Below are 288,358 nucleotides of genomic sequence, written 5' to 3'. Positions count from 1 at the left end.
AATAACATGAAATACATCCTGCCACAGAAAACATGTCTGTCTACTGGAACCGTCAGAACTGGAGAATAAAATTACATGAATCAAATACTACTATTACAGACAACATGTCTGTACCTACCGACGATCGGAACTGTAGTAAATAAAATTGCATGAAACAAATACTGCTATAACAGACAACATGTCTGTCTACCGGAACGGTCAGAACTGGAGAGCCGGACTGCCCGAGACACTTCGCGCGCCAAGCCAGCAAGGCGTGACCCGAACGCCACAGAAGTGCATAGGCAGTAATATCGTCAGTCTTTTGTTTTAGTAATACTTTGATTTTAATAATTTTGAAATGACTGATTGATAGCTGGCTGTTGAGAGATGTTTATTTTAAAAATAAAGTAATTTGGATGACAGGTTTAATTAATAATAGCAACTAAAATTTAACGTTTTGGCGCCCTACCGCCGAACACAGCAGCCAATCACAGAGCAGCAGCATCATGCAGGCGGCCTTTCTCACGGGAATGGTACCGAATCTAACATCTGTCCCTGGTACCTCATCCCACATTGTGTCATCTCCCATATTTCTTGCATCTCCACTGCCCCGGGAATAGCTTCCTGGAGCCTAATATAATGGCTGAATAAGTCAGAAATATTACACTTGCCAGTGTCTGAAATCATTTGTTTTTCTCCGAGACTGAACCATATGTTCTGAGTTTCTTTTCTCCTTCACAATTAAATGTTATTTGATTTCGATGTATTTTTCTCTTCTCCATGGCGGCTGAAACATGTGACCATTATTTCCTGAGACAGCACATGTCTTTTAGAAAGTTACTAAGATATATATCTCATATCTTAGTAACTGAAATCCTGTCATCTCCCCGACAAGCAAAAGGCATTATGTCACAAGTTTTTTGCCGTGCATGAGAAATCTCTGAGTGGAGAGCTAGAGACGCTCAAATCAGGAAAGTTAGCTAGTGTGCACTATGTAAGCAATATAAAACCATTAGTAGGATAAAGAGCAGTCTCGAATATGAAACACAACCAAGGAGATAAAATGGAAGGGTAACTGGTACACCCGTGATCTAGGGGTAGCGTCTTTGATTCATAATCAAAACGTCTACAGTCCCGGGTTCGATCCCCGACACTACCTAAATTTTGATAAATAATCAGCATTGGCGGCCGAAGACTTCCGGCATAAGAAGTCAGCCTCACTCTGCCAACGGCATTGTCAAAGAGGGCGGAGGAGCGGATAGAGGTTCAGGGCACTCTCTTGTCCTAGGGGTGGGAAATTGCCTCTAAAGGCGGAAGACTCAACAATGATTAACGACATGAGGATGCAGAAGGCAATGGAAACCACTGCATTAAAGACACGCAACGTGTATCCACAGGACATGTGGCCTGTAATTGAAGAAGTGTCATGATGATCTCTCCGTTGCCAAAAGATTCCGGAATAGTCCCCCATTCGGATCTCCGGGAGGGGACTGCCAGGGGGGAGGTTACCATGAGAAAAAGGTTGAATAATCAACGAAAGGATAACGTTCTACGAGTCGGGGCGTGGAATGTCAGAAGCTTGAACGTGGTAGGGAAACTAGAAAATCTGAAAAGGGAAATGCAAAGGCTCAATCTAGATATAGTAGGGGTCAGTGAAGTGAAGTGGAAGGAAGACAAGGATTTCTGGTCAGATGAGTATCGGGTAATATCAACAGCAGCAGAAAATGGTATAACAGGTGTAGGATTCGTTATGAATAGGAAGGTAGGGCAGAGGGTGTGTTACTGTGAACAGTTCAGTGACCGGGTTGTTCTAATCAGAATCGACAGCAGACCAACACCGACAACGATAGTTCAGGTATACATGCCGACGTCGCAAGCTGAAGATGAACAGATAGAGAAAGTGTATGAGGATATTGAAATGGTAATGCAGTATGTAAAGGGGGACGAAAATCTAATAATCATGGGCGACTGGAATGCAGATGTAGGGGAAGGAGTAGAAGAAAAGGTTACAGGAGAATATGGGCTTGGGACAAGGAATGAAAGAGGAGAAAGACTAATTGAGTTCTGTAACAAGTTTCAGCTAGTAATAGCGAATACCCTGTTCAAGAATCACAAGAGGAGGAGGTATACTTGGAAAAGGTCGGGAGATACGGGAAGATTTCAATTAGATTACATCATGGTCAGACAAAGATTCCTAAATCAGATACTGGATTGTAAGGCGTACCCAGGAGCAAATAAAGACTCAGATCACAATATAGTAGTGATGAAGAGTAGGCTGAAGTTCAAGACATTAGTCAGGAAGAATCAATACGCAAAGAAGTGGGATACGGAAGTACTAAGGAATGACGAGATACGTTTGAAGTTCTCTAACGCAATAGATACAGCAATAAGAAATAGCGCAGTAGGCAGTACAGTTGAAGAGGAATGGACATCTCTAAAAAGGGCCATCACAGAAGTTGGGAAGGAAAACATAGGTACAAAGAAGGTAGCTGCGAAGAAACCATGGGTAACAGAAGAAATACTTCAGTTGATTGATGAAAGGAGGGAGTACAAACATGTTCCGGGAAAATCAGGAATACAGAAATACAAGTCGCTTAGGAATGAAATAAATAGGAAGTGGAGGGAAGCTAAGACGAAATGGCTGCAGGAAAAATTTGAAGACATCGAAAAAGATATGATTGTCGGAAGGACAGACTCAGCATACAGGAAAGTCAAAACAACCTTTGGTGACATTAAAAGCAACGGTGGTAACATTAAGAGTGCAACGGAAATTCCACTGTTAAATGCAGAGGAGAGAGCAGATAGGTGGAAAGAATACATTGAAAGCCTCTATGAGGGTGAAGATTTGTCTGATGTGATAGAAGAAGAAACAGGAGTCGATTTAGAAGAGATAGGGGATCCAGTATTAGAATCGGAATTTAAAAGAGCTTTGGAGGACTTACGGTCAAATAAGGCAGAAGGGATAGATAACATTCCATCAGAATTTCTAAAATCATTGTGGGAAGTGGCAACAAAACGACTATTCACGTTGGTGTGTAGAATATATGAGTCTGGCGGTATACCATCTGACTTTCGGAAAAGCATCATCCACACAATTCCGAAGACGGCAAGAGCTGACAAGTGCGAGAATTATCGCACAACAGTTTAACAGCTCACGCATCGAAGCTGCTTACAAGAATAATATACAGAAGAATGGAAAAGAAAATTGAGAATGCGCTAGGTGACGATCAGTTTGGCTTTAGGAAAAGTAAAGGGGCGATAGAGGCAATTCTGACGTTACGGCTAATAATGGAAGCAAGGGTAAAGAAAAATCAAGACACTTTCATAGGATTTGTCGACCTGGAAAAAGCGTTTCACAATATAAAATGGTGCAAGCTGTTCGAGATTCTGAAAAAAGTAGGGGTAAGCTATAGGGAGAGACGGGTCATATACAATACGTACAACAACCAAGAGGGAATAATAAGAGTGGACGATCAAGAACGAAGTGCTCGTATTAAGAAGGGTGTAAGACAAGGCTGTAGCTTTTCACCCCTACTCTTCAATCTGTACATCGAGGAAGCAATGATGGAAATAAAAGAAAGGTTCAGGAGTGGAATTAAAATACAAGGTGAAATGATATCAATGATACGATTCGCTGATGACATTGCTATCCTGAGTGAAAGTGAGGAAGAATTAAATGATGTGCTGAACGGAATGAACAGTCTAATGAGTACACAGTATGGTTTGAGAGTAAATCGGAGAAAGACGAAGGTAATGAGAAGTAGTAGAAATGAGAACAGAGAGAAACTTAACATCAGGATTGATGGTCACGAAGTCAGTGAAGTTAAGGAATTCTGCTACCTAGGCCACCGAGTGACGCGCGTTTCTTCGGCTCGCGAGTTTTTCCGCTCATTGAAGGTGTTACAGAGAAGTGCGGCAGTCCAGAACGTGTGCATCCGACTAACCAAGTGTTACTTGCCGTGGTGTGTTGTTCTCCGTTGATTACCACAAGTGATAAGTGATAAGTGAGTGAAAAATGGGAAGAGCACGAGGAAGCGGCAGCAGGCGAGGCTACAGGGGCGCAGGCAGCGCGGGCGCCCGGTCTCCGGCGGCAGGTGAGGCCTCGCTTCCCGACATCGGGGAGCTCGTCCGGTCCCAGGTGAGTGCGGCGCTGCACAGTAAAGACACGCTAGACGTAATAGTGCAATCCATCACGGACTCTGTGACGGCCGCGGTCATGGACAAACTGCAAAAGTCTGTCGGGCGCAACAGCACCAAATCCAGTCTCTTAAAAAGTCCCTGGCCGCACAAGAGAAAAAAGCCGCCGACCTAGAAGCTAAACTGTCTGCGGCCACCGATGAAATTGAGCAGTATCAGTGAAGGAACAGCTTGCGCTTGTTCGGTATAGCTGAAAACGATCGTGAAAACACCGACGACCTGGCCATTAGCCTCGTGCGTGAGAAACTTGGCGTGCTGATCGACGTGGCCGAATTGACAGAAGCCACCGTGTTGGGCGCAGGATACCAGGTGCGATGAAACCCAGGCCCATAATAATTAAATTTGTGTCATACCAGAAAAGAGCTGAAGTGTTTGCTCAGAAAAGAAAACTCGCCAAGAGTGGGGTTACTCTGAGGGAAGATCTGACGCACGAAAGACTAAAAGTTTTGAACACTGCGATCACACAGTTCGGCTTTCAAAATGTAAGGACCCAGGATGGCAGGATCGTAGTCAAGACGGAAGGAGGGAAGAAAACGGTGACGAACATGTCTGAACTGAAAGACTGAGCGAAATATCGCGAGACACAAAGTCTCATATTGTACCCTGTCTAATGTAAGTTAATTTTTATTCCTTCTTTTCATTTCTTTACGTAAATATTGCTTCGTTATTTCTATATGTACCATAAGTACTCTGTTTAAAATCAGTCAATTGTTTCACATAAATATTGCTTCTTTATTTGTCTATCATAAGTGCTCATGTATATTCATATTGTCAGTCAAACGGGAATTAACATTCTCCATTAACAAGAATCTCCATAAAACCGCCTTTCTATATCTGTTATTTTCATCCTCGTCACTACCACTACTACTACTATTATCTTTTTCGTAACCACTACTGCCACTTTCCATCTTTCTTTTCGCTCCCTTCTCCGATACCTCCAGCTTGTCTTTCACCTTTAGCCCACAGACGCTTGAGTCAGTCACGACCTTGGACACACCTGTAAATATGTCTTCCCCCGCGAAATCCAGATTTTGTCCCTCTTCCGGCCAGCAGGGAGACGGAGCGCACTCGGTCCTACAGGCGGCCACAATGGGACGGACCGGTTCCGGTGGCGGGCTCTTTGTGGCCCACGCGAACGCTCAGTCGCTAACGGCTCACTTCGACGAGTTCTGTGACCTGTTCTGCCAATCGCTGTTCCATATTATCCTCGTCTCTGAAACTTGGTTGAAACCAAACATTTCCGAATCACTGGTTACTCTCTCCTAAGGGCAGATCGTGAAACACGACGCGGGGGTGGTGTGGGTGCCTATGTTCGCTCTGATCTGAGACCTACTATACTATGCACATCGGATGCAAAGGGCGAAGGAGAAACAGAGTTCTTGTTTTTCGAAATAAATACATCAAATCAGAAACTGCTAATTGGAGTAATCTATAAACCTCCAAACGTCGGTGCTATGTCCTCCTTTCAGTCTGCCCTGTCCTCGCTCGTGACACTGTATGAACACATAATCATTATGGGCGACACAAACATCGACTTACAGTTAAAATCTCCCTCTGCAGAAAAACTAAGGAGACTGTTCCACTCCAATGATAAGAGTTTAACACCGCTGGACCCAACTCATCACACGCCACACAGCCATACACTCATAGATATAATAGCAACAAAGCGACCTGATAAAATAATTCGCGCCAATCAGACATCCACTCCAGGACTCTCTGCTCATGACGTGATATTCTTAAATTACTCAGTACATACTACCAAAGAAAAATCTCACCTGGTAACCTACAGAAACCTAAAAAATGTTAACCATGACGCTCATCAAAAGGATTGCTCAGACATCCCTTGGCATGATATAAACAATGAACCGACTTTAGACGGAAAAATTCGGGAATTATGTCGCAAAATTATTGCACTGTATGATAAACATGCTCCTAAACGAACTGTCAAGGTAAAGAGAGCTCCCGCTCCGTGGCTCACCACTGCATTACGCCAGTTTATGAATAAACGTGATGCTGCACATAGGGCCTTCAAGCGTAACCCAACTCCCGAGGCGTACGAAGCTTACAGGAAACTCCGAAATAGAACCAAGCAAAGCGTGAGGAATGCCAAAATCAGACATGCCCGCTCTGTCGTATGCGGCATATCAAAACCTGCTGCACTGTGGAAAAAGCTGCACAGTTTCGGTATAGGGAAGCGAAGATCTAACGCTGTTTATCAAGCGTCTGCAGAAGAATTAAATAATTTCTTCTCAACATCTGTAAACCGCCACGCAGCGACAAATTACCAGCCCCAAGATATCAATCTCTCGAGAGACAAGTTTTCCCTAAAACATGTCACTACCGGCACGGTACCCAAGGCAATTATGAGAATCTCTTCCGAGGCAGTAGGAAATGATGGAGTGAGCATTGTCATGATTAAAAACGTCGTAAACACTATTACTCCAGTTATCACAGACATCTTCAACCTGTCTCTTGTCAGTAGTACATATCCTACTGAGTGAAAGCAAAGTTTAATTCAACCTATACCCAAGACTGACAACCCTAAGTCGCCAGGTGACTACAGGCCGATCAGCATACTTCCTGCAATATCTAAAGCCCTAGAATACATCGTCCATGAACAGCTGACGGATTACCTCAAAACTCATAACATCCACGACAAATATCAGTCAGGCTTTCGAAAGCACCATAGTACAGCAACTGCATTAATCAAAGTAACTGATGACATTAAACATGCTATGGACAGACGTGAAGCTACCATCCTGACACTGCTTGACTTTAGCAAGGCTTTTGATACAGTTGACTTTGATATATTACTAATTAAAATGAAGCAGCTGAATTTCTCAAACGGCGCAATACACTGGTTCGACAGCTACCTCAAAAACAGAAGTCAACAAGTTATTTGTGGGTCGGAAAAGTCATCATGGAAAAACGTGCGCTCTGGAGTTCCCCAAGGCTCCGTCCTTGTTCCATTACTCTTCTCACTGTACATTAATGATATTTCTTCAGTGATTCACTCCTGCAACTACCATCTATATGCCGACGACATCCAACTGTACATAAGTGCAAGCCCCAAGAACATTGCTGACGCAGTAGCGAGTATGAACGCAGATCTTTGCTCTGTTTCTCGATGGGCACAAAACCTAGGTCTGAAACTAAACACCAAGAAATCCCAGGTCATACTTATATCTCATCCAAAGTTAATCAGTCGGTACTTTCGCGAAACAGTCCCTCAAATACTCCTCAATGGTACCCAACTACCATACCAAAAAACAGTAAAGGACCTTGGAATAATCTTGGATGAACACCTAAACTGGGAAGAACAAACAGTCACAGCATGCCGGAAATCGCTCTCCTCCCTACATGCAATTCAAAAATTTAGAAAAATATTTCCAACCCATGTTAAACAAAAATTAGTCCAAACACTAGTCTTGCCTAATCTTTACTACTGTGATGTAGTTCAACACGGCACAAATAGTGAAAATTCGAGATGGCTCGAGCTAGTGATGAACGCTTGCGTTAGATACGTATGCAATATACGGTTGTATGATCATATCAGTCCTTCATACTCCCAGCTAGGTTGGATACGCCCACATAAGGCACGCGATCTCCACACGATGTGCTTACTTCATCGATTTCTTAGCCACTGGTGCCCCCAATACTTATCTTCTCACATTAAACACCTATCATCATTCCACAACCGCAATACCAGATCGTATACGTCTAGCATCTTGGCTGTACCTTTACATAACACAAAATCTTTGTCCGTGTCATTCTCCATCTCAGCCACACGACTATGGAACGCGCTCCCCTGTGATCTGCGTCTTATCCAGAACCACTCAACATTCAAGTGGGAACTCAAGACTTACATATTAGGAACGGTATAGCCACCATTGTTGTGCCCTCTCATCTTTTTCTTTCTCCTCTCCATCATAGCTTCGAATTTCACCATTCTATTTCTCTTCCTCTAACCTATCTACCTCTTCTATATCTCTTTCACCCCATTCCATCGTCTTATGTCTCTGCTTGATGAGAATAACTCACAAGCTGCAAGGATATAACGAGAAAATTCCCAACTAGAAATAGGACTGACGTTCATAAAAGAAAAATATGTTTACTTTCATGTACATAGTCATTATTATTATTATTCTTGATTGTTATAATTATTTTTTGATTGTTATAATTACCATTGTACTACTTTTATAATCTCTATTTTTTTCTTTAACATTAATACTGTATAACATGTTATATGTCCTTAATGTTCTGTAGAAACTGAGATTTGTTGAATCTGAGTATTCCTGGTTAGGTGTAAGAGAGGGCCTGAAGGCCCTAATCTTGCCAGGTAAAATAAATGCATAAATAAATAAATAAATAAATAAAATAACCAATGACGGACGGAGCAAGGAGGACATCAAGGAGGATATCAAAAGCAGACTCGCTATGGCAAAAAAGGCATTTCTGGCCAAGAGAAGTCTACTAATATCAAATACCGCCTTAATTAGAGGAAGAAATTTCTGAGGATGTACGTCTGGAGTACAGCATTGTATGGTAGTGAAACATGGACTATGGGAAAACCGGAACAGAAGAGAATCGAAGCGTTTGAGATGTGGTGCTATAGACGAATGTTGAAAATTAGGTGGACTGATAAGGTAAGGAATGAGGAGGTTCTACGCAGAATCGGAGAGGAAAGGAATATGTGGAAAACACTGATAAGGAGAAGGGACAGGATGATAGGACATCTGCTAAGACATCAGGGAATGACTTCCATGGTACTAGAGGGAGCTGTAGAGGGCAAAAACTGTAGAGGAAGACAGAGATTGGAATACGTCAAGCAAATAATTAAGGACGTAGGTTGCAAGTGCTACTCTGAGATGAAGAGGTTAGCACAGGAAAGGAATTCGTGGCGGGCCGCATCAAACCAGTCAGTAGACTGATGACAAAAAAAAAATGGAAAGTAATTATTTTGTGTGTGTATAAGAATAGAAATGATATAAATAGGGTGATATTAATTTTTGAATGTTAATTAGTTATGGATTATCAGTATATTTTGTTTGCTAGATCGGATTTCATGATGAAGGTAAGAAATGTACCTACAGATGTTTTTATAACAATGTTAGTGATTGTTAGTTTCGTTTTTTTCTGTACAGATATTTTATCATGTCATATAGTTATATATGTAGAAGATCATGGGTTGCACTGTCTCCAGGAAAACAGGTGGTGTAGGTAATGAAGAAGTTTCATGAGGATAAAGGATGTTGTAGAGGACTTGTTGTTATATAAGGGTACTAACATGAATTATGAATGGTATATATGTATTATGGGGACTTAAGAATGGAAATGTGAATCTGAAGAATAATTAAACAGTAATTGAGTGTTAGGAAAATTTAGTATCTCTTATGAGAATTGAAGATGACGTGGGAAAGTCTCTGCTGCTCAATGTATGATGAGCAAAGTTTCGTTGGCTGCTCTTTGATGGAAGGAAAGGTAGAGTAGTACAGCGTACAGTATTTGGTGTCCACACCATGCAAGTGGTAGATGAGGGTTACTGAGGAAGGTCTTGTGTAGTTTTGTCCACGCCTTGGAAGCGATTGGATGAGTGTTTCTGAGGAAGGTTTATGTTTCTTTCGTCCACGCTGCGAGTGTCAGGGCCATCTGTTGTGAAATGACGTATGTATTTAGGGTGTAAGGTGTAGGGCACCTGCATCATACTAGGAAGAAGTTTGCAATATTTCTTTTTGTGTATTCTCGATTAAGGTGCATGGAAGGTGGCGTAAGATGTGGATTAATAGAGTCAATCAGAGATAGCCATTGTATGATGCAAACACCTGAGAGATGAATGCAGAACAGTCGACAGACATGAAGCGAATACACAGAACTTTAGTTTTGAGTAGGAGGTCAGTTGTCTTGATTAACTTTGAACTTTGTACATACAGTGTTATGATGTCAGCAAAAAAGAGATGGAGATGATGGAAGGAGCATTAATTCAAGGATAATATGGACACAACAAAGAGGATACAGAAAGGAAGAAACTGTGCGAAAGGAATCAAAACTTTTAGAACAAAGTACTAAACAAATTCACGTAAGTCCATTGACAAGATATGAAGGTTTATATCAATCTGATGATAACTGAAAAATATTTAAATTTGATGTTCCAGAGGTAAAAATGCACATGAGAGTGATACTACCATACTCTAAAAATTATGTATGTTTTTGCTTTTGATAAGGCTTCCCACAGATTGAAGCGAATTACAGATGGAGTGGAGGGCAAAAAAATAAATAAATAAATAAATAAAAAGATGACAGAAAGAACTACGATTACTGGTAGAGAGATCATACGACTAATAATGATAAAAGATAGTGACGTAAAAAGAAAAGAAGAAAACAGAGGCAGACACATAGAAGATAGTATGCATGATACCATGAAGGTTTCCTTTTCTTGCATAAATTATTAGGTTAATAGTAGTTAGTGTAGATTAAGGGATGAATCTCACGATACGAAACACGAATACAAATTTAAAATACCGCATGGGAAGAAAAGAAATGATGAGGCATGGTTACTAAGAAAATACACTCCTGGAAATGGAAAAAAGAACACATTGACACCGGTGTGTCAGACCCACCATACTTGCTCCGGACACTGCGAGAGGGCTGTACAAGCAATGATCACACGCACGGCACAGCGGACACACCAGGAACCGCGGTGTTGGCCGTCGAATGGCGCTAGCTGCGCGGCATTTGTGCACCGCCGCCGTCAGTGTCAGCCAGTTTGCCGTGGCATACGGAGCTCCATCGCAGTCTTTAACACTGGTAGCATGCCGCGACAGCGTGGACGTGAACCGTATGTGCAGTTGACGGACTTTGAGCGAGGGCGTATAGTGGGCATGCGGGAGGCCGGGTGGACGTACCGCCGAATTGCTCAACACGTGGGGCGTGAGGTCTCCACAGTACATCGATGTTGTCGCCAGTGGTCGGCGGAAGGTGCACGTGCCCGTCGACCTGGGACCGGACCGCAGCGACGCACGGATGCACGCCAAGACCGTAGGATCCTACGCAGTGCCGTAGGGGACCGCACCGCCACTTCCCAGCAAATTAGGGACACTGTTGCTCCTGGGGTATCGGCGAGGACCATTCGCAACCGTCTCCATGAAGCTGGGCTACGGTCCCGCACACCGTTAGGCCGTCTTCCGCTCACGCCCCAACATCGTGCAGCCCGCCTCCAGTGGTGTCGCGACAGGCGTGAATGGAGGGACGAATGGAGACGTGTCGTCTTCGGCGATGAGAGTCGCTTCTGCCTTGGTGCCAATGATGGTCGTATACGTGTTTGGCGCCGTGCAGGTGAGCGCCACAATCAGGACTGCATACGACCGAGGCACACAGGGCCAACACCCGGCATCATGGTGTGGGGAGCGATCTCCTACACTGGCCGTACACCACTGGTGATCGTCGAGGGGACACTGAATAGTGCACGGTACATCCAAACCGTCATCGAACCCATCGTTCGACCATTCCTAGACCGGCAAGGGAACTTGCTGTTCCAACAGGACAATGCACGTCCGCATGTATCCCGTGCCACCCAACGTGCTCTAGAAGGTGTAAGTCAACTACCCTGGCCAACAAGATCTCCAGATCTGTCCCCCATTGAGCATGTTTGGGACTGGATGAAGCGTCGTCTCACGCGGTCTGCACGTCCAGCACGAACGCTGGTCCAACTGAGGCGCCAGGTGGAAATGGCATGGCAAGCCGTTCCACAGGACTACATCCAGCATCTCTACGATCGTCTCCATGGGAGAATAGCAGCCTGCATTGCTGCGAAAGGTGGATATACACTGTACTAGTGCCGACATTGTGCATACTCTGTTGCCTGTGTCTATGTGCCTGCGGTTCTGTCAGTGTGATCATGTGATGTATCTGACCCCAGGAATGTGTCAATAAAGTTTCCCCTTCCTGGGACAATGAATTCACGGTGTTCTTATTTCAATATCCAGGAGTGTAAATGGACTGAATCTTAAAACTTTAACGATGACAAATGTGTTTGATTATCCCCCTTTCTCTTCTTCCGTAAAACAGGTGCAAAATATTAAATAATGAGTCACTTTCGGCCCTTTTGTCGCTGAGGGTCAATTTACATCACAAGTAAGAAGCATTGTGAATCTTAGAGTTGGTTTCATTTTTGTAAAGTTATAGAAAGTCTTTCGAGGGGACGTGTGAATCTCATTTTGAAATAGACTGACGGGAAAAGACTAGCAGTACCAGAAGGAGTTGTACGGCACAAACGATATTTGGTAGATATGTTTCTAGAGTTGAAAGACAATGACTGTCCCAACTTCAGGCCGGTTGCCTAAGAGCGGCGCAAGTAACACCACTATAAGGATGTACATCAAGTTTGCTTTAAATACCCGCTCTAAGGGTCGTTGGCTTTAGTTAGCTTGGAGATTGGACGTGGTGTGTTAATGTTAGTCAAGAACGTCTTTATGGCAACAAAGACGCCTTTATCAACACCTCACTGAGTTTGAATGAGGTCGTGTAATAGGGCCACGGAATCTAAATGTTCCTTCTGCGATATTGCAGAAAGACTCGGCAGGAATGTAGCCACTGTACGTGATTGCTGGCAGCTGTGGTCACGAGAAAGTGCGATCGCAAGAAGATCTGGTTCTGGATGGCCACGTGGAGCTACCGACATTTGAGACCATTGTGTTCAGCGTATGGTTCCGGCGCATCGTACTGTATCTGCAGCAGCAATTTGAGCCGCAGGTGGCACCATAGTGATACAATGAACTGTTACAAATCGGTTGCTCAAGGACAGTTCCAAGTCAAATGCACTGTAGGGTGACGTCTACTGACCCCAAACCACCGCCATTTGCGACTTCAGTGGTGCCAAGCGGGAGCTCATTGTAGAGTTGAGTGGAGGTCTGTTGTGTTTTCTGATGGAAGCTGGCTCTACCTCGATGCCAGAGGTGACCGTGTTTTGCTAATAGGGAGACCAGTTGAGGGTCTGCAACCAACCCGTTTGCGTGCTAAACACACTGGACTACACCTGGAGTTATGGTACAATTTCGTATGACAGCAGGAGCACTCTGACGTTTATCCTGCGCACCCTGAGTGCACATTTGTCCGTCAATTTGCCGATTCCACCAGCTGTGCTGTCATACATTAACAGCATTCCAAGGGTTGAATTCCAACAGCATAACGGTCCCCCACATCTGGCTATTGTAAACCAACATGTTCTATAGAGCGTCGAGATGTTTCCTTGGCCTTCTCGATCACCAAATGTGTCTCCCGAGCACATATGGGACACGGTCAGACGACAAATACAGCGTCATCCACAAAGGGCATTAACCATCCCTGTATTGAAGGACCAAGTGCAACAGGCATGGAGCTCCATTACACAAACAGACATCTTGAACATGTACGACACAATACATGAACGATTGCTATATTCAGGCGGTTACAACTTTCATTAATGTAGCAACATTTTACATTTGCAGTGGCTTATATCACGCTTACATTAACCTGTGATCTTGAAATTTTAATCACTTAAATATGTTACCTAGACAAATGTATTCCGGAAATTTTGTTACTCTACTGTTATTATTTTTGGAGTTATGATCATTTTTCCATCAGTGTAACTGTAAACTGTATAAGATCTCAAGAATATTCGATGTTAGTAGTAGGAATTAATGCAGCAGTTCTTACTGTGCAGATGGTCAGGCAGACGAAGAGGTGAGAGAGCAGCAGGGAGCGAATGGCCTTTTACTGAGGCCAAGATAGGGGGCAGGACGATGTGGCGTCAGGTCACAGCAAGAGAGCGAATCTAGGGGCCCAGCTGAGCTAAACCACTTTCACCGCTGACAGGAGGTCTGGTATGAGCAGCGTGGAGCCAACTGCCAAAAGTGGCGTCCAAATGAGATTTGTGACCAGGAGTCTCTTGGCTAGACAGGCCGACTTGTGCGACATGGCGAAGCTGAACCAGTGATAGGTCTCCGTCAGCTAAATTACGAAGACACCCACTCGCCACAGAAACGCAGCATGCCGTGGAGTTGGCATGCTCCCTCTGCCACGACAGATAAGGGACATTTTATGTATAAGACTCCGTATGAAATGGTAGAAGCAGAAATAACAAAAGATTGCTGATACAGTAACTGGTTTGAAAGAGAATATGGGCAGTCTGCGCGATATGCAGAGTTGCACAAATGGTCAAAGGAGAATACCATTCCAATTTCTCTTTTCCACGCCTTATTCTACACTGTTAAAGCAGGATCAAACGGCATCTATTTCACTTACCTATTCTTGCAGCACTACAGCGGGTGATCTTTCCCAATACCCATGGCAGAATGGAAACTAGGTGTAAATGCTCTCTGTGTACCACTATAGTAGCATATCGAGCAGCGATGCTACGGGAACATATGAAACTACGTAAGTAACCATAACTGATAACACAAGAACTTAACCTGGGTGAGGATGACATGGAGGGCATCTCAGATGCAAGAACCGAGTGTGTCATTCCAATGACTGGACACCTCTCGACAATAATCCAGAGACCGCCCACGATGTCCTGTTTCAGCTACCGCAGAAAAGATGAACGGGCTACAATGCAACACATGCGCATAACAATGAGCCGGCGCAGTGCAACACTTGCACATACCGATGGGCTGGCACACAATGCCCGCAGACGACAAGTAGCAGCATACCCTCGCTCTCCTCTGTACTGAACCATATGCCTCTCTCCCAATTCTAAGACAGGAACAGTGCATACCCTTCTTTGTGAGTGTGTGTGTGTGTGTGTGTGTGTGTGTGTGTGTGTGTGTGAACATCACATTTAGTGCGTAAAGGGAAGTTGAATTTCCTACTGTCAGGAAAACGTTTATTACAGCGATTTAAAATATTTCTTTCTTTCAGCTAGACATTATTTTTCTTTACGTTTATCATTCTTTTTTATTTACTGTGTTTGATACTTGCATGTTCCTTGACATCATGCTCATGAACAATATGAAGCAACATGTAAAGCATACACATTTAACATGTATATATTTTAACTTTAAATGAGTTAATTTTTATAATTTTCTTGTCACACATACACACCCTGTACAACACCAAGAGATACACTCGAAATCACACACGTAATTTCTTGCATTTGTGGACTAAGCATGGAATTTTGCTACGTTTCTTTTATCAGTTTACCTAGTTATGATCATGATTACTGATAGGCACCGATTCATGTGTTAATGCGCTGGCAATGTTTTACATGCTCTAGTTTCATCTTTCGACGGACCCTAAGTTTCTCATGATTTGCTTCCTCTCATGAATGAAAAGGAATTGAGAGTTGATTGTGCTCTGATATAGATGGCATATATGTCTGTGGACCTTACGTCAGTTTTAATTTGCTTTCGTGTAAACTAGTTTTTATGGGAGCCACCCATGAATTTCAGGAAGAACGGTCAGCTAACAGTTGTACATAACTGTGCACTCTTAAACAAGTTAAAGTAAGACTGTATCTTACGTTTGCGAAAGTGGACTGTTTTACGGTACTGTTCACTTTCACATTTTTGGAAAAATATTCCATTAATTAAGGTCTCCGGACAGCAAATGCAACAGCAAGTTAGTTGCCTTCTGTAAAAGGGTCAGCTATAAGTATGAGGGGGGCGGTGGTTATCACAGGTATGAATGCGTTAGGATATATTTTGTTTTGTATTTTACACTCTGTAAGCTGGCAAGATGTACATTACCTTCCCATACCTATTTTCAGCTCACCTCAAGGAGAACGATTATGCGAACTGAGAGAACTATCAGCTAGGTAACAAATTCGTTTGTCGATGACATGCTAGGTTTTACAAAGTGTATCGTCGAGGATATAAATTATTTGAAACACAAGTGGGAGGTGATGAAACGCATCAACGGCTCGTGCTTCGTCTCTTTTCATTAAACGATACACCATTTTGCATATTAGCTACGTTTTTAATTTGAAAGTTAGAGACTGTTTCACATGGAAATGAATAACAACTTAATTAAATCGAATCAAAATTAAAGGACATAGCGTAAACACACAGTTATTTCTATTTGCTATATGAGGACAAAGATTCCAAGGGTGATTTCATTCCTAATCTCCCTCCCCCTCTTTTCTCACTTGGTGGTAGACCTTACACGTGTACTAGGCTCGGCTTAAGACGAATTCAGCGAGCAGTGTCCACACCAGAGCAGACATGAAATTCCAACAAGGGGACTGTCATAACTCGGCTGTGCGTAGGAGGTGGAGGAAACCACCAGCCCCCCTCCCCTTCACCACTCCTGTCACAACTTCCCTCTGGGCTTAAGAGATGGGGGAAAGCTCCGACCGCCGGTGCAGGAGCATGCCGTTGGGACCAGAGCTGCTGATTGCACCACTGTGCCACTTGCTTCCTGGAGAGAAGACGTAAGACGGGTGCCTCAACCATAAGTTTTTCTGTTCTGAACATTCGCAAAAAGTTTCTCTGGTGGCAAGAGGATCCTTAAACTTTTTTTTGTGTCATTCCTAATAGTAATTTTCTAGGGTACAAACTTCCTAAAAGCCGCCTACAGTCTCTGGAAATAATGGTCACATGGTTCGGCTGCCAGTTCGGCGCCTAGCACAGGATTTTTACTTCTTTAGGTGTCCCACGCTAGAAAACAGGTCACCAGATGTTCTAAAAAATAAGACACAAGGATTGGCTGAAACACCATGGAGCAAAAGTTTTGGAGGCTGCTTATGATGGTAGGCCGTCACTACGATTGATTCGGATGACCGCACTTTCCTTACTTTGGTGGAAGTATACTGGCGTCAGCTCAATTTATTTTATCGATGGGATGCCAAATGTAACTTTTCTGTTACCAGTTGCTACTAAAGGCGCTATAGACGTCGAAGAACAGACGAGCTCTGCGCGTTTTCCACTCCTCGGATTCTGCTCTCAATTGTGACACATTGGTCAGGGCGCATCAGGCAGAGACTTTACTCAGCAGACTTCTGCTTCAGACCTTGCCTGATGGCGATGCAGCTGCTATGTCCAAACAGACATAGTAGTTAGCGGGCCATCGAAAGCACCCGCAGACATCTCATACAAATTTCAGTGATGGTAACACTGGAGCGCAGCGCCGACAGCATAGGTCACGATGGATTTAGTGTTATTCCGTAACATCACGGTAACGTTCGACTCACCCGCTGGGACAGGCACAGTTACATAATAATATCATTTCTGTTTCGGGCATGATAAGTAGTCGCTGTTGTCCATTCGCGGATATTGGTCAGTCAGTTTTAATTTATTAGGATGCTGAATTTATCATCACATACATCCCTATCCTAACTTTGTCAATAGCAGTTAATTCCAATTTTGTTTCTACGTTTTATTGTTAATATTTGTCACATCAGGGGTAAAATTTTACTGAATCATAGGATACAGGTTCCACCTTTTTGCAGACACACTGCTTTTTCCTTTTACCCAAACATGTTTCAGCACATCTGTGCCATCATCAGTGGGTTTTGTTTATTTAAAACCTGATTTTACATTATATGGCTTTTCAGGACCAGTTGTATGGTCTCCTGCACTGAATGCTTGTCATGTTTCGGTGTGACTTATCCTTCTTCTTTTACGTTCAGAAGGAACTCTAGACACATATTAATGTGCAGTTTAGTTTTTTATAAACACCTTTTTACTTCGCAAAACGTGATGAGCAGTATGTTTTTGTATTTCCTAACCCCGACGGGAAACACAACAACATAGTGCTCACCGCGATTTGAGAAGTAAAAAGCCGTTTATAATAAATGAAATTACACAAAGCATCTTAATATGTGTGTGTAGTGCCCTCAGAACTCAAAAGAAGAAGGATCAGTCACGACAAAACATGACATGCTATCAGCGCAGGACACCATACAGTTTGTCCTGCAAAACTATATAATGCAAAATCAGGTTTTCAATAAGTAAAACCAACTGATCGTGGCACAGAGGTTCTGAAACATGTTGGGGTAAAAAAAAAATCAATATGGTGTTGGCCCACCCTTAGCCTTGATGACAGCTTCCACTCTCGCACGCATACGTTCATCAGGTGCTGGAAGGCTTCTTGGGGAATGGCAGCCCATTTTACATGGAGTGCTGCACTGAGAAGAGGAATCGATGTGGATCGGTGAGGCCTGGCGCGAAGTCGGCGTTCCACAACATCAACAAGGTGTTCTATAGGATTCAGGTCAGGAATCTGCGCAGGTCAGTCCATTACAGGGATGTTATTCTCGTGTAACCACTCCGCCACAGGCCGTTCATTATGAACAGGTGCTCAATGGTGTTGAAAGATGCAATCGCCATCCCCGAATTTCTCTTCAACTGTGGGAAGCAACAAGGTGCTTAAAACATCAATGTAAGCCTGTGGTGTGATAATGCCATGCAAAACAGCAAGGGTGATGCCCCCTCCATGAATAACACGACCACACCATAACACTACCGCCACCGAATTTTACTGTTGGCACTACACACGGAGGCAGATAACGTTCACCGGGCATTCACCATACCCACATCCTGCCGTCGGATCACTACATTGTATACCGTGATTTGTCACTCTACACAACGTTTTTCCACAGTTCAGTCGTCCAATGTTTACGCTTCTTACACCAAGCGAGGCGTCGTTTGGCATTTACCGACGTGATGTGTGGCTTATGAGCAGCATCTCGACCATGAAATCCAAGTTTTCTCACCTCCCACCTAACTGTCATAGTACTTACAGTGGATCCTGATGTAGTTTGGAATTCCTGTGTGATGGTCTGGATAGATGTCTGTCTATTACACATTACGACCTTCATTTACTGTCGGCGGTCTCTTGTCAGTCAACAGACGAGGTCGGCCTGTACGGTTTTGTGCGGTACGTGTCCCTTCACGTTTCCACTTCACTATCACTTCGGAAACAGTGGACCTAAGGATGTTTAGGAGTGTGGAAATCTTGCGTACAGACGTATGACACAAGTGACACCCAATCACCTGACCACGTTCGAAGTCCCTGAGTTCCGCGGAGCTCCCGATTCTACTCTCTCACGTTGTCTAATGACTACTGAGGTCGCTGATGTGGAGTACCTGGCAGCAGGTGGCAGCACAATGCACCTAATATGAAAAACGTATGTTTTTGAGGTGACCAGATACTTTTTATCACATAGTGTATATCGTATAATTGAACTGCAACCTCGGGAAGAAAGACGAGAGCTGCAGATCCAAAAGATGAATATTTTACTGAATTATTTGATAATGTTTTTCGTTTTATTATTAATATTTGTCACATCAGAAGTAAACTTTTACTGAATTATCTGACAATAGTAAAAATTGTTGTTAATAAACTCAAGGGATTATTTTACCTTTGAATTTCATCTCGTAATAAGTCATCCCGTTGCATAATTACTGCAAATTTTTGATTATGACCACACATTAAGCAATTGCTAGGCTGTAAATCAGCGTTTATAAATTCCGTTATGCACAATTTAATTAGCAGTATTCCGTTGGGCTGAGATCTAGGTTGGCCACTTGCTAGCATCATTAATCTTTCTTTAACAGAGCGTGAACTTCACCTTGTGTATGTAGAATAGTTCTGTTTGTTTCGTAGGATGAAAAATGCGATTCGGAGACACCATGTCTCGGTATCCACACCAGACCCAAGAGTAGTGGTAAGCAAAGATGCACATAGGCTTACACACAGTTGTAAAGTGATAGGCATGTCAGTGCCAATTGACTGAAAACCTTATTATCGGTAAAATAGTCTTAACTCTTGCCACCTCAGGCGATGCACACTCTAGGAGCGATTTCTAAGGGTAAACGGTCATTCTTTGGGGATGTTAAACTGAATGTTTTGACGTCAGTATCTAACGGAATGCGAAGAATCGTTACTGAGTAGCTATTCATTCACCTCGAATAATTTTTGTTTGTTTTGGTATAATTCATTAATTTCTACAACTTTCGTGTAATGCTGTTTGTATTTCATAATGAAGGTAAATCAAAAACTTCAGTCGATGCTACAGTGTGCTAAAAATCACGTTTTTCGTTCATTTCCGTTAAGTGCTATTGCAATCCGCTTACATTACAGGAGTGAGACAGATATCGTCAAAGATATTGCGTAAGGTTTGTCATAGAGTCTCTTACACTGTTACAGCAGTCCGCACCATTTCACTGTCTCGAAGAAACTACATACTTCAAATTGTTAGTATAGTCCTAAGGATTTTTGTGGCTGGTGTATCTTTTATTTTATTTAATGGTTACACGTTCCTCTAAAACTTTTTTAAACTTTCAGGCTATGTTTATCAACATATGTTCCGACAAAATTGATCGAAACAGATATAATGCATCTCCAAAACTTCCACATCAATCAACTTCATAATACAATAAGGAGAAACATGTGTTTTTAAAATAGAAAAACTCCATTAAAACAGCAGGTGAAGCAGAGAGAAGATCTTCGAAATGACAGTCCAGCAAAGAAATTATGATGTTCAGTTCAGTAGTAAGGAAATGAGACAACGGATCTAGAATCTGTCTCAGTCAATAGATAACGAATTCCTACAATATCTTGAAGTGAAAGGCGCTCAGTATCTTTCAGCAGCGATTGCAATGAATCATCAGCCGTGTCATTCAAGAAGAACTTGTTCAACATGAGAATTATGTTAAAATGTCTTAGTAATATGACCTATATCGCTTTAAGACAGTCTGAAGCTACTGTGAAATAACACCCAGATACTCCTCTTTCGTTTCGGTTTGCTGCGCAGCTGAGTGTTATGCACAAGTCGTACTCGCCAATCGTTCATCCATTCCCCATCCTCGACACACACATCCAGAATATGTAAATTGAGATGATTTGGTCGAATCGAGAAGATTTGGTTGAAATGAGAAGCTACGAGGGTAATCCCAAAAGTAAGGTCTCCTATTTTTTATAAGTACAGAACTCTGTTTGTGTTGCAGTTAGTCTCACTGTTATGAAGAGTGCTTCACGCGATGTGTGTAAACATGCGCACGCCTCGCTGAGGCGCTCAGTCTTGGCTTGGCAGCCGTTGAGAATGGAGCTCCCGTTGGATGTTACCGCCAAGTACGAACTGCGCGCAGTTATTCGGTTTTTGAACGCAAAGGGCACTGCGCCAATTGAAAACCATCGCCAACTGACGGAAGTGTATGGTGAGTCGGGCATGGATGTGAAAAATATTGCCGGCTGGCGTGGCCGTGCGGTTCTAGGCGCTACAGTCTGGAGCCGAGCGACCGCTACGGTCGCAGGTTCGAATCCTGCCTCGGGCATGGATGTGTGTGATGTCCTTAGGTTAGTTAGGTTTAATTAGTTCTAAGTTCTAGGCGACTGATGACCTCACAAGTTAAGTCGCATAGTGCTCAGAGCCATTTTTGAACCATTTCAAAAATGTTCCTTACGTGGTGTAGAGAGTTATCAGCAGCTCGGACCGAAATTCACGACGAACAAAGGAGCGGGAGACCGTCAGTTTCTGAGGACACAGTGTTGAGCAAAGCGTGCTATAAGATCGGCGGATCACCCTGGATGATTTCTGACAGATACTGTGAGACTCTGAAAAAACTCAAACGGGTAATTCAGAACCGGAGAAGAGGAATGTTGAGCAAGGGCGTACACATTCTCCACGACAACTCTCGCCCAAACATCGCTCGGCAAACCGTTGCTCTCCTGCAACAGTTTCAGTGGAACATAATCACCCACCTACACTATAGTCCTGATTTGGCGCCCAGTGACTATCACCTGTTCCTTAAGTTAAAAGAACATTTGGTCGGAAAGCGATTCAGCTACAACGACGAGGTGAAAGGAGAGCTTCATAACTTTTGGGATTGCCCTCGTATTACTGTACCACACCACAAGAAAAACTTCCCATGTAATTGGACCAAATTATACCAACTGACTACTTATTCTGAACTGTAGGTCCCCACCACGTCACAGTAGAGATGTAGATGTGGATGCAGCTGTAGGCGTAGACATAAGCACTCTCCTATGAGCATAAGAAAATGTTATCAAAATCTATCCTGTCGATCCATAATCATATTTTGTCTCATCAGTCTATTTGATTTAGACCCTCCGTTCCCAATCGTCTGGTTATACCTGAGAGGTTTTCTAATTGTATTGTGCGTTGGAAGTACAAGTAGAGGGAGAGAACAGGTTCCTATCAATTATCTCTGTCTATCTGCAAGGAAGACCGGCTTGTATTATACTTTTAATTTTGTTATGAGAATTGAAGAACACTTAATAACGTACTGAACGGTTATGGAAAATGTGCATATTTCCTATTCGTTTGGGATAAAAATGACTCAGACGTCGCCGTTGGGTTCTGAGCCAAAATGATCACCATAATACTTAAGTCTGTATCTCTGCAACTATATCTACATCTATACACCAGAGGAGTGTGCGGCAGAAGGTCATTGTGTAACTCTAATGTATTCTCATCCCCCTCCCCCCCCCCCCACACTTACCCCCTCCAGTCTTCGTGTGATATATATATTGCTGGACACGTCTTCCAACAGCTTCAAAATAGTTTCAGAGATAAACCTTTGCTCTACGCTCAGCACATTAAGCTTACAAAACGATCCAATAATCAAAAACGCAGCTCTTTTATGAATCTTCCCCTTATACTCTATTAATGGAATCTGTTAAAGAGCACAATTATAGAATCAAGTGTTTTGCAAATTTCCTCTTTCGTAGCTGATTTACAAATTCTTAAAATAAATTTGATGAATAATTTAGACGCCACCCTCTTCCCTACAATAGTGTTGCGTGATCGCTCAGCCTGGAGTATATAGTCCACAACCACACACAACAAACTACGGAAGGAGTTCAGTAAATAAGGCAACAAATTTTTTTCTTGGTCAATTTCGGTTGAAAAAATACGTTATTTGTCGTGGGACATCGCGGAATATTCCCGCTTCAACCCTTACAATTTCATGAAGTTCCGACAGATGCCGGAGCTATACATAACCTTCAAAATGGTGCTTGCAACAGCAGGTGCGTCCCAAGCAGAGAGCTATCATTGAGTTTCTTTTGGCGGAAAACCAGAGCATCATAGATATTCATAGGCACTTGCAAAGTATGTAAGGAAACCTGGCAGTGAACAAAAGCACGCTGAGTCTTTGGGCGAGGTGTCTGTCATCATCAAAGCAAGGTAGCGCAAACCTGTCTGATCTCCCACGAGCTGGCCGGCCGCACACAGCTGTGACGCTTGCAGTGTTGGAACGCACTGACACTCTCATTCCATATGATCGATGGATCACAGTAAAAAACCTCGCTGCACATCTGGATGTCTCTGTTAGTAAAGCTGACACACTCTTCCACCATTTGGGATACTCAAAGGGTTCTTCGCCACCTAACAGAACACCATAAAGAGCAACGAAGGACCAACTGTGCGGATTTGCTTGGGCGTTACGAGGCTGGTCGTGACAATTTTTTGTCGAACATCGTCGCAGGCGATGAAACATAGGTTCATCATTTTTAACCGGAAACAAAACAGCAATCCATGGAGTGGCGCCACACCACTTCTCCTCCGAAGAAAAAGTTCAAAGCTGCACCCTCAGCCGGTAAGTCATGGCGATGGTCTTCTGACATTCTGTAGGGGTTATTCTACTTGGTGTCTTCCATCGTGGTGCAACGATCAACTTAAAAGTGTACCGTGCTACCCTTAGGAGACTGAGAAACGACTTCAGCGTGTTGATCGCACAAAAATGCAAACGAACTTCTCCATCTCCATAACGAGACAAGGCTTCAACCAAGACTGCGCACCCGTGAGCAACTCACGAAACTTCATTGGGCTGCACTTTGTCAGTCACCCTACAGCCAGCATCTCGCACCTTTCGACTTCCATCTGTTTGGCCCAATGAAGGATGCACTCCACGGGAAGCAGTACGTGGATGATGGGGAGGTTATTAATGCAGCAAGACGTTGGCTCCGACGTCGACCAGCAGAACTGTACCATGCGGGCCTGCAGGTTCTCCGAGTAAGGTGGCGTAGGGTCGTCGCAATGAACGGAGATTATGTTGAAAAATAGGTTTTGTATCCAAAAGAGTGGAGAATAACATGGTTTACTGGAATCCTGAATGAAACCAACTTACGTTCAGAAAAAAAGTGTTGCATTACTTATTGAACTATCCTCGTGCCTAACTAATAGCACCCTACTAGATGAATATCAGTCAGGTTTCAGTAAACATCACAGTGCAAAATTCTGGCTTAATAAAGGTAAAGGAGACTTGAAGTTTTCCATGGATACACTAAAGGCGACTATCATGTTCCTTTTAGACTTCAGCAAAGTTGACATCTACATTTTACTACGCAAACTTAGTAGCATAAGTTTCTCGCCAAATACAGTGCAACGTTTTCGCTCATACTTGACTTCTTGTCATCAATGCGTCATGTCCGGACGATAATTCACAATGGAGGCAAGTAACATCATGGCCGATATTAAGTCTTATACTCTTTTCACCGTATGTCAAAGCTGATTCGTCAGTTGTGACCTACCCTTAGTGCCACATGTATGCTGATGACCTCCAGTTGTATCTATGTGCAAACCAATAAACCCGAAGACAGCTATCGAAAATGTCAGTACTGACCTGTGTTCACTATCAAAATGGGTGCAGGATATAGGGTTAAAGCTCAGCCCATCCATAACCCAAGTGGAAGTGGTTGGCCATTATAGGCTAATAAACCCGAAATATCGGGAATTCTTACCATCTTTAACCTTACATTGAACAAATATCAATTGCTCTCCTTCAGCAGAGTCTAGAGGCAATACTAGATGAAAATTTATATTGTACTCAGCACGTAACTGCATTGTGCAAGAAGGCATTATCATATCGCCAAGCCACAAAAAATATAAAAAATCTCATCCCTCTTGACTTGAAAAAGAAGCTTGTTCAGGTACTTGTTCTTACAATTGTTGATTACAACGATGTTACCCTGAAAGGACTTTCTCAGGAAAGCTAACGGCGCCTGGAACTGGTCATGAATGGCTGTGTTCGTTACATCTGCGATTTTCGACTCTTTGATCATAGAACACAGCTCTCCTTGCTGAGTGCAGACAAGCGCAGACATTTTCATACCCTCTGTCTTCTCTACTGCCTTATCAAAGTACACTGTCCCTCATATTTCTCTTCGACCCAAAACACTTGTGTCTGAACAACATGGCAGCAACACTAGTTCCCATCAGCGAAAAATCCTGTCTGTCACATCCCACCGTTCAGCCACTTCAGTAACAGGAACCCGACTCTGGTATAATCTCCCACATTATATTAGAGAACTGAATAACATCTTCTGCTCCAGAAAGCAACAGTAATGATTAACATTGTCCGTTTAAGCATTCCTTAAATTTGTACCTCCTTCTTTTCAGCCAGATCTTCTTCATATCCCACAATTCTGAGCTGATGCAGTCTTCTTAAATTTTTTCCCCAGAAATCACTGGACCAGAAAATATCTATCTTGTACACCTATGAATTCTTTTTATATCTGCGACTATCATTATTGTTATTATTATTATTCTTTCTTTCTTTTCTCAGACGTTATGTCTGGTCAAAAATGGAAAGTGACGCGGATCTTGATCAAGCGTGACTTCCTTTTAACTGTACGGTATATGTTACATTGCATTTAGGAACTTTCGGGTAATTGAACATGTATCAATATCAGTTATTATTATTATTATTATTATTATTATTATTATTATTATTACTATTATTACTAGTAGTGGCAGTAGCAGCAGTAGTATAAGTGCCGCCAGTATTAACTTTATTAGTTCATAGTCAGTATTATTTACTCACACTGTCGAGTCTCACATCATTTTAATACTGTTTGTCACATTAAAACTGTTATCTCTTAGGTAACTACGATGTAAGAAAGTACTGTATATGTGTAACCCAGGTCCAATGTGAGAGATAGCCTTGTTGGCCCTAATCAGATCAGGTTAAATAAATAAAACAATATGTGGGTCTGTAACAAAAACACCACCCACAAGCCCTGCTGGCGCCATCGATACTGATCGTGTCATACTCTGCCAGTTGCGTCATTGGATGCGGTATATAGAATTTGCTGTTAGCATACCGCTCTTCCGGCAGTTGTCACTTACTTTGATCTGAAGCCGCTACTTCTCAGTCAACTGCCTCCTCAGATGGAATCAAATGTGCAAATATGTGTAAATTCCTAAGGGACCAAACTGCTGAGGTTATCGGTCCCTTGTCTTACACACTACTTAAACTATCTTATGCTAAGAATAACACACACACACACACATGCCCGAGGGAGGACCCGAATATCCGGCGTAGGGGCCGCGCAGTCAGTGACATGGCGCCTCATACCACGCGGCCAGTCTGCGCGGCATGGAATCACAACTATGTGTGCACGCCATTCCAGTCCTTTCACCAAGGAAAAATCCCGGACAGTTGCGATAATCGAAACAGAGTCTTCCTCATGACAGTCAAAGAGGCTGACCACTCAGCTACAGAGATGGACATATGGCCGTGTACTTTTAGAAATAGTTATCTTGTGTTTATATACACTCGTTCATCTTCAATGGAACAATCAAACAATGAGGCAGCTATTCGCCTCATAAACGAACGCATTATCTCTGTTTGTGCTGAGGGTCGATGGGTTTCCCTGCACCAATCGTCGAATTCTGAAAATTTTCCAGCATTTCTTTATCACTTTCCAGCACTATCACTTCCGTAAACGCATCAGCATTGACAGTGAATGGCATTATGGAGTTGTAGACGTAATCCCCCGGGTCACTAATATACACCGTCTGATCAAAGGTATCTGTAGTTGTACCTGCTCATTTCCACTTAACAATAACTTCACCAAATCCGGCTTGGGGTTGAAATATCCGTGGTGAATTTGTTACCTGGGTAACATCCACTGACTAGTCCACGTCCGAACTCACTGAATTTTCTAACAGACACATTCTGCCGTGAGTGCTTCTCTACAACAACACAACACCTCCCGCCTACTTTTATACTATCGGGTCCGCCTCTCGTGACATCTAGTGGTCAATGACACATTACAAAGACGTGCCCAGATACTTTTGATCAAATTCTGTATACTGACAATTGTGACTGTCTAAATAACACTCCCTTGAGCTATGCCTAAGTTACTTTCACATCTGATGATTTGTTCTCGTTGAGAACGACGTAATGAGTTCACGTTCCTTGAAATTTCAGTGTCCCATATGTCGTTATTATGTTCACTAGGTAGGTAAGTGAACTGTATTGAATGTCTTCTGGACGACAAGGAAAACGACATAATACCAGAGGCTGTTATATCTGCTTTCTGTACCTCATAGACAGATAAAGCAAGTTAATTTTCACATAATGCCTGTTTGTGGAATGAATTATGACTCAAACAGGAAAGATCTTTGACCTTTTATGGTGCAATATTTGTGGTTTACTTATTCTCGGATTGAAGAAAACTGTGTAAGTTGAAATGACATGTTAAATGTCGCATTATTAGCACAAAAATACACGCTTTTACATAATTTTCAATGTGACAACAAAAATAAATTGTCAGGCTAACCCATCTCGTCAACATCAAAAAGTGAAATAATCCTAAACACAACAATATTAAATATTAACTCTCAGAAGGTTAAATTTTCCTAAACACGACAATATTGAAGTTTAACTAGAAGTTTCTTTAGAAAATTGTTCCTACACTTACGTTACGATGTCGGTCAGTACAAGGAAAATCGTCCGATTCCGATTCAAAGTTTGGTACTATTTTTAGGATGACAATCAAGTCAAAGGCGGATGGTTAGTTATGCGACAAAATTGAGCAAAAGGTTACCCAAGGTCGCTCGAGATTACAGTGTACTCAAGCTGGTGAACCAACAAGTTTACGCCTCTGCATGCGGTATTTACCTTAAGCTGCGTTGAGCTGTCGTCTGCTACGTCGCTCTCTTCCGCTGAAATTCCTATAAAACAAATTACACCTTTGCTGAATTTTCCAGCAGAAACTTTCCCTATGTTTCTCGTTATGTGAGAGAACATGTATTCATCCCTAGTCTTAGAATGTGACGATATACTCTCGCATTGTTGGAGCAGCGTGCATTGTAATGCCCTCTAGTTTTCGCAAGAACAATTAACTAATTAGCTGGTTCGTTTCTCCACAGTCGGAGATAAACGATGCTACAGCTAATTTCTAGCTGGATATCAGCCGCTCTGAACGCAGTGTTCACACAAATTACTCCTCTGCGTTACAGAGCGTTATGCGTTCCATTCTGCACTTGACGCCAGTTCACAGAAGAGTCCCCGAAAAAATCCGTCTTGTCTGACTCATAGCCGAACTGTCTCACCACCTGGGTTCTTTCGTTCTTCACGTCACGGTTTTTTTCGACCAATAGGAGTGTTCCTCTTATTTTATGGAAACTCTCTCTACCAATCGCACAGCCCCTACCATTAACGTGCGTAGATACTTTGCCTCTTTTCTCCTTCCTAGCGCGTTTCCACCAATCGGATGTTTTGTGTCCGTTCCAGGCTCCTAAATGTGTACATTTACTCTCTCCCACGTGTGTACCACTCACTGGGCATGTGATCGAAAATGCGTCACTGGTCTTGTTTCGTATCCACTTGGAATTCCGAAATGCAGTTTTCTAAAAGATTTCTTTCCTGTCCTCCCTCAGATGGGCCGTTATACTCGCTCTTCCCGCCTTAGTCACCTGGACGGTCGTTGACTTTCCGCCTGGGGCACCCCTTTAAGTGGTTTTCGTGGTACTCCCTGTAGCGAGGCCTTGCCTCTGCGTCGTCCCTCTGAATTCCAAACTAAAACGCCTCTCACTGCTTGTTTCACATTCTCCGCAAACGTGCATTATAGGAACGGTGTCTTAATTACCATCAATTGAGTGTCATCCCTTTTTGCTTTACATACTGCTAAGCAAATTTGCTCATTACAACCGAATTAAGCACTGACCTTCATTTATTCTGCCATCTTACAACCTTCAAAACACATAATATGAGCTTATGAAAAGAGCTCCATAATTCTAAAGCAGGCTGGCACCACCAATATAACCACATAGGGACATACACCTCTCTGACAATCCTTCCCAGAAACGTGAATGAATAACGTCATTTTCCAATCGCTTCGAACGCTTCATTGTTTCAATCTGTTATTAGAACCTTCTGCTACATTCGGAAAGAAGGAATAAGTTTTCCTGTCCAATGTATGTTGAACTGGTCATATATCCGATCAGAACAAGTGAATGCTTGCAGTTGAGTCAAATTCCGCGATCTCTTATTATTCTTTTCAGCGTTCACGCAATGGATCAAACGTAGTATGATGCTCATTAGTAGAGATGAGATCTTATGAAACTACGATTAAATAGTTTTGGTACAGTACGTAAATGACGTAGTAAATGGTAGGATTTCCGGTAGTAATGGTAGCAATGATAGAGAAGGAAACATAAATGAATGTGTGTGAGAGAAAATGGGAGCCGACGACTTCTCTTTGTTTGTTTGACTGTTTTGCACATAACTGGTACCACTTACCGCTCAGTGTTGATTCACTGTGTATTTTATATCCTTACAAAATAGAAACAGAATTTAACAAGTAATAAAAATCAGTAGATCACGTAACTTCTGTGCTTTCATGTAAGCAAAGCAATTACTTTTGATTCAAGTACAGCCTACGTGCACAAACAAACAAGAAATAATCTAAATAATTATTGTGATTCTTGAGTTTCTCCCGGCGTATTTGATAATCAAAATATCCACGGGTGTACTGCCGGTCTACAATGTCCAACGTGCACAATATTTCGGCGATCATACATGTCGCCATCATCAGGTGAACTGACGGACTGAGCTCCTGTGAACGTGCCGGCACGGAGATCCGTACGCTATGGCTGCTCAGAGGGAACTGGGTTCGGTCGCGGCGGCGGCCGATTTAAATACCCTCCGTCCGCGGCGCGCTCCCTCCGCTGTCCGCGTCCCGCGCCACGGTCGGGCGGTGGAACAGATTGCGACGGCGTCTGAGATAACGTCGGTGTGATGGCTCTGTCCGCCGTGGTCGTCACAATTGTACGTTTGCTCGATTTACTCTTGATTAACCCAATCGCTGGTTCCCAAGCCTTGCTAAGATTATAGCCACAGTCACGGTTCATGAGGTCGTCATTGGTGCGAATTTCGATGGCTTCTCGAACAACGCTGTCCCAGTATCTCGACGTCTACATCTACATCTACATTTATATTCCGCAAGCCACCCAACGGTGTGTGGCGGAGGGCACTTTACGTGCCACTGTCATTACCTCCCTTTCCTGTTCCAGTCGCGTATGGTTCGCGGGAAGAACGACTGTCTGAAAGCCTCCGTGCGCGCTCTAATCTCTCTAATTTTACATTCGTGATCTCCTCGGGAGGTATAAGTAGGGGGAAGCAATATATTCGATACCTCATCCAGAAACGCACCCTCTCGAAACCTGGCGAGCAAGCTACACCGCGATGCAGATCGCCTCTCTTGCAGAGTCTGCCACTTGAGTTTATTAAACATCTCCGTAACGCTATCACGGTTACCCTGTGACGAAACGCGCCGCTCTTCTTTGGATCTTCTCTATCTCCTCCGTCAGACCGATCTGGTACGGATCCCACACTGATGAGCAATACTCAAGTATAGGTCGAACGAGTGTTTTGTAAGCCACCTCCTTTGTTGATAGACTACATTTTCTAAGCACTCTCCCAATGAATCTGAACCTGGTACCCGCCTTACCAACAATTAATTTTATATGTTCATTCCACTTCAAATCGTTCCGCACGCATACTCCCAGATATTTTACAGAAGTAACTGCTACCAGTGTTTGTTCCGCTATCATATAATCATACAATAAAGGATCCTTCTTTCTATGTATTCGCAATACATTACATTTGTCTATGTTAAGGGTCAGTTGCCACTCCCTGCACCAAGTGCCTATCCGCTGCAGATCTTCCTGCATTTCGCTACAATTTTCTAATGCTGCAACTTCTCTGTATACTACAGCATCATCCGCGAAAAGCCGCATGGAACTTCTGGTCCAGAATCCTCGTGCGTTCATACTCTATAGCGTGATTTTCCGACAAACAATGTTCAGCGACCGCCGACTTGCTCGGATATATCAGTCGAGTGTGCCTCTGGTGTTAACGGCATCGATCCTCGATGGTACGCATCGTCTGACCAATATACGACTTGCCACATTGACACGGAATCTGGTACACGCCCGCCTTCCTCAAAGCGAGGTCATCTTTGGTGCTCCCCACCAGTGCACGAGTTTTATTCGGAGGACAAAGCACAGTTCCGACCCGGTGTTTCTTCAAAATGCGGGCAATTTTCCCAGAGAGTGCGCCTGTATATGGAATAAACGCAGTGCCTACCTCCTCCCTCGTGATTTCATCCATCTCCACAGGTTGTGCTATAGTGGTTGGGCGGAGAGCACGTTGAATCTGCCACTCTGAGTACCCATTTTTTCGAAATACAGTTCTCAGATGTTCCAATTCCTGGGGTAGACTCTCTGCGTAAGAGATAGTGCGCGTTTATTGAGGAAACTACGTTTTCTAGCGCTTTGTGATAAATATGTATATTTTTAAATTTTAACTGCACATCCCTCTGTTTCACGTTACGAATTAACAATTTTCGAGTAAAACCGGAATTACGCCTTGAAAATTTAAATTTTGCTATAAATAATGGTTACTTTTAAGTAACTAACAGTAGTAAAACTATGTAGAACAAAAATGTTCCATAGGTTTATAGAACCCTCACTCAATTTCTAGGCGGTTCACTGATCCCCGTTTCTCTTAGAATATAGTAAGATACTGGCTAAATACGCATACAAAGCGATAGAAATGAGGTACCTCCCGATAGATATACAACACACCTAGCGTACTGCTAATGCGGCTACGATCTTAACTGAGCAAGGCTACTAGGAACACTACCGTAGTCCAAGTTTATTTATGATAGTCTACCATAGCCTACAGTAATTTTACAACTCTAGTCATTAGTGACACGTTTCATAAGATATAATAATAATAATAATACTAACAGGAACAACAACTGTAATAATAATAAGAATGACATAATTGTTATATTCACTGTGGAGTACATGTACCGATGATTTGTTTATGACAAGTTAAAATTTTAATTCATCGCAAATATTTGAGAGTGATGTTTGTAAATTGTAAACGTTAGTGCTTCCTAAATATCTTGCGCTTTTGTGTTCTTATTCTGTTTCTTAAATAAAACGTGATAAAACTTCGAAAACTGCTACAGTGTTTTCGCTCTCAGTCTATACATTTTACGTCAAAGGATAGAATAGCAGGAGCCACAATAGCTCAATAAAGACTGTCAAAGTTATGTTGCAGTGTTCATGTTAAGTAACGTGATAGACCAATTAAAACACCATTCTGGCGTTTGGTAATCCAGACATAGGTGTTTGTGGCTTTCTAAATAGCCAGGGGCGAATCCATGGATAATTTTTCAGATAGATTCTTTTCCCTGTTCTTCCCTAGTACTATTAAAGACTTAGTTGTCACTGCAAGAAGATATTCTACTTCCTTCATTTCCTTAAACGTTCATAAACCGTGCGTCGATGAAGATGTAAAAGCCAGCTGTCTTGTCTCATACATCAACGATCATCTTGTTCTTAGTAATATTGTTGCCTGCTACGTACTAAAGACATAACCCTATTGCAATGGTATTTGGTTCTGTGTAATAGTTTAATTCAGCACTACTATGGTAAAAAGATTATTTTGTGTTATTTATTTGTCGAGTTGTTATTGTTTTCATGAGATTCTAATAACAAATAATGTCATACCTATGTAAAAGGCGGTTATTTATTCTCACCCAAAACGGTATGTGATTCTGGGACCTTCATAAGAACTTCAGAATATTACTTAATAAACCATAAGGGAGGACACTGAAGTCTAATTGTACAGGACGGTAGACTGAAGACTCCGCTGATTGCAGGGATGAGAGACAGCAAGATAGTGTCATCATATGCACACACGGTGAGACTGAGTGGAAATGCTAGGACCTACAAGTCTCACGGCGTAGATAATGTGTATCGGTCGTAGGCAGCCAGTTCGACGTCTTCGCCATGCGGGCTTGCCTACCCGTCACACGCAGGCTATTCTGCTCTCGAGAATATTTACTAATAGAACACGGGCATCGCATGTTACGGACAGCCGTTGACACACTGTCTGTTACAGGCGCCACTGAAGGGTATATGCTTCCGAGTTTCTGAGCGGCTTGTGCATCAGGAAACAGGTGGTGCTGCTATCCAAGAAACAAGTACCGTCCGCACATCACGTGGTAGCGGTCGTATTGCTGTCTGCTGGATACTTAATGCTAAGCGCAGCCACCTGCGGGCAGACAGTAAATAGTCCGTTGGTATGCTGTGACAACTTTAGCACTTGCTCGGATCATATGGTGATGAGCGTGTCGGTGCAGTTTCCAGATTTCCTTCAAGTGACGCGGTGGAACTGTTAATGCATAGCCGGCCGATGTGGCCGTGCGGTTCTAGGCGCTACAGTCTGGAACCGAGCGACCGCTGCGGTCGCAGGTTCGAATCCTGCCTCGGGCATGGATGTCTGTGATGTCCTTAGGTTAGTTAGGTTTAATTAGTTCTAAGTTCTAGGTGACTGATGACCTCAGAAGTTAAGTCGCATAGTGCTCAGACCCATTTGAACCATTTTGTTAATGCATAGCGGACTGTGGTCAGTGTCAAAATCTCATGTGCTTGTGCAGACTGTGAATAGTGAGTACGTAATATATGAATTGCTGGATCTGTTTTATTTGAAGATTATAATCTAAGTGCAGCCACTTTTGCACACGCTTAAACAATATAGAAAGCACATAATGTTGAAAATATTGTTGTAGTACTTTCATCCGTACTAGAATTGTGTGTTGCTGATAGTGTTAAATATTTGCCGTAAAGGTACCTCCTTCATACCACATTTCTACGGTATATAAGTGTAACGGATGTAAGTGCAGATTTCTGTTGGTGACAGAGGACGGTGTGCCGGGTGGCGTGGCCGAGCGGTTCTAGGCGCTACAGTCTGGAACCGCGTGACCGCTACGGTCGCAGGTTCGAATCCTGCCTCGGGCATGGATGTGTGTGATGTCCTTAGGTTAGTTAGGTTTAAGTAGTTCTAAGTTCTAGGGGACTGATTACCTCAGCAGTTAAGTCCCATAGCGCTCAGCGCCATTTGAACCATTTTTTAAGCCGGAACTGAACAACATTACGTCATTTGGAGACTAATGACTATACTCATTACAGATCGTATGTTTTTAGGTTGGTTAGTATCTCCAAGCACATGTGGCAACATTAAGCCGCTAATGGCTACTCATCCCCTGTTACCACGTCAGGCCGTGCAATGTGGACGAGAAACGTTTAGTCTACACTGACAGGCATAGTCCATTTAGTGGTGCAGTATGACCGTGCAGAAAACATCAGGTAGTCAAGTTTTTGACGTGTTTGTGATAAGACTGTTCGACGTGGAGGAAAGCAAAAAAAATTTTGCATCACCACGGTTCCCACAACTCCTCAAGATAGACACTGACTGCGAATATTGTATCATAGACACAATCACATTGACTGTTCATAGATGTCACTAAACCCGCCCAGAGGTATACAAAACCATGCCTGAGCAGCGCCTATTAGACAGACGGGGTCCTACAGCCGATCAGTTCCAGTCACTCCACCAGGAAGGAGGTACACGGCTCGTGTTGTCTGTAGTTCAACAATGCCTAGTCCGTCCCCGGTAACTGAGTGGTCAGCGCGACAGATTGTCAATCCTAAGGGCCCGGGTTCGATTCCCGGCTGGGTCGGAGATTTTCTCCGCTCAGGGACTGGGTGTTGTGTTGTACTAATCATCATCATTTCATCCCCATCAACGCGCAAGTAGCCAAAGTGGCGTCAAATCGAAGAGATGCATCCGGCGAACGGTCTACCCGACGGGAGGCCTCTGTCACACGACACTTACAACCATGCCTAGAAGGTCAATAACGCGGTTCGATCATGTCCTCATTGTTACTTTGTGCCAGGAAGGGCTCTCAATAATGGAAGTGTCCAGGCGTCTCGGAGTGAACCAAAGCGATGTTGCTCGAACATGGAGGAGATACAGAGAGACAGGAACTGTCGATGACATGCTTCGCTCAGGCCTCCCAAGGGCTACTATTGCTGTGGATGATCGCACCGCTGCCTACGGATTACTGCTCGCCACCGTGTTGAATAATGCTTTCCCTGCAGCCACAGGACGTCGTGTTACGACTCAAACTGCGCGCATGATGCGCAACTTCACTTCCGACGTCCATGACGAGGTCCATCTTTGCAACCACGATAGCATGCAGCGCCGTACAGATCGGCCCAACAACATGCCGAATGGACCACATAGGATTGGCAATACGTTCTCTTCACCGATGAGTGTCACATATGCCTTCAACCAGACAATCGTCTAAGACGTGTTTAGATGCCATCTGGTCAGGCTGAATGCCTTAGACACATTATCCAGCGAGTGCAGCAATGTGGAGGTTCCGTGTTGTTGTGGGGTGGCGTTATGTTTGGCCGACGCACGCCGCTGGTGGTTGTGGAAGGCGCCAGGATGTCCTCCAGACATGAACCCTATCAAATATGCCTGGGATAGATTGAAAAGGGCTGTTTATGGACGACGTGATCCACCAACCATTCTGAAGGATCTACGCCGAAACGCCGTTGAGCAATGGGTCAATCTGGACCAATAGTGCCTTGGTGAACTTGCGCATAGAATTCCACGACGAATACAGGCATGCATCAATGCAAGAGGACGTGCTACTGTGTATTAAAGGTACTGGTGTATACAGAAGTCTGGACCACCAGCTCTGAATGTCTCACTGTATGGTGGTACAACATGCAAGGCGTGGTTTTCATGAGCAATAAAAAGGGTCGAAGTGATGTTTATCTGTTTTCCAATTTTCTGTACAGGTTCCGGAACTCTAAGAACCGAGGTGATGCAAAACTATTTTTCATGTGTGTATTATCCGTGCCAACGGCTTTGCTGCAGTGGTAACACCGGTTCCCCGTCAGATCACCTATGGTAAGCGCTTTCGGGCTGGGCTAGCACTTAGATGGGTGACCATCCGGTCTGCCGAGCGATGTTGGCAAGCGGGTGCACTCAGATCTTATGAGGCAAACTGAGGAGATACTAGATTAAGAAGTGGGGGCTCCGGTCTCGTAAACTGAGATACGGCCTGGAGAGCGGTGCGCTAACCACATACCCCTAAATATCCGCATCCAGTGACGCCTGTGGGTTGGGGATAACACGGCGGCCGGTCGATACAGTTGGGCCTTCATGGCCCGTTTAGGTGGAGTTAGAGTATTATCCGTAGCTTCAAATATCCACTTAGGCGAGAACGAAACAGCAGTTATAATAACGAAAAATTCGCATAAAAATTCCTCACAGTGAAGGGAGAAACAATGAGAAAGTACAATAGTGTGTTCATATTGTCTATATACTGGCTACTACGCGCGAGGCACCACGGAAGTTTCTGTGTGGGTAATAATTGCCTTATACCCCTACTAGTATTAAAATTATTTAATATTACCACCTCAGAAAAGAAAAACATAAATTTTCCCTTCATAAACAACTTTTTACTAATAATGATTAAAAACAATAAATTCTTAATTCGAAAATCTTAAACTAAATTTGATCATAAAGAGTTTTGTATTTTTTCAGATACACAGCTTAATACTGTTAAGCTTTAATCTTGGGCCTATATTGGTATATATATGTCGTAATGAAACTAGTAAAGGAAATATACTGTTCAACCTGTAGACTTCCGCTTGTCTGGCTTTCAGGAGATGGTCGTTTGAAGTGCTTTTGCACATAGTGTCTAACTTTCCAGTCGATCCATGTTCCAAACTCGAGTTCTTGATAGTTCTATTTTCTGGTGGTCCATTCGTATGTCGTTGCAAAAGTATTTCTGTTCATTGATCCTGTTTATCTGCCGGTCGATGTGGCCGTGCGGTTCTAAGCGCTTCAGTTTGGAACCGCGTGACCGCTACGGTCGCAGGTTCGAATCCAGCCTCGGGCATGGATGTGTGTGATGTCCTTAGGTTAGTTAGGTTTAAGTAGTTCTAAGTTCTAGGGGACTGATGACCACAGAAGTTAAGTCCCATAGTGCTCAGAGCCATTTTTTAACTTGTTTATCTATCTTGTTTTCAGTGGTTATTTAAGGCCTCTTTTGTACTTCTGTGACAGTTCAAGTTACCGGACTGACAGTGTATCTGCGCATATGGCTTGAGCGTCGTCTTACAATAAGTGTGTTCTATCGCTGGAGCTGTCGTTGACTCAATTTCTTCCGTTACAGGGTCATAATGAAGAAACTGCTGCAGCTCACTGAGGTTTTGAATGCGAAAGCCGCATCTCGGCTAACCACTTCCACATCTGCACCAAATTTTCCGCTGTCTGACGGCCATAAAGAGGACTGGGACACATATCGTCAACAGTTAAAGGCGCATTTTCTCTCATACGGAAAACCAGGTACGAAGTGCAGTGCTCGCCTCGTTGCAAGTGCGGATGTAGAAAGGTTTCCCTTGTGTTGTCATCATTTCCAAGCCTCTCGTCCGCAGGACATAGTGCATGACTTATTCTTGGAACAGGTAGATGTGCACTTTTGTAGTGACAGTCGCCTCCAGCCAAGGTAACTGTTCACGTCGTTATGGGCTCCAGGCAGACCATCTCCGCCGTAGTGTTTGAGTGCGCGTGTTCATGAAAAGTGTCCTGGCAGGGGGACCAGGAACGTTGTCCGTAGCAAGCCAGGCCAGCTTCAGTCAGAATGTTTCCAGTGTTGTTGTACCATGCGGTCCTCTATTTTGTTGGCGACTGTTACGCCTCTTTCGGCCCAGTACTTGCCTGTGATGTCATCGGGCGCCGACCATCTGGTTATCGGCGTCACTCTTGCCGTTGCCAGTCCTTTTACAACCAGCTCTCCTGTCTCGGCCAAGTCACGCGGCAGGCATATCTACCCTATCGTCCGTCCGCACGTCGACAGCTGTGTCTTTGCTGATCCTCAAGTTGTCATCAACCGTGTCCACCGGCACTCCTGTCATCGCTCAGTATGCCAGCGGCGACGTCATCAGTCTGCACACAGCCGGCCATGTTCAGGCCCGCCCTTCGGTCGTCGCCCAGGCTGTCTGCGATGATGTCGGTCGGTTCGTCGGTCTTCTGACCGCCGGCCCTGTTCCGGCCGGTCCTCCTGCCGACGCCAGCTCTGTCGGCGCCGACGCGAGCTGTGTTGTCAGTGCGTTCATCGCCGGCCCTGCCACGGGCAGTCCTCTCGTCACCGCCGCCATCGCCATTCCCGCGGCCGACCCTGTCGTTCCCACTGGCGTTGCCACGCCCGCTCAAGCGGCCACTTGGATAGTTGCTGCCCCAAAGCTGCCGACAGCGTTGACGATCCCGTCCTATCTTCTTCCGAGCCTTTGGTTGCGCCTTCCTCAGAAGTTCGAAGCAAGCCCCCGACGCTCGACCGTCCCCGTCGTCGTGTGGGGAGGCAACTTGCCATTCCCTTAAGAGAACAAGGCATGCGTGTTCCGTTGGGATCATTTTCTTGTGTTAATTAATGGCTTAGTTCAATATATTCTTGTGCCTTTCGCTGAGCTTTTGGAAGTTACCATGTCTGTCAGTTTCTTCTCTTCATCCGTATCAAACATCATGTGTTCTAAACCCAATGCTCAACAGTCTTGTTCATTGTATTTTGCGTTCTTATTCAGAGATGTGTCAGTTCACGGACTTTCGTTACGTATGTTGTGTTTGTTCTGTTCCAAGCTTGTGGACTTGCATGCCAGTTGTTTGTTTCCTGATTCCGTAGAGTTTCTGGAGGTCACTCACGGTGGCGAAAGAATCTCAAGAGAGATGTCCACGTCTGTGGTAAAATAATGTCAAGAAAGACGGTTCGTCACTCATGGTTAGTGTCGCTTGTCTATATGTCTGGGCTCGTCCAGTGCCTCCTCATCAGTCTCCAGCATCTCCTGCTCTGGCTCCAGTGTCTTTGATGGCTTTGCGCCATCTCCTGCCATGAAACTTCCTGACATGTTAAAACTGTGTGCCGGACCGAGACTCGAACTCGGGACCTTTTCCTTTAGCCGGCAAGTGCCGAGTCTCTGTCCGGCACACAGTTTTAATCTGTCAGGAAGTTTCATATCAGCGCACACTCGGCTGGAGAGTGAAAATCTCATTCTGGACACATCCCCCAGGCTGTGGCTAAGCCATGTCTCCGCAATATCCTTTCTTCCAGGAGTGCTAGTTTTGCAAGATTCGCAGAAGAGCTTCCGTAAAGTTTGGAAGGTAGGAGACGAGGTACTGGCATAATTGAAGCTGTGAGGACGGGTCGTGAGTCGTGCTTGGGTAGCTCAGTTGGCAGATCACTTGCCCGCCAAAGGCGAAGGTCCCGAGATCGAGTCTCGGTCCGGTACACAGTTTTAATCTGTCAAGAAGTTTCATATCAGCACACACTCCGCTGCAGAGCGAAAATCTCAATCTCCTGCCATAGTCCACACGATTCAGCTCCAGGGGTCATCACCCGTGTCGTCCTGCCCAGCGGCCATGCCCGCCTACAATCACAGCGCCCAACTCTGCTTCCGTCCTTCTGCACCTATGTCACGCGGCTGCAACCATGGCCGCTCCCTGGAGATGGGTTTGTCATCTCCGTAAGAGAAAGGGATGTTGTATGTCGTCCGTAGGTTAACTACGTACGCTGCCAGTCCGACGTCTTCGCTCTGCGGGTCTGCCTACCCGACACGCGCAGGCGTCGGCACACCGGAGAATATTTTCCAATACGACACGGTCATCAGGCGTTTCATGGACACATTTATGTATGTGAACAGTCGTTGATACACTGTCTTATACAGGTGCCACTAGAGGGAACCATCCGCTCTTCCGAGCAGAGCGCGTATCAGAAACGCAGTGGCGCTGCTGTCGGGGAAACAAGTACCTTCCAAATCAGGTGGTTGCGGATGTACAGGGTTATTACAAATGATTGAAGCGATTTCACAGCTCTACAATAACTTTATTATTTGAGATATTTTCACAATGCTTTGCACACACATACAAATCTCAAAAAGTTTTTTTAGGCATTCACAAATGTTCGATATGTGCCCCTTTAGTGATTCGGCAGACACGAAGCCGATAATCAAGTTCCTCCCACACTCGGCGCAGCATGTCCCCATCAATGAGTTCGAAAGCATCGTTGATGCAAGCTCGCAGTTCTCGCACGTTTCTTGGTAGAGGAGGTTTAAACACTGAATCTTTCACATAACCCCACAGAAAGAAATCGCATGGGGTTATGTTGGGTGAGCGTGGAGGCCATGACATGAATTGTTGATCATGATCTCCACCACGACCGATCCATCGGTTTTCCAATCTCCTGTTTAAGAAATGCTTCTGCTTTAGCCTTTTCCGTAAGATTTTCCAAACCGTCGGCTGTGGTACGTTTAGCTCCCTGCTTGCTTTATTCGTCGACTTCCGCGGCTATGCGTGAAACTTGCCCGCACGCGTTCAACCGTTTCTTCGCTCACTGCAGGCCGACCCGTTGATTTCCCCTTACAGAGGCATCCAGAAGCTTTAAACTGCGCATACCATCGCCGAATGGAGTTAGCAGTTGGTGGATCTTTGTTGAACTTCGTCCTGAAGTGTCGTTGCACTGTTATGACTGACTGATGTGAGTGCATTTCAAGCACGACATACGCTTTCTCGTCTCCTGTCGCCATTTTGTCTCACTGCGCTCTCGAGCGCTCTGGCGGCAGAAACCTGAAGTGCGGCTTCAGCCGAACAAAACTTTATGAGTTTTTCTACGTATCTGTAGTGTGTCGTGACCATATGTCAATGAATGGAGCTACAGTGAATTTATGAAATCGCTTCAATCATTAGTAATAGCCCTGTACTTCAGTCTGCTGGGTACTTAAGACCAAGCACAGCGTGCAGAAGGCAGTAGTGACATTGAGGAATTGGTTTCTAACTAGAGGATTCAGTGTAATGCTGCTAAGAGCCAGGCACTACTAGTTACGAGACAACAACATATGGCAGTGGACAATATCACGTAATGCGGCACCCCATTCCTTGGGCACAGAAAGCCAGATACCTGGGAGTCACCACTGACCAGCAGTTGGCCTGGAAGCTTCATGTTGACGGGAACTGTAAGAATGCGTCATCTCTGCTAGGAGCTCTTTATCCCTGTTGAATAAACTGTCCACGTTGTGATTGCAGTGTGGCCTTCGGCTATACAGACCCTCAATCCGTACTAACACAGACTATGACCGCCCAGTGAGAATGGGAAGGGGGGGGGGGGGAGGTGGGTGTGGACTGCCGCCAACACACATATAGTGAAATTGCAGCGCCTCCAGAATAAAGCAAAAAATGGTTCAAATGGCTCTGAGCACTATGCGACTTAACTTCTGAGGTCATCAGTCGCCTAGAACTTAGAACTAATTAAACCTAACTAACCTAAGGACATCACACACATCCATGCCCGAGGCAGGATTCGAACCTGCGACCGTAGCGGTCACGCGGTTCCAGACTGAAGAGCCTTTAACCGCACGGCCACACCGGCCGGCAGAATAAAGCACTTCGGAACATTTTCCACCTACCACTTTAATTTCCAAGCCTATAACCTTCACGAGGCAGCGAAGGAACGAATTCTGCTCGCGTGATTTCAGGAATACGCAGCAAAGCTGTATCAGAAGACAGTCATTACCAAATGCCCTAATAACAATATTAGAACGTAATGAAGCAAATGACCGCTTTAAGTGCCCCGCGGCTCTACACCGAAGTCATGCCAATTCGTGATGGTCCCATGGACATTACAAAAGGCGAGACTTGGTTGTTAATGGAGTATGTGATCACCACTGACAGCAGTGTATGTCCCATAAAGTGCTCCTGTATGGTCATAACTCTTGTACAGATTACTCGTAGTGTGACGTTGCATTCGTTCACCAGCGCCGTTGACAGATGCTGGATGCTCGTTGCTACATGTAGACGTGCTGCAGTACCTGTCCCCAACGGATCCCACACGTGCTCGGTGGAATTTAAGTCGTCTAAACGGACTGGCCTGTTCATTCGCGGTCTTCTCGTTCAAAAACTCCTCCATCTGGACCACAAAAATAACTATGTTCGACCCTGTTGGACGTATCCTCATATGGTGAATCGTTTTTGTGGTCGAGGTGTGATGATGTGGGCAGGCATAATGCTGCATTGGCGTAACAATCACCACTCTTCTAACACAACACACTTAACAGTCAACGTTATTATGACACTGTACACCTTCCCTATGTGCGTCTTTTTAGGCGCGCATTCGGTCCCGGCTTCGTTATTATGGATGACGATGAGCGACCCCATCGAATAGCGCAGATGGAGAAGCTTTTGGAGCGAGTGAGTATTGGGTAAATGGAATGGCCGACCTATTCCTCTGACTTAAATTCCGTCGAGCACGTGTGGGATACGTTGGGGAGACATCCACATGCACCGACGACCATCCAGCAGTTGTCAACTGTACTGGTGGCGTGATGGGACATCCTAGCTCAAGAAATCCTTACCAGCCTTGTGGTCAGCATGGCAGCACTTCGCAGAACATGCATTGCCGCCCGTAGTGATCACACATCCTATTAAGAACCACGTCCGACCGTTTTCAATCTGCAGGTTACCATCATGAATCCCGTTGACCTCAGTGTCATTATTGTATTCAACAAATAGTGTCGTTTCTGTCGTGTCATTGTGAATCTCTTTCAGTTATTTTCTGTAGTGTGCTGTCCTGTGCTGTGCAGTACTGTACTGTACTGTACTGTCCTGTGCTATACTGTAGCACTCCTTTCCACTTTTATGTGTATAAAATCCACTTTCCTTGTTGGCCGCCACAGTGGCCCATGTTGTTAATCCACAGACAGAATTCGATCCGGGGCCAGCACGCCTTCCCCAAATCGCAGAAGCGGCGCTGTAACGCGTGTGGCTGTCCACACGAGACCCTCCTATGTAAGTGGTTGATATTTCAAATGCAGAGTGCCAATATCCTTCTCAGATGTTTTATCCTTTTCCTCGTTTCTTTTAACATTTTTCGTCGACTGTAAAACTTCCTGTGAAATGTTTGTTGTATGTGCACAATTTTTCTAATTTATTCTCAGTCCCCTCTCTTTTAAGCATGTGTCGTGAACTTTAGCTGAGGATCAAGAGCTTAGAGAAATGCGTAGGAAGTATACTGATAAAAGAGTGTTCGTCAATTTTAGTCGCTAATGAGGTGTTTTTGTCGTATCTGATTTACACTTGATTGGTACCACACTTGCTTTTGTATATTTGGTGAGACCCTTGGACCGTACACCTTACAAAGACATATTTATTTGCCACATTTGAAAGATTTTGGAGCTAGGTCACTTGTACCGTTTGATATATTAAAATACCTGGATGGAAAAACTTTGCCGGCGGGAGTGGCCGAGCGGTTCTAGGCGCTACAGTCTGGAACCGCGCGATCGCTACGGTCGCATGTTCGAATCCTGCCTCGGGCATGGATGTGTGTGATGTCCTTACGTTAGGTATGTTTAAGTAGTTCTAAATTCTAGGGGACTGATGACCTCAGAAGTTAAGTCCCATAGTGCTCGGAGCCATTTGAACCATTTGGAAAAACTTAAAAGTCAGACAGTACAGACATGATACAATTTTGTGCACGCTTCCTTCATTCTCGCCTCGATTGTGGCTGTATCGTAAATGTATCTGCTCGATGTTCATATCTGAACATGTTACATACAATCTTTTAAGAGAGTATAAGTGTGGCTTCTGAGATGTAAAGAACTATCCACATTCCCCGTACCTGCTCTGAGGCAAGGAGCCACCATTATGGATCCCAAGACTGCTTCTCATCATACGTCATGGCTCCAAATGTAATTCCATCGACCAATTTCTACGCATCTCTCAGTTCCCGTCAACTTATAGAACATTTACTTACATGGCACAGAAACGCTGTGAGGGCATTTCCGACTCAAGCGAAGCATCTGCTGGCCATGCTACTATAACAGGGATGACTTCTAGTTGCCAGCTATAGAACAGGGGGTCATGTGATCAAAAATACTGCCAGAGGCAGAGATTCGTGTGACATTATTTTGAATGTCTTGTCCGAAAATTACTTCGAGCAGATATTGGAGAACCAGCTCGTGAAGATAACTTCTTAGACCTCCTTGCACCACACAGACCTGAATTTCTCCAATAAGTTAACTTCCAGGAGGTTATCAGTGATCATAAGGCTGTGATAGTGTCTACGACTATGGGTATTACAAGGACTATTAAGAACGTCTGGAAGATATTTTTGCTTCGCAAGACTGACAGGATACAAGTTGCTGAGTAACTGATTAGTAAACATCAAATATTCACTGCTGAAGATGAAAATGAGGAGCACAAATGGGAAGAAATTCAGAAACATCGTTCAGTATGTCTTAGATAACGATGATCTGAGCATGGTCTTAAGGGATGGAAGATAGGTGTCAGGAAACTGCTTCATCACAGATTCAAAAGAAGTCAAATCGTAGCGACCAAACAGAAGCTGAACGAAGCAAAAATAAGCACAAGGAGAGCAGTGACACATGTGTTACATGGCTTTGAAGGTAAAATTTTGCCAACCGGTCTGACTGAAAGCCCCAAGAGGTATTGATGTTAAGTAAGATCAGCAAGCATATCTGAATCATCTAATCATTCACTCAGTGACCGTAGTGTAACAGAAATGGAAAGTGACAGAGAGAAGGACGAAATATGGATTTCCGTTTTTCCAAAGTGTTTCACTGCAGGATTCCCTACATTCAGTTATCGCACGAATGCCGAAATGGCAGGGAATTTGGACGAGTGATCGTGAAATAGAAAAAGAACTTCAGTCGCTTAGTAGTGGAAAGACATCAGCACAAAATGGGATACCTACAGGGTTCTACAGAGAATGCGCGAAAAGACCTGCTGTTGTTCTACTAGCTGTTTAAAGTAAGTCAATGGAGCAACGAAGGGTACCTAGCGACTGGAAAAAGCGCAGGCCACTCCTGTTTCCAAGAAGTGGTGTAGGACAAATGCACATAATTAAAGATCTACATGGGTGACGTTAATCGGTTGTAGAATTATGGAACCTACTTTACGCTCAAGTGCGATGAAGTTTCGGGAGAAAGAAAACCTTCTCTATAAAAATTAACGTGGATTCCTCAAACACAGATCTTGCGAAACTCAGCATGATTTGTTCCTCCATGAGATTCATAGTGCTGTAGACACCATCACAAACTAATTTCAAAAGTATCCCAAGGAAGTGTATAGGACAATTACGGGATGGTTTTGTCGGCGCGACAGCGATACGGAGATACTCAACAGATTTCATTGGCAGGCGCTACAAGTGAGGCGTTGTGCATCACGTAGAGGTCTGCTATTCAAATTTCGAAATATTAATTTCCGGGAAGAGTCGGACAACATACTCCCAGATAGCTCTCGCGTAGTTACAACGACGAGAAAATTCGAGAAATTACAGTGAAGACAAAGGCTTACCGACTATCTTTTTTCCCACACACCGTTCTCGAATGGAACAGGGAAGGGGGGACTTACTTAGTGGTAACAGAAGTACCCTCCACCACACACCGTCAATTGGCTTGACAGGTATCGGCGTGAATGTAGATATAGACGCAGATTACTGTTTACAATTTATAAAAGTGATCTAGTAGAATGTGTTGGAAACTCCTTAAGGCTGTTCACAAATGATGCTTTGTTCTATAATAGGGTAACAACGCCAGAAGACTGTAGCGATTTGAAAGAGGATGTGCAGAGAATTGATGAATAATGCAACGATTAGCATTGACCCTGACGTCAGTAAAAGTAACATATTGCGCATACGGAGTGGAAGAAATCCGCTACTATACAACTACACAATAGATGAGAAATTTCTGGAAAGAGTACCTACCGTAAAATATCTACGAGTAACAACACGGAGCTACCTTAAGTGGAATGACCACACAAAACATATCGTAGAAAAAAGCAGATGCCAGACTGAGATTCCTACGACGAATCTTAAGGAAATATAACTCATTGACGAAAGAAATGGTGTACAAAAGCCTTGTTCGAATGGCTCTTGAATATTTTTTTATCGTTCTGGGGCCATTAGAAGTTAGGGCTAATACGAGAGACAAGGAAGATCCAACAAAGAGCTGCGTGTTTCGTCAGAGGATCGTTTAGTCGGTGAGAGAGCGTTACAGAGACCCTCAAAGAAGTCGCTACAAGAGAGGCGCTGTGCATCATGCAGAAGTTTATTATTGTAAGTCCAAGAATGTACGTCTCGGGGAGAGTCAGGTAACATATTACTTCCTCCTACATACGCTTCGCCATAACGAGAAAATTCGAGCAATTAGAGCTAATACAGAGGTGAACCGACAATCAATCTTACCACGCGCCATTCGCGAATTTAACAGGGATGATAGCATCACTTAGTGGGACCAGAAGCACATACCGTCAGGTGCCTTACGGTGTATTGATGTAGATGTAGGCAAATTGTTTTATCTCAGGCCTTGAGTATGTTTCCTCTCTCGTTATTTGAATGATACAGGATTCTTTTTAAATTATTTAATGGCGAACTGGGTCCAGTTCACAATTCAGTTCAACGTAAATAAATGAGTCTTAGCAAGGGGATGTCCTAGACAGTATAGTCGTTTTCCCTGACCATGATTTCAGAATTCGTGTCCGAAATGAATACGCTATCTTTGAAGCTGATCGTCATGCTAACTTGGAGACATTACCATGGGCTACTTTCATCCAGGAGAAGAGATAAATTTTTGTTAAGTGGCTTGCGTATTTGTCTTTAACACTTACCTACCTGCTCCAGTACGAAGATACAGCTATTTGTATGGCTTGTAAAGAACAGATGACAGTGAAAAATATTTCAGCTAGTTCCATTTTATACGTTGACTGTAGGATGATCTTTGGTTTAAATGAGCACTTGCCTTCTTTCTTAAATAATAACAGTATTTTTAGTCTTTTGTGAATTGTTAGAACTCCTCCCTAAAATATTAGGACAGTGTTTTCAATGTGTTCCAGGATGGCTTGTTTATGTTATATGTTGCGTCATTAAGCAACCATTTACATCTGCATTTCTGTAAATGAAATTATCTGTATTTTAGAATGCTGCGTGCGTGTATGTGTGTGTCTGTGTGTGTGTGAGAGAGAGAGAGAGAGAGAGAGAGAGAGATTGTTAGTGTTATCACAAACACATCCAAAAGATTTAATGCATTCTAGAGGTTGGGTCCTTCGAAATTTCTGTGTTTATGGACAGTCAGTCACACAGACCTGGGAGAGAGTTTCAGATACTTTGATATTTTATTGGGTCATGGTTAAAAGTACATTATCTAATGACTTTTACTGCCATTTTGACATACTGACTCAATGATTGTACAAGTTGTTAACTTACTCAACAAAAAAGAATTTTATGTGACCACAGACAACCTAGACTTTGCATATTCCTAACCTAAACAACGTCAACTGCTTACTTGTCTGTTGTGTGATATGAGAGATGAAAATAATTGTCTCTGTGTTCTTCTAGGACGCTCCGTGTCGTTCATCTCCAAGGGACAATGAGAGACGTGTCAGCAGCCGCTTCTCACTGTATGAACAATTTTGTAGACGCGAATATCGTTACTAGCCTAAAGTGTAAACTGATCACTAGAAGAACTGATAACTTTATGTTTTTCGTGAAACATGGGACTATACCTGTATCTATCACGCCTTATTAGTGCAAATGGCGGTCTCTCATGTTACATGTGTCCAGTGGTAATGTTTCGGATTCCACAACAGTGTAAATGCCTTCTCCCTGCGTTTCTCAGTGCAAGTGGTCATGAAAGACAGTGGCAAAGCTGGAATACGTCTAACACTGCAATCCGAGCGCTATTCATTAGGACCATTGGTCCTGGTGGTGATGGATTTAACTGAATGGAAATGTTTATGGTAGACATGTAACCCAGCGCCCCGTTAAAATCCTAGCGAGTAAAGAAGAGATTGACAATAATAATCAGACCACCATTAGGGACATTGAAATTTCCTATTTTGCCCATCTTCTGTCACTCACGGAGATAGTGCAATTTCTGATGACATTCTGGACAAGTACACCCTGAAACACTGTATACACTAAGATGCGGGAGTGTTGTTTCTCCCACATGGCAGCTTACCTTGGTTCAGATATTCACCAGTTCACACTGCAAACTGCACTAGTTCATAGACCAGCTAATTGCATTTCAACCAATGATAGTGTCCGCCCCCGGTAGCTGAGTGATCAGCGCGACAGAATGTCACTTCTAAGGGCCCGGGCTTGATTCCCGATTAGGTCGGAGATTTTCTTGGGTGTTGTGTTGTCCTAATCATCATCATTTCATCCCTGTCGACGCGCAAGTCGCCGAAGTGGTGTCAAATCGAAAAACTTGAGCCCGGCGAACAGTTTACCCGACGGGAGGACCTAGTCACACTACTTTTACATTTTACCAATCATAGTCACTACAGCTGCTTGCATTTGCTATAGTGTGCGGTCTTGTGTTTCCAAGTTCTCATATGTATATTTTTATATACAGCCGCCACCACTTCCACAGGTCATAGAAGTATAACGACTTTGCCACTTAGCAACGTAATTTTTAATCCTGATTCCTACTCCCGTTCATGAGACAAAATGCTTTTTGCCTGCTGCTTTGATGCCTTTCCTGCGCATTACCGACATTGTTAAGCAGTTGCTCAGTAATGCTCAACGGTGCACTTACACACAAGGCCTCATGCGCAGCAACACTGTAGAGGTGACTTGCGATTAGCTCGCAGCGGTAAGTGTGCAGAAATTATATCTCAGATTGTTTCGAAACTGACAGAAGATTATTTTGTGTTATTCATTACCACAGAAGACCTGGAGAAACCTTTTGCACATGTACATAACATAATAACGGTAAGCATGAAACACATATAGTCCGCCATAAACAGTGCGCATTGCTTATTTAGAAGAAAAGAGGCTGCCATGGGGAGAAGGGTGTGTGCCAATAGTATCATGTTGAAATTCGCTGACCAGTTTCACTTTTTTCCATGACCTTTATTGAAATCTAAACATTCTTCCAGGAATAGATGAATGAAAAGGCGGTTGGCAAAGAAACGGAAAGTTACAGGACGACTTTCACCCATGTTAACAAATACAGTTCCTGAATTCTGTCTTTTATTGAAAATTTTAGTGGAATATTCATAATAGCACGTGCAGAGATATCCAGTTTCCCACGTATGAGAAAGAGCTGTGGCAAATAAAGATTTTGTTTCTAAACCTTCTTATTTCTCTCTGTGTCGATGAATGAGGTTATTGACGGTTACGTAATGTTTTCCTGTGTATTAACTCCAGCATGCTCTTCTTTCCGTGTTATACTGTGTGGTGTTCAGACACATTTGAAAACTATTTCCATGCCCAATTTTGTGCCTTTCATGGCAAGCCATTCTAGGCTTACTTAAACAGCAACGTAATGACCGCCCGCACACGGCTAGAGCTTCTATTCCTTGTATTTGTGATTGAAAATCACTGCATTGGCCAGCAAGGTCGTCGGCTCTCTCCCAGATGACAACTTTGGGTGCACTATGGGCAATGCCCTCCAACCATCTTCAGATTTTGTCGATCTAATGCTCCAATTGGACAGACTTTTGCACGGTACCCCTCAAGTGCACATCCAACAACTCTGTTAATCAATGCTAGCGATGGACGAACTCATTACTGACTTGCTCAGTTCGTGAAGCTTTTTCTCTTGAATAAGTAATCCATTTCTTCTGAAACTATAATTATTTGCTTGTCTGTACACGTAAATCACATCTAGTGATTTCTGTCCCATTTAGATAGTTGCTTCGTGGTGCGTCGAATTTCTTGGCAGGAAAGAATTTGGCAAGCAATCATTGAAACAGTTGCAGATTTAACAGAACGAAAAATACAGGCGTAAGACGCTACTAAGTGCCATAAAACCGCACTATCTGAACCCATAACTGTTCTCGATATTTACGTTGGGACACAATTGCTTTCCATGCTCCAGAAAATTTTAATTGTAACCTCTGTTACAATCATTCGTTTTGTGTTGTTCAAACTGCCATTTCAATGATTTTGGCTTCAGCCATGGACATTTTCTGAACAGAAATTTTTTACTAGCTAGTCTCGTCGTCCTATGCGCCGCACCAACACACCGTGGGTAGGGGTGCTACTAACTTGACGCAACCTGCAGCAAATATATTGTTTCTCTCTCACCCAATGATACATCCTTTTTACCATCTTACAATTTCCTGCAAGAGTCCAGAACTTCCGTGATGACTGATGACACATGAGGATAATACTGAGTGAATACATGAAGGAAGCAGAGCTAGCGCATTTGCTAAAAATTTAGATTCTTTATTCATAAGACTTAAATGTCACAATGAACAAAACTGACAATTATATGTAATTTAAATATTGTGGAAAATGTTTTGTATTATTTATTCTCATTTATAACATCCCTTTCAAATCTTAAATGTCCTTATTTAATCGTTACTAAGAATTCTGAATATTCGTGTTACACATAATGTGAAATTTACAACAGACATCATCTTGCAAACACTTTTAAACACACTGGAGGAAAACTGGAATTAATGTTGTTCCCAATTCTGTTTATAATTAGAAATATAAATGAGTTCAGAATAATTTTAGCATATTACACGATTTATTTTCAAAAAAAATATATTTTATATGTTGGTTTTATTTTAAATTAAATCTAAATTGGTATTTCTCCATGCACCCAAGTACCTTCGAAGTAGAATCCTGCTAACAGCATTTCCATTCATAAACGCCATATGTGAATGATACGAAAACGTCACTGAGATGTGTTTGGTATGTGCTGGGAAGGGGAAGACAAAGTAAGGAGCTAGAAAATTAATTAGTGCCTTGTTGTTAATCAATAAAATTCTAAATCAGAAGAGGGATAGTACACAGATTACGCAATGTACTAGATGTTGGATTGTGTCAGGTCGTTATCTAGATTTGAATTAAAAACTTCAAAAATATACATACGTAAAATCATGTTCATTCCATCTTATGATTAATTAAAACAGTGCTTCTGACATATTTACTTCTGCCAGTCTTGATTCAATCCTGAAAGGAAGTTATTTCCTTACGGTGATGATTTATGGATTCAACACAGCACAAGCAAGCTAGTTAATAAATAGATTATCTTTTAAAGAATGATACACACATTTCCTACGAAAGTTTCAGTTAAGGTTCGTTTGAAATATAGTCATTAGTCATGTTATAATTAGAATACATTTATCTACATACATTGGCTTATAATTGTTAGTGCCAGTACACTCAATAAATTACAAGTGGAAAAGAAATAACATCGAAGAACAAGCACACATATATACAGTCACTTTATAATTAATTGGAGATACAGTACAGTTTATCGTAAGAGTGACCTTCAAATACCAAACCAAAATAACATTATTATAAGTATCTGGCTACTGCCATTTGAGGTTAGTAGTAAGCAGCTCTCCTTTGGTCATACATTTCATAAAGGACATACGCTGGGTATGGATCAAGTTTGGTTATCCAAAAGACTGGAAACTGTCTTTCATTCCCTCAAGGTAAAATGGGTCGCATATTCACTCTAATCTTTCACTCATGTGGGAGATCAAGGCTGGTTAACTATGTAGTTAACAGCACACAGGATCAATGGATAACAGCTATTGCTAGAAGATATCTTGGATTAGCTCCTAATGCGATTTGAATGTTATTACGAACATGAGTCAATACAGTTTCTGTTAATAGAGGTAATTTGCGGAATTGTATCATAGTGGTTAAATTTCAGATTTTCACAATTAAACATGTAACGTAAATCGCCGAGTTTTCATTAAAATTCTTAGACACAGTGTAGAGCTGATGAAGCAAAGAAAATGTGAAGTGTCTAGTGTCTACGTTACATCTACTGCTTTAAACTTTCTGTGTTGCGGAACTACAGCAAAGTAAAAAATAAAGAGTGTGACACATTCACTTTTCAGTTTGAAATATCATATCAACTTCCCAGTTTTTTCTGACAGAACACGTATTGTCCTTACAGAAAAATTCTTAAAATCAAAAGATTTGATGAACATGACATTCCTAAACAAAAGTAACTCTACACGAATTTACAGTTAAGATACATGTTCTACATGGTTAGCAGTCAATGTTCCTCTCTTATGTTTTGAGAATATTCTCCAAATTGTACATAACGTAAAATATGCTACTTTATGGTAGCGATTTCAGTTCTTCCTGTTCTACAAATCACAGCCAGAACACAATAAAATGAACATGCTTGTTTCACGTTCAAGCTTTGTCATTCTACGCAAAGGGAACATTACCATGGCTAGAGATATTACTCCATTGAGAAACATTCCAGTGATCTATTTCATGTGTCTTTACTCACACAGAAGGATTCATGTACGTTTGTACTACACATCCTTTACAGTTATGTTCAAATGACATCAAGAATTAAGGCTATAGCTGTACAGTTAGAAGGTACCACATGCATGCACTTAATACATATTTCTGATACAATAAGCGTGACATCTAGATACACATTAGTTACTAAGAACGACTACACACATAATGGCCACAGCAAAGATATTCATTATAATTGTGAACTTGAGTAGACTTCCAGACAATGGATGATTAGGATGATACATGATACATTATATTGATAGACGTTACTAGACGATAAGTTATTTTGAATAGATCTTCATGGAGACAAGGAAACTAAGACATTTCCATTATGCCATATTTACAAAGCGTGACAACTTTGGCAGAGGTCACTCCTTAAGTGTATCAAATCATTAGGACACCCTTTTCCAGTGTAGAAGAAAACGACTGATACAATATAAGAGAAATATCATTGACAATCTGAGTAATACGCACCAGAGAGGAAATCAGTTACGTGACCTGTCAGTAGAGTATCTCAGTGCAGAAGGACCACGCAGTTATATAATTTTAGATGTGGTGTTCAGCATGTTAATCACATTACTCATTCCTACGTGTATAAAACTACAACAAATAGAATATGTAGTGCTGGCTGGTGGATGTTTTCCAAAATCATCACCGAACTATGGTAACATTTACAATACAAAGAGGTAAAAGCAATTTATCCTGTTCTGGCGATACTTTCATATGGTATGGATGTGTTTATCTGTGTGAAACAAACATCTCATGACGGAATGTGTTTCTGACATGGATTTTTTATTGTTCACCTTCTTGACCTCTATGATGTACTATTTCTGGTTACATTGGGTAATCGAAATGCATTATTGTAGTAATGTGTGCAACATGGTGCGTACTTCAAATTCTGGCATAAAACACCACGTCAGTGTTTCTCAACCCGAGATACAATAGGGACATTTTCACAATAAAATTGCAATGTAGAAATATATTCTAAGACTGGACCGCATACACCTTTATTATAAAGTAAATAACAAGGTGAAATGACCTTAGTCCCACACAGTTTTGTTTTCCACTACATGTTACATTAATTATGAAAAGGTAAAAGCATAGAAACTGTTATAATCATGCATGGTGATTTATTACGACCTCTATTTGTAAAATAATTTTCAACGACTTTTATAACTCTATGTATTACACATTGTAACAATTTTCTGAAGAGGAGAATATTAGACAACTAATTTAAAGATATGTTTCATGAGTTACAGCAGGCTATTAATACGTGAAGCATAGGAGTCTAAGTATGTTTCGAAACAGTATATAGAGGAAAATTTAGCTTGTGGTGAGGTTGAGAAACGCCAAACACTGGTGGGGAGCCACTGTTGTGACACGGTAGGTCACTTCAGTCCAAGAATCCGGTATTGACGAGCTTTTCCAGGAAGAATTTTACGTCGCCCAGCTCTGAGTCCTTTATTCCAAGACTCTTGAGCATTCCCAGATCGCCGTTCTCCACAGCCATGAAGACTGAGCGCAGGTGTTCCAAGTCCGATCTCATCAGATGTAGCGCCGCCCCGAAGTCCTCGATGGTCTGTGATTCTGAAATCACAAAAATACTTTTGTAACATTTGTTGTTCTCGACAGCAACAAGCGCGAAAAATATTTCTTGTTGATTGCAAATGAACAGAAAAATATAAGCGCTTAGTACTTAACATGATAAATTCATTTTATCCACTTTATCATATACTTAGAAAAGTCCATATACCAACATGTGACTTTTTGAATTTCCTAATTAATTAATTTACACCAGAGTGAGAAATTCTAGCAAATGTTTCATAGCTTTATGCTGTACACAACACCAAAAACAGTGGCATGGTGTTTATATCAATGAAAAATCAATCACTTTTCTAAAAGACTGAAGTAATATTAGGGTTCAGGTTTACGTCACCAACAAGATCATCACAAACGGAGTTCAAGGCGATTTTGTACACAGATAGGGCAGCAAATAGGCCTTGACATTTTCACAGGAACCTTCGGTCATTTGCCTTAAGCAATTTAGGGAAACCGTGGCATATTTAAATCTTATTTGTGGGGATGGGGGGACCAGGATTCGGATATACTCGACACGAATCTAGTTACTTAACGCTAGTGCCACTTTGGACAAACTCTCACATTATGAAAATTGAGTGCTACAGGCAGCATACAGCTCACCGCTTTGTGTCAGAAGGCCCACATTAAATTAGTTTTGCATCACAGCTGTCATGGTTTGTAGATGCCGTTTTGCGTCCACGACGAGCTACATCATGAGAGATATTGACCTGAGGGATATATAGTATAGATAATGCAAAACACCTGAGCAAATGCCATTTGAGCTGAGGTAGTCTACAGTTGCCCTGCTATTTATTTCATTTGTGGACCATCAAGTAAACACTCCCTAAAAATAAAAACGAAAGGTAAGTACAATTTTCACATTCGTAGCGGATGTGAAAGTGAACACTACATTAAAATAAACAGACAGTCTAATTTTTAAACCACTCTTTCGTGTTTTTGACATGACTTGATATAGAGTTTACAGAACCTAATATCTAAATAGCAACACTCGGTTTTACAGAATATGGGGAGAACGTAAACGTACTGAACACCTGTCTTGTTATTTGAAGGAAGGAACTGAAGATGCGAACGTTTCTTGGTGTTCAGTTGAAAGCATGAAACAGATCTATCACGTGTTTTAACGTGTTTCGGAATTGCCAATCACATTTAAGAAATTAAAATAGCTTTCAATTTTATCTCTTTAGAAAGTACCATAAATCAAACTTTATGACGTTTATGTTGGTTTGCGATTGTTTTCGACTATGATTTTACACTACTGCGATTTTTTTTCCGACGGAAGTATCCGCACAAGCTATAAGACCAGACTGTTATTTTAAAACTGCCGCTCACTCTGTCCTAGACTCTACTACTTCAACGCTTGCTGTGTTACGGCAGGACATTTTGCATTTTATAAATGTGTGGCGATACTACAGACAGAAGGATGAAGTAGTGGATTTTTGTAGAAAACTCGCGTGGGAGAGCGAACGGTTGTTTATGATTGTTAAGTGTGGAGCTAATGTATCAGCATACACTGAAAGGAACATAATTGGTATACAGTCTGGACCAGAAGACTTTCTTTTATTAAGTGATTTAAGTTGCTTCACTACTCCGGGGATATTTACTTCTACGTTACTCACGTTGGTAGCTGTTCTCGATTCGAATTCTGGAATATTTACTTCGGCATCTTTTGTGAAGGCTTTTCAGAAGGCTGCGTTTAGTAACTCTGCTTTGGTAGCACTGTCTTCGATAGTATCTCCATTGTTATCGCGCAGAGAAGGTTCTGATTGTTTCTTTCCGCTAACATACTTCACATACGACCAGAATCTATTTGGATTTTCTGGCAATTTATGAGACAAAATTTAGTTGTGGAAAGTGTTACAAACATCTCGCATTGAAGTCCGCGCTAAATTTCAAGCTTCTGTAAAAGATCGCCAATCCTGGGGATTTTGCGTCTGCTTACAGTTGGCAATTTTGTTTCGTTGTTTCTGCAGCAGTGTTCTGACCCGTTTTGTGTACCAAGGAGGATCAGCTCCGTAGTTTGTTAATTTGTTTGGTATAAGTCTCTCAATTGCTGTCGATACTATTTCTCTGAATTCAAGTCACATCTGGTCTACACTTATATTATTAATTTGGAAGGAGTGGAGATTGTCTCTCAGGAAGGCGTCAAGTGAATTTTTATCTAGTTTTTTGAATAGGTATATTTTTCGTTTTTTTTTGGAGGATTTGGGGATTACAATATTCACTCTCGCTACGACAACCCTGAGCTCACTAATCCCTGTATCCGTTTTGATGTTCGTTACTAACTCAGGATTATTTGTTGCTAAAAGGTCAAGTGTGTTTTCACAACTGTTTACTATTTTCGCGGGCTCATGAACTAGCTGCTCGAAATAATTTTCAGAGAATGCGTTTAGCACAATTTCGCATGATGTTTTGTGTGTACCTCCGGAATTAAACACGTATTTTCGCCAATATATCGAGGGTAAGTTAAAGTCACCACCAACTAGAATCGTAATAGTCGGGTACGTGTTTGAAATCAGACTCAAGTTTTCTTTGAACCTTTCAGCAACAGTATCATGTGAATTGGCAGGTCGGTAAAAGGATCCAATTATTATTTTAATACTTTTGCCAACAATGACCTCTGCCCATACCAACTCACAGGAACTATCTACTTCAATCTCGCGACAAGATAAACTACTTCTAACAGCAACAAACACGCCACCACCAACCGTATTTAGCGTATCCTTTCGGAACACCCTTAGATTCTTCGCAAAAATTTCGGCTAAGCTTATCTCTGGCTTTAGCAAGCTTTCAGTGCCTAAGACGATTTGAGCATTAGTGCTATATATTAGCGCTCGGAGCTCTGGTACTATCCCAACACAGCTACGACGGCCGCGCGGGATTAGCCGAGCGGTCTGAGGCGCTGCAGTCATGCACTGTGTGGATGTATGTGTTTGTCCTTAGGATAATTTAGGTTAAGTAGTGTGTAAGCTTAGGGACTGATGACCTTAGCAGTTAAGTCCCATAAGATTTCACACACACACACACACACACACACACACACACACACACACACACGCACAGTTACGACAATTTACAACTGTTATACCTATGGTTTCTGTACCTTCGTTCTTGCTGTTTTCGGTCTGCACCCTTTGTGACTGAAGCCCTTCTTGTGTTTCCCCAGGACACTCTAACCTAAAAAACCGCCCAGTTCTCCCCACACAGCCCCTGATATCCGTGTAGCCGCCTCCTGCATATAGTGGACACCTGACCTATTCAGCGCAACACGAAACCCAACCACCCTTTGGCGCAAGTCGAGGAATCTGCAGCCTACACGTTCGCAGAACCGTCTGAGCATCTGATTCAGAGCTTCAACTCGGCTCTGTACCAGAGGTCTGCAGTCGGTCCTGTTGACTATGCTGCAGATGGTCAGTTCTACTTCTATCTTGCAAGCAAGACTGGCAGCCTTTACCACTTCTGTTAGCCGCTCGAAACCAGAGAGAATCTCTTCTGATACAAAGCAAGACACATCATTGGTACCGACGTGAGCAACCATTTGCGGTTGGCTGCAGCCTGTGCTCTTCATGGCATCTTGGAGGATCCATTCCACATCTGAAATGTCCCACCTGGTATGCACACGGAGTTCACATTGGTTTTCTTTCCCTTCTTGGCAGCGATTTCTCTAAGGGACAGCATAACGCGCCTAACGATGGAGCTCCCAACTATCAATAATCCCACCCTTTGTGATTGTCCGGATCTTGCACTCTGAGAGGTTTCCTCTGTAACAGGACAGGCGATAGGATCTGGCTCAGTGACAATGTCAGTCACAGACAGCACCTGGAACCTGTTTGTCAGACAAAGCGGGGAGGCCTTACGTGCGGCCGCTTGGGAAGCCTTTCGCCGCCTGCTACGCCCCAGGGCCCATTCGACCACACGTGAGGGGCCAGACTCAGTGCGTGCAGTAACTGTGCTGGCTACCGGTGAGGACCGATCGGAGGACTCTGACGTGCTGGACGTCCGTTGGATCCCCACGGCCGGCCTACAACAGTGGTGCCCATCCACTGCGGCTTCGGGCTGTGTAACCGAAGCCATCAGAGCCTGAAGCTCAGAGCAAAGTGTCACCAACTCTGCTTGCGTCTGCACACAACAATCGCAGTCCCTGTTCAAACTAAAGACTCTGGAAAAATAAACTTTGCAGATAAACGGACTACAGCAAGTGCTGCGCGACTCTACTGTAGACCCTGACGAAAACGCACAAACTGTGTCTAATAAGTTAGATTACTACGCAGAGATTAAAAAACCTAACTACCGAAGCAGTCAGGTGAAACTAAATAATTCCCCCCTGATTAGGAATTTGTAATATGTCACAAAATAGGTTTACTTTCCGACGCAAACGAAAACGCGAGACCTATGGCTATTAGATATTAAATAAACATGCAGAAACTCAAGAAACTTAATTATTAAAGCACACAGATGGTATTATCAAATTCGCTTCTGGTTAGGAACTCGTAAAAGTCACAAAATCGGTTACTTCCCTGCTGCTGCTTGTGTCTCGGCCGGCTACTGCTGCCTGACTGTTGTTTAGTTGTTTAGTTAGTTTCATGTTCCATGGATCATTTTGCACAATGTATCGTAATGATGTGGAGCGGGTCATTTTACATTCGCACTCCAAAATAATTTATAAATAGGGCTACATACTAAAATTTTGTAAAATTTTTCATTCATAACATACATATGAGAGTTAGTAACTCCTACACCCCACGTTTTTACACATTACAATAACAGAAATTCTTTTACGGAACAGAAGCAGTTATCAAGGAGAAACATTATCAATTTGCTTTCAAATTTTATTTTGCTGTCTGTCAGGCATTTTGTGTCACTGGTTAAGTGGCCAAAAGCTTTAGTTGCTGCAGTGTACACAACTTTTTTTGAAAAATACAGCCTTAATGTTGAGTGAAGGATGTAATTTTTCCTTCTGGTATTGTAATTATGTACATAATTGTCCCTTTCGAACTGCAGTGTATTATTTACAACAAACTTTATGAGGGAATAAATATGAATGTAATGTGAAGCAGCAGTCAGAATGCAGAACTCTTCAAAAAGATGTCTACCAGATGATCATGGTGAACACCGCATATTATTTTTATAGCACATTTATAAACAATGAAGACTCTCTATCTTAAACTTGAGTTACCCTAGAAAATTAATCCATATGAAATAACTGGATGAAAATGTGCACGATATGTCAACTTACTGGTTTTTCTCTACCCAAGATTTTCAGTGATTCTAAGTGCAAATGTGGCTTACCCAGGCTGTTTCAGGAGTTCCAAAATGCGCTTTTCTCAATTAAAATTCTCATCAATATGGACACTTAAGAATTTTGAAATTTCCTATTCGTTGCATTCATCCTAACCAGAGGGGATCCATTCATTTTGTAGTAGCAGACGTTATATTATAAGGAGACTCTAAACTAAGTTACATGACTTTTAAGAGCAAGATAAAAACGTCTTTTCTAGACAAAGAAAGATGTTGTTTCTAGGGAAGAAACACTCTCCTTATGTGTTAATGTACCTGCCCTTTAAGCCAGTGCATCTCGTCCGACGTATTTCGTTGACCAAGAGATGTGGCGCAGTAGTTTTGGGTTGCCGTTCTGGGCATCTCCGCCCGATTGCCCATATTTAAATATTTTGTGATTTCCCTAAATCGATTAAATGTTGTGATGGTTCAGGTGAGGAGGACAAAATGTCCTTCCCATTTTTTCCAATCCTTGTGTGTGCTCTGTCTCAAGAAACATTGTCGTAGTAAATATTTTGAGACCGATGTTTCCTTCCCTATTATGTCCCGTGAGTACACTCATTCCCAGAAATATTGTTCTGGAAGATATATAGTTATACGTAAGACGCTCCGTAGAATATACATTTTTGTTTTTTACGCTACTGCCACAGCAGTATCAACCCCACGCTCATCTTGAGCGACATCTGCATCAAAGAAGACAAAATATGTTTACAGTACGTTAATATCTAGCGCATAGACTTCTGTATCAGTTAATGTGACTGCTTTCTTTTTCTCATAACATTATAAACTCACTTCACGCACCAGTTTTCAGTTAGTTGCACCTTAAAGAACAAAAACACACAGACACACAAATAAAATAATGCCTATCAATTCTTCACGCCGCCTAAAATGTCAACCTGCTAAATATTTTAGACGAAATAAAAATTTTAACTTATATGGCGGAACATCCTGACATTATATTGAGCTAAAAGGGAGACATAAGAAAAAGTCATCGAAAATTTCACCGATATTCTTGTAAACCTATAGTCTTTAAGTATGTTTCTTTGTTCTAGATAGTTCAGTAATACGAATGAAAAAAAATCAGAAATGAAATTGTATAGTCTATGGTAACAACAACTCACAAATAACCTACGGATGCAACGGACGTTGACTTTACCGAGTGCACAACATCAAAATTCATATACTGATTACGACGGTTCTTATACGGATAATTACATGAGTGTTATCAGCAGATGTCTTTGATTCGTGCTAAAGAGCTGGTACATAGAATGTAAGTAAAAACGTGATTTGTTAATGAACAGCATCTTGTGAAAATAGCTATACGCTAGAGATAAAATACTGTTCAGGTAGCTCGTACGAAACACATAAAATACGACTACTATCAAACGGTAAATAAAGAAATATGTTATGCGGGTGAAAAACAAAGCTAGTTGAACATATTTTACGTGGCTTACGTAGATTTCTACCTCACGATTTCAGAAAACCAATATTCTGTAGAATTTATGCAGAAGCTGAATGTAAGAGACGGGCCCTTAGAGTGAGAGACACAGTGCAGGCGGCTCTTCCTGACATCATAGCAGATTTGCTCGCCACAGGGGTCTGTATTTCACAGCGTCGCACTGCCACCTCGCCGGAGTTGGCCAGCTCTGGAAAAGTTGTCTCCCTGGGGTGGGAGTCTCCCTGGGGAGCGGCGCACTTCACGACACAGTTGCTTGCCTCTCCCCTGCATTCTCCGGGGATGGCATTCCGCCTGGACGCAATAAGGGAGCAAACCGTTGTCCTTCCCTGTACAGTTTCATTTCAGCTCTGTTCACCACATGTTGAGAACATCAGAGAATTTTGGAATTTAAGAATATGAACATTGTATTCTCGTTTTGAACAGTACATTGTAATTATCATGTTATTGTGGCGTTCAAGCCGTATTTTGGTTTGCTGCATCTCTGCACGATAGTCTACCCTTTGAAAACATTTTCATTTTTGCATGACTTTTACTACCTACATATATATGACCTAAGTGCTGTATTCAAGTCTTAATATTCCTCTACCATTTTTACCCCCACATTTTCCTCCATTGCCTAAATGACGATTCCTTGATGGTCCAGGATGAATCCTATAAACTTTCACTCATGTCGTGCCACAAGTTTCACACCATTTCGATACGCTATATCTTTATTAGTAACACGACCTCCCCATCTTATCTTTGCGGCATTATCCTGTAGCTCGACAGTTCAAAACTGCTTATCGTCCACGTTCCATTTTCGTATAAGATTACACTCCAGCCAAACAGTTTCTGAAAAGACTTCTCAACACTTGTATTTATAGCTGAAGTAAATAAATTCGTGTGTAATGTTAAAAAAATTTCACAAATTGGATCTTTACAGTGTGACGATTATGCAAATTCCAGATAGATTAAGACTCCATGGTGGACTACCAGTAAAAATTGAACCCTTGAATCTGATGTGAAATGTGGCCGACTGTGGAGTTCAGGCAGCTCTCACAAAACGTCTTCAGTAGTATACTTCTGCACTCTTCTAAGTTCGAAATGCGTAGATCTTCCCCTACAGGCCTACATACTTTACAGATGTCACTCACTGCTCTCAGAATTGCATAAAGCGTAAACACGTTGCCCGTGATAAGCAAGTGCTTGAGTTTCATTCCCGATACGACACAAAGTTTCAATCTCAATTAGTAGATTACCCTCAAACAATCAGTTTCAAACATGATGAGTTTTAGTATTTATCACCTGGCAAAGCAAAAAATGGTTCAAATGGCTCTGAGCACTATGGGACATAACATCTGAGGCCATCAGTCCCCTAGAACTTAGAACTACTTAAACCTAACAAACCTAAGGCCATCACACACATCCACGCCCGAAGCAGGATTCGAACCTGCGACCGTAGCGGTCGCGCAGTTCCAGACTGAACCGCCTAGAACCGCTCGGTCACTGCGGCCGGCGGCAAAGCAAACTAACGCCCTTAAAGTATAGCACCATTCGCTAGTGTTCGCCTGGGAGAGAATGAGACGAAAGTAGCTACAGCGTACACTTCGGTACTCTCATAAGTTTGGGCTGAACTATTTGTGAGTGTTAAATTTCAAACAATCTCCACCAGTTGTACACAGTTTATTTTTTGTGGGTCAATAACTTTAAATATTTCCAGAAATAACTGTTCCACAGCTACTGTTTTTCACTGATAAGCCAAAACGATATAACCACTGTCCACCGTGGCGTTTGACACCGCCTGGTAGCGTTTCAGGCACGTGACGCGGTAACAAAAGTATGTAAGTGGAGCAGACACTGGCGGGGGATCACCGTAGCGAATATATGGGCTCCAAATGGGGAAATACCTTGAGATAGACGACTTTGACAAAAGGTACATTATTATTATGCAGAGACAGTGAACGAGCATCTCGCAAACGGCGAATGGGGGGCGAACATGTTACCACCATGCTAAGCAGACGGACAGGATAGATGATGATCTATGGCATCTCTGCCGAAAGAGCACAATGATGGTGCACACACAAGTGTTTCGGAGCACACCATTCATCGTACATTGTTGAACATGGAGATCCACAGCAGACCACCCTTATGTGTTCACTTGTTGACACAACGAAATAGTAAGTTTCGATTGGAGTGAGTACGGGACCATCTGGATTTGACCGTCGAATAATGGAAACTTCTCAGCTCTTCGGGTAAATCAAATTTTTGCTACACTAGATTTATAGTCGTCTCCACAAACGGCGTCATCGAGGTGAACGGCGACTCGAAACGTGCAGCGTGCCACGGACGCAGGCTGGTGGGAGCAGTATAATGCTATGGAAGGTATTATCTTAAGTTTTCCTGTGTCCTGTGGTAGGAATCGAAGGCACGCTGGCAGCTGCGAGCCACCTACATCCCTTCATGCTTGATGTCAACCTTCAGCTGTATAGACGTCCGTGTCTCGGAGCCATAACCGTACTACATTAGAGAATGAGATTTTCACTCTGCAGCGGCGTGTGCGCTGATATGAAACTTCCTGGCAGATTAAAACTGTGTGCCCGACCGAGACTCGATCTCGGGACCTTTGCCTTTCGCGGGCAAGTGCTCTACCAACTGAGCTACCGAAGCACGACTCAGGCCCGGAACTCACAGCTGCCCGGTACTGGCAGAAGTAAAGCTGTGAGTACTGGGCGTGAGTCGTGCTTCGGTAGCTCAGTTGGTAGAGCACTTGCCCGCGAAAGGCAAAGGTCCCGAGATCGAGTCTCGGTCGGGCACACAGTTTTAATCAGCCAGGAAGTTTCGTACTACATTAGTTTGAGGAGTATTACAGTGAACTCACATTGATGCCTCCGAGACCAAATTCGCCTGATGTAAATCCTGCGGGACACATCTAGGTCGCTATCGGGCGCCATCACAGCCTACACAAATCAGCGGCTCGGTATTTACGCGAATTACATGACCCTTGCATAGACACCTAATGCCACACACCTTCACAAATCTACCAACAAACTGCCGGATCCCTGATACGCAGAACCAGTGATGTATTTCGTTCCAAAGACGGACAAACAAGCTATTAAGCAGGTGGTCATAACGTTTTGGCTAGTAAGTATATTTACTTGTTTGACCTCAACTAGTTTCAAGGCCTAACCCCTATTATTAGGTGCCCATGTTTGTTGAAGCTAGACGTAAGCTGTCATCGTATTACTCGGCACACACAAGAATCAGAACATCTAACATGTGTCTGCTCCCTAGTTACAGACATAGAACCTTTGACTTAAGTGCTCGTTCACGAAATTAATTATGACAAAATAAACAAAGAAATAAAGTGTGATTCTGAATAGTTATTCCCAGTAGTAAATGAAAGCTTCTTTTCCGCCAGTACTGTTGTCCTTCAAAAACATAACAGAAGATCTCGAGCGTACCTCTTTGGGCTAGCTCTCCTGGAGTAAAGGAGGCTAGCCACAGCCTAAGGGTTGGTTTCACTCTTTAGTGCATAGCCTGAGGGTTGGTTTCAATCTTTAGTGGACCGAAAGACTCATTCTGAAATTAAATGTTGATCTCCATTTTTTTCCACAAGACTCATTGCACACTACAACGATGACTACATTTATATACACTGTAACGTGCAAAAATTGTACGCTGTGTCTAAATAAACCACTTGTCTTTTGGATTCTGATGTCCCATCGTGCCGCAAAAATCAACTGTAGTGCGCTCTTTTTCTAGTTGCCTACTACCGTTCACACGTGATGATCCGTTTAACTTGGTACCTTTTACAGCCTAAATCTTTAAATAGAATAACTTTTCGGTGAACTTGATTGTCAATGAAGGATAATTTTGTGTGACAAAAGCTGTGAAAACTAGATGAGTTACTCTTAACAGTATGCTAGAAAATGATGTCTCATATTACATTTCTGAATATCGTTAAGTCCAGTACTTCTTATGATCATCTCATTTCTTCTTATTCGGGAGGACGACGGTTCAATTTAGCGCCCGGCCATCCTGATTTAGGTTTTCCGTGATTTCCCTTGGTCGATTAAGGCAAATGTCGGGACAGTTCCTTCGAAAGGGCACGGCCACTTTCCTTCTCCGTCCTCTCCTAATCCAAGCTTGTGCTCCGTCTCTAATGGCCTCGTTGTTGACGGGACGTTAAACATTAATCTCTTCCTCCTCCTCCTTCTCATTTCTTCTTCTTATTCAGAACAGACCCTTGATCCTACTCATTTGGCGTCGTATCCTTTTTTCCAAAATTTACATGTAATCGATTTACTGAAATACAAGGTTTTGTTATCACGTTTCACCGCCTCCTAAGTTGCCAATGTCATGCTTTTCTCCCCCTTATGGCCAATGAATGTAATATTTGTAATAGGAAGCTGTTGTTACGGTCCACGTGGATATTTCCATCGTCATTTTCTATTAATTCATTGTGAGTCAGAGGCAAAAACATGCACTAGTTAGAGCTGGAAAAAGAATGCATCCAGTTACGTTATAAAGTTAATTTGCTCTGCGGCCGGACTTCACTAGGCTTTGTCGAATAATTAATACTGTCCGCGAGGCATCCGCCATGTGAACGCGCGACCTTCTGAGTGCAAAATCATGTACCGTAGTCCACCACACCGTAAAAACTTCACTCCCCCACGGAAAAAACAGTGCTGTTTTTGTCACTCTGAAGATGTGTATTCACAGGCGGGCTCGTCTGGCGAACTGGTCGAGAGGAGCGGTCGGCCACGCTCGACCGTCGCTGTATTGAGTTGCGTCTCCAGTCTCAGTTCCACTTTCTACCCACGGACTCACACCACACTTATGGTGGCAGTTTTTATGTTCATCGCTATTTATCAACGGATCACTACGTCAATAGCCCCTGTGATAAAGCTGACAAGGACGTTTATTTCGTTGAGTTATAATAAGACCACGTTAAATAGTAAGTCTCATAATATTTACGACATCTTGCATCGGTGGAATGTCTTAAAGTGATTAACTGTTATCCATTATGATGACAAAGCCATGTTTTAGCCATATGCACATATGCAGATGACAGTAGTATTGCGTACACAAGGTATAAAAGGGCAGCAGCGTTTGCTTAGAGCTGTTAGTGCTTACACACAAGTAACATTGCATGTAATAACCGTAAAAATCAATGTGGGACTACAACGAACGTATCTGTTACGACAGTGCGGCCAAACTTGGCGTTAATGGTCTGTGGCAGCAGACGATCAACACTAGTGCCTTTGCTAGCGCCACGACATAGCCTGTAGTGTCTCTCCTGGGCTCTTCATCATATCGGTTAAATTCTAGACGACTGGAAAACCGTAGCGTGGTCGGATGATACCGATTTCAGTTGGTAAAGCTGATGGTAGGGTTCCAGTGAGGCGCTGATCCCACGAACCACGTACCAAAGTTGTCAACAGGACACTGCACAAGATGATGCGGCTCCACAATGGTGTGGTCTGCGTTCACATGGAAGGGAATGGTTATGCTGGTCCAACAGAACCGATCATTGACTGGAAATGGTTATTTTCAGCTACTTGGAGACCATTTGTAGCCACTTATGCACTTTATGTTCCCAAATAACCATGGAATTCTTATGAATGACAATTCCACACGTCGCCAGGCCACATTTGAACGCGACTGGGTTGAAGAACATCTGGACAGTTAGAGCGAATAATTTGGGCACCCTGGTCATCCGATATGAATCCCACCGCAAGTTTATGGGATATAATCGAGAGGTCAGTTAGTGCACAATATCCTGCAACAGCAATGTTTTCGCAAATTACAGATGGCTATAGAGGCAGCTTGGTTCAGTATCTCTACAGCAGACTTCCCACGACTTTTTTTGTGTCCACGCCACGGCGGGTTGCTGCATTGTGCCGTGCAGGAAGAGGTCTGACATTGTATTATGAAGTATCTCATGACTCTTGTCTGAGCGTAAGTACATGGTATTAGCTGCAATAGAAATAAATATTGTTGTCAATTGGCAGATGTTTCGCCATCTACATGAATATTACACGTTACTAACAGCAGAGACTATGTCTCATAGATACACTACTGGCCATTAAAATTGCTACATCAAGAAGAAATGCAGATGATAAACGGGTATTCATTGGACAAATATATTGTACTAAAACTGACATGCGATTACATTTTCACGCAATTTGGGTGCATAGATCCTGAGAAATCAGTACCCATAACAACCACCTGTGGCCATAACAACGGCCTTGGTGCACCTCGGCATTGAATCAAACAGAGCTTGGATGGCGTGTACAGGTACAGGTGCCCACGCAGCTTCAACACGATACCACAGTTCATCAAGAGTAGTGACTGGCGTATTGTGATGAGCCAGTTGCTCAGCCACCATTGACCAGACGTTTTCAATTGGTGAGAGATGTGGAGAATGTGCTGGCCAGGGCAGCTGTCGAACATTTTCTGTATCCAGAAAGGCCTGTACAGGCACTGCAACGTGCGGTCGTGCATTATCCTGCTGAAATGTAGGATTTCGCAGGGATCGAATGAAGGGTAGAGCCACGGGTGGTAACACATCTGAAATGTAGCGTCCACTGTTCAAAGTGCCGTCAATGCGAACAAGAGGTGACCGAGACGTGTAACCAATGGCACTCCATACCATCACGGCGGGTGATACGCCAATATGGCGATGACGAATACACGCTTCCAATGTGCGTTCACCGCGATGTCGCCAAATACGGATGTGACCATCATGATGCTGTAAACAGAACCTGGTTTCATCCAAAAAAATGACGTTTTGCCATTCGTGCACCCAGGTTCGTCGTTGAATACACCATCGCAGGCGCTCCTGTTTGTGATGCAGCGTCAAGGGTAACCGCAGCCATGGTCTCCGAGCTGATAGTCCATGCTGCTGCAATCGTCGTCGAACTGTTCGTGCAAATGGTTGTTATCTTGCTAACGTCCCCATCTGTTGACTCAGGGATCGAGACGTGGCAGCTCGATCCGTTACAGCCGTTCGGATAAGATGCCTATCATCTCGACTGCCAGTGATACGAGGCCGTTGGGATCCTGCTCGAGGTTCCATATTACCCTCCTGAACCCACCGATTCCATATTCTGCTAACAGTCATTGGAGCTCGACCAACGCGAGCAGCAATGTCGCGATACGATAAACCGCAATCACGATAGGCTACCATCCGACCTTTATCAAAGTCGGATACGTGATGGTACGCATTTCTCCTCCTTTCACGAGGCATCACAACAACGTTCCACCAGGCAACGCCGGTCAACTGCTTTTTGTGTATGAGAAATCGGTTGTAAACTTTCCTCATGTCAGAACGTTGTAGGTGTCGCCACCAGCGCCAACCTTGTGTGAATGCTCTGCAAAGCTAATCATTTGCATATCACAGCATCTTCTTCCTGTCGGTTAAATTTTGTGTCTGTAGCACGTCATATTCGTGGTTTCGCAATTTTAATGGCCAATAGTGTATATACAACGAGCATTGATTAAGTAACGTTTAACGCGACAATAAAAATCATTTTATAATAACGTACCGAAAAACGTGTCCATTAAAACCTGTTGTAGGATTTCGGGTTCTCATTCCCTGTCTTGACGTCAAAGAAAGAAAGGGAGTTTATTAGAGATGAAGTACTGAACACAGGGTAGTATCAGGCATTCGGCATCCTATGAGATATCATCCTGGAGCAATTTGCCTTAAGAAGAACGTAATTTGGAGTCCCGATCCCTGTCGTTCTGATTTAGGGTCTAGTGATGCTGTCGCGCGAGGTAGCCGTGCAGTCTAAGGCGTGTTGTCGCGGTTCACGCGGCTCTCCCCATCGGAGGTTCGAGAACTCCCTGGAGCATGTGTCTGTGTGTGTTGTCCTTAGCGTAAGTTAGTTTAAGTTAGATTAAGTAGTGCGTAAGCCTAGGGACCGATGACCTCAGCAGTGTGGTCCCATACTCCTTACCACAAATTTCTATATTTCTACAGATGGTACTGTCTCTTAAAGCGCTACTGCAAAACGTAATAATATCCTAGAATGTACCGTAGGGGTACATTATATCAGAACACTAACCTACGTTACTGTTTCATCGTAGATTAATAGAAAAGTTCCAGGCAGTTAGCTAATAATATTAAAGTAAGTTGGAGCCACCAGTTTACGGTTTTAAACTTCGATATATTCTCATTTTACCGGTTTCACATTATTTACGTGGATTTGGATGCTGCACACTCTTAACAGAAACTCGTCTGAATGTATGACCTTGCCGTTCTTTGAATGGGAAGTGTGGTTAATTATCACTGATTTAAAGTATTTATATGATAACACTAAAGTTTTCACTTATTGTAGAGAGTCAAATAACAGATTTTACAACAAGAAGTAAAATGCCAGATAATCGGAGAAGCCATAAAGAAGTAACAACTTGTCGCAAGTATGCAACAGGAAAGTTAGAACTTGGGCTAGATATAGGGGCACACACTCAATATGAAAAATTACCAACACGAGAATTTCGCTCAATTTCTTATGGGAGACACTGAGCCATAATATTTTCTAACTACAATGACGTTACGGTAAACAAAGTAGATTCCTAGTTGGAGAGATCATAGAACAGAACCAGGTGCTACCATCACTTACAAGCCTGCAGTATTCGTACATCCTCGTTACTTCGTTACTGTTGGAGGACGACAGTTACGCTGCACTTGTTTTGGCTAAGAATTATTTATAAGCTATTAATTTATTCGTTATGACTTCCATTAAAAATGACCTTAATAAAAAGTAACAGAAGAAAATTTTACCGGGGTGGCAAAAGTCACGAGATATCTCCTAATATCGTATCGGACCTCCTTGTACCCGGCATAGAGCAGCAGCACGACGTCGCGTGAACTCAAAAAGTCGTTGAAAGTGCCCTGCAGAAATTTTGAGCCATGCTGCCTCTATAGCCGTTCATAATAGCGAAAGTGTTGGCGATGCAGGATTTTGTGCACCAAATGACGCCTCGATTACGTTGCATAAATATGCGATGAAATTCATGTCGGGTGATCTGGGTGGCCAAATCATTCGCTCGAAATGTCCAGAACAATTATGGCCCGGTTATAATAGCGCACTGTTATCCACGAAAATTCCATCGTTGCTTTGGAACACGAAGTCCATTAATGGTAGCAGAGGGTCTCCAAATAGCCGAATATAACCATTTCCAGTCATTGATAGGTTCAGTTGGACCAGAGAACCCAGTCAATTCCATGTAAACACAGCCCACACTATTATGGAGCAACCACCAGCTTGCACAATGTCTAGTTGATAACTTGATTCCATGGCTTCGTGGAGTCTGCGTCACACTCTGAAAGGTCTCTGTTGGATTCCTTTCATGTTTAATTTCTTAAATCTGTTGTCATTTACGGCATAAATTCCTCTTCTAAATTTACTGTGGTGTTGCTGACTATCTGGGAGGAGACTGAGTAGTGGAACGTGTTACTTTTACACGTAAACAAGAACGATCTGTCACACTACTACACTTTAAAACACAGTTTATATGTAATTCATGTCACACAGTCTCATACGGAACCTACATCCGCTTTCTTGTATATACTGTATATGATAAGATACTGTCAACCCCCTTCCCTTCTGTGTGAGAGGATGAATGAGCAAATGTATTTCTAGTTGCATACTTGAGGGTAGCAGACAAGCCTGTCTGCTAGAGAACAGTAGGACCAACGTCGGAACAGGTAGCTACGCTTTCTAAAAGCAAAGAGGTTTCTATCCTTAGTATGGTCCTGCCCGTCTCTTGTCATGTTGGTATAGGAAGCTGCCCCTCTGCCCACTTCCGTTTGTATTTGTGAGCCACCCTCAGAAAGGGACCAGGTCAGTCTGTCCGTGGCGAGCGTCTGAAGTGGTAAGATCTCCGGCTAAGCGCGTGTCTGCTAAGTCCGTAGGACAATGGATTTCTTAAGTTCAGCCTAACTGAAAATTTAATCACCTTTATTTCAGGTTTAGCTCTAAAATATCTAATGTTATCTTAAATTGCAACGCAGTGTAATTCTCGTGTGAAGTTCAGAATATATTCCGGTAGTTGCTTTGTCACTACTTTGTGAGTAAAGTGGAACCACGTGTTGATCAGTAACTCTAACTAAGATCATCAATCTTAAATGCGAATGCTCGTGTGATTATAACGTCTCGTCTTGACAATATTTTTCAATATAGCAACTTTTCTTTATGTTCAACCCACGTGGGGCGTACTTTGTGAGACCAGTACCACGTGCTTATACAATTGTTTGACCCATCAGGTTAATAGTAAGACGATAGTGACCAGTTCGAGGTTTTTCTTTTGTAAATTGCTTTTCGATCTAATTTATTTCAATTATCAAAATTATTGTGGAGTTACACTCTTTGTGTAAACCAAGTTGACCACGTGAAGCATGTGGTGTATTCATCAAAGTAGCCCTCAGCTATTCTTTTCGGGAAGATTTCACACAGAGTTTATGAATGTAGTATACCAGTGTGCGGTAATTACATGACGGACAGGATTGTGCTACGAACGTAACTTGTTTGGGTGAAAATTGTATCGGTTGGTTGCGGTTAATTTCCTCTTGCATATGTTTCAACGTTCTTGGTGTGTTATTTTATGAATGCAGTGTTGTATGTAGTCTCCCAATCTTGGCTCCCTATTTGATGTGTTCCGTAAGATTACAAACTCACATTTTCGCAGTCCTAAATAAGGCACCAGCTTAGTTATGACTCACGTTTAATATGCTGAAATTTCAATGATCAATGGTAAAATAAATTTCCAAATATAAACTGATTTATTTCTTTTTATTTAAATTCTCTTTATTTATATATATATCACCGGTTGTCGTATGACTATTAAAAGATTATAATTAATGTTAGTCTGGTTGGTAATTCGGTAAACTAGACTGGATGCCTGGTGAAACAGTTGCTCAGTAATGCAAGGCTAACTTCCCCAGACGGCTCACAGCTTTTAACCCACTTTTATGGTCTTGTCTATCAGTTCCGCTCACACCACAAATTAAAGTAACAACGTTACAACTCTAATCCCTACCATCAGCTCTTACCAACTGAGCCGGCCGGAGTGGCCGAGCGGTTAAAGGCGCTACAGTCTGGAACCGCACGACCGCTACGGTCGCAGGTTCGAATCCTGCCTCGGGCATGGATGTGTGTGATGTCCTTAGGTTAGTTAGGTTTAAGTACTTCTAAGTTCTAGGGGACTTATGACCACAGCAGTTGAGTCCCATAGTGCTCAGAGCCATTTGAACCATTTTTTTTCTTACCAACTGAAATCGGGGTTTATTTGTCCAGGCCACGGTTTTCCAGTCGTCTTGGGTCCAACTGATATGGTCACGAGCCCAGGAGAGGCGCTGTAGGAGATGTCGTGCTGTTAGCAAAGGCACTCGCGTCGGTCGTCTGCTGCCACAGCCCATTAACGCCCACTTTCGCGGTACTCTTCCAACGGATATGTTCGCCGTACGTGCCATAATGATCTCTGCGGTTATTTCACGCAGTTTTTCTTTTCTGTTAGCACTGACAACTCTACGCAAACGTCGCTGCAGTCGGTCGTTAAGTGAAGGCCGTCGGCCACTGCGTTGTCCATGGTGAGAGGTAATGCCTATAATCTGGTATTGTCAGCACTCTCTTAATACTGTGGATCTCGGAATATTGATTTCTGCAACAATTTCCGAAATGGAATGTCCCATGCGTCTAGCTCCAACTACCATTCCGCGTGCAGAGCCTGTTAACTGCCGTCGTGCAGCGATAATCATGTCAGAAATCTATTCAGATGAATCATCTGACTACAAATGACAGCTCCACTAACGCATTACCCTTTTATATCCTGTATTCGTGATGCTGCCGTCTTCTGTATATGTGCATATCCTTATTCCATGACTTTTTCCACCTCTGTGTAATAAGAATGGAAGAGAAATAACAATAATAAATATTGAGAGAGAGTGATTAGAAAGGTAAAAGTAAGGAATAAATTCATCATTACTAGAGAAATACGTGGAGAAGATGAGAAATTCTATGGAAGTGTTTTGAGTAACATTAAGTAATTTCAGTAGCTAGTGTACTCCTGATCCGCCGGCCGGAGTGGCCGAGCGGTTCTAGGCGCTACAGTCTGGAACCGCGCGACCGCTACGGTCGCAGGTTGGAATCCTGCCTCGGGCATGGATGTGTGTGATGTCCTTAGGTTAGGTAGGTTTAAGTAGTTCTAAGTTCTAGCGGACTGATGACCATACAGTTAAGTCCCGTAGTTCACCGAGCCATTTTGTACTCCTGATCCAGTCTCCTTTTCACTCTACCTTTAGGAGTCTCTTGGATCCAAAAGCAAATCGACAGCGTTGGCGAGTATTTGCCATTTAACCAGTTGCGTACTAAGTGAGGTTCTGAAGGGCCATTCCGCCTTTTAGACTTGCCTTCGGATCCGAAGACCACTCGGAGAAGCTGACGGTCTACTAAACCTTTTTCTGTGCATTCCTGTCCTGATACTGAACCATTACCCTCCTCCACGGCATGTCATATCCTTCCGTCCTGGACACGCAGTAGTTGGTCTGCTTGCTCTCTTTTGGTTCTCTGTGAAAAGCTGAAGGTAAATTTCACCTCATTATTCACTACTTCGTAGATATGATTGCCTTATGCTGCTGTCTCCCTTCTGTCATTAACGACTCATAAGCAGGACATTCCCGTAGGATGTGGTTAGATATATGTATGGCTCCAAATTCACAGCTGGTTTACTCTTTCTTCTGGATTCTATATACCTGACAATGGAGAAGACGCAATAATTTCGCGTGTCACTGGCAGAAGAGTCCCATCTCTCTTGCTAAAAATCCGTAATACGCTGTCTGGTAAGGATGCGATTATCTTTACGAGTCCCTAGTATTTTCTAGTATTTTATTTCCTTCTTGTGGCCATTTTTTTCTTCATCAGGAAGATGGCAGCTCTCTCTGTGACATGCAGATCAAGAGAGACAGAGCCCCAAATACTACTTGTAATACGTCGCTAGATGTTGGGCCAAATGCACCCGAGAAACGCAGATGAACCATACGGAGTACACTCACCACAGAGAGTTTCTGTCACCACCGTAATAGGTATTTATTACTTACTCTAAAAAATAGCGGCAAAAATGTATCTCAAGTTTGTATAATTTGTTTTAAAATGTAATGTACAAAAAATAGTCCATTTAGTTAGTTGATGGAGGCCTGCTCGTATAGCGTAAGGCACAGTGCGCTAGCTTGTGAGACGAGGAGTTAGGTTATACCCTAAGCAAATCCAGGCGCAGATGAACGAGCGTGGCGGTATACCTACCTGAGTGTGGTTTTTTGACGGTTTTCCACGCTCATTCAGGCAAATGCTGGGGTGCAAATTCTGCCTCAGCGGGTACTATACACAAACAGTTAAAACAGAATAGCATACAGAACAAAGTTTACATGAGTCACAGACAGATGGCGATGATTACTTCCCTCTGTTAGGTTACTTAGGCGACTGTGGCGTAAGGAAGGGGATCCGGTCACAAAGTGAAATAATGAAATAAAATTAGCCAAATACGGAAAAAAGCAGACTCGTACTTGAGGGGAAAAATGCTATGGAAAAGAAAGAAGAAATGTGAGGGAAAAATCGTTAAAGAACTTTCGGCGAAGGCCTGAATGTTTCCTTCAACGACTGGAACATCAGTTCCTGGACCTGTTACCCTAAATGGGCTCGTTTACAACCTGCAGTGACCTTGATTCTGACGCAGACCTTATATGCGAACAGTAATAAATTTGTTATAATATCTTTGCCTTGTCTTTGGCCTGTAGTTCAATTTCCGTAGAGAATAAGAACGAGGACATGGGTGAATACAGTAGCAGATGACAAACTGCACATTATGGTGACTGACTGCATTCAACGACTCGTGATTTTCCCTTTGATCGCAATTAGATGGAATGCAACAGTCCTTTATAAACGGACGAAATTTTGTATAGCGTGTGAGGACTTGCACATGCAAGTAAGTCCCGCAGGAAGCTGCTAATAGAGCTCCTCTATTACTATATTTGCGTAGCCAAATAGTAGCGATTACTTCCCGCTTACACAGTAGCTTAATAGTCTTCGAAGAGAAGGACACTGACTAACATTTATGGAGGCAGTTACTTTCGAACACCCACAAAACCTGGATACACGCTGTGTACCACTACAAGACAAACTAAATGAACACTGCTAAGTAGTTGGGTGGCACGTGAGAAGGGAGTTAGTGTATGTGTGTGTGTGTGTGTGTGTGTGTGTGTGTGTGTGTGTGTGTGTGTGTGAATGAGTGAGTGCAAATCTGTAAATTAGTAACAGTATCTATTAGATGTTTTGCAGAGATGTGAGTGCAGGAGGGTTGGGGGAGTAATGCTTCAAGTTTGAGGGTTGACATCGATTACTATTACACTTAGACGCGCGCGCGCACGCACACACGCACAGAGACGACCCCTCCCCCCTGCCACCCTCTGACAGCCCTCCCCCCCCCCCAACACACACACACACAGAGATACAAAAAACATTTGTATTGAGAGGTTGGCAACACTCACAACCTACATGGAAAACATATAAATAAACTTAAACATTATGCTGAGTGTGGAACACATGAAACAACAGCACTAGTTCTTCTGTGAACTTTCAACAAAGCTAACTGAAATTTAAATAGCACCAATGTAGTGTAGGAAAAAATGGATTCAAAAAAGATCGAAAAATTGCAGTGAGTGCATGAGCTACCAAGATTATTCCGAAATCAACATCCACTAACAATGAAGGGATAAGCTGTGGTTCGCAGAATATACAAACAAGAGAAGAACATCGTAGTAAATTATAACCCAGTTTTATAAGGAAATACTGTTTTCAATCTACAAATACCGAAATTCATAGACATATTATGTACACATATTTTCACAGTAACCACAGAACATGCCTTAAACATAAAAAGGACAACGCCTCTGATAAAAAATACTCTTTATTTGAAATAAGTTTAAAACGAAACAAACAGTAATAATTGTTTATAACGGGACTGAGCCCTGCTTGACGCTCGAACATTCAGTGCGTGCAGAATTCCTTGCGAATCAGTATTCACCATGTTTCGAGGTTCAAACAACCGCCACAGAACTAGGATTGGCATTGGAGGGCTGGAGTGTATACGCTGGCCCATACGCGGTAATTTCGTCACGCACCGAGCTAGGAAGCAGACGTACGTACATAGCACATATCTGTATTGCATGTGGTCGATGAGAAGTGACTCAGGGAAGTTTTATATACTGTTTGAGGCCTTATGCACACCTGCAACTAATCCATCGATCCTTCTAAATCTTATAATTGTATATTTAACATCATTTATGTTATTGTGAGGCTGCATTAAGTCAAAAGACTAATCGGAATATTGGGTCGTCTTAATAAGCTTCACATTCCGAGCATCCATTTGATTTATAATTGTGGTTTCAATTCCAGCCTCGTTCATGTATACTGATAGGATTACTAGACAGAGCGTGATGTCGATCGACAGTGTTATCGTGTGCTTTCGGTTTAGCAGCTTACCTTAATGATGAACCGTTGCGTAAATGAAAGACGAGAAAGACATACAGGCAATCTGACTGGTACTGCATGAGAATGCTTGCTTGGAGCCAAATACAACTCACGTACAAATGTATGACAGGCTCACAAACAGCTGGACACACTGCAGTTTACATATACTTAACACTCCCCGTGTTCCTTTTCCTTCTAGCATTTAACACGTAGTCGACGACGAGATCATCTAACAAAACATTCGGTTGAGCTAGGGTAAGTAAGGCCTTTTACAAGGAACTATCCATGTGATATAGGGAAACTACGGAAAACATAAATCTGCATGGCTGGTCGTCGATTTCAATCCCATTCCAGCCGTTAGCGGTTCCAGAGCCGTAAAAGTTGTATCTCATTCAGTAAATACATTCAGATGAGAAAATGTATAGGTTAGTGTTACAGAAAATTTAGAAAATTGTGGAGCTGCAGGTGCTTCACTAAACCAAAATTTAAGACGATACAAGGGAACCCTCAGTGCAGATACCGTAAATGTAAAACAGTATTTGCACTGCTCTATAAAAATTTATTTTATCTCACCATTCTAAGATAGAAAGTAATGTTTTCTGATACATTTAAAACAGACGAGAACGCTAGACATGATTGCAGCAATGGACCTTGAAGTATACGTGTGTTTTTTTTAAATTATTTTTATAACTCTTAACTGGCATGGTCATCCTATATACTCATCATTTTGACCATGTCATTTTCCAGTTCTGTCCAGTAGAAAGGAATTGGTTATTCTTGATAATATCGGCTATGTATCCCGGAACTGACATCTAACCATTTAGTTCAACTGTATCTAAGCAAGTAATAGGTTTACAAAGTATTGCTGCTTTTGTTGACAAGTATGGTGATTTATTTTGTTTTTTTCTTAAATTAAAAGTTTATTACGAAGAGAGAGAAGATAAGGTAAGGTAGAAGAGGTTTGAGTGAGTGCTTCCATGAAAAGATATGCTCGTCACATTTTTAAAATATAAAAACTACCCCAGAATTAAACAGAAAAATGTCGTCATTGTGTATCTGAGTTTATAGCGTGACAGGCCCATCTCCTGTCCTGTGTCAGGTTTTATAGCTGACGCGCGGGGACTGTGAAATGCTTTCCTTACGAAGAACACCATTTCCTGCCATTTCTCAGCACGGATATTGCGGGTTGCGCGACTTAATTGCTATGTGCACAACAGCGTTTCGGCGTAACGAGCGGACTGTCGCCAGGCCTTTGTGCTTCGAAGAATAGTCCAAACAGAGCCGCTGACGTGTGCACAGGAAATGTTAACTGAAAAAGCCACTACCCGATTCCTTGCCAACAGGAGGTACAAAGCCTTCCGTTTTCAGCCATCCCACACATGCCATCCTCGTTTGGACGGATTAAACCGCATAAAAGAGGGTGTACCTCACTAACAGTTCTGCTTTCAGTAAATTGTGGTCTGTGCCGTAATTAATGTGTCGCTACCGCACTTCACGCTATATATGCCCTTTACGTCATTTACCTCCCACGATGATGCGTATTAACATTCCAGCAGTGATCTTTCGTTGATTACCGACTGCCGCACGCAAACAACGCGTAATAACTAAGATTAAGCTCCCGAAAAACCTCACATTTTCATCTAACTTCGATTTGAAAATTCTCTGTTAAAAATTGAAGTTCACATACTCTTCATTTTATTTACTCCACTTTTGGTTCAGACCCAGGGAGTACAAGGTGCGTGAGAAAAGTAACGAGATCAAAGTTTTTCTTTTATTTTTTTTTTTCAAATAATAATATTCTTCCTTTCTAAGTAGTTCCCTCAGGAGAGTCGTTGTTCCCAGTCTTGGTAGCAGTGCTGTAAGGCTTCAACTCGTAAGTCCTTTAACATGTCCTTCGCATGCATTTGAATGTTCTCCAGGGGCCAAAAACGATGTCCTTTCAAGATTTTCTCAATTTCGGGAAAAGAAAAAAGTCGGAAGGATTCAGATCAGTTAAATACGGTGGGGGGTGGGGGGGAAAGGAGGGGTTGGGGGGCTGTGGAACGGGGCTGTGGAACAATTTACACGCCTTTTGAGATCATGGGGTGTTATCATGTTGCAGGTTCCACTTCTTTGCAGTGTCCGCTCTCACTCGATTCACGTTGCACGATACCCCTACTGTCAAAAGTCATGTTTTGAAATTGACCTTCTCCCCGAGCGAGCTTCATCTTCAACGAATTCTCGGCCTTCCAGAAATGATCTGCACCAGCGAAAAACTTGCGCTCCTGATACGGAATGTTCACCAAAGACTTGCTTCAACGTTTCAAAGATCACACTCACAGATATTCCAAGCTTAACACATAATTTGATGGCATAATGTTGCTCCAAATTCGTCTGTTCCATTTTCTTAACACAGAACAAAAACAAAACTTCACTGATGTCGCTCTCAAAAATCACGTGATGGCCATACGGAGCGGAAACTCTGACTGAGCGGCAGGAAGGAATGAACATACTAATCTACACAACTAGAATAACACAGTGTTTCCAGATCGCTCGCAGTGTCCGGTCTCACTCGATTCACCTTGCACGATATTGCTACTGTTAAATGACAAGTTTTGAAGTTGACCTTCTCCTTGAGCGAGCTTCATCTTCAACGTATTCTCGGCCTTACAAAAATGATCTGTGCAGCGAACAACTTGTTCTCCTGATAAGGTATGTTTCCCCTAGGCTTGCTTCAAATTTTCGAAGATCACACCCATTACTTTACTCACACACCTCATAAGTCTTATAAATGGCAGTTTAAAAAGATATACCAAGATAGTGGTGCAATGATTAAGAAACAGAAATCACGTAAGGATGTAATGAACCTCCAGTTCCTGCCAGAACATCAAAATTTGAGTTTTAACGTAATTCGTTATGCAACTTACAGATTTGTTCCTTTGAATAAGTAACGACCTATTTATTTCCCAGATATTATCTTGTTCTGCTAGGGACCTCTCATCAATGAGTTCGATGTCTACATGATTTAAAACCTTAAAATTCGTTCCTCTCTAATTGTAACCGCCTTTCTAGCAGTGTATAGCATCCGTTTCACCTCGGAGACTACAGCCTGTCTTTATGGTGTGGACTCCAGAGGACATCTGAAACTTTGAATAATCTATGACCACGACCGTTCGCTGATACTAGTCTCAGAAAGGTCTTAAACTTCGACAGTATCAAAAATTTATGCAGTAATATTTACACTGAAGCACCAAAGAAAGTGGTATAGGCATGAGTTATATAAACAGGTGGAGTAAGGCGTTACGGTCGGCAACGGCTATGTAAGACAACAAGTCTCTGGCGCAGTTGTTAAGTTACTGCTGCTTCAATAATACGTTATCAAGATTTAAGTGAGTTGGAAGTGCACAAGCGATGGGACACAGCATCTCCGAGGTAGCGATGAAGTGGGGTTTTCCTGTACGATCATTTCAAGGAATCCGGTAAAACAGCAAATTTCCAACATCGCTGCGGACGGGAAAAAGATCCTTGAAGAACGGGACAAAGACGACTGAAGGGAATCGTTCAACGTGACGAAAGTGCAACCCTTCCGCAAATTGCTGCAGATTTCAATGCTGGGCCATCAAAAAGTTTCAGCATGCGAACTATTCAACGAATCATCATCGATAATGGCTTTCGGAGCCGAAGGCCCGCTGGTGCACCCTTGATGACTGCACGAAACAAAGCTTTACGCCTCATCTGCACTCGTCAACCCCGACGTTGGCCTGTTGATGACTGGAAACATGTTGCCTGGTCGGATGAGTCTCGTTTCAAATTGTACCGAGCGGATGGACGCGTAAGCGTATGGAGACAACCTAACTAATGCATTGACCATCCATGTCAGCAGGGGACTGTCCAAGCTGGTGGAAGCTCTGTAATGGTGTGGAGCTTGTGCAGTTGCAGTGATAAGGGACTCCTGATACGTCTAGATAGACTCCGACAGGTGACACGTACGTAAGCATCTTGTCTGACCACCTGCATCCATTCATGTCCATTGTGCATTCCGACGGACCTGTGCAATTCCAACATGACAATGCGACACACCACACGTCTAGAATTGCTACCTAGTGGCTCCAGGAACATCTTCTGAGTTTAAACACTTCCGCTGGCCACCGAATTCCTCAGATATGGACATTATTGAGCATATCTGGGATGCTTTGCAACGTGCTCTCCAGAAGAGGTTTCGACCCCCTCGTACTATCGCTGATTTATGTACAACCCTGCAGGATTCATGGTGTCAGTTCCGTCTACCATATAAAATGCGTCAAGCTTTCAGAGGGAGTATTATTACGCAAAATCTAATCTCTGAATCTCTGTGCTAAACGAATGGCAGTTGGCAGACATACACGTGTAGGATGAGGGTCAATGACCTCCAAAATTATGTTTCTCTGAAGTAGGGTGGTTGGCATAATATCAAAGATTCACTTTTCAACATGTTAAACGTCTGCGATCAATATAGTTTGCACGATGTTAACTTATGAAGTAGACGGTGGTGGTGACTTTCTAAATCGAGCTGTTCATGATTCACCGTTAACTCTATTGTGAAGAGGAGCCTAGACTGAACGACTTTGGAGACCAAGTTTCGCATTCGTGTGGTCTGGTGAATCTTGAGCTGAAGAATTCAGCAATATCTCATTGCCTTTTACCGTACCCAAATTAGCATCCTACTCTGGGACTTTCAGGAAATCGCAATATGGTGCAGGAAGGTAACACATGTAACTTACTCGAATATTTCCCACAGATTCCACCAGGAGCTTCCTTAACCATTAAATCATTAATAAAAATATTAAATCTATGTATTGTAATGTTGTAAATTAATACGGAATGAGTTTAATCGAGATGCTGAAATTCATTTTAGCAAACAGTTTTTATATCTCATAACGGGTTATTATAAATAGTAAGAATAATGCGCTATTAAATTCATCGGTTTACAAATCAACAAATTAAAATGAGTTATAGTTTAAAGAAACAGGTCGGTAGCACAGCTGCCATTCCTCGATACTTATTAGTGTTCAGCCAGTGGTGTTATAAATACATATGATACGCAAGGGCTGTTGTGAGACGCAAATAGGGGTACCTTCTTGCAGGTCATTGTAGTAGCGACTTGAGTAATGAAGGGAAGACGCAGAAAACTTGATAAAATTGTGATTAGGCCATTGCTGGTCGCTTATAAAAACACCCTTGTAGACAAATACCAATTGGGTTTCCTTAAACAGTCTAGCTCAATATCTGCTTCAATGAAGGTAACAGACGACCTGAAGCTAGACATAGACAAATAAGAGACAAACTATGATGTGTATTCTAGATTTTAACTACGCATCTGAACCTGTATACTTCGATATTTTACTTGACAAAATGAACAACCTAAATTTGATTCCGAGAGCAGTGTAATGATTTCGTTCGTGCCTGACATTCGCAGACATCGTCGCTTCGCGTCATCACAGCTGTTACACTGTATATCATCTCCTGTTATACCTATGTACTAAACCATCCAAAACCGAAGCATTACTAGTTGACCATTAGCCTGAAATTTCGGGTATCTCCAACCTTTTTAATGATAAATGGGACGAATCTAAATCACCCTTCCTCAGCAAAGAGACTAGTAGTAATAACAGATGAAAAATTAAAATGAGATGAGCACATGCCTACGGTTTACGAGAAAACGTCAGCAACTCTCCGTCCCCCGCAAAAATGTAAAGAGTAATTACTTTCGATATGAAAAAAACGTTGTACAAGCACTTTTACTTCTGTGATTACAGAGACGCTATGTGGCGTTGAATGTAATAAGACCTGCCCCGCAAGGGGCCTCACGGTCAAAGACGCCAAACGCTCATTTCCATTTCCAAAGTATACCGTCCCTTATACCACTCTTCGACATTAACGCTCTTGTTCGAACAACACAGCAGAAACACTTGATCCCAACAGAAAAAACACTTCATCTGTTAGCTGCCTTCTCGAAGGTCTTCGTAGCAGCAGGAATCCGATTCTGTTCAAAAAATGGTTCAAATGGCTCTCAGCACTATGGGACTTAACTTCTGAGGTCGTCAGTCACCTATAACTTAGAACTACTTAAACCTAACTAACCTAGGGACATCACACACATCCATGCCCGAGGCAGGATTCGAACCTGCGACCGTAGCGGTCGCGCAGTTCCAGACTGCAGCGCCTTGAACCGCTCGGTCACCTAGGCCGGCTCCGACTCTATAATCATAGCCCTCATTATATAAGAGAACTGAATAAAATCTTCAGCTTCAGCTAATGAGATATCTCCTAAAATAACAATAATGCTTTCCTTTGTTCTGTACGCACCCCTTTCCCTATTACAACTAAGTACCTTCCTTTCCCATCAACCGTTCCCTGCGTCGCAAAACCCGTAGCAACTGCCGTTTATCTGAATTTCTTTCCATCAGAACTCGTCCATGTCACTCTTTCACACCAGTAAATACATTTTGCGTCTGCTACTTCTATTTTTATTAATTATTATTATAGGACAGCAGTTATATTGTACCATAAGGACGTGTTATTCTTGTTGGCGCTTAATCAGTACCGTTTTTCCCAGGGGCATTATGTACATGCAAAACTCGTTTAAAAATAATTTTAGTTCTGCTACTAATATTTTACTACAAGTTTTCATATTAAAATTATTATCATTCTTTAAGTTACTCTGAAAAAAAGTATTGTTTGTGTCAAATCCTGGTCCTATGTAACCTGCTCAGATGAAATAAATACGACTTGCTTCCTTTCTAGTCGTTTGTAGTAAACATTACAACATCAGCTACATTTGTAACCGTGAAATTTTCCTCGTATTTCTGTGTGCCATAGTAAAGGTGTTGATAAAAGTCCCGTTCACTGACAATTAAGTATTGTGACAAAACAACTGTGAGCTAATTTAGCATTTAAATTACGAACATTTTTCGTATCCTCGGCTGATATCAGAATGAAATTGATTGCCAATCTGCTTCAGGTAAGTTACAAAAGTATTGCTGTAGCTGTAGCATTAATACTTGACTTAGGGAAACAGAGGTAATAGCTTGACTGTAGCTTGTGATCGAGCGGTAGCCGAGGAACATTCGCATGTTGAAATGTAGTGTTTGTTAGAAAAACTACTGTGAGAAAGCACAAGGATACGAAGACCTAGAAGATTTGCCCACTTCATTTACCGCTCACCATATTTATTACCCAGTATCGACACACAGGACGATCAAAAATCTATGCTTGGAGCGGTTAATGACAAGAATTATCATTCAGTACATACCCTCCACGAGTATTTTCGGAAGTTCCGTAAGTGTGGTGCCACGTTGTGCACTCAAAGTGATATGCAAGTCAAGAATGGGCGGGTGGCATCTGCATAGAACGTCCCACAATAATATTCCACATATGATCTATGAAATTCGGGGTAGGTAGGTAATTTAATTCATGCTGAATGCCCATTTGTACTTTCTCTGAATCGCCGCTGGTTCAATGGGAACAAGAGTCGTCGCACACTGGAATTACTACAGATCCTGCTGCAACACCGAAAAGCCACCACTACCTTGGTTCATTGCCATTCTCCTGTGGCAGACACAGCTACAAAAATAGGAGGTGTCTTGTACTGATGATGATAATCACCTAGTAAATGACACTAAGTCCACCACAGTCATTACGTTTCAGTATATTTTTACACGATAACGTGATACTCATTCTCTTCACATCAGTGTGACATCGTTCGCGTGCAGGGGATTTGTTAGTGCTCTTAAGCAGCTTGAAATAGCCTTGACTAAGGCCAAGCAGTTAGAAACTGCTGTGAATGGGTGTATCGTGAGGCCAACCGAGATTTGTGTACCAGACATACCAAAGGTTCCCTCAAGTACTATCCGCTGTTGCGGACACTGTCTCGTCTACAGGATGTACGGGAGCTATTACCTATCGTACACTTGACTGTGAGTGGCGTGAGTGTCAATGGTAGGTCTAAGCTCCCTGCACACGGCAAACAGGAACAACGGAGACGTCAATGTGTACACCCATGCCCCTAAACAACACGTTCGACGAGCTATATCCCACGGAAACTGAAACTAAGCCAAGTGTCATGTAAATGGGACGAAAAGGCATATGCCAGCTTTAATGTGTGGCAAAGAATGGTACCCTTTAGGTGAATTGGAAGCAAGAGATGGAAAGGAACACCATATGTACTGAGTTTGTATTCCTGGTGTCCTCGTTCAATGGAGTGAAGAGACTATTTCAGAAGCAACTAAGACAACAGGGTGTATCCAACTGCATATTATGGCGCCAGTTAGGAAAAGTGATGCCTGTCGTCTGGGCTCCGACCTCATACTTGGGTCGTTCCAGTGACTGGCAGATATGTTTGAGAACCTCAGCCTTTCTCACAGAGCTTCAACAAAGCTCACAATTTGCAGCATTGTTTCCACAAGTGATCGTGGCCTCCTGGATCTGAGTCGCATGGAGAGCTTCAGAAAGATACTACGAATCTTCTGTAACAAGCTAGGCTGTGACTTCCTAGACATACACAATAGGGCTGAGAACTGTACAGTGACTCTAAATGGGTCAGGTATGCACTACACTTCATAGCAGGTAATTGATTGTGTGTGCCGGCCGAATTGGCCGTGCGGTTAAAGGCGCTGCAGTCTGGAACCGCAAGACCGCTACGGTCGCAGGTTCGAATCCTGCCTCGGGCATGGATGTTTGTGATGTCCTTAGGTTAGTTAGGTTTAACTGGTTCTAAGTTCTAGGGGACTAATGACCTCAGAAGTTGAGTCCCATAGTGCTCAGAGCCATTTGAATTGATTGTGTGTCGGGTGCACACAAGTACTTTTTGGATCAGACAACATCTAACACAACAAACTTTTCCAGGACCGTCAGTTGGCAAGACGAATGCCTCTGCAGCCACGTGAATGTGCAAACAAAGAAAGAGGCGTGATGGAATTAATAATCAATTAATCAGACGATGTATTCAGGACCCTTCAATCCATTCGTAATCTCCCTAACAATTTTAACGAAATTTCCGAGAGAAAACAAATTTAATGACAATGATTTCCAACATATTGTGGAACCAAAATCTGGATACACATTTAGGCTGTCGTCATTTGGAACGGAAGTGATAATCTACTCAAAATTGCAGCAACTCTTAAAAACCAACAAAGTTTTAAACGGATGTTCTACTTTCTTGTATGGTCATAGGGATGCAGTGAGGACCACCTTTCCAGCTGTTGGAACTAAGACAGAATAGGAAACCTCTATCGGAAAAAGACGTTATCAGCACCTATGTCAGCGTAGGCAGGCTTTGACCCATGCACTTTTGAAGTTGGAATCTGACAGGAGTGTGACACCAGCTAAGCCTTTTAAGATTTGTCTGTCACCTCGTCCTGCCCATTCAGTTTGAGCTTCAAGACGGACCTGCAGCTGCAACTTCGTCGCAGTCATGGAAGTGTCTTGCAGTCATTTTGAACAGTATACTGTAACGGCGCTCAAGTTCGCACGACGTTCCGTCCATTCGTCAGATTCATGTATCTCGTGCTACGGCCGCAAACCATTGAAGATACAGTTCATCAGAATCGTCACATCTGGCACATTGATCTGCGCCCATGTTTCAGCACACTTCCACCCTCCCTCCCGCTCCCCCCCTCCCCCCCCCCCCCACCTCCCATCCACCCCTAGTAGTTCAGTGCACGTACCTATGGTTTCAATACAAGTGCCCTCTGTAGTTTAGCATTATGTAGTGTCAGTAAAGGCTGCCCTTGGCTAAATATTATGTTTTGCTAAATTATGATTACTGTATATACTAAGGATAATTTTTGGACCTGTATACGACGAAAATAACATTGAATGGAGAATAAGAAAGGCCGGCCGGAGTGGCCGCGCTGTTCTAGGCGCTACAGTCTGGAGCCGAGTGACCGCTACGGTTGCAGGTTCGAATCTTGCCTTGGCCATGGATGTGTGTGATGTCCTTAGGTTAGTTAGGTTTAATTAGTTCTAAGTTCTAGGCGACTGATGACCTCATAAGTTAAGCCGCATAGTGCTCAGAGCCATTTGAACCATTTTGAGAATAAGAAGAAATGAAGAATTAAGAGGACTGTACAAACACCGTAACATCGTCGAAGTTCTCAAGAGGAGAAGGTTGAATTGGGCAGGCCATATAGCAAGAATGACAGAGATTAGACTACCTAGAATGGCATTCAGCAGAACAGTAGATGGAACGAGAGGAAGAGGGAGACCCAGAATCAGATGGTGGGATAACATCCGGGAGGACACAACTAGGATGAACAGCAACAGCAACTGGACAAACAGCGCATGGGACAGGCAGAAGTGGAAGAGGCTCATAGAGCAGACGTATGGTCGATAAGGCCCTTGCCACATGTAAAGTAACAAGTAAAAGTAAGAATATGGTAATATTTTTGCTGTACCTTATTTCTTTGTTATTAGAGTTGTGATATCCTCCCACCTTTCCAACCTTTCCAACAAATGAGGGACCTCCTGCAAGAAGGAACGCTCCCAAACCTTACATGGTTGGAACTGGATAGGTAAACAATTTAAAATTGTCGCAGCAGGTTAAAATTTACTGCACACGAAGATGGGGGAAAACGCCTTTCATTTTCATCGTCTGGGTTTGTAAGAGCTGTGAGAGACAGTGAGGTGAGGTAGCTACAGACTCTCCATCCAGTACAGATAATGGTAGCTGCAGTAAACCGGAAGTATCAATGTAAGATCCATATAAAACGCTAGCGTTTATTTGCCACAGCATTCACAACAATGTGCCAGAGTTTGAAGCACTGCAAAAAAATAATGAACCCCTCATCTGACCACTAAAATCACCCTCTGATGTAACTGAAAACTTACGAGATAATCTGAGTTTTCTGGTACATAACTGCCCCAGTCACACCTTAATTATCATGATGATGAGGCCCCAACCTCGAGGAGCGTAGGGGACGATAAGGGAGACCCGCACCGCCGACTAGGCAAGGTCCTAGAGAAGGTGGTTTGCCATTGCTTTCCTCCGACCGTAATGGGGACTTAATCATCAGATGAGACTTTAACCATTCACCAACAGTCAATTAGGATAATTAGAGTTTTACTCGTAGTGAGTGTGATAAGCCACCCTGTGAAACAATACTAAATGCGAAGCGAAGAAATTCTGGTCTTATTATTACACAGCAGTTTATGTCCAGACTGTCATCTAACTTATTTTATATTGTAATATGCATATCCCAGTAGACTATACTCGATTCTTTAATTCTGTATGAAAACTGTAGACAACATTCACTGCAGCCAATGATTGCACAGCTAATTGCTAGTGCTTCTCCTTCGTTTTGTTATGGTGATGGGGACGTGTTATTTTCTATAGCGTTGGGAGCTTTCTTTAGCTGGCTCCTGACAAGTAAGGTAACAAAGGGGGACGAGAGTGTCATAAAACTGTTTGTCACTGAAAACAGTCCTCGAACAGTTAAATAACAGGAAGTCACGTTGTCGCATCTCCACAATGCACGGATAGGAGGATAGCCCATTTTCCATAAAACTCTGTTGTGCTAAATAATAAAAGGAATCGTTTTTAGCGAAATCAAGATCTGAAACCCAGGTAAAGCACCCATAACTTGAGACTGTGGGACTGGAAGTTGCCCATGGCTGTGCCACAAAAGAATGTTCGTTTAAATCTGAGTAACAGTGGCTGTGATTGGCTCACAATAATTATTATGGTAGAAGATGTATTATCCCATATGTGACTGCGTGCAAGACTTCTGGTTGGTCAGTGTTGGAAACCTCTAATGTAATGGGTCAGTGTTGGAAACCTGTAATGTAATGGGAGAGATTCTCTGCCTGGCACCATTGTTGGTTAACAATGACAGTATCCGTGAGAGTAGGAACTTGTGGAATTTGTTTCTTAAACTGATTATTGGTTGGATCTCGCAAGGTCTGCTGCAGTTGGCTGGCAAGATACAGCTACGTTCTAGGGAACAAAGTGTGAACAGACTTACTGCCAACAGATCGATGAGCACTGCTGTCTCAGGTGCATCGTCGAAAATACACTTCAATTTAGGCAGCTGCAGAGACAGATGTCTCCGACTTAGAGCATAGCACAGAGGCCGGGTTGGGCTCGGAATTTCCAGCCACCGCTGCAACCATCTTCCACTCTCATTCCGTCTAAGAGTGGTAAGCATGTGCTGGCAATGCAGCCACCGAGCTAAGAGGGACGTAAAGCTATTTAATTTACATTTAGGTTTAATTGTGCAGCTTTAACATTCACAGTCTGCTAGTTGCATCCTTCATGCTCTTTCATGAAATTAATGGTGTTTGTTCTTTTACAGGATTATTTCTTCAAACTACTAAATATTTTTTCAGTCACTGGCCTTATCTGCACTATACACTGCAGGAAAAAAAAACAAGTAGTACACACCATTAGAGGCTTCCATTCATTCGAGATGTATTGCTGCAGCAGTGCATATGGAGTACATGAAATGAATACATTTACAGATCAGCGGTACAAGCGGTTCTGAGCTTCCAGGTATCAACACATGCTGAAACACCCATACTAGTATTTGGTGTAGCCTCCATTGGTGGCGATGGAGGCGCTGACTCTGGCATCCAGTTTATAAAACAGATTACGAATATTGTGCTGGGATACGTTATGCCATGCCTGCTCAACCTGTTCACGTAGTTCGGTAAGAGTTGTTGCCTGATGAGCCGCACTAGTCAAATCTGTCACAACCCGTCAGTGTTCAACTAGAGACACGTCTGGAGATTGCACATGGCCAATGACGTCACTGCACTTCTTGCAGGGCACATTCAGCTAGTTCACGGGCAGTGTGTGAGTGAACATTATCCTTTTCGAAAACACATCACCTTTCTGCTGCGCGGACATCAAAAGAACGGGTATAGCAATATTTTGCATGTAGCGAACGCTGGTTATCGTCACCTCCAGAAACACGAAAGGTGAAAGAGAATTGTAGATTATCATACGCTAGACATTAATGCCACGGATGAGGCCAGTGTGTCTTGCACGGATGCACTCTACGAGTCTGCACTCAACACGTCTACATCGCATGCGCAGACGATCATCACTTGCGTCCACACAGAATCTGTTTTCATTGCTGAAGAGCACGGCGTACCATTCCATCTTCCAAGTTATCCTCTGATGGCACAAGTCCAGCCGTGAGCTTCGACGCTGTGACGCGAGTGAAAGACAGGCTAGAGGTGTGCGTACCTGTAGTCACACTGCTAACAACCAGTTGACAGTAGTTCGTGTTGACACGCCTGGGCTCACAAGTACTCTCATCTGTTTTGTGGTAGCCGTACGTTCTGCCACTGCTGCCCTTACAATACAAAGAGCCGGAGCCTGGCGGGCGTCTGTGCAGTCTGGACGTCCTGAACATCGTCTTTGGGTGCGAGAATGTTTACGTGACAACAGCTCAGCATCGTTGTACATCTGACGCAGCACGTCCAACTTGTGTGGCAGTTCTCCGAAAGGGCCATCCCGCACTCGGAAGACCACAGTTTGGCCCCTCGTAGATATGGATGTAGGTGTATAAGAGTTCCGAAAATCTCTCATTTCAGTCAACTGCGATTCATCTACCTCTTGTTGTTCCCAGTCTGTTATGATGAATGTGCATACCTAACTAATACAATTTTACGTATTCCCTTTTCAGTTCGTCCACTTTTCACTCCCCTCAAACACGAACCACATCCGGTTCCACATGAAATACTAGTACGTCATATACATACACTCCGCCAAAATACTTCTAGGAGACCTCACTGATACCATTCTCACATCATGGGAAAAATCCACATTACCAGTATTTCATTGTTACTTTCATTTTTTGGCTAGATTATATTTCATATTAGTTATTATTTGGAAACAACAATGAAAGAGCAGTCTAGTTGCTAACAGTTCACCCAAGAAACTAAACTGAAAAGTACTGACTATAAAAACAAACACAAGTGTCCATTATTAGGTGGATAAATGGTCGTTCCTCTCAGTCGCCTATAAGTGGAGAGCAGTTTCAATAAAGAAAAAAAGTACTATATTGCAGTGCCTGTGTTATTCTGATTACGATGCAAAGTTCCTTTGGATACGCATGTCCAAAGGAACTTTGCATCGTAATCACAATAACATAGGCATTGCAATATCGTATTTGTATGCTGATACCAGGCAAGCGACTTTCAAATGCAACGTCTGACGTGTACGGGAATATGTATAAAGGATGTACGAGTACAGGTCGTAGACGCAAGGTTCACGACATGTGGAAGTTGGTCTGGCCGTGAGTCATACACAGATAGCCAAATGGCAAAGCGACAGTTCGCGATAAGTGGAAAATACGGGTTTGGGTCCCGGTCGGGCACAAATTTTCATTGTCCTCATTCCATTCTACAGATGATCGTAGTCCTTATGCGCAATCGCGAATTCATTTGATGTATTTAAGAATAGCTGTCCACTCTACAAAGTATACATTAAATCTATCGATGTCGGCCTCAAATTTACATAAGTGTCTGAAAATAATAATACTGTATTAACTTCTATAGAATTTCTAGAGTGGTCATTTGTAATAACATGAATTGCTGCAGGGTGACTATGCATTTGCAACAGTTGCTGGAGTTGTTAATTCCTCCAGCTACATTACCATCTCAGCCGTTAAGGGCCTCATACAAAGTAATTTGTATCACAAAAAGTAAAGCAGCTGATACAGTAATTCTAGTGATGTATGTAGTGGCCAATTTGTCCTATCACTTAGATAGATGGGTAAATTCTACTCTTATCTTCTTTTCTTAGTCTATATACACTCCTGGAAATTGAAATAAGAACACCGTGAATTCATTGTCCCAGGAAGGGGAAACTTTATTGACACATTCCTGGAGTCAGATACATCACATGATCACACTGACAGAACCACAGGCACATAGACACAAGCAACAGAGCATGCACAATGTCGGCACTAGTACAGTGTATATCCACCTTTCGCAGCAATGCAGGCTGCTATTCTCCCATGGAGACGATCGTAGAGATGCTGGATGTAGTCCTGTGGAACGGCTTGCCATGCCATTTCCACCTGGCGCTTCAGTTGGACCAGCGTTCGTGCTGTACGTGCAGACCGCGTGAGACGACGCTTCATCCAGTCCCAAACATGCTCAATGGGGGACAGATCCGGAGATCTTGCTGGCCAGGGTAGTTGACTTACACCTTCTAGCGCACCTTGGGTGGCACGGGATACATGCGGACGTGCATTGTCCTGTTGGAACAGCAAGTTCCCTTGCCGAACGATGGGTTCGATGACGGTTTGGATGTACCGTGCACTATTGAGTGTCCCCTCGACGATCACCAGTGGTGTACGGCCAGTGTAGGAGATCGCTCCCCACACCATGATGCCGGGTGTTGGCCCTGTGTGCCTCGGTCGTATGCAGTCCTGATTGTGGCGCTCACCTGCACGGCGCCAAACACGCATACGACCATCATTGGCACCAAGGCAGAAGCGACTCTCATCGCTTAAGACGACACGTCTCCATTCGTCCCTCCATTCACGCCTGTCGCGACACCACTGGAGGCGGGCTGCACGATGTTGGGGCGTGAGCGGAAGACGGTCTAACGGTGTGCGGGACCGTAGCCCAGCTTCATGGAGACGGTTGCGAATGGTCCTCGCCGATACCCCAGGAGCAACAGTGTCCCTAATTTGCTGGGAAGTGGCGGTGCGGTCCCCTACGGCACTGCGTAGGATCCTACGGTCTTGGCGTGCATCCGTGCGTCGCTGCGGTCCGGTCCCAGGTCGACGGGCACGTGCACCTTCCGCCGACCACTGGCGACAACATCGATGTACTGTGGAGACCTCACGCCCCACGTGTTGAGCAATACGGCGGTACGTCCACGCGGCCTCCCGCATGCCCACTATACGCCCTCGCTCAAAGTCCGTCAACTGCACATACGGTTCACGTCCACGCTGTCGCGGCATGCTACCAGTGTTAAAGACTGCGATGGAGCTCCGTATGCTACGGCAAACTGGCTGACACTGACGGCGGCGGTGCACAAATGCTGCGCAGCTAACGCCATTCGACGGCCAACACCGCGGTTCCTGGTGTGTCCGCTGTGCCGTGCGTGTGATCATTGCTTGTACAGCCCTCTCGCAGTGTCCGGAGCAAGTATGGTGGGTCTGACACACCGGTGTCAATGTGTTCTTTTTTCAATTTCCAGTAGTGTACTTCAGGACAACTATCGGATTCGGTGAAGAATCCCATCTGTATTGATGCAGTTTCGAGCTGAAGGCCTAGACATGCAGTAGATGAGTGGAATTTCAGTAAATAAATTAATTTAATTACTGTATTATATACGGTTTTAGAAATTCCAATGTTCCACGTGCAGGAGTCTGGGAAGGAACCTGTAGATTCAATTGATTACTGTGTTGTATATGGCTATACAGGGCGATGTAGCTGCCACTACTGATGTCTTACGCGACCCCTGTAAATGAAGGCGTTCTACGTATAGGAATTGGGGGAAGAGCTCTTTTCCTTAAAAAGGTTCATAGTAAATTTGGGTGAACCTAAAGTATATTTCTGTAGACGACCAGATTATGGTGCAACGACGAGAGAAACAAGGAGGTAAATAAACTTACCTGAAAGAGCAATAGCGACCTTCTCGACTCCTCCGAGTGGTGCCAGGGCGTCTCTGGCTTTGTTTCCAAAGAGTTTCTCAAGGTAGTTTGGTCCGTGGCTCGCTAGAAGTGACTGTAGAAAGGATGCTGTCTCTTCAACTGGTGGTCGCTTTGCTGCAAACAGTGACATGATTTTAACATTTGATTTTAGTACAAGTATACATTATTATTGTTATTTACGTAGTCGCCTTATCTATTAGTACTGCACCTAGCAACCGTCGTGACATATGATGCAATTTCCAAAATTTATGGATCTCTGTCAACACTCGGTTCTTCAAAATATTATCTATGATTTTTCCAAAAGAAAGAATGGAACACAAAATTATTTATATACTTGTTTTCACAAAATTTATACGTATCAGTTTACCGTTTCTATTCACAAATCGTTTTTTAAGAGATTATTGATACTGTATTCACGTTTTCAGAAAGGAATGGAGTTTTTACGCCTGTTCTAATTAATTTCCGTGCATTTGAATTATTATGCTGAGCTCTAATCTAAGGAGTTTATGCTCACACGCTTACCTTTCAACGGTAAAATATTATTACTTGTATTTATACTCCAGGGCGTGATGAAAGCTTCTTATTTTGTCAGAACACACCATTTGGAAGCGATTCAGTTTATTTCTTCCCTATAATACTAATTGAAAGCTAACAGGAACGGAATGTTTCGACAATTTGTACGTAAAGTGTAGACTCGATAGTTTTACACAATGCGGTAAACACAGGTTACCAAGATCAGAAGAGTATCGGCAGATCAGCGTGTGGGTCTTAGGCAGCTTTCCATGTTAGGTCAGGATACATCCGAGATGATTCGCTGTAATACACACGATATGCAAACCAGTAAAATATCGACACACACGCACACACACAACGTCAACAGATGATACGATTCAGAGACAGACAACTTATATTTTAAAGCTAAAAATGACTTTTCATGACAAGGAAGACATTTGGCCACAGAAACCAAGACACATGTGATTGTGAATGCCTCATCAGAAACGGAGCACTAGTACGGGAAGAAGCAAAAAAGTAAAGAAACAGTTCTATAACACTGATACATCTTAATATCTGTAGTTGATGGTCGTAATCGGTAAGAGTCGAAAATTTTGTTGCAGCTGGAAACAGCAATCTGTTTCTGTTGTAATCATTACAAATCCCCAGTTAGGATGGTACGTAACAATATGCTGGTTAGTGTAGATGAACGAGTTATACGACCCTACGTTCACACTCAACTTCCCACTAGTTATCAGTTTACCAACTAGCGCCAATACCATTTCATGGATTACAAATGCTCCAAACCACTACAACTGTGGAATGCATCCGTTGCTGCTATATTATTGTGTTTGGTATCAATCCATAATTAGCAACATGTGTGTATCCATCTGCTTTTAATGTGTTACAGCGTCACAGATGTTACGTGTTATCAAATCTATAATTACGTTAAGTCATCGTTATCTGATCACTGATTCAGTTAGAAACAATAATGAAATATAAAGTTCATACATTTTTAAGGTCGTGAAATGTGAAGAAGGTAAGCTAAGAGAAACACTAGAATCAAAGCGAGTGAATTTTTTGAGGAGTTAATGGAACTATGAGACATAAGCAATGACACATTCCAAGGAGAACTGAAAATATTCGCCGAGAAACTGAAAACTATACAGGTAACACAGCATAAATAAGCTATATGAATGAGAGAATACTTACATAGCAACCATAGCATAGAAGAATCTTCGGGAGACTAAGGAATGGATTGATAGAGGGATTGTACGCGGCAGCTATGCGTAATTTGATAAGGGGAATGATAACAATGAAGTATGTTTCACATTGTTGCTCCAATAGTCTCTTCTGTTGCTGAATAATGAGCCATTCCCTTTCTGAGTAACAACGAATTTTGCTCAATATACGCGACAATTTGATCATATGTCCAAATTTTGCAATAAAATTGACTTTTTTTGTGGTTTAGTGCTAAAACTTCTGCTTTTTTTATTAACAATGTATTTTAGTCTATATTCCATCAAAAACTTGTTAATGTTGGTGTTTTCGTTAGCCACGTCACACCCAACTAGTTCGCGTCGTACAGGACATCGGTGAAATGTGGAAGATTTGGGCGCGAACGGGAGCTGCCTATCTTGCAACTATAAAGTCGTGGAGATGCATACTGACTCTGTGAAAAATGCAATAACAGAGAGGATTCGCGTGACTGAAATTATCTTTGCACCACAGGTTAAATACTGTGGTGAAAGAAATATAGAAACGCCAAAAACACATACCACTGCCATGTCCCATACGGTGCAGCAGAAGCGTTAGCGTTCAATAAAGCTTCCAGTCGTCTCCGAATGAATAAATACAGGACCTGTATGGTTTTCAAGGGAACCTTATACTTTTCTTCCTGCAAAAAAATGGCACATTCGGCTAACGATAATGAAGCTGGATAGCGATCACGCGTCGTTCTCTCCAAAGTAGACCGTAAAGGCTTAGTAACAATGAGATTGGCGAGTGTGGTGGCTAGGGAGGACGCGAAAAATCAGCCTCGCCCTCACAAACAATGAACAGGGCCCTGCTGTCTTGGAACACAGGATCACCACTGGGGAACAAACGTAGTACCATGGACCGGACATGATCAGCTAACACAGTCACATAATTCTTGGCAGTTCTTCGACTTTGCCGAGTAACCATGGTGTACTACGATATGGCTGCCCAAATCAACTCTGAAACCTCGCCATATTCCACTCTTGAGGTGTAAACTCGTATAGAGGCGGGAAAGAGTGTGCAACACGACTTTTTCTTCTGTCGCTCCAGAGTCCAGGTTTTGATGACCGCATCATCAAGTTTACCCCTTACAAGTTTTGGAATTTCATCTCGCCCTACAATTCCCAGTTTTTGGAGCTCCCTTCGCATTGTTTTGTTACTGATATGGTTTGCGAGTGCAGTCCTGCAGTAAATTTTGCAGCTGTTGTCCTTTGCTTTTCGTCACAATGTTCTTCAATGAGCGACCGTCATGCCCACTCAGTACTCACATTCGCCCACGCTGTGTCTTTCCGTTTTCCCTGTATGCGGTATAAATCTACGATACGGTGCCTCTTGAAACACCAAACGCTTCGGCTACCTTAGTGACGGAAGCAACCACCATATGAGCACCATCAATTTCCCCACGTTCCAATTTACTTAGCTCCGACATGATTCACGGCCAGTTACACAGAGCACTGTTGTGGCCGTGACTGACACATCCAGCATAATGAGGACACTGGAGAGCAGCCGTTTGTGTCCAAATACAATAGCGCAACCTACAGGTTTTTCTAGCATCTGCATTTATTTTCAAGCATTCATTTCTCACTGTTTTCCACATTTTTGTCCAACCCTTGCATTTGCATCTTCTTAAGCTATGCTGTGCAAGTCATGTTTTTATTCTTTCGTGAAACTGACCTTTTTTAATTTTATATTACTGTTTGCGTACTGTACATTTTCGAGGGTATTTTCGGCTTTCGTATCGTTTTTTTTTTAATTTCCACTTATTTATACACCGAATAAACTTGTTTCAGTTGAAATTAGTAATAAGATAGGTATTTGCGTTTTCTGTTATTTTTTGTTTTTTTGTTGTTTCTTGTCTTTTGTTGTAATAACCCAAAGTCAGATTTTTGCATATTACCATATAATTATGGTTTCCGACATATTCTGCTTTATTTGAAACTTTTTGCGTGAGAAGGTATGTTACTTCGTGACCATCACTTCACAGCAAGGACTTTCCTTACATTTATCGTTGATTTTTTTACACCACGAATGTTACAAGTCTGGCATGCTCGCTTTTGGGGCACTAAGTGTAACCACTTACTAAACTGAAGTAGATTTTTGAGGCTGATAATTCTAATGATATTGTCGGCGGTCACTGCGGCTGGTGGCTGTTACGCTGCGTCGCTATACTGGTAGTGTAGTATACAGCTGCATTAATGTCACTCCTCACTGCAAAAAAGTCAGTTTTATGCAAGAGTAGATGAACAACGAATGTAGGTACTTAATATATACTGAGGAGGCAAATAAACTGGTACACCTGCCTAATATCGTGTAGGGCCTCCGCGAGCACGCAGATGTGCCGCAGCACGACGTAACGTGGACTCGACTAATTTCTGAAGTAGTGATGGAGGAAATGACGCCATGAATCCTGCAGGGCTGTCCATAAATCCGTTAGAGCACGACGGTGTGAAGATCTCCTCCGCACAGCACGTTGCAAGGCATCTCAGATCTCCTCAATAATGTTCATGTCTGGTGGGGCTGGTGGCCAGTGGAAGTGTTTAAGCTCAGAAGAGTGTTCCTGGAAACACTCTGTAGAAATGCTGGTCGTGTGGGGTGTCACATTGTTCTGCCAAAGTCCGTCGGAATGCACAGTGGACATTAATGGATGCAGGTGATCAGAGAGGATACTTACGTATGTGTTACCTGTCAGAGTCGTATCTAGAGGTCCCATATCACTCCAACAGCACACGCCCCACACCACTACAGATTCTCCACCAGCTTTAACAGCCCCTGCTGACGTGCAGGGTACATGGATTTAGGAGGTTGTCTCCATACCCGTACACGTCCATCTGCTCGATACAATTTGAAACGAGACTCGTCCGGCCAGGCAACATGTTTCCAGTCATCAACAATTGTTTGTCAGTGTTGACGGGCCCGGGAGAGGCGTGAAGCAATGTTTCGTGCACTCATCAAGGGTACACGAGTCGGTACTCGGCTCCGAAAGCCCATAATGATGTTTCGTTAAATGGTCCGCACTCTGACACTTGTTGATGTTCCAGCACTGAAATCTGTAACAATTTGTGAAAGTGTTGCACTTCTGTCACGTTGAACGATTCTCTTCAGTCGTCGTTGGTCCCGTTCTTGCAGGATCTTTTTCCGGCCGCAGCGATGTCGGAGATTTGATGTTTTACCGGATTCCTGATATTCACGATACACTCGTGAAATGGACGTACGGGATAATCCCCGCTTCATCGCTATCTCGGAGATGCATTGTCCCATCGCTCGTGCGCCGACTATAATAGCACATTTAAACTCACCTAAATCTTGATAAACTGCCATTGTAGCAGCAGTAACCAATCTAACAACACTACCAGACACTTGTTGTCTTATATAGGCGTTCCCGACCGCAGCGCTGTTTTCTGTCTTTTTACATATCTCTGTATTTGAATACGGTTGCCTATACCTGTTTCTTTGGCGCTTCAGTGTATTATTACCCATGATATTTTACTCGACTGGTGTTAGTGATATCAGGGTTTCAGTGAGTTTCAAATTATTTACCAACTTTTTCTTCTTCGTTGTTCGTATTTCATCCCCGGATCTGCAGTAGCCCCCATCATGAATAATTTCACTGACGTAGGGCTTCGTCGCACTATACTGTTTCCTTAGATTTAGCTAGCTTATTTAATTTCTTCCATAATTCACTTGTCAGTTTCCCTCAAAATGTCACTATTATAATTCTATGGCCCTGCATCACAAAGGAATATCGAAGATTGTTTAGTGGTATGAATTACTACCTAGCCTGGGATATATAGATTTTGCAAAATAGACTGACTCACTTTCAAGAAAATCTGTTCTAACAGCGCTTGAGAAACCAGGCGTTAATTCGACTAATGTTACTGTTCCGAAGAATATAAACATTACTGTTATTAAAAATAGTATTAGACATTATCAACAAAGTGAGAAATTCACAAATGATGGAGGAGTCATGCAAGAAGATCTCATACTATCAGCAGTGCTAGAGGAAATTTTACACTGGAAACTGAGCAGCGAATACGGGTAAGTGGGTTGTACCTGAACCATCTTTATGTAGTGGATGACACTGCAATGTTTGCGTCAAGAGTGGATAAAATTTAACCACCAATGGACTTACTTAGTTCAGTTAGTTTCAAATATTTCTTGAAAATAGATAAAAGTAAGATTAAAGTAATGTAGCACTTAGTCATCTCGAATAACTAAAAACACAAATTAATAATGAGGCCCAGAGGAAAAGTTGTTATATTAATAGCTGTGGATGCAAATGACTGGGTAAACAAGAGAAGAAAGCGAAAGAAAACAAAGCTTTCGATGAGTCTGAAAAGAAAAGCGTGCAAGGAATGCATATTATGAGTTTTAGCATATCAGAGAAGAGCATCTCAAAATTGAACGTTGCTGAGCGATCAGCAGCAATATGCATGTTGAAATTACCAGGAGGGACAGAAAAAAAAGTAAATTGATAATGGAACAGACGGGGTTATGGGATGTGGTTATAACCGTAATGAGAGTGAAATGGAGATGGTTAAACTGTAGATAGGCGAACGGATGATTGATGGACCAAGGAAGTTCTTCGCTTGATGCCAAGAGATCAGTATCGACAAAGACGACGACCAAATGCAGGTGGTTTAATGACATTAGAAACATCAGGAAGCAACACTGATTCTTAGGGCTGAAAGCTGTAATTCTTTAAAAGGTTCAGAGCACATTATTACACATGACTGGAAGTCAAATGGCTGACAATGATGATGATAATAATGATGTTCATAATGACAAAAACTCATTATTGGTATGTCACTCGGGGTCTACCCCTTCAGTTCAAAGAGTTCTGTGACAGGTTTAGTAAAAAGTAGAGGAAAGTTAAGATGTTCGTTTCAATGCTTCAACTGTTCCACACAGTCTTCCCCTACATCAGCACAGTACACAGAGCTTTCATACAATCATGAGAAACTATCCGAATAGTACGAGGGTTGCCCAGAAAGTAGTGTCCTCGTTTTTTTTTTTTTTCGAGGATTCTTTATTGAACATAATGAGAATTACACACATGAAAGAATGGTGTCTTATCTATACACCCTATTTTCCACGTAATCTCCATCTCGTTCTATTGTCTTCCTCCAGCGTGAAACAATGGCGTGTATCCCCTGTCGGTACCAATCCCTGTCCTGGTGTCGGAGCCAGTGCTTCTCTGTGTGAGTCACCTCCTCATAGTCCTCAAAATGTCTTCCACGAATGACATCCTTTAATGGCCGAAACAAGTGGAAGTCCCAAGAGGCTAGGTCAGGTGTGGTAGGTCTCAGGTGTGACAGCCGTGGATGGTCTCCCCCGAACGCTGCAAATCGTGTTCTGCCGAACCGCCTTCTGATGACCTCACCCTCCGTGCCCAGCGAATAGCTGTACTTCTGTGGACAGCAGATGCTCTATAGACTTTGCACAAGCGTTTGTGAATATTCCTCACAGTTTCTTTATCTGCAGCGATAAATTCAATGACGGCACCTTGCTTGTAGCGTAGCTCACCTAAAGACGTCATTTTGAAACTGTCCTGCAGCTACGTTATCTGTCGGAAGTGACGGAAACTTGGCGCGCCCACCCAGGAGACTTCAGCGTAACGTAACGTTTCGCATTCGTAGCATTGATTTCGGCTGAGAACGAAAATGCCGTGCGTTACTTTCGGGGCAACCGTAGTACTTCTTTGGAATGTTGTTCAACATGTGCGTCATTGTCGCACCTTCCTCGGTCTTGGTCAACCATCAGAGAGCCATTCCGCACTGCGTCGTTTACTGGTAGGTTAGTGCTGGTAACAAGTCAATTCTCCAGTGATGATTTTTTTCCATTTTTTAGTTTCAATCACGTTGCTGCAGACGCCGACGCCTCGTTGCTTTTGTTGGGATCTCGAGGTGTACAGGTTAGATTTTGCAAGCAATTTTCTCTTCCTGCAAACGTTGTGGAGAATATCTTGCACCCTTGATTTATAGACGTTCCGTTCCTCTTTCCGTTGCTATTTGTGACACAACAAAGTTGACACACCACGGGTGCACGTCCATCCGCTGCTCTAAAACTGACTGATCAATTGCACGTCTGCCACCGCAGTTACTGCGCTGGCGTCGCTTGTACGTCAGAAATTAAAAGCGCCGCGGAACCTTTTGGACGGACGGCGTGTATAAAACTTTTCTCTTTTTCAGATTCAGACATGATTTCATGAAGTGCTTCTACTGCGCTTAATCATCTTTTCAAGCCCTAAAATGTAACCTAAGATATTTAGTTTTCTACTCGCACTCTTTGTAGCATAATTGTGAAAATTTCTTTTTTATTCCTGGTACTGAGAACAATTTTCTCTTCATTCGTATTAAATGCTTTGTATTTCATACAATATGGATAATTTTTTTTTATTATTGCAAATAATATTTCCACATCTCAGTGATTTCCCCATTTTTCGCAAAACTATGACAGTGATACAGGAGTCCCAGCACACAGTCAAAAGCTTTCCTTAACTGTTTTAGCAGTTTTAAAAATACATCTCCGTGATTTAGTTTCACTGAATATCGTTCTCTATACAGGTGCTGTATTGTGCACAAGACTGTTTATGGATTTTCCTGAACAGTTCTTTTCGCATGATTATTAGGTTGGTGCAATAAGTTCGTAGCGTTTTTTAGTTGTATGTTGGCATTCCGATTGCTCTGGGTTTAGCTATCGATTATCATTTTTTTATTTCTAGTTCACTGTTGCTATTTGAATTAATGTATTGTCATTTTGTCATTTGGAGATAGTGAGTGGAGCTGTTGACACTAGAAAATGGAGCGCCAAGTGGAGAAATCGGAACATTTCCAACATATTCTGACGTTTGAGTTACAGAGACGGGCAACAACAACGGAGGCAGCAAGAAACATTTGCGCCGTGTATAGGGATAACGCCATTGGACAGAACCAGGCAAGAAAATGGTTTTCTCGTCCTAAGGAGGATCTTTTTGGCATTCGTGACACACCCTACTCTCAGGGAGACCTTCGGCGTTTGATGAATATCGTTCAAACGCATTAATCCACAATGACACATGTCAGTGTACCTGAAAACTGGCAAATGCGATGAACTGTGATCATTCCACATAGTGCACAATTTTGCATGGAATGTGTAAGGTAAAAAAATCGGGTGTGTGAGTACCGCATGCTCTAAAACAAAATCGCAAATACCAGCAAGTTGGCATTTGTGCATCTCTGCTTGCTCGTCATCAATTGGCTCGTGAACAACACACGCCATTCCTATCCTATATCGTTACTGATGACGAGAAATGGTGTCTTTATGCTAACATACGGGGAAAAAAAGGAATGATTGAGACCAAACAAAGCAGAGACTCCACGTACAAAGACCAGAGCGGATCCACAAAAGATAATGTTATGCATCTCGCGGGACAGCGACGGAGTGGTGTACTACAAATTGCTTCCCGAAGGTGTAGTCATCACTGCTAACATTTATTGTTAACAATAATTGAGAAGTCTTGCAGACGCAATCCATGAATAAGACCAGGAAGACGGCGTGAAGTGATACTACTCCACGATAATGCTCGCACGCATTCTGCTAGACTGACAAAAAAACACCATACAGGGGTTGCGTTCCGAAGTCATTCCGTACCCACCATATTTACCCGATCGTGCGCCCTCAGATTTTCACCTTCTCCGTTCTCTATCGAACAACCTTCAAGGAACTTCCTTTTGGGATGAAAATGCGATCAGGACATGGCTCGACGATTTCTTCGTCTCAAAACTACGTGATTTCTACAGTCTCCGAATCTAAAAGTTACCCCATCGGTTTCCGAAGATCCGCTTGGCTATCCAGGCGGGTCGGGGAATGACATGGCACCCCCATTAGTATACTGTGTAGGAAACGAGCATGGTAGATTTTTCACTATCGTAATACTAGCGCAGATGGTGTCTCTTTTACTAAGACAGTAGTTGCCTCTGAACTATGGGCGTCGTTTTAGCGTTAGATGAGGATAATCTCAGTACTTTCTCCAAATCATATAGGACGTATCCAATTATGAATGGCAACAAATGAAGCGAAAAAAAATTTTATTGTGATTAACGACGTGGGTGAAACGTAGTCGGATTATCGTCCTTGTTATTCGTTCCGCAATAGACAAAGAAAAGCCCTTTGATCTGTTTTAATTGCAGAGTTTGGCGGCGAAAATTGAGAACTCGCCGAACTTTTCCCTCGCCATTAATGCCGTGAAATTTGTTCTTAAGACAAGGAAATGAGGTTGCCAGAAACACAATCAGAAAAAGCTTTATCAACTTAAATCAAGAGTTAACAGCGCATTATAAGTATTCTAAAGACATAAGGCCCTCGCGCCACTGATTGGTTTTCTTCTAAATTCTCGCATAAAATAATAGCAACCAACAATTTTCAAATCTGCTTATAGAAATACGTATAACTTAGAATGTTTCAGGACTCCATGAGAGTACCGCTTAGTTAGTGTTTACTTGTAATGAATGATGAACACTATCTGACCATACTGAGATGAACACGTATCGTTGATAGAGATACGATTTACGAACTTTCGCCTGCTTGGCAAGGAAAGAACTGCATTCAGCTTGTGCTTTCATTTGCTAACGAGGCTTTCAATTAACTGACATCACATCTCTAATTCATATTACTTACAGAATGGTACCAAAGCCATTTTGCGAATTGCATTGGCGTCCTCTCGAGCAGGTCGCACGTTCTAATTAGTCTCCTTTATACTTAGGAAGGTACTACTTAGGTCCAGCCAAGACGTTCATGATTATGACTCCTCGGAAATCATTAATTTCGTGTCTCTTTTGGTTAGGATGTTTTCGCATACAAACTTAGTTCCAACAGTTTTCAGTAAAAAATGGCTACTCTGTCTTGTCTTTCTGCTGACATTAGGGGTTTACAAGTGTGTGGAGTGCTGTAAATTGAATATCACTGTGCAAGTGTGTGCTTAAATGGTCCGTATAGTGTAAAAGTTGTACTTCAGGTACAGCAGGCATCAGCGGTATTCGCCACGCACGCTGCTTCATTAATGCGTCTTTGGTCACCCGCTACACATTGCCAAATAGTGCCTGCGTAAATACTGCGAACGCTGGATTGCCTGGCGATTGGCTTAGTAGATGAGTGCCTACGGATGGTACTTTTTCTTTTCTGACAGATTTTATTAACAATTCTGTATTCAAATGTATGGATATGTTAGCCGAACTGGAAACAGTGAAATATAACAGAAGTATTTTGCGGAAATAATAAAAATAGCTACTACTGTATTGTGGAAAAAGAGAAGTAAGCAAGGAAAACACAACATATGGACGTCTACACACTTGAGTTTTGAAGATTTACGATACTGTTTTGAGTAGAAGAGGGAAGAATCCAACAGCTTCTTTTTTCTTAGCATGAAGTACGTCAAGATGACTAATATTTACTTCAAATTAGATGCTACACTGTACATAAGTTTCACTGATGATCTATTCAGTTAAACTGTAGATTTGTCATATTTCCCATGTAGCTGTCAGGTAAAATTATTATGATACAATCATTCTCTGAAAATTGTTTCGAGCAGTTAGTTCATGAGACCACTCGACTAGTAAATAGTTGTGAAAAGACACTTGACCTCTTAGCAAAAAATAGTCCTGAGATAATAAAGGATCAAAACAGATACAGGAAATAGTGAACACAAGATTGTCGTAGCGAGACTGAATACCGTAACTCCCAAACTACCAAAATAAAAAATAAAAACAAATGTATGTCTATTCAAAAAAGCAGATAAAATTTCGCTTGACGCCTTCGTGAGTGGCAATATCTACTCTTTCCAAATTAACAACTGAAGTATAGACCAGATGTGGCTAGAATTCAAAGAAATACTATCGGCAGCAATTGAGAGATTTTCAACAAATGAATTAACAGAAGACGGAGGTGATCCCTCATGGTACGCAAAACAGGTATAGAACAATGTTGTGGAAACAACAAAAAAAGCATGCCAAATTTAACGAAAGCAGAATCTCAAGGAATCGCGATCTTTTACAGAAGCTCGAAATTTAGTGCGGACTTCAATGCGAGAAGTTAATACAACGAAACTTTGTCTCTAAACCTGGCAGAAAATCCAAAGAAATGAAGTATGCCAGCGGCAGGACCCAACCAATATTTTCTCTGGCGTCAGAAATGGAAATACTATTGACGACAGTACTGCTAAAGCAGAGTTACGAAACACAGCCTTCCGAAATACCTTCAACGAAGAAGACGAAGTGAATATTCCAGAATGCGATTCAACAACTGACAACATGAGTAGCTTAGAAGTAGATATTCTCGGAGTAGTGAAGCAATTTAAATGACTTAAAAAGCAAGTCTTTCGGTACAGATTGTATACCAGTTAGTTTCCTTTGAGAGTATGCTAGTGAAATAGCTCCATACTTAACACTCGTATACAACCGCTCGCTCGACGAAAGGTCCGTACCCAAAATCTGGAAAGTTGCTGAGGTCACACCAGTTTACAAGAAAGGCTATAGGAATAATCCACTAAATTACAGGCCCATATCATCAACGTCGATATGCAGCAGGTTTTTGGGACATATATTGTATTCGAACATCATAAACTACCTGGAAGAGTACGGTCCACTGACACATGGTTCACACAGATTTAGAAAACATCGTTCTTGTGAAACACAACTATTTCTTTATTCTCACGAAGTAATAAGTGCTATCGACAAGTGATTTCTAATCGAGTCCATATTTTTAGGTATCCAGAAGGCTTCTAACACCGTACCTCACAAGCGTCTTGTAATCAAATGGCATGCTTACGGAATATCGTCTCAATTATGCGACTGCATTCGGGATTTCCTGTCATGTAGGCCACAGTTCGTAGTGATTGATGGAAAGTCATCGAGTAAAACACAGGCGATTTCTGGCGTTCCCCAAGGTATAGTTATAGGCGCTCTTCTGTTCCTTATCTATGCAAGCGATTTAGGAGACAAGCTAAGCAGCACTCTTAGGTTCTATGCAGACGATGCTGTCGTTTATCGTCTAGTTCAGTCATTAGAAGATCAAATCCAATTGCAAAACGATTTCGTTAAGATACACTCCTGGAAATTGAAATAAGAACACCGTGAATTCATTGTCCCAGGAAGGGGAAACTTTATTGACACATTCCTGGGGTCAGATACATCACATGATCACACTGACAGAACCACAGGCACATAGACACAGGCAACAGAGCATGCATAATGTCGGCACTAGTACAGTGTATATCCACCTTTCGCAGCAATGCAGGCTGCTATTCTCCCATGGAGACGATCGTAGAGATGCTGGATGTAGTCCTGTGGAACGGCTTGCCATGTCATTTCCACCTGGCGCCTCAGTTGGACCAGCGTTCATGCTGGACGTGCAGACCGCGTGAGACGACGCTTCATCCAGTCCCAAACATGCTCAATGGGGGACAGATCCGGAGATCTTGCTGGCCAGGGTGGTTGACTTACACCTTCTAGAGCACGTTGGGTGGCACGGGATACATGCGGACGTGCATTGTCCTGTTGGAACAGCAAGTTCCCTTGCCGGTCTAGGAATGGTAGAACGATGGGTTCGATGACGGTTTGGATGTAACGTGCACTATTCAGTGTCCCCTCGACGATCACCAGTGGCGTACGGCCAGTGTAGGAGATCGCTCCCCACACCATGATGCCGGGTGTTGGCCCTGTGTGCCTCGGTCGTATGCAGTCCTGATTGTGGCGCTCACCTGCACGGCGCCAAACACGCATACGACCATCATTGGCACGAAGGCAGAAGCGACTCTCATCGCTGAAGACGACACGTCTCCATTCGTCCCTCCATTCACGCCTGTCGCGACACCACTGGAGGCGGGCTGCACGATGTTGGGGCGTGAGCGGAAGACGGCCTAACGGTGTGCGGGACCGTAGCCCAGCTTCATGGAGACGGTTGCGAATGGTCCTCGCCGATACCCCAGGAGCAACAGTGTCCCTAATTTGCTGGGAAGTGGCGGTGCGGTCCCCTACGGCACTGCGTAGGATCCTACGGTCTTGGCGTGCATCCGTGCGTCGCTGCTGTCCGGTCCCAGGTCGACGGGCACGTGCACCTTCCGCTGACCACTGGCGACAACATCGATGTACTGTGGAGACCTCACGCCCCACGTGTTGAGCAATTCGGCGGTACGTCCACCCGCCCTCCCGCATGCCCACTATACGCCCTCGCTCAAAGTCCGTCAACTGCACATACGGTTCACGTCCACGCTGTCGCGGCATGCTACCAGTGTTAAAGACTACGATGGAGCTCCGTATGCCACGGCAAACTGGCTGACACTGATGGCGGCGGTGCACAAATGCTGCGCAGCTACGCAACACCGCGGTTCCTGGTGTGTCCGCTGTGCCGTGCGTGTGATCATTGCTTGTACAGCCCTCTCGCAGTGTCCGGAGCAAGTATGTTGGGTCTGACACACCGGTGTCAATGTGTTCTTTTTTCCATTTCCAGAAGTGTATTTCTATGGTGCGAAAACTGGCAGTTGATCCTAAATAATTTGAACTATGAGGTCATCCATATGAGTGCTAAAATGAATCCGTTAAATTTCTTATACACGATAAATGAATCAAACCTAAAGACCGTAAATTCGACTAAATACCTAGGAATTACAATTACACACAGAAAATGTTGTGAGGAAAGCGAACAAGAAACTGCATTTTTTATCAGAACACTTAGAAGATGCAACAGATGTACTAAAGAGATTGCTTACACTACACTTGTCCGTCCTCTTTTGGAGTAATGCTGCGTGGCGTAGTATCTTTACTAAATAGGATTAACGGAGTACATAGAGATTGTTCGAAGAAGGACAGCACTACTGAGAAATAGGGGAGTGTCATGAACATGATACAGGATTTGGGATGGAAATCATTAAAACAAAGGCGTTTTCCATTGCGGCAGGATTTACTCATCTCACGGAATTTCAACTACCAACTTTCTCCTCCGAAAGCGACAATATTTTGTTGATCCGACCTACGTATGGAGTAACGATCATCGTAACAAAACAAAGGAAATCAGAGATCGCACGTAAAGATATAGGTGTTCGTTTAATCCGACCGCTGTTCGAGAGTGGAATGACAGAGTATTAGTGTGAGGGTGTTTTGGTTAACCCTTTGCCAGGATCTTAAGTGTAGATGTAAATGTACATGAAGCCCATTACTTTTTACTTTACTTCAGGAAGGCATTGGATACCGTTCCACACTGTTTTTTAACGAACAAAATAGGGGCTTACCGAGTATCGGATCAGATTTGTGAGTGAATCCGGGATTTCCTTGAAGGTAAACCTCAACATGTCGCTCTTAATGGAACGAAGTCGAGAAATATAAAGGTAGCTTCATGAATACCCGAAGAAAGAGTGATAAGGCTGTTACTGTTTATAGTATATATAAATGATCCAGTGAAGAACGTCAGAAGCCCGATCAAGCTATTTACAAATGATGTTGTTGACTATAAGAAGGTAACAACGCCAGAAGACTCTACAGACTACTGGTGAACGGTGCATGCATAGGCAGTTGAACCTAAACATAACGCATGTAACATACGGCAGGTACATAGTAGAAGAACTCCATCATTGTACTGTAGCACTATTGACAACAAATCAGTGGATACAGTATTTACTGTAAAATATCTAGAAGCAGCCATTCGGAGCGACTTCACTCAGATTCGTAGGAATAATCTCAAGCAAATGTTATTCATCCCAGAAAAAAGTCGCTTACAAAACACTTGTTCAACCTATTCCTGAGTATTGCTCATCAGTCTTGCACCCTTAACAGGTTGAACTGAGAGAGTAGATAGATAAGATCCTAGAGGATTGTGACGATTCGTCACGAGATCGTTTACTTTGCGGGAGAGTGTTATGGAGGTGCTCGCCAACCTGGAGGGGCTTAGTTTTCTCAACGTTCGGCTCACGAACTGATGATGACGACAAATTCGAGACATTGGAGATAATACGGAGGTTTATCGACAGTCTTTCTTTTCACGCACAACTAGTCAATGGAGCAGAGAATGGACTGACCTAGGTGGCACAGTGATTAGCACACTGGACTCGCATTTGGGAGGACGTCGGTTCGAACCTGTATCCGGACCTACTGATTTAGGTTTTCCGTGATTACCCTAAATCACTTCAGTTAAATGCCGGGATGGTTCTTTGAAAGGACGCGGTCGACTGCCTTTCCCATCCTCCTCTAATCTCATGGGACCGATGACCTCTCTGTTTGGTCCCCTTCCCAAATCAACCAACCAATCAACAGGGGTCAGGTAAAGACACAAGAAATGCCCCCCCCCCCCACCACACAAGATGACTTGTGGAATATAGATTAGATAATCTTACAGTAAACTTATTTTTCTCTGCCCAACTACATTCTATACGCTTTGAAGGAACATTTTATGTTGGGAAAACGAAGCTATTCCTTAAGCTTGTCAGTGCCTTAACACGATTGGGGTGGTGGTAGATTCTTTTGTAACGGAACCGTTTGGTCCTCAATCACTTTAAAATCTACATAGCCACATGCGTACCAGATAGGTGACCATATTTACCATAACACTGCGGCAGGAAATGATTAACAGCATTGCGAACACGATAAGATGTGTGCTAGCCAGTAGCGGAGTACCCCGTCACTAGTAACTTTGCAGTGCCTCAGCACTGAGGCGGAAACGCTGAACAAGATCCCACGAACGCAGCAATGGCAGCCACTCTGCAGGACAACGGTAATATTTCCACACTGAGATGCAAAGCTGTATAGAATTACCACAGTGGTCAGTGGTGGTCCAAATAATTGTCACTTTGAAAACTTCGCATAATGCGACTGCACAGTGTGTTTCAAAGTCTTTGCGGCAGATCTTGCGTAGTAGATCACGTCATGGGGAACACTTTATGTTGAAGTCAAACTGTTTTCTGATCCTTTCCGTAGACGATAGGCGTCATTTTGTAATCGGTTATGCTTCTCTGATGAAGCAGGCATAAACACTCTGTGCCGTAGGTATGTAATGTGTTTCGCCTATCATGCAGTCATCAGCTCCATGTGAAAGGCACTAGGCTGATCACACTTGAAGTTCCTCATTCACTTCTAAAACTTCTTTCTCCACTTAGAGAGACCCATTCTTATATTTTTGTTGTTGAAAATCGTTCTATCAATTTACTAGGTTAGGTAGTATGCTGTACACGTTGTTAATAGACCCTGCATGTTCAGTGAAATCTTGTCGTTACAGGACCGGCGTATGCTAAATGTCCTCGAAAATTTTGTCTCTAAAAAAAGATAATTTCCTCAATGACTCTGAAACACCCTTCATGTTATGCCGTGATCCATGTTTCAGTACCGTACGTCTCTATCTACATCTTCTGCTTCTACAGTCAGCAACCTGTTCACGGGGCGTATCGGACGGTACGAATATACACTACTATTGCTGTGCACCGAAGCGAATAAAGCTCATATTTATAGAGTCAACGTTTCATTTCTGAATAGTTTCTTTGCACAGGATACTACTTATCTTAGCTCTGATGCGTGATACACTTTTTGATGCACAGCAAGTAACGATATTTCACCACAATTTTTGGAATTTATAAATACCATCTTCCTAAACACTCCATGGTCTCCACATCTTGATGAATTCTTCCTAGCTTGACGTTTTAGTGTTGCAGTTCCACCTTCACATATAAGTCTAACAGCTGACAGACGCATTAAGTTGGAAAGTATTGAAATATTTGGTGGAGAGACTACAAACAATAACAAAAAACTTCTCTAGTTAGTAAGTTGCACAAATCTCCACAACTACACATTAATTAGAACAGTATTTTCTTCATCATCGAGTTCTGGGAACCGTGGAACTAGTAAAAATGTTACTGATGATTTTCTTCTTCAACTTTCATTTTTTTTTTTGGGGGGGGGGGAGGCATTTTTCCATCCGCTCAATGAGCTATTTTCTGTTCAATTCGAAAACTAACAAGCTTTTCTCCATTTCTTAGGAGATCCAGGCATATTTTTTGTCCGTTTCTCAATTTTATTGTTTTGTTTGTTTATTTAATCTTCATCCAAGTACTGAAAATTTTTCGCAGGTAGTGTACAATCTCACAGTGATTAAACTTCATAGACACAAAGAATATGGGACGTCTTTACCGGAATGTGTATGAGGTTCGGTTGATTATTATAATGGAGCCAAAAAAAATTATTACGTTTCCGTCTTCGTGCAACTTCTGCCTCCCTTATTTTGTCCTTAAGCGAGATGGACGTTGGGGACTGTAGAATAATTCTGCAGTCTCTAGCAAATGCTCGCAATCTAAACTTCTTCAATAATGTTTCGCGAAAAGATCACCTTCTTCCCTCCAAGGAATCCTATCTACCCTCTCGGAGAAGATCTTTTATGCACAACACTAGTGGTCCTATTACACTTTTCTTGGCAATCCTGACGTTACGGTTTTCTCTGATGAAAATTTACCGTCCACAAAAACGAGCTAGTTTCTGTTATTCTAATATTCTCCGAGCCATCCACCTATTTCAGAATATACTCCACGTGCTAGGACTTCACTAACAGACTACAGTGTGATGCCAAGTCGAAGGCATTCTGGAAATGTAGGAATATTTATATCAGTTGGCCTTCATCCACGGATCGCGAAATGTGTTTTAACAAGGCACACTTTGTTTCTTACGAGTGATGCTTTATAAAGCAATACTGAGTTATGGATAGATTTTGTTTTGTCTCTAGGGAATACATTATGTTCGAGAAAATCATGCTCAAACTCTTAGTATTTTGACTTTTATTCCACCATTGTTTTATGTAACTTTACCAGATTGTTTACATCAGTGAAGGTACTCTTGTAGAGTTGGTATGTGGATTCAAGCTTTCTATTCCTTCCTTTGTGATCATAGTTTAGCCATTTGATTGAGTGGCTTGTCGATAGTATTTTAGTTTTTGGTAACTTTTTCCAGTACCAGTTAATAGCAAATTCCGTACATTCGCATGTCGAGATCTGGAGGCATCTGTAATTTGGGAGGTTTGTGAGAAGACGGATTGATGCTACGGGTGGATTTCCGTCTTTCACTAAATCAGCTAGGTAAAGAATTTGATTAAAGACCTTCTGCTTTCCTTTTATTTCTTAATAAGTTTTTCTTGTTTTGATATTGCTGAGAAGAGGTAGCGTTTATTTCCATTTCGTACCTCACTGGTTCCTGTTTGCAGAAGATTTTGTATGACTACGTAGGCTTCTGTGTGTTATGCAGCTGCAGTACATATTTTCGTTAATCTTACAGAATTGGCAGAGACATGGGCAATTGCTTCTTCATCTCAGATAACGAATTTCGAAGCTTGTACACACAAAATTATTGCGAATAAAAGATTTAATTTATTTCGTAAAAGATACGGCTAACACGATACATAATTTCAGAACAAGTGGTCTTAGAGTTTGATTGAAGAAGTGTTAGTTCCTTACCACTGTGGCGGTATGGAAATAAGGAGTATGATGGTCACTGGCACTTATATTTTGAAGCACAGTTCCCCTGGTAGTGATATTCACCACACGGCATGTTTAAGAAACGTTCTTCTCTTACGACTAGAGTATATCAACTACGCTGTCATTAGAAATAGACTCCTAACTCTGATATTAAACTAAAGAGTGAGCCATGGCTGCACAGAGGAAACCATCCTAACATTCACCTGCATATTTTAAGGAAATTAAGCTGAACATAACACAGAAACTTGGGCAGAGAAACGAAATTGACGACTTTTGGTATGGGTTGACTCCATTTCTCACTTTTCACTGTAATCGAGTTACGCGGCGTTGAATGCGACGGATCATAGCGTAACCTTGACGGAAAATAATTTAAAAAGGACTAGTTCACCCGCCCTGACCAAGGGATTTGACCCCCCAGTTACCAAGTAGGGTTCCCATTCGGCAAAACAGCATTCACGTTTCCGTGTGCTCTTCGAGATTTAGGCCTTCCACGGTTTTCCCAAATCGATTAAAGCGAATCGTGGGATGGTTCCTCAGGAATAATTTCTTATCGTTGCTCTGTTCGAGTTCGTGTGCCATTTCTATAAAAACTCGGCGTCGACAAGAGATAAACCACAAGTTTCCTTTTTTTCCCCTCTTGTTTTTAAAACCCGCCAGTGGTGACGTCACCTACCGTGTAGTACTAGCTGTCGCCCCAGACATGTAACAGGTTGTGTTCTAGGAACTGCACTGGGGGACTCTGAGTCGGCGGTGTTTGCATCGATCTTTCCAGGTATTCTGGACGATTACGCGAGCGATTTCTCTTTGACTCACCGGGAACTTATTCCCAGACTTGTTCAACGTCACTGATAAAGAAGCTACTGTGAGAAGAGGACCGTCGCTGCAGGAACATTTTTTCCGCATGCGGACCGGAAGCCAATAACGATAAAAAGCTCTAAAACTCCTTCCGGATAGACCTCCGAAAGTCCAAAGGTACCAGCCGAACGCCTTGTCATCCCCAGCTGACGGATGAGGATATGAAGGGGCATATGATCAACACACCGCTCTCTTGGCCGTCGTCAGTTATCGTGACCGGAGCTAATGACCATACCTTACACAATATTATAGTGATGCGGAGCGAGACACCTTCATCGGCATTTGGTTGCCAGCATTGTTGTCACCGTAAATAAAGTGCATCTATTAGCGATGTTTAAGGCAATGAATAGCATATTCACCGTGAAGGAACAAAATACTGATCTAGGGTACGTAAAGGATTTATTAAGATCAAATAATGTTGTAAATATTGTTTCCACGCAAGGGTAATATCAGACACAGAAGGAAACACTTGCTATTAAGACGAGAAGGAGGCATAAAATTAATCAAACCCTGTCAAATGTCCTATTACATGACCTCTCAAACTCCAAAAACCACATTACGGTCTCTGGGAGTCGGTATTTCTATCACCTCACACGCTCCTCTGCCCCCACTCCTTTTTCATGTCCCATTTGCAAATAGCGCGCTGGGAGAACAGTTTCCAATAAGTGGCGCTGTGATTTCGAATTTCTCTGATTTTCCCGTCATCGTAATGTGTCATGATACAGGTGGGAGAAATTCCTTATTAAGGGTGCCAAACTGACGAACTACATACATGAATCGATCCAAAGAAGGTTTTATGAACTACCTCTATCATTATTTGGGTACATTTCCTTTACACTCTCCCAACGAATCTCAGTCTGGCATCTGTCTCCACTAGATCGAATTTTACGTGGTTCTTCAGCTTTAAATTTCTCAGTCTTAAGTTTTCTGAAAGTTTCCTGTAATTTTACTAACAAAAAAGAGGGTTTATTCTGTTTTCACGGAACAGGTTACATCAAGTTATCTCAAGGTTTAATTGCTAACACCTGCGCAATCCACTGATACCCTGCTCCCTGCTTCACATTCTGCGTCTTGCAACCTTTTCTCCAGTTGTGAAATCCCTTCATAAAAGAGCAATATCCGTATATATTATCAAGGAGATTCCAACGTTACCTGTTAGTTTATTCATACGTACCGTGGGCATTAACTTCTCTTTAACACTTCCTTTAATGTGTATCCGAAGTTATTCTCACATCTGATGCCATCTCACATTACAGACGACGTGCTGGGTTCTCTATGCTGGGAAGCCCTCAGTTCAATGGCAAACTCAGTCCGATACTCAGTAAGCATGTATTTTGTTCATTAAGTGAACTGCGATACTGTATCAAACGCCTTCCAAGAGTCAAGGAACACGGCACTATCAAGGACACCGCTGTAAATTTAAACTGGAAGTGAACCGTTAATGATCTACACCTACAAAACAGCAACCAACTAGTGACCAACGCAAAGAAGTTTTTCCGGTGTGCATCCAGTTGGGCGGTTTTCTCGGACTCAGTTTTTTGCAATTTACGGTGCTGTGTCGGCTATATGTTGTAACGTGCCTGAGTCACCATGAACCAGTACACTAGTATCGTGCTATGCCATATTCACTTTGTTACGGATTATCGGAATGCAGGTCGGTGGGGGCGAGAATACCGTACGCTGATACAAAGCAGTAGGCTTGCACCTGTTAACCGCTTTGCAGGTTCTTATAAGTGCGTCAGATAAACAGGTAAATCTACTCACAGAAAGGAGAATGGAAAACTACTTAATTGCTACCAATTATTTTTCTATATGCTGTATTGAATACATACCAGTTTAGGATATCGAGACTTTCGGTACGCCATACGGTTCTTATTCTGTTTCTTTTTTTTTTTTTTTTATTTGCTGATACGACAGCATCCCTATGCAGATGGCCACAGTAAGGTACGCATTCAAATTTTTGTAGCGTCAGTACTTATCCCACGTTACTAGGGCGCTAAGTTTAGTGGGTGAGACTGTCTGTCTTCATTTTTTTCATATCGGATATCACATATGCCTATTTATTAAAGAGCAATTTAAAAAAATTAATACGTTATTGAGCGTTTATTATTATAGGTTGATTTTTGTTATTGTTTTTACGTATTGAAAGGACGGATTCTTATAACATTTAAGCTCACTTGACCAACACGAAACTTGTATGGTTGCAAATATTTTTGACGGCAAGCATTCTAAATTCAACCAAAACTAAACCAGGAAATAGAAAAGTGGAGAAAAACGAAGTATTTGAAAGAAAAGAACAAAGAATACATAATAAACTGAGAAATAATTAATACTGTTAGTTAAACAGGAAAAAATTGATGTCGCTTGTGATAATACTGAGCATTATAACTTCTCTTGCAACCGTAATCAACAGGAAATGACTATGACTAACAGATTCAGAAAGAGGGACGCTTGAGCCACATAAATATAAACAAATCTGCCTTAAGATTAATATTTTTTCATGTAATTAATGCAAAAATGAGTGGTAGACTAAATTTTATTAAAAGATTCCCACATTGTATTGACAAAGGAAGTACAAAGTAAAGAGCACACACACGAGTGAAATTTAATGAAACCCTTAATAAAAATTGACGGCAGAGACATTTAGCTTGACTTCAACGATGTTGCAATCTAAGAGGTCGAAGAGACCATACTATATTTTAGCAAGCTGTTTGAAAGTCATGAAACGAGCGGAGTTCTATCACACCTCAAGATAACCATACATCCGTATATCGAGCGAGAAAGAAGTAAAATGTGGGAGATGCGGCTTAATTTTGGTAATTGACTGACGTAACAAAATTGCAAAGAATCTAAATAATGTGCCCCTGGGTTGTAGCAAAAGATGTCATGAGCTCTAGTATGAGACATAAAAATGAATTGGAAAAAATGTAGATACGTTTAAGTCAATCTTTATTTTTATCTTGGAAAGATAAACTGTAATTAACTTGCCGCCGTGCCTTCACAAAAACCAGTTAAACAGCTCTGACGAAAGTGATGCTGATAGTAACCGTACATTTGTCTTTTTCGTGGTGCATTAGATCCAGAATTCAACACCTGTTGGAGTCGAATTGTGTAGAATCTAATAAAACTATACGAAATGACTAAATGTTATTTTTACTTAGGGAATATTTTCGCAAATTTTATAGAATAATGAAAAGTTATGCAGGGTACAACTAAATTCCCTTTACAAAATTTGAGCACTTCTAGTGGGAATCAAGCTGGTTACGTTTAGCACAGGAACTCAGTCCAGAAACGTACTGTTTTCTAGCTACACGCAAAATACCACAACACACGTTGCTCTCTGACACCTGCTGCCTGTCGTTAGGATCAACTTACCAATAGGTCTAGATGTGACGACCACCGACGTCAACACAGATGCAGTACCTCTGTACCATATTCCGGTACACACGACCACCAGTATCTCGCCCTACAGCGTGCGTCGCAGACATAACCTGCGTCAGTAGGTCTTCCTCGGATGCTGCAGGGGTCTCGTAAATCAAGCGTTTCACGTGACTCCGCAGGTAGTAGTCTAGCGTGTCCAAATCAGGAGAACGTACAGGCGAAAAGTTTGGGCGACTATGCCCTATACAGTGTTGTCCAAATCGTTGGTCCGGATGATCTCGGACAGCACGTGAAAAATGAAGTGGTGCGCCATCGTGCTGGAACCACTTGTTTTGACGTTCAATCAGTAGCACATCTTCCAACAGCCCAAGCAGTGTGCCGTAAAGGAATCGCAAGTACGCGGCACCATTGAGATGTGGTGGAAGCTATGGCTCAGTCACACGTCCATCCTGGAATCCTACACAAATGTTGAGACCGTGTAGTCACAGAAACGCATTGGGGCGTGCAGCATGTGTGTTTCCATCATCCTGCACTTGACTATTGTGGGAACTGAGAACACCTCCCCTGTTGAAATTGGTTTCATCCGTGAAAAGGAACCATTTACGGAAGTCGAGGTCTTCCACTTGACGGTGCAAGAACCACCTGCAGGAATGGGCTCGTGTCGCATAATCCTATGGCTGCGTTGCCTGTACCTTCTGGAGGTGGCACGTGTGTAGCTGCTGTTCATGCAGAACATGCTAGACAGTTTGGTGATCCACATGCAGTCTGTCTGCTATGTTTCTGGTATCGTCGTGGCGTCTTCCACAAACTCGAGTGTGCAGCGCCTCTGTGGAGCAGCGCAATCGGCTGTGCTGGTGGTGAATATAGTCCTCTCCGAGGCCAACTGATACTCGCTAGCAAAGAGGGAGTGCGAAGGCTACTAGCTGCGTGGGAATCGCTCCGCATACAGCCCTCATATTGCACCGATCTTCACCGAACAATAACATCATGTCGGTCTATTCCGCAAACGTGTAGTTCACCGTAGTCAACAGGAACACATAAAAAATGAAATGTAGGTAAATTTTGGTTTCTGTACAGTAGTGAATGATTACTGCTGTACGGTAGTAAAGTACGAAAAAAAGACCACAAGCGCAATAGCAGGTACCTCTCTGGGCAGATCACAAATTCGAATGGATGGCACGTAAACAAACCTGTAGTGGATGTGGTACAACACGTCGTCGGTGAATGACGTACGTAATACGTTGGTCAGTGGCGCCGAAAATGCGTAGGATATGAAAGCTTATTGTGGTATTTTGCGTTTCGCGGGGAAACGGCACGTTTCTGGACATGAGTTCCTCTGCTAAACGTAACTGTCTTGGTCCCCGTTACAAGTCCTCAACGTCTGTAGGGAGAATCAGCAACACCCTGTATAAATTACACTGCAGAAACGAAGGTATTATCTTTGTATTTTTGGTGACTTCTAAATAAATCAACAACGGAAATAAGAACAGTAGTGGATCGATGAGCAGAATTTTATTCCTCGTAAATAATACGAAATATGGAAAGAAAAAATAATAAAAACGCCAACACGAAGTAAATGAACTTTGTCCAGAAGAAAAGGAAGCCATCACTTAAAAATAATATCTTTCCTGTAAGTTCAATAGTAAGTGAATAGCAATATTAGAGCGACTGAGATATGGTCATCCGGCCAATTAATTGGCGTCTGATCGGAGCAATGTGAAATCTCATCAGACGTGGAACAGAATCTAGTTTGTGAATGGACTCTGATTGAATAATCTGCCGTAACAGAGTCCCTAGGGCATCGGACTCTCTAACCGCTGGCCACTGGTAGAGCGACACATTATCAGCTATGATTTTGAGGTAGATTTAGGTCTTTTGGCACTCTCTAACACTACTACCTTTTGTGCTAAATTAACTGATGAGGAAATACGGACTTCTTTCATAGTGAAGTCCTAGACGAAACGTCAACTGAAAGGTAAATTAAACAAAATTTTAATAACTTACTTTTGTATCCTCTGCAATAGGCAAAGGAAGCTGTAGCAGAGTCCAAAAGTGTGACATAATGGGAGAAAGAGGTAACCGGAAGTTGAACAGGTGATCAATCACTGTAAGTAGTGGTCGAATAGTTTCTGCAATTCGGATAGACACATATCTACCAAACCAAAAAAAAAAAAAAAAAAAAAAAAATGGCTCTGAGCGCCATGGGATTTAACTTCTAAGGTCATCAGTCCCCTAGAACTTAGAACTACTTAAACCTAACTAACATAAGGACATCGCACACATCCATGCCCGAGGCAGGATTCGAACCTGCTACCGTAGCGGTCACGCGGTTCCAGACTGTAGCGCCTAGAGCCGCTCGGCCACCCCGGCCGGCTCTACCAAAAGATGACTCTAACAAAAAAAGCGTCGATTCAGAGACAGTAAATTTTCGTAGTTGAATGGTAATGGGCTGACTACTCTAAAAGAGAGAAATGCTGAGTTAGACTCTTTTATCTAGAAATCAGTGTCATGAATGAATAAAGAAATGAACTATTCGCAGAAGAATCTCTCTTCAGTTTGCTGCATTATTATTTCTTATCACACATCCGTCTAGATGGAAGGCGGTGGCCAGAACAATTACAGGATCATATCATATACCAAACAAAATTTCCGATGATAGATTCTTGGTGTGGGGAGGTCTTACGTTGTATGGGAATACAGACCTTTGAATTTTCATTCTTGACTGGAGAACTACTAATAACGCATAGATACACAGAGATAAGGCACTATTATCACATACACTATCTGATCAAAGATATTGGGACACCGCTATGCAATGCAGAATTGACCACTGCATGTCACGAGAAGTGGACCAGCCGGTATGAAAGGAGGCTGCGGGTATAGCGTTGTCAGCAGAGAAAGAAGCAATAGCAGCAGAATGGGTCCGTCAATCCTGCTTATAGACTTCTAAATTGGACTTCTAAGTGGATGTCACCTAAGCAACAAATCCATTTTTGTAGCCGTTGGTCAGTGACGTTTGACGTAGTATAAAGAGAGACGCCATTGGACAGTGGATAAATGGAAACAAGTGATTTTGAGAGGTGAATCACGCTCTACTCTGTGGCAAACCGATGGAATTGTTTGGGTTTCGGTTTGGCGAATGCCTCGAGAACGTTACCCGTCGTTACTTGCAGTGCCATTAGAGAAGGACGGTGGATCGGTTGATAGCACCCATTCTGAAACTTCAAGGGCTCACCTCTTGAGTACAGGAGGGAAGTGTGAGGTGAAAAAATTGTAGAGGGAGAGCAAGAGGTGAATACAGTAAGCGGATTCAGAAGGATGTAGATTGCAGTAGTTATTCGGAAATGAAGAGGCTTGCACAAGATAGAATAACGTGGAGAGCTGCATCAAACCACTCCTCGGACTGAAGACAATAACAAAAACAACAACAACAATGTCTAGTCTAATAAAGCAATCATTGTATTACGGGATACGAGTAAATATCAAAGATATACAAAGCTAAGATTGTGCACCGTGGAAAAGACATCATTAGAGTGTAATGTCTATTTGACAGCCAATACATTGCTGTGGGCTACATTCATCACGTCCATGCATACATCATGTGTCAAATCTAAAGAGCGTTATCGAAACCCTTTGAAGACTCTCTAAAAGAATGTGTTAACCACGGACATTACAATACATTTATAATGTGTCCCAAGCAGCAACGGACATTCCACTAAGGATAGCGGAAGAGTGATAAACACCAAAAGTCGACGAAATGACGCCTTTAAGAGAGAAATTCATGACACGGTTTTTCTGTTATACACCTCCAGGGCCGGCCGTGGTGGTCTAGCGGTTCTGGCGCTGCAGTCCGGAACCGCGGGACTGCTACGGTCGCAGGTTCGAATCCTGCCTCGGGCATCGGTATGTGTGCTGTCCTTAGGTTAGTTAGGTTTAAGTAGTTCTAAGTTCTAGGGGACTTATGACCTAAGATGTTGAGTCCCATAGTGCTCAGAGTCATTTGAACCATTTTTGAACACCTCCAGGTACACGGATAGAATCAGCCGTATTATTTGGAAAACACGGTGTACAGACCGTTTAAAGACCAAGATAATCAATAAGTAACGCAATTTGTGTTAAGACAAAGATGACCCAATCACAGCATCAGGGATTTACCAAATACCAGGCAGTCGCCGCGAAATGTATATCGAGATGAACGGATGATCTGTTAATGTCATGACCGAGGTACGTAATGAAACAAATGGATGGAACAGACAGAGAAATCGGCCACTGTTGAATATGTCGGACATTCTATAAAATTCGACAAAGCTCAAGTTATATCTGTGGAAAGTTATTATGATACTCTTCTGTGACATCTAGATCTCCAAACATGGAACAAGTTCAACAAGGAAGAGGAAAGCCTCAGACGAGGTGGAAGCTGTATTCTGTCTTACAGAGAACGACTTTCACAGGTAACAAGTGAGAAGTCCAAAATGGCTCTGAGCACTACGGGACTTAACTTCTGAGGTCATCAGTCCCCTAGAACTTAGAACTACTTAAACCTAACTAACCTAAGGACATCACACACATCCATGCCCGAAGCAGGATTCGAACCTGCGACCGTAGCGTCCGAGCGGTTCCAGACTGTAGCGCCTAGAACCGCTCGGCCACTCCGGCCGGCCAAGTGAGGAGGCACGCCAGTAATGTCGGCGCATGGGACCCAGGGACAAAGCTGCCACGATTACAAATAACCTCCTCTCGTCCGTCAGTAAAGACCAGGTCACTGGAAAATGCCACCGATAGTAGATTTAACCATCTGAGATAGATTTGAGCATTCGTGTTTTTATTTTTGTTCAAAGCGTCCATGATTTTAGCCAATAGGACTAGAGACAATAACCCGCAAATAGAAGAAGAAGGCATAGGGGAAAGGATACCCAGCAAGGCTTAGCTCAACGTCAGTCCTCCACAAGCAACTGACAACTGTTCTTTGGAAATACTTCCTACTAGTGCTGGCGAAACTTCACATCATCAAACAAACAGCCTTCAGATGTAAAAGTCGAAGCACAAAACCTTAGGCAATATGTCGTTCTTGGTATCAATGAGACAGGCAGCTAGGACCATACCAATAAGTTCGTCTTCCGCATCTTCCGTAGTGTCATACGACAACGACCTCGTGTAAAACCACAGGAAAAATATCCACCGTAAAAATATCACAGTCAACTGTAAATTGTGTTGACAAGGTAGCCACTCCAAACTCGATGCAGAGCCTAATCAGTTCATAAACATCTGCCTCACACACATTGCTCTCTCAGCATCTTGCACCGCCTGAAATATTTATTTGCGCCCATTTTGATTCTTTACCCCAGGATGCTCAGTTTAGTATTCTCTCTAGATTTATTAATTTATTTATTTATGTACTCTGCATGATAGCCCATTACCTAGTACCCTACAGGGTAGGCAGAATAAAATGGCCCGAAAAATATCTGATGCACCTTAAGATGGGTAACCCAAGTTACATTACACCCAGATCATTTAAGTTTTGTTGCCTAGCTTAAGATTCGTATAACACTTTTCGGGCCTCTTATGTCGTGTACAATAGAGCGCATGCTCTGCCTACTGTTTTGCAGGTTGTTAGACGTATAAGTGAACATATTTCTGTGTGGCAGACTTCGGTTCGTTGGTAGAATATTAGCGAAATTCCACTAGCTTATAAAGGAGACCACTCACAAAAGACTCGTGCCACCCACTCATAAACATTGTTCACGTGTATGAGGTCGGTACCAAATAAGACTAGCAGGGGGTACTGAACGGATACAAAGGAGGGCAGCACGAATGGTCACAGGTTTATTTGATCCATGGAAGATTGTCACGAAGGCGCTTGAATATAGACGCAAACTATCCCGTGAAACCCTACTTAGAAAGCTGTTAGAACAAACTTTAAGTGTTGAATCTAGGAATGTATTAGAGTCTCTTACATAACGATCCCACAGTGATCGCTAAGACAAGATTAGATTCAAAACAGTGCGCATGAAGTCATTTAAGAATCATTATTCCAGCGCTCCATACGTGAATGGAACCGGAAAACGCCCTAATAACTGATACAAGGGGACCTACCCGTTATAGAGTATAGATGTTGATATAGCAGATAGATCCAACTGGAAATAGAAGGAAATATGAATTAATGCGATACTGGATTGATGGCAAATCCATTAGAGACGAAGGGCAAAGATGATTAATGGAGTTAGTCGTATTCTTGCTTCTGGAAGCCTTTCGCTATCGGCGTTGATTAACTGCAGGAAACAACGGATACCTGAGTCTGGAATGTCGGGCGTGGGTCTGAACCCACACAACAATAGCGATACAGAAACAGTGAGCTCAAGCGTCGCAAGGGACATAAAAATTGTTTTGTCAAACCTTCACCTACAAGGAGTTCACGTTTTTCCATTGTATTTTCTTAACATCACGGCTATTTCATATTTTGGCAGTTTCACTGTTTTACTTAAATGGCTATTCAGCATGAGAATCGTTTTCCTAGCACAGCGGTTGACAAGAAACGTATTATATGTAAACATACATGCCGCTACCTAAACCAGTGTCTACACTGTTGCCAAAGTAGTTAAGAAAAGCAGTCAAACGCTATACGCCATGTTGAATCACGGCTCAGCATTTGCTTTGAGGGAATCCTGAGGGCTTAGAAACTATTAGTGACATTAGAAGTTGGGGCGTAACAGTGTGTCTCTTTCGACTCAAGGAAGCCACTAGCGTACCCCACGCCGATAACACAAGTTCGTGTGGTGTTTCTCGATATTGACGTAGGTGGTTCACAGCTAGAGTGTAATAATATTTCAATACCCAGAAAGGAAGGAGACCTTGTGGTATTCACCAAACTGACCATCAATGTCACAGGCTGATCACAAATCTATCCGCAGCACCCAGGGGCTTAGGACATTGCTGGTGACGGATGTTACCTTATCGGTTCCCCAACATCTAGAGTAATGTAAATTAAACTGAGTCATCATAAGAATCTACGTCAAAACAGACATAGTTAAGACATGAGATAGATTCACCGTAAACAGCAGGTGCTATTGTGAAAGTCAGAGAAAGTACTCAAAAAACACCTGCCGGTCTCCTAGCCTATGAACTCAACAGACGCAAGGAAGACTCTCTTTCCTCCTTTTCATTTTTCATGTGAACACGACTATCTTATCTTGTTACATCTGATGACAGTTTGCGAAAAGTCTTTTCTCGTCGTGTAATAGCTGTCTATCACTGAAGAAGAGCCGAAATTTGAATGAGCGCTAGTCCATCGTCTATGCTTTATTCCTGAATAACAGTGGACCAGTTACTGAGTTAACTACCAATGACTTGAAACTCATTGAACATTTATGAGAATATAACGATTATACTTTGAATATAGCAACCTGTCCAACTGTAGTACAAAAATATAATTCACATTCAACCATTATTGGTTAAATGTAAATACACCTGTTATACCGTACTTGTGGTTGATTGCTGGATTCAAGTCTTAATCTTTACATATACAGTACAGTCACGTTTCTCAAACTGTGTGTTTGTGACAAGACAGAATTTATGTGATTTTTTTGAGCTTTAATTATGTATTATAACATGGAAACCTTCTGTTAAGAAAAAAAACTAGCCGTCTCCCTTTAGCATGGCAATATAAGCAATCTATCACAGCATTATCATGTGATGTCTAGTTGATAACCATGCAGTTCATTTGTTTGGAGTTATTGAAGCTGAAACACTGTAATTATCGTATTACCATCTATGTATGACGAAATAGCACAACACATTATAAAAAGACTCCATACCCTTAGTGAAACTGTTAACCATTTATATCTAGCAAATACAGTTCCAAAAATTGTAACACTGATATTATTACTTACTTACTAAATAAAAAAATGTACCATTACTTACGTGCAGATGCAGTTGTGCAGCGTGTGGATGCAGTGCCTGAACTAGGATGAAAGGTGTGTAAGAAAGGTTAGTGCTCAAACTTAGCCAGGGTGTTTCAACCACTTCCACTTAAGTGCAAATACCATGCTGTTTCAACACTACGTGTCAACTACACTGCAGTGCGCATTTTTGTGATTGGTCTTTTGGAGATGTCATAAGGGAATTTCTCTCTATATTATTCAAAAATTAAGTTATAGAGCTCGAATCACTTGGTTCAGTTCTGTAAGGTTACTATGAAAAAATTAAGTTACGAGTGGTGACTCATTAAAACAATCTGAAAGTGAACTGGCAATCGTGGACGCCACATATAGCTTATCATCACTGTGTCGAACTCTTTGCAGTTCACTCCCTACTATACTAATATAAACATTTTGCAACATTTAGCCACAACTAATGTATAATTTCCCGAAAGTTACTAATGAAATAAGTGGAGGTAGGTGTTCGCAGTTATATTAATACGAAACTAGATAAACATTACTAATTAAGATAAAATTTTCTTTTACCTAACCTAACGATATGTGTCGTAAATGTCACGTTCAATGCAGTTCTGTATTACTGGCGATATTTATGTTCTGCTTTGTGTTACGTACGTCTCGTTGTGTTGTGACAGTTCTGAATAAGTTCTGCAATTTCCACAGGATTGCGTGATTATGCCTTTTACATTTTTTAATTTTTTGTTGTAGTACTTAAAATATTCATGAACTTATTCTCATCTTTAAATGCTTTCAGATAATATAGTTTGGGTTCTCATTAATTAGCTTTTCATTCCCTGCTAAAGAATTACATTACCAATTCCGAACATCTTACAACGATTTCTGTTTGTGCTGACACGTGTACTAATGCTTCTTCTTTCTCCGCCAGTGATATGAAAATACATGGCCCTGTCACATTAACGTGACCACCACCTATTTTCAGCGTCGCCGTGCAATAACCATACACAAGTAGTCGGTGGCGACACTAGCAGTGGAGGGTATAGTTCGTCGGGAGGACGTGGATACAGTGCAGTCGCTGACACTTCCTGGCAGATTAAAACTGTGTGCTGGACCGAGACTCGAACTCGGGACCTTTGCCTTTCACTGGCAAGTGCTCTACCATCTGAGCTAGCCAAGCACGACTCACGCCCCGTCCTCAAAGCTTTACTTCTGCCAGTATCTCGTCTCGTCTCCTACCTTACAAACTTCACAGAAGTACTCCCGCGAAAGGTAAAGGTCCCGAGTTCAAGTCTCGGTCCGGCACACAGTTTTAATCTGCCAGGTAGTTTCATATCAGCGCACACTCCGCTGCAGAGTGAAAATCTCATTCCAGTGCAGTCGCTGTCGTAACGAGGAAACGAAGCAACTTATCTGTCGTCCAAAAGGACGTGATCATTGGCTTTCGGGACAGGAGTGGAAGTATTTCCGAATCGGCTAAGATTGTAAACTGTTCGCACGCCGCTGTGGTTAAAGTATTCCACAAAATGACGCTATCCAAACTCAGCACCGAGGCAACTGTGGCGCACCACAGGTCATAGATGACAGCAGTGAACGACTGTTGCGGAAATGTGTACTGGCGAATAAACCTTCAACTGCTGAGCAACTGACCGCCCATATGACCCAAGGGACTATCAACAATGTCTCCTCAACGAGCGTTCAGCGAACGTTGCTACGTATGGACTTCCTCAGCAGGTGCCTGGTTCAGGCACCCATGCTGACTGCTGTTCATCGGCGACAATGGCTGGTGTTTGCAGGCCAATACAGCATCTGGAGCACTACTGAATGGTGACAGGTGGCCTTTTAAGTTGAATCACGTTTTATGATCCATTAGACTGAAAGCGAACATGCCGCAGTAATACAAGAAAGTAACCAGACCGCAGTAAGGAGCATTATGATAGGTGGAACGTTTTCGTGGCATTCCCTGGGTGATCTCGTCATCCTGGAAGGCACAATGGATCAACACAACTATGCGTCTACCCTTAGGGACCATGTCCACCACTACAGGCATTTGTTTTTCCTTGGCACGTTGGTATCTACATGCAGTAAAATGCAACGTATCACCGGCCGCGGTGGTCTCGCGGCTCTAGGCGCGCAGTCCGGAACCGTGCGACTGCTGCGGTCGCAGGTTCGAATCCTGCCTCGGGCATGGATGTATGTGATGTCCTTAGGTTAGTTAGGTTTAGGTTGTTCTAAGTTCTAAGTTCTAAGGGACTGATGACCACAGCAGTTGAGTCCCATAGTGCTCAGAGCCATTTGAACCATTTTGCAACGTATCACACCGCTTACAGTGAACGTGCGTGGTTCGAAGAGTACCAGAATGAGCTTATTGTATTTCCATGACCACCAAACTCCTCGGAATTTAACTCAATCTAGCATGCGTGGGACCACATCTATTGTGCTGTTCGCGCCATTGATCCTCAACCGAGAAACCTAGCGCAGCTGGCCACGGCAGGGGAGTTGACATGATTCCATATCCCAGTTGGTACCTTTCAGAATCTGACTGACTCGCTTCCTGTACGTCTTGTTGCGGTCTACACTGCAAAATGTGGGTTCACATTAATGTGACTGGACAGTGTATGATACGGCATCATCACTGATGGGGTATCCAATAACATAGTGTATATCTATCTATGTATCTGAATCGAGTGACAGACACTTCGTTTTCAATGAGAAAGGTTACTATTACTTTTTAAATATTCATTTCTATTATTCGAAAGAAGGAATTAAAGAATGTTGAGGATTAACGTCATTTTGACAAGCTTCAGCTGGGCAAGAATGAGGGAAGAAATCAGTCCAACCTATTTGGTTCGGTTCGGTTCGGTTGTGTGGCGAAGGAGACCAGACATCGAGGTCATCGGTCTCATCGGATTAGGGAAGGATGGGGAAGAAAGTCGGCCGTGCCCTTTGAAAAGAACCATCCCAGCATTTGCCTGGAGCGATTTAGGGAAATCACAGAAAAACTAAATCAGGATGGCCGGACGCGGGATTGAACCGTCGTCCTCCCGAATGCGTGTCCAGTGTCTAACCACTGCGCCACCTCGCTCGGTAGCCTATTTGGAAGGAATAAATCTAGCATATGCCTTAAATGATTTAGGGTAAGCACGGTGGTTAGAGGGGGATTTGAATCAAACTCCTCCCAAATGCGATTCCACTGTTTTATCCACTGTGTCACATCGCGCCGTCGCTTGGTCTCTTGGTCTGTTTACATGTGAACTTACATTGGTGATCTTCTGGTTCATATCTTACTATTTTCTTGTCGTTTCGACTTCCAATAGTCATAATTACTAGCCGCAGCTACTTTTTTGCGTTACTTTTGATACATTTTCCATTTATAATTATCTTTACGACTTACACTAGACGGTATACTTTGACTGTGGGCCATTTTCCAAAGCATTCTAGCACATAGAGAAGAACTCACTTTCAAAAAATATTTATGTTTGTAAAATGATGGCTTTACAGCATCGTTTTTATATTTGTAGGCACAAAACTGCGAGTTGCCCTTTTAGAAAGATTTCCAGGGTCTACTATGTCAACTCTGTTTCGGGACTAGGAGTCTCAGTGGATTTTCAGCATTGTTTGAGTGCGTGGCTACTTAACAGCTACGTTATGTTTTACCTGTAGACTTAGAACTGAATTATGGTGTTGATTGACACACTAAGCAAAGTCAGTACCAGTGTTCCAATGTGTGGTACTGGATTACTTAGCTGGCAGATGCAGTTTGTGCAGGGTGTGTTCTAGAGATCACAAGTAATGCAACATACTAACGCTATGTACAGGGTCATTCAGCTACACCTACCTGTATGTTTATGCAACCTGCAGAACCATCAAGTACCATATGTAAGGTTTTCATATTCTCTTACTCACTATAGACAAACTATTAAACCCATAGTGAGAGTGAACAGGACATTTTTGTAGAAAATTTAATGTAGCTAAATTTTGTACCAGGGTATGTTTTTGCTAGAGGGCATAGTTCTCGAATTATTCAAGAAAAACGTACAAAACAGACCTTCAAACTCGTTTTTCTTGAATATCTCTAAAACTGTGACCTCCAGTGAGAACGTATCCCAATGCAAATTCCAGTACATTAAATTTCCTACAAAAAGGTCATGCTTATACTTTCTGTAGGACGAAAAGTTGGCACATAGCGATCAAGAGAATAAGAAAATCTCATGCGTGGGTTTGAAGGTATTGCAGGTAGTGTAAACCCCATAGGTAGGGGCAGTTGAATCACATTGTTCGTCGGGTAGGCAGTATCTTTAATTTAGGAAGTGTGGGACATACGTAAAACAGATGATGCACTATAGCCTCACAAAATGACATAGTCAGACTGAAGAAACCAGGTGAGCTACGACCTGACAGAAGTTTGGTTTATTTCCGTTGCTAAAGAAGAGAAGTGTTTGTGTTTTGTTTACGATTCTCGAAACTGAAACCTCTAAAGGAGCCTACATTTAGAGAATCCCTTCCGCCTCTAATTCTAAACTGTAAATAAGTAACTTTTTCATCTCTCAACTCTACATCGTCTCTTGAACTGGACTATACCAGTGTCTGCATTTTATATGTAAGTAATGACTGTTGATGGTAAACGAAATAAAATAAGCGTTTATTAAAAGTATTTGTGGATAACTGCGTTCTCTGTCAATAATCCTTTTTTAAACCGCAGGCACGGAGTTCAACAAGATACGTAACATTGTACGTAAGGATTGTGGGCTCTCCTGGTACTGTAGAAATATTTTATTGAACAATTCCTCCAGTTCATTGTCAACTTCTAGTACATCGATCTCTTGATGATGCCGTCTATATTCTATAAGATCTTCCACATGGGAGTTCACATTGTCAGGAGGTCTTAGTGAATGTTTGTGTGTGACATGCTAGTGATCTTCGCTGTTCTGACCTTTCAGTTCACCCTATTAACATTTCTTTTGCTTACATGACCATAAGCGTAGAGACTATTATTCTAATTACCCTAATACCTGTACAATTTCATGATCTCTCCTTACATTTCTTCGACGATAGCAGTGCTGTCTGAACAACATAACAGAAATATTCATCCTCATTAACGCAGAATCAAATCTTTTTCACTCCACAACATATTTAATTTTTAAAAATCAAATTTTGTGTGGGCGATGTGACTCTGTAACGATATTCCCAAAAACTCAGACTTAGTATATACTTTTACAGCTTCACAATACGGTTGTTGGCGCACATCCTGTTAAAATATAAATTCTTTCCTTTCTTTGTCTGTAGCTCATTCTTTTATGACTATCCCAATTCTGCTCGTTCTTGCCCTTACAATCCTATATTGAAACAATCTTACACTTTCTCAACAGCTGCTATCGCTGCCATTTCGAAATTATGCTCTATTATGACTTCTTGTGCTTCACACTATGCAAACAATGCCTTATAAAACATTACAATTACTGATTTATTTGTGTTACTGATCTCCTTGTTTCTGGCCTTATCCCGTATCTTCGACCGGTCGCCATGTCAATATGGGTTTTTCAATGTTAGTGGTAGTGGGATACATTTCCTGTCGCTTCGCCTTCCCACTCAGGTCGGAATTTGTGTACCATATCTATCTACGTCTGGTGTAAGTCCACGTGAAAGTGTGAGACCGTTTTCAATGTGTTCGCGAAGTCTACAACTGAGACAGGACGTGGGTACCAGCCCACTATACACCTAGGCGGAAGTGGGAAGCCACCTGAAAACCTCATGCATCTGTCCGGGCCACAATCCCTCGTCGTTAATTCTCTGGGCGGATTCGACCCGGGGCCGACGGTCCTGCCCGAGTTACGGAAGAGCTGTGCCAACGCTTGCGGATCTCTGGGTGGGTCATTTATGTTACTCAGGTTGTTTTGCTATTATCATCTCATCTGATATTATTATAGTTATTATTGATATTATTGAGTATCGTTATTCCTCATGTTGCCAAATATAAATTTGTATGTATGTATGTATTAAACTGGGGACCTAGAAACGACGGAGAGGCTTCGTCTCGCCGTAGACCTCGATGGTTCACAACCCACAACACGCCACAGCAGTCCATTCACCCCACCGCCGCCCCACACCGAATTCAGCTTTATTGTGCGGTTCGGCCCCCAGTGGACCCCCGGGAACGTCTCATGCCAGACGGGTGTAATCCCAAATGTTTGCGTGGTGGAATAATTATGGTGTACGCGTACGTGGAAACGGTGTTTGCGCAGCAATCGCCGGACGGAGTGGCCGAGCGGTTCTAGGGGCTACAGTCTGGAACCGAGCTACCGCTACGGTCGCAGGTTCGAATCCTGTCTCGGGCATGGATGTGTGTGATGTCCTTAGGTTAGTTAGGTTTAATTAGTTCTAAGTTCTAGGTGACTGATGACCTCAGAAGTAAAGTCGCATAGTGCTCAGAGCAATTTGAACCATTTTGCGCAGCAATCGCTGACACAGTGTAACTAAGGCGAAATAAGGGGAACCTGCCTGCCTTCGCCGACGTAGAAGGAAAACCGCTTTAGGAACCATCCACGGGCTGGCCGGCACATCAGACCTCGACACTAACCCGCCGGGCTGATTCGTGCCGGGAAAGGGCACACCTCCCCGCTCGGGAAGCAGAGCGTTAGATCGCGCGGCTAGCCGGGCAGGCTAAATATAAACTTACTCTTATAACTGTTTCTTTACTGGACTGAGTAAGGTGGCACAGTGGTAAGATAGTGGACTTGTGTTTCGGAGGGTGGCGTTCCAACCCCGACGCCACACGTCCATTTTTAAATTTTCCATGATTTCCCTAAATCGCTTAAAGCAAATGCCAGGATGCTTCCTTTGAAAAGGATAAGGACTATATTCTTTCCCATCTTTGCCCGATGGAAATTTGTGCTCCATCTTCGACGAATTTGTCGTAGCTGGAAAGTTAGAATCATAAATTACTTCTTTCTTCTCGTTTGTGTAGTATAAAAATAGGTGAATCAAAAAGCAATTATAGAAATTGGAAGGCTTGAGAACGTATGTTTGGTAAACGTTCTGATAGGTGTAATTCTTGGTTCAAAGTATGTGAGAGATTGAGATCAGTGAAACAACATAATACATTGAGAAATTCCCTTCGACACGCAAAAGACATCATCAGTAATTTGATATAGAATTGTGCAATAAACTGCCAACTAAGGAACACCAGGTGCTGAAACAAAAGGAGGAGCAACGTGTGGCAAGTACATGATAAGTGCTGTGAAGGGTCGTGGTTGTGCTCGCGGCGTGCTTGAGTGCAGTGGTCGCCTCACCCTGCCCAGCGGGAACCACGAGGAGGTGTTGAGCTCTCCCGCCGGGATGGTGGGTGGGGGTGGGGGAAGTGGGAGAGGGGGGGGAGGGGGCAGGACCGGGCATGCAGGAGAGGAACCATGCGGTGCACACATATATCATCTCCTGAGCTACAGTAATTCTACGATAAGCGTGTAAATTTGTTTCAGTTCTACAAGATTGGGCCTTCTTAAAATATAAGACCCACGTGATTGATTCGTTTGGTTCGATACTCCTAAGATACTTACAAGGGCAAAATACTGTTTACATTCTGATGCTACACAGACTGTGGCACGACTTCTGCGCCAAACTCTGAAAAACGTGTCTCGTAAAGAGCAAAGAAACATCATTTGCTCATTGCTTGCCTTACTTTTTGACGTGAAAACGTCTATCCGCTCGTCGTTCGAGCTGTCGTGTGTAAGAAAATACCTTCAGATTTGAATCGCTCATGGCTACGAGACTAATAATGCGTAAACAGTGGTTTAGCCCGCAACAGATAGATCATGTTTGTACGTGTTTGTCGCGATGTATTTGTTTTGCCTGTGACATCGTTGTACCAGTGTAGGCGCATTAGCTCTGTGTAAAGTTATAAATTCGTGTAGCGTGGAAACGCTTTCAGCTATGACGTTGATGCAGATGCAACTGCCAAGAGCATACGGCGCACTACTAGGACCCAAGCGGGGACAATAAAAATATTCACAGAGATATAAGTGAAACTCAGTATTAAATGCAAAATCATAAAATAATGGAAGATGTCATATCATATGACTCCTAAATACGCTCGGAATTATAAAAAACTAGAGTCAAAGAAAATCTTACGTCGAAAGGAATCCAAAAAGCCCTAGAATGTCCAGTACCGAGTGAGTGCAAGAGCTATGGCAGCATCGAAAAGGAACTGAAGAACGCGACGTAAAGCGTTTACATAGCTGGCTCATCGGGCATGCAACGGCCAGCGTCACTCCACACTTGTAATTTATTTATTCTGTAACCACTGTACTATGTAAAAATCGTATTAAAGAGACTGATTACTAAATTAAATATTAATACGAAACCCTTGTTATGATTTCTTCCGTCGCTTACACGAAAACTCTACGAAACGGACCCGAACTGCGCACACAGAAATTATTTTGTTGCTCATTTTCTGGCGCGAACATTTCTGTGGGATGGTAACCAGGCGACTTAGATGTAAACGTGTAGCTCTGTAGTGTGATCACTTTGATGATCACGTGCAGAATGTAGTGCCGTATTTGTGTTGTTGCTAGTGATAAAGGGAAAAAGAGAGTGTAAAACACGTTGCCTGTACATACGTTAACTGTACTACTCTCGAACAGCACCAAGGTGTATGTTTCTGTCCTCATCTAACTGGTGGATCGCTTTTAATGGTTCTGCATGCTCTTATACTGCGAAACGATTTTGGCCTTAACACAGAATATCTGTTCATCCTCCTATGACCAGAAATCTTGTGCCATTTTCTCCAGCGCCCTGCTGACCAGCTACTGCAGAAGAAAATTTAAAAAGTGAGCCTTTACTTCCATAGTGGAGAACACGCAGTGATGAAGTACCTAAAATACAGTAAACTTGTTTGCCAGATCTGGGCTCCAAACCGTATTAGGTGGAAAGTGAGCCACCCATTGTGCTAACAGTGCGTGCTTGTCGGCTCTACCTTTGAGATAGGTCTTTTCTCTATGTTCTCAAACCCTGGGCATGAAAAGTACGGAGTGGTTCTTGAAACACTTTCCTGTAGGGAATTATTGTTTCCAGTTACTAAATATTGAAGTATAAAACTGGAGCAGAAGGTGTTCTAATCACGTTTCGTAGTTGTACACCCATGGAATATAATTAATCTAAATTAAGGGTTTTGTTTGTTATGATGAAAGACTTTTGTTCATATTTTTGTTAATATTTCTGTAGAATCTTGTGAAATCGGAATGCCTACGGAATATCTCCTTTTCTGTTTTATTAAATGCAGAGAATTAGTTTCATCCATGAAATTCCACCTCAAGCGTTAGTCAACAATATTTCTACTATCCCCTGTAGGTTGGTATGTATGATAGTTTGTTACTGATTATCAATGCGGAGAAGAGTAATGCGAGGCCTCCTAAAGCAAAATGATATAAACATATCTGCAAATGTTCAGTGCTGTAAAAATGAGAGGCAGTAAGATTCAGGAGTAAATGATAGTATGCGTGAGGAGTAAAGGAACTGAACAGGATAATATCTTCAGGCATACAGGATGACTTCAGAAGAGACTCCAAAACGAAGGACAGTAATAGTACTGATGATCTGAAGCGAAAAAGGTCATGTGAACATACCTTTACCAATAACGCTTATCTTTTGGATTTGCAGAAACCTTCACAAAACTGCCGGAATCAATATTTTAAGTTAAATTTTCCATGAAAATACTACGGTACACGTTTTTTGCTTTAGATGAATATTTGAGAAGAGAAACTAACCAATCGTTAATTTGTGTCTAACTATTACAACGGTTTAAAAATGTAGCCTTAGTCCTCAGGCGCATGCAACATGATGGATCGCTGCTCTTCTTATGTGAAGAGATAGTAGAAGAGACATGACTGTCTTCCTCCCTGAGCACAACGGTCGAGAAATAGCATGTGTTAAGATTTCTATCGATGTGATTTGTTCAGCTGCTAATTTTTGTACTCTGAGGTGACGTAGTGACGATTTGACTGACCATTTGAATAAAAGAAGTTAAGACATTAACACAGATATATACGAGGTCTATTCGGAAAGTAAAGCCCGACGGGGTGCGAAACGGAAACCGCAGTGAAAATCCGATGAAGCTTTCCACAGATGTGTTGGGCAGCGTCTCTAGTATGCCTGTCGATCACATCATGTGGCTCTTTCCAGTTCTGAACGCACAGTGAGCACGTAAAGATGCTTAGAACCGTAGTGTCTCCCGCCAAGGACGAGGGACAGGTGTGAGAGTTCGCCTAATGTCATGCAGCCCACATAACATAACTGTCATACGTTTCCTCCTGCATGACAATTCTCGGCCGCAGTCCGAAGGGCAATGAAGATGCTCCTGCAGCATTTTCGATGGAAAGTGTTTGATCAGCCACAATAGAGCCCGTAATTGACTCTCCCTGAGTTTCATCTCTGCTCACGTGAGCCGCTGGATACGAAGACAACGTTTTGGCACAGACAACGAGCCGTAAATCAGCTTAAAGAATTGGTGGGAAGAACAGGCGGCTGCCTCCTATGACGAGGGTACGGGAAAGTAGGTACAACGCTACGACAAATGTCTAAATCTGATCGGCGACTATGTAGAGAAGTAGCTGGAAGGTGTAACTAACTGTTGCAAATAAAACATTTTCGATTATGACAGTGGTTTCAATTATGCGACCGATCAGACCTTATTTTTCGAATACGCCACGTATTTAATACTTCCGCATAAAAAAAATTATGATCTGGCATGTGAGCCGAAATATATCAATATAGGCGATGTAAATTTTAATAACGCATTGAAACATGTAAGTCTCTCATGGTTCTGTAACAAAATTATAGAAATTTAATTTATGGGGTTTATTCAATTTTATAAAGACATTAAAACCAATCTAACATGACTATTTTCACTTCAGACTATTAGTACTATTGCTTCCACGAATATAAATTTATCTTCATAAATCATCCTGTACATTTTTTGGAACACTGTACCAGAATTTCTTTCAGTAGGAAGTATTGCCACTAGAGCAGTATTAATATACTGATCTTTTCATATTCAACGGAATGGAACGTTATAAGGTCACATGCAGCCAGGCATCGTTACTAGTAACACTGAAATATGACTTCCATGATTTCTGTTATAGTAAGTTGTGGTTCTACTTCATATGTTCAGCGTGTAACTGAATTGTACCACAAACTATCTAATAACTGATCAGGCTGCACACTGCAGTTCCCATGCAAGCAGTTGGTTGTCTGAACGAACACAACACTCTCATACCGTTTGCGCCCAACACAACCACGACAGCAGATGGATGGCCAAGCGCTAAGTCTGTTGCCTCAACAGGTGATAGGTCAACAGGTGGAGACACACCAACAGGTACAGCTCCACTCGTAGGTTACGTATCCTTTGCTCAAACAAGTTTCTGGCGCCACAACTGTATTTCAAAGGTCGGCTCCGCCAGTTGCCGACTTTTCACATCTTGCGTGAATAACTTATTGTAGCCTATAACACAATATCTGTACATGTATTATATCTCACGAAGAGAAGAAACGCTGGTAAATTATTTACAGTACAGACGTAAATACTTAATAAGGGTTTCACATTGATTTTCATCCTCTTAGGCATTGTGCGTAGTGTAACCTAGCAGAAGTCTTTACCAGTTTTACTTCGTAAACACGTGGCCGCTTACGAGTGGATGTATCGTTAAGACCACAAAGCCTTCTAAATATCGGAAAACAAAATTACACTGTAGCTGAAAATGATTAGCGATTTTCAAAGACACTTTAATACTCCGTTTGTTGTGCAAACGAATTACATGTAGGCGATTAGAAATGGAAATTTTCTTAGTTTTTCTTATATCTAACCTTGGTTAGTCGTTCAGGCGAACTCGATTTATCGTATGAGACATATCTTTGTCATATAACGTGTTAATTTAATTGCTACAAAGGTATCTGTCAAATTAAAGTCAGTTTTTTACTTTTTTTCCATTTCCAGCGAATGACTGTAGGAAAGTACCTCATACGGATGGGTTCTGTGACGAAAGGAGGAGACACCAAGTCAATGCCGGGACACGAAAGAGAGTCTTTACATATACTGTATTACCACCTGAGAAAAATACAGAAAGAGATTGAAATAGATTTTGGTATACTGCAGCTTGAAAGGTAAAGTTAGTTTTTGGAAGACTGAAAGTCTGAATCACACTTTGAGCAGTAGCACAAGTTGGATGCCTCAGATAGTCACAACGTTGAACTAAAGAGAAAAATGGGGTTCCGAATACTAGTACAGCAGTTGAAACCTTTTGTGACGAGTCATTACAGCGTGCACTCTGTTAGAAAATGCATCATTAATACCCGTACTTCGTTGCTGTTCTCGGTAGAGTTCAGAGAGATTCCTTTTCTCACATGTTACTAGGTCCTCATAATGAGAATTAAGCTGTCATAGCTTTTACAAAGATACAAAGTAATACATGAGGAGCATAAAAATAACAAAGGCGCCAAAAATACGGTTAGTTTCCTTAAATGTTTGGTTTAGAGACTTCGAAAATTAAGAACCGGTATCTCGGTTTGTCAGTGCAGCGCATTATCGATCAAAGCTTCGAGGATTCGCTGGAAATTCGTATTTTTAGAAGCATTGTTTCTGAAAAGTTTTTCTGACTGACAAACACGCCTGTCTGTCGCTTGCTGAGAAAAGCAGGTCTTGGAGAGGTACACTTTTTTTTAACAAATCTGAGCCGGCAGCGCGCTCGTGTAACGCCGCAAGTAGGGCGCAGGTGTGTGGGTCGATGTGACAGCGCCCCGCCTTATGAATAATGAAGCGAAGGGCGTTGCGTCATGCGACCACTCGACAGCTGTTTACTTCAGCTGGCTCGTCTCCCACAATAGGAACCCTGTCTCATCAGTCACCGAATCCTCTTGCCGCATCCTAATCAGACGTGGCCAAACTAACTTCATTGCCTCAGATGGTCTTCACAATGCGGCGCATGTGCATTCGTATCCAGAGTTTAGGAGAAACAATAGAGACTAGCTAAAATGGCAGCAACCGCCAGGAGCATTAGTACTGCAGAAAATTACCCCAATGGTACTTCAATCGGTTTGTTTTTATACTCATGTAACGAAGGTCGTGGGACACCTCCCAATATCGTGCCAGACTCTCTTTTTCCCGGCATAGCGCAGCAACTCGACGTGGCATAAGCTTCACGAGTCGTTGGAAGTTCCTTGTAGAATTATTGCGTCATGCTGCCTCTATAGACATCCATAATTGCGAAAGTGTTGCCGGTGAAGGATTTTGTGTGCGAACTGACCTCTCCATTATGTCTCATAAATTTTCGTGGGATTCATGACGGGCGATCTGGGTGACCAAACCGTACGCCCGAATTGTCGAGAGTGTTTTTTCGAACCATTCTCGTATAATAACACACATAAAAATTCCGTCGTTGTCTGAGAATAGAACGACTGTGAATGGCTGCCAATGGCCTCCAAGTACCAGAATATCCAGAGGACCTAGTTCATTACATGTAAACACAGCTCACAAAGTTATGGAGCCACCACTAGCTTGCGCAGTGCCTTGTGGACAATTTGGGTCCTGGGCTTCGTGAGGTCTGCGCCACACTCGAACCCTACCGTATGCTCTTACCAACTGAAATGGGACTCATCTCAACAGGCCACGGTTTTCCATTCGCCTAGCATCGAACTGATATTGGCATGAGCCCAGAAGAGGCGCTGTAAGCAATGCCATGCCGTCGGTCGTCTGCTGCCATAGCCCATGTACACCAATTTTTTGCCACACTGTCCTGACAGATATGTTCGTCGAACGTTCCACATTGATTTCTGCGGTTATTTCACGCAGTGTTGCTTGTCTGTTAGCACTGACAACGCGACGCAAACAGCGCTGCTCTCGGTCTTTAAGTGAAGGACGTCGGCCAATGCGTCATCCGTGGTGAGAGGTAATGCCTGAAATGTGTATTTTCGGCACACTCTTGACACTGTGGGTCTCGTAATACTGGATTCCCCAACGATTTCCGAAATGGAACGCCCCATGCGCCTAGCTCAACTACCATTTCGAGTTCAAAGTCTGTTAACTCCCGTCGTGCAGCCATAATCACGTCGGAAACCCTTTCACATGAATCACCTCAGTACAAATGATAGCTCTGCCAATACACTGCCTTTTTATACCTCGTGTACGCGATGCTACTGCCATCTGCATATTTGCATATCGCTGTCCCACGACTTTTGTAACCTCTGTGTACAACAGACAACAGCATGTTTGCAAGGGGAACGGCATCTGATGCCGTTAGAGATAGGCAAGATTCAATTTGGTCGAGTGAGATGGTGGAATCCTTTACTGGATGATCTGCAGCTCATAGCCGCCAGTAGACTGGAGGCAGTTCAAAACCACAAAGAAACTACTTGGGCTCAACTAATTATGCTTCTTTGGTTCACTGACTCTGGCAATAATTTTCTTAAGTTCCACAGTTTCAGCACCGCCAAGCTTCCGTTACGGACGGTAGAGGCCAATGATGGGTGATGATGACCAATTTTGCTGCTATGTCTGAAAAAGGAAAAGACTACGTTACAGTGTCATGTATAAGTGCAGTAACTGCAGAGCCAAGAAGACTCATTAAGTCAAAGGAAGGAACTTATTGAGTGGGAACATCAACACGTACCCTTACTTACACCTCAGATAGGAGGTTCTCTTCACGGGATACGTTTTCGATGTGACAAGAGTCAAATACCTGTTATTTTCAGTCAGAAAATGCATCAAATCTTTTGACTCTGGAGGGGCACAGCGGGTTTGCTACTGCTCTAGGCTAGGTGGATCCACGGACCTCCATGTTTCTCCTCATGCAACTTTGACTGGATGGGTCTACAGAGATGAGAAGTGAGCTACTAGCGTACAAAGGGTGAGGTGTGTAAAACAGGCCACACTCTTCCGGAAGTTATCTCACTATTAAGTGTTATAAGATTTGCTGGAATTGGAGATACTTGGTTCATTGTGTATTGGCCTTTGGTGCAACCTTTACGAATCTGTCACAGATGTGCCATAATATCCGTAAGAAAATGAGCCCAGCCGAATTTCGAGTAGTAAAAGTTCATTTCCTAGTATATTAGTGTTCTTAAATGTTTCACTAGCAAATCTGAAATTTCTCATACTATGGAAGGTATGTTGGTAATCTCCTCTAACGCTATAACGAGAAGTACAAATAAAATTATTTGAGAGTCACAGGATGATTTCGGCTACCAGCTTGCTATGTGAGCAGTTATTATTTAGACACAGGAAAAGCTGTGTAAAAAGGTACTATGCCTTTTATCGTATACAAATTTCATTTATTCTGTGAGCATGTCGCAATAAAGAATAAAGAATCTGGTTAGATTGATCCTAAGAATACGTTCCATTCCGTTGTACTTTCGCTGAACATTTCCCATTGGATCAAAGAGATCCTTGCACAAAGTCGTTACAAACTTCTCGAATTACTCGATTTTCTTTTACTTATGACCGTACTTTAATTAACTGTAAATTAATCATAAATAATTCGTTATTGCTACATTCTTCCTCTAACAGAAACGCTGCAGTATATCGCATTTGCAGTTAACTGATCTGCGATCACCTGACAAGAGATTCACGCACGACTCAGTCACGTTACGGAAGTTCCGCACATCCCTACGAATACTTAAGTACCAGTGCCACTTTGAAATTGCCTAAAATAACTCATTTTTCTAAGACTCCCTGATTACCAAATTCTTTAGGAAACAAATCATTGGAAGCACTTCTCGACTTTGTTCATCCATTCTTTCATTCACTGTGGATCGTACAGTCAGTTATTCTGCTTCCAAACTGAAAAATATAGCAGTGGCCATACGACGTTTGTGGCCATCGTCTTAATAATCATTCCGTGACGTCCGCCATTCTCTCCGAGTCAAACAGTACACTGCAGTCCCACCACAATAACAGCAAGCGAAACAGTAATTCTTCCTAACATCTGAGTCATCTTAAACAATCACAATGCAAGCTCACAAAGCCAAATTCTCAGTCTTATCAAATAGCCTAAGGGATTCTATGTCGTGTAAAATTCAGTCAAGTAGTGTACTACCAGTCCAATAAATTGCGCTCCCGATGGATTTAAATCTTTATGCAAAGAATAGGAATACTAGACGTTCAGCTGCAGTCACATTCCAGTTAGATGTGCTGTTAATATTAGTGACAGAAAACTGCCTTCTGTGTGCTTCGGGTGGTACTTCTGCGTGGAGTGTGCGGTGATGTTTGAGTAATCTGGTGAAGGATTTTCGCGTTTAGTTGATGTCGTGATCGCGTGCGCTCAGAGCTAGTTATCGACCTCTGCCTTCAATTATTCAAAGCTCTCGCTACTGACGTTGCACCATAAGGGCACAATATTTCTTCACTGAATGAAAGACTGCGAAAACTTCGGACTCCGGAATGAATTCAGAAACTTAGACGTAGTTCCTTCTGTCGTCCTTGCTGTGGAAGGAAGAAACAGTTAGCAAGCAAGTGCAAGACAACAATTCTGTGAATGCCATACGACTGTGCTTAAAAGTCTACATCGTGCGTAGTCCAATAAAGACGCTCCATGCAACCAAGCGACCATCCCCTGCATCCTGTCAACCCCCAGATGTGATTCTCATCGTCAGTATAAATTGCATATTGACAAACTGAACAGCATCTAATACACGGGGACACGAAGTTTTAACTTTTAACAGCTTTTGTCTCTTAATCAATGAAATTTGTTTCCCGACTGCATAAAACTTCTGCTATAGTAGTAATGTTGAAAATCGTATCTCCGCTTACTTCTTTCACATGCATTTAAATTGATCAGAGTTTCTCAATAAGTGTGAGCTAATCACCGGAAGTTTTTCTTCTGCACAGAAAATAAGTCCATGGAAAAAAGTAAGTGAAGTAGCTGAGGTTCAAGAATCTAGAACAACGTGCTCCTGTACCAGTAAATGGAACTCTTGTATTTGAAATCCGTCGGACAACTTTCCAGTTCGACTGTATATTTAGTACACTTGCAAAATGATTTTTCATTATAATATAGGAATGAACTTTCGTGAACCATCATTCTGTTGTAGCTGCGTAGTATCGCTGCATACTAATAGGAAAATTGATTGCTGGTTGAGCTTCCGTAAGAACACACGTGGCGGTTTGCGTGATGCAGGGGCTGTGAGCGTGACGTAACGTCGCGTGGCGTCCAGTAGCCAGCGAACGCCTAGTGCCTAGAACCTAGTCCTTACCTGCGGTGCAGAGCCGTGTGTCCTCGTCGTATCCGTCAGGGCAGTCTGGAGCGCCATCGCACAGATACTGGATCGAGATGCAGATGCCCTTTCCTTCACCACCAGGACATTTGAATGGCTCGTATGGATGACAGGCCTCTCCTGTGACAAATTCCATTACTCTTGGTACCGCTCCACATACAGTAGAAAGTTACATGTAAAATGTAATGTTGCCACACATATAATGACATAAAATAAGCACTCTAAGTCAATAGCAGCACGGGCACAAAACACGATATTTTTATATGTGGGAATTACATACTAACCTGTTCAGTGCATCAATAAACACAGCTTGACAAAAAAATTTAAGCACCCAGAAGATACAGACGGATGTCAGTGTAATTTCGTCCACGTAGACGCAATCGGCGGCTACGTGAATGAATAGATTTCTAATTCTCTATTACAGGGAGAATGACCACCAGAGTATATTAGTTTTGCTTGTTTTTTGGCATGGTATGGTATGTAAGTTGCGTGAACAGAATCAGATGTTGCGTGATCACTGTGAAGGATACGGAGACCCCACGTATGCGCTCGAGAAAGCGTTATCAGCACTTAACAGAGTTTGAAAGAGCCCTCAGTGAGCGTCTCCATTTGTCCAACTGGTCAAATCGTGCAATATCCAGGTGTGTTGGGCATTCGGATGCGACAGTGGCCTTACGTTCAGCAACATGGGGGCATGAGGCTAGGAGTACTCATCGTCACAGTTCCGGACAACCACGTCTGACCACCACAAGGGAAAGTAGCTGTACTGTGCACTAGCACATCATAAACCTTCACATCAGCGCCTATCAACCGAGAACAAGTAATGAGCTCCCTACGACATTCTATGCCACCCAAAACCGTTATCAGCAGCGGTACTAGAGACAGTACTGCCCGCAGGGTGCCGTAACTCCAAAACACAATCGCGACCGGGAAGCACGGACTGCTGATGAATGGCGAGCAGTGTGCTCAGCGATGAATCGCGGTTGTGCACTACGTTGAATGACCATCGTCGGCGAGTATGGTGGCGACCTGGGAAGAGGTCCCAATCTCCCGATGTTCGGGAGAGGCGCAGCGGTGCTGCTTCTGTCGTAATGGCACGGGAACCTTCACGGTCGACTTCAGGTCACGGCTAGTAGTGATTGAGGGAACTCAGACTCCACAACTGTATGTCGCAGACATTCTGCATCCTCATGCGTTGCCTATAACGTTAGAGAGTCGTGGTGCTATTTTTCAATACGACAACTCTCGCCGATGATGGCACATGTCTCTATGAACTGTCTGTATGTTGAGGTACTCGCGTGGCCAGAAGATCTCTAGATCTGTCCCCAATATAATATGTGTGGCATCCAGCTCTGACGTCGACTCCGTCTCAGTGCCAGTGTGAAGGATCTCAAGTGCCAGTTACAACAGCTGGGCCAGCATGCATCAGGAGAAGGCGCAACGGCTATATGAACCTCTTGCCAACCGAATCAGTGTATGCATCCAGGATGGAGGGGCTGGGACACTATACCAATATCTGGTTTCATACTACCAATTTCTTTGTAATTTTGACTTGATCTTGTAATCACTACGCCGGACGTAGTGGCTGAGCGGTTCTACGCGCTTCGGTCAGGAACCGCGCGACCGCTACGGTCGCAGGTTCGAATCCTGCCTCGGGCATGGATGTGTGTGATGTCATTAGGTTAGTTAGGTTTAAGTGGTTCTGAGTTCTAGGGGACTGATGACCTCAGATGTTAAGTGTCATAGTGCTCAGAGCCATTTGAACCATTTTTGTAATCACTGCAATAACGTCACATGAAGTTTCCTTTCCTTTCCTACTCCCCTTGCAGGTATTTAACATTGTTTGTCAGGCAGCATAGTTGCAGGATCTTTCACTGTCATACCTACATCGTTTAATGACATTAAATACCTACACGGATAGTATTCATGCCCGTATACCTAAATGATTAATTTTTCGGAGTTACACGACTAAATTACTGCCAGACTGTCAGTATTTTCACGAATTATTATTAAGAGTCTACATTCAGGACGTCAATTGAAAGAACATTTAAACTCAGGATATTTCGACAGAAGTTTAGAGTTCAGTGACATATTGTGGTAGAGCAAGCTACAAGCCATGATTCTGAGTGAGCATATATCATAAGTGATACTCGATGACATACCTCCCAAAGAACAGATGAGATGAAAATGTGTATCCTGTGGTGAGTAAAATGCAGAGGTTTTGGCCATCATGCTGTTGGCCCTTACATACTCTGATCAGCCAGAACATTATGACTACCTACCTAATAGCCGCTATGTCCAACTCTGGCACCGACAACAGCGGGGTCGGGTCGTGGCGTGGAAGCAATGAGGCCTTGATAGGTTGCCGGAAGGAGTTGGCACCACATCTACATACACAAGTCCCCTAATTTCCGTAAATTTTGGGGAGGGCGCGATGAGCTCTGAATACATGTTCAATCACATCACAGATGTGTTCCATCGGGTTCAGATCTGATCACGCCAGCACATCAATTGGGACTCAACACTGTGTTCCTCGAACCACTGCATCACACGCCTGGCCTTGTGACATGGCGCATTATCATGCTGAAAAATGCCACTACCGTCGGGAAACATGAACGTCGTGAAAAGGTGTGCACGATAATCCTTGACCGTCATTGTGCCTTCCACGAGATCGACTGGACCCATGGATACCCACACGAATGTTCCCCAGAGCATAATGGAGCTGCCGACAGCTTGTCTCCGTTCGCAGTACAGGTGTCAAGGAGCTGTTCTCCTCGAAAACGACGGATTCGCGCCCTCCCATCGGCATAATGAAGAAGGTATCGGGATTCATCAGAAAATGCAACGCTCTGCCACTACACAAATATCCAGTGTCGATGGTCGCCTGTCCATTTCAGTCTTAGTTGCCGACGTCGTAGTGTTAACATTGGCATGTGCATGGGCCGTCGGCTACGGAGTGTTCGGTGCGCTGTGTGTTCAGACACACTTCTACTCTGCCCAGCATTAGAGTCTGAGGTTAGTCGTGCAGTTTCCGAAATGCTCTTGCCGAGCCTCTGGGCCATCGAAATCTGCCCTCGGTCAAACTCAGATAGATCGCTCGCCTTCCCCATTCAACAGACGGATAGCACGCTCACTGATACTACATGCACCGTGCTTGTGTCTGACAGCCATTCTTCACCAGGTGACGCTGCTGTCGCCTGGTGGGGTTTAGTAGGTCGGTGTTCATAATGTTCTGTATGATCAGTGTATTTAGAATGAGACGTTTGGGGCATTGTGATGAAATGGGAATTGCTGCATCCTCTAAACTTTCTAAGAAATCTGTTGACGTTCTGAATGCAAATAATTTGTAGAAACTGTGATCACTGACGATATCTCAATGTATCCCTGTCATGAACCACTATGTGGCAGCAAAATGTATGCTTTCGGGTGTCACATCAAGAAAATCGCAAGTCAGATATTAAAATGCACCTTGGAGATGATAAGCATCTGCAGATAGAGGAGAGTGTTGTACCTAGAGTATACTGTACCTTATTGATAGAGTTTAAAAGCGTATATTTCTTCTTTAAATTTTCGATCTGGTTACTGATGTTTTCTCTTTGCTTTAAGCTTGACAATCATGTGTTCCCTTGCGGTTGTCAAGTTGCGTTTTTCTAATTGTAAGAATAGAAACCATTTAATTCAAGAACTGTTAAGACATTGAATTATTACCGTGTGAATTATGCAGAAATTCTGTAAATTGGTGACCCCTGAAATATTAAAGAGCGCTGAGGCCCCAGGAAGTGTGCCAAGTCAAACGGTGACTTTACGTCACGACTTCAAACTGGTCCAGACGGAGACACAGCTTTACAATTGCAAGACAATCTGCAAAAGCGAATTGACAACCTTTAAATTCGAATCTTGATACGAAAGGACAGGAAATTATCTCCCCAAATGACGAGACAGTACGGAAATATGACAAGTAGTTTCCCCGCTGAATCTAACGTAGTTTCCACCCATCGAATGAAGGTGCAGATTGCGAAGTTCCTACCAAAAAAGCAGGAACTGTGGTTCGTGATTTTGGATTTTGAGTTTATGCAAATCAACGCTGTGGATGATAACTCGAAATGTGCTGTGGTGATTAGCAGTTTCGATGCCTGGGCAGTGTCAATGGTTTCGGATATTACACTCCTAAGACAAAAAAAAAAAAAAAGACGCATCACGAGTGAGTTATCTGTATTGCGACGGAAATCGTTAGATATGTGTGTATCCAAAAATGATTATAATTTAAAAAACTGGATAATTCATTCAAGAGAAAGAGCTTGTCAACAAAGTATTGGTTCACCTCTGCCCCTTATTCAAGCAGTTATTCGGCTTCGCATTGATTGACAGAGATGTTGGATGTCCACCAGAAGGATATCGTGCCAAATTCTGTCTAACTAGCGAGTTAGAGCTTCAAAATCCCAAGCTGATTGGAGGACTCTGCCCATAATGCTCCAAACCTTCTCAATTGGGGTAGAGAACCGGTGCGTTTGCTGGCCAAGGTGGGCTTTGGCAAGAAATAAGACAAGAAGCCATACAGACGTGAAAATTTTTCTGCTCGTGAATCGTAGTTAAAAGTGGGGGAAACATCTGTTACAATTTACTGAACCGAGAAATCTGATCACAGCCTACATTACAAGTATTACAACATAAGAATAAAAATGCGTTTAAACTATTTTCCATATTAGCGATTTCTTGCAAATAACTGTATGTCCCTTTTAACTTGTCATACAAAATATTATATGACGTGTGAATATAGAGAACTATAGTCAAATAACGTGTGCGTTGGCTAAGAACAGCCGGCTTAGTATCATCTGTCAGAGGTAAATCTTGAAAGAGATATCCTGCCCCACATCAGCAAGAAAGAATGTCATTTACTCATGATATGCGGTCTCAGTGCTGACGAATTCTTGTAAACTTGGCCAATATTGTTCTGGAACTGCAGCCGTAATGGGGCATAATACTACTGCAGTGCTGCAATGTAAGTGCTGAAGATATAAACTGAAGAGAACCAGGTGAGCCGTAAACCCAGCAGCGGATCGTGAAATACTGCATAAGCACACAATGACAGGTACTTCCACCACCTGGCAGACAGGACGTACATTTTTGGGCTCAACGAGAGAACAACGCAGGAGATTTTTTCTGCTCATAAATATCACCAGCGTCTGCTGTAACAAGGATTCCGTGTACATATTGTACTGAACATTATTTCTAAGGAAATCAAATTTGTTGTTTTTGTTGTTGTCTTCAGTCCTGAAACTGTTTTGATGCAGCTCTCCATGCTACTCTGTCCTGTGCAAGCCTCTTCGTCTCCCAGTACCTACTGCAGCCTACATCCTTCTGAATCCGCTTAGTGTATTCATCTCTTGGTCTCCCTCTACGATTTTTACCCTCCATAATGCCCTCCAAAACTAAATTGGTGATCCCTTGATGCCTCAGAACATGTCCTACCAACCGAACCCTTCTTCTAGTCAAGTTGTGCCACAAACTCCTCTTCTCCCCAATTCTGTTCAATACCTCCTCATTAGTTATGTGATATACCCATCTAATCTTCAGCATTCTTCTGTAGCACCACATTTCGAAAGCTTCTATTCTCTTCTCGCCTAAACTATTTATCGTCCATTTTTCACTTCCCTACATGGCTACACTCCATACAAATACTTTCAGAAACGACTTCCTGACACCTAAATCAATACTCGATGTTAACAAATTCCTATTCTTCAGAAACGCTTTCCTTGCCATTGCCAGTCTACATTTTATATCCTCTCTACTTCGACCATCATCAGTTATTTTGCTCCCCAAATATCAAAACTCCTTTACTACTCTAAGTGTCTCATTTCCTAATCTAATTCCCGCAGCATCACCCGACTTAATTCGACTACATTCCATTATCCTCGTTTTGCTTTCGTTGATGTTCATCTTATATCCCCCTTCCAAGACACTGTCCATTCCGTTCAACTGCTCTTCCAGGTCCTTTCCCCGCCGGGAATCGAACCCGGGTACCCGGGCGCGGGAAGCGAGAACGCTACTGCACGCACACGAGCTGCGGACTGAAAGGTTCGGATTTAAGGTCCCGTTGACGAGGAGTTCGTTAGGGACTGAGCACAAAGTCAGATAGGACCGAAGCAATAACTTATTTAATTTTAGATAGTGTTAATATGGAAGCAGAACTACACATCGTTTATATTAAACAAAAAGTTTGACACACAGACATCTAACACTACGTTGTGATGTTCATAAATTTAAACACATTTCAGGTTCAAATGGCTCTGAGCACTATGGGACTCAACTGCTGAGGTCATTAGTCCCCTAGAACTTAGAACTAGTTAAACCTAACGAACCTGAGGACATGACAAACATCCACGCCCGAGGCAGGACTCGAACCTGCGACCGTAGCGGTCTTGCGGTTCCAGGCTGCAGCGCCTTTAACCGCACGGCCACTTCGGCCGGCCACACACATTTCAGGTTTAGAACATGTAATGTATCTGGGTTCCTGATACAGTTAAATACCTGTAGTCACACAGATTAGAATCTGTTTAAGATGGGCGTTGATGGGACCTTGTCCCTTTCGAAACACAAAAAATACCTTCAAATACACATTTTGAACCAGACACTGAAAAACGTTTGCCGCTCGTCAGTGCAGTCAAGGATTTTGGTCTTGGGGTCACAGTCTTGTAAGATTTTGCCACTACCTCACTTACCCTTCATTCAGATATTTTCCTGATGGCAGCCTTCAGTTCAGCACGCATTCACTGTCATTCGTCAGAAAACAAGGATGAGAGTCGTTCAGTAAGTAATTCAAAACTTTTTTTTTTCAAGAAGGTTGGTTTTGTTCAGGATTCCAATACACCATATCATTCCTCACTCTTTTGGCTACGAATTCTTATGTGTTAACATAAACTCCGTTCAGTGCGACGGCATTACGCCACCTTGCTAGGAGGGCCTGTATGCTAACATGGTCCCACGCTACTGATCGACGTCGAAACCAACGTCTTGCTGAATCAATAACCTCATCATCCACGTACTGCTTCCTACGGAATGCATCTTTCATTAGGCCAAACAGATAGGAGTCGGAAGGTGCGAGATCCGGAATGAGGAAGGACAGTGCAACGAAGTTTTGTGAGCTCCTCTCGGGTACGCAAACTTGTTTGAGGCTTTGCGTTAGCATGGAGAAGAAGTTCGCCTCCATTTTTGTGGCGACGAACAGGCTGAAGTCGTTTCTTCAGTTTCCTGACGGTAGCACAGTGCACTTCAGACTTGACCGTTGTAACATGAGGGAGGGTGTCAAACAGAATAAACCCTTCTGAGTTCCATAACACCGTCAACATGAGAAGGCGCAGCTTTTGAGGAGAGGTGGTGCGGCGCTAGTCCATGGATTGCCGTTTTGTTTCCAGTTCGAAGTGGTGAACCCATATTTCATCGCTTGTGAGGATGTTCGACAAGAAACTGTCACGATCATCCTCGTAACGCACAAACAATTCAGCAGAGATGGTCCTTCATTACCTCTTTATTGTCTTCTGCTAGCCAGTCATAAACCCAGCGGGCATAGGCCTTTGAATACTTGTCAGCAGTACTAAGACTTCCAGTCGTGCAGCAAGATGTTTGATTGTGATCCGTCCATCACCCAGAATGAGAGTGTCCGCACGTTCCAAGACTGCAGCAGTCACAACTGTGTATGCCCAGCCGGCAGGTAGGAGATCGGTTAGGTTTGCACGACCGTGTTGCGATGGTTGCAGACACCTCGCCCAACGACTCACCGTGCTTTTGTTGATTTCCAGGCCTCCGTTGACATTATGCAAGCTCCTATGAATATCTACGAAGCTCAGGTTTCCCGCAAAAGAAACTCAATGACAGCTCTCTGCTCGGAAAACACTTCCGTTGCAGACACCATTTTGAACACTGCGTATAGAGCCGCCATCAAACGGATTGAAGCGGGAATATTTCGCGATGTCCCACAACAAATTCCGCATATTTTCAGCCGAAAATCGCTGTGAAAAAAATGCGTTGTATTGTTTATTTAACGTCTGTCGTAAATCATATCGTCTTTGTGGCTGGTGCTTCAATGATGTTGCAAAGAGCGTTTTCTTCCAGTTCATAGTAGTACGATGTCGTTTGAATCACCATGTGCGGCCGTTAAACAATAAGAAAGGTAAAGTACTTCCTTTTTCGCAAATTGCTTGGCATGTGGCAAGGCTACTGCCTAGCTCCAGTCGCGCCCGGCTGAAACCTTCCACCCTCACCCTGCGTCCCACTCTCCGTTGCACTCGGAGCGCTAGATAGGAGCGCAGCCGTAGCGGTCGAGCCGGCAGGTTCAAATGGTTCAAATGGATCTGAGCACTATGGGACTTAACATCTGTGGTCATCAGTCCCCTAGAACTTAGAACTACTTAAACCTAACTAACCGAAAGACAGCACACACATTCATGCCCGAGGCAGGATTCGAACCTGCGACCGTAGCAGTCTCGCGGTTCCGGACTGATCGCCTAGACGAGCCGGCAGGAACCACAAGGCATCTTACTCCGGCTGGCCAGATAGTGATTTGACCCCCAGTCCTCCCGAAAAAGAGTGCACTGTATACGTCACTGCACCATCTCACTCTCTGGCATAGAAAAAAAGCGTGGTGAGGCCCACGGCTTTTATTTTAACGATCCTGGTTGCTGTGAATCCTAAGTGCTCCCAACAGCGACCACTGTGCTTTTGAACTTCTTTAGTCCGAATAGATATCCTTCCTCCAAATCGTTTCTGGAGACGCTTTCACACAGGACATTACTCGTCCAGAAAATACAATGAACCCTTTCCACTCTTCTCTTCGTGACTAATCAGGCTTCAGTTCTGCATCTGGTAATTCTTCAAATTTTTTCCATATTACACGTACTTACGAATAAGTTGAGTGGTTATTTACTAGTGTCACTTATCCCATAACAGATAAGTCGAATGTGGATCAGGTTACTAATATTTTCAGTTGGGCACATACTCCTCAGCATGGATTTGATAGCACTATTCATTAAGTCTGAATTCTCCTCGAAATTCGGGAGCTTTTAAGAGCTAAACTTGCAACCAAAGCTACGCACTCTTCTCGAACCACAAATGTGTAAGCTTTACACTTGTATTTGACACGTCATTGACGTTGTTCTGAGCGTTCGATACGCAGACTATAGTGTACTGGAACGTCATGTGCCTGGCCCTTATTATTCTTGCAGACACGTTGTCATTCTGTAATCCCCATTCTATTGTCACACATCGCGAGTGAATCGATGCACTGCATTTTGCGATTCACTCTCTTCTGCTACGTTTTTTAGCCATGGCCTTCTTTATCGCTCTTTGTTTCACGCCGCATTTCCTCTGCCAACGCCTCGGCGCTGTAATAGAGCTTAGTTCAACAATTTCAGTCAGAGAAAGCAAGGTTTTCATTGTTTTGAATACGTTTGTTAAAATGATGAATAGTTTGAGACAGCCTTTCATAAGCACATTTCCTAACACCAACCTGTAATATGTGCGTTTTAATTATCATTGGGCTACGTTACGGCATTGTTCTCCGTAATATGTTATATTTGTAGGGAAGTGTAAATATCAGTTACTAAACGCAAAACGCAATCATTCACATGCACTTAGAGAATGTAAGTTCTGACACTAAAACACTGAAACAATTTTGAAGTAATGTAGCACTCACAGAAAATTTTTCAAGGATATGTTTCTCAGAGAATGCTGCAGTCGTACACAGCAACACAGATTTTATTCGTTGAAAAAGTGTGTGATCAAGTACCCAGCAGGAAGGTTTAATGTTTGAATTGAATCCTCACACAGAGACCGTGAAAAGTTTATTAATACATTAGTTCGGAGGATTATAATTGTATAGTAGAGAATGTTGTGGCGTAACAAGCTTGCTACGCCACACTGGGAAGGGAGCCGAAAGAAAGGCACGCATAAACACACGCTGACTGGCGTCAAGTCTGGAACAGGATAACTATTGAATGGTAGCAAGAAAAGTACGTAGCTGCTTTATACTTAACTTTTAATCTTTGTTGGTTACACGTTCTTCTTGAGACATTTACACGATAACTCTCAAACTAGGTAAGGCTAATGGCGCCTTGCTAGGTCGTAGCCATGGACTCAGCAGAAGGCTATTCTAACTGTCTCTCGGCAAATGAGAGGAAGGCTTCGTCCGTATTGTCGCTAGCAATGTCGTCCGTACAACTGGGCGAGTGCTCTATCGTATCTCGACACCTGCCTTGTGGTGGCGCTAGGTCTGCGATCACACAGTGGCGACACGCGGGTCCGACATGTACTAAATGGACCGCGGCCGATTTAAGCTACCACCTAGCAAGTGTGGTGTCTGGCGGTGACACCACAGAGAACATTGCTGAGTCTACACAAACACCCCGATTTGTTACACTGAACACGTATCGGAGTAAATACTCAAAGGGACCTCCTCCAACGTAAATCCAGCCTCCGCTCGTCATCGCATGTGTGCCGCAGATGATGAGAAATGTCTGGTGTAATTTGTACCGTCTGGCAGTCTGTCAAAACGCCCAATCTGAGAAATAGTTCACAAGCAACGACGGTGAAATACGCCACGGGCCCCCCACGCTCACGCAGAAAAACATCCGGGCTGCGTATGCAAGGAGGACGTTTTGACCAAGGAATCGATCGGTCTGACTCTCCCCATTTACCATCAACGCTATTGTGGATTAATGTACCAGGTGCCGACAGACTGCAACATGCGTCACAGCTACAGTGAGCCGAGCGGAGCTGTTGTTGGGAAGCTACTGTCTTGCAACTACCTGCGAGAACAAATGACATTTGTCGAGTATTCGACTATCGTCTCTGTCCGTGCGCAAATTGAGGAACCTATCAAACGGCATTAACTACAATGAGTGTTACGCATTTTTTGAGGCACTGCGTATGGATAAATTAAACAAATCGAGGCCTACGCTATTTTACAATTTTTTATTGTATTAATATAAAGGCACTTCAGTCTGGAACCGCGTGACCTCTACGGTCGCAGGTTCGAATCCTGCCTCGGGCATGGATGCGTGTGATGTCCTTAGGTTAGTTAGGTTTAAGTAGTTCCAAGTTCTAGGGGACTGATGACCACAGATGTTACGTCTCATAGTGCTCAGAGCCATTTGAACCATTTAATATAAAGGGTCCACTGGTGTTGAAACTTCACACACTCTGTATATAACATTTAATGAAATCTCATACACTGGACACCGTAAAACTTAAAATATTCATTCATTTATGGACAAGTGGTTAATCTCAAAGCTGGTGAATATAATATGTATAGAGATAGATTTCTAATGTTGTAGTTAAGGAAATGAGACAGCCAACTAACCGAAGTGCTAGAGAAACAACAGAACAGTAGACTATCATCATCTACTGTTGCGTGAAGCGCTTGGTAGGAGGTGTCTTTTACCTGAGAAAATCTGTTGTACGATAAAATATTTGTTACAGCTACTGGAGACTAGTGTATTATCTGGTTCTGATACTTTAGCGTTTTTGAAAGAGCAGCAGTACTCAAAGAAAGTGTAAACTGAAGTGCCAAAGACACTGGTAAAGGCATGCGTATTCAAACACAGAGATATGTAAACAGCCAAAATAAAGCACTTCAGTCGGCAACTCCTATTTAATACAAAAAGTGTCTAACACAGCTGTTAGATCGGTTACTGCTTCTACAGTGGCAGGTTATCAAGGTTTAAGTGAGTGTAAACGTGGTGTTATAGTCGGCGCACGAGCGATGGGACACAGCATCTACGAGGTAGCGATGAAGTGGGAGTTTTTACGTACGACTATTTCACGAGTGTAGCGTGAATATCATCAGGAATCCGGTAAAACATCAGATCTCCGACATCACTATGCCGGAAAAAGATCCTACAAGAACGGGACCAACGACGACTGAAGAGAATCGTTCAACGTGACAGAAGTGCAACCTTTATGCAAATTGCAGCGGATTTAAATGCTGGGCCATCCACAAGAGTCAGCTTGCGAACCATTCAACGAAACATCATCAATATGGGCATTCGGAGCCGAAGCCCCACTCGTGTACTTTTGATGACTTCACGAGACAAAGCCTTACGCCATGCCTGTGCCCGTCAACACCGACATTGGACTGTTGATGGCTGGAAACATGTTACCTGATCGGACAAGTCTCGTTTCAGATTGCATCTAGTGGGTGGACGTGTACGGGTGTGGAGACATCCTCATGAATCCATGGACCGTGCATGTCAACAGGGAACTGTTCAAGCAGGTGGAGGCTCTGTAATGGTGTAAGGCGTGTGCAGCTGGAGTGACACGGGACCCCTGATAAATCTAGATACGATTCTGACAGGTGGCACTTACGTAAGCATCTTGTCGGATCACCTGCATGCATTCATGTCCATTATGCATTACGACGGACTTGGCAATTCCAGCAGGACAATACGACACCCCACACGTCCTGAATTGCTACAGAGTGACTCTAGGAACACTCTTCTGAGTTAAAACATTTCCACTGGCTTCCAAACTCCACAGACATAAACATTATTGAGCGTATCTGGAATGACTTGCAACGTGCTGTTCAGAAGAGATCTCCACCCCTTCGTGCTCTTACGGTTTTACAGGCAGCCCTGCAGGATTCATGCTGTCAGTTCCCTCCTACCTCAGACATTAGTCGAGACCATTCCACGCCGTGTTGCGGCACTTCTGCGTGCTCGAGGGGGTCCTACACGGTATTAGTTAAGTGTACCAGTTTCTTTGGCTCTTCAGTGTACCGTGTTTCGTTAGGAAATGTTAAATTTACTACCGACTTATAAAACATGTTGTGTGGTGTGTGTGTGTGTGTGTGTGTATGCGTTTGTTTGAGAGAAAGAGAGAGAGAGAGAGAAAAAGAGAGAGAGATGGAAGTGGAGAAGAGAGAGAGACATATAGATAGTAGGAAAGAGACTATACCAGAATTTCATTTGTTTTATGGTGATTAACGTCGATGTTTCACTTACATGATGACTCAAGTTTCGGTATAGAGACGGTGCCAGCTATAGCCTATTGATTAGAAAGTGCCATGGAGTTTCCGGTTTGTTGTCGAGCAGTAGTCTGCAGCAGCGAAATTTCGTTGGGTTTGGGTTTGGGTACGTCTTGTTCGCCTGAAGAGTTCAGTAGATACCATTATAGTGCGATAGCAGGCTTACATGCCTGGCTCTTACTTGCGGGACTGTTGGCAGCAGTTTATCCATTAAGCGTTTAGTAAAATTACGAAAGTGCATATATGATGCAGTGAAAGGCAGCTCGGAGTCTACAGTATCGATACCATCATTCTCTCTCCCCCCTCCCTACCCCCCAAACCACTGATGTTCTCCTTGTAGTACAGTCCAACTTCAGCTACTACTGTACAGCAGCTGCTTCTTCGGAGAAATTTAATAGTGTAACTGAAATCGTAGTCTGTTTCACTTCGCACAAACTATCTTTGGTCTGGAACGAAACCCAGCGCGGTAGAGCAAGTAAGCTAGAGTGTCTCGTTTACGTGGTTTATCTGATATGCACAAAACAACTATATTTCCTTAAAAATCAAAATCTGATCAGAACGAAAACAGATGGGCAGATAATGTATGCTGGTCACCTACTGGCACAGAAAAAGCAGTTAAAAATTATTCTATAAGTTGAAAATATCGCTTCATACAAAGCTTATCGTAGCACACCACATCTGCAAGAGGAAACTATCTGAAGAGAATAACAGCGTCACAGGCCCCTCATGTAATCCTCCTGGACAGTTCGGAATGTTCATAATCTACTGATGGGCAGCCGTTTCAAGTAGCTTCTCAAATAATATAACAGTTGCAAATTTATGTTCGAGAGGAACGGACGTAGTTGCCAATCGAGATAGTTAAATCATTGCTCAGCAAAATTCAGGTTTCTGAGGTTCTTAGCAACGTTACTATCGTTTAACGTATTCGAACTGTAACTTCTTGATTTATTTTCTTAACAGTTTACTTGAAATTCACTGGTACCATTTGACAGCATTGAATTTCATTCATTTCATATCCATGACCACATTCTTTTCATTTTGTTTTAATTCGAATGAACTGGTGCGTATGCGTATGACAGCCTAAACCACGGTCTTCCGCCATATGTAATCCTTTGATGGTGCTGTTCCCCTAAGGTAAAATCTATGATATTTTTTCGGAAAACTAACAGAAAAACGTAAGTGGCATTTAAGTTTCGGGTGTTTCCAGCGTTGTCGGGTGGCTTGAACTAGCTAAGGCGATTGGTGTTGGTAAGTTGATGGTTTGTGGTCGGATCCAAGTCTGGTACATATATATATTTATCATTACTTATAAATTACATTACAGGTTCAGAACTTCTGAAAGGGGTTTCCCTGATATAAATTCGTGTTATTGGGATCTATTCAGTGTAGCCTCACTTGATCCTTTTATGTCATATCACTGAAGTTCATAAGAAAGGATTCTAAAGTAATGTAATTTATTTCCGAATAAGGTAGTCTACAAGGATCCCGGTGGTCCGGTTCTGCAATCTGGGGCACATGCGCGCTTGATGTCCGTTTATACGTGATATACTATGTAGCACAAACGTTAGGTAATTTGCGGAGATCACCGAGTTAGGGTAGCAGTTGTAAAAAACTGGAAATGCACTCACCAGAACAGAAGTTCTAATCCCCGTCCGGCCATCTAGATTTAGGCTATGTTTCCCTCAGAAATCATCAGTACATAACATTTTAGTTTTACCACTGCATATATGACTCTTTGGTGGGCTGTGTATTTTCAGACTATGGCGTTTCATTTCCAAGGGATACTGAATTATAATTTATTTTACTTATTGTTCTTTCATCCTGCACGCCTCATATGGGCAGCGAGAGGACTGACAGCGATTAGATTTCGCCATTCTTCAGCAAAACTAAGTTAGAAAATTTAAAGCATGGTAAAAATTTATACGACGTTTGAAAAATAAATGTTTTACAAAATGAAATACATGTATTCAGTTGTGTAAATTAAAAGATAAAAACCTGAATTTTTGGTTGATTAAGATATACACAGGTATAAATGAAGTGATGACTTTATGTAGACTATCAGAGGCAGGTGCATGATGGTATTTGTAGCAATTGGGGTTCTGTGTAGGAAGGGGTTTTTGTGGGTGGATATTTGGTGGAGCGATTTGGGAGACTGACGATGGATGAAGTTCCGAATCCAGCCTTAGGATGCGGGCGGATGGGACCGTCAAGGAAAGGAGCCCAGACAAGGGGAGGAGAAGTGGGTTCTAGATCTGATAGGAAGGGTGGAATTGATGGTCGTGTAAGGAGAGACGACTGAAGTTTTATGTGGAGAGTGGGGAGGTGTAGTGTTGGGGGAATGTGGTGGCGTAAGCACGGGAGCGTACCCGGATCAGGAAGCAGGAGGGTTAATAACGAGTTTTCGTGTAACGTAGGATATTCGGTGATGCTGAAGGTAGAAGAGTACGATGGGGAAATTTATAAGCTGGTAGAAGATTCGGGTAGGGGAGGTTAAGCGGATACGAAGGACTAAGCGTAGTGCGTGGCGTTCCAGGATTTGTTGAGCGTGCTAGAAAGAGGAATGAGCTTAACTCCATGCCGCATTTGCATAGCATAGAATGGCTGGGATCAGGGATTTATAGGTTTGGAGGCTCGCGGAACGGTGCAGGCTTCATGTTCGACCGATTAATAGTCTTAGTAATTTTAGTGCAAAGTGAGCTTTCTGTTGAATGGTCAGTACATAGGGCTTCCATGTTAGTCCGAGGCACATTGGTGTGTATTGATTCAGAAGTTGACCACGTATAAACGGCCTCAGTTATAAGAAAGACCGAACAGTCAACGAAATGACAAAATGCAGTACAACAAACAGGTCCCGTCTGGGACCTAACACCATTACATAATAAGACCAATGCTGTTTATGTAATGAAGAAGGACAGTTCTGATTATATTAAAATAAGAAATATAATACACACACAGTACCACGTACTGGTTGCACACTACTTTATAGACATTATATTCTTGGCTTACAAAACAATAATATGCACCTAACGTAGAAGTTCAGACGGCGCCGTCCAACGGCCATGCTCCAAATCTAAGTCTAATACTTTGCTGGACAGTTCGTACTCTCAGTATCGTGGCAATTGATAAAATTTTCATTCTTTGTTTATCAAGTTGAAAGTCATGCCTATAGTGGTATAATTTCATCTATCAGGAGGTAGCATACCGGAAATGTTACAAAATTTGTGTCACAAGGAAAAAGGTTGAAACAGTAATTAGAATTTAATAAGACTGTGTAAATTAACCGTAATTAATTTCGATTGGAAACTTAATCTGTTTTGTGTTTACCCATTCGAACAGAAATAATTAAATCAAGCTTATCAGTTCATGGTGTATTGATATTGACTGCAGTTTTATTCATTATAAACCCACATGCCCAAACAGAGATAAAACATTTATCATATTGGCATGAGGTAATTGAATAGATGGACGATAATGTTAACTGCATTTTGTTACTTTTAAATCTCGTGCTCCTAGTGAGTGTTCTTTTATGCTTAAATACGATTTTTAACATTGAAGAGAGTGATGTTACGGGAAAACACACAGAAAGAGAAAGAGATAGGAAAACTTAGCAGTATGACCGGAATTTAGCTGCAAATATGGTTATAAAGATATTAAATGCCAAAGAAAACTAAGCAATCAAAATTATTAGTGGATATTGCGTCTACAGATATCTTTCCGAAATAAAATGGGAGGAAGATTATAACGTCCCATCGAAAACGGCGTTATTGGAGACAGTGTCAAGGATGAAGGGGAAAATCGGCTGTTCCCCTTCATTGAACCATCCCCGAATTTGCCGTATTAAGTGATTTAGGGAAACCATGGAAATCGGCGATCTGGGTGGCCGGACGAAGATTGGAACATTCGTCTTCCCCAATGCGAGTCCATTGTGCTAACCACTGCACCCACTCTCTACATATCTTGCTTAAACAACCTTTCACATTATTTTTGAGTTTACAGACGTATCATGCTCTTAAAATACTACAATAAAGCCTTGTCAGCAGCCCAGTGGACACATTGTTGTCAAACACTACACACCTTTGGGTCATAAATTGGATTACATTAACATCTTCAACTTTTGTAGTTCTGTCGTCCTCAGTTGCGTATGATGTTACGGCATACTGATAATTTTTACCTTTGGACCGTCTAACTACAACTAAATGTATGTAGAATTTAAAATATTACCACTCCATAGAAAAGCGAACCACCAAAACTGTTTATAACCTATATATACATTGTACCAAAATGTAAACTAAGTAATAAAAATATATACGTGTTACAGTCCACTGAAGATATCTTGCAGAGAATAAAGACGAAACTCCTATGGCAAGAAAATTGTGTTTCATTCAGTGTTAGTTATATGATTCAAAAGAAAAAATTATCAGTATACTGGATTACCTTAAATTTAAACAAAAATTCAGATCTGATGCCTCTAGAATCTGGTCGTTAAAAAGACGTTTGCATTGCTCTGCGCCGGCCGAAGTGGCCGTGCGGTTAAAGGCGCTGCAGTCTGGAACCGCAAGACCGCTACGGTCGCAGGTTCGAATCCTGCCTTGGGCATGGATGTTTGTGATGTCCTTAGGTTAGTTAGGTTTAACCAGTTCTAAGTTCTAGGGGACTAATGACCTCAGCAGTTGAGTCCCATAGTGCTCAGAGCCATTTGAACCATTGCTCTGGCACAGCAGTCAGAAAGTATCAGTCCCAATTTAACGGATGTGTAGAGCAGTGCATTGGCAATAAAAGTTTAAGACATCAAAGAGGTAGCCTGCAGCACCAAAACGGTCATCTTCAGTCAATGAAGAGCCGTCAAACGAAGCGAGAGCGAGGGTATGTCGGTACTCATCTACGATGTCGGAAGTCACAATACCAGCAAGTAAGACCTTTGGAACAGTAAAGAACAAGTATTTGTCATACCGTGATATTTCATCGTGTACAGGCATACGGTATTCTGATACAACACAGATGCGCGTGTGGATTCGGTGTGTAGAAATGGGCCCTACTCAACGATTAGCATGTACGGTACTGAAACATTACAAAGCAACTACAGCACATAGCCTGCTCCTGGGTTAATGTACCACAAAATGGCAGCAACATATATCGCCTCCAGCACATAAAAAATGAAAAGTAGGCAGAATTTGCTGTCCTGTATACGTCAGTATCAATAGGGACCGAGTAGTAGCACCTGTGGACAAGAGCTTTGACCATGTCGAAGAATATTTCTGCTGAACTGTTTAAGAGAAACCGTACTCAGAAAGTCTGGATAGGAATTTGACTTCATTTGAATGAATACGGTTAATTCTAGTGTACAAACTGCTCTTTATTCCAGCGAAATAAGTACAGTTTTCTTCTGATTTCACACCCAATCGACAGCTTGTTTGTAAGAGAGAGAGAGAGACAGACAGAGAGAGAAAAGAGAGAGAGAGAGAGAGAGAGCACAAAGGTGCGTGGCTCTCATGTAGTCGGTGATTGAGGATCCCAAGCACGAGATAAAAAAACATGGTTCAAATGGCTCTGAGCACTATGGGACTTAACATCTGAGGTCATCAGTCCCCTAGAACTTAGAACTACTGAAACCTAACTAAACTAAGGACATCACACACATCCATGCCCGAGGCAGGATTCGAACCTGCGACCGTAGCGGTCGCGCGGTTCCTGACTGAAGCACCTAGAACCGCTCGGCCACTTCGACCGGCCACGAGATCAGATTGACCGAGATTAATTTGTTGTTTAATATAGAACATATATGACATTTATCTTACTACTACACGGCCTCGACTGATACGTGGAAACAACCATGCAGCTCGCTGAAACATCAGCGAAGTCGAGAAAACTCACTGAAGGATTTTTATGAGCTGAATGCGTACTAGCGAACTGAATCTATAGATAGTCTTAAAAATGGTGTCTCTAATCTCTCATTCACAGAATAATACATGCATCTCTGTTTTTACCTTGTCTAACCATATGGCTTTCGGACCCTTTGGCCGTAAAAAATTCATCAGTTATGATACCGTATTTAAACATGTATACTAGTACCCGTTAACTGGCTTTCAAGACCTAAATAACAAAATGGTATTATTCGAGTAAACTATCCCACATGCGACACTTTATTAGTTTTTATTAAATTGTTGATCCACAAGGTTGTTTAGTTTATCTCTAAATATGCTACCGAACTACGTTGAGCAAATCGTATCTCAGACGACGAGGAATTTAAATGGGCGTTTTATCTGATCACTCGGACTACTTTCCATATGTAATGACCTAGATACGTGAGCAACAGGGTAATTGTGGTAACCACGCATTCAAATGGTTCAAATGGCTCTGAGCACTATGGGACTTAACTTCTGAGGTCATCAGTCCCCTAGAACTACTTAAACCTAACTAACCTAAGGACATCACCCACATCCATGCCCGAGGCAGGATTCGAACCTGCGACCATAGCGGTCGCGCGGTTCCAGACTGTAGAGCCTAGAACCGCTCGGCCACCCCGGCCGGCACCACGCATTCAACGGCATCTGGACGTCAGCAAAAGGAGAACCTAAGTCATACATATTTCGTCTCATTCGTGTCACACAAAGCACTGACAATATTTGCAGTTTGTGTAGTGCCTCAACATAGACGTCTACTCACCTTTACGTTTCTGGCTTATTCAATCAAACAACTGAGAAACATTGAATGCTGTGTATTACTGCAATGTGTGCGTTTGAAATGAATATTCAAGGGATAACCCTTCTGAATAGAAAACGCGTTAAAATGTTTCAGACGAATTGAATTTGTATTGAGACCATCCGTTTGTAACTAGTCGCATTTCTGCCATAGATATACGTAGAAAATTTCTCTGTGACCAAATATTAATCTTCCGAACATTACACGGTGAGAAATATTTGTGAAAAACTCATCTGTGTTGCTTTTGCAAACCTCGTTGCCTTAAGCGATCGGCTTTAAAACAGCAGTATCTCGTATGATTAACTCTAAGTGGTTAGGATTTGTTGTCGGATGTTTATATCCAACGGCTTACTATCATATCTCTGAACGAGGCAGGGGACAATATGGAGCGAGAAAACTCATAAAAAACTCTAGCGCCGTCCTGCGACCTAAATACACCCACCTGCGCATGGTCGATCACTTTACACGCTCGGATGCGCCAGTTCCTTGTGGCCCCATTAAATGGCAGGCTCGGCGATTGCCTAACAAAGGCCCTGCTGTGTCCATTGGCGAGCATCTCGTCAGAGAGAAGCAGTAATTCGATGGCAGACGCGAACGGCACATTAAACAACAGCGTGGGGTGGGCGCGGCGACAGCGACGGCAATTACCGGCCCGCACGCTCCAGCTGCAGCCGTTCAACAAATTGGCCCTTACCGGCCGTGGCGGGCGGGATTTGTCCCGGCCGCGCCTCTGCTCTCGCCCGCAGCCGCGCTCAGCACTTTCTGATCCTTTTTCGGCTTAGCGGGGAACTCTCTGCTCAAAATCACATCCACGGATTGTGTTCCCCAAGCTTCGCGTAGAGAAAGAAATTAATATTTAGCTTCGCAGAAACTTTGTGACTCCGTTTTTTTACTATCAAATAACAAACGGATAACCCATAATATTGCAGACGAACCAGTTTTCACGTACGGATTACAAAGGAAATGGAAATGGTTCTCGCCGCGCGGAATTAGCCGAGCGGTCTCAGGCGCTGCAGTCATGGACCGTGCGGCTGATCCCGGCGGAGGTTCAAGTCCTCCCTCGGGCATGGGTGTGTGTGTTTGTCCTTAGGATAATTTAGGTTAAGTAGTATGTAAGCTTAGAGACTGATGACCTTAGCAGTTAACTCCCATAAGATTTCACACACTTTTTTCTTTTTTTAAATCGTTCTCAACCTGGCACAAATATGGCGTGTACATACATATACTCCCTCCTAAGAGTCGTCAGACGTATTTTCTCTGGTGGTGGTGGGTTGGAGGGGAGGGCCCAAACCCCAAGGTCATCGGTCCCATCAGATGAGGCATGGACGGGAGGAATTCGGCAGTGCCTTTTCAAAGGAACCATCCCGGCAGTTGCCTAAAGCGATTTAGGGAAATCGCGGAAAACCTAAACCAGGATGGCCGGACGCGAACTTGAACCGTCGTCCTCCCGAATGCGAGTCCAGTGAGCTAACCACTGTGCCATCTAGCTCGGTGTTTTGGCAGATACCCGCAGTTTAGTTTTTGCAACGTGTAGCTGGAGTCAGCCCAAACAAATACTGCTCATCACGTTTTTCATGTGACGTCCGACGTGTCGGTTTGTTTAACGTAACAATCAAAATGATGGAATTTTATTCGACAGAGGTATCCCAAATTAGTCTAGTGCGATATGCTTTTCATCGATGTGTATTAACAGAGACAGTAAAACACGAAGAATAACAAGCACTCCATCAGTGACAGCATCGCTCTGGCCCACGTTGATTGCTACTGCCAGCAGAAGCGCTGCTACATCGCTACTGGAGTACTGGTTATTCTTCTTGTTTTAATGACCGTGTTAATACGTATGTATAAAACAGATATGGCAGTTCGCCAGTATGGGACAGCTCGTAAAGTTGCTCTTTAAGGGGTCTACCACAGTTTTACACATATTAAGATCTTCAGCTTTAATCGTTTAATTTTCTTCACCTACTCCCTACTGTCATCATATCTGCTCTTTATTCATCTTCGTCATTTCGTACAAGAGAGATTTAAAAGAAAAGCCTTATCCATTATCTGTATTTTCGTGTACGTGTGTGATGAGTTGTTCTATTGGATGTCCTATGACATTCCAACTGACTTACCGAAGCTAGTTACATTGGTCCTAATAGTTTAATGGGTATTCAGAATCACAGTGCCAATCGGTATTTGTCACATTTACAATTCAGTACCACAAGCGAAAGATGAAATAAGTGACAGATACAATCCTTGAAATGACTATGATTAAGAAGAGGATGTTAGGATATGTAGTCTAGTACTTACTCACTGAGCTACGTACCTAACGCCAAAATAAAATTCTATATTTTTTACTATGAATTTTTTTTTCTTTGTCTCACTTGTTTCTGCTCAGCATGTTTCTTGTCACTGTCCTTTTTACTTCTCTGTGTGTTTGGATTTTTGTATACCAAGATTCATATCTGATAGTCATGACGTGCAAAGCGACGGAGATCTTATGACCTATAGCCCATATGCAAGAGGAATGAAGATTAGATTTTAACATCAGATCGACGACAAAATCATTAAAAATGGAAGTTGAAATCTGCGTCTAACCGTCAAGATTTTGTTTTTCTACATCTTGTCTCAAACTATTGCACGCGAATGCCGAAATGATTCCTTGCGCAATATACTTTCGACTTGCTTTCCAATTTTTTTTCCATCTGAATTTACGAGTCACTTCCAGAGTCAATGAAGACTCTGCCCTCTCTAGCCTATTCCGTATTAGGCTTTTCTTGTCAGTCAATCTACGAATTTACTTTTAAAGATTTGATCTACAGGCCGAGTCACTTCCTTGCGTGATTCTTTCAATGTCCATCCCTCTATTTTCAGTTGTTTTAAGTACACAAACTCAACAACTTGTTCTATAACATTTTTGTTAATTCTGACTGCAAACTTTCAGTTCATTTCTACTTCTCACAAAACTTCTGAATATTATTATGTTCGCGTGTGCCTGGGTCCGTGTATGTGTGTGTGTGTGTGTGTGTGTGTGTGTGTGTGTGTGTGTGTGTGTGTTGTGTGTTGTGAGAGAGAGAACGAGCGAGAGAGAGGAAGAGAAAGAGAGAGAGAGAGAGAGAGATAGAGAGAGAGAGAGAGAGAGAATATATGTGTGATTGAGAGAGAGTAAGTATGATTATCAATTGTAAAGTAAAACGTTGTTAGCTCTATCAGATTGTTGCCATAGTCCTCATGGGAATTTGTGTTAAAATCATTTTCCACTTGCAAAATAATTGACACGATCCACATCCGACTGGTCGTAATTACAATACACAGGACACGTAACTAATTAAGAATTAAGTACTTAACAAACCCAGCATAATGAGAATACGTTAGTTTACCTTACAGCCGCGCGGGATTAGCCGAGAGGTCTCAGGCGCTGCAGTCGTGGACTGTGTGGCTGGTCCCAGCGGAGGTTCGAGTCCTCCCTCAGGCATGGGTGTGTGTATTTGTCCTTAGGATAATTTAGGTTAAGTAGTGTGTAAGCTTAGGGACTGATGACCTTAGCAGTTAAGTCCCACAAGATTTCACACACGCTTTTTTTTTCCGCACATGCTCATTTCAGGATTTTCATTTCCTATTCAAATTCTTCTGCAGTCCATATAGACTATATAAATTAACGCATAAATTGGAGATGATAAGTCTGGCCATTCGTATTTCTTATTCATCAGAGTATATTGGTATCAAAACCTTTTCAAAGCAGCAGCAATTGGTATTCCCTAAATCATTCGCATAGGCTAATGATTATTAAAGTGCTTTCATCATTTCTATCTGAAATTACAGCCTTACTACATACGTTTCTTAAACACCTCATGCACATAGATAAGATTTATTCTTTCCAAAGTATTGTTAGCACAAATTAAATCAAACGCCCGCTCTAACCCCTACAAAAGCTGTAACTTCTCAAATGTTCAAATTAGTGTAAAATCTTATGGGACTTAACTGCTAAGGTCATCAGTCCCTAAGCTTACACACTACTTAACCTAAATTATCCTAAGGACAAACACACACACCCATGTCCGAAGGAGGACTCGAACCTCCACCGGGACCAGCCGCACAGTCCATGACTGCAGCGCCTTAGACTTGTAACTTCTGCTTGTGCAGCACTATCTTTGTCCTCCCCCTATCTGAAATTTAACATTTGTCTGGCAGTGAGAATTTTTGTAAATATAATACACCATCTTACAGAAGTGCAGTGGAGAGTCTAGATCAGGGGCCTCCTTCGAGACACGAAGGGATTTTTATCCGACACGCTCTTCAGTGAAAGATTTTTAAAGCAGCGCGCAGTACTTCCCGTTCGTTAACTCTAATCGCTTGGCGCATTGACTTCACTTGTTCACAAATAACAGATAGCAACTGGAGCACTCTGCATGCAACTGGCAGTCACTTCCTGGCTGTGTTTGCTGTGTTTTTATGTATTTCCGGTACTCTTTATTTCGAACATCCGTTGAAACTAAAAACAGAAAAGTGGATCCGTGTACAATATGTCCGTTGAAACTGAAAAGAGAAAAGGGAGTAATAAGTTCCGTATCCTCATTATCACATTAGCAGTGAAATATTTAGTTATAGAGGAAGACAACCAACCAATGTGTGTTCTCTGTAACTAAATTATTGCTGTTCTTAAGGAATATAATATTTATTGGTCACCGCTACGAGAAAAGCATCGTGCACAGTTTTATAAATTCAGGGAAAAGGTACGTAAACATAAACTCGAAAAAATTGAAACGTGTGCTTTGTTTTCCTCAACACGTGTTTAGTAAACTTGTCTATGAAAGTGAAGCCATTACGAATTGCCAATGAAATCACGAAACAAACCAAGCCAGTCCCTGAAGTGATTACATTAGAAGGCGCATTTCAGTTACAGCTAAAGAATAGTTTCTAGACAAAACCGAACAATGGAACAATTGAAACAATCATGAAGAATTCGTATAAGTGAAGCGAGAGACAACAAGAGCACTGAGGGCAGGAGAGAGAAAATTCCTAACTTTCGTGCTGAAGTAAATTGAGGAGGTAGGACAAAGAAACCACAGCACACAGATGTTCCAAAATATGAATCAAGTGAGAAGCGGAAGACAAGACGAGTCTCTAATCATTAATGATAAAAATGAGAAATGGAAATTCACACAGAAATGATCGTAGAAAAATTGGCAGAATACTTAGCTAGTCTATGAAATAAGGAGGGCACAGAGGAGATGCTTCAGCAAACAGAACAAGAAAAGAACAATGAAACGGTTAACATTGCTAAGAGTATGTGAGAGCTGCAATAAAGACTCTGAAGAGGAGGAAGCTGCCAGGAGAAGATTAAATACCATCAGAGATGATCAAGGATTGAGGTGAAAACCTCATTAAAAACTTGACCAGAATGATCAAAACTATGTGGAAGAAGGAAGAGATGCCAACAGAATGGAAGCTAACCGACACTGTATCAGTCCATAGGAAGAAAATAAAAAAACTTTAATAACTGTACAGGGATCTCAGTCCTTAATACGAAATACAAGTTTTTAGTCTTGATAATTCTGGACATACTTGAGCCATAGTAGGTAATCACCAAGTAGGTATCAGATTAGGAAAATATACAAAAGACCACATAATTAACATTAGAAAAGAATGGGGAAAATATTGCGAATTTAACAAACGACTCTTCACTACAATTGTAGATTTTTCAAAAGCGTAAGATAGAATCCATAGAGCGAGACTATGCTAGATTCTAAGCGTGTTGGGAGTACTTTAGTAATTAATCATTCTAGTAAAAGCATATATAACAGAAAGTAAAGCTAAAGTAAGTAGAATAACATGAAGGAATGTCAAAGGAAGTGAAGGTACGAACTGGGATACGACAAGTTGAAGCATTGTCACCCATATTACTTAACTTTCTCCTTGAGAAAGATGCACGCGCAATGAAGAGACTAGACAATGGCATAAATCTGAATGTAAATCTCCAAATGCCGGGTTATGCAGATTATATGACAGCTGCATCAGAGTCAAGAAAATAAAAAATTGTGGGAACAGTGAAGGACCTGAACCGCGGTGCGGGTAAGGAGGGAATGGGAATCAAACCAGAAAAGGCAAAAGTGATGGAATTAAGTACAAGGCTGAATCACAGTGTGACTGAAGTTTACGGGTGAGAGAGATGAAGTTGAAGATATTTGAGAACTTTAAACACTTGGGCTCATACTTCAACTGAAGGAATAATGTCCAGCTAGAAGTAAACCAACGAATCGTTAATGCTTCCAGATCATATAACAGTCCTAAAAACAATGATGAAATCAAAGGTAATCTTAAGCGAAAGTTAAAATGAAGGCGTATATTACAATAACTCCTAAGTACTGTTTTAAGACATAGAAGCATTGAGTACAATCAAGAGAAATAGTGAAAAACTGATATTGTTTAAGAGGAAGATCATGAGAAAGATTTTTGGGCCGGTAAAGGAAGAAAGAGGGTGGAGGTAACTGAAAAATTAAGAAATATATGCTACGTTGAACCAGATAGATATTGTAAGGAAAGTAATGGCTAAAGGACAACAATCGGCTTGACATTTTGCGAGGACGACAGAAAGTGTGTTGGTACAAAGGTCAGAGGGAAGCACCGCACCACCGGAGAAGACCAAGAACGAGATAGGAGGATAGATTACGAAAAGATCTGCAAAAGACTAGGATACATATGAAACTGGATAGAAGCTGCGCAGGGCAAAATCTGCTGGATGCAGTTTGTAAGGTCGGTGCATGACCTCCAAGGTCCCTGATCGCCGGTTAAGTAAGTAAGTCAGGCTAAGTTTGAGCCAAACCTCGAGAAAATCTTGGATTCAAAAGAAAATTTTCATGACTCTCACTAAGGATAATAGCGAGTAATAAAGTGTACCTTAGATTTTCATTGAATATTGAGCTTCTGTTAAACAACACTAAATTTCCATAGAAATTTACTCTTTAATTGCTGAGATTCCAAACTTGATATGTAGCTCTCATAATGTTGTATTCCGGACACGTATTTTCTGGGTCCTCTACGGCTACACAGTGGGACGTGGTGACGGGCCTGTTACACCGTGCTGACGTCACACTTCGTGATTCACTGCCAGACCCACAGCTCGTCCGGTAATTTTAGGTCAACGTGTTCCACACACGCATGACCGTAATAGCATTGCACCACGTGCCAGCTGAACTCCAAGCTACATTCATAATGTGCCACTACTCAACCCACTTCAAATACTTTTCACGTTAATTTGTTAGTTCCAAGTTTACCGATGCGCCATAATTCCGTGTAACGAGTCAATTGACTAGCTGTAACTTTAATTAGCATTTTAATGTGGCTATATCTTGACTATTTACAGATAAGTTCACATAACAGATGAGAAAGTTTACGCATAGACGTGATTGGTAGGCAGTTTCTTTGACTGTCTATTAAATAAATAACGCAACGTAACCGGGTACTGTACATTAAGGTTTTATTTACGACGTGCTTTGGGGGCTATGCTATATCATCAGGCTGGAGTCCCGTGTTTATCTTACGTGCGTTGCGCTTTTGTAAATAAAGGAAGTCGAAATATCTAGAATCCTTTAAAATTATCGCACGGATGGTAAAATGATTTTGGTGAATTAGTAAGACGAAATATTTTGGAACTGATTTGGCAAATGTGTAGCCCTGTGCATCTTAGTTACTTTTATAGCGAGCTGTGCATTTGAGCTTCACAGATTCACTGCTTAAAAACGTTCCCAGAGAAGATATAAGTATTTAGCGTTCCCTCGCTTACAAATATGCTACTGGTCTCTTTCGTTTTATGGTGTACAAAGATTATCATTAGGTTATACATAAGTGGATATTTCTTTTTACAAATTTCTACAGTACTGCTACGTATTTATCATATTTTTCCCATAACCAACCAGTTAGGGAAAAGGAGCAGAGGTCAATGTGTTATGAAGCTCACGTTAGTATGTCATCTTGAACATTCGCAGATCCCTTAATCACTTTCCACTAATGACTTTTTGTCATTTTTCACGTCTCTATGAAGCTTGTTACATTTCTGCTACTGCATCGAATTACACTTAACAGAAATATGTACGTACTCGGGACTCCGTTATTCCAGTACGTGAACGGCTATGTAGAGAAAATTTATGATACAAGCTGGAACCGCTTGTCCGCTACGGAGTTTATAGTTTCCAGAGGCTGTGCTGCAAGCCCTCGTTGATAAACAGAAGCAGAAGTTTATGTTTTCCTGTTACCCTCTCCTGCAGAGTCAGACTAACGCTACTAGCCATCAGGTTGTACAACATTCTGCATAAGAATAGTTCTATATGAATAGAATCCACTTTATATGCTATACTTATAGACGACTGGAAAGGTGTGAAAGTAGCATAGCACCAAATCGTGGATCCCGAACACATTCCATACTCAGAATGTAACGTAGTGCATCAGTGAGCAGAGTTCTAGCAGAGTGCGTTCGACGAAGTGTTCCTGAGAGAGTTCCATCATGAGCTAATCGGAGTACCATCTCCCGTTCATCGCAGATCATCTATCCGAAGAACGATCTGCCGCTCTTCCGCAACGCACGAAACCGCCAAAGCAGTGCTAACGTTGTGTAGAAGACTGCAGTGTGTAACAATTGGACTCAGAGAAAAGCTTTTACAGACTAGGAACACCGTAGCAGGGTCACGGAAAAGTAATGTCCTTTCTCTGCATGTCGATGTTTGTTTGCCATTTACCAGCTAACTATGCACTTCAGCATCATGCCAAAGCCATATTAAGGTTAGAGTGGCTCTTTTACTCGTAAATAGCTTAACTTCAATTTTGTGTCTTTTTGCAGTTTACAGTAAAATGACCTGCCAAATATCAGAAGTAGTACATAACCGGCATCTTATGCTACTTGTGTTCCACTAAGACAGTAACGCAACTGTTGCTACCAAAACTTTTTGGGATGTTTATCCAAGTGCATTACACGTTCGTAAATGCCAAAGCGGATTTTCTACATCTACATCTACATCCATACTCGGCAAGCCACCTGACGGTGTGTGGCGGAGGGTACCCTGAGTACCTCTATCGGTTCTCCCTTCTATTCCAGTCTCGTATTGTTCGTGGAAAGAAGAATTGTCGATATGCTTCTGTGTGGGCTCTAATCTCTCTGATTTTATCCTCATAGTTTCTTCGCGAGATATACGTCGGAGGGAGCAATATACTGCTTGACTCTTCGGTGAAGCTATGTTCTCGAAACTTTAACAAAAGCCCGTACCGAGCTACTGAGCGTCTATCCTGCAGAGTCTTCCACTGGAGTTTATCTATCATCTCCGTAACGCTTTCGCGATTACTAAATGATCCTGTAACGAAGCGCGCTGCTCTCCGTTGTATCTTCTCTATCTCTTCTAACAACCCTATCTGGTACGGATCCCACACTGGTGAGCAGTAATCAAGCAGTGGGCGAACAAGCGTACTGTAACCTATTTCCTTTGTTTTCGCATTGCAGTTCCTTAGGATTCTTCCAATGAATCTCAGTCTGGCATCTGTTTTACCGACGATCAACTTTAAATGATCATTCCATTTTAAATCACTCCTAATGCCTACTCCCAGATAATTTATGGAATTAACTGCTTCCAGTTGCTGACCTGCTATATTGTAGCTAAATGATAAGGGATCTTTCTTTCTATGTATTCGCAGCACATCACACTTGTCTGCATTGAGATTCAATTGCCATTCCCTGCACCATGCGTCAATTCGCTGCAGATCCTCCTGCATGTCAGTACAATTTTCCATTGTTACAACCTCTCGATACACCACATCACCATCTGCAAAAAGCCTCAGTGAACTTCCGATGTCATCCGCAAGGTCATTTATGTATATTGTGAATAGCAACGGTCGTATGACACTCCCCTGCGGCACACCTGAAATCACTCTCACTTCGGAAGACTTCTCTCCATTGAGAATGACATGCTGCGCTCTGTTATCTAGGAACTCTTCAATCCAATCACACAATTGGTCTGATAGTCTATATGCTCTTACTTTGTTCATTAAACGACTGTGGGGAACTGTATCGAACGCCTTGCGGAAGTCAAGAAACACCTCATCTACCTGGGAACCCGTGTCTATGGCCCTCTGAGTCTCGTGGACGAATAGCGCGAGCTGGGTTTCACACGACCGTATTTTTCGAAATCCATGCTGATTCCTACAGAGTAGATTTCTAGTCTCCAGGAAAGTCACTATACTCGAACATAATCGGTGTTCCAAAATTCTACAACTGATCGACGTTAGAGATATAGGTCTATTGTTCTGCACATCTGTTCGACGTCCCTTCTTGAAAATGGGGATGACCTGTGCCCTTTTCCAATCCTTTGGAACGCTACGCTCTTCTAGAGACCTACGGTACACCGCTGCAAGAAGGGGGCAAGTTCCTTCGCGTACTCTGTGTAAAATCGAACTGGTATCCCAACAGGTCCGGCGGCCATTCCTCTTTTGAGTGATTTTAATTGTTTCTCTATCCCTCTGTCGTCTATTTCGAAATCTACCATTTTGTCATCTGTACGACAATCTAGAGAAGGAACTACAGTGCAGTCTTCCTCTGTGAAACAGCTTTAGAAACAGACATTTAGTATTTCGGCCTTTAGTCTGTCATCCTATGTTTCAGTACCATTTTGGTCACAGAGTGTCTGGACATTTAGATTTGATCCACCTACCGCTTTGACATATCGATCAGGAAGACCAACAACTAACTGTACACAATGACAAGTTAAGGGTGGAAGTAAAAGCAAATCCTTGTGATTCATTTGAGGAACTGTCAAATACTCTTAACCAACCTTGGTCAACCACCCAAGAAGATTTGCAGTGGATTGCTAAAGATAAACAAAGCTAACCGATTCACCACATGCAACTTATTGCTTCTGCGGCACCATATAGAAGCTTTTTGTGATCGCTGGATGACTGGAAATGAAACATGTGTCCTCTGTGATAAAAACGTATACGATAGTGGCTCTCTCCAAATGAATCGCCACGAAGTACAGCTAAGCTAAGTACACCTAAGCTTGTGTGTGTGGCAGAGTATTTGCGGATTCGTTGATTTTGAAGTGCTGAAACCTGGACAAACTGTAAATGGAGACCTTCACTGTGAACAACTGGATCGAGTAAATCAATCATTAAGTGATTTCCATTTATTCCGACACCTTCAACACTTTCTATGTGGCAGGAGATTGGAAACTGCGGATGTTGTCCACACTGCCATCACCAGAGTGAATATATGCACACTGGGCAGGAAAAGGTTGTTGATGACGAGGGTAATTACATCATTGATTAAAAATAAAATCTTATTAACAATTTATCTGTTTGAATTTTATGTGAGTAACGCTATTACTTCCCGGTTTCCATAATAAAGCTGTCTCTTGAAGTTGAGTATTTAAGTGAAACAGAACTGTAGGCATTTCAGTTGTGCCTGAAGATATGTGCACCTGGTATTTGTTTGTAAATAACGCCCCTGTTTACACTGACATCCACTACACGTCGGTGTTTGTTATCAACATACACCTTGGCGACGAAGTGTATCTACAACACTAATAACCCCTCATTTTGTAAATTGACAACTTGCGCACGGCTTAAGCATGTAATGAACTCTCAGTGCACGTAGACAGACTGAATAGTGTAGAGACAACGTATTGTACCATTCATATGGGAAATACAGTGCCCTTTGCTGAATTTCACAGAAGAAGCTGATTTGCGTTATCTTGCATTACACAGTGACTTCCTGTGGTCAAGAAAAGTACTGAGAAAGAGATTTTCATCTTCTTGATGCAATAATTTACCAACAGCCGTATGATTTGTAGAAGTTTATTTTATTTAATGAACTTCTATGTGCTACCAGTTTCGGCAATACATTGATGCCATCTTCAGGCCCCACTCTTCATAGTCTGTGTCGCCTGGCCACCAAGAGCTGTTGCAGGACGATTGATTCACGGATCCAGTTATATGGCTCCTTCTGCGTACAGCGATTTTGCGACTATGACGAGTGGGGCCTGAAGATGGCATCAATGTAATGCTGAAACTGGTAGCACATAGAAATTCATCAAATAAAATAAATTTCTACAATACATACGGATGTTGGTAAATTATTGCATCAAGAAGTTCATGCCAGTCGTCGTCCCACGATCCATAATGGATTAACGAAGATTTTCATCTGGTTAGTATAATTTAAGCAAAAACGAAATTGTCATTTATGTTTCCAAAACATTGAACGGGAGCCCCTCTGCGACCACTGACAGATCCCTGATACCATTTAACATGGTTTCTATCGTCGGAATGGAAAGATTCTTCGTTCAGGACTCTTCGGGCCAATAATTTTTTCTTTCGCTTAATACACTCCTGGAAATGGAAAAAAGAACACATTGATACCGGTGTGTCAGACCCACCATACTTGCTCCGGACACTGCGAGAGGGCTGTACAAGCAATGATCACACGCACGGCACAGCGGACACACCAGGAACCATGGTGTTGGACGTCGAATGGCGCTAGCTGCGCAGCATTTGTGCACCGCCGCCGTCAGTGTCAGCCAGTTTGCCGTGGCATACGGAGCTCCATCGCAGTCTTTAACACTGGTAGCATGCCGCGACAGCGTGGACGTGAACCGTATGTGCAGTTGACGGACTTTAAGCGAGGGCGTATAGTGGGCATGCGGGAGGCCGGGTGGACGTACCGCCGAATTGCTCAACACGTGGGGCGTGAGGTCTCCACAGTACATCGATGTTGTCGCCAGTGGTCGGCGGAAGGTGCACGTGCCCGTCGACCTGGGACCGGACCGCAGCGACGCACGGATGCACGCCAAGACCGTAGGATCCTACGCAGTGCCGTAGGGGACCGCACCGCCACTTCCCAGCAATTTAGGGACACTTGCTCCTGGGGTATCGGCGAGCACCATTCGCAACCGTCTCCATGAAGCTGGGCTACGGTCCCGCACACCGTTAGGCCGTCTTCCGCTCACGCCCCAACATCGTGCAGCCCGCCTCCAGTGGTGTCGCGACAGGCGTGAATGGAGGGACGAATGGAGACGTGTCGTCTTCAGCGATGAGAGTCGCTTCTGCCTTGGTGCCAATGATGGTCGTATGCGTGTTTGGCGCCGTGCAGGTGAGCGCCACAATCAGGACTGCATACGACCGAGGCACACAGGGCCAACACCCGGCATCAAGGTGTGGGGAGCGATCTCCTACACTGGCCGTACACCACTGGTGATCGTCGAGGGGACACTGAATAGTGCACGGTACATCCAAACCGTCATCGAACCCATCGTTCTACCATTCCTAGACCGGCAAGGGAACTTGCTGTTCCAACAGGACAATGCACGTCCGCATGTATCCCGTGCCACCCAACGTGCTCTAGAAGGTGTAAGTCAACTACCCTGGCCAGCAAGACCTCCGGATCTGTCCCCCATTGAGCATGTTTGGGACTGGATGAAGCGTCGTCTCACGCGGTCTGCACGTCCAGCACGAACGCTGGTCCAACTGAGGCGCCAGGTGGAAATGGCATGGCAAGCCGTTCCACAGGACTACATCCAGCATCTCTACGATCGTCTCCATGGGAGAATAGCAGCCTGCATTTCTGCGAAAGGTGGATATACACTGTACTAGTGCCGACATTGTGCATGCTCTGTTGCCTGTGTCTATGTGCCTGTGGTTCTGTCAGTGTGATCATGTGATGTATCTGGCCCCAGGAATGTGTCAATAAAGTTTCCCCTTCCTGGGACAATGAATTCACGGTGTTCTTATTTCAATTTCCAGGAGTGTAGTTCCCATCGCCTCTGACACTGATTTTTATACGTGAAAAAGGCAAAGGGGCAGCAAGACTCGGAGTCCATGCTAAATCGGTTGGTCCCTGATAACTGAATGGCTAAGTTAATTCAGATGTCGGAGAAGACGAGGGAATACAGTATGGTGTTCCAACTAAACTTTGCGAAGATAACAATTTTGTTTCATATATTTTCTCTTAAACGCTCTTACAATACACCTACCGGCATACTTTTAGTGCTCACAGCAAGATCTGTGTGTTACGCTAGCGGTATCACTCAAAGTGTAACTAAGTAAGCAGATAATAAAATACATTTGGTGGTTTCCACCACTTACTCTGAAACGTCATGGGAGCATCGTATGTTTGTCGCTATGCATCTGCCTACCACTCGTAACTTGCGTGGAAAGTCTGAATACGCATCTCTAAAATCAAAACGTTGCTACCAGACGAATATCTCAACTAACACATAATTAATCTTCACAAACAGTAAATATATTTGACGGGACATTGATAATCTCACCGGCATATCTGTTGCTTGCTAACCAGTATGGTATTATTAACTCTCGTGGCATAACCAGTGTAACATTTACTGCTCCTTAACTCATTAAAATTTCCCACCAGGAGTCATAAAATTTAGAGAAAGCCTTTGACCGTATTCTACATTTATTTATTTAGTACGCTCTTACAGGCTACTTAGACTGTAACGAAATGCAGTACGGGAAAATAAACAATATTGCGCGTTGTCCATCTGACCCATCGCTCAGCATTCCAGTGACAATAAATTATTGTGCCTCAAGGCTCAGAACTGACATTGCTGTTATTTATTTAATCGTCGCACTGGCAGAACCTAATCTGGATTTTGGTCCACGCTGTTGTCGTAGTTGTTGCTTATATTGGAGACGAACTAATCAATTGTACAGAAGTAAGTGCAACAGTTCGCGCTGAAGATCCTGAATATAGACTACTGGGAACCAGTTGTCCTTCTGAAACCTTCCAGATAAAAAGAAAAATCTGCAAGAGTCGTATGCGTTCCAGTAACTTCAGGTCTACCAACAAATTCATGCAAGAATAAGTAGTGTCAAACACGCTGGGATCTAAATAGGCCGAATGCTACAGTCTAAATTCGCCCGAACCCTGTGTAACAAACAAATGCCAATAGACACAAAGACAAATTTTGAAAAACTGTAGTCCATATGATTGTACTGACTGCTAGGCGATAAAAGAAACCAGTGAAAAGTAGAGTCCCGGGATGCGAAAAAGCAAACCCTGATAAAGTGGGAAAATGATAGAATGATAAAGAAGATGAATGAATGTAAGTTAATTTTTTAAATAGTTATATATTTTCTACGAGAACAAGCTCTGCTTCATTTCATTTCATTTCAGAACACGTCCACGATGTACAATAGTGATGGAAGATAAGGTTCTTCATTAGGTCTAATGTGGGACCTGAAACAAAATGTTCAGCGACCTTCCATTTATACCGAGTTATTCAAGTGTTTCACACGGAACGTAAGTCAGGGTATGTTAAAGGAAGTTCATAGAAATACACCCCTTATATATTGACGTGCTAATTCGCTCGGTTGGAATCGTTGTGTATGTAATTGATGTCTATGCAGCCTGTCGGGAAAATATACGGTACACTGCATTTTTCATCGCAGTCTGCTACGCCGTATTCCGCTACACGATGACTAAACGTGGGCAAGTTTCAGCGGATAATGCCCCGCCATTACTGCCTCCAATAGCTACGTTAATTGCAGTAATTAAACCGTGTCAAACAACCTGGGGCGCCAATGAAAGAAAATTCAGGCAACACGACCGGCGCTGTAATTTGGCTTCATTCAAACGTCGACGACAGGCAGCGGCAGATACCGGCAAATGCAGACCTCGCCCACCACCCTTCCCCCACTGTACGAATCAGTCTGTAGCCAGCAAAAAAATATAAAAAAGAGAACGCTGTGTACTAAGAAGAGAACTCAGCAAGGCGCGAAACATTACGTAACGAGGCACAGAAGCGAATGAACTGATTAACATAGAAATCGTAGTGGACCATTTCAAACCATATTTCTGACCCAAAGAGACCAACTTACACTTCTTTCCACACAGCTGGGCACATGTAACCACTAACAATGATTCCCTAGCTGAAAACTCAATTGCGTCCGTCTGTTTGGCATCCGAAACAACCGTAGTGCACGCAATCAAAAAAATGACTCTGAGCACTATGGGACTCAACATCTGAGGTCATCAGTCCCCTAGAACTTAGAACTACTTAAACCTAACTAACCTAAGGACATCACACACATCCATGCCCGAGGCAGGATTCGAACCTGCGACCGTAGCGGTCGCGCGGTTCCAGACTAAGGCGCCTAGAACTGCTCGGCCACATCGACCGGCTAATGCACACAATCAAACTGCCTATAATCTTACTCGAGGGACCTTCCTGACAGATAACAGAATAGGGACTCCAAACCAAACCATACTATACGAGCCACGTAAGCGCACTTATATGCTTATTGTGAGAAAGGTAACCATGATAAATGGATCAGGGAAATGGAAATAATTCCTAGCGACTCTCTATTTTGCATTGGCGGGTGAATCGAAGGTAACAACAAGTCGTGCATTATACTCCCAACGCTACGTATTCGTAGCGCGGATGGTGTAGCCTCTTGCTGAAATATACAACAGAAATGACATAATTTGGATTTTGTTCAGGCGGTCAGAGTGTTTAGACTATTTGAAGTATACCATAAACAGTCTGCGGTCTAAACAGTCTTGAAAATGTCAAACACTGTCATTTCGCGGTTATGGAAACGGTTCTGATATACCAGATATGTTGGTCGTTGACCAATGTAAGGTCACCCTCGAGGAGCCACTCGGCAAGAAACCGATATCGTGCTTTAACTCCACAACGAATTCCAACGATACCTGCAAGACAACTGTCTGCAGTGAGCTATTGGAATTTCCCTACAAACGGTGTATCTGATTGTTAGGTTATGGTCGTATGACAATCTATATCGCGCAAAATGTGTGAGGTAGAAGATAATTACCTGCAACGGAAACTACTCTGTAACTGTTCATCTCACAAGAAATGAAACAGATGGTGTTTGAAAAAAGTACTCTGGTGTGCAAAACTTACGGACAAAGGTAAATATCGCATGACGCGTCACTGTCAAGTGACGTAGCTGGATTAAACTTGTACCATACACAGAAAGAACTGTTACAAATAGTACAGAAGGTAACTGAAAGAAATCCACAATGAGACGAACGGAAATAACACTCTTAATAAAAGACAATGATTACATTGATGTTATCGCTCTTCATGGTGATCCCCTGGGCATTTCACAAGGTGAAGTATGGTTCTTAATAGGGTGTGTGATCAACACGAAGGGCCTATCAGACTCTGCAATGGTTACAGGATGCCCCGTTCTTCTACCAGCGCGGTTGATAGTCGCTGGATGATCGCTGGTGCACGTGGACGTGCTGCAATAAGTCTTCCTAACGCATCCCACACGTCCTAGATGGGATTTAAGTCTGGACAACGGGCAGATCAGTCCTTTAGTAGAATATCCACTCGTTCCAAAGGCTCCCCATTTGCGCTGTGCTATGCAGTCGCTCACTATCGTCCATAAATATGAAGTCAAGACAGAATGCACGCCTGAAAAGAGGCACGTGGGTAACGAGTGATGATGCTATTGTTTCGGACAACGCCCGTACAAAGTCCCAATTTTTACACACCAATTTTTAACTCAATCCAATCTAGCAACTGTCGCAACAGTCTCCAAGCAGAGAAAATCCCCAACGCAGCCAGGAATCGAACCCGGAACCCCGAGATCCAGAGTGCATTCCTGTAGACCAAAGAGGGTACGTGTTACCACTTTGTTTGGGATCCACAGATTTTGAGAAAGTCACTGACGCAATTTCAACAAAGCCTGTGTGAAAGGACCTTAATAAAAAGGGTATTTATCCAGCCTTTATTAGTATAGGGAAAATGCATACGGCATTGCTTCCATAAGAACTCATTAGGACGGCGAGAAAATCAGAATTGAAAGAAATGTCACGTAATGAGTTTCCATACGACAGAAACTGTTCTCAGGACCGACATCGGATGTTTTGGGAACCCTAAACTGTGGAATACATGTCAATCGAATGTAAGCGAAACACTTTCGTTTCCGTGACGACATTTGTACTGTTTTCCTCTACTACTATTGAACTGAAGTGACTCATGGAAGAACTTCATAGTGCTAGTGTTAATGTAAATCTGGAAATAATAAGACTAGAAAGATATGTAATGAACATTTCAAAATGGAAATAGTCCATATTAACAATGAAATGATAGAACTAATTAATGGTTTCTGTATTTAGGGCAGTTTACGACAAAGACCGGATGGACAGGAAAGAAATAACCAGAAAAGTAAAAAATGGCCGCAAGTCCTTTCGGTAAATTAAATAAGGTATTCAAAAAGAAGAACGCAGGATGTCTGAAATGGAAATGTTACATTGGACGTGTTTTACTAATTCTGACTTAGTTAAGAGTACGTGGATGTCTAGTGCGAAGCCATTCAAAAACTGAGGGCTCATCGGCCATAAATGAAGAAATATGGATAAAAAATAGGTTACGGGAGAGAATGGAGAGCAAGAAGTAATTACAACCACGCTGAATATGAAATGTTGGTAGATATTATTTTCTGGAGTCCAAGAGATAAAAAATAATCGTGACGATTACCTGATGGTAGGTGGGTTAATAACATCAGAAAACAGGAACAACATCGATTCACCCCCCACATAAAGACCATAATCCCAGGAGAAGCCTGGAAACGACCTTATGCGGCAGTAGATTAATGGCTGATGTTGATGTCGACGATGATGATAAGGAGGATGAAAACGACGTTAATGCTAAGAATGGTTACTGGTATATGAATAAATCGTGCTTAAGGAGCGTACGCTACTTCAAATTTTCATTGGTGGTCAGAGGGCTACTGCTAACGCTCAGACGGTGAGACTGTACGATATTTTTGATTATTTTCATTTATAACCCTGATCCAGTTACGTGTTTTGGATCTGTTGTATGAAAAATAACTTTTGGTCAAGCTAACTGCGTTTTTATTCTTTTCGACATCTTTTTCAGGAGGTGTGGTTTATGTTTAACTTTCGGACAGAGTAAATTTCTCGCATAGCACACCATGGAAAAACAAAATGGCACAATATGGTTTATTGACATCCTAGTGGTTATTTTCAGAATAACAGCTGCGGAGTTCATGTTTTCATATTTCTCCTAGATGACCATTGAGTCTATGCCGCGTCCTCTAGACATTCCAGGTCTTCAACTGAGAGACAGTATTCCTTTTTTCATCGTTATCTGTCGAACATGGTGAGATTATACCCCATGCCTTGGAGAATTCTTTGGTTTTGTGTTTTTTAATTACTCTCGAGAGCGACGTCCTTGAAGCGTTGTAATAGCTAGAGTTGAACGATCATCATTGTCGGTCTTATTAGACACTGAAGAGTCACTTGCTTATTGAAGTAATGATCTTGGAGGAAGTTAATGGAGATAGACCACTCATTCAGCTTCAGAAGTGTGCAAGGAGCAATCGAATATGGACTTCAAGGTCCCATCATCCTTCCTCTGGTCATGAAAATGACGGATAATTCAAACCTGGGTGGGACTGATTTGAACTATGGTCGTTAGGTATGCGAGTGCGGTATCTCGACTACGATCCACCTTGCTAGGCCAGTAGGAAACTTCTAGACTTACAAAGCATTGCGAACAGAAGTACTATTGCTGTTGCCACCATTCACTATGCTTCGTATATGGAAACGGTCAGTAATTGTGAATTCAGTAGATTCGACTGACTAAAATACTTAGAAATAAGAAATCAGTGTTTATTAATGTGTCACCACAATGCTGTCCTGCTCACAAGAAGTCTTCCGGAACCTAGAGACAGTCACCAGCACGTTTGTTTCTTAAAATTGTGCAGTTAAGATTCACGTACACTATCACTTGTGTAGGCGTGTGCAGTCATCCATTCTTGATGTAATTTGTATCTATGAATTTTCGTGCTTAAAACAGTATACTGTCGCCGGAGCACAAGCCTTGCATTAACATTTAGTGACACTGACGCTTTGATATTAGTTATTACTACATCCAAATTTACATATCTCAGAACATTTGCTAGTTTTACAACCATATCAGTAAATTAGACTCCCTAATGCAAGTTCATTGTGGCGATATCCGGTTGAGAGACGTAAAACGATTGGAGACACCTTAAGTGTCTTGCAGGAGTATTATAAGAACTCGTCATTGCAAGAGATGGCTGCTGATAGCTCACAAAAAAGACTTTTCGGCGTATACTGCAGCATTACCCTGTGAATCTTCCGAAATCAATGAATCGTCTGGCATATAAATTGAAGATTCAGTGGGATCGTTGCTAATTATGTACACTAACGTTCCTAATAGTAAGGAAGCTGGTAACCGTCGTGAACTTCATGACACGCTCGAGATACGTGATAATATATTGATGATTAGTGTTACAGAACTGCATATACTCTTTACGAAAATCTGATATGACAGTATGAAGCGCTGCTGTAAGACACTTTAAACATCTTGATATTAATTCCGAGGTAAAAAAATGTTTACAGGGAATCTCACTCCACTCGGTTTTTATGTGAGTCAACATCTGTAATGACTACTGGACTACAATGACGAACAAATTGTGGACCAATAACATGACAGACATGTTGGATGGACTACATTTCAGTGAACAGGGAAAAAATGATAACCGCTCTTTTTCACAAGGCTTGCACAGATTGCTCTTAGTACATAGGACTCAACATAATGTTCAATGATGCCTCAGGCCACTACACTTTATTTATGTATGTATGCTGGTCGACAACGTATGCTGTCAGAATGCCCCAACCGCAGCAGAGTTCAAGTATGTTATCAACGCTGTACAAAAGACAAAAGTGCCATTTACATTATGAATACTGCTTCATACGCTTTTGGTTTGAAGAGGAAGGAAAACAGCGCAATTGCTTCCATGGCACGAGTCCACCAGCCTCATGCTGTCCCATGCCCCTTGCTGGGATCCAGCTTCTAGCCAACACTGTGGTTGACATTGTGTGCTCCGTCACAGTTATACGTATGATACCTACTCCATGCTATGATCACACTACGAGATCCAGTACTCATTCGGGTCTGTGTACAAAACTCTTCTATCAACAACATCCATGTGTACATCAATGTGGTACCAGTACAACTTTTAAGAGCCAAAATATCGTACCAAGACAAATTCATTTCCCGGAGACCAATAACTCAGGCCCATTCCAACTCACCCATACACTGATGACGCCGAAAATACATCCCGGAACTTACTTTTTATTTCCACTTGCTTAAATGGGTCTTACGTGGCTGTTTTTTGTGTTATATTGACGTCTCCAATCACACAAGAAAGAATTCTGACAGACACCGATTCAAACAAATCGTGGTTGGTTTTGTAAGTCGGTAGTTATAATCTACTTGCTGAAACTTCCTGTCAGATTAAAACTGTGTACCCGACCGAGATTCGAACTCGGGACCTATGCCTTTCGTGGGCAAGTGCTCTACCAACTGAGCTACCGAAGCACGACTCACGCCCGGTACTCACAGCTTTACTTCTGCCAGTACCTCGTCTCCTACCTTCCAAACTTTACAGAAGCTCTCCTGCGAACCTTCTGTAAAGTTTGGAAGGTAGGAGACGAGGTACTGGCAGAAGTAAAGCTGTGAGTACCGGCCGTGAGTCGTGCTTCGGTAGCTCAGTTGGTAGAGCACTTGCCCGCGAAAGGCAAAGGTCCCGAGTTCGAATCTCGGTCGGGTACAAAGTTTTAATCTGCCAGGAAGTTTCATATCAGCGCACACTCCGCTGCAGAGTGAAAATCTCATTCTGCAATCTACTTGTTCTTTCACTAACTGTCACTTCTTGAGAAGCTTCTTTAGGTATCTTCCACAATTCAGCAAATATTGGGGTTTCGCGGCTTACGACTGATTCTATAAACTCTAGACCGCCACAAGTCCTCTAATACTCTCTAATGAAAACTGAAAAAGATTAAAAATTGTTAACGGAAAACTAATTCGGACACTGTATACGGGATAAAAATTACGAGCAAGAGCAGTTTATCCACACTCGGCATGCGCATTTGGTTAATAAGTCCATCTTGTGAATCAAAGATAGTTGTAAACCGTAAATAACGCACCGTTACCTCTTCTCTCGGCTACACACCGACAGCGAGAACCTCACATTCTAATTTGTCGACCTCCGTGAACCATTTCATCTTCTGTGTCTTAAGGTACATAAACACCACGTCGAAACAGGGCAACAAACGACAGCCAACCCCTTCGTCGGCTTATATTTGCTAGCATGTACGGGCGGCAAATCGGAGCTACCGAAGCGTGTCGGTGTGCTGGCGGTATCATCAAAGCGTTAGCGGTTGATTGGCTTTGGGACCTCTCTCCTAGTGTGAACATCGGGGTCGAATGTTCGTTGGTTTGGTAGCGATTTCCTGCCTCTTTAGAATGTGTGTGTATTTCAGTTTTTTAGGACAGCCACAACTCACACTTACTATGTTTTATTGATCGGTTTCGCTCTTTAACTTAACAAAAGCATCTTCAGAAACTATAGAGTTAATTCAAGAACGAAACCCATCAATACAACATACTGAATGTGACTAGCGTCTGCCCTGAAAAGCTCTCTCTTTCCCTTGCAGCCAATGTCTGCCCTTGTTAACGTTGTGTATTTAATGTGTTTAAAAATACTGGAGTATGGAGTGGAATTACGGAGAGAGCATTAAGGCTGATAGAGTTTTTTCGTGAACCGGAATGTTTACCGGTCCATACGAGCAGCAATTATAGAAATAAATTGACAAGGTTAGACACTTGGATTGAAATAAGTGAGCCGTTAGAGAGAAATGTGCACAATGTGAAATAGAAATCGGAGTTTTTGTTGACATCTTTTCGCCGTGAACGACAAAGAGAAACCAACAAAACTGGGAGTCACCATTAACTTCCCTGCTGCAGGTACAGAACTCCTACAACAGGTGTCATTTTTGGAAAATTTAGGGCTTAGACAATTCAATAAAAACTCGAAGTCTGTAGCTTTCTTTAGGAGAAAAATTATGAAACAGCCCATACTCCAATCCAGCTTTAAGGCAGATATTAATTTTGTTCCAGCACATTGATCCCCACTTTTTAAAAGAGAGGTCGTCCATAAGCATAGTTTCTTCTTCTTCTTCTTCTTCTTTTTCTGATGATCAGTTTCGTGCAGTAAAATAAATGATGCACATGCTACTACTGCTAAATCCTCTTCTTCCCTCATAATATCGACCTCTGAAATTGTAATTAAAATACTACTTTATAACAACAACAAAACTGGAGCAATGGCGACAGTTCATAACAGTCAGTTGCAATTCCACGTGGCCGAATCCTTCTGATTTAAGCCCTTAGTTTGGTGAGGATGAGAAGCCGAACGCCAATGCACTGGCGACAAACGTTCGGCCGAATCCAGTGTGTAGACTGTACGCGCCGTAGGTACTTGTCAATCTTGAACTACGCAGGTTAGGGTCTGTTGGCCGTGGCGCATTGTAGACTATTTTAATACTGCGCACAGGGACCGCAAGTGAAAACTTATGCAAGAAGAGGTGACAGAAGTTTGTCGCGCTGATGAGACGGAGACCGGCTCCGCACAGAGGAGTCGTTTAGGGGCGGCTGGCCTAGGTGTGCCCGCGCCAGCAGGGGCGATGGGACGCTGGCCAGCGGCTCCACAAAGGTTAAAGGTGAGCGCACTCAAGCGCCGCCTGCACTCCACGGCCATTGAGTTTGCCGCCTATTTTACGGATATAACTTCCATTACAGGTAATGAAGCGACACACCATTATTCACATAAGCCTCTATATACAGCCGACAGGCGTACTCCGGCAGGTTGTGTGCTCGGTTCTTCTTGGAAGGGAGGAAGTATGGCGTGTTACGGCCAATTAACTTGGCTACACGCAGCTTGGCCATGCTTTTAGGATCGAACACCAAGTTCTGACCCGATGCAGAAATTTTACGTGAGCAACATTAGTCACAAACGATGATTACTGTGAGTCACGTCTTGGAAACTGTTCATTGTATTTGCATTATTATAGACGTCACTTGCATAAACAAGTCTATTTAAACACTAAAAACGTAACCTCTGAGTACATAACTTCTGAATACTCTTACAGTTTAAAGCGTATTTAGACGTTAGCTGAGGAAGCCCTTCCCATTTTAGTTAGTCAGTCACACGTTCCATGGGTCATTTTGCACGATAGATCGTGATGATGTGGAACGAGTCATTATACATTCACATTGGAAATTAATGTATATGTACTGTTACATTCTGAACATTTCTAAAATTTTTTTGTGACTTAGTAATTTCTATCCACCATCTTTTATATATTACAGAGATACAGAAACAGAAATTTTTCTACTGAAGAGAAGAAGTTATCAAAGAGAAACATTCTCAGTTTGTTATCAAATTTTACTTCGCAGTTTGTCAGACATATTATACCACTGGATAACTTACCCAAAAATTTTGTTGCACCACTGTGCACTTCTTTTCGTGCAAAAGAAAACCTTAATATGAAGTAATGAATGTCATTCTTCCTTCTGGTATTGTATGGTTGTACTGATTACAATACTAGTGTCATCGGCAAAAAGAACTAATTGTGCATGTTGTATATTAGGCAGAAGACCGTCTACATACACACATCAAAAAAAAGTTTTGCATCACCCCGGTTCCCAGAACTCCTGAAGATATACGTTGACTGTGGATATTGTATCACAGACACAGTCGCTTTGACTGTTCAGCGACGTCACTAAACCCGCCCAAATGTGTAAACAACCATGCATGAGCAGCACCTATTAGACGGATGGGGTCCGACAGCCGATCAGTTCCAGTCATTCTACCAGGCAGGAGGTACATGGCTAGTGTTCTCTCTAGTTCAACCACGCCTAAACGGTCAATACAGCTGTTCGATCGCGTCCGCATTGTTAGTTTGTGCCAGGAAGAGTTCTCAACAAGGGAAGTGTCCAGGCGTCTCGGAGTGAGCCAAAGCGATGTCGTTCGGACATGGAGGAGATACACAGAGACAGGAACTGTCGATGAAATGCCTCGCTCAGGCCGCCCAAGGGCTACTACTTCAGTGGATGACGTTACCTACCGAATATCGCTCGTAAGAACCCTGACAGCAAGGACACCATCTTGAATAATGCTTTTCGTGCAGCCCATAGGAGTTCGTGTTACGACTCAAACTGTGAACAGCTTCATTCCCGACGTCATGGCGACGTCCATCTTTGAAACCACGACACAATGCAGCGCGGTAAAGATGGGCCCAACAACATGCCGAATGGACCGCTCGGGATTTGCATCACGTTATCTTCGCCAATGAGAGTCGCATATGTCTTCAACCAGACTGTCGTCGAAGACGTGTTTGGAGGCAAACCGGTCAGGCTGAACGCCTTAGACACACTGTCCAGCGAGTACACCAAGTTGGAGGTTCCCTTAGGTTTTGGGGTGGCATTATGGTGGGGCAGACGTATGCCGCTGGTAGTCACGGAAGGCGCCTTAACGGCTGTACGATACGTAACTGCCATCCTCCGACCGATAGTGCAACCATATCGGCAGCATATCCGTGAGGCATTCGTCTTCATGGACGACAATTCGCGCCCGCACTGTGCACATAGGATAACGACATCGCTCGACTAGAGTAGACAGCATGTTCTCCAGATATGAACCCTATCGAACATGCCTGGGGTAGATTGAAAATAGCTGTTTATGGACGACGTGACCCACCAACCACTCTGAGTGAGCTACGCCGAATCGCCTTTGAGGAGTGGGAAAATCTGGACCGAGAGTGCCTTGATGAACTTGTGGATAGTATGCCACGACGAATACAGGCATGCATCAATGGAAGAGGACATGCTACTGGGTATTAGAGGTACCGGTGTCTACAGAAATCTGGACCACCACCTCTGAAGGTCTGGCTTTATTGTGGTACAATATGCAATGTGTGGCTTTCATGCGCAATGAAAAGGGCAGATATGATGTTTATGTTGATGTCTATTTCAATTTTCTGTACAGTTTCCGAAACTCTCGGAACCGATGTGATGCAAAACTTTTTTTTATGTGTGTATATGAGAGAAAGTAGTGGACCTAAGATTGAACGTTGGGGAACCCGATACATGATTAAATTTCTCCTCAGTCAGAATTATGTCTCTAGACTATATTGCTCGAATTGCTAAGCACAACTTTCTGCATTATTTATGTTAGATATGACTTTATCAATTGGTTCGCTATACCATCAATCCCATAAAACATCAATGTATCTAGGACAATGCTGTGATTCACAGAGGCAAATGCCTTAGAGAGGTCGCAGAAAATACTAAATGGTGCTCTATTATTATTTAGTGCTTGTAAAATCTGGTGAATGAAAGTGTGAATGGCATTCTCAGTAGAGCCACCCTTCTGAAACCTGAACTGTGGTTTGCTAAGGATACTATTGTTGCTAAGGTGAGATACTATTCTAGAATACATAACTTTCTCTAAAATTTTGGAAAGCGATATCTGCAGTGAAACAAGTTGGTAATTATTGACATCTCTCTTATCAGCTTCCTTAAAGAGGGGTTTAACAATGTCATATTTCAGTGTTTCTGGAAAAATATCTTGAAATATTGATGCATTACATATTTCAGAGAACACTAGGCTCATTACATGAGAACAAATTTTTAGTACTCTATTGGAAATACTATCAAAACTAGATGATAATCATGGAAGCTGCAGAAATGGATTAAAATTTCTGCCATAGCTGGGACTTGAACCCAGGTCTACTTGCTTACTAGGCAGGTATACTAGCCATTACATCACCACAGCATTACACCTTATATAGCTGCATGGACTACCCCAGTCGAATGCCCTCCCTAAAACAAACATCAGTACACATCTTCAGCTTTGTATAGGGAGGACATTGGACTAGGGTTGTCTGCGCAGCTATGATAGCTATAATGCTGTGGCAGTGTGACACCTAACACCTGTGCCCAGTTATCAAGAAGACCTGTGTCATGTCCTGGCCATGGCAAAAATTTGAATTCATTTCTTCTGTTCCCTTCATTATGGTAAATAAAGATGAGACTCAAATGTCTCAAGGAAATTTAATTATACCAAAACCAGATGAGCTTTTACATTTGAGAGAATGTGTAATTCACTTAATTTCAGAAGGAGAAGTTGGTCATACATTCATACAGTATGAATGAATTTTGCGAAAGCTACATTTTCAACATACTGGTGTGATTCTACTCTTGAACTATTTATCCCTAAGCTTTTTACTAAGTTTAAGAAACGTTTATTAAATGCATTTGTTACCTGTGACTCATCATTTATAGGCCTTCCATTCAGTTCAATAGCGATGTTGTCTTGTTCAGTTGCTGGTTGTCCTATCTCTTGTCTCACGACATTCCACGTAACCTTGAGTTTGTTGTTGGAAATACTGATTTCTGACATCATGTGTATGCTCCTTGATTTTTTAATAACCTTTCTTAGTAGTTTTGAGTAGCTTTTGTAGTGTGCAACTACTGCAAGATTCCTACTTCATCTTGCCAATAGATACATTTTTCCCTTCACGAGATACTTTGATTGGTCTAGTGATCCACGGTTTTTTACATGCCTCTTTAGTGTCCTTTCTGTCTACCTTATGCAGAAAACTATTTTCAACTAATGATATGAATTTATCATGAAATAGATTAAATTTTATGTTAAAATTTGGTTACTTATAAATTACATTTCATGTTCTCTCCTGTAAGCTATTCTTAAAGACATTTGTCCTGCAGTCGTTACTTATTTTAAATGTTTTCCCCTGAGGAGTATCCATGCTGTAAAGCGCTATGTTATCTGTCCTAGCTAATTGTGCATCATGATGACAGAGAGCATTTGTTACTGGGTAAACAGTTATTTTCTTGCTTGTAGCTTCATCAAAGGAAAGATTATCAGTTAAGGTCCCGCACTGCAGTTCCTTCTCTAAATCCTCGCACAAACGAAAAAATGGCTGACGTGTCCAAGGAATAGAAAAGCAACTGGAATCACTCAATAGAGGAAATTCCACTGGACCTGACGGGATACCAATTCGATTCTACACAGATTACGCGAAAGAACTTGCCCCCCTTCTAACAGACGTGTACCGCAAGTCTCTAGAGGAATGGAGGGTTCCAAATGATTGGAAAAGAGCACAGATAGTCCTAGTCTTCAAGAAGGGTCGTCGAGCAGATGCGCAAAACTATAGACCTATATCTCTGACGTCGATCTGTTGTAGAATTTTAGAACATGTTTTTTGCTCGAGTATCATGTCGTTTTTGGAAACCCAGAATCTACTATGTAGGAATCAACATGGATTCCGGAAACAGCGATCGTGTGAGACCCAACTCGCTTTATTTGTTCATGAGACCCAGAAAATATTAGATACAGGCTCCCAGGTAGATGCTATTTTTCTTGACTTCCGGAAGGCGTTCGATACAGTTCCGCACTGTCGCCTGATAAACAAAATAAGAGCCTACGGAATATCAGACCAGCTGTGTGGCTGGATTGAAGAGTTTTTAGCAAACAGAACACAGCATGTTGTTATCAATGGAGAGACGTCTACAGACGTTAAAGTAACCTCTGGCGTGCCACAGGGGAGTGTTATGGGACCATTGCTTTTCACAATATATATAAATGACCTAGTAGATAGTGTCGGAAGTTCCATGCGGCATTTCGCGGATGATGCTGTAGTATACAAAGAAGTTGCAGCATTAGAAAATTGTAGCGAAATGCAGGAAGATCTGCAGCGGATAGGCACTTGGTGCAGGGAGTGGCAACTGACCCTTAACATAGACAAATGTAATGTATTGCGAATACATAGAAAGAAGGATCCTTTATTGTATGACTATATGATAGCGGAACAAACACTGGTAGCAGTTACTTGTGTAAAATATCTGGGAGTATGCGTGCGGAACGATTTGAAGTGGAATGATCATATAAAATTAATTGTTGGTAAGGCGGGTACCAGGTTGAGATTCATTGGGAGAGTGCTTAGAAAATGTAGTCCATCAACAAAGGAGGTGGCTTACAAAACACTCGTTCGACCTATACTTGAGTATTGGTCATCAGTGTGGGATCCGTACCAGATCGGTCTGACGGAGGAGATAGAGAAGATCCAAAGAAGAGCGGCGCGTTTCGTCACAGGGTTATTTGGTAACCGTGATAGCGTTACGGAGATGTTTAATAAACTCAAGTGGCAGACTCTGCAAGAGAGGCACTCTGCATCGCGGTGTAGCTTGCTCGCCAGGTTTCGAGAGGGTGCGTTTCTGGATGAGGTATCGAATATATTGCTTCCCCCTACTTATACCTCCCAAGGAGATCACGAATGTAAAATTAGAGAGATTAGAGCGCGCACGGAGGCTTTCAGACAGTCGTTCTTCCCGCGAACCATACGCGACTGGAACAGGAAAGGGAGGTAATGACAGTGGCACGTAAAGTGCCTTCCGCCACACACCGTTGGGTGGCTTGCGGAGTATAAATGTAGAATGTAGATGTAGATGTATTTTTACCGACGGATATTGGAAAGTTAATTGCTGGCAACAGATTGTAGGGTCCAAATATATTTTCCAGATCATTTTTTCTATGAGAATCCCTGAGAAAATCCACATTAAAGTCACCACAGCCTATTAAGTGCTTGCTGCTGCCTGACACATAGCACAGTGAGGAAACCAGATTCCTCACAAATAGTTCAAAACTTCCCAATGGAAATACGTGTACTGTTACAATTAAACCTAAACCCTTTTTTAGCATTCCATCATAAGCACAAACTTTTATGTGCTGATCACTAAAAATCTACTTGTCTCGTTGTTTTTGAGTTTGTGTTCTGTCTTAATTTATATAAGAACTTTTCCTTTTCCCATGTTATTTCTGCATGAGTAAGCTGCAATAGTGTAATCTTTTATACGTAACTTATTTAACCTTGTGGCCATGTGATGCTCAGACTGGCACAGGATGTCAATCTTTCAGAACTCTCTAAATTTTCCAAACTGACAAAACGCTCTTCTACTCTACTAATTAATCCTCTAATATATTGATGAAGTAAGCTAACGTTAGTTTTCTGTGCATTATTAAGCATTTTGTGGGGCTCTTCTGTTATTTTCACTTCTTTAAAACAGGGTATCTGAATCCTGGTTCTAAATTAAAAAGATGGCCCTCTGACACCAGTAACCACAGGTTCTGTGTGATGGTGTCCCTCAGTATATTATCTGCAAGAAGCTTAGTCAACCTATCTTTCTCTCTCTTATTCAGGTGTTGGCAACGTCTAGTATATTCCCATTTCCAAATTGTAGCAACTGGCACTGCACTCATATGAGATTTCGTTTCTGTCATCAGCGACGTGCTCAACTCAGTGTTCACACGGCTCGCAGCATTGTTTAACCAAAGCTGTTCATCGCACTGCAGGGCCTACACGAAATTCACACTTGGATGTGTAGTTGTTACTTTTACTTCATCCAGGTTGCGCCTAATGCAGTAATCTCTGTTCTTAGTCAGGCTGTTACCTGCTCTAGCTTCTATATTAACTTGATCCTCTTTGCCAAAACCTTTGCACAGATTCCCTATGTCCCCTGCCACCTGGCTAAGGCTAGCATTTCGCTTAAAATTACTTGTGACCTAGTGCCCTGTCCCTTATTTGCCCTGTACCATCTGGCCTATATCCCTTTCATGACTACCACCTAGCAGCAAGATTCTTTACTTCTTACTTTCCTATCATGTTTATTCGTATTGCTTATATGACAAATAACGTCCGACGCCACTATAATCCCAGCATTTTCCCTTTCTGTCACGATAATAATTAACCTGAAAATTATTAGATGCCATGTCGCCGCTTCTTCGTGTTACAGTATATGTTGATATCCCTTACAGTAGAGTCTTGAGATCAAATCTGTTTAAAGACAACTGTCATAAAATAAGAGGTAGTATGTTCGTGACAGTGAACTGGAATGTAATATAGAAACAGAGTCTACATGTGGATTTATGTAGAAAAGAATGCCAATCAAATGTAAGTCAATAAAAAGATAAAAATAGTACAAATTAAGTAGTCCTTATTATCGTAAACCAGACTTGTCTTCAACCATATCTCTAGACGTTAGTGAAAAATATTTGTTCATTACTACACTGAATGGCCCTCCTAAGAATCGACAGTCGAATTTTCTCTGGTGTTTCGGAAGATATTTGTAGTTTCGTTTATGCAATGTGTGCTCGTAGATTGATTCATCCCAAAAAAGTAGACCTACTATTCATCGCGTCTTTCACGCGACGGCCAGTGTCGACGTTAAGCGTCGGTATGTTTCCCGCTACAAACAAAGTGATTTTTTAAAGCAGAATTTTACCTGCCCATTGAATACAGTAGTCCAATATTAGTATAGTGTTATATTTGTTTAATCGATATTCATTAGCAGGGACAATAAAACACGAAGGATAGCCGGTACTCCAGGAGAGACCGCGCAGCGCTGCTGCATGGCGGTAGCAGTCGGTGAGGGCTAGAGCAGTCGCATGAAAGACGTCATGAGAAGTATTTTTTTATTCCGACTCCAGCTACACACACCAAATATGAAAGTGCAAATATCTGCTAAAACACTATATAAAATGCTCTGACGACACTGGAGGGACAACCCTGTAAATGTTTGTATGTCAGGGCGGAAGGGTAAGAGTATTCATTCACTACTTCACATTAGATTACGAAAATTGAAAATTCAGACTAGGGAACAACTGTGAGCGAGATTCGACTGACTGTCGGGAACGACTCTATAGAAACGTGAAGAGGCCTCACCGACCATTCTGCGGCGATCAGCAGCGAATAACCGAGTGCGAACAGTTAGATGGTGGTGGTACGTTCCTATGGGATTAAACTGCTGAGGTCATCGGTCCTTAGGCTTACACACTATTTAACCTAACTTAAACTAACACGCTAAGGACAACATACACATTCATGCCCGAGGGAAGACTCAAACATCCGACGGGGGGAGCCACGCCAACCGTGGCAAGGCACCTGAGACCGCACGGCTACAACGTGCGGCTCGCGAGCAGTCAGACAAACAAATAAGAAATGGAAAAGTGGAGATGGAACAACAGATAAACAAAGTCGAATGTGTAATCCGGAGAGACGAAATATGATATGAAGCGAAAATGGACACCATCACCAATGGTACTTTATGACAATGAGACGATAACGAAGCGAATACACCACTGATAAGGAAATATCACCAATTCGCCCTCGTATCTTATGTAGAGAAAAACAGACGTGCGCGATATCAGCCCCAGTAATCGACCCCGCGAGTAAATTAGTAAATTAGGGCCATTATTTTGACAGTATGCGGCTATGACCTGAAATTACAACGTTTAGAGAAGCCCGAGCATCGCTTATTTGTCACTGGCTACGTCTCATTGCACCCACTAAATACGCGAGCGCGAAGTGTTGTATATCACAGTGACAACTAATGCCCTTCTATTGAATAACAGTACACCTCCTCCTAATGTACTTTCCTTCAACACAACTTAACAATCCAATGAAAATAACACACAACGGCGATGTTAATAATTAAATAGTGCTACGCCACTCCTTTAGCGGCACATTCATTTGTTTCATTCATGTACACTGCGTTTGTCAATTGTAGCATGAAAATGTTCGAAACAAAGAGATCCCTGGCACCACCTACATGTTAGAAACCGCAAACTTTGGTTCAATGAACAAAGCACTTTACCAGTGTCAAAACAGTGTTTCACTGGATATTTAAAAGTGATCTGGGTGATCAATGGTGTAGTTGATACGATACCTAGCGTAGTGGAATACTGGCCGAAATACTAGTGCAGATAACTTCTTGTAAAGAGCAGACTGCATTTGAAGCATGTTGTTGCGCTGGTGCAAGTTCATATCGACGCCTAGAAGTCGTGTCGAGTTGGTACACCTGCGGATAAACCCCTTGAATATGCGAAAGCCAAATATGTCCAATGTTTGACAGTATCTTGTTCCACCCGGTGGTATCGTCAATACAGAAACTGCAGTGTCTTCTTCTCTGTTCTGTTCATGAACTGAGAAGCGTTTGTGGCCGGAAAATGATTCCAGGATTAAAATAGTTCCACTATCATCTTGTGCGATGATTCAACCGTAAATGTTCCCTGCTGACTTTTCTAGAATATGAGGCGACTGCTATAGTACCGCCAGCATAATGCATACTTTGTCTGATTCGCAGCTCAAACGTCCCGGTCGGCTTTTTTTAAACTACAAACAGAGGTGACAGCAAACGTCCATCTCCAGATAGCGTTGGCCTTATTGTGTACCTGTGCGTCATGTTATTAATGGACTGCACTGCTGTGTCGACGTCTATCGTCCCCTTTTTGGCAAGAGATCGACCGGACGTTATTTCTAAATTAAAACCGTTCTGATCCATCTTGTTCACATTCCATACACTGACTGTTTCCATCATGGCTCTGGTGTTAGCGAAAAGCTCTTTACCTGCAGCATGTATAGCTGTCTCATTACCCAGATTTTTAAGTGTAATAAAGTGGATTGGTTTTCGTAACACAATACCATGTTTCATCTTGAGAGCGTACACCCACCAAGCAAGTGCTTTAAACGTTTATAGTCCCACCTTCACCGCCGGTTGAACCCTTCACTGCTGTATACACTGATGTCCAAAGTTAAAGCAATAAACGGAAATGTTGAGAGGTTGCGTTTATTTTGCCACAAAACGGTATAAACAAAAAATAATAAAGTAAAAACAATGTAAAGAATACGAGAAAATAATCAACTGCAACATGTATAACAGTAGAAAAAATTTTCTTCGTTTTTCCGAATCTAACGGATTTGCATACTCGTTCTGACAATTGGTTAATGTGCTCAGTATGGGGTGTGATCACCTCTGGCACCAATACAGGCTTGACACCAACGGGACATGCTGTGAATAATATCACGAATCTCATGTTGAGGCAATAACACCCATTCTTCGTGCAGAGCTGCTCACAAGTGTCGGAGAGTGGTCGATGGATGCTGCCGTGGTGCAACCCGTCTTCATGGTGCACTCCAGGCATGCTCCATGGGATTCTAATTGGGAGAGCGAACTGGCCACACCATGCGTGAAATATCTTCTGTTTTTTTCAAAACAAAAGAAACATCAACCACCCGAGCTCTATGAGGTCGAGCATTATCGTCCATGAAGACGTCTTCTGGGCTCACAGCACTGCGCAACAACCACGCTTGAGATCCCAGGAATTCCTCACGGTATATGATAGTAGTTAAATTAGTTAAAATCTTGTTGAATCACCCGTACAATTTCATGAAGAGGTGTTCGGTGGTCAACATAATACTTGTCCACGCCATTAGGGATTCTTTCCAAAATGTTTGGGTCCCGAAATCGAGTTCCACAGGCCCACCAGATGCGAATCCGTCGAGAATCAGTTGCCAGACCAAATCGGGTCTCAACAATGAAAAGAACATTGGCCCACCGTTCGACCGTCCAGAAAGCAGGTTGATGGCTCCACTCTAGACGTTCCCTTCTGTGAACGCACGCCAGGGGTAAACATACAGCAGGTTTCCAACAAGAAAGGCCACTTTGCTGAAACCTTCTGTACACCGTTTGCCTCGATACCACACGGCCAGGGGATGCTGCGAGGTCAGATGCCAGTTGCAGTGCAGTACTAAGGCGGCACCAACGTGCCAGTTACAGCCAAATAACGGTCCACTCTTCCTGAGGTCACACGTGGTCGGCCCTGCCCTGATCTCCGGGATACAGTTTTGGTCTTTATAAACTGTCACCTTATCCGAGAAACAACAAAAAAATGGTTCAAATGGCTCTGAGCACTATGGGACTTAACATCTGAGGTCATCAGTCCCCTAGAACTTACAACTACTTAAACCTAACTAACCTAAGGACATCACACACATCCATTCCCGAGGCAAGATTCGAACCTGCGACCGTAGCGGTCACGCGGTTCGAGACTGAAGCGCCTAGAACCGCTCGGCCACACTGGCCGGCCTGAAACAACAGAAGCATCCACATTAAGCCATTGGGCTACATAAGTCTGCGGTTTTCCTGCTTCCACTCTCCCTATGGCCCTCCACAGCAGAGTGTCTGTAGGTGTCTTCTCTGTGCTATGCTGCACCCTCTCTGACTGTTTACACAGCGACTGTGGATGTGGGACTACCCTGCAAAAACTACCCCGCTTGATAGGTACCCTGACGTCATTGCTGGTGTGGTTATCCGTTGATCGGAATATCTGTCGTGCAGAACACGATCGTAACGACGTCATTTTACAAATGGTTGAAATGGCTCTGAGCACTATGGGACTCAACATCTCAGGTCATAAGTCCCCTAGAACTTAGAACTACTTAAACCTAACTAACCTAAGGACATCACACACACCCATGCCCGAGGCAGGATTCGAACCTGCGACCGTAGCAGTCCCACGGTTCCGGACTGCAGCGCCAGAACCGCACGGCCACCGCGGCCGGCGTCATTTTACAGTTTGTGTGATTATATTGTGAATTAGACACAGGACGGAGAAGTAGCAGTTTGTTGCTTTAATTTCGGACACTTGTGTATTAATATCATGGAGCGTCGTCTTTTTCGTGAATGCATTATTAAATTTACCTATGCGGAATGTGTTAACCTTCGGAAGCTTTTGTTGATGCGTACCCTGGCTTTAAGATTCTACTCCAGATGTATATCTCTCTTTTTTGTTTTAATTATTTAAACTTTCTCTTGACGGTCACCGTGCGCGGTAGACGTACGGTCTGAGGAGCCTTGCCACGGCTAGCGCGGCTCACCCCGTCGGAGGTTCGAGTCCTCCCTCGGCATGGGTGTGTGTGTGTGTGTGTGTTGTCCTTAGCGTAAGTTAATTTAAGTTCGATTAAGTAGTGTGTAAGCCTAGGGACGATGACCTGAGCAGTCTGGTCCCATAGGTACTTACCACAAATTTCCAGTTTTTTTTTTTCCTTGACGGTCCTGAAAGACAGATTACCAGTCTTTCGGCTTTTTAAAAAGGCGACATCTCGTTTCATACACTCCTCTGTTATGGGCAGGAGTAAAGTGGTATCCAACGATATTACATCCTCAAAGCAGGCTTCAACATAACTTACTTCCTCGTTTTCACATCCATATACCGTTGTACCACTGACGCTGTTCGATGAATGCGACTGTGGTCAAAGGACAGCCTCATCATCGTCATCGTCATCGTCATCCTCTAGTAAATAAACACGAACGTCAGTTGACCATCGTACTCTATACATAACAGGAAGAGTTGTAAAACTACCGTAGGCTACTGCAGATTACCATATTAAGCGTAAACTACAGTAGTTTGCCTTGTAGCTTTGGTCAGTTAGGCCATACCTGCATTACCAGTACGTTGGGTGTGTCGGATACCTATCGGGCGCTACCTCGTGACGATCAGTTTCCTTAGGCATGCGACCAATGTCTTACTAGGGTCCCCTGAAAAGGTGAAAAGGTGAACCGTCTGGAATCTGCGTGAGGATATATAAAGGGCCAGGTAACCTATGGAAAATTTTTGTTCTACATCGTTAGCTTCCTGTCTGTTACAGAAGAATAAACAGTATTTATAGAAAAACCGAAATTGTCAATATTTAATTAAGATTTTATTCGAAAATTATGGATTTTTAACGTGGAACAGAGGGACGTTATAGAAAAATAAAGAAAATAATACATATTTATCACTTCGCGACAGAAAACGAATTTTCCTCAACAAAAATGTAAAACAAACAAAAAAATATCATACATCGCTTCAATATTTCGTCAGACTTACATAAAAATGTTTCTGTTATTCATAAACAACTTTCGTATTCGTCAGTAATAACAAAAAACTCTTGCCTTCTTTCGTGATCAAGAATGCTCTACTGAGTACAAAATAACAGTAATAATTATGTAGATTTTACATTTGTGCATTTAAATTGAACTTGCGTGAAAAGTAATCGCTTCGGTTATACAGAAGCGTAGAAGTTATGCTATCAATTAAATTTTATGACTTAAACAATGCAATTTTTATTCTATAAGGATACAAAACATTCAATGGTCTAATACTGGATGATGTGCGGTTCTAATTATGTGCAAAACAAACAACCAAACAAAGAGAAGTCGTTGGCTCCCATTTTCTCTTTTTCACGTTTATTAATATTTCTTTCCCTACCAATTCTACCAGTACTACCGGTAATCCAACCATTTACTACTTCATTTATGTAATGTACCAAAACAACCGAACCGTAATTTTGGTAAACCATAGATTTGGTAGAGTGCAACTCTTCTAGAACGTCTTCCTTCGTAAAGTTGTCTATGATTTCTGCAATGAAACTGAAAGGTATGAATATTAGCACAAAATAAGCCCCACAAGCTTTCGTTTTCCTTGTATAAAAATGGTCGAATAGACACATATAATTATGCTTACCAGTAACGACATTCAGGAGCTGTCATTCTTTGACATTTAAACGTTGCAATTTTGCCGTCATTCCGTACCGCTCCTGGAGATACCGCACTGTCGCTTGTTGTTTCACCCACGTTATAAATACAACCTGTTACTCTACCGTACAGTACTTTGAGCTCGGCCATTAAGTGGGTGCAGTGGAGAAGGAGAGAGTGACAAGCAAGCGATGCGCACACATATTTAAAAGCTGTACTTTCAGAAGGTCGTAATTGCGTACTGTCAGAATAACGGCCCTAGTTTTCGCCCGTGATCGACTGCTGGGGATCATATCTTGCACGTGTGCTTTTGCCTCCTGAAAAAGGGGTCGAGTTGGTGATATTTCCTTGCGAGTCTTGTGTGTCTGTACGGCGGTAGCCGCAAGCTCTAAGTGGCCAGCAGAATGGTATGTGGCGCCGGGGCAAGGCGACGCTACGGCGGGCAATTTTAGATTCTCCGCCTATCACCTGAGATTCATTTTAAAGGAGGAGGAGGATATTGGTGTTTAACGTCCCGTCGACAACGAGGTCATTAGAGACGGAGCACAAGCTCGGATGAGGGAAAGATGGGGAAGGAAGGCGGCCGTACCCTTTCAAATGAACCATCCCGGCATTCGCCTGGAGTGATCTAGGGAAATCACGGAAAACCTAAATCAGGATGGCCGGACGCCGGATTGAACCGTCGTCCTCCCGAATGCGAGTCCAGTGTGCTAACGACTGCGCCACCTCGCTCGGTGATTCATTTTAAAGCTCTCCCACAGGTTCTCAAAGTCGCTGAGCCACGATACCAGAGGGACGAGACAAAACTTTTCGTGAAGTGGTTATAAAAGCTTTCTCTTAAAATTACCTAGCACAGATAATTCGGAACTCTGTTCGCGTTGGAAAGATATCAGGTGAACAAATTCAGTCTCTTTGAATGCGTTTACACTGAGACTGAGATTAATGGAAATGTTACCCTTGTGGCAACAGTGGTTAGAAAGATTGAAAGAACTACAAAACTAAACGAAACATTAATATTTCACTACAATAAATGAGAAGTAATGTATCTTATCGACAGGTAGAAGAAAGAGTTTTGATGTGGAAATGTAGTGGAATTACTGCTAGCATTCAGTCGAATACTCGAGCAAACTGGACAAATATCTACATAAAAGGATAATTACAGGTGTTGGAGGCCACGTTTTATGTATGTACGACATCAGGAAACTTCTTAAAAAATTACGCCTACTGCACAGAAAGTTGAAAGGTATGTACGAATCTACAGATAGGCAAATATAATCTGAAACAGATATTGTATCACAATGAAGTGTGTCAAGCCTTTATAAAATACCGCAGTAAACTTTGTCGATTATGTTAAATCTAGCAGTCGCACAAAGCTCCCAGACACTTGAAGACGAGCCTAGGAGAAACAGATTATAGTAAATCGAATTGTTGATCTCTGTCTTAAAATGTCCCTTTTCAAGAGAAAATTTCGAATTTTCCTCAGCCTCATTTACCGTTACGTTGTGAAGACGTACTAGTGACGTTCAAAAACACTGAAATCAAGAAACCTCAACAAGGCCGTAGGTCCCAGAGCACGAAGGTACCTGAACGCAGATCTGTTCTCAGTAACTGGAAGCGGGTACAAGCCGCAGTCATCAACAAAATAAGCCATAGAACTTTTTATCGAACAGTCTTCCTCTACGTCTGATTTCAAACTTATACAACACGTGAGACGAAACGATATTTTTGGAACCGTCCACGTATTCCCTACATTAAGAAAAATCCAACTCCCGCCGCACACGACGTCGTAAAACCCGTGGACAGGGATAACCATTTTCATGAGGCCTTTGTAGCGCCAATAGAAACTATTAATTCCATATCAGAATGTCGCTTGCTAAAGAAAACACTTTGATGTGTTTGCAACTTGACTGCACACATTAAAACACAGAAAGCAGTACGCTGCAGTCGATGGAAACCTATCTTCAGATACGGAAGTGAAAACAGAAATGTGAAACGACAGGTACCGTTAACGTTAAACATTATTGACTTAACGGGTAGTACTTGTTCTGATGCATGAGGTAATTTTATCAAGTAAGACTTTTAGTAATATCCAGTTCGATACAGACGAAATAACAGTTTGGGAAACTATCTCTCAATGTTGATAATCATAGTGGCCCACACACTTCACAGGACTTAAATGTTTCAGACAGGAATGAATTCCAGAAATTTTTCAGGGACTTGAAGGCCGCAATGGAGAAAGTTCGTTGCAAAGGTTGTGAAAATGATAGCAGGTTCGTCGAATCTGCGGTGCAAGTCCAAGCTGGACCGAGTCAGCCAATAAAGTAAAATGTGTCGCCCTGCCTCATGTGTCCACGCCTTAAATGATTCAAATGGCTCTAAGCACTATGGGACTTAACATCTGAGGTCATCAGTCCACTAGACTTAGAACTACTTAAACCTAAGTAACCTAAAGGACATCTCACACATCCATGCCCGAGGCAGGATTCGAACGTGCGACCGTCACAGTAGTGCGGTTCCGGACTGAAGCGCCTGGAACCGCTCGGCCACAGCGGCCGGCTTCCACGCCTTAAAAACACAAAAACTGCCAAAACACGTTCCAAATGTAAAAAATGCATTTGCAACATGTATTCCACTGGGCCAAAGATATGTATTGGCAGTAATGAACGAAAATAAATGCTAATTTGGTTTTTTCATGTCCCTGCTGTCATTTTTTATTAATAGTCTTTTTTATTAATAGTCTTTTTTTTGCAGTTTACTTAATGTATCATTATTTGATCTCTAAACACGTTTCTGAACATTGATGAAGTAGATTTCCTTTGCGTTTTAAGTTAATTCTAAAATGTCGGTTTGAGAGACCAGCCTAAATTGTTGGTAAGATTGTGTAGTTTTTTTAATAAGGATTGATTTCTCATAAATAGTTCCTTTCTTTTACTGATTCTTTAATAGAGGTTTACAGAAATACAGAATTAAATAGGCTTCGGATGATTTTTGTTTTTGGAGTAGAAAGATACCCCACAAATTTACAAACGCCAGTCTAATTAGCGATTGTAGTTAAGGATTAATATTCTCTGAGATACAACAGTCAAAGACGCGTAAGTGCGTACAGTGAATTATGTTTTTAGTCAGAACGAGGATGTGTGTGGTGTCCGTATATTGGCGGTGGCCGCAAGTTGTTTCGTGTGGTTGCGGCTTTTGGACGGGCCACAGAATTTTGTCCGCCTTTACGGCAGCGGAAGGGAATATAACCACTTTGTCTGAAAACCGTTGAAGCATTTCCCAGGAGAAGCTTACGAGAAATATGGAAAGAAGTTTAATTTCCTTGGCTTGCGAGAACGAATGGAGTCTGTCCATCCACTTGCCTGGTCGAGAGCCGCAAATCCCTGGTGTACTTCCACACACAGTCGTTTCACCAAACACAGCAAAACAGTTTCTTCCAGCGATAAAATAAAAACGCTGCAACAGCTAGCCATATATTTGAGAACATTGACTTGTAAATTACGTTATTAAGAAACAGATTTATTTGCTTTGAACACAATTTCCACCAAAGTGTCAATGTTACTGCCTTACTCTGTGGCATCGAAATGATTATCACATATTTCAGTCAGTGATTAAGGAGGTAAACTTTTGATGTCACTGAAAGCATCAAATTACGTAAGAATTACGCTTTCCATTAACTTGTTTTATTTTCTTTCATATTATCCTTTGATCCGCATAAACAGGCGCTTTGATAGGTTGTATTTGCTGCTTATCTTTACTTTTGATTTCCTCTTTTGAACAGTTATCCTTCTATTATTCTTGAACATAAATATGTTTAATTAATGCCGGGAATTAAGAAGAAATTAATTGACTGCAATTCCTATGATGACATTTTATAACAACCTTCCGATGCAGTAGGTGTGAATTAGAACTGTATATTCGTCAACAAACTGTTGTTAAAGAATTTACAGATTACTTAATCTAACTTAAACTAACTTACGCTAAGGACGACACACACACCCATGCCCGAGGGAGGACTCGAACCTCCGAGCGGACCGTGACCAGACGCCTGAGACCGCTCCGCTGCCCCGCGCGGCTTGGTCGTGGATACCCTGGATACTGACACTGGGACAGAGTTGGCGTCAGAGTTTCTCTCAAACGTGTTCTATCGGGGAGAGATATGAGGATCTTGCAGGCCACGGAGGAACCTCAACATGACGCAGACAGTTCATAGAGTCGCGTGCCATGCGTGGAAGAGCATTGAAATCCAAGTTTTATCTCCTCCCGCTTAACTGTCATAGTTCCTGCAGTGGACCCTGATGCAGTTTGGAATACCTGTGTGATTGACCCGAAGTCAAACCAAATGGCTCCCCACAACATGACGGCAGGAGTGACAATGATTTGCCTCTCCTAAACATTAGAAAAACTTGACCTCTCCCCAGGTCGCCGGGATACTCGCCGACGACGGTCATCCAAGGTGTTGTAGAACAACGATTCGTCTCTGAATACAATGCGACGCCATTCATCAGCAGTCCTTGTTTTTCTGTCACGCCACCACTCCATGCACAGCAGTTTGTGTTATTATGTTAACGGGAGTCTTCGCATGGACATTAATTTCATAGTCCAGCTGCTGCTAGTCTCCGACCAACGGCGTAGGATGAGACAGACTGTTGCTGGGACTCTATTTTTTGTTCTCGGACGGTAGCCGCGTATGCGAAAGGGTTACGGTGTGCTTGGTGCAAAATACGGCGATCCTTCCTAGTGGGGGTCTCACGTGGTCGACCGGAACCTTGGCGACGAGTATGCTTGATATCGCGTTACCATGCAAATCAACATTTTTCGGGTTATCTGTATGGGCCTGATACGGCCCTAGCAGCGCCACTCCGATGTTTGGCGTCTTGCTGACTTCATGTTGACTTCTAACGCTAAAGAAGTACCCTATATTTTGCTGCTCTGGCTTTTTGAAGGCGGCTTCTATTTCATATGTGTAGTAAATTACCAGAATACGTCCAACAAATCTAAATCTTCCATCCGTCACTTCCACTACAAATTTCATCTAGTCATCCTGTTTAGTGTCTCTTCTTAATGTTACTTAAACGATGAGATAGGTACCAGAATTTACAATTACCGTAGGATAAACGCTTGTTAACAATCAATTTTTAGCATTGTTTGAAGAATATCAGAAAATATTGAAGTTTTTACTAATATTTGTATTTCGTATGAACGTATCATTTCTTACTATAATTTGTTTCGAATATTGAGCTATAAGTCACCATTCACAGCGATCTCGATCTGTCTGAAAGCCAGTGGATAAACATAACTACAAGTTCACAGCCAATATATAATAAATAATCTGTGTTTCCAGATGTTATTCTTTTTCGACTTTCGTTGTTTGGCAGAAATCATTTCGTTGTTATGAAGCAACCTCTAATTCTACGATATATGGAGCCCAGTCATAATTACTTTACTTAATACAGATAAACGCAGAAGAAACATTTCAGGTAAGTTCATTATTTTACAGCTTTTGTAACTTTATCGTCCTCTGGTTTGTTGATTTCCAATGCATTATCCCTATTTTTCATGGTTATTGATCTTCATGTTAAAATTTGTAAGTGTGGTAAAGCTCTCAGGATATTCAAGCTCTTAGCAAAAAGTGTGCAAGTAAGACACCCAGTGACCACAATCTGAAGTAAGGTTGTTTCAGATATGAACGATAATAAGACTACAAGTAATACCCAAGATCTTGTGCAGTCACTGCTTCTCGTTTGCTACAGACAGCCATCTGAGTCTTGGCCGTATTTACTCATGTGGAAGGCTTGTTTTCCGCTCCGGCGACAATAAGAGGGGCGGAACAGAGGTATCGCTTTTGAGAAGGCCCCCTTTCATCACGTAGGAGGACCGGACACACCTGAGCTGTTCCCCACAAACGAATCCCAGTGAGTAGGTCACGGAAAATATCTTACATTTTATGGAATAAAACCTATCAGTAGACGAAAACACTTTCATCGGAGATACTGTTCGTTTAAAGATAATCAGACGTAACGACAGAGAAAACCAAATAAATGAGAGCCACTGTTTTTATACAGACCTTTATTCGTTACAAAGCAGACAAGGTTTCTTTTGCCACTTTGTAGAATATGCTAGCTGTTCCGGATTTTAAATGGGGAAGTGTATCACCGTGGATGTTTTCCACTATATTTAAAAAAATTACATTCGAAACTTCCCTCTCATGACAGGTTCTTCCAGAAACCACGAAAATGTGAAAATTTTAAGAAACGTAATTTTTACGGACGTTGCTATATCGGAATGCTTGTAACGAGTGAAAATGTTCTAGAGAATGAACGTTTAAGAAGTAAATGAATATAAAACTAACATTTACCACTGGCCTCTTACTGAAAGTAAATCTTCTTGGATTGTCTTCGGTGTCCACCTTTGTACATAATTTTCCACATCCAACAGTAGTCAACCATTATACGTAAACTCCACATTCAAGATATCTACGTTTCATCAGTTAAAATCCTATTGCAAGTGCACATCATGAAAAAGCACCAAAATTTTCAGGAAAGTAATTTACATGCGGATGAAGGAAGCGAGTTTTGTCACCCCTATCACATTCAAGTTGTTTGTAAAATTCGAACATCTTCTTGACTCAAATGATGTTATTTTCTACACTCTTGTTCATCAAAAGGTTCTGTACTAAAACTTTAAATGTACTTCATGCTCGCAATTCACACTGACTTATAGTTCTCTCTGATACGTTAACCATTCCCAATTTAGATTTATATCCCTGTAAAAGATTAATTTTAATTTCTTAGATGTGGGCTATTGCCACATAAGATCAAGACATTGATAGCATTTACTGTGTCTGTTTTAAGCTGTTAAACATTGTTGCCTCAATCTAAGTATGATGTGTAGAAGTAAATCAACATTTTCAAAGGATCAAACAGCAGATGTGAAAAAATGCTTTTACCGACATTTGTGATTATAGGGATAGATCGTCTGATACCGAAATACGTTTTCCATTTATCTAACTCCTCAACCCCTCAAAATATGCACAGATCACATTTTGAGCGTCCTACAATTTCATCTGATATGTTACACTCATTCAGAAGTACTGAACATCAGCACTTTTCTCGAAAGGTGTAATATCTCGCTTTCTTTATCCTCTTTTGCTGTGGTTTTATTACCACATATGTAGCAAGGTGCATCTACATGATTTATAGACCCACGCGAAGCCAACACACATCCAACGAAGAAATCAATGAACGGGCGGGCACAAAAACAAAGCAGCTGTTTCCTTTGCCCTGACAAGTGTAACACGATTAGGCCGAAGTGGTGTCAAACATGACAACATTTTCTAGAAATAAGGCAGAGGTGGCGTGGGATGTTGTCATACTGGAGAGCCAAGATAACTTTCACTCTTGTTGCGCCATGTAAGTGTGGCAAACCGTGATATAATTCACATAAATAGTTCAACTTTCGTTGTTTGCTTTATTTTACGTTCATTTCCTAAATATTCACATTTCGTTTGTTCATGAAGAAACATGATGTGATACGTAACTTGAAGCATTTTACATCTACATCTATGCTCCTTAAGCCACCTTACGGTGTGTAGCGGAGGGAACTTTGTGTAGCAGAGTCGCTTCCCCCATATCGCTTTCCAATCGCGATGGTTTGCGGGAAGAACGAATGCTGATAAGCCTGTGTGTGGACTCGAATCTGTCAAGTTTTAGCTCCACTATCTTTTCCAGAGATATACGTAGGAGAAGCGATATATCGGTTGGCTCTTCCGGGAACGAACGCTCTCGGAACTTTTACCGTAAATCACTTCGTGACGCAGATCGCCTTTCTTCCATCGTCTGCCACTGGAGTTAGCTGCGTATCTAGCCGACGCTTTCGCGTTTGCTAAATCAACCTCTAATGAAACGTGCTGCTCTTCTATCTATATTCTCTGTTTTCTCTATCAGTCCTCTCTGGTTCGGTTCCCAGACTGATAAGCAATACTCAGGTATCGATTGAACTAGTGTTTCATAAGCTATCTCCTTTTTCGATGGACTGCATTTCCTAAGAATTCTTCCAACGAATCCCACTCTGGCGTCTGCCTTACCCGCGATTAATGTTATGCGGTCACACTTCTTGATATTTTATGGAAGTTACTGTTTTTAGTGATTTTTCTGCTATTGTGTAATCATACAAAAGAGGTTCTTCCTGTCTGTGTATACGCATCACGCTACACATATTTACGTTGAAGGTTAATTTCCACTCCCTGCACCAAGTGTCGATCTTCTGAAGGTGTTTTTGCATATCGCTACTCTTTCATAGTTTTACTGTTTCTCTGTATACAACGGTATCATCTGCAAAAAGCTTCATGAAACTTCCTACGCTATCTACTGGGTCATTTATATATGTTACGAAAAGTATTGGTCCTATAAGACCCCCCTGGGGCACTTCCGAAATTACTTCGACGTCTGAAGACCTCTCTCCGTTCACAATCATATGCTGTGTTCTGTTTGCTTCAGACTCTTCAGTCCAATCTCACAGTAGGTCTGATATTCCGTTCGCTCGTGGTTTGTTCATTAAGCGGCAGTGCATAGTTGTATCTAAAGTCTTCCGTAAGTCAAGGAGCACGGCATCTGTCTGTGCGCCTATAACTTCTGCTTTTTGGGCCTCGCGGACGAAGACACCATGGTTGTTTTCGAAATCCACGTTGATTTCTACAGGGAAGATCATAGGCTTCCATAAACTTCATAATTATACAAAATATCGATGTCTGTGATACGGATCTATGGTTCTGTGCGTCTCTTCGATGACCGTTCTTGGAAACCGGAATGACCTGAGCGTGTTACTAATCATTATGAACTCTTTGCTCCTCCAGATATTTACGGTACACTGCTGCTAGAAGAAGGACAATGGCTCTGAGCACTATGGGACTTAACATCTGAGATCATCAGTCCCCTAGAACTTAGAACTACTTAAACCTAACTAACTGAAGGACATCACACACATCCATGCCCCAGGCAGGATTCGAACCTGCGGCCGTAGCGGTCGCGCGGTTCCAGACTGAAGCGCCTAGAACCTCTCAGGCACAACGGCCGGCAGAAGAAAGACAAGTTCTTTTGCATATTCTATGTAAAATTGAATTAGTATCCTGGTATTATTTTTGGAATATGTGTAAAAATCCATTTAGATACACTTAAACCATAGAGCAACTGCTTTTCAGCGTTATTGATTAGTGAAATACATATAAACCTGTTTACTGATATGCGCCTGAGACTAAAACCCGTTTCGTAGTGACATGATTTGTGTTCTTTCGTCTTTTTCTTGCCAGAGCGTGTTACTGATAGATCACATTTTCTATAAATGTTTTTATTTCATTTTATCTTTATTGCTTTATTGTACTAGATGAAACTGTTTCGTGTGTTGATTGTCGTGAAACGTCTTATAGTCAATGAGATTTGCAAATTCCAGGTATTTTTTCACAGAACCTCCTCTCTGGAGATAATCATCTTACGAACTCTAGATGTCACCAAAGTACTGAAACACACAATACTTTATAGTTTTTACATTTGAATGTATGTCTTCATTTTGTGAACCATGGTGTCAGTTTCAGTCCCTACACCACGAAGTCTCGAAAGCACTTCCTCTTTTCGTTCTTTTTGTGTAGTTTGTTAATACGAAAACTTCCACAATTGCAGTGTTAGCGGTAGGATATATAAATACAGTGTTGAAATAATATTGTTATTTGTGTTGAGAGCGTGTTTCTTCTCCTAGCTGCTGTTACCTTTGCTGCCTCGTACGCACAAATCCAGCAAAATCTTGCCCTTTATTTTGTAGCATTCAATGGTGCAGAAATTATAAAGGACGATCAAACAGTTTCCGTTCGAAGGCCGTACAGTCCAGATTCGGTATGCCAACAAGACAAAATCACTGTGAGCACTGAGGCAATAATCTCACTGCCACACTGGGTTGAAGATACCCGTTTGGCAAAACACCGAGTCTGCTGCTTGAAAAAGACCGTAAATACCTGCTACACATGCGTGTCCGACAGGACTCGTTCACCGTTGCAGGCCTTTTCTAATTTCCACAATCCTGAGCTTAAACTTTGTGAACGAAATGTTTATAATGGTGGTTAATGCATTGTTCTGGGACAAAATAAGACTGAAAGTCTGAATGTAAAAATTGGTTCGATTCGCAAAAACTTTAGAACGTTTCAAAAGTAATTTACGTTAGAAAATAAATGAAATATAGTGAATACTCGGAAAACTGATCGTAGAAAATCTCAAAATTACGAAAACATCACTTATTCGGTATTGTAGAGTATATTAGCATATTGAAGTATGGTCTAAAGCATGCTAGTCCAAAATTACTAAAACCAAGCAGAAATTACATTTATTTTTCGAAGACATTCTGACACAACGATAAACAACTCGTTTAAGCAGATGTTAGAAGCTATAGGGAACATGGAAAAAAGTGATGCGATGAAAGCAGATGGTTTAAAATATATGTTACAATTAGGCACAGCGAGTCTGGTTTATTCCCTGAGCTAGAAAAAAATAAAATTTGGATGTAGCATATATGTTACACGGGGACTAAGGAGGTTAAGTGACCGAAGGCGTCAAAATCGTGTGGGAAAAGATCAGGTGGGTGCGTGAGTGTCTCCCGCTTGAGTAGGTGTAACTTCTGCGTTACGATATTTGCGATATGGGACCGTGCATTATCACGAAGCAGTAGCACCCCTTGGAGCACCATTTCTCAACAGTGGTTTTCGACAGGCGTGCTCCCACATACACATTCTAAACGCTCCGATCGATGTCTATCGGTGTTTGTCCTTCGGTAACCAGAAAAAATAAATAAAACGTTGGTCCCGTTTAGACTCATTTGGTAATAACGTCAACATAGTTCACTTTTTCTAATTTAGTCCACGCACGTGGGAAAGACACGAATGCCGCTTAATCCCTTACCTATATTTCGCTGCTTATATATCCACTTCGGAGGCGCGCTACGTTGGATATAAGCTGCAGCAACGCCCTCAAACAGAAACGTTTTGATGGTTGATTGGTTCATGTTGAGGGAGGGGACCAAACGACGAGGTCGTCGATCCCATCGGATTAGGAAAGGTTGGGGAATGAAGTCGGCCACGCCCTTTGAAAGGGACCATCCCGGAATTTGCCTAAAACGGGTTAGGGATATCACGGAAAACCTAAATCAGGATGGGCGGACGCGGGTTTGAACCGTGATCCTCCCGAATGCGAGTCCAGTGTAAACGTTTTGACCAACCATTATCTTTATACGTAACATGCCTTAAATGACATGCTTAGTAAACCAGAGAACACAGCGTTGCTTCCACCAATACCACGTCAAAGATGTTGTGTGAACTACGAAATGACTTAAATGATCAATGTCGTTGCGTGAATACATTGGTTGCAACTAAAATTTATTTTACTAGTTTTCTGCATCGTTGTGAGGCGCACGCTTAACATATATCTTCGAAGAATAACGACTGTCGGAATTCACAGTGAAGTGTTCAAGAGTTTCAGTAACGTAGGTGAATATGAATGAATAGGGGCGCCAGCGGTGGATGATATGCTGTGTGTACTCAGTTATGAGTGCCCTTGCTCCCACGGCCCCCAAAGGGCTGAAAAGCCGCGAAATATATTCACGAGGCCGCTGTCAGAGGGAAGTGGGCCTTGCACGAGTTGCCGAAGAAAAAGTGACGTCACGGCTTCGACGAAATTGTGCGCCTCTTTCGCAGCAGAGGCATCGCAAGAGTTTCTGGACGACATCAGCATGCAAAAATTCTCACTGCTATCGGGCTTGCTCTCTGCTTTGGAAAGCGCTCCATACTTGGTGCTCTCTATATTGTCTATATGGTAGTTCATTTTATAACGTGATTATCATCCGCACTAACTGATTCATGCAGCGCGTTTTCTTTTATTTATTGCATATTAATCAATGTAAGAAACATACCAGTGTCTAGTCACCTTCCATTTATTAAATCACTAATTAATAATACAGCAAATACCAAAGGTAACCTCAAATATGTACACCGTGTCAAGGTGCAGGATAAGATCCACCAAACTCAGTGGATGTGGTTAATTTTTGAAATTTCCTCCTGACTGTCACGTACGATGTGGTAAAGAAAATATTGCCATATAGCGCTTCTTGTAGGAATCCGGTGTGTAAGATGAAATGTAGAAAACACTTTCTCGCCGCTTCATTGCTGTATTAAAGCTTGGGGGAGATTTTGCTGTTTGTCTTAAACTCTGAAAATATTCTACTTTGTGAAATAGTGCTGGATTTAAATTAATATATCTCGGATAATTCGTCTTGTAATTTATTAAGTATTTCTAGCACAGAACGTTTCCATACTGGGATGAGAGTATGGTGCTACCGGCGAGTTAGTATCCTTGTGCAATAATACCAATTGAAGGAAAAAACTACACTCCTGGAAATTGAAATAAGAACACCGTGAATTCATTGTCCCAGGAAGGGGAAACTTTATTGACACATTCCTGGGGTCAGATATATCACATGATCACACTGACAGAACCACAGGCACATAGACACAGGCAACAGAGCATGCACAATGTCGGCACTAGTACAGTGTATATCCACCTTTCGCAGCAATGCAGGCTGCTATTCTCCCATGGAGACGATCGTAGAGATGCTGGATGTAGTCCTGTGGAACGGCTTGCCATGCCATTTCCACCTGGCGCCTCAGTTGGACCAGCGTTCGTGCTGGACGTGCAGACCGCGTGAGACGACGCTTCATCCAGTCCCAAACATGCTCAATGGGGGACAGATCCGGAGATCTTGCTGGCCAGGGTAGTTGACTTACACCTTTTAGAGCACGTTGGGTGGCACGGGATACATGCGGACGTGCATTGTCCTGTTGGAACAGCAAGTTCGCTTGCCGGTCTAGGAATGGTAGAACGATGGGTTCGATGACGGTTTGGATGTACCGTGCACTATTCAGTGTCCCCTCGACGATCACCAGTGGTGTACGGCCAGTGTAGGAGATCGCTCCCCACACCATGATGCCGGGTGTTGGCCCTGTGTGCCTCGGTCGTATGCAGTCCTGATTATGGCGCTCACCTGCACGGCGCCAAACACGCATACGACCATCATTGGCACCAAGGCAGAAGCGACTCTCATCGCTGAAGACGACACGTCTCCATTCGTCTCTCCATTCACACATGTCGCGACACCACTGGAGGCGGGCTGCACGATGTTGGGGCGTGAGCGGAAGACGGCCTAACGGTGTGCGGGACCGTAGCCCAGCTTCATGGAGACGGTTGCGAATGGTCCTCGCCGATACCCCAGGAGCAACAGTGTCCCTAATTTGCTGGGAAGTGGCGGTGCGGTCCCCTACAGCACTGCGTAGGATCCTACGGTCTTGGCGTGCATCCGTGCGTCGCTGCGGTCCAGTCCCAGGTCGACGGGCACGTGCACCTTCCGCCGACCACTGGCGACAACATCGATGTACTGTGGAGACCTCACGACCCACGTGTTGAGCAATTCGGCGGTACGTCCACCCGGCCTCCCGCATGCCCACTATACGCCCTCGCTCAAAGTCCGTCAACTGCACATACGGTTCACGTCCACGCTGTCGCGGCATGCTACCAGTGTTAAAGACTGCGATGGAGCTCCGTATGCCACGGCAAACTGGCTGACACTGACGGCGGCGGTGCACAAATGCTGCGCAGCTAGCGCCATTCGACGGCCAACACCGCGGTTCCTGGTGTGTCCGCTGTGCCGTGCGTGTGATCATTGCTTGTACAGCCCTCTCGCAGTGTCCGGAGCAAGTATGGTGGGTCTGGCACACCGGTGTCAATGTGTTCTTTTTTCCATTTCCAGGAGTGTATTTGGCATTTCCCGCTAATCGAGTCATTGTTAGGCGTCAAAAGGGTCAATGTCCTTACGTTAGTTAATTGAAACTGTTATTTTGCTTTCATTTTGTATTTCAGAAGTGAAAGTATACATGAAACTCTTTTTCTTTGTGGGCCAATGATGTCAAGCAAAGCGCAATTAAAGCTTACCGCGAGGACAGAAGTCAAAGTCACGCAGCGGTATTATTTTGGGTGCCCCTTAGCTGTATATAAAGAAGAATGCAAAGTATAAAAGACTCTCCGGCAAAGGTAATAGGCGGCCAAACAATATATAGTAAAGAGCAAGGAAGATCAACGGAGAAGGAAGCTCAACAAATTGACATTTGTAAACATTTTCAAGACCATATGGATGAAAGGGGCAACACCGGCGATTGCAGAGAAAGGAATGCGTTTTTCCATTGAATGCACACGCGGTGGCTGTACATGAGTCCTTGCCGTCTAGTACATCGTCGAGCCAAGATAACACACAAGATTAAAATGAACTTCAGCCTTTGTCAGCTTCTTTTATCGCACTTCATGACGGCAATGACACTAGCGAGTCGTCGTTTCATTTCGCAACTTATTGTCGTCTCCAAAGAAGTCTATACCAAAAGCGTCAGTGAGGAAACAGAAATCACTACTTCTTACATCCACGTAAAATATAAATGAAACCCGAAAAAGATTGGAAAAGAAAAGAAAAATGTATTCTCAGCCAGTGTGTTCGAAGAAACGTCAGGCTAAGAGGAGATCACACTACGGCGATCCAGTATCGGCGAAATTCTGACTTCAGTGTCAAGACAACTTCATGGACTGGTGCCATGAGAAATGTGTTGCTGCAGTGAAAAATGCATTGTTATTTTAATGAGATATACAATTTTTGTACTGTTCATATTCGCCGGAATTATGACCCGATCGCCTTATTTGAAGAGTGTGAAATAGGATACGCACCACATTCTTTCGATTAATTTTGCGAAACTATGAACAACATCTATGTAGTTTTATATACTGGAATTTTTAGACAAAATGACCTAACGCTTAAATATTATTGTAAAAATATATCTTATATTTAGATTTTAACAAATTTTGACCTTGCGTCTGAGGCGTCTTCTCACGGACCGTGCGGCACCCCCCGTCGGAGGTTCGAGTCCTCTCTCGGGCGTGGGTGTGTGTGTCATCCATTGCGTAAGTTAGATTAAATAGTGTGTAAACTTAGGGACCGATGACCTTAGCAGTTTTGTCCCGTGAGACCTTACCACAAACTTCCTAACTTCAAAATTTTGACCGATTCAGCCGATATTACCTCACATATCAGAAGAGATGTAATTCTGGAAAACATTCCTGCAGACTGGACTAAATACTGTCACAATATGCTACATTCTGTTTAAGGTAAGAAACGCTATAAATGAATGTAATTATATTAACAATCAAACCTGTACTTCATAAATCGCGGCCGGGGTGGCCGAGCGGTTCTAGGCGCTTCAGTATGGAACCGCGCGACAGCTACGGTCGTAGGTTCGAATCCTGCCTCGGGCATGGATATGTGTGATGTCCTTAGGTTAGTTAGGTTTAAGTAGTTCTAAGTTCTAGGGGACTGATGACCTCAGAAGTTAAGTCCCATAGTGCTCAAAGCCATTTTTTTTTTTTTTTTTTTTTGAGCTTCATAAATCTGATAGTTTTCCGGATATAACAAATAGCTTCCTTTTGGCTACTGCTGTGAAATCAGTGTGTTAATCATTCTCAAGTAATACGATATATCTACACGCTCTTTATCTCAATTGTTTACTGTTATGTTGCTAATAGATGTGTCTTATCCTCGTATGTTAAGTACCATACAATCAGTAAAAGGAACTTCATTTTTTCTTTGCATCTACAGCGAATCTAATTTTTGCCACTTCTTTGTAGGCAGTTTCTTATCGTTCACCACGGCAGAATACAGTACGAGAATTTCATTCTTATCCCTAGAAAAGTATGCAGGGTATCATACCTGTTAAGTTTGTGTTTTGTGTTGCGGGTGTCGGTATTTAATAACACTTCATTAAATTGTAAGTGATGTTAGTAATCAAATATATAGTTAAGCAGCTTAAGAACACTGGGAAATGAGACCAAAAATTCCATCATTTGTACAAGAAGTTTCTTTTATAGGTAACAAAACAATTTTTCTACTCGCTTTTGCACATTAGTGTTTTACTGGTTTTGTTTTCGCTGTGCATGAAGAATCCGTTACGACAACAGGAGTGAAAATAAATAAAACGTGGCGGCTGTTTTTGTTTTCAGATCTACACAATAGTAAACGGCAGTAAAAGGATGTTGAATCTTCTCTTTTTTATGTCCCAAATTGGCAGTAAATTTAAAATGCAGTATAATGTAATGAAATAAGTAGGGAATTATACAACTAGAAATGACACTTCCAGGCAAATTCAAAGAAAATAATTACACTGAAGTCATCGCTATTTATGGTGATCTCCGTGGTATTTCAAAAGTGGGACACAGTTCTTAATAGGGTGTGTGATCAGCACGGATGGCAGTGCATGCTCTACAACGTGTTCCTAAGCTGGTCAGAAGTTTGGAAAGAATTTCTTCTGGTAAGGTGTTGCATTCCTTCACCAGCCCGATTGACAATTACAGGATGGTCGGTGTGACTTTAGTGTAATTACTGCCTTTGAATAAAAGTGTCGTTTCTGTTCATCTCATTGCTTATTTCTTTCAGTTCTCTGTGCAATACTGAATAAGTTCTATCTACGTACGGTCCAAGTTTCTGCTAGCTGTGCTACGTGGCACTGGCACATCAAGCTGCAGTGTACATTATAGAAATTCAATGACAAAAGTTGAAAATCTTCCCTTCCATTCTCTTCTCGTTCTCCACCACAGACACTGGTTGTCCGATATACGCTTAAAATATCAGTTACAATAATTAAGAATTCAGAACAACTTGAATTTCGGTTAGAATATGTATGGATACTTGCCTTATAGTAAAATCCTATTCCGTTTCTTGTGTGGGAAGATATCACCCATGAGATGTTGCAAACAGACGGCAGTAATATACAAAATTTGCCTACAAATGTATGTGTACATGCAGTGGGATGTGCACCAACGATACGTTGTATATGTCGTGGAATTATAACGCCTTCTTGTCTACCAAGTTATGCATACTATTGTTCCTTCACCTTGTATTTGTCGTTGGATGATGGAGTGGCTGTTTCCAAAAAAGAAGTAGAAGAAAAGAGAGAAGGGAACGGATCCTGAGAAGGATGAAAGAACCAGACACGGAGCGAGAGAGATGTTTGGGCATTTTGAGCTCAACGAATCTATCCCCTCACACTCCCCCCAACTTTTTAAACACTGAAAATTGCTCTATAATTGGCATCGTTATCGACACGAAATGGAAGCAACAGCCCCTTGTAAGGATAAAAAAAAGCTAAACCTAGAGTGAGAGATTTGATTGAATACTTCCAACTCAACAGATCATACCCCTCCATCTTTTTTTAAGGAAGGGAGCTGTTTCTCTAGCGTGGGCGGTTTTCAAATATTCTTGGCTGGACTCGTAAGTGCACAGACGTTCTTCCTGGAGCATTCCCATCTGGTCTTGCGAAGAAAATACCAGAATGTGTTTATTTAGTGACTTGCTGTTTTTAATTCCTTTTACTTAAGTCTAATTATCATAGTGAAATATGTGATGTTATTTATTCCATTTTTTGTGGTACTTTGGCGTACCTAGGAAGATGTTTTGAGGTGAGTTTTGATCATCACAGTAACCAGCTGTGTGTGGGTAATGCTATTGTAATTGATTATTGACTGAGATCCATCACTGCAACTTCCGTCAAATTAATCAATATTACGTGTGAAAACGCTTAGGATGATTTTCTTTCGTTCTAACGGGTTTCTGTGTTGGCATCAGTCAACGTCGTGTTGTGGTGATTCTCACGCTGCTACTTATGATCACGATACAGTGCATGAAGCTCCGTTGGGAGATTTCCGGTCTAATAGCGATTTTTCGGAATTTTCTAAGAGTTTCGTGGAACTCCCAGTATTCCCCAAATAGTGCTCCATCACCACTCTGTCACCATTGTATTACCGTAGCAAACAGTATATAATAGAATGACATGCCTTCAGTTTGTACAGGGCTATTACAAATGATTGAAGCGAATTCATAAATTCACTGTAGCTCCATTCATTGACATATGGTCACGACACACTACAGATACGTAGAAAAACTCATAAAGTTTTGTTCGGCTGAAGCCGCACTTCAGGTTTCTGCCGCCAGAGCGCTCGAGAGCGCAGTGCGACAAAATGGCGACAGGAACCGAGAAAGCGTATGTCGTGCTTGAAATGCGCTCACATCAGTCATAACAGTGCAACGACACTTCAGGACGAAGTTCAACAAAGATCCACCAACTGCTAACTCCATTCGGCGATGGAAATCAACGGGTCGGCCTGCAGTGAGCGAAGAAACGGTTGAACGCGTGCGGGCAAGTTTCACACGTAGCCCGCGGAAGTCGACGAATAAAGCAAGCAGGGAGCTAAACGAACCACAGCCGACGGTTTGGAAAATCTTACGGAAAAGGCTAAAGCAGAAGCCTTAACCTTTACAATTGCTACAAGCCCTGACAAAGTCAAACTCTTTGAATTTTCGGCGTGGTTGCAACAGCTCATGGAAGAGGATGCGTTCAGTGCGAAACTTGTTTTCAGTGATGAAGCAACATTTTTTCTTAATGGTGAAATGAACAGACACAATGTGCGAATCTGGGCGGTAGAGAATCCTCACGCATTCGTGCAGCAAATTCGCAATTCACCAAAAGTTAACGTGTTTTGTGCAATCTCACGGTTGAAAGTTTACAGCCCCTTTTTCTTCTGCGAAAAAAACGTTACAGGACACGTGTATCTGGACATGCTGGAAAATTGGCTCATGCCCCAACTGGAGACCGACAGCGCCGATTTCATCTTTCAACAGGATGGTGCTCCACCGCACTTCCATCATGATGTTCGGCATTTCTTAAACAGGAGATTGGAAAACCGATGGATCGGTCGTGGTGTAGATCATGATCAGCAATTCATGTCATGGCCTCCACGCTCTCCCGACTTAACCCCATGCGATTTCTTTCTGTGGGGTTATGTGAAACCTCCTCTACCAAGAAACGTGCCAGAACTACGAGCTCGCATCAATGATGCTTTCGAACTCATTGATGGGGATATGCTGCGCCGAGTGTGGGGGGAGCTTGATTATCGGCTTGATGTGTGCCGAATCACTAAAGGGGCACATATCGAACATTTGTGAATGCCTAAAAAAACTTTTTGAGTTTTTGTATGTGTGTGCAAAGCATTGTGAAAATATTTCAAATAATAAAGTTATTGTAGAGCTGTGAAATCGCTTCAATCATTTGTAATAACCTTGTATCTTCGATACATAGGAGGGAATACGACCCCTTAGCTTTATCACAAACGATTACCTCACTCCCTTGGCGATGACTGAATTTCCCTTCAAATTAATGTCTCACTCATTATGTGTTAGGGGCCACTTGACGCTTATAGTGAATGTTCTGGTTTCTAATGTAAAGGCGTGCTGAATCACATACCCTTGTTCTGAAAAAAAAGAAAAGAAATAAAAGGCTGTATTTGAAATTTACAAGTGTAAATCACCGTTTATGTAACAATATCCTCAGAATTCCCGATACTTCCCCCACACCCCAATTCGTGTAATACGAAACAGTAGCAGGAACTGCGTAGTAATCTCCTTTTGGTAATCCAACCGCAGCCGAATGTTGTACGTGCTCCGTTACGTCACTTTCCATCTTCTGTCTGCTAATAAGACGTTATTCCGTTGCGCGAAATCAGATAATTCATTCAGCGGGCCGTATTTAGTTGTTATTCCATCCTTATCACTAATGGAAAAGCAAGGAAGGTGACTTGAGCGAGCAAAGCAATGATCGTTAAGTTTGAAAGGTAAGATTTCAAGTGCATTAGTCATTTCTCTGGTGATGTAAACCTTACAGCAATGCTGGACGCAGGAATATTGAGCGTTTGCTGTAAAAAGTGTGGTTTGAGAAGAAAACAATGTTTAACATTTCATTTCTGTTTTCTTGTTCACCATTGTCTAAGACACACTTCTTAGTCTACTGTATTTGCCGCAGTTAGAATTCATTCATTCTCTCTGTACTTCAGCTATAATTAAAATAACTGACCCTTACGGTTCGCTGTTAATGACATTACACCATGTAATATCACACATCGACTATGACAGTGTAGTGGCGTTACCGCAGTATAGCGTATTACCTGAAACAGTTAATGGTATAACGGACATTTTGGTCAGATGGTTTAACAGTCTAGCTTTACGGAGTAAACACCACAAAAAATTGTTGCTAACGTAACTAGTAACGGATAGAAATTTAAATTTCGCCTACCTGTGACTGTTCAGCTGAAATGATTATTTGTAGATGATTGTGTTAATAACTGCGCTCTTTGGTGTAACAGATGTCAGCTGGGTAGAATTAATTTAAACTCACGCAATGTCTAGCGCTGGTCGCTGATTGTATGTCGATGTACAACCGCAAATCCACTACGGTGCGTTTCTGACCTGTCGTTGTCCGACAAACTTTGCTCAATCCTACATCTCCTCCCGTATTTTGACCATATTACCAGGTTGATTTTCTCCATCCTGTACTGCTACCCCAACTGCGATCCTAGTGGTGAGTTGTAAAGTCAGTCCAGCATGAAATTGTCTTATCGATAACCAATCCAAAAGCAATGAATGGTCCCTTGACTAAGAGCCATTGCTCACGTTAAGGAGCATTGTGGATGCTGTGTCCTCCTATTTACGATCTTCGAATCGAGAGTAGCCCTGGGCGTCGCTCATTGATATCTTCTGTCTACTGACATTCTGTGTTCCAGGCTGCTAAGTTTCTTTTAATGAGAATACTTAACTTCACACTTTCATACAAAATGGTTCAAATGGCTCTGAGCACTATGGGACTTAACATCTGAGGTCATCAGTCCCCTACAACTTAGAACTACTCAAACGTAACTAACCTAAGGACATCACAACCATCTATGCCCGAGGCAGGATTCGAACCTGCGACCGTAGCGGTCACGCGATTCCAGACTTAAGCGCCTAGAACCGCTCAGCCACAGCGGTCGGCACACTTTCATACAAAGATACGAGGGCAGTTGAATAAGTAATGCAACACATTTTTTTTCTCGGCCAATTTTGGTTGAAAAAACCGGAAATTTTTTGTGGAATATTTTCAAACATTCCCGCTTCGTCTCGTATAGTTTCATTGACTTCCGACAGGTGGCAGCGCTGTGCAGAGCTGTTAAAATGGCGTCTGTAACGGATGTGCGTTGCAAACAACGGGCAGTGATCGAGTTTCTTTTGGCGGAAAACCAGGGCATCTCAGATATTCATAGGCGCTTGCAGAATGTCTACGGTGATCTGGCAGTGGACAAAAGCACGGTGAGTCGTTGGGCAAAGCGTGTGTCATCATCGCCGCAAGGTCAAGCAAGACTGTCTGATCTCCCGCGTGCGGGCCGGCCATGCACAGCTGTGACTCCTGCAATGGCGGAGCGTGCGAACACACTCGTTCGAGATGATCGACGGATCACCATCAAACAACTCAGTGCTCAACTTGACATCTCTGTTGGTAGTGCTGTCACAATTGTTCACCAGTTGGGATATTCAAATGTTTGTTCTCGCTGGGTCCCTCGTTGTCTAACCGAACACCATAAAGAGCAAAGGAGAACCATCTGTGCGGAATTGCTTGCTCGTCATGTGGCTGAGGGTGACAATTTCTTGTCAAAGATTGTTACAGGCGATGAAACATGGGTTCATCACTTCGAACCTGAAACAAAACGGCAATCAATGGAGTGGCGCCACACCCACTCCCCTACCAAGAAAAAGTTTAAAGCCATACCCTCAGCCGGTAAAGTCATGGTTACAGTCTTCTGGGACGCTGAAGGGGTTATTCTGTTCGATGACCTTCCCCATGGTCAAACGATCAACTCTGAAGTGTATTGTGCTACTCTTCAGAAATTGAAGAAACGACTTCAGCGTGTTCGTAGGCACAAAAATCTGAACGAACTTCTCCTTCTTCATGACAACGCAAGACCTCACACAAGTCTTCGCACCCGAGAGGAGCTCACAAAACTTCAGTGGATTGTTCTTCCTCATGCACCCTACAGCCCCGATCTCGCACCGTCGGATTTCCATATGTTTGGCCCAATGAAGGACGCAATCCGTGGGAGGCACTACGCGGATGATGAAGAAGTTATTGATGCAGTACGACGTTGGCTCCGTCATCGACCAGTGGAATGGTACCGTGCAGGCATACAGGCCCTCATTTCAAGGTGGCGTAAGGCCGTAGCATTGAATGGAGATTACGTTGAAAAATAGTGTTGTGTAGCTAAAAGATTTGGTAATAACCTGGTGTATTTCAATGCTGAATAAAACAACCCCTGTTTCAGAAAAAAAATGTGTTGCATTACTTATTGAACTGCCCTCGTACATAGCTCCTATACTGATTCCTCATATGTCCATATTAAATAAATATTAGTACTGCTATTGCAGACGAGTTCGTCAACGGAAACCAGTATTTTTACTCCTGAGATTTGAGACAATAATCTTAGTATTGAAACACTGAAGTTTTGTTTTCTTTTAAAATACAAAGCCTATTTCGTAATGAATTTCGTCGACGTCAAATAATCATTATCCACAGTCACGCTCACAGGGAAAAAATTTACGTATTTGCTTAGGAGTTTAACTGCGTTCACGTTCCACATAGAGTAAGTCATCTTCAGAATTTGAGAAAGACAAAATTAATACATCCTGTAATATTTTAACTTACTGTTCTTTTTGCTGCCTGTAGACATTCCACTACTTTTTTCTCCATAGCCCACGGCGATTGTGGCGACGAATTTCCTTACCGTCAAAGGAGACTATGTTGTCATCTGACGCGCCACAGATGTTAATGAAGCAAGAATTGTTTTCTTGGAGGCCAAACGCTGCTGCTTGATTTCCTCCTTCATTTCTATGCCCTCATTCCAGTAAGTGAGCTCTATCTATGTTAAGCTATAGGAAAAATCATGTAGTGTTTGCACCGCAAGGTATGGGAAAACTTGACGACTGACGCTGGGTACCGCGTGCTGCTTCGTTAACTATGTTTCGTGATCTGTATTGCCTGAAATATTGTCAAGATTTACTTTGTGAAACACGGTGGTCCCATCTTGGTCAGAGCAATGCCACTTTTAAGAGTAGACTACCTTGATTTCCTAGACTGTTTCTCACAACTGCCTACTGAATATCGGGTTGTTCGGTTGCTATTGTTTTGCTAGTGATTCTACAGAATGCTGTTTGCATTTCGGATGAGATTTGCGAAATTCATTAGCGAGGATAAAAAAAACCTTTCTACCGTTGGGGTGAAAGATTACTGCTTGTCTTGCAGCGCACGGTGTATTATACTGAAAGTTTATAACTGGCTTCAGCCATTGTAAGACTGATACTTGTAGATAATGGCGGCATTGTGTCCGCAGAAGCAGCAACAGCTCTATTTAGCCTCGTCGAACTATCATTTTCCCCGAGTCATAGCTGGCAACTTCCGACAGCACTCCATTTCATACTCTGTACAGTTCTTCTTGTCTTTTCTTTTTAGTTTCTTAAAACTGTGGCACAATACACATAAATGACCTGGCAGCTAAAGTTGGAGGTTCCAAGAGGCACTGTTGTATATAGGGAAGCTAAAAAGTTAGAAAATTGTAGCGAAATGCAGGAAGACGTGGTGAGAACCGGCGCTTGGTACAGGGACTGACACTTGATCCTCAGCATAGGTAGATGTAAAGTATTGTGCATGTATGGACGGAATAACCTGTTATTGCGTGCTTACGAGATTGCTAAACAAACACTGGGAACAGTTACATGCGCTAAAGGTCTGAGAATTGTGTACGAAGTGACTGAAAGTGTAACGATCACATGAAATGAAACGTAGGAAAAGTAGATACTAGACCGAGAATCAGTGGAAGAATCACCAGGAAGTGTAGTCCGCTCAAGAAAGAGGTAGCTTACAAAACTATAGTTTTATTGATACCTGACTATTGCTCGTCAGTCAGCGAACCTTACTAAGCAGATCTGCGCGTTTTTTCATAGGTCAGTTTAGCAAGCGCGAAAGCGCCACAGAGTTGCTCAACCAACTCCAGCGGCAGATGCTACGAGAGTGGCATTATTCATCACGATATGGTTGACTGTTAAAATCCTAAGACGAGTCATTCTGTATCCTGCTTCCTCCTATGCATATTTCGCGAAACGGTCATGAAGGTAATATTAGAGATATATCAGCACAGAGGCTTACTAGCTGTCGTTCTTCCTGCGGACCATTCGTGAATACAAAAAGTAAGGAAAGGACTGACAGTGGTACACAAAGTACTCTCCGCCATTAGGTGGCTTGTGGAATATATACGAAGATACATATTGAAATTCGACAGAAAGCTTAAATTTCTAACGAACTCCAGTGCCAGCATCTGTACACAAATGGAAGGAATCATCCAAATCTTCAAACTGGAAGGGAAGAAGGAATATTTTGGTTTAAAGAGCCGCCGACGACGATGTAGTGAAGGCGACGCACAAGCTCAAAATTGACAAAAGTGGGTAAGTTCTACCCTATTCAACTCAGTCTTCCTATTATTCACTGGAAAGTAATAGCTAATGTTACACATTAATGTGTAGTGCTGACGATGTCACTAAAGATGCTATTGGTGACATGGAATGGATATAAAGGACCCATTGTATCGTTCATCTGAAATGGTGAAAGTGAACCTCTTATAATCTACGTTTACTTGTTCATATACTGATCTGAGGCCCGCCTCCCCCCCTCCCCCGCCCCCTCCACACATACACACGTACACACGCCCGCGCTTACGTGGAGTGCAGTTTTTTAACCACTCCGCCTCTTCGATTTGCGTAGACACAGCCAACATAAAAAGATATAATGGATCAACAACAACATAAGTAGGCGTTGTATCAGATTAGTAAGCACTCATAGGTGTTCAGAGCTGGAGAACTGAACTCGTATTGACCACTAAATAAACCACGTACGCTTCTCCTATGATCCTAAGATTCACTTGTAATTCGTAGCAACCGTGATAGATTTACCGAAATATTTTCTGATAACAGTTTTCTAGAAGTATTATACTCTATCTTAAAATGACTTATAGAATGATAGGCATTACGTTTAAACATTACTCAACAACTTTTCGAAGATCGTGTAAAATGAGAAGTGAAAAATGTAGATCCATTGTAGACTGTGGCATTGATTCTTTCCCTTTCCCTTGCCCTGACGAGATAAACGCCTTATAAAGGGTTTTTTAGTACTTTGTTAAGGAAAAGTGTCCCATTTGTTATTAGATATTTCAAAAATCACATTTTCCGAAATAAATTATTTCCAAAGGAGAGAAGCGCTCACTGCCTATCTAATTTCTCGATACTTAAGTACACCTTCATCCACAAAGATATTTAAAGTTAACAAGTTAAACGATCGGATATGGATGTTACTTTAGTACAGCATGATCAGAGATTATGAGAATGGCCAATTAAGTTTGAATGTAAGCATTTAGGGAAGCTCCTGACGTATTCGAATTTTTAAACCCCAACATAAGACTTAGAGACATCGTAGCCACATTCATGCAGTGGATGGTGGACCTTAACTAACGGTTATGGAATGGATGTGAGTGACACGTCAAGTTAATGAAATAATGCGCTGGCAGTATATAGCGTATAGTACTGTCTGCGCGCACAACCTTCCCTCACTTGTCAGAAGCAAGCAATTTAATTTAGTTTAACACGCTAGGAAGAAAAAACGCGACTTTAATAATGGAGTTCTGCATAGCGTGCTTTAATGACATTACGAAAGTACCAAACAATTCAAATTGAATAGCGAACGGGTGTCAGAAACATTAACACAACTGGAAATGTGTAAAACAGAACTCAGTGGATTTGAAATCGTAGTGTGGTTCCACATCAATTAATTTGACACAAATAATACATTATTTTTAATGGAAGTACATGGAATTCTGTTGTGTATAAATAGCAATGGACATGGAGAGATCGTTACAAACTTTTTCGCCGCGTCTTCCTTGTCCGACTTGCCCCGTCTCGTGTCGTCCCTTATCGCACTTTCTGCTTCCGTCTTGCAGTAACGCTATTAGGTTGCCCCTGAGTAGTCGTTATTCTTAGTTATTTGCCTTTTCTGTTTAAATATTTCGTTAAGTCTAATATCGCACTACATTAATTTTTGAATTTTCTATCGAATCGGCATATATAAAAATTCCGTTACAAAAAATTAAAGTTTTTTTTTGTTTGCAACGGAAACATACAGATCATTTCCGTTGCACTGGATGTCGCTTGACACACTAGATGAGCCGTCCTTGTGAAGCGACAGCCAGTGTCAGTGGAAAAACATTTGTGTGGTTGTTTCTGTTACAAACAAAAAGCTGCAATGTCTGTAACGGAATTTTTATATACCGATTCGAAAGAACGGTCCAAAATTGCTATAGTGCGATATTAGGCTAGTATCTGTGTATCTTTCTTCCTATGACAAATCACATTGCTTAGTCAGTAATGGAACTGTCATGCTATCTGTAGTCATTGATTTGCAGGCAGCGTTAAAAGAAAGAGCTAAGTGGGGATGCCTAGATCCATAGAATGTCCGGAAGCAGTCCGCAATCAAATGAATGAAATAAGCAAGGAGGATGAGGAATCAACATTCTCGACTCGCCATTTTACTTAGGTCATCTGTGAACAGATACAAGGCTGAGATGACCAAGTATTTACATGTTCGTCTATCTGTTGTTCTCTGATTGTGGCAATTATATATTATTAAAGTTCGTCATTCTTACGGTTCAGCTACGGATGTCCATGACCTAAAATTCATGTCGTTGTTCGATTTTGCATCAGTTCCTTCCCAACTTCCGCCTGCCCTTGTAACAGCCATCTGCACGGTAATATTATCGAAACAGTACAGAAAGATTTATGTAGGTTGTAAATGGGTAAATCTGCTAGCTGCACAGGCTACCCGCCACACAAGGAGAAAGTTGTATTGGTCGCGCTAGCACATACGCAGAGTTGCACATCACTGTATAATCTTTGTATTTGGAAGGAGCTCCGCTTTTACGCAGACATTTCAAAGACATCATCACTCTGAAAATAAACTCTTGTTTTACTTATTTTCATACCTTGCTTGAATTCTACACTTTTGGCTAAGTTCCGTCACAATGAGTCGCCACTTTTTGAGTTCTCTTTGCTTATTTTATTGTTTCTGGGATCACTGCTGTCTACGTGATCTCGAGGTGGATGTTATAGCGGCTCAGTCCTCAGGGCGACATTCGATATCACCATGAATGGACACACTACTGTAGCTCGCGTCATTCATATGATTATTGTCTGGATCTAAGCAAACGCAAGATTTTTCATTAAAGGCGAGATGGCTCTAGTACGCCGCTATTCAGTGTACCATTCCACGAAAGCGCTATAAGCTGAGGAGACGGAAGATGTCTGTCAATGACGTTCAACGTAACGAAACCGGGAAATTGTATGTCGATCCGAAAAGCACCTGACAGTTGTGTGGGTGGACAGTGAGGCATTTAACAGATGGCGAACAACGATGCAGTTGGCTTTGCCTTTGTTAAAAGTTCACGTGTCATACGATCTCTAGCCACATTTTTTGCACAGTTCATACTTTAAAACCGAGAAGTTTCTTTTACCCATACTAGTCGATACTTATAGTACCAGTGTCTTACTGATACCCTGTTCGACTGCTAATTGATAGGAATTTTGTTGTTCATATTCTCTGTCTACCTTTAAGCAACGTGAGTATTATTTCAGATGTATTTTAGTCAACCGTCAGTAAAAATTTGCCCTTGCAGAAGGACTGATGATGCGATAAACAGATAGCTTCTTATTCATGGTGGACCGGATGTAATTAGATTCATTGCAAGGATCTTCTATCTTGCTCAAGATCTTCACTCGTCTTTCTAAGAGGTTTCTGTTATAAGTTCGACATCCGACCCACGCACTGTATATTTAACAGCACACAAATTGGCCAGTGGATATAATAGCCAGACTTAGTCCGGTACAACACTGACGGGAATGAAATGCAACATACCATATTTTTCTGTTTAACATGGGAACATGAAGACGAGGAAATATTACAGGGAAGTGATCTTGCCTGAATTCCAAACCTGTGATGATATTCTCTCTCTTTATATATATATACAGTGCATATAACTGAATAGATAAAAGCTTGTAAATGATTTTTGTAGTTCAATAAACAACGTGCAGGTTTTATATGCAAGGTGTCTCATGTTCGAATCCATGTGATTTTTTTCTGCCATAAGTGACACGTTCTTCTGGTTCAACAATTTGTTGTCTATAAGAATGTAATTGATTTGCAGCTTATTTTCCACGGGATTTTGGCTTTAAATCAGTGAGATTCACTTCTGGTGGAGAATGACCTCCATGGAGTCTATAAGCTAAATTTACTACTTCTATTTAATGTAATAAGTGGGAATTATTCACACCGTTTTATTTATTTTACACGCTAACAGATTGACAGTCTGCTGCGGCGAGTTAAGCCTCCACAGCACACCATTTGTTCTACAGCAGCGAATCACAGCACAAGAGTAAGGTTATTTACCCACACGACATCCCTTTCAATCGAGGCCATACCTCATCATCGAGAGTGTTTCGTGACCGCGTCATTGCTCTTGTGAAGACAGGTAATTTGACGGCGTCTGAGGCCAGGAACGGTATGGCGTTCTTTAGCGCACAGCACCACAATGGATAAAACTTTTTCGAGACTTTGGAGTATCCACTAGGCGTGTAGTAACTCGACTTTGGAGTGTAACAACAACCGGCCAGGCTCATGAACTTGTCAGCACGTCACTGAAAAATTCTTTTTCAAACGCTGTGCAGTTGAAATATACTACTACGTTTCCTGGTTCTCTGTATACTGTCTGATGCCGGCTCCGGGATACCGGAACTCTCAGAAAACGTACGGCCATCAAAGAGAGGTTTCGTGATGATCATCGACTCTACCTATTAGTGTTTGCGAGGACAACGTCTATAGTGACTAACGAAAAATGACATTCATAATCGAATCGGGATTGTCTTCAGCGAATGATGGCCAAGCAGGAGTGTACAGGACGCAGTATGCCCATTTCAACCCCAAACACAACCATGAGTCATCTCGCAGTGGCCGTGTCTCTGTGGCAGTTTTGGAGCTGGCTGTTATCACATTGACTTGGAATACTTCACGGGATAGATGGTCGACTTGATGCTGCCCATTATAGCTATATTGTGAGTAATATCGTTAGCCCATTAATGCTACAACTTTATAAAGAGAGACTACTCTGTTTACAACAGTATCAATCTCCTACAACGAGTAGACCAGCATAGAGAATTGGCGCAAAGCACTGGCGGCTGCCTTCAATAACGAGGGTATTTGAAAGCTGGTACAACGCTACGACAAATGTCTAAGTCGGATCGGCGACTACATAGAAAAGTAGCTGGAAGATGTAGCAAACTGTTGCAAATAAAATATATTTTACTTTTACAATGATTTCTATTTCACGACCGATCGGACATTACTTTCCGAATAGCCCTCGTAGAAACAAGTTCTCTTTTCGATAAAGGAATCACGGAACGAAGTTCTCTATGTTATCTCTATGACATTTCGTCTGGTGCAATGTTTGCGTTACTTTGTTTAATCAGTAGAAATCACGAAATTAGTAGAACGAACAATTCACAGTTCATATTAAGATATTTTGGCTCCCAAAAGCGCACAATATCTGGCATCTTTACCACTCAATATTTCTGCCGAAGGCATTCAGGTTCAGTCATTGTCTGCAGTCTGCGAAGATGCGAATCCCTAAGGTGGTTAATATATCATTTTTAGCCACTTCCTCCCAGGCAGCTATGATGGTGTTCCAGAGGTCAGTACTGGTTCATGGCGCTGGATCGGGCGATTTTTATCGCATGGTCCGTTTGGTTTCCGCCCATACGTTTTCAGTAGGGTTTATGTCTGGTGCTGAAGATGACCGAGCTAGAAGTGAAATCTCATTTTGTTCTGAAAATAGTTCCTGCACCACCGATGGCATGTGTGTAGGAGATTGGTACTGTTGTAAATAGATTAGTCTCTCGTGATAAAGATGTGGGATTAATTGGATTACAATATTACTCATAATATAGATATATTGGGCAGAACGTTGTCTTCATGTGAGCAGAGATGATACCCGGAGGGGGCAATCACGGGCTGTATTGTGGGTGATCAAACATTCCCGTCAAAAACGCTGCAGTAGCTTCTTCAACGCCCCTGTAGAGTGCGGCCGAGAATTGTCATGGAGAAGGAAACGCATGGCAGCGTGTGGGCCGCATAACATCAGGCGAAATCTCTCACCAGGCCTTCATACAAGGTGGGAGACACTACTTTCTAGGCATCTGTACGTGCTCACTGAGCACTCAGAACTGAGAGGAGCGACGTGAAGCGATCCACAAATATACTAAAGATACTGCACAACACATCTGTGGAGAGCTTCATAGGATTCTCACTATTGTTTCCGTCTCACGCCGATCGGACCTTACTTTCCGAATAGCCCTCGTATATTAATGGTACGATTCTGTTTATGCAACACAGCTAAAACATATCCTCAGCATTGTACGTAAAAGGGCCAATTTCGCTTCTTAAAATGTGACATATCATATTATCAAGATATGGACATACAGAAAAAAACTAATACCAGAGTATATGTGGCACAATAACGAGAATACTTAAGGGTAAAACAAGAAAATACACAGAACTGAAATTTTATAAAGTCTTGAATGTTTCCATTATATTATATGGGGCAGACATTTGGACGCTGAGAAATAAAGATTTAGGGAAACTGGAAGAAGCAGAAAGGAAATTTCTAAGAACCGTGAAAGGCAGCAATAGGAAAGACAAAATTAGGAACGAAGTAATAAGGAAAAAATTACGGAAGCAGCCAATAACCCAAAAGGCAATCCAGTTCACAAAAAAATGGAGGGAACGTGTACTTCGTATGTCATCAAGAAGACAGAATAATTCCAATTAAAAAAAAAAGGAGTTGCTGACAGGTGTGAATATTACAGAAATATCAATTTAAGAAGTCATGGTTGCAAAATACTAATACGAATTCTTTACAGAAGAATGGAAAAACTGGTAAAAACTGGCCTTGGGGAATATCAGTGAGGATTCCGGAGAAATATAGGAACACTTGAGGCAATACTGACCCTATAACTTATCTTACAAGGTAGGTTAAGGGAAGGCAAACCTACGTGTATAGCATCTGTATACATAGAGAAAGCTTTTGACATGTTGTCTGGAACACTGTCTTTGAAGTTATGAAAGTTGAAGGGGTAAAATACCGGGAGTGAAAGGCTTTTTACAGCTTGTGCAGAAACTAGATGGCAGTTTTAAGAGTTGAGTGTCATGAAAGGTAAGCAGTGGTTGAGAAGGGAGTGAGGCAGAGTGGTAGCCTATCCCTGGTGTTATTCAATCTGTACACTGAACAAGGGGTACAGGAATCCAAAGGAAATTTCGTTGTAGGAATTAAAGTCAGGGAAAAGAAATAAAAACTTTGAGGTGTGCCGACGACATTGTAATTGTGTCAGAGACAGCAAAGAACTTGGGAGAGCAGCTGAACGGAATAGACAATGTCCTGAAAGGAGGATACAAGACGAACATGAACAAATGAAAAATAAAGATAATGAAATGTAGTCGAATTAAATCAGGTATGCTGAGGGAATTAGATTAAGAAATGAGACACTTATAGTGGTACATTTATTTTGCTATTTGGGTAACAAAGCAACTGACCATGGGCGAAGTAGAGAGGATATAAAACGTAGACTGGCAATGGCGAGAAAAGCGTTTCTGAAGAAGAGAAATGTGTTAACATTGAATATAGACGTGATTGCTAGGAAATCTTTTCTGAAGATATTTGTATGGAGTGTAGCTATGTATTGAAGTGAAATATGGACTATAAACAGTTTAGACAACAAGATAATATATGTTTTTGAATATGGAGTTGGAGATTAGAAGGTTATATCACATAACTAATGAGGAGGTACTGAATGGAACTGGACAGAAAAGAAATTTGTGGCATAACCTGACTGAAGGAAGGAATCTGTTGATAGGACACGTTCGGAGACATCACAGAATCATCAGTTTAGTACTGGAGGAAAGTGAGGGGGTTAAAAATCGTAGAGGGCGACCAAGGAATGTATATAGAAAGCAGATTCAGAAGGATGTACATTGCAGTAGTTACTCGGATATGAAGAGGCTTGCACAAGACAGAATAACGTGGAGAGCTGCATCAGACCAGCCTGAAGACTGATGATGAGGACGACAGAAACAACATAACTTGTCACCAATACGATAACTTGAGATGGTTAGACCGGAATAGGCCCTAGGCCAAACGTCGAAGAGGCAGAAGAAGAAGACAGCTAAACGATACAAAAAATATGATAAAATCAGCATCTGCGAAACACGAATTTGGAACGTTGATATTAACTTTAAAAATCCACGAGGTCTTTTATTTATCAGCATGACAGTGCTTCTTGTCTGGTTTCCAGCGCTAGCGCGTTTTCTGAGGGCTTGCAGAACTTGAGGCGAGCCATGCAAATGGCAAGAAAGCAGGGGCTGTAACGACCCGCGTCACACGGGAGTCGTTGCAGGTCCTCGAGTGGCAACTTCTAACCCATTTATTTCACAGCTCAGATCTCGCACCAAGCGACGCCATTTGCATAAGAAGTTAAAAGAGAACCTCGGTGGAAAAATTCTGATGATTTCCAAGCGGCCGGGGACACAACGACGACCTAGTTAAGAGCGTTCCTGTGACCTGTACACTACACTCAGTAAGCGTTCTCCCGAGCTCATCGAGTTCGCTAATGTCAAAGGTACCTGCATTACAAGTAATGAGCTGTCTCATATATATATATATATATATATATATATATATATATATATATATATATATATACAACGTATATCGTATAAAACATGTGGAAACAAATGAAGAATATACGTGTCTGCCAGGACCGGTAATTTCCAAATGCATGTAATGTGATCAACAATAATATTTCCTAAGTTGAATACGATTTTCCATAAATTATAGTACGCAATGGGTTCAAGATTTTTCACTGTGGTTACTAACTATACCGTTTTTATGAATCAAGACACACTTTCTTTCCTTTTTATAGAATGATTAATTTTCTTTTAAGACAAGACTTCCCGAAAATATGAGTGACGTGATATGACATTTATTAATGCGCTTCGAATGTACTAAAAACAAGGCAACGAGTGTCAACCCATCCCAGTTGCACTACCAGTGTCACGTAAACATCTCACAATGTGATAAAAACTACGCTGTGCCGATAACTTTGGTCGACTCATTGAGGAAAATTCTCGAAAGTTTTCCACGCAAACAGTTATTATTAATGATGTCCCTCTTTTCAAGAGACTTCAAATGCCGCTGAGAAAGAGCTTCGAAAAAAAATGATGAAAAGAACTACTTTTATTTAAAAAAAGCTTCCTAAGAAAATAAAAAAGGTAAGTCTGTCACTCAACTGCGAATTATCTCTTGCTTGAAGCCCTATTCCACTACCTGAACCGTTTATGAAATATTACAGACGTCCACATTACGTCGGTCTACGGCGCTTCAGTCGTGGACTGTGCGGCTGGTCCCGGCAAAGGTTCGAGTCCTCCCTTGGGCATAGGTGTGTGTGTTTGTCCTTAGGATAATTTAGGTTAAGTAGTGTGTAAACGTAGGGACTGATGACCTTAGCAGTTAAGTCCCATAAGATTTCACACACATTTGAACATTTTTTCCACATTACGTACAAATAATATTTGGCGCTTGTATATGTTTTAACTTCTGTACTCTTTACTTTAATTTCTATGCTCATTAGATACATTTCACGGCTCGTTATTTCTAGGAATATAATGAATATTCATAAAATACAAGCCCCACCCGAACTTGGGGTCCCTCTGTAAATGACGTCATCGTCATTGGGACGTTAATCTCTAAACATTCCTTCGTTCCAATTTCTTCTGCAAGATCCCCATTCTTCAGAAACACATTTTTCAGTACCTTTATTAACAACTAGGCAAGGTTTACTGAGAGGGCTGAAGGAGTTTTTGGGATCTACTTTCATTTACTCAGTTGACAAATTACTGAAGAAACTACAACTTGAAGTACATATTATTAATGGCGCGTAATTCTTATGAATCTTATAAGGGTCACAGAAATATGCATTATCATTTTTCTGCATAATGTTCGTTGACAAGAGTATTTCAACTATACGTTAACTCAGTTTAACACTTATTATGTGCAGTCATTCGAAAATCATTACCATAAATCTAAAAGTCTGTTGGCCTGCATTTTGATGCTCTTCATCCTTTGCAGTTTTCTTTGTGTTAGGTAATACACACATCAAAAGTTTTGCATCACCTCGGTTCCGAGAGTTCCGGAACCTGTATAGAAAACTGGAATAGAGATCAACATAAACATATCCGCCCTTTCTATTGCTCATGAAAACCACACATTGCATGTTGTACCACCACGCAGCGAGAACTTCAGAGGTCGTGGTCCAGATTGATATACACACCGATACCTCTAATACCCATTAGCACATCCTCTTGCATTCATGCATGCCTGCATTCGTAGTGGCATACTATCCACATATTCATCAAGGCAATGTTGGTCCAGATTGTCCCACTCCTCAATGGCGATTCGAGATCTATCCCTCAGAATGGTTGGGGGTCACGCCGTCCATAAAAAGCCCTTTTCAGTCTATCCCAGGCATGTTCGATGGGGTTCATGTCTGGAGAACATGCTGGCCACTCTAGTCGAGCGATGTCGTTATCCTGAAGGAAGTCATTCACAAGATGTGCACAACGGGGATCCGAATTGTCGCCCATGAAGACGTATGCCTCGCCAATATGCTGCCGATATGGTTGCACTATCGGTCAGAGGATGGCATTCACATATCGTACAGCCACTACGGCTCCTTCCATGACCACCAGCGGTGTACGTCGGCCCCACATAATGCCACCCCAAAACAGCAGGGAACCTCCACCTTGCTGCACTGGCTGGACGGTGTGTCTAAGGCGTTCAGCCTGACCGGGTTGCCTCCAAACACGTCTCCGACGAGTGTCTGGTTGGAGGCATATGCGACACTCCGGTAAAATGAATGTGATGCCAATCCTGAGCAGTCCATTCAGCTTGTTGTTGGGCCCATCTGTACCGCGCTGCATTGTGTCGTGGTTGCAAAGATGGAGCTCGCTATGGACGTCGGGAGTGAAGTTGCGCATAGGCAGCCTATTTCGCACAGTTTGAGTCGTAACACGACGTCCTGTGGCTGTACGAAAATCATTATTCAACATGGTGGCCTTGCTGTCAGGGTTCCTCCGAGCCACATTCCGTAGGTAGCGGTCATCCACTGCAGGAGTAGCCCTTAAGTGACCTGAGCGAGGCAGGTCATCGACAGTTCCTGTCTCTCTGTATCTCCTCCATGACCGAACAACATCGCTTTGGTTCACTCCGAGATGCATGGACACTTCCCATGTTGAGAGCCCTTCCTGGCACAAAGTAACAATGCAGACGAGAACCGTGGTATTGAAAGTCTAAGTTTGGTTGAAGTACAGACAGCACGAGCCGTGTACCTCCTTCCTGGTGGAATGACTGGAAGTGATCGGCTGTCGGACCCCTTCCGTCTAATAGGCGCTGCTCATGCATGGTTGTTTACATCATTGGGCGGGTATAGTGACATCTCTGAAAACTCAAAAGGTCTGTGTCTGTGATAAAATATCCACAGTCAACGTCTATCTTCAGGAGTTCTGGGATCCGGAGTGTTAAATGGTATTTATGAGTCGTCATTGCTTCATAATTTCGGATTATCTTTAATATTTCTATAAATGCATGTAACGAAAATTTTTTCTGCAGTTCTAGATATGACGTAAACTAGTGACTCGTGCCAGTTCCACCATCTTATCTTTCACGAAGCCTCGCAAAGCATTCATGTGAGTTTCTTTGCATTTCTTGTCTCCAGAAGTTAGAAGGCTGCGTCAGAAATTATGCATAACGTATCCTAATCTAATTTCCTTGCTATGCAGTACAGAATATTTTCATATTTGTTTGTACTTTTATTAGTGACGTTTGTTTCGTGTATTGTCAAACGTAATATAATATTAATGCCAACTACGAAAATCAGTTGCTGATGCTACTTTCCATCTGTATTCTAAACAACTGACAGAGTAGTCAGCGAAAATCCAGATAGTGTAGGAAGAATACTTAGGATGTTTAATTCTTTAAGATAATGTTAGTTTTCTTAGATTTTTATACTTCATTTTTTGTAGCTCTGTGTTAAAAAGCACACGTATAAAACTCATGGCGCAGTAAGGATTGTTGAACATGGCGCTCTGTAGCAGATGGCCTGTACGTGTTGGCATGTTGACGCAACTACATAGTCAGTTACGATTGCAGTGGGCATAGTATCGCCGAGATTGGACTGCGGATCTGTGGAAACGTGTCGTTTGGTCGGATAAATCACTTTTATTGTTGTACTAGGTCGTTTGTCCGGATACGCCGTCATACAGGCGAACAGCTTTTAGAACTGTACGAACGGCGCAGGCCAACGTATCATGCTATGGCGAACATTCACCTGGATGTCCAATGGACCTGTGCTAGTAATCGAGGGCACCATGACAACTTTGTACTACCTGAACATTATTACAGACAACATGCATCTCTTCATGCGTGACATCTTAACCGACGGTGATGGCGTCTTCCAGCAGGACAACTCTTCGTATCATAAGAACAAATTTATACTGCTGTGGTTTGAAGAGTATGATAATGAAGTCGTCTTGGTGTCAACGGCCACTAGATACGTCTGATCTAAATTCTACGGAACACTGATTGGACGATATCGGGCGCCAGACCCATACCAATAAACCACCGGCCTATAAATGATTGAAACTGTGTGCTTAGTGCATAGGCCTCTTGAACCTACCAAGGACTTGACAAATCCATCCCACGTACAATCACAGCTGTAGCGCATTATAAATGCTGGTCAACATACTATTAAGCAGGTGGTCAAAATGTTTTGATTCATTACTGTTCATTTGTGTGGGTGTGCGTGCGTGCGCATGTGTGTGTGTGCGTGTGTGTGTGTGTGTGTGTGTGTGTGTGTGTGTGTGTGTGTGTGTGCGTGTGTCTTCGGTACTTCGTAACAGCCACAGTTGCCTGCACCTAGATCTGAAGAGATTCTTGTATATCTATCCGTAAAATAGGAAACTTCCATAAATATTAATCTATTTTTCGTTGTAAGCAATTACGAATGTAACTTTTTCTGTCCAGCTGTTGTTCTATATAACTCACTGATCATGACGAAATATCTTCAGCATGATATAAATATTGATGAGATGACTTCACATCAAAACACATCGTTATCGAGCTTCATATAAAAAGCGGAAAATACCTTTTCCTTTAGATGTTCCGTAAGTGGATAGATTAGTGTTGATCGAAGTGTGCAGTACAAAATGGTGTGCAATGAAATTAAATTGCGGACATAGTCACGCTTTACATTGCCAGATGTCTAATTTCAAAGCAGCAAAGCTCCACGGAAGGCCTCTGATAGAAAGGTTTCACAAATAATTTACTGTCATTTCGTCGACATTGCTGCCTTTGCGTGACTGTCATGGGCGGACGAGATAATCTGTAGATTAAAAGCTTCGCTCCAGAACCACTTACTGAAAGGGGCACTTAAAACCTCGCAACAAGGTTAAATCAAGAGACTACGGCTTCGTTATAACCAAGGTATGCCACTTATTTAAGGAGATTACAGTATAATTTGACAAATGGTACTTACCACATATTGGATTTTAAAGTCTGACTTAACTTTTGCGTAAAAATCTCCTTTCTTCTTTGATTACATTCTTTTAATGTATAGTATATTTTTAAGACCAAGAATGGGATATATTGTACGTGGTGTTTAGGTTGCTGATAGGTTTCATTCATTTGGGCAGTTCAGTATTTCGGAAGTGTGCCTGACTATTACATCGAAGCGTAAGTGTTATGTTCTCATGGATTACTGCGGAAATGAACGGAATAATACAGATAAAACTTACTGCCCATTGGTCTCAAACACTGTCATACTAACCAACAGTCATAATTTCCCTACTGCACAGATCACAACTAATGATAGCACACAACGTCGCTCCGCAGAGTTTGGACATTGTCATACAGGCTAGTAATCCATTTGTCACCTCTATCCCACCCATTGTCAGCCTAATACTAGTTACGTTACCAAATCGGTTCATCTAGCCAATTGCAACATTTACAACGCAAGAACGTATGATTTCCTATACAACAAATGTAGACAATATGCTATTAGCTCTATGGTGAACTAACAAAAACTGCCCTATGGAGGAATTTTTCCAAGTTAAAAATCCCCAAATTGACACTACATGTACTCTGCTAACTCCTGGGTGCGCTAAAAACCTAGTGTATTAAGCAGGAACACCAAGTCTCCCGCAGACAGAGCAGGTCAAGAAAGTCTGCACTCTAGATAATCACAGAATCGATTGAATCTCTGGTTTAAACCCTCCTTCCACCTCAAAATCAAACGACTACAGTCGATCACGGATCTTGTACTATATACCCCAGCAAACGTACTAAACCCAGATTGCTTTTCCTTCTCGCATGTTGGTTATTTCCATTACAGCTTGCGTTACTCGCCTAGCCAAGAGACTTCAAGCGATAAGAAGCAACACCTCTATTTGTGAAAGTGCGGATCTTCCAGTAAGCGCAGACTCAGTCCAAACAGACGAAGCGACTCGTTTTGTCTCGGGTTACACCCACAAATCTGCGACTCCACCATTGCCCGGTACTCATCCTCAGATGAACTGAACGGGAGAGGTGAAACGTGTATCCGTCAGGAATACCAGCCATTGACATATATACTCAATACACACTGAAGCCAAGGTTATCAGACTGAATTCTACTAACTGTGCTCAAAATAGCTGCTCACTGTTTGTGAACAGCGACCAGCTTCTCCAAGATTCACACACAACTGATATTGTCCATTAAAAATATCTCTAATGGGAAATAACTACGCACCCTATAGAAGGTACATAGTTGACTGTACGTAATAAAGTTAACAAACTAGACGTTTTCCACTGAAAAATACCGCGACTGTAGTAAGCGGCGCTCCCTACTGGAATATTACTCATAACAGAGATGGGCTTTCAACAGTCGCTGATCTATTCAGATCAGGGGACAGTGGAAAAACCTACAAATATTACCTCAGGTGCTCCTAATGAAATAATAAAACACAAAACAGACAGAATATTACTTCTAAGTGAATCAAACCAAGTGTTGAAAGAGTGTAGGAGAAAATTGACAATTACGCACAGAGGGTTGCGCTAAAGGCAAATCAAGACAAAACAGAGTTCATGCCATTACGAAGAAGACCAGGTCAGGAAAAGTTTCTTGAGATAGGTGGCCTGGGGTTCACGAGAGTTCACCAGTTGAAACACTTGGGATCCTGGTTTACCAGTGATAACGGCATAGGGATCGACATCAAGGAAAGAACAGCAGTGGGAATGAAATGCATGTATTCCCTCCGGGAGACGCTCAGCTGAAAATCTACATCAGCAAATACAAAGATGAAAATGTGTTACACAGTGATATGCCCAAAAGTCGTGTACGGTGCAGCAACTAGGGTCACGACTAAACAAGAAGGTGAAGAACTATTAATATTTGAAGGAGATGTAATCAGGAATATATGGGGACCGATCGTAGGTAAAGGAGAATAGAGGAGGAGGAAGAATGAAGAAATCTACCTCATGATGCAACAGCCAACAATGATACAGAAGCTGAAGAGCGGAAGAATCCACTGAAGGGGCCATGTAGCCCGTATGCCAGAAGAAAGACAAGTGAAAGAAGGCACTTGAGGGGAAACCAAACACCAGACGCCCCATTGGACGATTTAGGTAGCAATGCATGGAGGACCTGGTGAAGGAACTGGGAGCTCTGGCGATTAAGAGACCTGCAGGAACGTAGCACAAAACGGGAAGGAATGGAGGCAGTTTGTGGAAGCTCCGCGTGGTCTGCAGAGCCTGTAATCGCTGTATATCTCAACATAAAGCTTTACGCAAACCACGTACGACGGCTGCTGATACAGCTACTGCGAAATACGACGATCTGTTGCAGACTATGAACACGAAACAAATTCTGAATAGCTCATATCAAATATGCTGTGGAGGACCTAGTATAAGGGGGCTAGTCATTACATACCTGTAATATCCTCAGCTGCGTAATTATGAGATCGTATGGATGACATGATAACCATTGCCACAGGGCAGTCCAGAATTAAGCTGGAAGAGAATTTAATGAAGCTTTCGCCTTGGTACACATCTGATATGTCAGGGACAAACTCAGAGTAGCATCGAATTAAATAGTCTGTTTGCTATTACAAAGAAATATTTTAAAGGAACACAAATTTAAGTATATGATTACACATCACAACTATAAGAAGGACGACCACGAGCAGATATCCAAACATCTTCCAAGATATAGTCAGAGACTCAAATGCATACGTTGCAAACGTTTGTTCAAAAGTGTGTGGACTAACAAAACGCAATGTTCCTAAGTATACTGTAATCATCTACATCTACATCTTCGTGATTACTCTGCTATTCACAATAAGGTGCCTGGCAGAGGGTTCAATGAACCACCTTCAAGCTGTCTCTCTACCTATCCACTCTCGAAGGGCGCGCGGGAAAAACGAGAACTTCAATTTTTCTGTGCGAGCCCTGATTTCTCTTATTTTATCGTGATCATTTCTCCCGTGTAGGTGGGTGCCAACAGAATTTTTCGCAATCGGGGGAGAAAACTGGTGATTGAAATTCATGAGAAGATCCCGTCGCAATGAAAACCGCCTTTGTTTTAATGATTGCCACTCCAATTCACGTATCATGTCTATGGCACTATCTCTTGTACTTTCTTTGTATTTTTCCGATGTCATCCGTCAGTCCCATCTGATGCGGATCCCACATTCGCACAGTAATACTCCAAAATAGGGCTGACAAGCATGGTGTAAGCAGTCTCTTTAGTAGACCTGTTGCGCCTTCTAAGTGTTCTGCAAATGAATCGCAGTCTTTTGTTGGCTCTACCCACAACATTATCTATGTGATTGTTCCAATTTGCGGAATTTGTAATTGTAATCCCTAAGTATGTAGCTGAATTTACAACCTTCAGATTTGTGTGACTTATTGCGTAGTCTAAGTTTAGCGTATTTCTTTCAGTGCTCATGTGAATAACTTCACACTTTTCTTTATTCGGCGTCAATTGTCACTTTTCGCACCATGCAGATATCTTATCTAAATCATTTTGCAATTCGTTTTGGTCATCTGATGACTTTACAAGACGGTAAATGACAGGTAAATACAGCGGTGGAGACTTTAATCGTCCAAAAACCAATTGGGAAAATTACAGTTTCATTAGTGGTGGGCGTGATAAGACACCCTGAAAACATTACTAAATGCATTTTCTGAAAGCTACATAAGAGTGATTCTTTGGAACTTATTATTTATTTATTTATTTCATTAAGATTACAGGGGTCTGCAGCTCGTGGTCGTGTGGTAGCGTTCTCGCTTCCCGCGCCCGGGTTCCTGGGTTCGATACCCGGCGCGGTCAGGGATTTTCTCTACCTGGTGATGACTGGGTGTTGTGTGATGTCCTTAGGTTAGTTAGGTTTCAGTAGATCTAGGTTCTAGGGGACTGATGACCATAGATGTTCAGTCCCATAGTGCTCAGAGCCAGTTGAACCATTTTTTGAATATTACAGGGTAACCCGCCGCCTTGAAATGTAAGGTGGGTGGGATGAACCTAACAGCAAAGACTTCTCATTGCAATCTTATTAGTATACAGTTGTTAATACTTTTTTAAAAAAAATAATGTAAAGAAGATAATATATAAAGATTTCTCTGAGGTTACAGCGAAATTAATGCTTAAAAATTGTTTAAATGATTCCGTAGTTTGGATCCCCCTCATGATGGGAATCTGTTGGGTCTAATGACAACAAATAGACCTGACCTCTTCTTCCACATCGAAACTGGTATCAGCGAGCCGGCCGCTGGGGTCGAGCGGTTCTAGGCGCTTCAGTCTGTGACCGCGCGACCGCTACCGTCGCAGGTTCGAATCTTGCCTCGGGCATGGATGTGTGTGATGTCCTTAGGTTTGTTAGGTTTAAGTAGTTCTAAGTTCTAGGGGACTGATGACCTCAGATATTAAGTCCCATAGTGCTCAGAGCGTTTTTTTTTCTTTCGGTATCAGCGAAACGGCGCGATTGCGGCAACACTGATTACCAAAGTAGGCACTGTAAGAGAACTTCTAAAGAAAGCGAGATTACCGCATAATATATGAATGTGTGGTATCTGTTCCTTCAAAAGAACATACACCACGCAGATTTCGCAGCTCTAAACCCTATATGTAAATGGAAGGGGGATACTGCTGTCAGCTGCAACGGGACATTAAGTGGAGTCAGTGGCGACGAGCTAAAATGTGTACCGGTCCGGGATTCGAACCCGGGATCCCCTGCTTACTAGGCAGGTGCGGTAACCACTGCGGATAGGTGGCGCTGTGGGAGGATGGAACGGCCGTGAGTCGTACCCAGATAGACCACTTAGTTGCGTAGAGGCTGTCTCACGGATGGGCAGTGGTTACCGCATCTGCCTAGTAAGCAGCAGATCCCGGATTCGAATCCCGGTCCGGTACACATTTTCGCTCGTCGTCGCTGATTCCACTTAATTTCCTGCTACACCTGACAGCAGTGATCCCCCTTCCATTTACATATACTGCATTACAGGTGCAGAACAAAGCTTAGGAGCCAAAGAGATCCTGAACGAAGCGAGTCAGGATGCCTATGATGGATTTGTGGGGCGCTCAACTGCGCGGTCATCAAATGGTTCAAATGGCTCTAAGCACTATGGGACTTAACAGCTGAGGTCATCAGTCCCCTAAACTTAGAACTACTTAAACGTAACTAACCTAAGGGCATTACACACATCCATGCCCGAAGCAGGATTCGAACCTGCGACCGTAGTAGCCGCGTGGTTCCGGACTGAAGCTCCTAGAATCGCTCGGCCACCGCGGCCGCCTGCGCGGTCATCAGCGCCCGTACAAAGTCCATATTTTTACGCAGTCCAAGTGTTTTTCACATTCCAATCTAGCCACTGTCATGAATGATGATGATGAAATGATGAAGACAACACAAACACCCCAACCCGGCGAGGATTCGAACCCGGGACCGTGTGATCCAGAGGCAGCAACGCCAGCTACTTTTTTTTTCATCTCATTTTGTTCCATCTTTTTCGTTGAATTTGTCACGACGGGCATCCGATGACACTCGTTCAGGTTGTTTGTTGATCCGCTTACTCAGTTTTTTTTATTACGGAGGGCTGCTAACCTTGTGACCGAACACGCTGAGGTACCGTGCCGGCTGCCACTAGACCACGAGCTGCGCACAACGGGTAAGGAGAGCAATGCCTGAAGCCTTCAGTGACTTCCGTAACAGAATATTGTCACATGATCTTTCACAAAACTCAAATAAAATCTGGTCGTATGTAAGTGCTGTTAGTGGCACTAAAGTTAGTGTCCAGTTCCTACCGAATGAGACAGGAACTGAAATTGAGGGTAGCAAACCAAAATCTGAAATGCATACCTTTGTTTTCAAAAGTTCCTTTGCAAAGGAAAACTCGGGAGAACTATCACAATTTAAGCTTCGAACCATTGAAAAGACGAGTGAAATTAGTACTAGTGTCAATGTGTCAATGGTATTGAGAAACAGCTGAGACCAATAAACTTAGAGAAAGCTCCAGGGCCCGATGGAATCACTATCAAACTCTATACTGAATTTGCGGCTAAGTTAGCCCCTCTTTTAGCTATAATCTGTCGTAGATCCCCCGAACAAAAAACCGCGGCCAGTGGTTGGAAGAAAGGCAGTAGACGTGGTCCACAAAACTACCGTCCACTATCCTTGGCATCGATTTGTTATACAATCTTAGAACATATTATTAGCTCAAACATAATGAGATATCTTGAACAGAATGACTTCCTCTGTGCCAGACCGGCATGGATTCCGAAAGCGTCAGTCATATGAAACCCAACTCGCACTTTTTTGGATCAAGGCAGTCAGGTAGATGCAGAACTAACTTCGGGTGTGCCCCAGGGAAGTGTTTTGGTACTCTTACTGTTCATGTTGTACATTAATGACCTTGTGGACAATATTAACTGTATCCTCATGCTTTTTGCAGATGATGCAGTTATCTATAATGAAGTGTTGTCTGAAAGAAACTGCATAAATGTTCAGTCAGATTTTGATGAAAATTCAAAGTGGTGCAAAGATTGGCTACTTGCTTTAAAAGTGTACCAGTATCACTTGTCCATTTTCCTGCTTCCGTTGCGAAATGTTCATGGGAAGAACGATTGCTAGTATTGCTAGTAAGTGTCTGTGCTTAAGCTTCAGATCACAGTGCGTGATAAATTGGAATAAGACCGCACAGTATCCTGTACGCTGCAAAAAATATGCAGATAGCAGTATATTCGCGTATATTTCTAATTTTTCTTATCTTCCTCTTGTGTAATATCAAAAATATTTCATCTCCTGCACAGGTAATAAATTAATTACAGATGTGAGTTGATACCTGACTGATGCTTGCTGTAAATACATTGTGAAAGGTACGCTGATGTCATTACGAACATCGTCCTCTATTTTTTATACGCTGCTATCGGATATTTATAGTTTACTGCTATCATGGCAGTTACATATAACAAGTTAATCAATAAAAATAGAAGTATGCTTGTTGTTTTCATTACATTCAGCGGAGAAGAGGAGGATCAGAATTCAAGTTTTCACGCTTCGCAAACATAAAGAACTTTTTTGTACAAGAATACATGATTAAAAAGCCAATGTTACCCAACATCGATTTCGGTTTCTGATTCTGACAGCCAGAGCAGTGAACAGTAGTACACTTTGCCAAATACAATAAGCTTTCCTATTCTGTATTGAATTGGCACACTACATTATTTCGAAGCAGCAAACAAAGCTTCTTGAGATGAGGTGTTTGGTTTTGTAGTGCGAATTTAAAAATATTCTTCTACTGTATACAAATATTTACTGAAGACAAGTACTTACTTATATGAAATTTACGGCACCTGTGTGTATATGAAACAGATGCACATGATATAAGACGCAATGTGTGCAGATAAGAAATTTTTCGTAAATGTGAGTTACAGATTCTCTGTGTAAAATTATTGGGAATCTGAGCAACAAATCTGAGAGTATATAACAATGCGCAAATTATTTGTGTTCTTTAGAACTTCCTGTTTGATTGAAAAGAAACTAATAAAATAGGGAAAACGACTGATTTAAGTAAACTGTGCTCTAGAAGTGAGAGAAATGTTAACATACAAATAGTTTTGCGTAAGTACTTTTTTCTGCATTACAATACTACGAGTGATAGAATGTTTTGACAGTGATTCCAGTGAGTCGACCGGACAGTTTAGGTCTGGCAGCAGCCTTGACCCAAGTCGCGATAATGCCAGGGTGTGGTCTGCTGCGCGTCATCGATAATCATTCAGAGTGGCCCACTCAGGCCTCAGGCAAATGCCTTCACAAATATAGTAGCTATAAGGAAAACAACCCTCGAGTAAAGTAGCTTAACTCCTCTGAAGATCACAAGCGACATTAAAGGACCTTAAATAGAAGCACGCCATTACACGAAATATTTCAACAATTAATAAGTAATTACCTATTTTTGTATGCTTTAATTCAAACGAAACTCTAACGTTGGTGCTCATAAGATGATGCAAGCTCTAAACAAATATATTTCATGTCCTACTCCTATTTAGGGGTTATTCTTTCATTTCTGATAATTTTATTACCTGTAATGATTATTTCCTCCCGGTATCTCCTTCCTCATTCATTAAAAAGTGTAAACCCGTTACTACACTCAGCACCCCTTACTTTGCAGTGAGAAATACTACAATATGTACTCCTCTCCAAAACTAATTTCAACACTCCTGTTCAGATGTTGCACATTATTTTTACAATATACCCTTCTTCTCACCGATTCCAAGGTAAACATCCATCTGATAGCTGTATACATTGGTAAGTGAAAACATTATGACCACTGCCCACTGAGCGATTGAATGTCGCCTGGTGGCGTTCCGGGCACGTGACGCCGTAATGCAATAATAAAAGCGGAGCAGAGTCGAACGGAGAATCACTTCGACTGTGACACGGACCACAATGGTGGAAATCCACTGACATAAACGAACTTGACAAAAGCAGATTGTTATGGCTCGGCGCCTCGAGATAAGAATCTCGGAAACTGCGATGCTGGTGGGCTGTTGACAGTCGTGAAAATCTGTGCAACGTGTTTGAAGGATGGTGAAACTACGAGTAAGTGCCAAGGATTTTGAGGATCAAACCCCGTCACAGAACATGGAATTTGGACAAATGCCCTTTGTGTGAACAGGGTTAGAGGCCCATCTGTAGAAAATCTGACAACAAAGTACATACCAGTGCAGGCACGAGTGTTTTGAAGCACACCTTTCAGCGCACATTCCCCTGTATTCGGCCTGAAAGAGTCTCAAAACATTCAAGTATAAAAGATCTACATCCAAAAATACGTATGAGAAACCTAGGCCGGCCGCGGTGGCAGAGCGGTTCTAGGCGCTTCAGTCCGGAACCGTGCGGCTGCTACGGTCGCAGGTTCGAATCCTGCCTCGGGCATGGATGTGTGTGATGTCCTTAGGTTAGTTAGATTTAAGTAGTTCTAAGTAGGGGACTGATGACATCAGATATTAAGTCCCATAGTGCTCACAGCCCTATGAACCATTTGAGAAACCTATTCACAACACATGCTTGCGAGAGACTTTTATACTCTGTATTACATGATTCAAAAGCTGTACTGACAATGAAAGACCTCTGAAGACATCTGGAAGAACTCTTGTTAACAGCCGACAAACTGCAATACGTTCTCTCGATGATGCGTCCCCAGATTTCCAAATTCATATCGAGAGGTCGGTCTAGCCATCTCAAGAAGTGGATGTCTTCATCTGCGAAATCAGCTATATGTTTAAGTAAAGTATCCTTATTTCTTTTGGAGTTAGCAATATTCTTCCGATCAACAACGAAGATGCGAATCTCTGTATCTCATCTAATAATATGCTTCGCGAGACTAGAACCATCACGGCCGCCAAATTGGTATCTTTAGACGTCCTAATACCTTGCTAACTCCACAATAATTGGCCACATTTCTACACTACGACGTGCAGAAAACTCATTGGCGTACTTCTGATGTACAGACCAAATAATATCTCCAGTACACAGTATGTAACTCCTCAGAAAGCTCTGACCTCTACAGCTGAATGTCTTACAGGTAACGCTGGATTCTTTGGTGCGATTAAAACCAGATACTGGCCCGTTATTGTGTGGTTAATATTACTTACCTACGAGGAACGTTTACTGTGTTTAGGAATCGTCATCCCCGACTCAGAATGACTCTCCATTTCTCGTCTATGAAGCTATGGTCTGCGTCAAGCTTTGTGGTGTCTGACAGCTCTACTCCACAAAATATGGTCTCAATGGTGTCTTTATTGAATTATGTTGTACATTTCACCAAGTCGATAATTTCTGCCCACAAGGAAATTATGAACATCACTGAAATGTTATCGAGATAATCCACAGAATTTCATAGCCAGAGCTCAAGCCAGAAACAACTTTCCGTGAGAGCAAATGCACAACCGCTGTTAACATGGCGTGTGTGTACTTGACGGGTGGCTGGAGAACACGCTTTACTTCGTTGTATTGTGACGACAATGGTACTCGGTGGACATGCTTTCCCTGGTATGGCACTGGATTGTTGTTCTGGTCGTTACCAAAATTCAAGAAAGTTTTTCTCAAAATTCATCGGACAATAACTTCACACAGTATCTCATAATTTAGAAATTGGACCTTCAATATTCAAAATGACAATGGTTCTAAATACAAAGCAAGGAGCACCCATCTTGTCTTGACGAAAAAGCAGTGAAAAACTAATAATAAATCAGCACATTGAGTTCAGCAATTCAGAGATCAAGAACTGCCAAAAGGTGGAGTTTCAATGATTTCTAGCTTATTAATAAAAATTTAAAACTGATAAAAAGTTTATAGAGCCACTTACCCAAATTAGTTACGAAATCTAGTACGTTGTGGCCTTAGAACAGTCGGTGAAAAACGGAGTCATGGACTGTGCGGCTGGTCCCGGAGGAGGTTCGAGTCCTCCCTCGGACATGGGTGTCGGTGTTTGTCCTTAGGATAATTTAGGTTAAGTAGTGTGTAAGCTTAGGGACTGCTGACCTTAGCAGTTAAGTCCCATAAGATTTCACATATATTTGAACATTTTGTTTTGAAAAACGGATCCGAATGTCAGAGATCTCGTTCCTTTTCTTTTCAGTAACGTCGTACATACATACACATCCAGTGATCGCAAGGCCTGCAGACCAGAAACTGCTTCCACCAACTGCCTGCCGGCCGGTGTGGCCGAGCGGTTCTCGGCGCTTCAGTCTGGAATCGCACGACCGCTACGGTCGCAGGATCGAATCCTGCCTCGGACATGGATGTATGTGATGTCCTTAGGTTTAAATAGTTCTAAGTTCTAGGAGACTGATGACCTCAGATGTTAAGTCCCATAGTGCTCATAGCCATTTGAACCAACTGCCTCCATTCCTTTCTATTTAGTACTCGGTTCCTCTGGTGTCTTCAATCGCGAGAGGTGCCAAGTCCTTCGCCGGGTCGTCCATCCAGCGCTTCCTTGATCGTCTTATTGGGTGTGTGGGGTTTGGTTTCCACTCAAGTGCCTTCTACATCTGTCTTTTTCCTGGCATATGGACTACTTGTCCCGCCTAGAGGGTTCTTCTGCTCTTCAGCCTCTGTATGATCAAGAGGTAGATTTCCTCGTTCTTCCTCTTCCTCTAGTCTCTGTCTTCAAGAATCGGTCGTCATATCTTTCTCATTACTCTCCTTTCAAATATTAATAACTTTTCGTTTAGTCATGTTTCATGTTGCTCAGCAGTATCTAACCGCTGGGCATATCACTGTATTCTAGTGATAGTTACCGTTGTACGAAAATATTTTCTAGAGTTACTCTTCCTTGGTAAAGAAAGTTTTCAGTGATTATCGTCTTATGGACAACTGTAAAAAGAGTTCTGCATATGAAATGTATCATCACAGTACGTACATTATCGTATCAAATGTGAAATAAAGAAGACTTATAGTCCAGAAGAGATAACGCTTTCCACAAACGCAAAGCTAACAGATAAAATAAACTTCATTACACTTAATTAAAATTGGCTTCATTTCAGACCGAAGCGATCTGTTCCTAATGATACAAAACGTTTGGTACAGACCAAAGATATGTATGACGCTTAGCTAATAGTGTTTCTTGCTAGCAGTTACTTCTATTCCATATAAAAAGTGATTTTCTTAACTCGCAGCACATGCACTGAACAACAATTACATTCTTCCATCTGTTGTTAAGCAAAATATGTCTCATTGTTGTGTAAACTCACCTAGATGTTTTCAGCATGCAGTCACATTTACGATACATTGCACAAATGAAATGTGAAAGAAATTACCAATAGCTTCCAACGACCAGTCAAAATGTAGGTCATTAAACAGAGAGCAAAATTGCACTTGGACATGGATAGGGACGCAAGTCGCCTATAGTGTTATTGAAAGAACCATTTCGTCAATCTGCTTGACTAATATAGGGAAACAGCCTAACTGTGAGTGGCCTGGCGGGATGTGATTCCTTTCCACGTGAACACAAATCCAGTGTCACAATCATTTAACTACCTAGTTGGTTGGATACGAATGGGAAATATATACTGGTCACTTACCTCATGACTGCTTGCAGGTAATGGAAGCTCATCCTCTTTATCTGCATCCAGAAAGACTTATAATTTACTCCACGGGATCTTCTCCATATTGTAAATACGACCAAAAGCACTACTAAAATATTTGCTTTTAAAATTTTCAAGTACATGACGTAGTGTGGAAAATCTCACTAACGCAGGATAGGGTAATTAGTCAATAAAGTTTCGAGACTGAGTTAATGAAAATCATATAAACGTTTATATGGTGGTTTTAATGATTCAGGTGTTCTACATAGTCTCCCCTCAATCCCTCCTCCCTCCCCCCCCCCCCCCCCCCAGTTGATTACAAAGCACAAAACGTTCATATAACCATGTGAAAGTTCTTTAAGTTGTTTTCAATTCGCGCGTCGTATAGGCTTGAACATCGGTTACGTCGTCAAAGCGTTCACCCATCACGTGAATTTCTGCCCTTTGTCATTTTGTAGTAGGTTCAAATTGATGACATTAATTCTCGTAGTCTGTGATAATTTTTTTCTAGAAAAAAAATTCAGTGAAGTCACGGCAGGCGCCCACGCGTCGTTTCTTTGTTCTGGAGTAAATATGTGCGGGAAAAACTTTGCAAACAATGTTCTCTTCTTCAAAACATTCTGAATAATGTCTTGAACACTTGATTGAAACGTGTTTATGCATTTCTATTTGTAACACAACAACGAAGACAGACTACGATCGCAAGTCCACTACTTAATACTACCTGATCACAACTGAGTGGTCGGATGCACATCTGTTGTTTACAGTTGTCAGTTGCCACCATAGTTACTGCGCTGACGTCGCTTGTACGCCAGGAATAAAATCGCTATCGGAACTTTTTGGACGAACGCTGTGTCTAAGTCTTCGTAATATTCTCTAGTTGTTGGGCGGGATTCAGTGGAATAGTGTATCGTCGTCAGGCAGATTTTAAAATATCCTTTACAACTGATAGGCGTAATCGACGTCATAGGACATCTTATAAGCCATCTATAGAACTCTAACGTAGGCGGCTGGACAATGTGTCTAGTGGAAGAGTTTCATGTAGCATAGCTACTTTTTCTGTGAATAATACCACAATAGTGTTGTAAGAATGAAGACAATGATCTACCTCACGAGGACGTGTCGCAATAAGAAATATGCCCACATCGTTACATGATAAATGTCATCCTTATGCCATTGAAGAATAGATAGCACCCCGAACGTTAAAACCACATTACAGCACTGAGACAGCATGTTTCCGCGAACTAACGTCGTGAGCCGCGCTAAATACTGTGAGTAAACATTTCAGTGTGAAGAATCTCTTGAGGGGGAACCATTAACGTTTAACGTTACAATGAGACAGTGACAAGAGTATACTAACAGGCTTGCGTGTGTATCGATCACTCTATTACGAACAAAAATATCGATTACAAACACATTAGATGATAAATGGTGTATGCTACATCAATGCATTTACATTGGAACATTGCCACTGTTATTCTGGACCGATTAAATAACTCTGAATAGCAGCTGTCAAACTCGAGAATGGTCTAGGATCTGAGAATTATGTTACCTTAATTATTGTACTGTAATAATGTTATAAGTTGACACCTGACCCCACGATCTGAATTCCTTTCTTCGCTACACCACGCGTTGGGAAGCATGACACATATTGAACGGATTGACATTCGGTCGTTTAGCACATGGCATACAGTATTCCCAGACATACATACTACGGAGTATTTAGTTCGATATCGCTTACGGACATTTTTTCCGTAGCTTATTAGACCACCAAAGATCAGAGGTTTTTTGACATCATACTAATGTTTAGAAGAAGGTCGCACTTATTTTGTATGATTATTTATGACAATATGGTATCCATTAGCGTGAGTGTCTCACACTACCTAAAAATGAGAGTCCAGTCATCACCGAAAATGATATTTGCGGTCCCACTGATGTTACCAAGCGAACATAGAGATACATTCTGCAATGTATACGTCTTGCCTTTGACCACCCCCAAAATTACTTTTATATGCGTCTATCCTAAAGTACAAGAGATACTCAACTTCACGGAAAACCGCACAGAAGTTCGCAGAAGACTGTTTCTCTTACTAGAGACATGGACGGTATTCTATGAAAAGTCTCTCTAGAGTCATAAAAAAACCAAAGCCACATGGTTAATTACATTAGAGGGTCTAACACTACGTGTAAAAGGTGCTAGTTATGTTTCACGTACACATTGCAGTGTGACAAGCGCATGGTGGCAATATACTTTGGTATACATTTGTTCAACATACTCTTGGAAATACTATGCAGTACTTTCTCTTTCGTTTTTATGTTGTCTCGTTCTGTCGCGTCAGTTTGCTGCTATTTCTTACGGCCGTTTCCCGTGTCACGAATCGAATGTGCGAATAAATTTTTGTGACCTGAAATATGCCTTCAATATCTCAGAATATTTGTGGAGAATCTATTCTGCAGTACCACTCTAACACTTATCGCATTACCTCATAATGGTTACACAGGTCTCTAAACCTTCTTTTATTTTGTTCACTACTATGGAAGAGGGTTAGTTTTTCACACCTCATTAATACCTCATGTAGGTTTTTTGAAAGTCGCGTTAGATTTTAATCTGAAAGTGTGCCATAATTCCCGTTCAAGTTCCACAGACTGAAGTGGTACATTGATTAAGATATGGGGACTACGAAAGGGACCCGAGCAGTTTCGTTCCCCATACTTGCCCAGTCCGAGCTTTTTGCGCTATGTCCTTGTGTTTCACTAGACTTTAAACCCTAGTCTTCCTTACTATCTTCTACATAACCCCAACCAACGTTACATCTTAACGTGTAACAGAACTGATTGCCCATCTAATCCCTATAGCCTGTCATATATCTATGACCATGGAAGCTATAACTGCATGATGGCTACTGGCTTAGTCTATACGTAATTCTCAAACATCTCCAGGTACTACAGAATTACTGTAGAACAAAAGAAGTGGTCGAGGTATTTCTTTCAAGCTTTCATTACTTCTGCCGATGGGTTCCACGGTCATATGATAATCCCTCGTCCGCAGCTCGTGGTCGTGCGGTAGCGTTCTCGCTTCCCACGCCCGGGTTCCCGGGTTCGATTCCCGGCGGGGTCAGGGATTTTCTCTGCCTCGTGATGACTGGGTGTTGTGTGATGTCCTTAGGTTAGTTAGGTTTAAGTAGCCCTAAGTTCTAGGGGACTGATGACCATAGATGTTAAGTCCCATAGTGCTCAGAGCCATTTGAACCATTTGATAATCCCTCGATGTATAAACTTCCCTACTGTATCTCGCACGTTGTATATATTTCTTCTTCCTTAAATTTTCTTTCATCTAACGAAACGTATGTGTTTCTTCTCATCATATATGGCCTGCCGCCTGCCCTTAAAGTAAGCGGATATAAAACATGTCCTCCCAAAAATAATGGAGACGTGATGATGAAACGTTCCTGATCGCCTGCAGCGCGCAATGTACTGGATAACATTTCTAACCGCTTCGCATTGTCTACTGCACTCAGGGCATGTCGGCGTTGTTGATGGTGGTACAATAGTCGTATGGGAAGTTTTGTCGGTCCTCTGGTGCTCTTCCAGAGCCTAAGACTCAGAGCCTCTACTAGCCGTCGCTTCTTCCCTCTCCTTGTTATCTTTACTATCAACAAAATCAGAATCTGCATCAACATCAATAACATTAACAATAATGATAATAAAAATCACACTACTCTCTACATACACTCATCACATTCGCCGACATTATACCGCTACACACCTGACACGTTTCACATGCGAGTAGTGAAGGAGTTGCCTTACAGTAGGCAATGAACTAGACGGAAAGTATCACGTAAGACCAAGTCATTTGTAGTATGTCAGTTGTACCATAAGTCGAGATATAAGGATAACTGAACTTGAACATACGCTGAACATACCCTCTAATTTCTAACGTATTCTTGTATATTTCAGTGACCTGTTTTTATCCGCTGTTACCTCATACTCTCAACACGAAAAATTACCGTTTGATAGCATCACACAAAAGCAGTTGCCCATGCTTCCTCTCTATATATTAAACTGCATTGTAGATTATATTATTCTCACTTATTATGATATCTTGAAACAAGCTGTCCTTCTTTTCTTCGACCCCGTTATCGCTCTTCAGAAATATTTTCCATTGACCTATCTGAAAGCATTACAGTGCTGAAATCGGAAAATAGATTACCGCGCACTAATTACTTCAAGATAGCGAGTAATTGTGTACAGCAAAGGGAACAATTATAAATTATGACACTACTATCGTGTAATCAGTTGCACTGTACAAGCGATAAAGAAGCCGGAACACAGCACTAACTTTCCTCAGATTCTCTCTTGTAGTTGTAAATATAATTATTTGGATTTTATCTTTGACAGAACTAGTCTTCTTAAGTACAATGTTTCTAAGCTTGGCATTTGCAGTTACTGTTTCCAGCTCATCTCTGTTTCAGTCTACGACTGGTTTTAGCTTATACACATTTGAAGCACTTGGGATCAAATTGTTTGTTAAGGTTTCACGAAAATATTTTATTTGTTCATGTGCATGCATTTATAATAAAATATCTCTCTCCTTTGTAGCCGTTACATAAGAAATACCTTAACACACGCGATAGGCGTATTGTAAGGCTTTCTATGCTTACATAACACAATGAAACTCTTACGTCCATGATCCCATCGTGCTAAGAATACGATCTCTTTTCTGCTGATTTACTTAAATACAGGGAGCTCCAAGAGACCTTGGACAACTTCCAGCATTATTTGTTGTGCCATGACCAGTGAAACTTGTGGCATTTTTCTATCGAGTATGTTATCTCTCCAACAGAAACTCTGGCGTATTCCTGTAACTAAGTTTATTTTGTTTGTGAAGCAATCAAAGTTACGCTATCACGCAACATAAATTTCAGAAGCTGGTAGCTCTTCCCCTGTGAAACGTACGGCACAACTTCGCAGAAACTTTGGCCTGTCTTGAATTTTTCAATTATGTTGGAAATATGCAGCTTCGGAGTCGCACACATTTTGCTTTTCCTCAGGCTTCAATAAAGGGAAAGCACTTACCATTCTTCAGTGATGTAAACTTTACTTTAAGCCTTGAACGTAAGGCATAAAACTATGTTCGTGCAACATTTAGATGGACCAAAAGCCACTTAGTGTTGTTTAAAATAACGTATCCTGTAACCCACTACAACTGTACATAATTCGGTTCTCAAACTGCAAGAGAGATTGGCCAGAACATTTCTGCAGTCGTTCTATCATTACGTTACAATTTATTCGCTATTTTTCGTCTAAATATAAAGGCTTTTGTCTTAATAATTCAGAAATCTCATTATTGTTATAGTCCTCAATATGAAGACTGGTTTAGTGCAGCTCTCCATTAAGTACATTCTATGGGAAGACTATTCATCTCTGCAACCTACATCCATTTGATCTGGAGTACTCTATTCGTGTCTTGGTCTCCCTCTGCAATATTTATTCATCCACTCTTTCCTCCATTAGTGAACTACAGATTCCTTGATGCCTCTGGATGTGCAACGTCAACCGATCCCTTCGATTAGTCAGGATTTGCAATAAATTTATTTTTTCCCCAATTCCGTTTAGTTCCTCCTCTCCAATTATTCGACTTACCCTATTGATCTTCTGCAATTTCCTCTATCACAACATATCAAACGCTTATATTTTCTTCTTAACTGAATAGCTCACTTCCGTTTGGTCTAAAATTCAGACATCTGCATAAAAGACACCACAACATTTAAATTTATGTTCCATGTTAACAATTTCCTCTTTTTCAGAAATGATTTTCCTGCTATTGACAGTCTGCATTTCATATATGCTCTACTTCCACCATCCTAAACTATTTTGCCAGCCAAACCTCTAAACCAGTCTACAATGGTTAGTGACTCATCTTCTGATCTAATTTTCTGAACGTTACCTTAATTAATCAGACTACATTCCACTCCCTTTATTTTCTGTTTTTAATTCTCATCTTATACCCCCTTTCCAAGACACTACGTATTCCGTCCAACTGTTCATCCAAGACATTTGTCGTCTCTGACAGAATTACAATGTCATCAGTGGACCTTAAGGTTTTTGTTACTTCTCTCTGAGCTTTAAATCGCTATCAAAAATTCTCCTTGATTTCCTTCGCTGCTTCCCCAATGTACAGCCTTGTTTCACCCCTTCCTCAACTATGCCTACCCTTTCATGTTCATCAACACTTGTAACAGCAGTCTAGTTACTATTCGACCTGTAAATAACTATTTGCTCACTGTATCTTATCCCTGCTACTTTCAAAATTGCGAAGAGTGTAGTCCAGGCAACATTGACAAAATCTCTCTCTAAATCTGAAAATGCTATAAATTTAGCTTTTCTTCCTTTTAAACATCCTAGAGAATAAGTTATAGAGTCAACTTTTCCATGACTTACTTAACTGATGGTTCTGTAAAATTCGCGCATTTCAACATATGCCTACTTGTAATTGGAATTTTTATTTTGTTCTTGAAGTCGCAGGGTATTTCTTCGGACTCATAAATCTTTCACATCTGATGGAGTAGTCATGTCATATTGGCCACCCTAAGGATCTCAATAATTCACAGGGAATATTGTTTACTTCAGGGGCCTTGTTTCGAATTCTGTATTTCAGTGGACTGTCAAATTCCTCCCGCAGTATCGTTTCTTACGTATCATCATCATTTACGTTCTCTTGCGTTTCTATAATAATGTATTCAGGTTCATTTCCTTTATATAGCCCTTCTATACGTTCCATCCACCTGTAAGCTTTCCCTTCTTTGCTCAGAACTGGGTTACCGTTTGAGTTCTTCATGTTCATGCAACTGCTTCGCTGTTCTCCAATGCTCACTTCAGTTGTTCTATAGACAACATTTATCTTTCCACGCGCCGTACATTATTGTACAGCAGTCAATTTATCCTCCAGCCATACGTTCATAGCCATTTTAGACTGTCTCTTAATCTCATTTTTGGACATCTGTATTCTCTTTTGCCTGCTTCATAGAATACGTTTTTATATGATACCGTTTCGTCTATTAAATTCAAAACCTAGTGTGTTATTTAAGGATTAATACTGTGATTGTCTTTTTGCCTATTTGTTTCTTTGTTGCCTTCAGTATTTCATATCTCAAAGCTACCCATTTGGTTTTCATTGTATTCCTTTCCAATGTTTCAATTCTCTGTAAAATATGCTTCTAACACATTTCAAGCGCATGAGATTGCACATTGCATTGTGTAACGTATTGGTTGAGACATCCAGGAACAAAATATCGATTCAGATATTGATTCATTATAGTTTTGTGGCGTATGATATGTTTCAACGGCACAAATGATAAGTTAAGCAATACATGGTAAAAATAGGGAGCTAAATTCATCTGCAGTGTTGATCTCAACAGAATATTTCATCGAGTTTTTTATCAAATAGAAAAGAAATAAAAATACAAGACTCCCGCAACATAGAATAATGTTATTTACTAAATTTGTATTTTTGAAAGTTATCAGACTACAGATTGCTGACGTTACTGTTATTATGGTACGGGTGATTTTGCTGGAGGAACGCTGTACTTTTATAAGAAGTATAGTATGTGTAATTCTTTTCATGAAAGTATCGTGTGCTCTTATTTGAAGTATACTTTCATTACTGCAAGGTAGAGTTAAACAGAAGACCTTTTCGATTGTCCTTACCTTTTAAACTTCAACTAATTCTTCTCTCAAGCAAATGAATGCCCACCAAGGTAATGATTGTGTCTCATCTGAAGAGACATTCATCCAACACTTTTTTAATTTTTAAACGTAATTTGTTCCCATATATGATCGTTTACGTTCACCTTTACGCCTACCAACTTTCGGCTCGTCATCAGCAATGGATTAAACGTCGTAGTTTGACCTAGACGTTACAAGTTGCTTCCGATAGTTTCATTAATGCAGGCTACACTACTATCGCCGTACTTCGGGTCACTACCATTCACATCTAATGTCTCGAATAATGCCGTTTTCGTTTCAGCTACCAAGAGGAGCGCTATTGGGATGAGGAACCCACCATTCGCTCACACATGTTGATGACAGCCCACATCGATTTTGCTCTTCGCCTCTGTGACTGTATTTCATCTGAGTTCCTGGATACATTTGGCGTAGGTAGCGTATCTGAAATGTGCTCTTGAAGTGAAAAGTTCAAAGTCCCAACAATTAAAAACAACGGGGTCTCTTAAATATTATTATTTACAGGGACAGTGTTAACAAAAGACTACGGAAACATAATGCCTCGTTATTGGTTAAAGCTTGCGCCTACAGTTGACTCTAAATAATAATTGACCCATCCTATCTTTCACGAAACAAACGGCTTTTTAACTTCATCTTCTCACATCGCACTGAATATAGACGTTACTATATACCATATCAGTAAGTTTTCTGTAAAAGTGTTTTAGTTAGTTACCTCCTACGATCATCCCTCATCATGTACAGTAACGTGAATGACATTGATATTGTTAATAATAACAATTTCAGGCATATCTTGCACAATACGGTCCCTCTTTATTTTAGGATTGCAAGGTTTTCGTCATAGATGCAAGATACCTCTCTTCTATTATTTGTTAACGGGATCCTGTCATGAGACATCCTAAACCTTATGTTGTAACCAATCCTTATCGCAAATATCAATTATCCATCGTTCAATTATGGATCATCTAGTGGCTATATATTTGCGTACGTCGTTTCAGAGAGATAAAAATGCAAATGTGTAATGAGAAACGATACAACGCGACAATCCTTTCTGATATCGGATATTCAGAATAAACTCAGCGCCCTAAATTAATTTGTGAGTGCCACATACTTCCGGCATCGGATGTTACTACTGGGATTTATGTCAGTTACGACTTCATCTTCCACATTCGAATTTGTGTGTGAAACACTGCAGCCCACGTTTCAAAAAATATTCCATATTCAATTCTGTAGCACGATAATACTAGTTCTCGCTACTCAAGGGCTTTACAAAGTGTGAGTGCCATTCTTTGGTCTCTGAAGGCTTCACATTTGTAGCTTGCAGAGTACATTTCGAAACTGACGGAATAACAACCTCTTCAGCTCAATAAACATGCACGAACTGCACGGTAAAGTGTGTATCATTGTAAAAATTGTGCAGCGTATCTCAGAACACTTTTCAAACCATGCACGATAGAGCACTGTCTTATCACTTTCTACAAATGCACGAAGTTCACGATCGGACTCATTTTTTGAGTGATAAATGTGTCTTTCTTTATGTTTGAAGCGAAAGTAGTTATATCTTTTAACGTATCTGATTTCTGATGCTCTAACATTTGTTTTAGACAGCAAAACAATAAGTGGAAAAGTCTCGAGTTGGACAACTTGTCTGTGAAGGGCTACATGTATGAGCGCTTGAGAGAGGGACTCACACCCCGAAATTAGTTTGGCAAAGATTGAAACGTGTATAAATAAAACAGAGCATCTGTGAAACTACTGTTACCAAAACACATACTGGAAACACCTTGAAAAACGCATGCTTGGACATAAATGCAGATGCTAGCACACCATGCAGGTTGCACTGTTATATTTTACTACGGCGGCACCGACGTACTGTCGTCGATACGTTACAACTGTCAGGCGTGGTTAGAACAGTGTTCTATGTAGTTGTGAATGCGTTATGCAGACGCTAAGTGAATTCAAACTTCGAGAGACTGTTGGTGCTCGAATGATGGGTGCTTCTAAACATAGTAGCGAAGTGTTTGGCGTTTCGAGAGGTACCGTATCGAAGATTTGTAACACACATAGGGAAAGTAGGAAAACATCACCCGCTAAGTGAAAACGCTGACGGAAGTGTGTTTCGAATCATCAGGAAAAGCCAGTCACTGAAGAGGATTGTTACGAAAAATAAAAGGAAGATAGCTTCAAAAGTCATAGTAAAATTGAATATCGCACTCATGAACGCTGTCAGCACAAAAACATCACGAAATGAGCTCCACAAAACTGGGAACCGGTGGGCGAGATGGAATTCCAAAAAACCCTCATACAGGGTGTTTCAAAAATGACCGGTATATTTGAAACGGCAATAAAAACTAAACGAGCAGCGATAGAAATACACCGTTTGTTGCAATATGCTTCTGACAACAGTACATTTTCAGGCGGACAAACTTTCGAAATTACAGTAGTTACAATTTTCAACAACAGATGGCGCTGCAAGTGATGTGAAAGATATAGAAGACAACGCAGTCTGTGGGTGCGCCATTCTGTACGTCGTCTTTCTGCTGTAAGCGTGTGCTGTTCACAATGTGCAAGTGTGCTGTAGACAACATGGTTTATTCCTTAGAACAGAGGATTTTTCTGGTGTTGGAATTCCACCGCCTAGAACACAGTGTTGTTGCAACAAGACGAAGTTTTCAACGGAGGTTTAATGTAACCAAAGGACCGAAAAGCGATACAATAAAGGATCTGTTTGAAAAATTTCAACGGACTGGGAACGTGACGGATGAACGTGCTGGAAAGGTAGGGCGACCGCGTACGGCAACCACAGAGGGCAACGCGCAGCTAGTGCAGCAGGTGATCCAACAGCGGCCTCGGGTTTCCGTTCGCCGTGTTGCAGCTGCGGTCCAAATGACGCCAACGTCCACGTATCGTCTCATGCGCCAGAGTTTACACCTCTATCCATACAAAATTCAAATGCGGCAACCACTCAGCGCCGCTACCATTGCTGCACGAGAGACATTCGCTAACGATATAGTGCACAGGATTGATGACGGCGATATGCATGTGGGCAGCATTTGGTTTACTGACGAAGCTTATTTTTACCTGGACGGCTTCGTCAATAAACAGAACTGGCGCATATGGGGAACCGAAAAGCCCCATGCTGCAGTCCCATCGTCCCTGCATCCTCAAAAAGTACTGGTCTGGGCCGCCATTTCTTCCAAAGGAATCATTGGCCCATTTTTCAGATCCGAAACGATTACTGCATCACGCTATCTGGACATTCTTCGTGAATTTGTGGCGGTACAAACTGCCTTAGACGACACTGCGAACACCTCGTGGTTTATGCAAGATGGTGCCCGGCCACATCGCACGGCCGACGTCTTTAATTTCCTGAATGAATATTTCGATGATCGTGTGATTGCTTTGGGCTATCCGAAACATACAGGAGGCGGCGTGGATTGGCCTCCCTATTCGCCAGACATGAACCCCTGTGACTTCTTTCTGTGTGGACACTTGAAAGACCAGGTGTACCGCCAGAATCCAGAAACAATTGAACAGCTGAAGCAGTACATCTCATCTGCATGTGAAGCTATTCCGCCAGACACGTTGTCAAAGGTTTCGGGTAATTTCATTCAGAGACTACGCCATATTATTGCTACGCATGGTGGATATGTGGAAAATATCGTACTGTAGAGTTTCCCAGACCGCAGCGCCATCTGTTGTTGGCAATTGTAACTACTGTAATTTCGAAAGTTTGTCCGCCTGAAAATGTACTGTTGTCCCAAGCATATTGCAACAAACGGTGTAGTTCTATCGCTGCGCGTTTAGTTTTTATTGCCGTTTCAAATATACCGGTCATTTTTGAAACACCCTGTAAGTGATGTAAAGGCCAGTAACAGGAGTAAGTGGTGGTGAAGCCATAAACCCTAGAGTATGGAACAAGAGAAGACAGTAATTTGGTCGGTTGTGTCTGGTTGCACACGGTTCCTGGCCGAGTTTAAGTCTCAACGCTGAAACATTTCGGGAATTCACTGATGATTTGGACAGCGATATCATTATATTCCATGGGCCGCATGGGTACTGTGCTAGGTCGCACAATTATCATGTGACCATTACGGCTGATCAGGTCAATCCCATGGTGCAGCCCCAAGACTGATGCTGTGTTCCAAGACGACTGGGCCGCTTCTCACACAGCTCGCCTGGTTTTGTGAGCACGAGGATAAACTGTCGGATCTCCCCTTGCCACCACAGTCAACAGATTACTGTTGAGCGTTTGTAGTCTATTTAGAGGAGTAAGTAATCGCTATCCACCCCCATCATCTTACCACAACTTGCTACTATTTGGCCAGAAGAAAGGTATAGTATTTCCTAGAAAACCCTACATAACTGATATTTATCAAATCCGAGACGACTGGAAGCTGTTTTGAATGCCAGAGGGTTTCCTACAGTGTATTACGGATGATAGTCTGTACCGTTTGTGGTGTTAACACGTCTTTGTCCACGATCTGTACACTGTCAGCTATAGACCAGCAAACAGGTTTCCTTCGAAAATAATGGAGAAGGTCATGGCTGATATTAGTGATGAAACTTGGTCGCAACAACTAGCTTCGTGGATGAACTTAGATGTATATTCTGATGTTATACTCTTGTATAGACTCAAATTTATTCTTTTAAGCTACATTCACTAGACCTCGAACCAGTAATGTTTCCTTTATAGTCGTCTAGTACGATCTAGCGAAGTGAATACCGAACTTGCATTCCGGAGGGGTGGGTCTTCAGATCGCCATCCAAATACCTAAAATTTTTTCACATGTGGCTTCCCTAATCACGGTTCCTGGAAAGTGTCATGGTTTGTTATTTTTACCCACTACTTATCAAACTGAGGTATTGCTGCAACTCTGAAGATCACGTTCTCGACTCTAAGTCAAAGTTTGACATTATGTTCATACGTTGTGTATCCTAACTAATCCCGATTCTCTAATGGGTAGACCGCTGCAATTCTTGGAAACTGTCACGGTTGTTGCTTTTGCCCACTACTTGTCAAACTGAGCTATTGCTGTGCTCTAAAGACGATGTTCTCGATTTTCAGTCAAATTTTGAGGTTCTGTTCTTATATCGTGTATCTTAACTGATCCTGATTCTCTAATGGGTACGTCGCGGCACTATACTGACATCAATATACGAAATCACAATTTAAATTTCACATCGACAATATGACTATTAATTGGTTCTTTCCCATCTCTTTGGCTCTCAGTTCAATCTCTGTAAAGAAAACTCCGCTGTAAATAGCTTAATACCTAACTATAATTCGTATTCGTCTATAATTTAGTGCTTTTTCAGTCGTCTGTCAGTGTGAATAACATTTGAGAGATACGAACATCACGTCTAAAGGCAAAGTTTGCCTATTTATGTCGCAAAGTTATGTCGCAAAGTATCGCTCTTCATTTTTATTTAGATTTACATCTGTCTTCTGTGTTCCATTTCTGTGGTAGCACGTTGCATTAAAACGTAATTGCATATAAATTTCAGTATTTTCATAAATGTCATTAATCCCATACGTTAATTTAATACCATCTTTATCATTTGTACTTGCAGTTTTTCTCTTTTGTTACACGCTTATTTACATTTAAGCTTCTGTTACATATATACTATATTTTTCTATATAACAAACGTTCATCTGATGCCATCTTCTCAGAGTTTCTTATTCAGTCCATAATCTAAAATGTTTGTTGTCAGATATAAGGTTTCACGGCTGTTGCTGTTGTTATTGTTAAAATTTATCCTAGTTCAGTAATTATTATTTTTTGTAAGTCATCAGTTGAATAATTCCTATCGAATTTTCTGACTTTGTACCCACAGTGTGACATCAGTGTATGGAAGCATTTTTCTTTCAGAATGTTTGTAATATCTTTCGTTAGTCTCCGTTTCTTGGTTTTCTACCTTAGACTGTCTCTCTGTACTTGCAATAACTAGCGGCATGGGCAGTATTCCATTTACGGTAGTTCAGGCTTTTCTGATTCTTGACTATTTTGCACCTGTTGTGATTTCTTAGCACCACGTATCCACTATACGTATTTTACTGGTACGTACGAACCTGTTTACTCTGTCGTTCCACTCACTTCTCAACGGCTTAGCGGACTGTCACCAGGAAAATTGTAACTTACCATACTGTAAATGGCGTTCATTCTTTGATCTCAGATGACCTCACTAGAATTCCGCTGGTTTCCTACATGAAATGTTGATCATATGATTAAGGATTTCTTGCAAATACGTCTCAAGCGATCATCCTAGTACGAATTTAAGTTTTTTGCCATTTTCATTTATGTTAGAGTCTTTTAAACAACAGCTGTATGGTCCTCAGACAATTTTTCGACTGTTTAACGCAGAACAGCACCAGTCATGGATAAAAGTTATGCAGTGGCTGAATGTTCTATTTCCATTGTCATTCCGTGGCTTATTGGAGAGTCGTGATACTTGCCACAGCCTCATCCTATTGGGAGTATGCAATCAAGAAATCAATGTAAATACTATTGGCAGACAACCTGCTCAACTGAGACAAGGATTGCCTTTTCAAAAGTTCATTGAACCCAATTATTTCACGTCTGTGCCGTAGAAGGAATTACGGTTCTGATTCTTCGCTGCCTGGCATTTCAACACCTATCATAAATTTTATTAATTAATCACATTTTTATGTAAACACTGTAGTGTTGCTAATTTGATGCTTAATACTTTTTTTATCTTAGACACATATGTGTTATCTGTGACTGGTGCTGTTGTTCTGATTGCGTTATCTGTGACGCATGCGTATTTTACTCCAGAATAGGCTATATCTTTGCGTCGCGTAATGTTTAGCATTTCAGAGTATAAATAGGGACGCTTAGAGACGCAGAATTCAGTCACCGACTTGCCTTGAAGATGGCTGCAACGTTAACAACCGACATATCAGCACATGGAGTATTTCTGTCCCAGACGTAAGTCCAAAAGATGATAGCATACTAAAATATTATATTTCTTAGCTATTCATGAATTAAATTAGATAATTTAGCCGAAAACCTAAGATATCTGATAGTTTAGACCAAGAGGACAGCCTTTGTCTCTTTTCCGGTATGATATTTTTGTACAGAAGCCTTAATATATGGCTAATGGTACATCCTGTTATTATTATTATTGTTACTATTATTGGTGTTTTACCCATAAAGAGCGCAGCTAGGCTAAAGTACATGGCCAAATCCTTTTTCTGCATTCCTTGCTGCCCAAACTTCCTTATTCGCTCGTTGTGTTTCTGTTTCGGGTCCTCTGTCCTTTCTTCTTGTCGGCTTCGTGTCTTAGGCTTCATCTTGGTTATTATTATTATTATTATTATTATTACTGTTTTGCCTAGTGTGTAATCCGCAGTTGTGGTTTGTGAATCTGATTCTCCACCATTCCTATAAAGATCATCTATTTTTTATTATACATTTTTATTGTATTTAAATTTATTTTAATTCAGCCACAGTTTAGAGTACGTTACCAATTTCCTTCAATGAAGTCATGCATAGGACATACCCAGTGCTCTTAATTTCCCTCTTGCGAAATACAGTGTGTATCATTCTTTCGTTACGAACCATATGAATAAATTTTCATGTGAAGTTCTATCTCTCTACTGTTTCCATTTTTTTGGAAATTAAATCACAAAACTTTCCAGGTAATTCCTCTACTAATATAAGTTCATAGGTTTCCATAGTCTGAGTCAGTGTTCCAAAAATTCTTTAGGAAACTAGCATATGTCTACGTATAAAAATAAATAGGAACCACAGTCTAATGCTGAAAAGGATTTTGGTGACATATATTTCTTCTATGTCAGTTCAGTAATTTCCAAGCAACACTATCGTTGCTGAAAATGAACAATTTTATGGGTTGCTTCCGTAAATCCTGGGTAAGCTTCTTGGTCCATGAACTCTTCATCTTAATTAATGTAGCTTTTACGTCCATAAAGTTTCATATAATTACGTAGGCGATAAAGGCATTGTTCGTTATCCTACAGTGGATACGCTGTTTATTGGAAGTAATTTCCTACTGTGTTCTGCAGGTGTATTCACTCTAATTACTGCTAACCATAATCTGCAAATTTTGTAATTGCGACGACAGCAGCACGGTACCGTCACGCACTTAACACTGATTGCTGAATCTCTTATTCCTACTGCCTTCCTTTGCCAAACACATGTGAGAAGCATATATTTTGAAATCCAACTCTATAACGCTGCATTAATGCCACCAATGTTTAGCCTGCTCGTGTGTAAGATTGATGACGACCAGCGGTAACAAGAACTGAATTGCATTGAATTTCAGTGTCAGCAAGGAAGGCCCCATTCGTCACTCAAAGAAACCTATTTCGGTGCAGACACAGGGGCTCAAGTTCTTATCTGCGGCCGTGTATTTCCCCGGAGCCGAACGTCCGAATCGATCTTCAGGCGAGCCAACCGGTCTCCGGATGTGCGGCAGGGACACGCTAAAAGCCTATGGTGAGTATACGTCCGCTATAGACGTTGCAGAGGCCGTGTAACTGCCCTCAGTCCGGAAGGACAGAAACCTTTAGCTGCAGCAATTTCTGATATAAAGTTGGCAGAAACTTTAGCATCGTCCAGATGAAAAAGAAACTGCGGGCACTACCAAGAAATAATGAAAGGTTTCCCCGCGACCAACGTCGGTTTGACGGAAACCATATAATAGCTCATGCGGACAGCTGTAAAAGATCGTAAAATTACCAGAGCACAACTAAAATCGAACTTTCTTCAGATAAAACGTTGTTGTATCTACAGAGAAAACGACTGACTCAGATAAATTTATTTTATTTTTAACACAATCACATAGAATGACAATAACAATAACCAATTTCTGTCATACTTTGGCAGCTTACCAAGTTCTATACGGCATAGACCGGACTTGGAGAACAAAGAATTCACAAGATGTGCAGTACTAAATTTAGCATATTTTGAACGCTTTCTTTGCTAAAGGCAGCCTTTGTGATATAGAGTCTGAAGGTAGTCTAAAACCGTTAATGACTATTTCCATATTAAGTGTTTGTGCCTAAAGTAAGAGCAAATGTCGCATCAAAGTTTACTATCCAAAAAACTTAAGTCCAACGATATCACAACAGACAAATCCGGTGACAACGTAATGACCTTCTGCAACGCCTCTTCAGAACTTGTGGGTTCACTGTTTTGTTTTTAGTTCGTTTTAACACAATAAAGTATACATCACCATATGTCTAAAACACAAAACCGACAGATATACAACAAATTTTTCGATTAATCCAAAAATAATGGTACAGTGATTCAGGTCGTAGACCTACATTAGAAAGCGATGGAAAGCAAATCGACATCAGGGCCACTGGAGTTAGTGTGTTAAGGAAACGTGTAGTAAAAGTAAAAGATACTATGCGCGATTTGTGGTAACCAAATGTCTGCAGACATCGAAAAGTAATACAAAACTGTTAGTGAGATACTAGTTTAAATCACGTCATCCAGTGAATCGAGGTCAAGCTTCGTAATTTATTGGTAATTTATGTCTGAAATAGACCAAGTGTCTTCCGTATAATATTATTTCGGGGTGTTTTCAGTATACGAGATTTAATATTGTTGCCTTGCCGATTTGTATAAAACGCCTTTTCCGAGATGAGTTTATAAGTCTTACTAAAAAAAGGCAAAGAAGCATAAGAAACGAGCAGTCGGCTTCACATCCCTCGTTACTCATGTTCGTCGACTAACTGTCATGTTATTTGACAAAGTACAACGTGCTGACATATTGCCTCGCTTTTGACTACTGCCCTCCTGAACATCATGTGTCCGACTTTATATTGCGTGTCTATGTTTTGTATATTTTCACGTTATTTCGATATGTCCTGCTTTTGCTGAGGGGAAATGAATGAGAGGTAATATAAATTAATTTCTGTCTGAACGTCAAAAGGAAGTGTCATTACAGATCACAAATCTGCTCATGTAACCGTGAGTCAATAGCAATAGAACCGTGTAGAGCGTATTTCACCTTTTATGTAGATTGATATGCATTTTAGTCTGATTACGTATACACGGCGGGTATATAGCTCAGTTGTAACAGTAACAGAAATGAATCACTGGAATTTCAGCAACGAGCGGCTTTTATCTCTGGCTGGATTCCCGATGTGGCTTCCAATTTTACAGCGTGGTCCGACCAGAGTGTAGCAGTATATCGGGCAGGTTAAAACTGCACATAGCTCTGGCATGTTTTTTAATCACGAAATAATATTTTACCCCAGTTCATTCGGCCTAAGACTCTTAATTTACAACGCTCTCTCTTATTACAATATAAGTATCTCCATAAGATCTATGTCAGGGTGTTGTGGAACCAGGTTACAATCCTCTTCCTGTTACTCGCAGAAAATTCGTTGTGAATCATTTGATTTTTTTTGTGTACTAGGGATAAATTTCAGTCTGACGTATTCTCACCTTATAGCTGCTTAGTCAGTTTTTTTTTAAATAGACAAGGGACGCTAAAAACAGTCAATTAATGGTCACTGATCCTAAATCAAATCAGTTTTGCACGTATTATCAAGTATATACCAATATCCTGGATAAAGGGTGACATAATTTCTACCTGCCGTTCATTAACATAAAACAGCTTCACCTCGTGAAAATTATACGAATGATAAGTGCGATAAAATCAATGTCACTTTTATTTTAGTAACAGAGTTTTTATACTAAAGTACGAGTAAATATGACTAGAAACAAGACAGTCATTAGATACCGTCTGGAATATTCACTACATTCAAGATGCATCATAGTATGCTATATTTACATAGTAGTGCTAAGAAAACTAACCATTGCTGCAATCTATTTGACCAGATAATTTCATTTACTAAAGTGGACGCTAACTCAGCTTATGTTTGCCATGTCTACCACTTTTACGTGGCTGAACCGTCATCCGCAAGAGAGTTTCAGACTGAGAAATTGACATATTTCTGTTTAGAATAATGACAATGATTCGTGTTGACTATGCTGGAGACGGCATACTACCAATTTTTGAGGTCTTTGAATTCATTTATCTCATGAAACGTCATCAGATTAGATAAAAACAACAGTTACGAAGAGTAAGGTACGAATATTTAATTTAGAGTTTAGTTTCACAACGGAAGTGTTTTTTTAAAGTTTTATCCCAAAAACTAGAGTTATGCCGTCGATTTATTTTCGTTGTGGTATCAGTTGGAGGGATAGTGCCAGTCTATGATATGAACTTGAAAATCACGCAACTACATGAACGATATAGGCTATTTATACAAGGGTTTGTTTTTTAATGAAGACGGGAAATGTTTCATACTCTCCAGACCGGGAGAGTACTGGAAGGAAGGAAGGAAGGAAGATTGAGATTTATCACCCGGTCGAAATGGAGGTCATTAGAGACGGAACACAAGCTTGGATGTAAAGGTGCCGTTTCAAAGGAAGTATCACGGAATTTGCGTGGAGAGATTTGGGGAAATCACGGAAAACCTAAATCAGAATGTACGGGCGTTGATTTGAACGGTCATCCAGTCAAATGCGAGTTACTGTGCTAACCACTACCTCACCTCAATCAGTGAGATTGCTGGATATTTCTCTATATATGGAAATAATATTACGTTGCATTGTGTGCACAATGAGTAAAAATCAATGGAAGGTTGGGAGATAAATGGTACTTCCACGGGAACAAGTTCAGGATGATATTATTTTGACACCGAGCTAAATATTTACTATAGGCAGACATCTTAAAAATCAAAGGCTTGTTCTTATCCCACATAAAATGTGTTGTATGGCACCTTTTGGTTCTATTGTCGATTTTCCGAAAGATGTCATGTTCGGAAGAAATGGGGTTCAAAAGTCCATGGCCAGATTCAGATTTCGGTACTCCGCAGTATCTCTAAATTACGTCAGACTAATTCCCGGATCGTTCTTTCGAACGGAAGGTCGTCGATAACATTCCCAATCCTTGTCAAACTCAGCTTGCGCTGCGTCAGTAACGGCCACGTTGATGACAAGACGTTGATTTCCTGCCTGCCTTCCTTTTCTGTTATTAGTGATAGTAATTATTTTTGAAACCTATTGATTTTTATTAATCACGTGGTGAAAGAATACTACTTTTTACACAATTCTTCGTCGTTTGTAGTTGACTTCAGAGAAACTGTTCAGTGTTCGATTTCATAGGAATTGTCAAACACTTGAACGTCTGAAACGTCGGTGTCGGAAGGGAGAGGCGGGGAGCCGTCGCCCTAACCGCCACTCAAGTCGGAGAGGGCTGCGATGTATTAACTCAATCAGCTAATGCATTCGCCACATACTTCACCGCTGACAGTCCCCGGGCCCCTTCTGCCGGGAAGCTCTAATCGCCTTAGGCGCCATTTATTTTATTATATCAGCAGTCTCCGCCGGGATTATTATAATACCCTGACGACGTGTATGATAGTTAAACTGTTTCATTTAATTAAAGATTTTTCGCGTTGGCCCATACTTCATTATATAAGCACTATTCAGTTACAAATACATTTATACAGAAATAAATTGCAACATCGTCTGAATATTTAGAGTGAAACTGATTATGACACCAGAAATTATTAATGGGAATATAAATAATGGATTAAAGTTTGATACAATAACTATAAAATTACCGCTATATAATCAGAGTTGCTTCACATTCTATGAACTGATGTTATGTCGCATCAATAAGCTTTTGGGCTGTATCAGGTTTATTGTTTATCTCGTTCACTGGATAAACTTGCGTTTCATTGAAATTTAATGGCAGAGGACTAGCAATCAGAAGACATATACATTCTCTCAACGACGTGTGTAGCAAATTGGCACGTCAAACAAGAAGAATTTTGTGCTATTCCCCGAGAACATGGCCCTTCTGAGCGTCATGTGAGTGTGCACTATCTTATTAGAAACTTAATTAGAAATGTACCAAATACAGCATATCACATTCGTGTGTATGATGTTCCTTAATTACAGGTTTATATCTACAGCATCAGTACATCGTAATAAATCCAGACTGTTGACGAAAACTCTGAATCCCCTTGTGTCACATGTGATGTTTTCTGGCAGTATCGAACGCAGTAACAGAATTCTGTCCCATTGTCGTGTTCCAACACGGTAACACACCTTATGCGGACCGAATGTGAAACTTTACTTCCAGAATGAATCTTTCAGTTTGGAACGACGTGTACAGTATTATGAAACTTCTGGCAGATTAAAACTGCGTGCTGGGAGGGGACTTGAACCAGAATATTTTGCCAAATCTCTTAAGGTAAAAGATCTCACTGAAAATGTTTTCCACAGGTAACTGACAGGGCACCTAAGAAAGTGGAACAAATTTTGAGAGCTCTTAGTGAGATGGAAACGGTGAGAACATTTGTCAGTGGCTTGGAAAGGATGGCAGAGGAGGCTGATTAGAATTAAACGTTTCATCAACGACAGACGTTAGAGATGGAGGAGACATAGACTAGCCAAGTATGGGGAAAGAAATTGGCGGCGACCTTCTTGAAGCAACCTTCCCATTATTCAGCTTAACCGATTGACGGAGAAGACTAAAAACAGGAATCTGGATGGTCGGACGGGTTTTCAGTTCGGCTCTTTCCGAATGACGATCGTGTGTGATTAGCTACCTCACTCGGTCAGAGGATCCTGGCTCGATGGACGATCCAGGCCCACATTCACGTCAAAAAGCGTAGAAGGAGCCACAAATCAGTGTCCCTCCTGTAAAGAAAGTTTAGCTGTTCGTCATGTTTGATACTGTATACAATAAAGAGAAGAAGAGACCTTTCGTTTTAGGAGAGTAGCTTTACTCGCGCATTTCAAGAAACAGAACGCTCGTACTATTCCGAACACACAGGAAATTAGCAACCCTAGTAACAAAGGAGCAAGAAGGAAATAATGAATGAAATGTTAGGGTTCTGCGAAAACAACGCGCAATCGTGAAGGGTGAAACGCCTTTCACTTTTATTCAAACGCTGTTCGTTTGTTCCTTTCCAGATTAAATGAACGGCATTCCCAATTCCCAATTACGAAAAATCTGGTTGAAATACACGCAGGGATACAAATTTACGTAAGTGGCATTTACGAAGTTAGATTGTACCTTCAGCTGAGCTCACCATATAGCTGTGCGGAATACGAGCCAACAGCAATAAGAATTAGATTATCAGGCGCAGTTGATAAATTACACCGTATCTGATTAAGGGACAGCTTCCCCCTTGTAGCGTCATAAGGTAATCAATATGAATTGTTAGCACTGCAAACTGTATAATTGAATTACGCGTGTAAGCTTGTTGTGAAGAGAAAATGAAACTCTATCACATAGACAATATGACGATAATTAAAAGGGACGAGTTTCGCTCCTACATGTATGTGCAAGGTACACGCAAACATTTTGCGCTAACAGTATCTGAAAAATCAATGAAGAGAGGGAGTGAGGCAATAAAAGTTATTTTTTTAAATGAAAGAATGCTGGTAATAAAGGACAGATGTGTAATATAAACGAACTGTGACATTGACTTTTCCACTGAGCGATGCCCATTCGGAGGCGAAATATTCATGAAAGGGAGTCTAATCAATCTGAAATTTTGTAACGTAAATTAATAAATATGAAATTAACGTAGGGGCTATGCTGATGCCAGTTTCATCCCGTCTTAATTGTAAAAATTAGATCTTTTTCCACTAGAAACTTAAAAATGTCAGTTTACTCATACGGCGAAGAGAATTTGTAATTTACCGCCTTACGTTCAATTCAGTCACGGCTTGTCAGTTTACCGCTACTGCGTGATTTTGCTTCTTTTTTCAATATATTTATATCAGATCATCATCTGTATTAAACAAGAGAGAAGGTTTGTGGCTATATATTCCCTTGATTAAAGGACGTATAATATATTCATAGATGATACCAGGGACAGCGAAAGAAATATCGTCCGCTTCACATGTGGAATTCCCGCAGAATTCAATAAGACGGGTTGAGAGACCCACAAAATGATTTAGATCTTATGTCCACATAATCTAAATCCTGCTCAATGCGGAACCTGTTTACAACAATGTTAAAATGTTGAGAAACTACATGATAGAGGCAAAGAATAAAAATTATAATATCTCAAAAGAGTGACGCAAACTGAATATTATCTGGAACAAATATTATTGGTTGTATCACAGCAGACACGTATCCGATTTCGACTTATTTTCATTCATATATATTCTTGACTACACACGTTGCTAACAGAATTACATTTTCTCAACACTTGTATATCGACATGTTAAAATGTTGTAGTCTACGGAATAATGCAACCAGCAGTAACTCTGTAAAGGAATTTAGCTGTAGGATTTTTATATACACGTCGTCTTTGCCGATGAGGGAAAGCGCAGTGTTGGAACTGTCATTGCTTCGGTTTGCTCTTCAGTTCCCAAACATCATACGCTGTGTAAATATCTGGTTCATGTTTCTGTTTTGTTGAAATAGTAGACAAGTTTCTGTGGTTCATACCCTCTTCACCTTAACACTTTGTCGTACACTGAACATAGTGTTCATTTCTGGTTGTAATTTAGTAAAATAGGAAAAAATTGATCACTGTCGGGAAACTGTAAATCTTCCTTTAATTTACTGGGTATGCTGGTTTCCAGGTATCAGTAAGATAAGAACACGCCCCAATCAACAGGATCTTGCCTTATAAGTCAGTCTGTCAGAACGCATATACAAGTGCGGAGAATTCACGCGTATAGCCTTGTCACTTTTTATGGGGGGCATATGTGTCGATGCATTTCACCAGGAAGTTACCAAATGTGGCACTTAAATATTCAAACATGTACTGCACACTTTACGTGTAAATGAGACAAACACAAAGTATTGCAGTGTATCCATATCATTATCCTACTGACTCTTTCTATCTGTAATATTCTAGTATGACTAAAACGTTCAAATTCAAAACTGGAAATAATACAGAAGTTAATTGTAATTTGATAAAGTGATTTAAGAAAACAGACACAATGAAACAAACGATCTCTGCATTCGAAGTGTCACAAAATATGCCTATGCAAACGAGAAACAAATTCTCTGAAACATTTTTCTAAAGAAGCGTTTTGCCTCCTGCAATGCTGACAACGACAATTAGGATACAATCTACCTATGTTTCATAGTATGATACGCGCCTTTCGTGTGCGGTTTCGTACACTTTTCGAAATAAGGAGAAGGAGGGAAACTTGAGGTTTCTTTCACATGAAATTATTGTTATTCCACAAGTAACTCTTTATAAACTGTGCAGAAAGGATCTTACACGATTGAAGTTGGCCTGGTAATCTGAAGGCAGAGAGTTTGCCTCTAGGTCCGTGATTTCAGTTTCTTTGAAAAGCTGGATTTCATGACTATTGCTGTTTCCTTCCTACTGTTGCGCATATAACGGGTTTATTAAACATTAACTTTTAAAGAAATTGTCAAGAGTAGTATCTACGCAACTTTCGACGAATCAAGAAAATCTGAACTAGGAATTTTGTAACAGTTTTTTTTTTCACCGTCAGGATCTCATTTAAACTTTTTATTTACTGTTAGCAGTTTCTGTTCTCTACAAAATGTATCATCAGTTCTTGTGGCCTCTGTGTCATGCACAGTTTAACTACAGACAATGAAAAAACATGCATATAATATTTCTGCCATTTACTTACACTGTTACGTGAGATTAGCTATCACTATTCCTTCTGTGTTGGTGGATTAACTTTCAACTCACGGCAGTTAGTAGTGGAGATCACTTAGATTTTGGAACAATGTTACGCTAGTCTCGAGGATTTCCCATTTTTTAAACATCGCAGCCATAACTCTGCGTGAACAATGATCAACAGTCAACGTATTATACGAGGCTCAGGCGTCGTGTAGAGTGCCCCGAGCAGAATAGATAGAAAAAAAAAAAAAAATTGGAAAATCAGAGAACAGAGTGTAGAATTTAGTTTTTTTTTTTTTTTATACACCCATTTAAGCGTTATGACGTTGCAGCAGCAGTATGGAATATCAAAGAATACCTCGCATTATTCATTTAGGATCTCCTCCCATAATGACTAAGATTTTAGAGAACGGAAGTGAGATACAAATAATTGTATCCTGATCGAGAATTGAAAGATAACGGTTGTGGCTTAAAGGACAAAGCAAGGAAAGTAAGATTTCAACATGAATATTTGGGCTGTCTATGATATGCTCTCTGATATCATGCGCTGCGTCTTCATGTATTCGACACATCAAATACATTTGTGTGAAACATTGCGAAAGAATGTTTACGATGATACTTTGGCAGCAATGACCCTGATAATGGTATTGAGGATATATTATAAAATTACTTTATAAAACTGGATTTAATATAAGAATGAAAGTACAAAGAAACTTACAGTTCATGAAACGTCTAAACTCATGTAAATGTGACACTTTACAATTTTTTTTGTACAATGAAAGCACAAATAAATTATATATGCGCAACAGACGCACAAGCGGACATTAATTTTCTGCAGAAATCTGTGTTCCCCTGAGGCATCTTATTTACTTAGAGTCCGCATTTAGATGGCAGCAGCAAAGCACATTTCAAATAGTTACTTCGAGCTACGGAAAATATGGAAACGGCGCTGAAGAAGGTAGCGGAGTTGTCTGCAGTTTCATCTTATTTAGTATATTGAAGCGCGTAATATTCCACAAAATTATAAAACATTTTCGCTATCGAGCTGTGAAGGTATACGTTAAATAGGTAACAGATGTCTTTATATACTCCTCTTAGCACGTATAACAGTATGAAAATTATAAAACATTTGAAGGACTTAAAACCACAAATTTAAAATTGATTATTTCACATATTAAATCCACATGGAACCGCTTACGTATTTCTTTATCGGATGTTTTTTTGTGAAAAGTAGTGAAATTAGATCCGTGAACGGCAGCAGGAGGTTATGTTAGTTACATATCCACAAAACGATCTGGAGTAATTTTATCAAAAGCTTATTTAACTGAGTATTAAGTTACTAGATTTTACCACAGACTTTTCACCGTCGTTCTAGGTAGGAATGGGTTTCTCAAAAGCAGTCCTATGAACATAACTGACGATCACTCCTCACGCTCTATTAGAAATTCTTTGTTTAATTATTAGAAACGATGGGAACAGTGCATATTGAATTTAAGCATTATACATACTGACGGGTCCGTCGAACTAAGTTGTATTGACTCGGTATGCACCATTATTAGGGACTAATTAATAATTTTCTCACCAATTCGTAAATCCCGTCCCCTCCACCTCCTCCTTCTTCTACACCCTCCCCCCTCCCCCCCCCCCCTCCCCGCAATTCAGAGTATTTGCTCTAGATTAGCTATGATAAAAGCTACAACTTTCAATAATACGTGGACTAAGAAGTATTTAAACTCGTTCAGTTAAAAGTAAATGATAACGTTTGCTTCGTCTCGAATGCTCGCTTTCAAGACAGGAATATGATAGTGAAGTGACTATGTTGTTGAAAAGAGCGATGCGACGTTCTTTCGGACATGCATGACCGCAGATTAGGCCCTGCGGTGACTACAGCTGTTTTGAAATGCATGAATCCACTGTTTAAACCATAAGCTGTATAAGGGAATGACGACAACGAAAATTTTTGCCGGACCGGGACTCGAACCCGGATTTCCCGTCTTACGCAACTGCGAATACATTTCATGTATATTAGACAGGATACTAAAATCTGAGGTGGTGCTTCGTAACCATTGAATGATACAGTTCAGTATGATATATATCAAATGTAACGCTCTGTAATTGGATACTAGTGTAATGTGAGAGAGTGGCTTCCCGCTGAAAGTATTTATAAGAGCCTAGAACAACGGCCGACTGCGATATATCCAAAGCAGAGGTTTCGCCCTAATGGAAAACGTCTCATTCCACGCATCTCTCATTAGCCTGAGTGGGACGGAGTCAAAACTTCATTTGATTCATGCTTAAACGAGCTAAAAGTTGGTAGACCGGAAGGATTGTATTCCATTTCACTTTCCTGTTAAAATTACCCCGGTACCGTGTCCCATATAAAGCACAGATCACTTTGCAATCCACTGTTTAAAGTTCCAATGACAAATTCAGTTTTCTTTCCAGATTAACTATGTTAAATCTATTCTGCGCTTCAATTAACCCGATGCAGTGTAATATCGCCCAGTAAGCATTTTAATAATGTCTGCATAAGTGAAACAATGATAGATGGACGTTGCCGTTACAAGACGTTTCCTATTATTACAATAACCGGTTGTGATTTTCACCCCAGCAAAGGACCTGTTTAAGCCCCATCATTGTTTCGGCATTACCGTAGAGCTTGTGTGATAACCACGAACTTCAAAATTTATGTACCGCTACCACAGTAAATTTTATATGCCTAAATGTAGTAGTACATTGCAGAAATTGTCGCGGTTGCTTGTCGCTTGGGTCGTTAATGTGACTGCTTCGGATAATGATTTTTGAATCGTAGAATCATTCAAGAAATTCTCGACGGTTAGGTGTTCCCTACATTTTTAAGAGTTTCCGCCACCTACAACTGATCGCTAGCGGTAACACATGGTACTACACCAGATAAAAATTTACCCTGTGTAGTTTATGGAACATTAAATACATAATTGGTTAAAGAGTGACCAGTGCCGAAAAATATTTCTTAATTGCTATGGGGCGGTTAAAAATGGAAGAGTCCGGGCGTTCAGTATATTCATTACAAGCTAGAAATAGTGGGAAATATTGCAGAAACCGGGTAAAGTTCATAATCTGAGACGGTACCGTATCCTTTTCTCATGATTTACATTATCTCTCATTTTAATATCTTCAGTTTTTGTTTTTGTTACAGAAATACAAGAACATTGCTATCAGTGGTCAGTGGAATGTAGATTATACGGCTATTGCATTAAAATGCGTCGGAAAACGCAACGAAAACGGCCTAAAATGTCTTACAGTGGATGTGAATGCACTGCAATCTTTGGCGACAGCTAGGAATGACAGTGGATAACGCTCACAAGTGAAGTGAGGAGGGGAATGAGGATTATTATAGTGGGACATCCAGAAGCCTTGTTTATTCAGAAAATTCTGGTGAACCTTGAGCGCAATGAACAGCAAGTGAAAAAATGATTCTACTAAACATATTTACATGATGGACTGAATGAAATTTCCTCATGCGATGTTGCGAGTGTTCGAAATTATGAAACTTTCAGATGCTTTTATATATCATCAACACTTAGGGAAAAGTTGATTTTCATAAGTTATTACAATTAATCCGAATTTCAGAATGTTATATTATTACTTACTTGAAAAAATAGAAAATATTTAAAAAGACATGGTTAAAATAGTAATACATCGATTTCTTATTATAATCTTAGAAACTACAAGTAAACATTGTTAAGATGTTGATACCTCTCTAAGTCCCTTTACATCAAAAAGGTATCTTCGATGCTTTCCAGCTGGAGCAAACATATTTATAGTTGCTGCTGCAAATGATGGTGGGAAAGTATCACAGAATGTGGTACTGTCAGTCGAATATACAGGGTTTTTGTTTTAACTTGAGATAAATAAATATTTCGAAAACGGCGGATCGGACGAAAAAGATGTTCTAGGTGGAAGGTTAATGTTAGTAAAGGGGACATCTGTCCGTGCTACAACTGGTCACCTACTAACCACTCCTCATGCTTAGGCACGGTCAATTTTGTATTTCCAAATAGAAAACTCAATTTTCATAGCTTATTAGAATTCTACGCCAAAAAATATGTACGGCTTATGTAAAGCATTGTTTTCATTCGTGGTAGATGACGCTGTAACCGACAAATATGAAGTGTGCCTGCTTTTGCAATTACGAACCAACACATTTGATTCTATTTTTCATTTGCGATGTAAATGTATACCTTGCGCTCTAACAGTTGATATTTATATTTTAAATTTATATTAGTATTGCAAATTTTATTTTACAGCGCATTATGGTTAACCGTTTCAATAGGCTGGTTAGAAACTACGTTTAGCGTCATCCAAGAACAACATCATGGACATAATAGTTTTTTGTTCCCATCGGGATTGTTGATACCGACAAGTCTTCTTGCCTCTCACCATTCGAGTGCTTGATTTGGGTGAGTCCCCTTGTATCCCACCATAATTGTGACTTACAATAAATGCTCAAACTGATGGCCTTCAATTTCGATGCATTTATTAATTTGTGCTTGGAACGTATGTACACAACGTAAAATCGTGTGTGGTGGAATGTTTGTGCAAGCATTTCTAATACGTTCTGTCATGTGCTGCCGGGTCGTAGGTACTTCTGCATACCGTTTTTCCTTCAGATACCCCACACAAGAAAAAACCCAGCAACGTAAGGTAGTGTGACCTGGCGGGCCACGCTACCGGCCCACCTCTACCTATCTAGCGCCCAGTCAAATCGCGATTCAATGCCTCATCATCTATTTTGGAGTAAAGTGCAGGACATAAAGGTTTACATTTACATCGTAAATGAAATGTAGAATCAAATGCGTCGGTTCTTAATTGTGAAAACAGGTATTTGTCGTTTACAGCGCCATCTACAGTGAATGGGAAACAATGACTTCAGTAAACTGTACTTTTTTTGGCGTAGAATCCGAATATGCAAAAAAAAAAAAAAAAAAAAAATGGGAGTTCGCATCTGAACGTACAAAGCTGACCCCGCACACGGAGATATGGTATAGCACAGACAGGTGTCCTCTTTACTAATACTACATCTACATCTACATAAGACTCAGCAATCTACCATACGGTGCGTGGCGGAGGGTATCTCGTACCACAACTAGCATCTTCTCTCCCTGTTCCACTCCCAAACAGAACGAGGGCAAAATGACTGCCTATATGCCTCTGTACGAGCCCTAATCTCTCTTATCTCATCTTTGTGGTCTTTCCGCGAAATATAAGTTGGCGGCAGTAAGATTGTACTGCAGTCAGCCTCAAATGCTGGTTCTCTAAATTTCCTCAGTAGCGATTCACGAAAAGAACGCCTCCTTTCCTCCAGAGACTCCCGCCCGAGTTCCTGAAGCATTTCCGTAACACTCGCGTGATGATCAAACCTACCAGTAACAAATCTAGCAGCCCGCCTCTGAATTGCTTCTACGTCCTCCCTCAATCCGACCTGATAGGGATCCCAAACGCTCGAGCAGTACTAGCTTTTCCCTTTGAACGTTTTTTGGTACCATACGTCGTTTTCGGGATATTTATTGTCTCAAGTTAAAACAAACATCCTGTATAGCTAACCGCAATGATATCATGGTTTTATGCACAGTGTGAACTCTTTCCTGTAATATCTGCTATACAGAAGATGCGTTGTGGGTAACTCACTCTCACTGTTGAACCCAGTGTTTAACAGACATCGTCTTTATTGTCCCTTCGGTAAAAGAATCTATTGTGAAAACATAAAACTGAATTTTAAGCTATTGATATAACATGTCCTTCTTTTAGAAATTATTGTTTTCCTAATAGCCATATCATTCAAACATAGAGTGTAATTATGACATCGTTCTTTTCTAATCTCTAATAATTGGCAACCATCTGATTATTACACACTGAAACATAGCTGTATGATTTACGGAAAATCTCCAACGGAAAAATAGGATTGAATTTCACGCATCTTAACCATTTCTTTCTTAAAATTTTTCCATTCATGCACACTTCAGTAAAGTAATTGAATGAAATCAGCACAGTTATCGTACAGAATCGTAAATGTTTTGCAATTCATGCTAAAACAAATTACCAATAAAAATTTTGGTGCGTTAGCAAACCATGCCAGTGCAAGAGGTAAATGACGATCATTTTGTTCCAGAACTACTGAGCACTATTGTGTCAATAAATCAAGTATGGATTTTCATCTGCAGCAGAGGTTGCATCATTCTCCAAATTCTTGCGTAATGTACCAGGAGGATTTCAGTGGTACGTGCGTAGTAGTGCCTGTGGTGGTGCGTATGCATGCAAAATAGGGTGAAATTACCTAATGCTGCGCACCACGAAGGAAGATATTATCATCATTTCTCCATCAGTGTTCCATATTCTGTACGAAAGTAAACTATATAAAGAGTGAGACTTTTCATCATCGCCGATGAAACTGCCCGTTACGTGGTACTTGCTTAGCTGCAGCAACCGTGGAAGATCAACAAAGATCATTATAATAAAAAAAATACTGGTGTAGTAAATCATTGAACTAAGTGTTAAGTAGTGTTTCGGATCGAGCCCCATGGATGTTTTAGAAATTATTGTTTTCCTAATATCCGTCTGTGATATAACTAGTAGGTTTTAATGATGACCTTAGATAACATGAAGGTGTACTTTTATTCTACATATTATTTTTTCCACCAAACTTACGTCAATGAAAATTGTGAAAAGGTTTTCATTTCTAGGAAACTGGAACGTTGGAAAAAAACGGCACAGCTAGTTGTTTGAGGAAACGACCAATTATGCGTTATTCAGTGTCTAAGTGGACGTTAGAGTTGTGATTGGAACAATGTAATATTTCGATGTTTCAGAGATACCTGTGCATGTAAGAATGATTTTTCAGTGGGCTGCGAAGCCACTCGCTGATAACGATTGATGCCTGTCTTGAAGACAAGCCTGCAGAGCAGGACTGGCCCGGTCACAGAATTTCTTTCCAGCAGTCCAAACTACAGCTGCCTTCAAGACCAACAGCAGATTCTAGCTTTCAGACAGATAACCAAGAACGCGCACGTTAAGCGGCTTTTTTCGTCGTTATTCGCTAGTCTACGACTGCCTACACCACATCATAAAGTGTAGGATAAAATTTCAGTGGGCTTGACCGAAGTATTAGGCCTTACTGCAATCCGTCGTTTTAAGTAACAGCTTTGAATGAATTGTTGCGCCTAAATCAAATTTTACAACGTAACACTTGGTTTTATGCAGAACTGATTTGTTATACGAGACGTTTTGTTCTGGCTGCATATGTTTTGATGATTCGTCAACTTTGCCAACCCATCGTCCACATGAGCGACATGACATTGATTTTTAGGTTATTCTTTATGTTACCAGATATTAATATTGATACGGAGCTTTCTGGAGACGTTTTGAGAAGTAATGTCCTCTTATGAATAAGCTCATCCTAACTTAACTATCTTCAGTACGTTTTCCTCTGTTGTATTAGAATGAGATGGGAAAAACCGCTTCATCGAGTACAAGAACATGATTACAAGTTACAGGAGTAAATTTGGAGAGGAAAAAAGTGACTGATACCTAAAATATCTGAGGAATGGCTTGTCAAAGATGACCAATTATCATAATACCCTAGTTTTTCGATGCGAACGCACCGACGTATGTACGTTGCAATAGTACGCTGTGCTCAATGTGAAGGCCAGTTATCCGCATATTACGTTCTAAATGCTTTTATTGACTCATCTTCCTCGTAAAAAGTAATAGTATAGAAATTATTACCAGTAGTTTACAATTAAATTGGTTCGTACTTACCAGTTTTGGCTTCTGAACTTGTTCTTTCACGTCGGACTTCATACGCAACGGTACCTGGCAAATTGTCATCGACTATCAGAGCCTCTCATCGATTCATGCAGGTACGTAGAGTTGCCAGGTCGTCGCGTATGGAGTCATTTACATATAAAACAATATTTGCTGTCAAAGTGGGACTATTTGATAAGGGAATTTGTAGAGAAAGGCGTAGGCCAACGAATGGCAGTAGGATATCAACTTTAACGCCAGAGCTTGCCCGGGAAGACCAGCCAGCAGAAGGCCAACTGTTGCTCCCGCCGTGGCAATCCCCGGGGTCAGGTTATTTTCCAGGATCTATCGATCCCCGCCTTGAGGCTGTGATTCCCAAGCTATCCAGTAACTCATATCTCCTTTAAGACGAAGCTCTCCCCTAGACCAGCTCTTTAATTCAATCATCCCAAGGTAAAAGGCAGGAGACTGTCATTTCCAGCACCTGTTGTTCTCTTCCATTCACAGTCCAGCTGGTCGAAAATGTCTCATGTGATTTGGAAACAGTCGTCTCAGTTATTGCTACTTACAACAAATTCGCTGGCACAAAATGTACTTGCCCGTGCACTGCCACAGCATTATACTATTTCTTTGGTTTTAAATAACTCATCTTGAAAAGGCTATCCCTCTCAGACACGAAAAGCTTTTTTTAACAGATATCAAAAATATTCAGTTTACAATGTGCATCATAATTTCGTTAGATAACAATCAGCACAGAATGCTTAATATATACTTTTAAATGCAACAAAGTCTTAAATTTTAGGACATAAATTACGAAGTGTTCCACATCGTTTTTGCAGACATTTCCCATGCATGCGATCACATGTGCGGTGCGAAGTGAGGTGCGTTGTCCAGAAGGTGCTGTAACGGGTACGGGTGCAGTGAGGTGCAAGAAAAGTGCAACAAAGTGTGACAATAGTGTTTCAAGACTTTTATCTGTTATGTACATATAAATTTGTTGTGATGACATATAAATGTATTCTCTGTTATTTTATTTTATAGTGAAAAGAGAGAGAAAGAAGAAGAAAAGAAAAAAGTTGATAGTTGAGCAAATCACAATACATGAAACGAAAGATTAACGCTGATTAATTGATAACAGCTAGTGAAGACTTCACAATTTACTGACATGTTTTCTGTTATCTCTGTATTGTGTCGATACCCTGCGTACATTGGTAGCAGTAACAGACATTTGAATCTAATCTGCGTGTGTACCAAACTCTGTCAGTGATAAATGCTCAGCTGCGTTAAATAAGGATTGTTCCTATTGTTACCGATATATTTAATGAATTTAGTACCAAATCGGTAAAAAATACAACTATCCTGCAATACCAGATTTACGTGCTAGTGCTGTACGCAGGGTGTGCATTACCCTGAAAGGCATTAGACAGTAATGGAACACAAAATATCACTCTCCAAACGTTAAATAGTGACAATTAAAAGCAAAATGACGTCGTCACGTGCTCGGTGGCTCGTCGAGAACAGAAAGAAAAGACAACGGAAAGAAAAAAAGGAAAGAAACAGACCAACAAAGTGTGAAACAGTGAGCAACAGTGTAAGATACATCATTGTCGAGCTCGTAGTTTCTGTGCGTTGTTGGTGCACTGTGGTGCTTGTCGCGGGAGATGCTCACCGTTCCTTTTGGCACTGAGGTGCCCGTACAGGCGACTCAAGTCAATGGCCATGACAGTCTGCGGTAGGGCGGCGCAGAAGGCGACCAGGGTGGCGGCGGTGAGCGCCAGCTGTGCACAAGCTCGGACCATGCTGCTGCGGCTGGCTGGGCTGCTCTGCGCTGCGCCTGCGGCTCCGGAGGTCGACTTGCGAGTGCCGCCGCTCCGGCCAAATTGTTTTATAATCTGCGCTGCGCCGGCCCCTACCGACGCCGGCCCCCCACCCCTGGTGCCGCGCCGCGCTTCCGCCAATGAGCGCCCGGGACGCTATCGAAGCCCGCGGCGACCAATCAGCGAGCGGCGTCGGCGCGCGTGCGACCCGTTTCTACCCTCCACCCGCCGTTCTGGCCTGCAGTTCTTGCGCCCCCGCAACCCTCGCGTAGCCTACGCACTACAGGTTTGAGTGGAAGATTCACGTACGCCGAACATTCCGTGAAAGAGGAGGGTGGGAGGGCTGGGTCGAAGTGGAGCCACCCACACTGGTGAATCCCCATTCCCCTACCTACTGATACCTGACACGCGGGTACCTCGGCTCGAGAGCGACGAGCTACAGTCACATCGGCTTTGTGTTGCATTCGCTGGCGCCTGCTTCCAAACAAACTGCTCCTGACTAACCTTTATAATGTATTCTAAATTTTACACGGATTCCTGTAACCTTCCCAAAATGAGACATGTTTCCTTTTGTATAATACATAGTGACACCGACACGGAAGCCTTCTCTGGAAGAATGTTATCTGGTTGCCATAATCTGCCTCTCACTTATTTAGTGTCAGGTTAACAGTATCCCACCGCCGGCCGCGCTGGTCTCACGGTTCTAGGCGCGCAGTCCGGAACCGCGCGACTGCTACGGCCGCAGGTTCGAATCCTGCCTCGGGCATGGATGTGTGTGATGTCCTTAGTTTAGTTAGGTTTAAGTAGTTCTAAGTTCTAGGGGACTGATGATCACAGCTGTTAAGTCCCATAGTGCTCAGAGCCAGCCAACAGTATCCCACCTTATCTCAGTGCTACATCGATAGAGCAGCCATTACCGAGTACACATTCACGGAAATAAAAATGTGAAAGCTATGATTTCTCTCTCACTTCGTAGCCACAAATCAATAACTCGCATGGAGTGATTCCACTGAATAATTAAAATGAGTTGTTCGATATTCCGACATACAGAATAATGATTACATCATGATGTTGCTCAGTTATGCCCCTGTGATGCCATGTTAGAAATATCCTAACACGACTTCATTTGCAGCTTGTTCGTTCATATGAGAAAAATGATCATTTACTTTTAAAAGACGGTAATACGTGAGAATTTGAGAAAAAATTTGCTTGCAACAACCGACACTTCCAATTTTTCAAAACTTTTTGAGACTTTGTTCACTTCTGCTATCAAATTTTTCGAACAGTTGTTTCCCCAAGAAAAACATAATGCTTACATATTAAGAAATTTGAGTGTATGTAAGGCGACCCTTGGAACAGCTATAAGGAATCAGTTCTTTGACACGTGTTACAGACATGTCATATTTTTCCGGGTCGCTCGATTTGAGACAATGCTGGACCTAAACTTGTCTCTTAGTAACGTGGCTACACATTAAAAGCTAAAACTCTGTAATCCGTATTTAGTGTCATATTGTTACAATGCACAGAGACTTTGGTAGATTTGACCTGTGAGCTGTTCGTGAAGGCAGTGTTGGACTTAAGTTAAAGATTTCATATTACATCCTGTATTTCGAAACTGAAACTGGCGAACTGTGGCTGTAAAATCAGATAACTTGTTCCAGATACTAGAGCCCCTGACGTGATGTGTACTACGAAGAAGATGTTAAACACAGATCTTGTTGTTATTCCTGATGATTTATATATATACAGGGTGAGTACGTAAGACGTAACGCCCCTTTTATTTTGCAATCGATTCATATATTGCAACGAGGTTTTGGGCAAGTGATAGCTAAAGGGGCACGTAATCTTTTAAAACGTTGAACGGTACGGTATACTTTTACAATGGCATTATAAACTTTTTGAAAAGGCGATTAAAGTGGTAGAATGCTTGTTAGTGTTCGCATTGAAACTTTTCGCGAAAATATACAAGAAATGCGTTGAAACTGAAAGAGAAGGTGGCTGGAATCGATTATTGTGGTGTAAACACTGCCGAGTGGGAGTCTCATGCCAGGCTTCGTCATTGTATTAAACTTTTCGATTGTTTGCTTCTTATCACAAAAGCTGTTCTCTTAAACATGGCGAAGTACACCCAACTGAAATAGTTTTCCAAAGCGGTTTCTTATACGCTGGAAGATAACACTTAGTTCAACTTACAAAAATCGTAGATGGCTCTGTACCTATGTCTCATAATAGAGGAAATCCGTTTTATTTAGCAGTATAGACCCATAGTATTGCTCTATATAAAAACGTAGCCAAGTCTGGGAGGCCACCTTAACGGAGTTTATATCACAGTAGCTGATTGTGGTCATGTTGTCTTTTAGTTTTAGCACTTTACTTGGATACTTCAGTGAAAAATTTCAAGGCCTACAATAAAAAGCGTTATATTCATCTTTTCAAGCGTTCCGTTTAATAAATTTACTTCACTATCTCGATTGATACATGAGTTAAGAGCATTAAACATTCAACAAACTTACGTGCGCTCTGCCTACTATCATTCGCAGAAAACCTCTGTGCTATATATATGGAAATTAAGCTGTTCCTCCCGCTGCCAACTCGAAATGTTAAATGTGGCCTTAAGAACCCACGTGCGAGATTTTCATATTATCTCGCTCGCTGCGCTCGGACTATTAGTCTTACAGAAAAAATGAATAGGACCTTTCTGTAGTGAATCCAATGGAGCTAAGTTTTGTACTGGGATGCGCTTTCGCTGGAGGTCACGGTTTTCGAGTAATTCAAGAAAAACATACAAGCGCGACATAAGAACGCACGTCCATCTCCACATTCGTCCCTCACCAGTCAGGATTTGTAGTGTGTTGTTCGTGGCACTCCCTCCAACCACTTAAAAAAAAAATTCCGACTACACGAACTATTCCCGATATTTGACCTTTTTTAGTCTCTGTTGATTGGACTATTACTTCACCGCTATAGTCGGCTATTCCGTTAACATTATTAATTTAAACGTTCACCGGAGGGTAATGAAAGCGACTTTGTAAACGCTACGCCAAAATTAATTACGTGGAAAATTTTTTCCAAACTTAACCATTACAAGCACTGTAGTTTCGTAGTCAGAAACCTGACGTATACAACGATGTAATTTTTCATTTTATGCTGTTAAAATTCACAAAACTGTTAGGTAATCTTTACACAAACCTCAATTTTACAGTTTACTAAGTCAGTGGGATAATAAGGCTAGTTAGTGAAGGCCTAAAAAGGTAGAATGTGCGAAATAATTCGTGCAGTCGTAAATTTTTGTACAGTGGTAGGGGGGAGTGTCATGAAAAGCAGACTAGAAATCCTCACTCCTCGGGTCTGAGTGTGGGAGTCGGGATACGTTTGAAGGACACTTTTTTATGTTTTTCTCGAATAACTCGAAAACTACGGCCTCTACCGAAAACATATCCCAGTACAAAATTTAACTACATTAAATGTCCTGCAAAAAGTTCCTATTCATTTTTTCTATGGGACTAATAGTTCGCATTTAGCGAAGAGGAGGATATGAAAATCTCGGGAGATGTTTTTAAATGTCAGCGTAAAACGACGTCGTTAGGGGCAGCTGAAACAACCTGAATATATATATATATATATATATATATATATATATATATATATATATATATCCTTTCTTTTTCGGCCTCTTTTTTCGCAGTTGCAAATATACAAGTTGTATGAGTTAAACACCGTTATATATATATATATATATATATATATATATATATATATATATATATATATGCTAAAAGTCACTCAGGGGGATAATTGTGGAAATTTTTTTATTTATTATTAGTTTCCATTGATATTTCGCAGACTTAAAGACCAACCGTGATAATTACGATACGATATTGCAGCTCCTGTGTTTTCCAGAAGTGTGATGCAATGTTCCTTTGGACGTCCATGCACGTCCGAAGGAACATTGCATCCTACATTGAACAACGCAGGCACTGCAATATTGTATTTGTCGAACTACACCAGGAAGGACTTACATAAAAATGTCTTTCCTACACGGGAATATACATAACGAATGTACGAGTGCAGGTTGTAGACACATGGCTGATGACATATGAATGTTTTGGTCTGGCCGTGAAGCGCGCTCGCATACCTTAACGGTAAAGCACCGCTCGCGATAAGAGGCAAATCCGGGTTAAAGTCCCAGCCCGCCGCAAATTTTCATTTTCGCTACACTGTATATATTTCGTATACACCTATGGCCAGTCTCACGACCTTCCTCTGTCGGAAGGTACGTGTTTGTGTGTGTGTGTGTGTGTGTGTGTGTGTGTGTATTGGATGGTAGGTGGGTGGGTGCACACCTTTACTTCTTGTCCTCGTGTACTGTAATTTAAATGTGAATTAGCTTTCCTCTGTTTCCTTTCCACCTCCAACTTGTTCAGAAAACATTTTTAAGATTTTTCTGTTTAAAATGCATACAAAATACCAGAGCAAGAAAACTGTCAGGTTGTACGGTCAATCCTAATTCGTACTAGCGAACTTCTTAGTTTTATAAATGTAAAATAACAAAATTGCAGACTATAGAGAATAAGAAGATGAATGCTGAAGATTAGATGAGTAGATAGATGAGGAGCAGATGAGGAGTTAATGGATTGAATTGAGAAGAAAAGAAATTCATAGCACCACTTTACTAATTGAAGAAATTGATTGGTAGGACACATCCCAAAGCATCAAGGAATTGTCAGTCTGGCAGGGGAGGGAAATGAGGGCGGTAAAAGCAGTTGAGGGAGACTAAGGTTTGAATATAAGATGCTGGTTCAAATGTACAGGGTGTTTCAAAAATGACCGGTATATTTGAAACGGCAATAAAAACTAAACGAGCAGCGATAGAAATACACCGTTTGTTGCAATATGCTTGGGACAACGGTACATTTTCAGGCAGACAAACTTTCGAAATTACAGTAGTTACAATTTTCAACAACAGATGGCGCTGCGGTCTGGGAAACTCTATAGTACGATATTTTCCACATATCCACCATGCGTAGCAATAATATGGCGTAGTCTCTGAATGAAATTACCCGAAACCTTTGACAACGTGTCTGGCGAAATGGCTTCACATGCACATGAGATGTACTGTTTCAGCTGTTCAATTGTTTCTGGATTCTGGCGGTACACCTGGTCTTTCAAGTGTCCCGACAGAAAGAAGTCACAGGGGTTCATGTCTGGCGAATAGGGAGGCCAATCCACGCCGCCTCCTGTATGTTTCGGATAGCCCAAAGCAATCACACGATCATCGAAATATTCATTCAGGAAATTAAAGACGTCGGCCGTGCGATGTGGCCGGGCACCATCTTGCATAAACGACGAGGTGTTCGCAGTGTCGTCTAAGGCAGTTTGTACCGCCACAAATTCACGAAGAATGTCCAGATAGCGTGATGCAGTAATCGTTTCGGATCTGAAAAATGGGCCAATGATTCCTTTGGAAGAAATGGCGGCCAAGACCAGTACTTTTTGAGCATGCAGGGACGATGGGACTGCAACATGGTGCTTTTCGGTTCCCCATATGCGCCAGTTCTGTTTATTGACGAAGCCATCCAGGTAAAAATAAGCTTCGTCAGTAAACCAAATGCTGCCCACATGCATATCGCCATCATCAATCCTGTGCACTATATCGTTAGCGAATGTCTCTCGTGCAGCAATGGTAGCGGCGCTGAGGGGTTGCCGCGTTTGAATTTTGTATGGATAGAGGTGTAAACTCTGGCGCATGAGACGATACGTGGACGTTGGCGTCATTTGGACCGCAGCTGCAACACGGCGAACGGAAACCCGAGGCCGCTGTTGGATCACCTCCTGCACTAGCTGCGCGTTGCCCTCTGTGGTTGCCGTACGCGGTCGCCCTACCTTTCCAGCACGTTC

The 288,358-nt window shown here is 42.1% G+C and overlaps 1 protein-coding gene across 2 annotated transcripts; it reads right to left on the bottom strand.

The window, feature by feature from the left end:
- Positions 1–50,496: 50,496 nt before the first annotated feature.
- Positions 50,497–282,509, bottom strand: LOC126470305 (IDLSRF-like peptide). Of its 2 annotated transcripts, none has more exons than XM_050098075.1 (4): positions 282,313–282,509; positions 141,621–141,761; positions 93,009–93,161; positions 50,497–54,159 (listed from the first exon to the last, which is right to left on the bottom strand). In XM_050098075.1, exons 1-4 carry the CDS (start codon positions 282,440–282,442, stop codon positions 53,966–53,968), a joined length of 618 nt encoding a protein of 205 aa, XP_049954032.1. In that variant the 5' UTR covers positions 282,443–282,509; the 3' UTR covers positions 50,497–53,965. The 2 variants fall into 2 exon arrangements, with proteins under 2 accessions (XP_049954032.1, XP_049954033.1); XM_050098076.1 differs by having other exon boundaries at positions 141,621–141,758.
- Positions 282,510–288,358: the final 5,849 nt, after the last annotated feature.

Source organism: Schistocerca serialis, chromosome 3, assembly GCF_023864345.2.
Source record: "Schistocerca serialis cubense isolate TAMUIC-IGC-003099 chromosome 3, iqSchSeri2.2, whole genome shotgun sequence".
Taxonomy (NCBI): domain Eukaryota; kingdom Metazoa; phylum Arthropoda; class Insecta; order Orthoptera; family Acrididae; genus Schistocerca; species Schistocerca serialis.
Note: the sequence above shows the minus strand (reverse complement) of the source record. Positions and strands in the feature narration are given on the sequence as shown.

What these genes read in the sequence shown, in the direction of transcription:
- LOC126470305 (XM_050098075.1), bottom strand. Translation starts at nt 282,442, where the DNA reads ATGGTCCGAGCTTGTGCACAGCTGGCGCTCACCGCCGCCACCCTGGTC. An exon ending in CACACGGCTCTGCACCGCAG is followed by an intron (nt 93,162 to 141,620) that starts GTAAGGACTAGG and finishes CACTGTTTGCAG; the next exon opens with CAAAGCGACCACCAGTTGAA. An exon ending in GGTCGCTATTGCTCTTTCAG is followed by an intron (nt 54,160 to 93,008) that starts GTAAGTTTATTT and finishes TTGTGATTTCAG; the next exon opens with AATCACAGACCATCGAGGAC.